The following is a 288358-nucleotide window of genomic DNA, read 5'->3' as shown; positions in this document are numbered from 1 at the left end:
GGTTTGGCCTATTTGCACCCGTCCTTCTACTACAGCACCATTGCTTCCTACCCTAATGACCCCTTCATGATTGTGGGAGAGATCAGAGTGTTTCTTAAGGTGTATGAGAGCAGTCAAAGTTGTGTTTACTTTGTGTTTTGCCTGCGTGTTGTGGTGGGAATTATGGAACAGAAGGCTGACTTTCTTAGGAACTGTTTTCTTTCTCCATGTTTTACCACAGTTGTGATTGTGCCCACAGGTTTATGAGTTGATGTTGGGCTGAAAGCGCATTTGCCCTTTGTCCCCAGGCTCTACCACTGGCCTGCTCACAAGGAGTGTGTTGTGGGACCTGGTAAGGGCTGAGAGTGGCAACAGCTGCCAGCTCCCTGGCTGTTGCTTATGTCGGGACAGGTATTGTGTTTTCCGACAATTGTTTATACCATGGAATGCATTTTAGCAAGCGCTATATAAATGCAAACCTTTCTCCCTCTTCTATCCCTCCACTATCCATCTCAATCCAAATAACTGACTAATATCCACCACTCAAATTACTTTCATATTTCACTATACTAATTCACCACTAATTCTTTATGGGTTCCAGAGTAGCGTGTTACTCGCCGAAAAAGGCGCTTCGACTCCTCGTCAGGGGTAGTAAGCACAATTTAAATGCATTTACAATACAATACAATACTGTCTTAAGAGTCACGATGTGTCACAACATTTGTGTGGGTGTATCTGCATTTACTCCCGGAGACTTGCTGCTTGAAAACGAATAAGGCCGCTGCCTTTAAATCTACCCGTTTCAGTTTTTGACTCAATGCCGTATGCCCCGATTCCCAGCAGTGCTCATTACTGTGCCTGTATGTATTCCTCTCTTTCGTTGTGAAAGCGCAAAAAGCCACTGCTCTCCCGGGTTAGGTCTCCTCAAATATAAACACGCTTAATGGCAATGTAATTAATTGAGTAATCCACGAATATCAATATTCTAGAAGCGTCCTGTGACCACAAGAGGGCGCAAACTCTCTCTCTTTAGTCAGAACAGATTACGCAGGACATACATCAGCGTCCCAAGACGCGAGTTATGAGTGCCTCCGAATTAAATGAATGCTACTGTACAGAAAAAAACACTGTGTTGTTATAGAAACAGCTCACTTCTCGGCTCAATCTATCTAAGCAGGGCATTCGGGTAATAAAACAGGGGGGGGAGGGTCCTCTAAATGTTTTATGTGGTATATCATATTTTATTTTTATTTTTTTTCGTTCGTTTGCAGCAGTGGTAGCAGAGATGTTTTTGTCACAATACCGTGATAAAAACGCGCGAGCAGCGGCTCCTGCGGACCACTGAATCACTTGAGCGACGCTCTTCTGGCTGTAAACATGGCGCGGATGTGTGCAGAATGTGCTATCAGGGCCTTCTCCTGGACATTCACTTCATGGGCTGCATGTGCGCCCCCCTGAGGCGGACACACTGGCCCTGAGAAACAGAGAGACGCTCGCAGACACACGTGCGCCCCCATACCTATCGATGCACTGTTGGGCTTATTTATAAGCCCCTTGCGCCGCTAATGCGTCACATATAATATGGGAAGCTGACCTGCCGGCGGCGCAAGGGGCTGGCAAATATGCCCCTTTGGGCTTTAGAGGTATACACACTCTGAGTCCCTGAAGTACACACTGGCACACATATATGTACTGTACCCCCTGTACACACTCTGCTCCCTGAAATATACTCACTTTGCGTGGCCGTGACCTAGCGTGTACAAGCTCTATCTCCTGAAACACACACATACAAAAACACGGGCAGATTTACGAGAAAGTGCCGCAGCGTAGCACCGCAAGCCCTTTGGCCTCGACACACTGCGGCACTTTCAGAGCACAGGAACACGACATATTTACAAGGATATGTCGCATTCCTGTGCTCTCCCCTGCGCTGGCGCCCATCAGCTGCCATGAGCCGGCTCAGGCACCCTTGCACCATTGTGCAAGGATGCCTGCGTCATGGAGAGATTGTTTTTGTGCAGGAAGGGGCACCTTCCTGCACAAAAACAATCACTAAAGGCATTTTCCTCTTTCAATGCGTGCTATAGAATGCAGCGCGCATTGAAAGAGGAAATAAACGAGGAGAAATGAAAACATTTCTCCTCGTTGTGCCTCGCTACACCACCCCTAGGGTGGCATAGCATACTGATGCATTTCCAGGTTTACGAATCCTCGTAAATCTGGAAATGTGTCTGGTTCCATGGGTGTTGCGTGGGAACACCCACAGCAACACCCATGGAACACCTCTTTCACGCAAAGTGCTGCGTGTAAAGGGCCCATATTTACAAGGACAGGAAAAGCCATGCAGGGTGGCTTTTCCTGCCCTTGTAAATATGGGGCAGAGAAATGCGCTGCCAGTGCGTCATAAAAAGTGAGGCACTGGCAGCACAAGAGGCTTGTAAATCTGCCCCCAGTGTCCATGAAGTATGCACACTCTGAGCCCGCAAAGTATGCACATACACAAAAGTAGTTTCCCTATAGTGTGCACAGCCTGTGTCCCTCTGAAGAATCTGCTACGTGTGTCCCTTGAAGTATACACGCAGTCAGTTCCTCTGAAGTATACATACTTTGCTGTCCCTGAAGTAAACATAATTTCTGCTTTCTGAAGTAAACATGTTGTTTGCTCCCAGAACACACAGCTCCCTGAAAATACACATTGTGCTCCCTGACGTATGCAGGATCAGTGCCACTTGACGAGCACCTAAAGTAAAAAAAAAAACAGCACCACCTAAGTATACATACTCCGTGCCCCATGAAGGATACACACTCTGTACCCCTGAAGTGAAGACTACAAACTGCGTGTCCCCTGTAGTCCTCCTTTGCAGTGCATCCTTACGCATATACACCGTGTGCCCCTGAATTAAAGGTTCTGGGGGCCTCATTTATGAAAAGTGACGCATCGCTGCGAAAAAACAGCGATGCGTCACTTTTCATTGCGACCTCCTTGCGACACCAATGATGCGTCATATTTACAATATGACGCATCATTGCGCAAGGACTTACAGATGCGTCAGTATTTCTGACATATCTGTAAGCACAAAAGTGACGCATTGCTGGAGTGTGTCACAAAAGTGACGCAACTCCAGTAATGCGTCCTTTCACTTGGGGAAAGCCCCATGTGAAAGGGCTTGCGTCAGTCTTACGCCTGCTGTGAGGCAGGCGCAAGATTTTGACGCAACAGCGTCCTAAAAGTGACGCAGTGAAATCTCATAGATTTCACTGCGTCACTATTACGAGGCTTTTTGCGGGGGAACGCCCCCACTGCATACATTATACCTGATGCAGGTATAATGTAACGCAGGGGTTTACAAAGTGACGCATCTGCTTAGATGCGTCACTTTGTAAATAGTGCGCAACAGGAGGCATGTTTTACGCCGCCGATGCATCACAAAAAGTGACGCACCGGCGGCGTAAAAGTGACGCACGGCCTCATAAATGAGGCCCGTGTGTTTTTAAGTCTAATCTACAATTAGGAGATAGCCAGTGACCATGTCTGAGGCATAAATTAAATAACAGTTGCTGGACCCTCCGAAAATTAATAATAAAAAAAAAGGAACATTGAAAAGTATAGTAGGAGTGCGATGGGGTGAGGAAGCGACAGATGGGTGGAAGCCAGGAGGATGAGTGGGGATGTGAAGAAGGAACAAATAGACAAGGATAGCAAGAGCAATAAATGAGTGATGCCATGCAAAACAGCGAAATGAGCATCCTAGTAGCAGTGAAGTTGTTTTGCCCTCGTACTATGAATTTTGAAAAAAATAAAAAGTATTTTAAAATTCAATCATGGGAGCCGGGAGGGATGAGGATGCATATTTGGTGTGGAGATTTTGATGGACTTTTTTTCCTGTTTTTTCTTCTGTGCCTGGTGTTAAAGGTAAAGGCTGGAATGGTCTTCCATCATTCCTCTTGGCAATGGTTTGATGCTTATAGGGCAGAGACGTTGCCTTTCTGTCTCACCTTGCAGCTCTTTCTGCCCTTCCTTTTGGTGATGTTTGATGGTGGGCTATTGCTTGTGTGTTTCTGCTGTTGCTAGGCATGGCCCATGTGCTGGCTTCTCATGTCTTAGTGGTGGGGACTGCTGCAGGGATTCTCCTTCATCTGAGGACTCTACTTGCTCCTTGTTGGATTTGTTGCTTGCGGGATTCTTCCTTAATTTTCTCCAGTGGTTTCTCCATGGAATTGGCACCTCAAAGTTGGCTGCTAGTGGTACTGCTGCCTACTTGCTTGGGTATCTCGGCCACCCCCTCCTTTTTTTGGCTTTGTTTTTTAAGGGCGGAGTGTCATGTTATTCCCTCTCTTTTGCTCCAGATCAGTACCCCTTCCCTGTTATGTTTGGGTTCCCTTTTGTGTGTGCTATTTTTCCCGCCTGTTCGACCTGGGGCTTGTGTGCTCCTTGTTGCATCAACTTGCATTTCTGCCTTAGATGTTGATTTTTAGGTGCTGCGAGAGCTGAAGTCATGTAACCTCCATGGATAGTCATTTGAATCTTTCTGTGGAGTTGCACATTTTTAAGTGGGGTGTGCCCCGTCCAGTTGGTTTAGGTAATGGGTTGATGGTAGGTTTTCCTGTGCGCTTTATGGTGGCAACTAACCTTCTCCAGGAGTGGAGCACATTTGCCCAGTTGAGAATGCTCCCCATGCTCTGATTAGGCTGGTTGGACCCTCCCCCCTGCTCCAGTGGGAGTGTTGAGGACTTGTTACTTCATCCTTTTCTTTCTCCCATACTGGGCACTTTTTTGGTTGAGGAATCAGGCTTCATTTCTGGTCTCTCTCTTTGCGGGCCTGGGGTATAGTTTCCTTTTTTTCCTGGGAATTGTCATTGTTTCATTTGTGTGTTAGGTGATTGTACCACTTTTGCCTTGTGCCATTGCTCCACACTACTCTTGGTGTTTGAGTGCCCGACCATATGACTTAGGCTGGTTCTCACTTCTTTCCTTGCCCCTAACTATCCAATTTCTGGTTGACTCATTGTGCATGGTGTGCTTTGGCTGTCTTAGTGTGTTTTTTGCTTGCCTCTGTTGCCTTCCCACTGAGTTTCGTGTTGGAGGCTTTTCAATGGGAGTTCTCGACTCTGGCTGTGGGTTGTCCATTACTGAGGGCTGTCTTACTAGAGCCTCCACAATGTACTGACATTGTGGTGTTGGTACACTCTGAGATGGTTCTTTCTTTTTCAGTCTGTAGTCTCTGATTGGTCATTGCTGAAAAAGTTGGCTTCTATGCTGGCCTGGACTGCTGCTCATCTGGTGGGTCCTCTGCTTCGGCTCTCGTTCTTTGCTCCTCTGAGAATCTGTGGTGCTATGGGCATGCTTCTTCTGGCTGATGCAAGTTTTCTGTTTAGACATTTTTGCTTCCGTTCTCTTCTCTGATTTGGGTTCTGGTGGCGGACTCCCTCCTTGCTGGCTACGGATCTTGGTCTGCCCTGTGTGTGTTTTACCTACTAATGTATGTCTTTTTCTTGGAATTTTGTGGTCCATCTCTCCCTACATTTTGTGGGGCCTGTCCATGGGTTCATGATTGGGCACATGACAAGTGTTGGACCCGCTCACTACAGGGACAGTGTTTTTGAAGCTTCAGATTTTTTATGTTTCTAGTCCCCACAGGCCTTGGTTTTGGAGGCCTAGGCTAGTCTTCTTCTATGGCATACTGTGATAGAAGAATGCATGGGGTGAGCTCCCCTTGGGCGTTCTTGTAGTATTTACCCAGGTGTGCCTAAACCTAGGGCAGTTTTTCCCATCAGTGAATTGCTCTGACGCCTTCATGGTGTCTGATGTCCCTGCTTCTAAATTTCCCCTTAGGTTTGCCCTTGGTTCCTAGTTCAGGCTAGACTGCTCTTCTGCCACAGTTTTGGAGTGTGGCCTGGTTCCAGATTGTGGCCTTCTTCTTGTGCTCCCCCTGGTGCTTGGGGTTCACTTTGTGTAGAGGCATGGGTCTCCAGTCTTTCGTCTAACGGGTCATATTAACCCAGATCACCAAAAGCAAATATGTAAAGTGCTGGACAGCAAAAGGCAGATGGCGAAGACTGTTCCCATGTGCATTAATGTTTACCAACACTATTTCTGTATTTGTGGTCCCACACTAGATGTCAGAGGGCATCAAACACATCCTATTTTAGTTGTCGTTTTTAAAATGCTCTCAAATACCCCAAATAATGTAAAATACCTGTCTGTGTTTATTGTCTCCAAGTGGTACCCAGAGTGCAGTCTCCTAGATCCAGACACAAAGGGGTGCAAAGCAGTCAGTTATGCTTAGGCGAAAAGACTTACTTAAAAGTGAGTGGCTCAAAATCAGCCTCTTCTCTGGTCTGGCATTTGCCAAGCCCTTTTGATTTTACTAAAACTATATGTATAATGTACCTATTTATAGGGGCTTTCAACCAGCTCTCTTCATACAGTGCAGTTGTATCTTACTGCGTTGTTCACATTTCCCTCCGCAGCAAGTATATTATATACATCATGGGGCAAGGGTTCAGCCCACTTCAGCCATTTGCTAACTTCACTGTGAGTGACAGCATTCTGTCCTTTCACAACAAGCACATCTACACACATACGAGTTCCCTTCAGTCCAGGAACTATTATGACAATGTGTCCCAATGTGTGAGACCAAAATACATTATTCTGCTTTTAGCCAATGTTTTTTTTTTTAGATTGACGAGGGACCGGTAACTTCCCCAACATAAATATTTGCAAAAAGTATACCAAAACGAGTATTGACAAAGTCAAAAGCCTGGCACCCAGTTCAAACCCATTTGCCATGTCAGTGCTTGTTTTAATTTGCCCTGAGTGAAACTGGGATTTAAGAAATGCTTAAAACTGCTCCACAAGTGATCTAGAAAAATGTGTAGTTTTCTTAACTGAATAAAGAAAAACCTTGTGTTTGGGCTGCCTGCTCCTCCTTCAGCAACAAAATGTGATCCAAGGTGAGTGATGCCCACAAGAATGTTGATTGCATTCCAGCAGCCAAGCGAAGGTCCCAACAAAGAGAACCTTTCAAACATAACAAATTGTGACATATGGTATACTGGCAGCCCTTGGAAGGCAACACGTGCTGCACTTACTCAAAGCAGGGCAAATTGCAGTGTTGCCCAGCCCTAGTTCTACCTACATCAGTGGTGCCAGCACATTTTTCTTCCTTTCCCAGTGTCTCCTGAGACAGTTCATAGATTGCTCCTCACATGGTTCTGGTAAAGAAGATCACGTCTTTTTAACATGCCAATTTCTTTTTCCACGAAGTGTTAATGTTAGCCCATTAGCAGTGAGATTCTCGAATTTGCCTTTGAAAAGCGGTCTCTGCCCTCTAGCCTACTGTGCTGTTTACCTTCACTGCCCACTAGAACAAGCATTTGCAATGCATTAGCTCTCGCATTTATGAGAGTTTGAGCTATTGGCATTTTAAATGACAATACCTTAAATTCTCGCAAATGCAAGACCTATTGCATTGCAAACATTTTGTTGTACTTTACAAGATGCCTCGGACCACTCTTTCACGTTAATAGAGGACACGCCCCCTCATTTAGACGAGCTGTCTTGCCTGCAACTGCAGACAGGTGAAAATAATTTAACGAAATAGTGCTCGGAGGATGTAATGAAAGCCTACCGAGTACCAACACACATAAAAGGGCTAATCCTTATGGGAGATTACAAGATGAGACATGGCGTTACTAAGTCTCCACAATGTTGCACACTTTTAATACGGCCTTTGTGAAAACACTGGATTCTGTAATACCAATAAATAATGGCTTTACCCAAAGGGGGACATCAGCACCCTGGTATTCTGCGGGGCTGAGGTCTGAAAAATCCATCTGTAAGAAGCTAGAGAGACTCTGACGAGCGAGTAAGGACCCCCAGAATAGACAAAAATACAAACAAGAATTGTCCAGTTACCACCTCAGTCTAAAGTCAGCCAGACGTACATACATCATGACCCAAATTGAGCACTCTAGCAACTCCTCAAAAGCTCTCTTTGACATAGTAAGGGATTTTGTATCTCTTCAAATCTGCAAACAATCCCCCGTGGAAACTCAAGAATTTTGTAACTCCTTAGCAGTCTACTTTCAGGAAAAAATATCCAATATCTATTCCAATTTCTCATCTACCGCCACGCTGAATCCGGAATCTCTAGGCAATTCCGAGGGACCAGTAAAAATGGTAGACTGCACCCTCGATTGCTTTGAACTTACCACGCTGGAAGAGGTATCTAATGCACTGTCCACTGCTAAATAGGGTTCACCCAAAGACCTCGAACCTCCTAAAATCATGGCTCTTTTAGCCACTAGCTGTGCCCCAGCCATCCGAAATTTGTTTAATCAGTCTATACAATCAGGTATTATGCCAACTATTTGGAAGGAAGCGTTTGTACGACCGATACTGAAAAAGCCCTCAGCGGATCCTCAAGAACTTGGCAATTATCGCCCAATTTGCCTGCTACCATTACTGGCTAAATTGTTGGAAAGCATAATAAACAGGCAACTAAGCCTATATCTGGAAACCAATAAAATCTTGGACCCTTCACAATCGGGCATTCGTCCGTGATTCAGTACGGAGACAGCCATTTTGGCCGTGACTGACTCCCTTAGGCTGACGATAGACGCAGGTGGATCAGCTGTATTGATTCTCCTAGACCTCTCCGCGGCATTCGATACCATCTCACACACAAAGCTTGCAGAGAGGCATACAAGGGGTAGTCCTGAAATGGCTGCAGCACTTCATGTCTGATAGAACCCAAACCGTCATACTGGGTCCCTATCAATCGGGGAAAATGCCTCTGGATAAGGGTGTACCTCAGGGCTCCTGCTTGAGCCCAACCCTTTTTAATATATATATGGCTCCTCTGGCAAAAGTAGTAAAACAGCTGGGCTTCGAAATTATTTCCTACGCTGATGACACCCAGCTTATGTTCACCATCGGCCCTAATCCAGAAGCCGACAAAGTCCGTTTCTCCATGGGTATATTGGCAATTTCCAACTGGATGACTGATAACTGTCTCCAGTTGAATCCTGGAAATGACACAATCCAATGAAAAATATGAGTTGGCGGACCTTCAGGCCCATACCGGAATACAGCATGCCTCACAGAGCAGCTCATGGCTGCCCAGGCTCAACCCAGAAAGACGCGTGGTCTCCCACTCACCCTTTTTTAAAGCCCCCCGGTAGGCCAAATCCCACGGGCATGAAGGAGGGGTGCTCATAGGACTCCCCTCTTGAGCTAATGCCAAGCCCCGTGGACCGCCACCTCCCCGAGGCACTTAATTGGAATGCAGGGAGGCCCACCCAGCCCGTATCCCCATGGACCGTCACCTCCATGGGGCACTTAAATGGAATGTTGGGGTGGCCAAGCCCCCAAGCAGAAGCCCCGGGGACCTTCCTGGGGCATACATGCAACAATAAAGGGGGTCCAATGCGGCCCCCTGGCCCCAGGGACCACTATTTGCCCAGGGCTTACTTATTTCCAGAGGTCCTTGTGACAGATCGTTCATACAGCACCTAACTGTCCAAAAGAGCTGGCAGTCAAATCGGATAGTGAGTATACTATAGCCACTGGGAGGGAGGCAGTTTAGTTGTACTGGGAATTTCCCAGCTCCTAAGAAAACTAGTCAGTGTTAGACCTGGCACCATTGGCGTGAGTCTCCCTTACATTTTTCGCTGTTGCCTCATGTGTTTTTCTGGTAATAGATGCTTTGGGCACTGTGCCACTGCTGTCCAGTGCCACAGTGCAAGTGCTCCCTACTGTAAATTGATGTATTGATTAGTGGTTCCCTTATTGGATGTTTGGTTTACTGTCAGACCCTAGTACAGTGCACTGAGTGTGCCCAGGGCGTGTGATCCAAATGCTGTTAGTGGGCTTGCAGCACTGGTTGTGCCACCCACAGAAGCAGCCGTGTAAAATGTGTCTAAGGTCTGCCATTGCAGAACCTGCGTGCAGTCTGGTACTGTCATGCTGACTGGGCAAGGGCACCCACTTGCCAGTCCCTAAACCTTTCTTTGTCTTCATATTAGTCACCCCTATGGTAGGCCCACGGGCAGGGTGCATTGTAAGTAAAAGGTAGGACAAGCCTTGATGTGTGTGGCATGTCCTAATAGTGAAGTACAGCCATTTTCGTTTTTCACTATTGCAAGGCTACCTGTTCTCCATAGGCTAAAATGGGCTGCTGGATTGTTACATGTTTATACTCCTAGCAGACTCAGAGAACATGGTAGATATTTGAGTTTAGTATGCCTGGGCTCAGAATAATAAAATACATCTTTTAGTAACGTTTATTTTAATATTCTGTGTTTGCAAATACCACTTTTAGGAAGTAGGTATTTGCTAGCCTAACCATTTGAGCCCGCCTCTGCTAGGTTGTGTATTCCTTGTCTGGGTTTGTGTGTGACAGGACCGGGGAATTCCAGGAGACAGGCTGATGCAGACCAGTGGTGAATAGGGAGATCTGCATCCAGGAGGGAGGAGTTGCACCTGGGACCTGAATAGGGCTAGGCCTTCCCTCTACAATGCTGGCTCCACCCCCTGTGGTGTGTCTGATGTCTCTGCCCTGCACACTGAAAGAAGAGAAGGAAGACTGTCAACAAAGTGCTCCTGGACTGTACTTACCTTCCACAATGCTGACTCCACCTCCTGTGGGGCGTCTGATGTTCTTGCCCTGCATGGTGAAAGGAAAGGAGCAGTCTGGTAAACAGAGTGCTCAGGAATTGGTTTGGACTGGGCACAGGTCCCTCTCCCCTCAGAGAACAAAGGATTTTAGGGTATAGGTATTGGGACCCTGATCCCATAAAATTAGATCACTCCTGGAACTGACAAGATGAAACCTCTGCTGAGGAGAAGGAACCTGAAGAAACTGAGGAGAGACTATTCCCAAGCTGAAGTGCTGCTTGGGGGATTGACCTGCAGTGGTTGCCTTGCTGCCAAAGGGAGGAGAAAGACTTTGCGGACTTTTCTTTTCAACTTGTGCAAAGATCTCCAAGGGCTTGGAAGAGAGCTTGCCCCCTGACCGAAGTCCCAGGACCAGTGGACTTCACCAGCCTTTGTGAATTGCTGATGGAAACAAGTGGCTACAGAGGCAGGGAGCTGTGACCGACTCTCACGACGGGCCCGGTGTCCTGTAGGCACCGCACCAAGCAACGTCCGCCTCGAACAACGCAAGCTCTGCGCTCACCGACTCCATCAACGGGCCATAGCCTGCACCGCGACTGAAAGGACACCGTGACGTGCAACGCCTCGCTACACCGAATCGAACTGGCCTGACCGACGCGGTCACTGCTGCTGACTTCGAGTCCTGTGACCGCATTGGAGTTGGGCACCGCCTCGCACGCTTTGCAACGCACCACCCGACTCGCACCGCTGTCCGGACTGATCGACGCCAGCTCCCAAACTCCGGCCAGTTTGCCACACCGCAAGCTGCAAGCACCGCGTTGAAGCACCATCTCGCCCTGCAACACAAGCCTTGGATCCACCGACTCTGTCAACGGGCCGCTGCCTGCACCGCATCGAGAGACAACGCATCCTGCAACGCTTCCTTGTTGCAATGCGACAATCACCGGAACCCCCCCGCACGTCCGTGCCGGCCGCCCCGAATAAAAGGTACTGTGACTGAGTCTGTCGACATTCGAGTGGGCCCGTACCGACGCGGTCTGCTGGATTTGCTAGACTCTGTTATTGTCAATGACGCTGTAGCTCGTACGGGTTACCGACTCACACAGAACCTTGATTTAAGCCTTTTTAACCTGAACTCTTGAAATTTAATAGTACTGTGGATTCTTTTTGTCGTTTATTGGTCTTGTGATAACTCTATATAAAGTATACTTATTTTTGATATAAAACATCGCCTCTGAAATAAGCCTTGACTGCTCGCGCCACGCCGCCCAGAGGGTGAGCAGGGGTTATTTTAAGAGGCACTTGAGTCTGACACGTGATTGTGAACAACACTGGGCTTTCAGTCAATTTCTACGCAAAAACCCCTCTAACACAGGAAAGACCAGCTCACTTCTGTGCACAAGGAAATCACACAAGGTTGTAGAAGGATTTCGCAAGGTAAGAGTTGTGTAGAAGGGTGCTGGAGAGGAAGAAAGAATGATAAGCGGGTGGACAGAAGAAATATGAAATATGAAAGGAGAGAAGACATGATAACGCCTACCGGAATGAAATGAGCCTGGGAGTTAGGTTTAGGGAAGTGTGGATGGGAAGAGAAAAAAATTGAAAGGAAATGATGCGAAATGAGTGGCGGCTATAGAAAAGGGCATGGAAATAAAACAGAGAGAGGAATGGGAAACAGAGAAGAGGGGAATCACTTGGAATGTGGATACAGGAAAGATAAAGGAATTTCAGAGAAGAGGCAAGAAAAGAGAAGAGAAAATGGAAGAGAAAGAAAAAGGGAACTGAAGTGGGGTGGGGTGAGAAGCGAGGTGAGATGAAGCGGAGAGAGGAAAGAAACAAGAAGAAAGAATAAAATGTGAGACCGGAGTAAAAGAATGAGAACAGGGTGTAGAGAAATGAAAAGAAGGAGGGTGAAAGGGAGGGAAGCTATGACAGAAGAGAGAATAAAGGATCTAAGAGGCATGAAGACGAAAAATGAGATGAAAGAGAAAGAGAGAGGAAAGAGTGGGGCTGTGGACGGTGGGAGAGATAAAAGCCATAAGGAGAAACAAGTAAAAGTTGGGGGTCTTGAACTGGAATTAGAGAAAGAACTAGGTGAGAATGGAGACAGCAATAGGACCGCACCAGAGAGGAAATAGAGGCGTGGGCGTTTAATCGAGTAGAGATCGGTGAAATAAAGTCTGACAGAAGAGAGCGTGAATGTTTGGGTTTTACAGCGAAAGTAAGAAAACCGATATCAGAAAAGTGAAAAGACGAACGAGATGGGAAGATACAAGTTATCTACACAATACACAGCCCAGTGTTTGGGCAGCACACACTGCACGATCAAAAGGGCTACACCGTCATGTTATTGAATCCCTCTAGCCCTCTTGGCCTAACGGCTAGGGCGCTCGACCTCGGACCTGGGGATCTGGGGTCGAGTCTCGCTAACAACGCCAAAACCTCCTGTGATTCTGGGCAAATCACTAAATCTCTCCATGCCTAAAATGAATGTGTGTCCTCATGTAATGTAACTGGTGCTATGTAAAGCGCTCTGATACCCGATTCGGTTCGGGTCTAGTTCGCGCTATATAAAATTCTTCAACAAAAAAAAAGTGGTACCCACACCCCTTTCCATACAGAAGTGGGAACCAAATTCGGTCAAATTCATCTTTTCTGGACAGTAATGCCAAATGATTGACTTCTAGGCACTACTCTGAGCACTAGTGGAAACTGAGGTATCCTGCTAAGTCACAGGGTTGAACTGGTATTACCCGATTCACTTCCGTGTTTAGGTGTTAAGTCTTCCGCTACTAGGCCGCGGTGTTAAATTGATCGCTTTTTGGTCATGTGTTAAACGAGTCACCTCTAGGCCCACGGCCTCTGTTTTATGAGCTCACTGCACCAAACTAAGCCAGGAAGCATCAGGAGCAGTGCAGATTGTCAGAAGTATGGTTTTTGGCCTCTTTGCTGAGATGGCTTACTTTACTGCCAACGTGCCCCCACCACCTCTTACTACCATGGCTTATCTTCTTTAGCAGGAACAACAACAGGCAAATCGCCTCACTGCCTTCGATATAAAGGTTTCATTCACTCATTAATTTGTGTGCTAATTAATTACATATTGTATTCATTCGAGTGAAAAGTCATGTGCCTAGATAATTGTGCTTACCTATTTATGGATGTACCTATTGATTTGTGACGTCCATAGTGTAAAATGCTGAATAGTGCTGCATTTAGGGACCAGAAGAGCTACCCCCAGAAAACTGACTGTGCTGTTGGAGAATGTTATGACTACAAGTTGATGCTGAATAAAAACTAATACGTCAAGTTCTTTTTGATAGAACTAGTAATTGATTTTTGAATAACTTTTGAAAAATAAAATGATTAACTCAAACAAATGAGATTGTTCTGATGATAGAGTTTAATTCTTTTTCGTCATGCTGATGCTTTGAGAAACAATATTGCAGTACTGGTAAATTGTGGTTGTTTATGATATATAAGGCTTGGCCTTACTGCAGAGAAGCCAAACCCTTTCTTTGGTTTTCGCGAATAAAAACTGCTAGCATGGCTAGAATGGAGTCAGTTTCCTGCCAGGGTGTCACCATAACCTCGGAAAGTTTGTTAGGTTGGGAAAGAGTCAGCCGTCAAGCTGTGCTCCTGCCGGCCATTAGCCACCAGCAAGTCCGATTCTCATCTGGCCATCGAGGGGAAGGTCTGGCCAAGTGTTGCGGACAGATTAACTGTATAAATGATAGAAGTGAATAAACCCCATCAGGAGAAGGGGGTGAAGGAATCCGGATTCACCAGGAAGAAAAGGCATTTATTTAGCAAACGCCGCAGGCAGCAGGGCGATTTGCCGACACAGCAGCCACTCGCAATCTTAAGTGTCACCTTAAAGTAGATAGATTTTTTTTCCAGTGAGGAGAGGGTGCAGTGAGGGACAACAATGGGGTGGGGAGAATCAAACACCACAGGTGGGATGGAGAAAGGTTTTGTTGGCGGGCTCCTCCCAGGAGGGTCAGGGAGTGGGAATCAAGAAGGGAGGCCAGGCTTGGCAAGGATTAAGAAGACACATGGCACTTGGTGTGCGTTGAAGGGTATAACATCCACGCTGAGTCGCCTTCTCCCAGGGAGCAGCCAGCGGGCACGGGAGGGGACGCCTGCAGCTGCAGGCAGCACACAGACCCGGGCGACGGTAGAACCACAGCGGGGATATCAGAAGGGGAGCGGCTCCCACACTTCAGAGACGTGGGTCCCGGTCCTCACCGCACCTCTGACGAGGAAGGGGTTGAGAAGGCACGAAAAAATAGTGTTGGCAAGGAATTCTGAAAGGCACATGACGGAATATATAAAAAACGATGGGCGTGCTAAAAGCCCACAGAGTAGATACAGCATGTCTCAAAGAAACAGCACATGCACTGCCTAAGCCAGACCCAAAAATGGCACCTTGTGAGACCTACTGGAGATATGAGGAGGGGAAAGGTGATTTTGCCCATGTAGTATGGCATCGGTACTCGCCAACATTTTACCAGGGGCCAATACGTTTTGCCTGTGGTGTGACCAAGGGCTGCATTGATAACAGCAGGGTGGCGGTTGGGGAGGGAGGTAAGATGGGTGCTGAACAATGGCGGCTCCTCCACTTGGGCAGAGGAGCCTTGCCTCACTGCTGTCTCGTAGTGGGAGAAGCAGAAACATAACATGGTAATAACTTTCAGTCATTACCATTTTATGTCTGGTTGCCGGCGGGACTACTCTGCGAGCAGGCAGGGGAGGAGTGGTGTGCCCACTCCTGAGGGTGCAATGACTATTTGGACGGCCCTCTGGTTTCGCCCAAACAAGTCATGCGCACTCTGCCCTTCTCCATGCAGGCTGAAATGCAGACTACATGGAGAACATGAACTCCCCGTAAGGACCTGGCTGGGCGGAGTTCCCACCAATCACAACGCTGCTTGCAGCATTGTGATTGGTTTAGGGAAGGGTCTGGAGGAAGCCTTGCTGCCGCTTCCTGTTCCTGCCAGAGGCCGGAGAGCAGGAGACGAGAAGGCACGGGACCCGACCAGCAGAGAGGTAAGTCTATTTTTTGTTGTAAACTCCCCCTCCCCGTGTGACCATCCCACCTGCAAGACAACCTGGCTGCGACTGGTGCTGAGGAACTGAAGCATGTACATTTAGTACATTTAGAGGCTGGATTGCGAATGTGAAAGCAAAAAACCTGTGGTCAATCTCAGCTTCCCCACTTTACCAAATTGTGTGATCCTAGGCAATTGTTTTATTCCACTTTCCCTTATTAGGTCGAGTCTGAGTCAGCACGCATGCTCTACTCAGCAAGACTGCTGTAGAGGAATATGGAGGAGAAGCCCCGCCCACTCTCCGACCATGTTTGTAATTGGCTTGTCGATCAACTACAAACTTAGGGGTCTAATTAGGGATCCAAAAGTAATCCTCTACTCATAGTAACCTTATCAATAGTACAAGGGTACGATGACAGTAACACTAACAAACCAGATCACAAGATGTGAAGAACCAGTAACGTAAGTCACCCCTGATTTAGGATTCCCATCAACGGTCTTGTAATGATCAATATTATCATTTGGTAATCCTGATCCGGTATTGTGTCTCTAGATCATTGAGACCGGCATACCCAGATAACCAGATTCGGGGTAGCGACCCACAATCACTCGGTACTACCACATGATGTTGATGTGATGGGAAGTGCAGTGTAAACTAAAAATAAGTGGTGGTCTAAAAAAGGATAGGGAGCTCAACCAGGGATACTTTTAATAATTGTTGGCCCCTTCCCTAATAAAAACAAGAACAGTGTAGTATCGTCATCGCAGTCCACACAAATAGCTGCGAGGAGACCTTTAACATGTTTCAGCCACTAAAGGTTAACTCCTCAGGCTTTCGTCAGGGTCTCTGTTCTATAAATATACTACTGCTTAAATGTGAATAAAGTGTGAAAAAATATGCAAAAAAAAACACAAGTGAAAACCAGTAAAGGATATAATGTTCCTTCGACTGTATCAACTCCTCTCTTCGGCACCTGGTTGAATATGTACTGTGTAAAGAGGACAAACGTACAGGAAGATCACAATCAGCTACCCTGGTCTGTAGTAAACATAATAAATTGTTTCACAAGAATAAATCAGCTTGCTTACTCACCCAGAGTGTCCGGGGAGTGGACCTCTCCTCTTCCTGGACCTGGCTCAGGATATGTGAGACCCCGCTCTACAATAACAGAAACCGGCTGCGTAAATAACAAAGACCGAGAGGTCAGACATTAATCTACTCTGGCGATGTACGTGCTACGTAGTCTAGGGTCTTCTGTATATGGAGCTTATTAACAACCATCAAGAGATTCACTAGAACACCCTCTCTCCACCTCACTGTCAACTACAGGCTAAACAAACAGTAGTGTTCTGACCTACTTAAATCCAGCATATGGCTGGCAGAATGAAAAAATGCCTGGTATAAGGCTAGTAAAGAAGGTAGAACTATATTCCTACCTGTCCGTCGTTGTCTCAAGCCGTGACTGAGTCAGGGGGAGGCACAGTCACTCCTATCCTCTGACTACTTCACTGTTCTGGTAAATGACACACAACCAATCGGTACCTGTGGGGGAGGGGCTGACCCGGTCGCCGCCTACACAGGGATAGCTGTCAAGATCTGCCAGAGTGACTCCTCTAGAGCTTTCGTTATCAATAGTGCCCACCGCTGTTGACAGGACTTGTATCTCGCTCAGTCCTTGCAAGTGCTCAGTCCAAAACTCATTACCGGCCTCGCGCTCGTATTCTCGTGAGACTCGCCGGTATGAAACTACAAAATGACGTCACGTCACCCGTTTTTGTAGTTTCTAGTTGTGACTTCCGCATTTCGGTCTTTGCCGAGTTCCCTGGCAAAGAACAATGCCTAACAGATGACGCAAGCCTGCGTCAATCGGTAGTTATGCCGTGATGAAACCCACCTACACAGAAAAGGGGTTTTATCATCCAGTACCCAAATTAAATGCAGACCCTGAGCTGAGGTCGATTCATACCGGGACTGGATGCAATATGTTGGTCATTTAACGGACCCGAATAATCTAAAAAGTTTTATTGGCAATGCCCATCTCGAAGGGTGACCAAGCTCAAATTAATCCGAGCCAGGAGGCGCTGGGAGTGTCTCCAAATCACCCTGCCCTGAGAGCATAACAGGGAATAGATATTACAGGTTTAATTCTTTAGACCAAAATCAAAATCACAAGTTCAATTTAACCAGCCATTACATAGTGGGCTTAAGATGGTAGCAAGCCTCCAGAAACCTCATGTATTTACCGTATGTGCATCGTGGAGAAAATACTGTTATGTACAAGGTCAGATCATGACTGATAATTAACTCTGTCAAGTGTAAATCACACGCATGACCCCATACTCACACCTGTATTTTTGGTCTCCTCGCAGCTATTTGTGTGGACTGCGATGACGATACTACACTGTTCTTGTTTTTATTAGGGAAGGGGCCAACAATTATTAAAAGTATCCCTGGTTGAGCTCCTTATCCTTTTTTAGACCACCACTTATTTTTAGTTTACACTGCACTTCCCATCACATCAACATCATGTGGTAGTACCGAGTGATTGTGGGTCGCTACCCCGAATCTGGTTATCTGGGTATGCCGGTCTCAATGATCTAGAGACACAATACCGGATCAGGATTACCAAATGATAATATTGATCATTACAAGACCGTTGATGGGAATCCTAAATCAGGGGTGACTTACGTTACTGGTTCTTCACATCTTGTGATCTGGTTTGTTAGTGTTACTGTCATCGTACCCTTGTACTATTGATAAGGTTACTATGAGTAGAGGATTACTTTTGGATCCCTAATTAGACCCCTAAGTTTGTAGTTGATCGTTGATTCTCATGGGGGATAATACTTAGGCTTGGTCTATAAACATCCCTCTAGCCCTGCAATAGAGTGTGTTTTTCCATGTAATTGGCTTGTGCCAGTGTCAGTGTCCTTCCTAAATGATGACGTCTGATTCGTAAAGAGGCTTGTTAGTCCCTCCTTACTACCGCTTTGTCTTCATTTGTAACCTCCCATGGTGACTGGCCCCTTTACTTCGGTTTTTGCACAGTTCGTGTTCTTGAGTTGTGTAAGCACTATTTTCTTTATTGAGTTTCTTTTGCTGCAGGCACAACGTGCTTTACTTACGTTCAGCACGCCATGCCCGCTTTCTCTTTTGAAGAAGCCGGGACAATGGCGACCACTTCTTTAAAATGCAATAGGTCTCACATTTAAATGCGAGACCTATTGCATTGCAAAAATGTTTACATCCAAGCCACGGCATGTTTTCCACGCGGACATGCAATAGTTTGCAATGATTTTTGGTTTGCTCTGAGAAATGAATGCATAGTCTTCTCATGAGTTAACTTTAAAACCGTTTTCTTTCTGACTTTGCAAAGGTAAGGATGTTAGCAATTTTTTTCTCTTTCCGTAATTTAAATGGGAAGCAAAAACACCTGATGTTTTTAGATAACAAAAAAATACACATGTGGGAAACTCTGCGACCTACCCGTAGTAAGCACAGCCTTGGCGAAAATTAGGGGACTGCCATGCAAAACAATCCTCACCTTTGAGAACACCCCGGGGTCCATAACGCAATTTTCACATTACGAGGTTTGCTTGTTACTGGTGTTATTACTGTGTAAAGCACATCTCTGGGCATTCAAGCACTGTATAAAACTGACTTTGTAAATATTTCAGGGTCTTGCATTCTGCTTTGTGCCTTGATTCCCTTGAATGCCATTAATAAGAGGTTTCCAAGGGATTTGCTTCCTTTACTGTGAATCAGATTGGACGTTTTTCACCATGTGCGTACATACGCCTCATTCATGTTGTTGCATTTTCCTCTGTTAACCTGACGGCTGTCTCAGCCTTTAATCCTTCCACGTGATGCCTTTAATTATAAGATGCATTACAAAGGAGCGCTCGGGTTGTTATTAATAAAAATGGGAGAGCTCTAGGGTCTTGACAAAACACTATGAAGTCTTCACACCCTGTGAGCACATGGAGTGCAGACAACCCCTTTCCAGGATTGACATGTCCCTAAACACAGTTTTCTCTTGGGATAAACGAGCTGACCAGGCATGTGATCTTATGTTTTGGACAGGCCTATAGTACTATTGGACTACCCGGCACTGCATATGGGACTGGTCTGACAATCAGAGTAAGGGCCGGTTTCTTGGCTATTTGTGGGTCTGTTTTATGGTCGGTTGGGTAGGTTTTACTGTTAATTTCCCACAAACATTGCCAGTATCAAACTAAATATATGTAGTCTCTGATACCTTGCAAATCACTTACAGAACCCATTGTAAAAGATCAAAAACGCCCTCTTTGCAATAAGGGCAACTTTTATTTTGGTGTCCTGGTCTATTTTCTCTTCCAGTACAACCCTGCGCAAGATTCTCACTTACAGACATGAGGAATTCCATGTTAGCATCTTTAAACTATAAGATTTGCTAATTCTAGGAGCTTTAGTGACAAGTCTACAGTAATGTATCACACATTGGTTTGTAGGGAATAGTCTGTACCTGCTCCTGTGAGCACTCACTCACGTGAAGCCTCCACCCATTGGTGCTCACGCCGGCATTGGGTAACAGTTGGATTCCTTTTTTTTTTTTTTTTTTTTTTTTTTTATTGACAAACTGATGAGAAGAAACATGCCAAGTTATATTGACCATACAGAGCTTGTTACATTTTCATATTCAATTTTTAGGTTCCACTTAGAATAAATTACGCAGTAATGATTCATATTAAACAAAAGGCTAGGACGAAATAGCTTGGCCAGAAAAATAAGAAATATAAATATATAAAAATAAACAAAGCAATCAGAGTTTGATCAAATGAGCAGTGTAACAATAATTGTACATAATTCATATAAAGTTTCTCCATATTTTCTCGAATTTTTTTTGCGAGTGAGCTCCTCTTAGTTTTGCCAGGGCTGACTCCATATAGTGTATTTCTAGTACTAAAGACCACCATTCCGAGATGTTAGGAGGTTTAGGGCAGGTCCATGCTCTGGCCAATGTCAGTTTAGCACAAGATAAAAGAATCGTAACCAGAGCGGGATAGAGTAACAGTTGGATTCCAACTCACACCCACTCTAACAAGCATTTGCAATGCAATAGATCTCGCATTTGCGAGACTTTAAGCTTTTGGCAATGCAAATGACAGTGCCTTTTATTTATGTGTTTTGAAAACCTGCAAGCGGTGTGTAAACACGCACTTTGTACTTATAGTACTTGCTTACGAGAAGCAAGGCTGGCAGTAACTGCTCCTCTTTTAGGCACAGGGTCAAGACTGATTTGCATATGGCCATGTCTGAACTGGGGTGGCTTGGTGAGCAAAATAACGATGGATTAAACCCAAATCTGTGACTGGGGGTGAATGTTTTGCCATTGTGCAACATTCCATCCATCATCTTGTGTATTTTGATGTTCACCCTATGTGGTAAGGGTATGCCCAGATGTGGGTCCCGTGCTCACTAAGGGCCATATGTATCATCATCACCATTTGCGATTTCTAAATAGCGATTTTTAAGGAATCGCTATTTAGAAATCGCAAAATGGTATGTATGTAGAAATCAGCTTCTTTTTAGCGATTTCTTACAATTCCTTAATTGCGATTAGCAAATTGCTAATCGCAATTAAGGAATAATTTCCCATTCATTTCTATGGACCAGGAGGCCCATAGGAATGAAGGGGAAATGTGCGATTAGCAATTAGCTAATCGCAAATTGGGAATATTTTCAAGGGTGCAGGGGTGTCCAAAGGACACCCAGCTGCACCCCTGAAAATGACATGTATGCGCATATGGCGCACATACATGCCCTAAGGGCATGTATGAGCGTCACATGGCACCTTTTGTTTGTACAAAAAATGCTTTTTCAAAGGAATTCGCAACTTACCACCAACTTGAAGTTGGTGGTAATTTGCGAATCCTTAGGGTCAATTAGCAATATTTTTTTGCTTCATACATTGCATTTAAGGAATCGCAATTTTTGCGATTCCTTAAATGCAATCGCAATCGCAAATAGTGCGATTCCTTATTGTGAACCACATTTGCATAATACATACCATATTGAGAATTCGCATTCGCAAAGGCCGAAATTCTGCGATTTTCGGCCTTTGCGAATGCGAATTTCAATGATACATATGGCCCTAAGCCACTGGAGTCAAGCTATCCTGGCTGAAGACGGCTGATAGCCAGAAACCAGTACTAGCATGCTTGATGCCGGTCCAGGGAACCCACTCAAGGAAATACCCCCACTCCATTGTATATTTCTGTGGTTTATACCTTGTTGTTGTGTGACATTTTGTTTCGTTTTCACTATGTTCACTTATGTCACGTTATGCACTCTGTCACCCATATGAGCACCTGAAACATTTTGATATATGCTAAAAAATGAAAATAAATTAATGAGTTTATGTTTACCTACATCTTTAGCTCCCCAGCGTGAATTAATCGCACGCTATATTCTCTCAAGGACCTCATTAGGCCACCCCTGAACCATTGTTCTTCTAAAATACGTTTCCACCCCAGGTTCGCTTTATGGGGTACCCTTGTTCTCAAAATATGCCGGTCCAGGGAAGACATGGGTTGATGGCTCGGTCTGGACTGTTCCCATGAGGCACAGGGTCAAGATTTATTTGCATATGGCCATGTCTGAACTGGGGTGGCTTGGTGAGCAAAATAACGATGGATTAAACCCAGATCTGTGACTGGGGGTGAATGTTTTGCCATTGTGCAACATTCAATCCATCATCTTGTGTGTTTTGATGTTCACCCTATGTGGTAAGGGTATGCCCAGACGCGGGTCCCGTGCTCACTAAGCCACTGGAGTCAAGATTTCCTGGCTGAAGATGGCTGATAGCCAGAAACCGGTCCTAGGATGCTTGATTCCGGTCCAGGGAAGAAATGGCTTGGCAGTTCAGTCTGGACTGTTCTCATGAGGCACAGGGTCAAGTCTGATTTGCATATGGCCATGTCTGAACTGGGGTGGCTTGGTGAGCAAAATAACGATGGATTAAACCCTGATCTGTGACTGGGGGTGAATGTTTTGCCATTGTGCAGCATTCCATCCATCATCTTGTGTGTTTTCCTCTTTTACTGCCAGTCATGCTTCTCGTAAGCAAGGACTATAAGTACAAAGTGCATTTTTACACACACTTGCAGGTTTTCAAAATACATAAATAAAAGGCATTGTCATGTACAATGCAATAGCTCAAACTCTCCCAAATGCGAGACCTATTGCATTGCAATTGCTTGTTTTTCTTCATTGTCACATACAAGAGGACCACCAAATATATGAATTCAGGATGTGCACTGTACATAAACTTGTCCAATAAACTATTATTTTGTCCATGTACAATAGCAACACAGGCCATCCAGAGGGTTCACATCACTGGCTTGACTATTAGGTTACTTTTAGCATGGTTGTCAGGTGGGGGCACTATCAATGTTTCTGAATTCATGTTTGAAAAGTATCACTTTTAAAAGAAATACTTTTACATAAATATATTCTGATGTACCAAGCTGAATGGCTTTCTGTATGTTAATGAAATAGACTTAATCAAATTATTACACGTCTGCTGAAAGATGCCTTTATAAATGAAGATGTTCCTAAAGTTAAGCGATGCAGGACACCCTAGTTACTTCCTTTAAGTAAATGCCTGACAGTTTATTTAGCTTTTTTAATGGCAGTGCTGAGACGAGTAAACAGAAACCCAATACTGCCTTTGACCAGGGGCCGCATTTAAAGGTCAGGATGACCGTATAAGCTCAGGGCTGTAGTATGGGAAAGCTCAAAGATAAAACAGTACTGGACAAGGGTTTGGCGAGAAGCAAAATCTATAACTGGCATGCAAATGCCACTGACATTCCGCCCGACCCGCATTACAATTCTTCATGAGATATAACTGTGACTAAGACAGCCATTCTGCGTCTCTGGAAATCTAAAGCTCTTCCCACTTATAATAACTGGCATGAAGAAACACACACACTGACAACATTGGAAAATTCAATATACAAACTAATGGTAGAGTACCACAATTTGAGGAGATGTGGGGAAGATTTTTGAGGTCTTAGCATAGGTTGAAGGAATAACCCATCTTGGATTTCTGGTTTCATTATGGCACAAATTAAAAGTTAGTGTCCAAAATATGGAAACAAAAGTGATGTTCAAGTGGTCCGAGTAGCACTGACTTCCTCACTCTGCGCATACTACGTAAGATCTTCAAATGGCTAACTCTACACCTGAGACGCACCGTGACACTAGCCCTTATCACCAACCTACTGGACTATGGAAATGCACTCTACGTAGGAATCGCCGTACACCTCCAACAGAGACTTCAGACCATACAGAACGCTGCAGCCAGACTTATCATCGGCCTTCCCTGATGACTTCACATCACACCCCACATCAGGCAACTCCACTGGCTCCCTGTACAGAAGAGATGCCAATTAGAGCTGCTGAGCCATGCACAAAAGGCTCTACACAACCAAGGTTTGCATACATTAACCACCGCCTGAATTTCCACCAACCATCGAGAAGACTATGCTCCACCTCCCTTTCACTTGTTCATATTCCCTGCATCTACTGAAGCAAACATGGAGTATACTCCTTCTCCCACATCACAGCAAAGATCTGGGTCATCACCTCACTTCTGGAATTCTGAGTGGCCCTCATCACCTAGCTGTTCGAATAAGCTTCCAGGGCCTGCAAGCGCCTGGAAACCCTGTGGGGTGATTAGCCACGCTATATAAATCTTGATCAGGGCCAGACTAGGAACCAAAACCGGCCCTGACAAACTGTTTGCCCCCCCCCTGGCTGAGGGGGGGTGCAGCCAAGCAGTTTGTGAGGGCCAGTTTCGGCTGATTTTGATACAGGGGGCGATATTGCTGACCCCTGGTAACAGAAACGCCCCCCAGGGGCCCAAAACTAGCACCCACCCTAGTGGCCCACCGGAGAAATGCCTGGTGCCTGCTACGGCCAGTCAAGCCCTGATCTTGATTGATTGAGTGAGCTGAGGTCCATGGTTGTATGTGGAGGGGACAAGAGAGTTAGGCGGCCATTGATTAAGTACCAAGCTCTGATGGTAATTTGAGATGCCTTGACATGCTCTCCACTTCATATTCAAGTAGTGTACTGGAAGTGAACGACCTTGTTGATATGAAATCTGTATGTATATCTGTGACTCACTATGTTTATCCAATAAACATCTTTCAATAAGGGTGCACCCACGGACCCCTGTCCCCACCACGTCTTCAACCTCAAAAGCAAGACGATTGGCTACATCCTCAAGAAAGAACTGAACGCCTCCATCACCCTTCCCTGATGACTGGAAACATGCTTAAGAGAGGCCTTTTCTAAAAAGAAAATCTTCCTACCCAGCAGAACCAAAGACCAACCTGCCTAGCTCCCTGCTCCCTGCTCCCTTTTACAGTGAAGATTCTTGAGAAGGCAATTAATCAGCAACTTATCGAACACCTAGAATGCAACAACCTCCTGGACCCCTCTCAATCTGGATTCCAAGCCAACAACAGCACCGAGACAGCCCTAATTGCAGCCACCGATGACATCAGGGCCCTCATGGACTGCGGCGAACCAATAACCCTCATCCTCCTGGACATATCAGTCATCTGTGACACTGTCTCCCATCACATCTTAATCAACAGACTCGACCACTTGGGAATCCAGGGAGATGGCCACAAATGGATCGCCACTTACCTCATCAGAAGAACCCAGAGAATCAGCCTCCCACCGTTCACCTCGGGACCGAGGAAGATTATCTGGGGCATTCTCCAAGGATCATCCCTCAGCCCACCCTCTTCAACACGTACATGAAACACCTGAACAGCGCCGTCTGATCGTCTGGACTCAACATCATCTCCTAAGCTGACGCCAGCCTGCTCATTATCTCGCAATCGAAAGACCCCTCCACCACCAGAGCTTACTTCCACAGGTGTATAGTGAACGTCGCTGACTGGATGAAGGATAACCGTCTCAAGCTCAACATGGACAAGACGGAAGTCCTCATCTTCGGGAACAACATCTCTCCCTGGAACAACTCACGATGGGCTGCTGAATTCGGCCTATACCCTGCCCCAACCGATCACACATGCAACCTTGGCATCTTCCGGTACAGCTAGATTTCCATGAAACAACAGGTAAACGCAGTCTGATCCGCCTGCTTCCAAACCCTACACATGCTCCGCAAGATCTTCCAGTGGCTCCCAGTCAACACCAGAAGGACCGTCACACAGGTGTGCAGTGTTGCAATGTAGAGTATAGTGGCGTACACTTCAGCAGTGCAGAGTAGATTGGTATTGAGTGCAGTGGCATAGAGTGTATTGGTTTTGAGTAAAGTGAGGTAGAGAGCATTGGTGTAGAATGCAGTGGCATAGAGTGCAGTGGGCTCAAATTGAGTGGCGTAGACTGCAGTGGCATAGAGTAGATTGTTTCATGATAGAGCGGGGTTCTTCAAACTGGGGGCAGGTCCCACTAGGGGGCCTCAAGTGATCGGGGGGTTAAGATTTTGGCCAAAAGAAGCTTTATGCTGATAGCAGTGCTTTCTTTTCAGCTGAGGAAAAATTAGCGCCAGTAAGCCGCTCTGTAATGGGCCATCACTAACATCTTTTATCATTTATATTGTAGCTGGGAGTGTGTGTCAAAAGGGAAGGGACTCCACATAATCTTCAAAACCCCCACCCCCAGTTCTAATAATTACACTGTAGATAATGTTACATGTTAGAAAGGCCTGCCTGACCAGAATAGTATGTTTGGCAATCATGCATTTGGTTGCATTTTTAAAACAGTAGCAGAACTTAAATGCAATGTTTAATAGACCTCTTTAAACATTGCCAATTTCATAGAATGATTGTGTAAAATTATGAGGGGGGCCCAATTATTTATTTATTTTCCACTGGAGGTTGCAGCATTAAAAAGATTGAAGACCACTGGAGTAGAGTGAAGTGGCATAGAGTGCAGTGGTATAAAGTAGAGTGTTGTAGAGTGCAGTAGTGCAGAGTAGATTAGGGTGGCTTAGATTGGATTGGCATAGAGTGAAGTGATGCAGAGTAGAGTGGCGTCAAGTTTAATGGCAGAGAAAGTAGTGTTGCAGTGTAGAGTGATGTAAAGTGAAGTGGCATAGAGTGGAGTGGTGCAGAGTAGAGCGCAGTGGTTCAGGGTGGGATGCACTGGTATAAGAGTGGAGTGATGCAGAGTAGAGTGGTGTAGAGGGCATTGGCATAGAGTAGAGTGGTGCAGTGGCATAGAGTGCAGCGGCATAGAGTCTAGTAGAGTGGAGCACAGTGCATTAGTGTAGAATGCAGTAGAGTGGCGTGGAGTGCAGTAGAGTGGCATAGAGTGCAGTGTTATAGAATACAGTGATGCAGAGTAGAGTGTCATAGAGTGCAGTGGCATATAGTGCAGTGGGGTAGAGTGGGGCAAAGTATAGTGGTGCAGAGAGAAGTGCCATAGAGTACAGTGGTGTAGAGCAGAATAGAGTGGCATAGAGTGCAGTGACATTGAGCGTAATGGTGTAGAGTGTTGTAGTGCGAAGTGGCGTAGAGTGCAGTGTCCTAGAGTAAAATGTTTTAGAGTATTGTTGCATAAAGTGCGCTGGTGCAAAGTTGTTGTCATAGGTACAGTGTTGTAGGGTGCTTTGGTTTTGAGTAAAGAGGTGTAGAGTGAATTGGCATAAAGTGCAGTGGTTTAGAGTAGAGTGGCGTAGAGTAGAGTACAGTGTCATAGAGTGGTGCAGCATAGTGTGCAGTGGCATAGAGTGAAGTGGTGCAGAGTGGTGTGGAGTGCAGTTGCACAGAGTGTAGTGGTGTAGAATAGACTGCTTCAGAGTAGAGTGGTGCAGGGTAGAGTGAAGTGGCATAGAGTAGTGGCGTAGAGCACAGTGGTGTAGAGTGGCGTTGAACAGAGTGGTGCAGCATTGATTGTAGTGGCGTAGGGTGGAGTGATGCAGAGTGGAGTAGAGTGGAATAAACTGCAGTGGCATAGAGTGCAGTGACGTAGAGTAGATTGTTTCAGAGTAGAGTGAAGTGATGTAGAGTGGAGTGGTATAGAGTAGTGGTGTAGAGTGCAGTCTTGCAGAGTGGAGTGGCATGGAGTGGTGTAGAGTGCAGTGGCAAAGAGTGCAGTGGTGCATAGTAGAGTAGAGAGGGCATAGTAGAGTAGGGAAGAGTGGTGCATAGTAGAGTAGAGAGGCGTAGAGTGAAGTGGCATAGAGTGCAGTGGCTGAGTTCAAAGGTGTACAGTAGATTAGAGTGGCATAGAGTGCATTGGCATAGAGTGCAGGAGAGTGGCGAGTGATACAGAGTGAAATGCAGTGGCATAGAGTAAATTTGCACAGAGTGGAGTGGCGCAGATATGTGTGTCGCAGAGTAGAGTGGCCAAAGTTTAGTGGAGTGGCAGACAGTTCAGTTGCAGAGAGTTCAGTAGCAGAGAGTGTAGTGCTGCAGAGTAGAGTGTCATAGAGTGCAGTGGTGTAGAGTGCAGTGCCATTGAGTGCATTGGTGTAGAGTGCAGTGGCGTACAGTGGTGCAGAGTAAACTAACTTAGAGTGCAATGGTGTAGAGCTGAGTAGCACAGAGTGCTGTAGCAATGAGTAGAGTATAGTGGTGTACAGTGCAGTGGTGCAGAGTAGATTGGCATAGAGTGCATTAACATAGAGTGTATTGGTTTTGAGTAAAGTGGTGTAGAATGCTTTGTTGTAGGGTGCAGTGGCATAGAGTGCAGTTGCAAAGAGTGCAGTGGCATGGAGTGGTATTGTGTAGAGTGGTAAAGAGAAAAATAGAGTGGCGTAGACTGCAGTGGTGGGGTAGATTGTTTCAGAGTAGAGTGAAATGGGGTATAGTGCAGTGACATTGAGCAGAATGTCATTGAATGCAGTAGTGCAGAGTAGATTAGAGTGATTTACCGTGGATTGGCGAAGAGTGCAGTAGCGTAGAGCTCAGTGGCTTAGAGTTCAGTGGCGTAGAGTTCAGTAGCATAGAGTTCAGTGGCACAGAGTTAAGTGGCATAAAGTGGCACAAAGTAGAGTGGCAGAGAGTGCAGTGTTGCAGAGTTTTCTGGGGTAGAGTGCAGTGTTGTATAGTAAAGTAACATGGAATGCATTGGCGTAGAGTGCAGTGGCGCAGAGTACAGTGGCGAAGAAAGCAGTGGCGTGGAGTAAAGTAGTGTGGAGTAGATGGATTTGGTAGAGTGCAGTGACGCAGAGTTGAATAGAGTGGCTTAGAGAATAGTGGCATAGAGTGATTTGGTGCAGAATAGATGGCGTGGATGGCATTGGTTTTTAGTAAAGTGGAGCAGAGTACATTGGCATAGAGTACAGTGTTGCAGAGTAGGGTGGCATAGAGTGGTGTGGTGTGGAGTGGTATGGCGTGGTGTAGTTTTAAAGAGTGCAGTTGTGCATAGTAGAGCATGTGGGGTAGCGTGCATTGGAATTGAATATAGTGGAGTGGTGTAGAGTAGAGAGGCGGAGAGTGGGGTGGTGCAGAGAAGAGTGCAGTGACGCAGTGTGGAGTAGATTTGCATAGTGGTGCAAAGTAGAGTGCAGTGGTGTGGAGTGGTGTAGATTAGAGTGGAGTGGGGTAATGTGGAATATGCATGTTATGGGAGAGGTGTGGCGCCGCGGCCAGGGCGACTGACGCTGGAATCTGGGGATCAGGGTTCGATCCCCGGCTCCGGCGGCAGGTTAGCCCAGCACCATGTGACTCTGGGCAATAGCTTGCTTAATCTTTCCGACGGCCCCCAGCGCCTAGAGACCCTTACGGGTGATTGTGCGCTGTACAAATGTGGATTATTATTATTATTATTATGATAGCATACTGCTGGTACAGACAACACATCTTCAATTGAAATGACCATTACATTTGCAATCACATACAGTTTTACTGATAGAAGTGTACAGCAAACAAATAGTAATGTATTGATTTGATCGTTAGCACAGTTCATTTACAGACATTTACATTTTGCTGTGTGCTAGAAAAATATAACATCTGTACAGCCTTCATCAAGCACTCCCCAGAGGGTTGTATGATTTTACAACGCATTCCGTTGTAGCGCATGCCTTTACAACGCATGCGTTACAACGCAAATGCAATCACCACGCATGTCCTTTACCACGAAAATACCTTTTACACGCATACTTTTACAACGATTTTCGTTGTAAAAGTATGCATGTAAATGATATTTTCATGTTAAAGGATTTTCACCCCATAAATGTACTTTTTTAATTTAATTCTCCGCTACACCACCCGCTCATTCCTCCTTACCTCTCCTCTCCTTGTTTTTCCGTGATGACGTTGTACGTCATTAAGAGGAAGCGGAAGTGTTTTTCCGTTTCCTCTTATGATGCCGATCGCCTTCACATCTTTTTCTTTTTTTTCAGAAACAGGTGCATTCTTATCTTTTTTAACCCACGCTTTTTTTGTGGGGGGGAGACCCCCAACCCCCCTTTTTTTTTTTTTTTTACTTTAGCACACATGCCTTTACTACGTATTTCGTAGTAAAGGTATGCGTGGTAAAGGCTTCTCGTTGTAACCACGCATACGTTGTAATGCGTGCGTGGTTATGGTGTGCGTGGAAGCGGCGTGGCCGTTTCCCTCCCCAGAGCCAGCATGATTGTCACATAAATCCTCTCACTTTGAAGTCCAGAAAGAAAAATGAACAACAAGCTCCCTGGAAGACACTGCCTGACCTCTGTCTGTGAATGTGCAGCAAATGTGACAAGATAAGAACAGGATTTACAGGCCTGTTACAGAAAGCGAATTTGTGGAAGAATAGAGTAAACAAGGTTTGGGCAACTGGCGGGATGCACTTGAGCTGGACAGCCTAAAGCAAATAAAACCAGCCAATAGAAAGCAAGGAAATGTGAGTTACAAACCATAAAGCCAATGATAATGAAGGGGCGGAATGCATTCATACCTAGGTCAACTTTCTGAATGTCCCGAAAATGTCTTTAGCCAAGTAGTCTTATAACTACAAAGAAGTCAACCCGAAAACCCATCGATACGTTTACATTTTAGGGAAACAAAATTGAGGCTCCGAATATATGAATTTAAACTGAGCCCCGACCTGAAGGCCACTTTGATACACACTAAGACTAGCCCTTAGACTACTGAACATTCACAGAGTACTCGTGCTAACACCGTGGGACATTAATGCTCCTCTCTGTAACAAAAAAAACACACAACAGTTTGCATACAATAAAATCACATTCGACTGAAAACTTTTTGGCAACAGCGACACATTGTTTCAGAGATAGTTCTTCGGCTACCTAGTGTTCGTTCGAGTGTGGCTCACAGCCGCCTTTATTCCTGTGATGTTTTTTCATCACTGTGGTTACTGTCGTGCGGAAAGCAGAGGCCTTGAGGGAGCAGTGGTCGTGGAAAAAGCAGACCCGAATGCGTGCTTTAATGGGTAGGGTGGTGTGCGCGCACTCTGCTCCAGGAGTGAACAGCTGTGCGTTGCTCAGACCCCTTGGAGACCCACCTGCCCCCCTCCTCCCTCCCGCAGGGTGCGCCCTCACCTGGCCGTGCCCTCCGAACAGCCAGGGAGGGTGGACAGGCCCGTTATCAGCTAGGAGGCAGCCGCCTGCTCCCAGCGCACCGACTGGATGAGCGGTTTGAAAGAAGCTGAAAGCAGCACCCCTCCCCCCCAGCCTCCACCCCCACCGCACTCCGCCTGAGCACAGGGAAGGCAGAGCACCCCGAGCCGGAGCCCAGACGCGGCGCTGGCCGAGCTGTGAGAGAGCAGCGCTGGGGGCAGCTGAGGGCAGAGACGGGGGCAGCACACAGGTGCTTCTGCCGGAGCCAAGCGGGGGCGTGGAGAGGAGCAGCCCCTTACTTTGAAACAGCAGAGGCACCTGCAGCTCGAGGCAGAAATAGGAGGTAGCGGACCCTTGAGGAGCGACAGACACGGAAAAAGAACTGCTCAACAGGGGCAGGGAGCGCCCGGGCCATAGAGCGCTCATGGGAAGAAGCCTGCTCAACGGGGGCATAGAGCGCTCCTGGGAAGAGGGCTGCTCAAGCCAACGGGATATAGAGCGCTCCTGGGAAGAAGCCTGCTCAATGGGGGCATAGAGAGCTCCTGGGAAGAAGCCTGCTCAACGGGGGCATAGAGCGCTCCTGGGAAGAGGGCTGCTCAAGCCAACGGGATATAGAGCGCTCCTGGGAAGGAGCCTGCTCAGCGGGGGCATAGAGAGCTCCTGGGAAGAAGCCTGCTCAGCGGGGGCATAGAGCGCTCCTAGGAAGGAGCCTGCTCAGCGGGGGCATAGAGCGCCCGGGCCATAGAGCGCTCCTGGGAAGAAGGCTACTCAAGCCAACGGGCCATAGAGCGCTCCTGGGAAGAAGGCTACTCAAGCCAACGGGACATAGAGCGCTCCTGGGAAGGAGCCTGCTCAGCGGGGGCATAGAGCGCTCCTGGGAAGAAGCCTGCTCAGCGGGGGCATAGAGCGCTCCTGGGAAGGAACCTGCTCAGCGGGGGCATAGAGAGCTCCTGGGAAGAAGCCTGCTCAGCGGGGGCATAGAGCGCTCCTGGGAAGAAGGCTACTCAAGCCAACGGGACACAGAGCGCTCAAGCAGCAGCATCTCCGGTCGGGGTATCCTGACCAGAGGCAGGCTCTTCTTGGGGTAGCTGAACTAAAAGACGCCCCACAGAGGGAACTCGGACTGAAGAGCGCTCTACCGAGGTTATCGCAGGTTTACACGGACTGGAGGAGTGTTCCGCTGTGGGGCATTGAAAGAGGGAGCCCCACCGGACCATCGCAGGTGAAAGGGCGAGATTTTGATCGATACCTTATATCTATTGATCCAAACCTCGATCTGGTCGACTGAACCTTTATTGCCTGTCTTGGAAGGAAACAGTACACCTATCTGCAAATTAGTTCACCCAAGAAAGGACTCTACTCTCAAAGATCACGGACAACTTCTAGGTTTCAAAAGTTTATTGTAAAGATATAATGAGCTGCAAATACAAGCATCTCAGAATGAGATTCACGAGATACACAGGTCCAATTACATACATGTGCTCTCGAAAAGCCCTCAGACGAGCAACAGAAATCACTAACACAAGTTCTAAAAATAGCAAAGCTATCAGCATAGACGCATATCTCTCCTTCATTTAGGTTGGAGGAAAACAAACACAGGTTAGGCGTCCCTACCCTGTTCTAGATGGTATCCCTACTTAACCAAATCCCAACCTAACAAAGGTGTCAGCAATGAATGACCCCCAAGGGAAGTCACCCACTCTAAGTCTCTTGGTGAAAACCTAAAGTTCTCCAGTCATGACCCCTCACTGCCTACCCATCCGCTCTCTAAAGGGTCCTCAGGTCTCTGCTCTAACTCCACCCAGGGGTGCTGTCCCTAATACAAAACAGTCAACAACATTTGAGACGCCCCTTGCGAAACGCCTCTCACGTGGTGCAACTTCAGGCTTTTTCCATGATGCTTTGTATTGGGCCTCAGACGTTAGAGTTGACCTTGCTTCTCAGTCTCTTCTCCGGCCCGCTGATACCCCTTAAACATTCCAGAACCCTCCTCCATGTCTGGGCCGTCTACTGAACAGACCTCTATTCATTCACTTATAATTGGATCCCCCCTTTCCTGTTGCAGACAGATATCTGCCGCCAAGAACCCAACTCTCATAGACTTCTAAAAAGGCTTGCAACATTTCTCAGCCCAGACATGTACGTGTAAATCACTGCTAAAACATTTCAGGCCTACAATATTTCACATTATGATTATAGCATTCAATTTCTTCATTTAATTAAAGCATGTTAAACTCTTATTCTATTATTTAGAAAACATTACTCTAAATCATGGCCCATTAATGCAATGACCAAAAACGTTAAACAATCTGTGTCGTGAAAAGAAACACCTTCCCTTTTAGCTCCAGCTCTGGCCCTGAGGCCTACCACGTTCTGCGTTTTACCACAGACCATCTTATATGTTAACAGCTACACGACATAGATTCAAAATAATCACGTCTAATAAAATCATATAATGTCACACATTTCTGTATTAGTTCCACTTCTACTTAAATCTCTATATTAGCTATACATTTAGAATATAATTTCAGATACTATTAGCACTCATGGCATTTCTCATCATGACTTGTGCTTACTATAGGTAAGTGTGATGTACTCATACATTTATATCAGTTTGCGCTCTCTCAGTTCCCCCCTTTGATGACCTCTCGGGGTCATCACTAACATTTAAACTGCAGTTATTGCTGGCATTCTCTGTGCTTCCAGAGCTCTCAGGCTCCTGTACTGATTATCTTGTATGGCAGCCAATCTCTGCAACTGTTCTCTTTGGGCCCTTTCTGACCTTCTTGCTCTGTACCATTTGAATACCCTCACCAATCCCCACAATACTATCCCACAGATCAATATTATGATGATAGGCTTTAGGATATACCAAATAAAGCTTTTGCCTAAGGTGGAAAACCACCCTCCAACTGTACTCATTCCGTGGCCCACCTTTTCCCAGACATTTTCTCTACTCAAGTCTTCGATCTCTTTGTGTATATTAGTTATGTTCTTAATAACTTTCTCAAGGGGTTTTGAAAGGTCTGGAATGTAAGTGCAACATTCCTGAACCTTCAAAGCCTTACAGACTCCGCCCTCTTTTGCTAATAAGACATCTAATGCAAGCCGATTTTGAAGAACCATAGCCCTTATCGATTGCATCTCTCCTTCTACCAGCATTAAGGACTGAGCAGTGCTGGCAGACAACCTGTCGACAACTGTTGCCAGTCGTCTAATTTTAACATCATTAAGGATTATTCCCAAAAGAGGGAACATAGCTCCAAAGACATCTCCAACCATTTCTGCATCGCCTAAATCTCTCCTTCCCCTCGATGATGTCTGGCCCTCAATGATCAATAAGTCTTGTGCATGATATATTTTGGGGAAGACAATTGCCAAGTAACATGATCCATACCAGTTGTCAGGTAGTCTCACGTAAGCATTTCTTCCACATACAAAATACACATTTGGAATCACTTGCATTCCCTTCAGGAAATCCTTAGTGTAGTACTCTAAATTAAAAGCATGTTCACAGTCAACTTCACCCACGTATACATTTTCATAATACGTTTTGGCTCGGTGAAGACATAACTTTCCTTTCTGCGCTTTATCTAAAGCTATTGGACCACTACTACCCTTTCTCTTATGTGACTTCTCTTCCTCGGTCCAATCTAATTTCCCTTGTCCTGATTTTTTCAAAATCTTTTGTCTCCTGTAACGATCATCCACCTGCCCTATGAACTTTTTCTCGACTTCTGACACCTTGCATGTCAGATTATTTCTACGGGCATGTGAAGTATCTAAGGTAATCCAAGGAATGAAGAACTTGGCCAATCTGTCTTCACTCTTCCAGTAATCCCATTTATTCATCTGCTTATAATTCGGGACTTCTGGCAACACAGAATCATAATTGGAGAAATAGTATTCAAAACTATCTCTCTCATAAAATATACTAAGCAATAAGCTACATGTAATGCCATATGTCAGAGGGAGGTGATGATATCGAATTCCCTCATCTACAGACGCAGGCAACTGCATGCAGACGTAGCAATCCTTAACCTCCATGGCATCCACGTATTCATACAAAAGTTTAGCATAAGCATTTGACCTAAAGTCTCCTTGGGACTCGTCTACATGTAACCTGCGGGCTTCTGCAGCCAATAACGCTTTCTCTTGAGTGTTTTCCCTTTTCTCACCTGCAACAGTGGGTGTAAGTGTTACTACAGAATTCGCATCAGTTACCTTTACCTCTTCCTCATGTCCCTTTACATAAGAAATTGTTACCACTAAAGCTATTAATATTATCACTCCTACTATTAGTGTACCTATTATACATTTAGCTCTGCGGTTCGGGGTGCCGGCCTCCATTTCGTCAGACAATCTAGCTTTTCCCTTTCTCTTTGCAAAAAAAGTTCTTTTCCTCTCGTTCCTTTACAGTCTCTTTCAATCCTTTTCTTGTCTTTAGAATCCACACAGCTGGAGGCTGACAGCCTTTTTCGCAAAAAGTCCTTTCACAGTTCAAAAAGACAACCCTAGCCCTTCTCCATCCACTCAAGGGGTTCCCTAAAATTCTCTGCTTCCTGGGCGCTAGGTAATCTTCTTTTCTTCTACTTGCTTTATTTACAAAGTCCTTTAACAATCGACTATTAGATTTGTGGTTGCAGCTTCAATAGCATAGTTCAATATTTCCATGCGAAGAGTATGCTCTTCATGTGCTGTTATCGTGGTACCAAAGTCGGGGAATTTCAATTCTGTAAGAAACATGTGTTTTAACTTGCTGAGGCGGGGAGGTCTGGGGAGCACGAATGTTAGTGACCCTTCTTGTTCGACACCGGGTACCAACAGTTGTATTTCCACGGTGATAATGGGCTCAGAACTGGACACCACCACCGCTCGGATCCTCCCTGTCTCCGGTTTCACAGACATTTGTCGCCAGATATGTCCACTCAGGTGTGGAGTATCTTCTGTTAGGCACACGCACTCTTCTTGACCTTCTTCGGTCTGGTGCTTCAGCGCCCTGAGCACCTTCTTCTGGGTCTGAGTCTTCTGATATCGGAGGAAGGGTTGCTTCTGGAGTTGACCTCAGGCTAGAACTTCTTTTTTGCGGCCAATTTGCTTCTCCACGTGCCCTTCTACTCCTTCTCCTTCTGGTCTGTTCTCGCTCTCTTTCAGACCTGTCAGGGTCAGACTCGTACTCCCAGCTGTCTTCTCCTTCTGTAGCGTCTTCTGTTTCGCTGTTGTACTGACCGTCCTCAGCTTGGTCAGACTCGTTCCCTGCTTCCACTGGCACCTCTACAGCTTGGCTAGCCCCCTCTATGGCTTCTTGGTCCTCTGCTGGACGTCCATTCGAGAGAGGAGCTGTTTCCAGAGGTGCTGGAACCCTTTTCGTATGCGACGCGTGTATCCAGTTGGGCAGGCCTCCCACCTTTACAGCTGTACTTGTGATCAGGATGACCTGGTAGGGCCCACGCCAACGAATATCCAAGCAGCTTCTTCTCACATGTTTCTTCACCAGGACCCAGTCCCCAGGATACAGGTCATGGCAAGGGCCCTGGCACGCTGGAACCTCTGCAGCCTGCACCTGAAGGGACACAGAACGCATGGCGTCAGACAGCCCCTTACAATAGTCCAGGATCATATCATCTGTGATATTTAACAGTGCAGTAGCTGGAATAGATGGCAGTCTCATTGCTCTCCCCATTAACACCTCATGTGGTGACAACCCTGTTCTTCTGTCTGGGGTACTACGAAGGCTCATGAGTACTAATGGCAGGGCGTCAGGCCAATTCAGGGTCGTTGAGGAGCAAACTTTCGCTATTCTGGACTTGATCGTGCCATTAATTTGTTCCACAATTCCTGAGGCTTCTGGTCGGTAACTGCAATGGAGTTTTTGGTCTATATTCAGTGCAACACAAATCATCTTCACAAGCTCGCTGTTAAAATGTGTTCCCCTATCTGATTCCAAAAAGGCCGGCACCCCGAACCGAGGGATAAGTTCTCTAAGCAGTAACTTAGCCACTGTGAGGGTGTCGCACCTACGTGTAGGGTATGCCTCAACCCACCTGGAGAACACACAAACAACCACCAGGACATAGCGGAGGCGGTTGCATCTTGGCATTTCAATGAAATCTATCTGCATTCTGTTGAATGGACCTCCAGACCTTCCTATGTGACTTAGCGCAACTGGTGTTCTTTTCCCTACATTCAGCTGCTGGCAGGTCACACAACGCTGGCACACTGCTTCTGCTGCTATTCTAAACTTAGGATTGTACCAAGTCTGTCTAAACACTCTCAGCATAGCATCTCTCCCTAAGTGTACGGGACCATGTATGAGTCTAGCCATTGGACTCACCATCTCATTGGGCAACACTGCTCTGCCGTCTGCTGAGACCCAAAAATGAGTCTCACCCATTACACATCCTGCCTTTTCCCATGTTTCCTTTTCTGAATCAGGAGCATTTTCTTGCATGGTTGACAGTTCATCCCAAGTATCAACAGTTTCCAGTATCATGGCTAATTCAGTTCTCACATTTATTCCACCCACATCCACCTCTGTGAAAGAGTAACCTTGTTCTGCGCAATACCGCGCAACTTCATCAGCATATCTATTGCCTTTCGAAACAAAGTCCTCATTTTTGGTATGTGCGATGCACTTTACAACTGCGATACTTGCTGGACATTGCAATGCTTCTAACAACAAGCGCACAAACTCTCCATTGCGAATGGGAGAGCCTGAAGAAGTCATGAACCCTCTTTGAGACCATAACTGCCCGTAATCATGAACTACCCCAAACCCGTATTGGCTGTCGGTGTAGATGGTGACTCGAATTTGATTGCCTGCTAAGCAAGCACGTGTTAGGGCAATAATCTCGGCTACCTGAGCGGAGTGTACTCCTTCCAGGCACCCAGCTTCCACAACTCCTTCAATTGTACAAACAGCATAAGCTGCTCTCAACTGCCCAACTTCGTCTCTTACACATGAGCCATCGACAAAGAAAACTTCATCTGGGTCCGTCAGTGGCTCATCCACGATGTCGGGTCTGGGTTTGGTGCATAGTTCAGTCACATCGAGACAGTCATGGTCTGTATATTCATCATCATCATCAATATCATTTGGAAGTGGCATTAAGGTAGCAGGGTTCAAAACAGAGCATCTCTTGAGGGTCACGTTCTCTGCAGCAAGAATAACTTGCTCATAGCGCGTGAGCCTGCTATTGGTCAGATGCTGTGTTTTGGTCCTGGTCATCAACAGTTCAACGGAATGTGGCACGCACACCTCTAACGGGTGCCCCATAACAATATTTTCACATCTCTCAATGCTGACACCCGTTGCAGCAACGGATTTGAGACATCCGGGCAACGCTGCGGCTACTGGGTCTAAAGTAGCCGAGAAATAAGCAACTGGTCTACGGGCATTCCCATGGATTTGGACCAACACAGACAACGCACAACCTTCTCTCTCACAACAGTAAAGAAAGAATTGTTTATTGTAATCAGGCATTCCCAATGCCGGAGCACGACACAGGTCCTCTCGCAACTGTAGGAACGCCATCAAACAGTCTTTGTCCCATGGTACCGGATCACTCACCTCTTTGTGCGTCAGTTTTTGCAAGGGCTTTGCTTTCAGTGAAAAGTTCACGATCCACTGTCGGCAATAACCCACCATCCCTAGGAACATCCTGACCTCTCTCTGTGTCTGAGGCGCGTTCATTTTCATGATCGCCTCTATCCTGTCTGGTGACACCTTTCGTTTGCCTTTCTCAATTCTGTGTCCCAAGTACTGCACTTCTGTCAGGCAGTACTGCAATTTTCCCGGGGACACCTTGTGCCCATTGGCAGCTAGGTGATTTAACAAAGCAATGGAATCTTCCCTGCAAGCTTCTTCTGTTTCTGACGCCACAAGGAGGTCGTCTATGTACTGGACCAGAACTGACTTCTGGGGCAGCACTAGACTTTCAAGATTTTTCTTCAGAAGCTGGTTAAAGATCGATGGACTCTCTGTATACCCCTGAGGGATACGACACCATGTTAGGACGCGATTTTCCAGCTTAAATGCGAAAAGAAAATGGCTATCTTCGTCCAAAGGGATCGAAAAGAAAGCCTGACAAAGATCTATCACAGTGAACCACTCTGCTTGGAATGGAATCTGAAACAGTATCACTGATGGATTCGGTACCACTGGACAACATGAAACGACTATGTTATTAATCTTTCGAAGGTCCTGCACTATCCGAAATTTCCCATTTGGTTTCTGCAGACCCATAATCGGGGAGTTACATGGACTACCCACGATTTCTTTCAGTATTCCCTGTTTAATCATGGACTCGATCACGGGTTTTATGCCTGCAATCGTTTCTGGAGTCAATTTATACTGGGGTGTTCTTGGGAACTCAGCATGCGGTTTCACTACAATTTTCACTGGGTCCACCCCTTTGACTAATCCAATCTCTTCCCCAGTGAAATCCCATACCTCTGATGCCACTGTCTCTCTCAAATCCCAGGGAAGCTCGTCTACTGTCAAAGTAGGGTACAGCTCCACACATATTCTTGAGTTTGCAACTTTGAAATCTGCATCATCATCATTAGTCAATACCTCCACTCCCTGGGGTGTACAATATATAGTACAATTCAATTTGCACAACAGGTCTCTTCCTAGCAGACACACAGGGCTTGAATCGCAAACTACAAATTGGTGCTCATCGCTGTACTTCCCTATTTTCACCTGTACCGGTTCTGTCAATTGGCTGGTTATTCTCCTGTTTGCGACCCCTACCACCTGTATGGTCTCTCCAGACATGGGCAGGTCTGGAACTGCAGCTGATCTGATCGTGGATCTAGTGGCTCCTGTGTCCACCAGAAATGTCGTAGGGCACCCTGCTACTTCTGCTTCCACATAGGGTCCCCTCTGATCTACCTCTAAGGCTGCCCCAAGGGTGCAGTCTTCTCTTTCCACTCTCTGTCCGGTTAATGGGTCCACATAATAGCATTCTTCACCTTCCACAAACAGGGGCATTTGTCTATAGGTCTTACCCATACTCCCTACTCGAGGAGGTTGCGGGAACTGGGCTCGGGGAGGAGCCCCCCCCCCTTTGAGCACCTTTCCTTGGTATGGCGTCGCCCCTCTCATAGGTGCGCTCTGGACCTCTTCCTCCTCTATCTCTTGCTCTCCGATCTCTACATTGTAAGGGCACTCGCGTTTCCAATGCCCCAACTCGTTGCACTGGTGGCACCTAGTCGTTTTCTTCAAGGTAGCTATGTCTACTCTGGGTCTGAAGGTAGTACTCTCCTCATTACCCTTGTTCTGACTGTACTGCTTCTTACCTCCTGTACCTGTCCCTTGCTGCTGTTGTTGCGGTCCCCCCTTTCCTGCTGCCTGCAATTGTACCACCATCAGCTTCTCTTTTAGTTTCTTAGCCTTGGAGTCTACCTCATCGCAGCAGTACCTGGCATATCTCAGTATTTCATCTAGGGGTCTACTTTGCCAACAAATCGAGTGTTGCTGAATCATTAAACTAATATCCGGTCTCAGTCCCAGGACGAACTTGGACACGAATTGCCCTATGTCCTTTGGATCCATTACATCCAAGCCGCTATACTGTTTAAACGCCTTCAGCAATCTCTCGTAATATTCATGGACTGTCTCTTTGGGTTCTTGTCTCGTTCTGTCTATTCTGACCCAATCTATGTCTTGCATTGGCACCTTCTCTTTCAGCCAAGTCATCACTCTCTCGAATTTTGCCATCACGATCTCGGACGGCCCATTAGTCCTAGCATCTCTCTCTGGTTCCGTTGTGGGCCACTCAGCGCTAACCTTGCATGCTGTCCACAGATCTCCTGGTACTACAATGTCAAACAGCGTGTTCAGATCTATCCATAGGACTTTTGAGATCTTCACAAACCTCTCGACTTGCTTGTACCACTCCACGGGGCTCTCTCGTAACTTGGGGAAAGATGTGGTAAAAGCAGCTAAATCTCCCCTACTCCAAGGGACATGTACATAGCTCCCATTGGCAACTTCACGCAAAGGGTAAGCTTCTATTCCCTGCTGTCCTGGTGTTATACCAATCATGCTTCTTCTGCCGGTCCCTTTCTTGGACCACCTCTCTTCCCATTTATCTAGTGCCCTCCATGTCCTTATTCCAGTAATCAGTTCCCTTATGTGTGTTTTCAGCCCAATCGTTCTCCTCTCATCTAGATCTCGATCTGAGTAATGTAGCCTGTGGTTACCCTGTAATGCTTTGGTTCTTGACAAGTCCACCATATATTTGCCTGCTAGTTCGACTAACTTCTCATGGACTGCTCTCGCCTTTCGTGTGATGTCCTTTGCCATATACAGTATTTCATCCTGTTCATACATTTCCATTCTTTCTAAAGGCAGGGTACCATCTACCATGTCATCCAGATCTGACCTTAAGCTGGAGACATCAAGTCTCTTGGCTTTTATCTCAGCTCGCAATATGTCTTTTGAAGGGGGCTCACTGGTCTCCCTCCCATCCCAACTTCGAGCTCTGCGTTTGGGCTCAGGAGAATTAATGGGTGGCCTCCCTTGCTCCCATCTCTCCAGGTCCCATGCTCGGCCATCCAATCTTGGAAGGTGATGGAACACGGGCCTTTTATCCCTACTCTCTCTCTGCCCACTCTCGTCTTCTTCTCTCCTCTCACCGCACATCTCTCTGTTATTTTCCCTCTGGTCGCTACACTCCCTTTGCCTCGTATCGCTCAGTATCCGATACGATCCTTCCTGGTTCCCCATATTCCCTGGGCTGCGCTCATTTCTGTCATCACAGGGACTATGGTGCGACCTCTCACAACTCCCATTCTGTTCTCTGGTGCCAGGCACACAGTGTGGACACTTAAAGCTGTTCCTGTACTCTTGCGCTCTCCTCTCCCCTTCACTGAGTATTGGGCACGCCACCCCTTCACTCCCGGGGCCCCCGTTTTCCAGGTCTGTTCTACCTCCATTTCGGGCCCAATGGGTGACTCCCCTACTCCCTCTACAGTCCCACTCCGGGCTACTCTCCCCAGCCCCGCAGTGAGTTCGTGCTCTGCTGTCCTGACTTTCCCTTTCTGCTTCTGCAGCATTGATGCACTTTTGAGCCTTCACTGCCTCATCCCACTGCTTCATGTACTCATTTAGCTCTTGAAAGGATTTTCGTCCAGATCCCCTCAGATCCTTTGGCCATCTAGGGCCCCCAGGATCTCCTCCTGGGTCCCCTGCTGTGTGCATCGGGGTACTCCACTCTCTGGGTATTGGCATCTGACTTGGGGAATTAGTGGTATCGTTCCTCCTTGCCTGCTCTGCTCTTTCTCTGTCTTTCCGTTTCCGTTCTTCCCCTTTTGCTCTCTCTTGGTCATATATCGATATTATAGGACCTATGGTAACAGGTACCTGTAGTGCATCTGGTAATGGGTAGGATGTGGCGCTTTCCGTTTCCGGCGCTCTTTGTACCACAAACCTACCGACTACCTGTTGCACCTGACTAGGCTGGAGCAACTCTTTCTTTGGCTCAGGATCCCACTCTGAACTGGGAAGCAGTCTATGCTCTCCTGCATTGCCCCCCTTTTCTCCTTCAGTATTCTCGACCTCTCCCCCTGCTCTATTATACGGGGGTGGCCTGTCTGTCAGTAATCTGTTTATCAGGCTGTCCTCTGTTTCGCTCTCGTCATCTTCTTCTATGGGGCTTTTATTTACTGGCGCCTCTAACACTGGGTACAGTTTATTTATTTCCAAATTATGCACTCTCCATCTTTTAGCATCCGCATCCCACCTGGCATCCTGTACTGCCCTTACCGAGCGTTTCACCCTTTCTTGCCGTCTGTTCATATTCCTTTCATGCGCTGCCCTAAGCCATGCTTCAAGGGCTTCAAACTGGGTTGGTCTAGGCAAGGGTCTCTTTGAGGTCATGACTGATTTCAATCGATGTAACACCTCTAATCTGAACGTCCCGTACTTCGGGAACGTCAGTTCCTCGTTTCCTTCAGTAATCTTACTCCACTCTGATATCCAAAGGATCGTATGCAACCCAACATTTACTGCCATATAACGAGCTGGCGTACCCTCCGGCGGGGCTTCTTCCCCTTCATACGATCCTCTCCTCTCTTTCTTAAACAGCGCTTTCAACCATTTAAAACACTTCATAATTATGCGCACAAAATCCAGCCTCGCTACTCTGTTTACTTCCTGATGACAATCCACCAATCCTGTCGCGGCTTTGCTAGCTTGGCCTATCACAGCGCGGTCTTTCTCCTGTTGGCCAATCACGTCGCGACCCTGTATGACGTGTTCGCTAGCTGGCCTATCACAGCGCGGTCTTTCTCCTGTCAGCCAATCGCTGCGCGACACCACCTGACGTCTCTTTTCTCCGCTTCGCAGCAGCACCCCTCCTTTCTCAACTCGTCTCCCGGTTATGCATGCGTCCCATTCATACACTGAAAAATGACTACTTCCGACCAAGCGGTCACTTCTCTCGACTGTACGTCCACAGTCTATCTGTAATTGTCAACACAACTGACGAGATGTCTATCGTCTTTCTGATAGGTTACTTACACACACAGTAACTTCCGACCAGCGTCCGTTACTCACGCACTCACTCTTACGTTCCCCCTATCTCGGTCTCTCGGGTGATCAATGGTACCTCATGACCCCCTTCACACTAGTTGACAATTACTCTGGGTGTCCGATACACCCGAACCACTTAAGCTCTCCTTGAACTTAAGATTTCCACCGGTTGCGCGCGCTCACAACCTGTTCCACAGTCACTCTACAGACATTCAACTCCGCCAAACATTACAACATAGATACAATACAAAAACACCGCAATCTAACACGCATAACCCTTTATACTCACTCTCTCTGATACTGCTGCTTTTTCTGTCTCACGTCATCCGGATCTTCATCTGCGGGCTGTTCTTCCGATCATCGATTTCTAGGGGCCTTGGGGTAAGCTAACCTGGCCTAGGTCACCGTCCTCAAGAAGGCAACCATCCTCTGCTACCAACTGAAAGGGCGAGATTTTGATCGATACCTTATATCTATTGATCCAAACCTCGATCTGGTCGACTGAACCTTTATTGCCTGTCTTGGAAGGAAACAGTACACCTATCTGCAAATTAGTTCACCCAAGAAAGGACTCTACTCTCAAAGATCACGGACAACTTCTAGGTTTCAAAAGTTTATTGTAAAGATATAATGAGCTGCAAATACAAGCATCTCAGAATGAGATTCACGAGATACACAGGTCCAATTACATACATGTGCTCTCGAAAAGCCCTCAGACGAGCAACAGAAATCACTAACACAAGTTCTAAAAATAGCAAAGCTATCAGCATAGACGCATATCTCTCCTTCATTTAGGTTGGAGGAAAACAAACACAGGTTAGGCGTCCCTACCCTGTTCTAGATGGTATCCCTACTTAACCAAATCCCAACCTAACAAAGGTGTCAGCAATGAATGACCCCCAAGGGAAGTCACCCACTCTAAGTCTCTTGGTGAAAACCTAAAGTTCTCCAGTCATGACCCCTCACTGCCTACCCATCCGCTCTCTAAAGGGTCCTCAGGTCTCTGCTCTAACTCCACCCAGGGGTGCTGTCCCTAATACAAAACAGTCAACAACATTTGAGACGCCCCTTGCGAAACGCCTCTCACGTGGTGCAACTTCAGGCTTTTTCCATGATGCTTTGTATTGGGCCTCAGACGTTAGAGTTGACCTTGCTTCTCAGTCTCTTCTCCGGCCCGCTGATACCCCTTAAACATTCCAGAACCCTCCTCCATGTCTGGGCCGTCTACTGAACAGACCTCTATTCATTCACTTATAATTGGATCCCCCCTTTCCTGTTGCAGACAGATATCTGCCGCCAAGAACCCAACTCTCATAGACTTCTAAAAAGGCTTGCAACATTTCTCAGCCCAGACATGTACGTGTAAATCACTGCTAAAACATTTCAGGCCTACAATATTTCACATTATGATTATAGCATTCAATTTCTTCATTTAATTAAAGCATGTTAAACTCTTATTCTATTATTTAGAAAACATTACTCTAAATCATGGCCCATTAATGCAATGACCAAAAACGTTAAACAATCTGTGTCGTGAAAAGAAACACCTTCCCTTTTAGCTCCAGCTCTGGCCCTGAGGCCTACCACGTTCTGCGTTTTACCACAGACCATCTTATATGTTAACAGCTACACGACATAGATTCAAAATAATCACGTCTAATAAAATCATATAATGTCACACATTTCTGTATTAGTTCCACTTCTACTTAAATCTCTATATTAGCTATACATTTAGAATATAATTTCAGATACTATTAGCACTCATGGCATTTCTCATCATGACTTGTGCTTACTATAGGTAAGTGTGATGTACTCATACATTTATATCAGTTTGCGCTCTCTCACAGGCTAGGAGAGCGCAACACTGGCAGGACTTCGGACCCGAGAAGCCCCTACACTGGAAGCTCGCGCAGGAAGGAGCTCTCTAGGGTAGCTCAGGCTGGAATACTGCCCCGGTCGGTGCATCTGGGTGAGATGCGTGCAGCATAGGGAGGGGGGTTCGTTTTAAAGAGCGCTCCGCTGGGAACATCTGGGGCTGGAAGAGGGCTCCAGAGGTGGTCTTGTGGTCGTAGGCGCACTCTACGGGGGAAGAGATGTTTTCTGCTCTCGGAACGCTCCTCTGGGGCCATATCTGACTGGAAGAGCCCTCTGCCCCCCCTCCCCTCCCACCACACACACACACACTCTCTGGGCATCTCAGGGAGTAAGAGGTCCCCCAGTGCAGGCACCTTAGGGAGGAAGAGCTCCCCCAGTGTGGGCATCTTAGGGGGGGAAGGGCTTCCCAGCAGTGGACATCGCAGGGGAGGGAGAGCGCCCCCACTGTGACAATTTAGGGAGGAAAGAGGATCCCGCTGTGGGCATCTTCTCGGGGGAGGGAGCTCGCCCACTGTGGGCATCTCAGGGAGGAGGAGGCCCCCCCCAGTGGGGGTCTCTTGACCTGGACCTGTCCTGCCTGGGAGAGGTGTCAGGAGGAGCAGCCTGCGGGGACATCTTGGGCTCAAGTGGGTTGGGGTGTTTTCTGTTGCCTAGGGCGGTTTATCTCGGAGTATTTCATAAATTAGCTCTATTGAGCTGCCCGGAGCTGAGACACCTCGGATATACGACGGGCCGCCTATAGGAGCGCTCTATTGAGGAGCATCTGAGACGGAGGGAGTCAGCGCTCCCACCACGGCTGGGGATAGAAACCGTCTCGCGAGCTTCATTCCAGTGCCCAGCAGCTCCTTTTAATTTACAGCTGGGAGGGGGGCGGGGTGGGGCTGGTCCGTCTCGGGCAGGAGAGCTCTGTTTTATTCATGGGACCAGGGGCTTTGTATTTTGCTACATCTGAATGCTAATGAGCTTTACATGTCGGGGTCTCGGTCTGGGAGCCCCGCGGGAGCAGGGGGATCCATGCCTCACTATATATTTCTGCGCAGAAGCTAGCCCCGGGCTACTGCGTGCTGTAAGAGCGCTCTATGTTCATGCACGTCCGACTGCAAGCACTATATATTTCTGCATTTCTGACACGTAGCGCTCGGAGCTGTGAGAGTTTCTACCAGGCAACATACCGTCGTGGGGGAGAAGCAACGCGTATTTGCTGGGCTGGCGGGTTCGCTCTCACGTGCAATACACCGCTCTGGGAGAGCTTTAACGTGCAGCATCCGGGCAGGGCAGATATCTCCGACTTGAAACATACAGAAGTGGGGCAGTTCTGCCGTGCAATATCCGAGCTGGGAGAACTCCGAACTGCAACAGCTGGGCCGGGACTAGAACTCTCAAGCGGGGCATCAGGGCTGGGAGAGCTCTGGGCTGCAGGGATCGGACGGGCAGACCTCTATGGGGAGCGCCTGGGTGGGGAGAATTCTCATGTGCAAAACTGTTTCGGGATAATTTGTGGTACCTTTTCAGACTAGGAGGGCTCTAGTGTGGAGGCGTGCATTTTTATCAGACTAGCAAAGCTTAAACGTGAAACATTTGAGCCGGGAGAGCTGTGGCGTCCGCATATGGGAGAGCTGAAAGAGATTTATCACACACCAGTGAAAGACCTGTAACGTGCAAAACCGGCGTCGGAGTATTGTAATATTAAAAACCAGGGCTGGTTGAGCTCTTACCTGCAACATCTAACCTTCGCAATCCGATATTTTAGGAAGCTCCAACGTCCAACTTCTGAATGGGAGAGCTCTAACCTTCACAATCTGGGTGGGAAAAGCTTCAACCTTCACAATCTGGGTGGGGGAGCTGTAACCATCACAATCAGGGTGGGAAAAGCTCTAACCTTCACAATCTGGATGGGAGAGCTCTAACCATCACAATCTGGGTGGGAGAGCTCTAACCTTCACAATCTGGGTTCTAAAGAAGCTCCAAAATCCCATCAGCTAGGTGGGAGAACTCTATCCATCACAATCTGGGTGGGAAAAGTTATAACCTTCACAGTCTGGAAGATAAGGAAGCCCCAAGGTCCAACATCTGGATGGTAGCGCCCTAACCGTCACAATCTGGGCGAGAGAGCTCTAACTTCACAGTCTTGGTTCGAAGAAAGAGCTAATGCCAAACATCTGGGTGGAAGAGCTCTAACCTTCAACATCTGGGATCTAAATAACCTCTAACATCCATCATCAGGGTGGCAGAGACCTAACCTTCACAATCTGGGTTGGAGAGCTCTAATCTTCTCCATGCAGGTTCTAGTGAAGCTCTAACCCTTACATTCTGGGTGGGATAGATCTAACCTACACAATATGGGATCCAAGGAAGCTCCAACCTCCAGAACCTGGGTGGATGAGCTCTAACCTTCCAAATCTGGGTGGGAGAGCTTTACCTTCACAGTCTGTGTGGGAGAACTCTAACCTGCACAATCTGGGTGGGAGACCCCTAGCATGCAATATCTGATTTAAGGAAGCTCTAACGTACAGCTCTGTCATGCTTTATTTTGGACTGCCCAAAATATAGTGTGATATATCTGGCACTGGACAAGCTGTAGTGTGCTATCTTTAGGCCTGGGAGAATTGTAAAGTGTTATATTTTGAGCCGTAAGGGTGAGTCAAGTTTTCACATGGTATTGGAGCTCTGTAGCCTGCTTTGTCCTGCTGTGTTTTTGACTGTATTCTTGCTCAAGAGATATCCATTGTGCAATATCACAGACTGAGACGAGTGTGTATCCCACTCTGTCTGAGACTTAGAGAGCTCTATGTTTCTTTTGGAAGGAGGAACGCTCCTTCTCTGTGGCTATCAGACTGAACAAGCGCTATCATGATGCTACAGTACACAGAAGCAAGCCCCCCCCATTTGTTGCTACTGACTCCTCTGGATGGCGCTCAGACAAGGATGTAAGGTGGGTTGCACCCATCTGGATAAGCATTGAGCTCCATCAGGTCAATAAACATGCTGGTCCCCTGGGAAGCAGCCAAATCCATCCATGGCCACGTCTAGCCCGGCCAGCCCCCGGCGGTCCACCGGAGCAATGTCTGCCCTGAGGAGGAAATTTGGGGAGGAGTACCAGGTGGTGAACACTTCAAGAGGCAGCAGTGGGTACACTCCCGCTGCCAGGAAGAAAAGACAGCGATTCGTGGACAAGAATGGGCGATGCAATGTGCAGCATGGGAACTTGGGGGGTGAGAGCAGCAGGTATCTGACCGACCTCTTCACCACCCTGGTGGACCTCAAGTGGAGATGGAACCTGCTCATCTTCATCCTCACCTACACCATCGCATGGCTTGTCATGGCAACTATGTGGTGGATCATTGCCTACATCCGTGGGGACCTCAACCGTGCTCATGACCACAACTATACGCCCTGTGTGGCGAACGTTTACAACTTCCCCTCTGCCTTTCTCTTCTTTATTGAGACAGAAGCCACCATTGGCTATGGCTTCCGGTACATCACAGAGAAGTGCCCGGAGGGCATCATCCTCTTCCTCTTCCAGTCACTGCTGGGCTCCATAGTCGACGCCTTCCTCATTGGGTGCATGTTCATCAAGATGTCCCAGCCCAAGAAGAGGGCAGAGACCCTCATGTTCAGCCACGATGCTGTTATCTCCCAGCGAGACGGGCGGCTATGCCTAATGTTCCGGGTGGGCAACCTGCGAAACAGCCACATGGTATCAGCCCAGATCAGATGCAAGGTTATCAAGGTAAGAATGTTGAATTTTAGAGAAAAACTCTTTTGCTTTGTTAAAAACATTCTATCTGTAGAATGGAGAGATTTGTGAAGCTGTTGTCTACGATATACAGCTCACAATTGGCACTGTTTCAAATTAGAATGGTCAGATTTTGTTTACTGTTCATGTAAAGAAGTTATATTAAACAATTCACAATGCTAAATCTCTTCAAAGCGGTTTGGGGGTATCATTATGATGAAGCTAGTTGTGAAATATCTTTCATATGTCATGGTTCTCTGTGAAATAAGAGTTTTAATTCAACAGCATTTTGTGCAACAAAATGTATATATATATACACACACACACACACATACTAAAAAAACAAAGGTTAAAGGGACGTTGTAGTTAGGTAGTTAGGTTCACGTTTTACCTACACAGAACCATAGAAATTAAGCAGTTGTAGTTATACTTATACTCATGGTAAGGAACAAAAATGTGTGGCCTAAAGTTACTTAATGGCACGAGTTATAGTTTCTTTACCTAAGTATAACTATAATTATAACTTCTAAATTTCCATGGTTTTGTATGGGTAAAGCGCAAACCTAGCTATAATGTCCCTGTAACCTTTTTTTTTCCTGTGAATTTGTATATTTTTTTTAATGTAAAGTAATATATAATTGTTACCTGTGGCTTCGCGGAAGAGCCACGTGCCTGAACAGATGTACACCAAATTACAAATAGGGCTCTTTCTGGACCAAGACCTAGCTTTCTGCCAAATTTGGTGTAAATCTGCACAGCGTTTCCGCCTGTAGCTGTCTAAAATGTGCAAAATCCTCATAGATATTGCACAGGGAAAAATCGTTTGTGGACCCCTCGCTTTTTCTCGGCACCCTGCTTGACAAATCACCCCGAAACTTTCATTGCAGAACGCTGAAGATGTACAACGAGACCATGACACCCGAAATAATGAACTACTTTAGTTAAAAACTAGTTACATGACTGAAGGCATTCGTTGTCCATCTTCAGTGTTTACATATTGTGGTTTAGAAGAACAGCTGACCATACCGCATGTCGCATATGATTAAGACGCCGTGTACGTTGAAACGCGTTAGGCTGTACTCTCTGAAAAATAAAGGATTTTACACTACTAACCAGCTGGTGGGCTCGTTGTTGCTCCTTGAGGCAGGGGCTGCTACCATTTGGAATATATTTACAGGGCGTCCTCCTTAGCGTCATGTTCGCTTGTATATATATATATATATATATATATATATATATATATATATATATATATATATATATATACACATACATATACATATATATATATATATTATATATATATTAGGTAATTATAGTTAGGACCAAGTTTTCCCATAGACGAAGCATTTTTGTATATCTCTCTTTTTCACACTTACTGGTGTTTGGATGGACTGCTCCGTGTCCATCATCTAATGAGGCCGCCCTGAAGGGTCGGGGGCTCCGGAACAGGAGAATGCTGTGTTTGGATCTTATGGAGGAGCACGACCCACTCACGCGCCTAGCCTATTTAGGAATGCCACTGTGGCGAAAAACAGAGCGCGTGTTGGAAGGGATTCGGGATGGAGTACATCCATTTCTGATCGTGCTGGTGCAATGGGGCTTCGTTTAGATCATTGGAAAAAATAAAGGAAGAAAAAATATAAGAAATCTGCAAGTGATAACAACTCACCTGGCTGTTCCTAGCAAAGGATTCCACTCCAACATCAGTGCTACTGCCACGAAAGTAAGAACTTCCAAGTTTAAAAACTCTGAAATAACAAGGACTGCTAGATCAAATGTTATGTGATCTAGTAAACTGGTGTCTTAACAACAATTTTTTCATGTATGGCAAAGACATTTGGAAACAGATCAGAGGTGTTGCGATGGGATCCTGCTTCTCCCCCAGCTACGCGTGTTTACACGTGGGCTGGTGGGAGGAGCGGGATCTTGTAGCAACACTAGGTTACAACAATGTTATATACTGGATGAGATTTATTGACGATGTCTTTTGTATATGGCAAGGTGACATTTCAAGTGCAGAACAATTTGTCGAAGCTCTTAATACCAACACCAGTAATCTATTTTTTACTTCCAACATAAGCAGACAATCGGCCCAATTTTTAGATGTCCAAATTGACATCATTGGGAGTAACATCATGACTTCTCTATATAGCAAACCCACTGCTGGCAATAGCATACTGCATGCCAGCAGTGGACATCCCCGACACGTGATTGAAAGCATACCGTTGGGAGAACTGTTGAGATTGAAACGAATCTGCAATAGCAATGAGAAATTTGATGAGGGCGCGACAGCCATGATGGAACGTTTGAGGGCTAGGGGTTACAGTGAGACTACCCTTTCCAAGGCACTAACAAAAACTCAGGAAAGGTCTAGAACATCTCTCTTGTCACCAAAGTCTCCTGTGGCGGCACCTCCTGACCAATCACCCAGGCTAATTATTACCTATAGCCGCCAACAAAGGCAAATCAAATCCATCATCAATAGGCATTGGCCCATTTTAAAAACAGATGGTGTGTTAAGCTCAAGAGTTTCAGATAGACCCATTGTCACCTTCAAAAAAGCCTACAGCATGCACAGCAAGTTAGTCAAACCAAGCCCAGAGCTAGTCAGTGGCAGTGACTGGCTCACCAGGAAGGGCTTCTTCAAATGTAGTTCATGCCGTGCATGTACATTTGGACAAAATACCACCCATTATGACAATCCGTTCTCTGGTACCAAGACTGCAATAAAGGGCAATTTCAACTGCCGCACGGAGTTTGCTGTATATGTCCTGACCTGCGCCTGCGGCTTGAGCTATGTAGGTAGCACCGGGTCGCAGGTGCACGTGAGGATACTGCAGCATCTCCGTGCAATAGTAAATCATGACTCAGCCTACCCCGTGGCACGGCACTTTGACTTGGTGCACGCCAGGGATCTTGCGTGTTTGAGTTATTTTGTCCTTGATGCAGTGCCCTCTTTAAGACGGGGTGGCGACAGGGACAAATTACTCAGAAAGTTGGAGACCCAGTACATTGTGGCATTGGACACTAAACAACCATATGGTCTCAATGACACAGAGGACTTACACAATTTTCTATAAATGTCTCCCTCAGTAACGTCTTTGCAGGTGGAGTTTTTCTGTGTATTGGATTTTATAAGTCTTGACTACTTTATTATTGGGTCTTGGATTCACGCTGTAATCCGATTCCAACATCAATAGCCCACTGAGCAAATAATTCTATACACACGGCAGTAGTTTACTACTTTGTATACATTTGATAATATTTTGATAAGACGTGTGTTTATGGAATTTGCAATATCTCTCTTTTAAAACTGTACACAATGTGAAAAATTAAACATTCTTTATCAGCTTTATTTAATTAATTTTTTCATAAAAGAATCAATTTTTTCAAATTCTCTCACTCACATTTAACACATGTACATATGAGCACAAATCAATGTGGTGGTTATTTTACATTATATATATATATGTTTTTGTATATAATTGTACATAGGTCTTGATATTTATGATATATGTAAATTCATGAAATTTGAATTTTTAATAAATACTTTAGACACAGCTCGTGGGTTTCACAAAGTGAGTTGTCACACAAATGTTTACATCACATGACCAAGTGGATCAAGGCTTTTAATGTCCAGCATTAAGCTGGTGGTTAGTTTATATGAATTTGCATTAGTCACTTTATATCCCTCGGGATATCTGCATTTAAGCAGCAAGAACTAAGCACCAGTCACTTTAACAGCCCCTATTTTGGGTATCTGCATTCATGCAGTCATGATATGTGTAAAGGCCATTCAAGCGATTTGTGCAATGTTTTAGGGTAGGAAATGAATATATTTTATAAATGTCACAATGTAAATTTTTTTTTAAATTTACGACGCAATACATTTTATAAAAACAAATTTGATTTGTTTTATATATTGTATTATTTTTCATGTTATGTTGTGATCAAGTAATTACAACAAGAAACGTCGTCTGTTTTCCCATCCATAATCCAGCACCCATTTCTATGTTTATTTTCACTGTCATGTGATGCACGACAGGAGGTGTGGCCCTTAGGAAGGGTCAGGGAAAGAAAGCATATATAAATAACAGGCTGACTGTTCTAACGGTGTGTGAACAAGAGTACATGGTACTCGAAACGCGTCATTTGAAAGGTCTCAAATAAATCTAACATCTTGCCTGAATTCGTGGGGTCTGTTCTCTTCTTTCGCTACGCTGTTGGCGTGGAGGTTCGAGGATTTGCTTTGCATATATATATATATATATATATATATATATATATATATATATATATATATTAGGTAATTATAGTTAGGACCAAGTTTTCCCATAGACGAAGCATTTTTGTATATCTCTCTTTTTTCACACTTGCTGGTGTTTGGATGGACTGCTCCGTGTCCATCATCTAATGAGGCCGCCCTGAAGGGTCGGGGGCTCCGGAACAGGAGAATGCTGTGTTTGGATCTTATGGAGGAGCACGACCCACTCACGCGCCTAGCCTATTTAGGAATGCCACTGTGGCGAAAAACAGAGCGCGTGTTGGATGGGATTCGGGATGGAGTACATCCATTTCTGATCGTGCTGGTGCAATGGGGCTTCGTTTAGATCATTGGAAAAAATAAAGGAAGACAAAATATAAGAAATCTGCAAGTGATAACAACTCACCTGGCTGTTCCTAGCAAAGGATTCCACACCAACATCAGTGCTACTGCCACGAAAGTAAGAACTTCCAAGTTTAGAAACTCTGAAATAACAAGGACTGCTAGATCGTATTTTCTGTGACATTTGGCAGTGCACTATGGGATTTGTATTTTAATATGCAGCCACGTGACCTAAGAATTCTCTAAAAGCATGCACAAGCGCACCTGGCGAGTTAATCATTCAACCTTCCACCTGTGAGCAAGGCCAGTGAGGCTGAAACGTTAGGTAACAGGAAGGATGTCGTGCTGCTGATTCTGAATAAAAGCGTCATTGCCAATAATGGGCCTCATCTTTCTTTTTTCACACTTACTGGTGTTTGGATGGACTGCTTGAGTCCATCATCTAATGAGGCCGCCCTGAAGGGTAGGGGGCTCCGGAACAGGAGAATGCTGTGTTTGGATATATATATATATATGGATATATAAATCACCCATGATATGCTCTATTTCCAACTTCCTAACAGGGCCGATTAGAATTACTTCAAGTGTAATTTATATATACAAAATTGCTTCGTCTATGGGAAAACTTGGTCCTAACTATAATTACCTACTATATATATAGTATATATATATACCTACTATATATAGATATATATATATATATATATATATATATATAGTAGGTAATTATAGTTAGGACCAAGTTTTCCCATAGACGAAGCAATTTTGTATATATAAATTACACTTGAAGTAATTCTACTCGGCCCTGTTGGGAAGTTGGGAATAGAGCATATCATGGGTGAAAGTAACCCAAAACTTGAATTGGCAAATACCATTCAGGTCCACAGCTTACTGCATTATGAAAGTAGACTGCCTATGTAAGCATCCATATATATTCTTGCATTTATATGTGTACATGTTCATGTGTGGACATGCTTAACCCACAAAGTGGGGACTGTACTGGTCCTTGTAGTGTTGGTAAACCTTGACAAAACCAGATAAAGACCATGGGCCAGATGTAGGTTGCAAAATACCGGTCGGAAAAGCCGAAATTCTGTCAATTTCAACGTTACCGACCAGTATTTAGCCATGTGCGATGTAGATGAAAACCTACATGCAAAATAAGGAATCAGTAAATAGTGAATCCTTATTTTGCTCTTGCTTTTAAGGAATCAGAAATACCGATTCCTTAAATGCAATGTAGGTAGCACTGAAAACAGTGCACCTCATCCTTAAGGAATCTCTATTTACCACCAACTCCAAGTTGGTGGTAAATAGCGATTTCCTTACAAAAATACATTTTTTGCATCTTTTATGTGCCATGTGGCACAAATCCTTGCCCTTAGAGCATGTATGTGTGCCACATGTGCACACATGCACAATTCAGGGGTGCAACAGGGTGTCCTTTGGACACCCTCGCACCCTTGAAATACCTCCCGCTATTAATGATTCGATAATACCGAATCGCTAATAGTGAATCTCTTCCCATTCATTCCTGTGGGCCTCCTAGCCCATAGGGATGAATGGCTAGGTATTCCTTAATAATGAATCGGAATTACCAATTTGTTATTAAGGATTAAGGAATATTAAGGAATCGCTAATATTTTAGCGAATCCTACCTACATTCCATTTACAGAGTCCTTAATAGCGAATCGGTAATAATCACTATTAAGGAATCAGTAAATTGAAATTACCTATATGGCCCTATATCTGTGAGGGCCATCGTACTATGTAGCTAGTCCCTGTAATATGTTTAGGTACTTACCAAAAGTGCAATAATAATTGCTTCGATCCATTCTACAACCTATCCCAGTATCAAGGAGCATGAAGAGTAAGAACAGTAAAAACAAATTCCATTACAGTTCATGGCTGATTTGCATATGTAAACGTATGACATTAGGGGGGGCGATGTGTATGAGTGTGTGTATCCAGAATTACATTAAGGTACTCTAAAGCCAGAGTAAAGAATAAAAAAAATCTGAAATATTTATTTATATGTTTACTTACCTGTTAAAGTCCGTAATCCATCAATTACTACCCCCCATCCTGTCCCTCCCCCTCCCCACGTCCCGCCCGGCCGGTACTCCCACTACCGGCCGCAGCTGCTCCACTCTCTTTTTGTGTCAATTATTTTTCATTAAACTAATAGTGAATAATATTCCATTATTCACTATTAGGGTAATAGAGCAATTAGTTATGACTTTCCCTGGCTGCTGAGGTATGTAAAGAAAAATGCTTTTAAATGTATATTATGTGCATGCTTGCGGGGAAGAGTGTGTTTACGTGAGAGAGAGTGTGTGTGAGTGTGAATGGGTGTTTATGTGTAAGCATGTGTGTGGGTGAAAAAGGTCAAAGGGCTTGTGATGTCACTTCCACTACCCCTGGAATATTTGTGAATTGACATCCGTGACCTAATGGTTTCAATGCCAGCCACAACTGGCCAATTTCCGAGGTTTTTAATTCTTTGATCTAACTATATTGTTACTTAAGGTAAGTTAATCTGCACATTTTTATTTTTTTCAGTTATATATTAAGACAAGCTGGAAGGTTGTAGCGTATGTTAAATGAAATGCCCTTCTAGATGTGTAATTATGGTAATGAGTGCAGATGTGGCTCTAAGGCAATTAGAAAGAAACAGATGGTTCATGGCACCACTTATAATGGCCTCAAGAGGGCCCCACACAGCAAAAAATCACCATTTTGCTGATGATAAGGTTGTACCCAAATAGCAAAAGGTCATTTTACCAAGGCTCCAAAAATACTTGGTTCAAGGATGATGGTACTAGAAAATGTCTTTCAATTTTGTTTGAAATTCTCAAATTGTTGACGTCTTCAGACTTTGTTTATTGAGGTTTCAAATCTTTGGAAGCTACAGAACATTGTTTCGATGGTAAATAAGGGCATTTTCTAGCTGTGTGGGGTGTGCCCTGATTGCCACAGTGAAAATTATGCGGCTGATATACTCCCACATAGACTATGTTTCTGCTTTTTACAGGATGGGTTATGCAGACTGCAAATAAGGGCGTAGATTTACTGATGGAGGCATGAGCGCTCACAGAGTACTGCACAACGTTGTGCCACCCCATGGCTATTATAATTGTCAGTAAATAGACTCAATGCTTTGCATGGTTTTGCATCATTTGAGCACATGGAGAATAACTTAATAAATAATATCCCAAATAATATTTCCGAGAGCCTATCAGAGTGCAGCATGGCAATGTCTGCCAAATCGGTACATTTTATATTTAAATATAGAGCAAAACCATTAATCAGAATTACACCGGTTTTATGAAAGAATATAGAAAACAGTGGTCTGTGTGTACATGGGAAATTTGGGACCAATGATTGATTAAGGGATTGACAGAATTTCTACGGTGCGACTGTTACCTCGAGGTCCTTCTCAGAATTCTTTGAGGTAGCCAGTTGCGGCCGGCATGGCTCGTGGGTGAAGGAGCAGGCACGGGTGAGGGAGAAGCGTGGGGGGAGGGAGAAGCGCGGGGGAGGGTCAAGCGGGGGGGTCGCGTGGGGGTCATATTGAAAAAAATAATAAAAACTTACCTTGAGGCCGGGTCCTGCGTCTTCTTTGCTCCTGCTCTCCGGCCTTCGACTCGGACAGGAACAGGAAGCAGGCAGCCAGGCTCCCTCCCCTACATCAATCACAACCTTGCAAGGCAGTGTTGTGATTGGTCTGAGCACCATGACACAGCGCCCAGCCAGGGGCTGAAGGGGTGGGCATGTACTCCATGCAGGCTGTAATGCAGCCTGCATGGAGAAGGGGAAAGTGCGCATGACTGGTTTGGGCGGCCCGAGAGGGCTGACCAAACAGTCATTGCACACTCAGGAGTGGGCAAACTACTCCTGCCTTGCCTTGCTCCGTAAGCAGAGCAGCCTCTCCCAACCACCAAAGAAACATAAAATGGTAATAACTATAAGTTATTACTACTTTATGTTTTTACTTCTCGCACTGTGAGAAAGCAGTGGGACGATGCCCCTCGCCATAGCGGAGGAGCTGTCACTGGAGGTAGCGTTCCCAAATTAACACAATGAATTTATTTAAACTCTTCTATTTTGATGTATCCCTATAACCTTTGACCCTCTGACCGAGCTGCTTGAAAACATACAGGAGCAAATTACATGTTTTCTTGTAGTTGTGCAAATTGGGCAATCGCTGCAAACATTATTAGAATACAGCAAATGATTTCCTCATTCACTAACCGATCCAGACAGAGCTACCACTTCTTTATAAACTGTGGGTGCCGAGCGCGTGCACACACACACAAAGTGAACATATCAGGATGGTAAGGAGGTTTCCTGTAAACTCATATAAGGCACAAGCATATCAGCTTAGAGCACACGCATGCGCCACACCGATGGAAAGTCATGAATGGAAGGGCTGTAGTGAGGTCTCTAGGACTAATGCTCCAGGTGTGTCTACACTTGAAGAATACTGCAGGTCAGGCATCAAGGACTGGGGACAATATCCCATCAAGAAAGTCTAACTAGTAGAAAAGCTGGGCTGGCCATACAGGCATTATTCATACCCCGGCGAGCCGCAGTCTGAGGGGCTACTTTCTGTTCCAGATCGATTGTGGCAATCCAATCCTCAACTTGCACAGCCTGGATTCCTCTCTTAGCAAGAAAAACCCTTATCCAGTCACTCCCGGTGAGTCAACTTGATTACGGTAATTCATTGCTTGTGGGAATAAGGGAAGATCTAATATCTAAACTACAGTTGGTGCAGAACACGGCAGCCCGCCTTGCCCTTAGCAAGCCGGCGCAGACTCCTTCCGCGCCCTCCGCTGAGCCAGCTTCACTGGCTCCTGGTCAGGAAACGAGCTATCTTTAAGATGCTCTGTGTGGTCTTTAGATCACTACAGGGAAAAGGCCCTGCCTATCTTAAAAACCAACTCATATGGGACCAACCAGTCCGACAGCTAAGATCAAATAACTGCAATCTCTTGCGCATCCAAAGAATACATAGGGCCAGGATCGGGGGAAGAGCCTTCTCATATTTGGCTGCCAGACACTGGAATAGTTTGCCACAGAACATCAGGGCCTGCGGTGAGCTAACCAGTTTTAAGAAACTACTAAAGACCTGGTTGTTTTAGATGAGCACGCCCAAGGAGTAATCATTTCTCGAAGTGCCGAGAGATCCCCTTGGGGATGATTCGCTTGCGCTATAAATAAGTAAATAAATATGGTTGAACGACTTGTGCTATTATTTTTAGAGTTGTGCTCACGTCCAGCCCATTCTGGAGAAAGTGAGACTGAATCGCTACCCTCTAGCGGGTGAGACTGCCTCATTTGGGCGAGACTGTCTCTCTCTACACCCATGTGAGTCAGACTAGACTGACTGCTTTACTACCCTCATTACTGTTTTACTAAGCTCAAGACTGTCCTTCGATCCGGTCATGCGGGTGAGCCTGCCTCACTACACTTGTGGGTGAGATTTCCTCACTATGCTACAGCTGGTGAAACTGCCTCGTTAGGCTCATGACTGTCTCATTGTGTTCACTCCAGTGAGACTGTCTCTTGCTACACCCATGCGACTGATACTGCCTTGAAACACTGTAAAGTCTAACACCATGTAATCCAAGATGTATTTATTGTAGTTGGAACGCCAATTACAGATCAGATCTAACATCCTGAGACCGTCTTCCACTCCAGCAGCTTTCCGTGTACTCAGAGGGAATGCTCTAGAACTCTGTATAATAAGCAGATGGAATGAAAGTAGGTTTACAAAAATAAACATAGCTGAACACATTGCCTAAATTGAATACCAATCTACAATATATTGTTAAAGCATAGCACAACGCATCTTCCCTCTTAAAATAATAAAATAAAAAAAAGATAACAAAATAAAATGTCTTAAGGTTTTTCTGTATCACACACAAAATCAGACATCCATTTAGGTCTGGCACACACCCTACTAAGGACTTCCATTGCCTTCTCACTTTCCTTCACAATGTCATTAAAACACTCACTGACATCGATGTCACTTTCTGATGGGTACAAGCTTATTCTTTACCCCCGTTTCCCTATCAATCAATTCTGTCACTACTTCTTCGTTACCATTGTCCACCTCCTGGCTCGTGGTACCCTCCTTCTCAACATCCACATCTTGATCAATTTCCTTACAGTGTTCAGAGGTCTTATCACCCAAACATCTAAAATCCTCTTTATACACACACTATGTTCCCCTTTCAAAACAGCAATCCTTCTGAGTTTCCAAACTTTCCTATCACTAAGACGGACTACATTTCGTAAAACCTCTGTCACTTGAGGAGGACCAGAGAACTGGCTCTCACCTGTTTTTAGTTTCCATGGAATTCTCACTTTCACCCACATGCCTTCACCAATCTTCACATTCTTTGAGCCCCTCTTGCAATCAAAAGATTTCTTATTCTTCTTCCATGGACACATTACAAACAGTGCTTTGTATTAACCACTCCAAATTACATTTAGACTTCGCACTCCTACCTCTCATCACCTCGGAAGGAGACACACTCAAAAGCATCATGAATGGTGGTCCTACAAGCCCAAACCTATTTAACCCCTTCACTGCGGGGTGTTTCCCCCCCGCTGTGCGGGGGGAGGGGGGCCGCGCACCGCGCCGCTGTGCTTGTGATGAGCTGAGGTCATCACGAGGCACAGTGGAGCTGCACTCATGGCGAGCTGAGCTCGTCACAGCCACACCCGTTTTGGAACGTTCAGCACAGCGGGGAAATTATCCCCGCGTGCGAACGTTCCAACGGCCGCTCCAAGTGCAGCTCCACTGTGCCTCATGACGAGCTGAGCTCGTCACAAGCACTCAAGGGGTTAAGGACTTGATTCTTTCAAAGTGGAAGCATGACTCTTTGGAAGATGGCTGATGCAGAAACTATCCCAAAGGTAATCTTTTGTGCTGAAAACAGCCCATGGGATTTATGAACACTGTGTTAGGTTTATTCACCTCCTTCAATCGAATTTGGCGGTATGTAGCTGACAGATCTATTGTAGAAAACCACCTGGCATCCTTTACCAATGTAAACATTTTTGAGATCTTGGGCAATGGGAATTTATCAACCATGATTTTATTGTTTACATGGCCAAAGTCAATACAAATTATAATCTTCCCATTAGAGCGTATCGCCACTAGGACTGGAGAAATCTACACTCTCTGAAGAAATTCAATAGGCTCTATTGTGTCAGCTCCAACCAACTTTTCCAATTATTTCTCCACTTCTTCCCTCAGAAGTACCAGTATATACCTAGCTTTATGCATTTTTGTACAAGCACTATTTTTTAAGACAATGTAGTGTTCGAAATTCTTTAGCATTTCGATTTTTCCACTAAAAAATTGTGTACATTTTTTAAGCATCTTATACCGAACACTCTCACCTTCATCAATAGCCAGAACTGGCTCTGGACTATTTGGATTTGGGATAATGTGCAGATCACGTTGGTCTCTCCAACCTTGTCCGCAAGGACCTTTTTTTGCAATGTACAGTGTCTCTATCGATTCTCTATTCTTAAATCGGAAAACCAATGTTTTAAAACCAATTAAATCACTCTTTTCTCCCGAAATTCCTTCAGGATTTATATCTGGTTCCTGCACATTACTTCCTAAATTACCAACACATTTTTTGTTACACACATCCTCGTTGACAATCGTAAATGAAGATCCAGAATCTGCATACATTTGTACCTCCACTCCCCCTATGGACATCAAACATATAGGTTTCTTCTTATCCCAAGCAACATTATCGTTGATATTTAAAACAAATAAATCCTGTTGCACCTTACTGTTTACGTCACAATGCATGATTTTCTTAACAATATCTTTCTCCTCATTTGAACTTGCCCCATCCACGCATTTAACCTTCAACCCTTTCTTTTTCTTGCAAACTTTTGCAATATGCTAAGTCATTCCACATGCCGAACTCATTTGCTTGAGCCCTGGACAAAATTTACTTGAGGTCAAATGTGATGTGTAATGTGTAATTTGAGGCACTATCACACCTATAGCATCTAAAGCATTCTTTTTTTGTGAATTCATGCACCTTAACATGGTCTTTTTTAGTAAATTCTTGTACTCTAGAACCATCCTTCCTAGATGTGCTCAAAACTTTGTTCTTTACTTTTCCTATCACTTCTTCACTTATATCCTTACACTCTGCCTTTAGAGCTTTATCACTGTTGATAGAAACTTCAGCTTTCCTCACACTAGCTAAAATGTCCTCCAAACCAGCATTCTCATTAATCCACAATCTCTCTTGGATTGCTGGATCACAAGCATGCGTGACCACCTGGTCCCATAGAAGCTGGTCGAATTGCAATCAGCAGCCAATTTTTTGAGTGCAGCCTCACACTCATCAATAGTTTCACCAGACTCCTGTTAAAGTTGAAAAAATGTAAATCATACAATCCCAATATACACTTTAGGTGCAAAATGGTTGTCACAGTCCTGTAAAGCATTATCAAATACATTTGGATCCCCACCACCAGTATATTCTTTCATTTGCCCACATACTTTTAACCCCTCAGGTCCCACGGAATAAAAGAAAATTATATTTTTCCTTTCTGCTTTCATCTTCTCCATTTCATCAATTGTGTCCCAAAAATGTTTTAAATACGATTTCCACTCACTCCATTTCCTACACGGATTGCCTCCTGCAGGCAAAATGCTTGTGGGGGTCATAGAGAAAAATTATGAGTTGCCATTGTGTAAGTGGTGGGAGAAAGATCAACAAACAGTGTCCACTCTCCACCCGATGGACTAGTTGCCTGAATGCAGATAATACCCATCAAATCTAAAAGATAACTAGCATGTTCCAAACTGAGCATGTGGAGACCGAAAGGTGCAGTGTCCTTGCTTTACACAGCAAGGGACTAGTTCACTGCCCACTTGAAGTGACAGATACCAGATAGACAGTTTTTTTTTTAAACAAAGGCAACAGGAATACCTTTTATATTTTCCAAATCACTCCAAACACTTACTACCACACGCGCTAGAGTCTGCTGAAGTTTTGAAACGTTGTTAAAAAAAATGCAGACTGGCAGGAGAAATGCGATCTGTACTTGAACTCAAGTTGCCGGCAGAGGTGCGAGCCTTTCAATATGGCGGCACATAGAGGCATGTAGAGTCGACGTGGGCTTGACCATACCCCCAGATGCATCAAGCATCAATTTTGCGATTCCTTATTAGCGAAAAATAAGGAATCGCTAATAAGGAATAGCAAAATGGTATGCAAGAAGAAATCACTTTAAAAATAGCGATTTCTTAAAATTCCTTAATTGCGATTCGCAAATTGCGAGTCGCAATTAAGGAATACCTCCCCATTCATTCCTATGAGCCTGTAGGCCCATAGGAATGAATGGGAAGAATTTTCAATTTGCCAATCGCAATTAGCGAATCGCAAAATGAGAATGCGATTTCAAGGGTGCAGGGGTGTTCAAAGGACACCCTGTTGCACCCCTGAAATTGATCTGTGCACATATTTTGCGCACACACATGCCCTTAGGACATGTGTGTGTGCAACATGAAACTTTAAAAAATGCACTTTAGTGCATTTTTCAAACTTTTTGCAAATGACCTTGAAGTTGTACTTCATGGTAATTTGCGAGCCCTATTAGCGAAATCGCTATTTTTTAAACTTTAATGCATTGCATTTAAGGAACCTCAATTTGAGATTCCTTAAATGCAAGTAATCGCAATTTAGCGAATTCTCCATTTGCCATTTTTGCCTTTGGGATGATAAATCCCAAATGCAATAATACCGGTCGCAAAGGGGCAGATTCTGAGAATCTGCCCCTTTGCGAGCAGTTTTTAGCTTCATGCATCTGGGCCATAGTCAGAAACTGCCTGCAAATCCGAAGCCTCTGTGGAATATGCCCAGGTCAATTACGGCATTAACCCCCAGATGCATCAAAGTTATGTTTTACGAGTCCTTAATAGCAAATTTAAGGATTCGCTATTAAAGACTCGCAAAACGGGATGCATGCAGGAATCGCAATGTTATTTGTGATTCCTACTGATTCCTTATTTGTGATTCGCTAATTGCTAATCGCAAATAAGGAATGGCTTTCCCATTCATTCCTTATTTGCGATTAGCAATTAGCGAATCGCAAATGTGCCGCAATTTCAAGGGTGCCAGGGTGTCCAAAGGACACCCTGTTGCACACCTGAAATGGTAATGTTCACTGGTGTTGCGCACACACATGTCCCAAGGACATGTGTGTGTGTAATATACAACTTAGAAAAATACACTAAAGTGCATATTTCGAAGTTTTTGCTATTTACCACGTAGTTTGACTTCGCGGTAAATAGCGGCCCCAGATTGCGAATTCGCAATCTTGGAATGGTTCATGCATTGCATTTAAGGAATCGCAAATTGCGATTCCTTAAATGCAATCGCAATTTGAGAACTCGCAATTATTTGCGAATTCTTAAATTGCGAGTGCATGAACCCTTGATGCATCTCAAATGCCATTTTTGCGGGCGCAAACGGCCGAATTTTGCGATTCACACCGTTTGCGCTCGCAAAAATGCTTGATGCATCTACCTGTATGTTCCCGAAATGCTGATTTGCATTCTAAGGAGAATGGCACAGCTCCGGCCCCTCACGCGTGGCGCACCCAAGTAAAAAATGCACTTTTGAAAATGCACGGCACATAAACTGCTTCAAGCTCCGGGCAACAGTAAGAGTTTAACCCCATAAAAATCTTTGACATCCAATGTCTTACGATGCGAAGTAGCCCAGATCTTACGATGTGAAGCAGACTAAATTTCCGATGAGACACCATCTCCAAATCTTCAAAAAGAGCGAAATGACTAAAATCCAAAAGAGGTGACACTATCACTCCACCGTGGGCTTCCGGGTGTCCCAACAACTCGTCGCCAAATTTGTTAAGTCCAGCATCATGTAATCCAAGATGTATTTATTGTAGTTGGAACACCAATTCCAGATCAGAGATAATCAGCCTGATTCATCAAGCCGAAATCGGCTCGCAAAGGGCCAGATTCTGAGAATCTGGCCCTTTGCGAGCGCTATTTTTGCTTTTGGGATTCATCATCCCAAATGCAAAAATCGGTAATAGCGATTTCGCTATTTTGCGAGGAATTACATTTAAGGAATCTCTATTTGAGATTCCTTAAATGCAATTCATCATCCATTTAAAAATTGCGAATTCGCAATTTCTGCCCGCTATTTACCGCGAGGTCAAACCTCGTGGTAAATAGCGAAAACTTAGAAAAATGCTTTTAAAAGCATTTTTCTAAGTTGCATGTTGCACACACACATGTCCTTTGGACATGTGTGTGCGCAACACCTGTTTCAATTTGCATTTAAGGGGTGCTACAGGGTGTCCTTTGGACACCTCTGGCACCCTTTAAATCGCTATCTTATTTGCGAGTAGCAAATTGCTAATCGCAAATAAGGAATAACTCCCCATTCATTCCTATGGGCCAAAAGGCCCATAGGAATGAATGGGGAGTTATTCCTTATTTGCGATTAGCAATTTGCTACTCGCAAATAAGGAACATGTAGGAATCGCTATTTATTTAGCAATTCCTACATGAATCCCGTTTTGCAAGTCCTTAATAGCAATTCGTTATGATTCGCTATTAGGGGCTCGCAAAACGGGAGAATGATGAATCAGGCTGAATGTCCTGAGACCGTCTTTCCAGCAGCTTTCCGTATACTCCGAGGCAACGCTCTAGATAGAACTCGGAACTCCAGATAATAAGCAGAAGGATTGGTGGTAGGTTTACAAAAATAAACATAGCTGAACGCAATGACTGCATGTACTAAGATACCAATTTACAATATATTATTACAGCATACCACAACATACACTCACAGAGGAAGAGACTGCTAAGCTCACGTGTGAGACTGCCTCGCTCAGCTCACAAAGGTGCAGTTTTGACATTTTTTGGTAGGGATGGTTTGGTTCCCAATCGGGCCTCGCCTATGACTTCTTCTGAAAGCAAATTGATCTTTCCTGCTTCATTTTTCCCTCTAAATAGTTGCAGCCAAGAGGATAGTAAATTGTCACCGAGCCTGTGAATACAAAGTGACCGTGCTCACTAAGGAAGGCTACGATTTTCTTAACAGAATATCCAAAAGTCACATTCACCCAAGTTTTTAGTTGCTTGGCCCTGCAATAACTAATGTTTGTTTCTACCCAACCACTCATTTCATCGACATTAGAATGATGAAAATCTGAATAGACCTTCTGGGATTTTAACCTGTGAGTTTGAGGTCAACCTCAGATCACTGGAGTGGGTTCATTAGTCCACAGAGTCACAACCCCATCTCTTCCTGGCCTCTTCCAATTCGATACGAACACTAGCTACGCAATTTCTGGAATGTGCATTGGGTGGGAGCAGTGCTTAATTTTTGCCGATGGTTGTAGGTGGTAGGTAGCAACACTGATTTTTTTTGTAGTCTGGGACTTATGTTTGTGATCAGATTTTGACCCAGCGTGAGAGATAGAAAAGTGAGAAAGGAAGAGGCAGATAAAGATAACACTAAGAATAAGAGAAAGCGGGGCTAAGCAAAGACGTGCACGAGAGAGAAAAAGAGGCAGGCATTAGAGGCAATAGTTGGAAACACGAGACTAGGCAGCCTTGGTATTCAACAACCCTGACATTAACCACTGCTGGCAGATGGCTTCTAAGAAATACTTCGGCCCCCTGACATTATTTACTTTCTTCTTATTATTTTTCATATTGTATATGGTTGACTAGTCTTTTTTTTCAACTCCTGCCTCTTTTTTGCCATATGGAATATATACACACACCACGCAGGACGGTCCAACCGATGCAGCCGCACCTGGTGCTAAAGGGGGGGGAGGGTCCGGGGGGGGGGGGGGGGGGGGCTGAGGGGGCAGTGTGTTTAGAAATAACACAGATTTGAAATGCACCTGCTACAGATTTCCTTGTCTGTTTAGCAGTTTTGAAGGGACAATAAAAATGTCAAGATAACTCTGGTGATTAATGTTCATTTTGTTACTTGCAGTTCATAAATTACATCCCTAATATAGCACAATGAAATATAATCTATCATCAAAGAGCTACCTGCAAACTGCATGGTGATGCAGCTTAGAATACTATGTTTTCCCCCATTCTTACATTATCCTAATGTTGCTAAAAAGGATGCATTTTTAGGTCGAGCCTAAGCCTTCCCCTTAGGGATGCTTGGCGAGATTATACTAAGGCTTTCAAAAGTGTACCCAAACTGCGGATCTGGTACAGTGCATGTGAGCACAACCACATGCATTGCGAACAGCTGCCATTTGCTACCAGACACTTCGTGCACGCGCGCCGTGCTCCGCCTCTGCTGCTACTTCAGCTCACCAGTCTGCACACCCCCTCACCCCTCACTCGCCAATGTCCCTCCCACCCTTCCTTTGATGTCCGCCGCGAGTTCTTACAGGCTAATGGCCCTCCCCCTCCCTATCACATAGCGCACATCGCTTTTGATGGGCGGGAGGTTTACCCTTTGCCCGATCCTAGCACATCGATGCCACCCCCGTGCCCCCCCCTCCCCTGGGATTTCACTTTCCATCTCTGGGGCTTACTATTCACATCGCAAAACAAAAAGTCACTTCACGGGCCCCAAGTGCTTAACTTTTATGTGCTCGGTGCCTGCTTTCATATGTAAAATAAAATAATACTTTGAAGTTGTTTCACTTCCGCTTTTGCTTTTCGTGGGGGAAGGTATACCCTTCTCATCCTTTGTCTGCCCCTAGCACATCGGTGCCACCCCTGTGACCCCCCCTCCCCTGGGATTTCACTTTCCATCTCTGGGGCTTACTATTCACATCGCAAAATAAAAAGTCACTTCACGGGCGACCAAGTGCTTAACTTTTATGTGCTTGGTGCCTGCTTTCATATTTAAATTAAATAATACTTTGAAGTTGTTTCACTTTCGCTTTTGCTTTTCGTGGGGGAAGGTTTACCCCCCTTGCCTTTTGCCTGCCCCTACCACATCTGTGCCCCCGTTCCCCTCCCCCTCAAAGCTTTCGCTTTCCATCTCTGTGGCTTGCTATGCCCGAGCTCTGGCCTCCACGGTGCAGGGGAGGCGGTGGCCCATGCTGCACAGAGAGTAAACTCTTTTCTGGGTGCTATGCTCCAGTGTTGTGCCCCATCTTCGCATTGCTGCAAAACGAGGTCATGTTAAACGCAAGTACCACAGCATCTGTTAGGATGCCACAGCATCATTGGCGATATTTATAGTAGTAAAATAAATAAATTTATTGTGCTCAACCTTCTAAACACAGGCACCATTGCTGTAGACTGCAATAACGCCTGATAAATGAGACTGGCTTTAAGCACTTACATTAAATTAGGAAAAAAATATACACTGCTTCGAGCACATGCCAATACGATAACAAGCATTTGCAATGCAATAGGTCTTTTATGACTGACAGCTTGAGCTATTGGCTTTGCATTATTATTTGCAATGGCAATAGCTGAAACGTTCAGTAATGCAAGATCTATTGCATTGCAAATGCTTGTCTTTTAACCATTCTTTCCTAAAATGCCTCCAGCATGGTCATTCTCTGGAAGTGGCATTTTCTGCATGATTGTGGTTTTGCAGTGCCTACCACATTCCACCGCATTTTGCCTTATTTGCAGAGTTCAACCAAAAAATTTGGTGTCAAACTGATTAAATCGCCAATTTACCATTTAAGCATAATTACAAGACTGTCAAAATGCTGCAAAAATGCGCTTGTCAACCGATTGCTGTAAGCAATACATATGTTCAGAAGAGGTAAATATGCTGTCCACTTAATCAGGGTTCCCCCTAACCCCACTGTATTGCATATACCACGTGTCCTGTCTCTAAATGAATAGAATGAATGGGTATAATTGTTTGTCATAAAAACTTTTCAAGCTGATTTATAGCACATCCAAGGCACGATGTAAAAACAGCAGTATTAAAACAGCAGTTATTTTGACATGGCAGAACAGAAAAATCCCAGGCATTTTACTTCTTGTTTCTTCTCTCGCTCACACACTTGTCTGAACCTGTCTTCTCAGCTTCTCTTCCCCACTTAGCTTATTTTCCCCTTTATACTCCTCCCCTCCCCCCACCCTTGTTCCACGGGAATGCTTGGTACAGTTTTTTCGTTAGCGCGTTGCAAAAACAGAAGTGCTTCTAGGCTCTTCTTTTCTTTTTCTCTCTTACTTTTTTGCGCCTTGTTTTCTTGCTCCCTTTTTTTCCTTTCGTTCTAATGTTCTCCTCCCCCTTCAATGGTTCCACCACCTTCCCCCGAGTTGTCTTTTGTTTCCGCCTCCATTTTCTCTTCTCCCCGTCATAATCACTCTACTGGCTCCTCTCCCCGCCTCACCTTCTGCCCACTTCTCCCCCTGATCTCTCTGCTTCTGGCTTTCCCTTTCCTATCTTCCCCCTCCGTAGTACGACGTGTTGCTTCCCTTTCCTGCCACAATGACTCTTCCACATGTTGTGGTTAATGAAGATGCGTTGTGAGCCTGGCCGATGACACTTAAAGAGGGCTTGCTACCCTCCCCTCTCCTGCCCCTCGGCAAATCGCTTGTTTTAAAGGCCACATTTGTAATATAGTTCTCATAAGTATCAGCGTTGATTATTACCTATTCTGCAAGGAAACATTTACAGAGGCTGTGCACATGGCGACATAAACAAGAAACACATTAGCTATTAGCTTTTCTAATTTGTTCATTGCTTATTTTGGAACATATTTCACATAATTGAACAAATGGGGATAGGAACATAAGACCTTAGCTTTACGAACATCAGTCTACCGTAATGGTTGCAAATCCCAAGGTTCTAAATGCTGGCTGCTGGGAGATTCCTTGGAAGGCCACTTATTTCTTCTTTCCATCTGGTTCACATCAAGGGATCATCTCCTTTTAAATAGGTGGTTCTAGTTTCTTTAGGGAGGATGGACGTGGCAGGTTACACAACATTCCCCAGTTACACACTTTTAGCTAGGTTCAGTTTTCACAGTTGTACTATCGGTCCGAGTGGCACATTGCATCTGCGCACAGAGGTCCCATGCTGCTTGCACGTTATTGGATCGAGCTGAATTATCTTGGGCGAGGTGCCACTGACTTGTTGCACTGAGAGCACGGGCCCACATTCTTGACTAGTTGCAAGTCATGGGTCTTAACCTAATCCTCTAAAAAGGTGGGAGGGTGCACTAGTGCCTTCTTGTGACAGTTCACAGCTCAGGATTTTTGCTGGTTAAACAAAGTTTACTGTACTCTCATAGCCACACACAACCCCCACAACACAACTCCACACACACACAACCCCACACACACACAACTCCACACACACACAACCCCACAAACACACAACCCCACACACACACACAACCCCACACACACACAACCCCCCCACACTACCCCCCCCACACACAACCCCCTCCACACACACCCACACACACACACAACCCCTCCACACACAACCCCCCACACACACACAACCCCAAAGACACACAACCCCGCACACACACCCCTACAACACCCCCCACACACACACCCCACACACACTACCCCCCACACACCCACACACACACAACCCCCCACACAAAACCCCCCACACACACAACCCCACACACACAACTCCACACACACAACCCCCTCACACACACAATCCCCCACACACACAACCCCACACATACACAGCCCCGCACACACAACCTCACACACACAACCCCCCCACACACAACCACACACACACACAACCCCCCACACACACAACCCCCAACACACACACACACACACACAACCACACACACAACTACATACACACAACCACACACACACAACCACACACATACATCCACACATCACAACCACACACACACAACCACACTCAACCACACAACCCCATAACCACGCACACACAGCCCCAAACTCAACAGACACAACCACACACACAACCCCAAACACAACACACACAACCAAACACACAACCACACACACAACCCCACACACACAACCCCACACACACAACCATACCCACACAACCATACACACAACCACACCCACCCACACACAACCACACACAACCACACACAACCACACACACAACCGCAACCATGCACACATCTATCTATCTATCTATCTATCTATCTATCTATCTATCTATCTATCTATCTATCTATCTATCTATCTATCTATCTATCTATCTATCTATCTATCTATCTATCTATCTATCTATCTATCTATCTATCTATCTATCTATCTATATATCTATCTATCTATCTATCTATCTATCTATCTATCTATCTATCTATCTCTCTATCTATCTATCGCCCTCACTCTATCTGTCTATCTATCTATCGCCCTCACTCTATCTGTCTATCTATCTATTGCCCTCACTCTATCTATCTATCACCCTCACTCTATCTATCTATCTATCTATCTATCTATCTATCTATCTATCTATCTATCTATCTATCTATCTATCTATCTATCTATCTATCTATCTATCTATCTATCTATCTTTCTATCTCTCTATCTATCTCTCTATCTATCACCCTCACTCTATCTATCTATCGCCCTCACTCTATCTGTCTATCTATCTATTGCCCTCACTCTATCTATCTATCACCCTCACTCGATCTATCGCCCTCACTCTATCTATCTATCGCACTCACTCTATCTATCTATCTATCTATCTATCTATCTATCTATCTATCTATCTATCTATCTATCTATCTATCTATCTATCTATCTGTCTATCTATCCATCGTCCTCACTCTATCTATTGCCCTCACTCTATCTATCTATTGCCCTCACTCTATCTATCTATCTATTGCCCTCACTCTATCTATCTATCTATCTATCTATCTATCTATCTATCTATCTATCTATCTATCTATCTATCTATCTATCTATCGCCCTCACTCTATCTATCTATCTATCTATCTATCTATCTATCTATCTATCTATCTATCTATCTATCTATCTATCTATCTATCTATCTATCGCCCTCACTCTATCTATCTATCTATCGCCCTCATTCTGTTTATCACCCTCACTCTATCTCTCTATCTATCTATCACCCTCACTCTATCTACCTATCGCCCTCACTCTATCTCTCTATCTATCTATCACCCCCACTCTCTCTATCTATCGCCCTCACTCTATCTATCGCCCTCACTCTATCTATCTACCTATCTATCGCCCTCATGAAGAACCGAGTTTTCTTAGAACCCAGCGGCGCCAGGGACACGCCCAAAGTCTTCGGGTTCTCCTGTCTTGGCAAACAGAGACACGGAATACTTCTGGATGGCGTCAAAGATCAAATTTATTAGCTGCAGCTAGTAACAGTAAACCAAGCAATACAACACGGTGTACAACTCAGGAAACTGCTCAATTTTCGTAGAGCAAGACATCTCTTTTTATACACCATATTCTCATTACAAATGTACACCCACTGCGCAAAAATTCTGACCAATAGGACACATTTTCTAACTGAATATCACATTAACAAAAACCCAATTTACAGTAACCCAACCCAAAAGTTAATTATTAGGACTGTCCCAAATTCAATTTCCATAAGCCGGACAAACCCATAATTGAAAGCACTACCCATGTAATGAAAAGTCGTAAGGAAAGAAACAATTCAGATGCTGATTAGGATAAGATATGTGCAAGAAACTAAAAGTTAACGATATCCTGAACATTGATTGGCAATTTTAGAGAAGAATCAAACCAAGGGAAATTGGCCTTGCGAAGGGTCAGTTTCAGGTGAAGAGGTCAGCGTCCTGCAGTTCACTCACAAGTCAGAAAAGGGCCTGTTAATGCATACATGAAGAATGAGGCCCATGCAACTTTGTTCGTTCGGTTACCTCCACGGCCTACGTGAGGGCAACACAAAAATGGCGTCACGAACAACTAAAACAAAATGGAGTCTGGTTCGAAATCACGGAACCTCAGACCCTCCTTTTGCCATTACGTAGGCAATGACCTAAACTCACGTCAATCTGAATCCAGGTCTATGTCTATTCTCATCAGGTCATCAAGGTGTTGCTGTAACATCATCTTATTATCCTTCACTTCTCTCGGGACTGGTCTTCTCACACAGATCGTAGCACAAAAACTACAAATGGCGGGACCACACTGGATGTATAAGCAACACGAGAAAAGGATTGCTAAAGCCATACCAAGAAACATCAGAATCTTCCATCCCCATTTGGACAGCAGTTCCCAAAACCATTCCATCAATGACCAGTTCCCTTCGTCTACATGTATAGACTCAGCGAACTTATGCAACTTCAAGATGGTTTGGTACACTCTCGGGGCGTTATCTGGTATGAAAACACAGCAACTAGACCCGATCAATTTACATACCCCACCTCTATCTGCAAGTATACTATCTAAAACAAAGCGGTTCTGAAATGTCATAAGGCGATCTGCTTAAGCTCAGCTGTAATATTGCTAAGGGCACCTGCAGTCTCATTTATAGTGGCCTCGACCACTCTCGTAAGCTGACGAATATTTCTACTATTAGCCATAGGACCCCAAAAGGGCAGAAAACCCTTAAAGAAGTCTCCAACTTCTTGTGCGACAGTATCTTTCGCATCGATAACACCTCTACCATATCTTGTCTTATGGTAATTGAAAGCAGCAATGTACGTAGGGGGAAGCAAAAATGCCACATAACATGTGCCTGAAAAATCAGAAGGCAACCATGTATATGCTCTGTCGTAACAAACAAAATACGTGCCGTTAGCTGGCACGAACAGTGGAGATTTCTGGGATGTATAGACATAGGTGTGAGCACACAAACTCTTACCAAGCTGAGCTCTCGGATTCTGACCATTACCTTGCAGACAAAAATTACCTTGGTGGGGTACAATCCAAATAGGAGGAGACCTTTTCTGTCTCTCTTTCTCTGTCAGGCTAATGCTATATCTCCTCTTGTTCCAACCAACATATGCTCGTACCTCATCTTTAGGGATAGCATTATACGCATCAATATCTCTGATCATATCTACTATTCCCCGTATCAAGGCATTATTACTCGCATTATCTTTGACGGAACGTACAGGAGATGCTTCATTCGCATAGATAAACATTGCTTGGAGTGCCCATACTGACCCATTAGGCGAAAAAGGCAAAACCAAATATGGCATTCCCTTATCTGTCGTATGTGGCATAAGACCACAAACCCAACAATTTGTGGTATTTACGACTAGCTGATGCAACATCTGTATAAATTAATTGTTCACAAATTCTGATCTCCGTGTCTGTTCATGTTCAGGCAACGTATGAAATTCATGTGGAGAAATAGTAGAAAAAGAAAGAGTAGGTTGGGACGTAGATGTAAGCATATGTTGTATGGCATAAACAATCCAACCCACACATCCCAATATAATATTCAAAAGCATTAAAAAACACAGTATTAAAAAACATTTGCTACAGACCAATATACATATCTTCACTTTGAAATCAGTACTCTCAACACCCTTATCAGACTCAAAAGACTCCTTCCTCTAACGTGCTGCTCACGGCTATTACCTTCTTCACTTAAGTGTGCGCCAAGATCGCACTAACGACCCTGAACCACAGACCTTATGTCAATATCCGGCTCACCCCTTAAGGTTGTACCGCGACCCTGCTGCTGAGTCTGGATGGTGACTCGAAAAAGAAAAAAAAGTTTAAAAAGTCTCTTGATCTGACAAGGTGTAATTCACTATATAAAACATTTCAGATTTTATTTGTCCATGAGAACAGTCTTTCTTGGTCTCAAATTGTAGCGTTCTTTACCAAGCACAGTTGGGTCTTTAAAAAGGAGCTCCGGATTCGTCGTTTCGAGCTTCAGATGTGAAGGCACACCAGCTTGCAGAACATCATCATCCTCGCGTTCTGACCGAGTCCATGTCAAATGTGCATCACTAAAAGGTACAAATCTAGGAATCCTTTCACATTCTGAATCAGCTATTCCATCCTTCACCCACTTATCATACGGTAAAGGCAAAGGAACTTTTTTAGTATGGGTGGCATGCACCCAATTTTTTTACCAGCTACTCTAACAGCAGTTCTAGTGACCAATAACACCAAATGCGGTCAAGTCCATCTCGGTTCGAAATTCTTGGATCGTTGAAAATTCTTGATTAAGATGTATTCTCCAGGTTGAATCGTATGGCCTGGATCTGCAGTAGCTGTCGGCAAACTGTCATAGACCTGTTGGTGGAGAACACGTAATTTAGCAGTCAAGTCATGTAAGTAATCCACCAACATAGTGTCAAGTTCACACTACGTCGTCCCTTACCTTATTTATGCTGAACCTCGAGGATGATGTAGTAGATTTCGCAGAGACGCAAGTGACCAACTTCCCAAATAACTAACTATAAACTTGGCTGACTTAAATTTAACAGCTAAGAATAAAACTACGAATTTTGGGAGGAGGGCCGGTGCTGGACGTTGAAGTGTAGGGAATATCTTGCTGTCGACCTGCGAAACAACAATTGAGAAGGATTTATTAAACCTGTTCCATAAGTCCTCCTTTCTATCTACTCTAAAATCTTGTGTGGTCTCTTTTCTCTGTTTAATTACAGAAAGAGCTCCTACCTGCGATCAGAGAAGTTCAGTTCTATGTCCAGTATTTCTTTGACTTGCACAGTCGAGGAGTAGTCAAATATTCGGGTCAGGTGTTCTTGGATTGGCTTGGATCATTGAGTTTGTTATTATTTTCTAAGAGACAAAGAAATACTCATTTAGAAAATATTCTTATAATCATTCAGCCTTATTTCCCCCATAGACAACTTGACTTACTTGCAAATGTATTCAAATGGAAGACAATGTGGATTCTGTGATTTTCCTTGTGTCCCATAACCTGCTGAAAAACACGAAGAGAAAAAAAAGGCACATGCGTGCAAACACCAATTCTGTACCCCCTTTTGACTTGACTGTTTTAAAGAAATAAAACCCAAAGAAAAATGTACATTTACATTACAATGCTAATACAACACTTGCGTAAAGTTCTCTTCTTTCTTTTAGAATGTCCAGAAAGGTTCTTTTATCAAAGCTTTCTCTGTTCTTGTCGTTTTCCCTCTCTTGAGGAGAACGAAATGTTCCAAAAATTACTTTAGACTCTCTTGCGTTGGGCGCCTGTTCTTAGAAAATTAAAGTACTTATCTCATTTCTTGTTCTTTGCCCTTTTCTGGTTTTCCGGATTGCAGGAAGTGCCCCAAGGAAGTCTTATAAGAGCTGGAATTCTTCCAAACCGGTAAGTTTGCAGATCTGCCTTCTGACGCGACCTCTCTCCTACCGAGGCGGAAGGCAAAGCAAATTTTGGAAGCCTGGGTGTGGTTTAAATAGCCAACCGCACCCAGGAGATAACTTGCGCACGTCACGTTTTAGCCGCTGTGAGTGAAAACACTCAAAGCGGCCCTAACGCGATGATCGTAGGAACAGGCAGCATTTCCTGAAGCAGCGCTCGCACAAAGTCCCCGAAATAATATCAAAAGCCAAAGTTAAATAAACAAAAGAAAACATGAGAAGACATTATTTCAGAGTTTAGAACTTAGGCATTTAAATAAACCTCAAACTGCTTATCAAGTCTGTATTATACATAAAAAGATCGCCTTTCTAGTAACACCTTACACAAATTACACACAGGCAGTGCTGGTGCACGGGAAAGGGGTGGGTTTTTCAAGAACTAAGATCTTAGGTTTTGGTCTAATAAACCCTCAGATGAGGGAATCAAGACACATAGGGTACTCAATCTAGCTGTACTTCTTAAGACGAGGCATACCCCAAACATTCGCTGGACTACCAAAGACGATTTTGTATGGGCTAAGTCCCACACGAGAATGCACTGTCGTCCTTGTTGACAAAAGAGCCAACGGCAAGGCATCTGGCCATGTAAGACCAGTGCTCGCTTGTACCTTAGCTATTTTCAGCTACAAGGTACCATTATAGCACTCAACAAGTCCAGCAGACTAGGGGTGATTCTCAGCATGACATTTCTGATTAATACCCAAACCAGCACACACTTTCTTCATGATTTGGCCCACAAATTCACTTCCATTGTCGCTCCATACAATTCTCGGCATTGTCGCTCCATACAATTATCTAGTAAAATACTCCTTGAGCAAAACCTTGGCTGTAGACAAGGCAGGATTATCCTTTAGTGGGTAGGCCTCTATCCATCTGGAAAAGGCGCAAACAACCACAAGGACATACTTCAAATTGTTGCATCTCTCCATGTGAATGTAATCTAGCTGTATCACTTCAAACGGATAAGTTGGGGGAGCAAAATGACCAGCTGGAGAGTTCCCTTTCAGGGATTGTACATCAAGCAAATCATACAATGCTTCACCACATTCTCAGCATATTTAGGAATTCCAGCATTCTGCCATACCGGAGCCAACAACTTGGATATTCCTTTCAAACTAATGTGAGCCATTCCATGGGCCATAGTAACCACTGGGAGCACATACGCATCAGGCAACAACCATCACTGGTGTTCTGACAACTCAACCCAACAACCCGTCGAATCCAACATACCCGTTCTTTCTCTCCACGTACACACTTCCTTTTCCGTAGCTTCAGCCTGAATTGACTTCACACTTTCTATTGTGTCTTCACACATTCCACCAGCCATAACCCAAATAGCAGGGCCCGCAACATACATACGGCTCATCATATCTCTCGCCGTTTCCTTCGCAACTTCATCCGCAAACGCATTCCCTCCACCTACATCATCCACAACTTTCTTATGCGCACTACACTTCACAATTGCAATCTGCTTTGGGAGAGTAAGTGATTCCAGAAGGTCATTCACTAACTGCCCATGCTGAATTTTCGCACCATGAGAAATAAGGAATCCTCTTTCTCTCCACAAACGTCCAAAACTATGGGCAACACCAAACGCATACTGACTATCAGTATAGACATTCCCTCGCTTTCCCTCTGACAACACACACGCTCTAGTCAATGCAGTCAACTCTGCTGCTTGCGCAGAATTCTGTGCTATGCGTGCTGTTTCAACAACTGTATGTCTCACCATTCGGAAGCTTGAAACACGAACCATCTACCCATAAGGTACCATCAACATTCGTGAGAGGAGTATCTTTTAAATCAACTCTAGCCTTCGTTTCCTCCTCTGTCCGGAGAATACAATCATGCTGTTCCTGAACATCTGTATCTACAGAAATCGGCAACAACGTAGCTGGATTCAACACATTACATCTTTTGATGTGAACATGGCTAGCCAAAAGTGTCAACTCATATCCTGACAGACGTGCACTAGTAAGGTGCTGAGTCTTGGTCCTGTTCAATAAAGTATCCACTGCATGTGGGACCATCACAATCAACGTATTATCCAATACCAAACCAGCAGACTGTCGGATAGAAACAGCCGCTGCCGCTGTAGCTCTCAGGCAGCTCGGCAACGCTTTAGCTACCGGATCTAACGTCGCTGAAAAATACGCACATGGGCGTTGCTTGTCTCCAAACTGTTGAGTCAACACTGACAATGCACAACCTTCTCTCTCGTGAACATACAACGTGAAAGGTTTACTGTAGTCCGGAGTACCCAACACCGGAGCCGAACACAATGCATCACGTAGTTCAGAAAAACTTTTCTGACAATCATCAGACCAAGGGAGAGGATACGGAGTATCTTTAAGAGTCAATGCCAACAGAGGTTTCGCTAGCAAGGAAAAGTTGGGGATCCATTGCCTACAATACAAGGTGATACCTAAGAAAGCACGCACTTCTCTCTGTGTGGATGGCACACTCATTTGTGAAATCGCTTGGATTCGTTCTGGGGTCAACCTTCTTCCCTCCTTCGACAAGAGATGACCTAAGTAGGTTACTTCTTGTCGGCAATACTGTAACTTTGAAGGTGACACTTTATGATGAAGGTCAGACAAATGTCGCAACACAGAAAGAGTAGCCTCTTTACAAATCTCTTCGTCATCAGCAGCGACCAACAAATCATCAACATACTGGATAAGAGTAGCACCAATAGGCAACACAAAACTATCAAGCTGAGTTTTCAACGCTTGACTATAGATGGAGGGACTTTCACAATAACCTTGGGGAGCTCTCTCAAACCGGAAGCTTCGGCCTCCTAAAGAGAAGCCAAAAATATCTCTACTCTCCTCGGCAATCGGAATACTGAAGAAAGCATTCTTCAAGTCGATAACAGAAAACCAGGCTGCCGAAGCAGGAATCAGAGTCAACAAAGCAGTGATATCAGGGACAACAGGAAACTTTGGCACCACAATCTTATTCACTTCTCGAAGATCAATCACAAATCGATACACAGGTGGCTGAGAAGCATCAGTACGCTTAAGGACAGGCAAAACAGGACTGTTACACACATTACCTCTCGTTTCTTCAACTACACCCTTCTCAACCAAATCATAGACAATCGCTAGAAGAGCTCTCTCGCCATCGCCAGATATCTTATATTGTGGAATACGAGGTAGCCTAGCATTCGACTTGAGGGTAACAACATAAGGTGGAATCTGCAAAAGACCAACATCATTCGGACCTGTAGCCCAAAGCGTATCAGGAAGAGAACGCAATTCCAGTGGAAGACAATCTTTAGACAAATACATCGGAGAAATCACTTTCTTACCTAAGGTTAGATGTACTCCCGCAGGAGAGCAATGTAATGTTGCATGCAATCTTTTCAGCAAGTCCAAACCCAACAGATTCTCACCACAACCAGTCGTTAGAATAAGTGGAGCTTCCAATTCACAAGGACCAATAGAAAGAGGCAAAGGACTAGAAACCGGGTTACAAACTGGGGCGCCTGAAAATCCTACTGAAACATTGGTCAAGCCAGACAAAGGTGCGCCAGGAAGTTTAGAGTGCATAATAAAACTCTTTGTCGCACCAGTATCCAAAAGAAAAGGTTCTGCCACACCTAATGTAACCAGTTCAACATAAGGTTCACTCTGGTCTATTGGAACTGACACTACTCCCTCTCTTTGCCCATGGCTGTCCTAACTATCATTATAACCAGCACTCTCACTCTCGACATAATAATCATCAAGATAGTACTGGGCAGACTGAACACTCGGAACATTCTGTCTGTCAAAATAATTCGCAGAATTCTGAAGGGAAGAGGAACGCTCATTCTGCGATAACACACCATGTCCCCTACCCTTAGGAGCTTGTTGGAAACCACCACGACCTCTCTGACCAGATGCGCCATTCGCACGCTGTAACAAAGCCGGGCAACTATTCTTGAAATGACCTTCCTCTCTGCAATAAACACACTGATTAGGACCAGGAAAGAATCGCGGAGCATAAGGCTCAGGCTTCTGTAACAATCTCTGAAACTGTGGAGGTTGCTGAAACTGAGGCTGATTCTGACGAGGCGGATAAGCTTGCTGCAAAAGAACTTTCGTCTTTAAATCTTTAGTTTTCTTCTCTGCTTTATCCTTCTCATCTTTATCCCTATTCTCATAATATTGTGCAGTTGCCAATATCTGGGCCGACGAAGAAACAGCCCATGAACTCTCAGAGTCCTTTAACTTATTAGAAAGTTCGGGAAGCAAATTAAAGACAAATTTGTCCACGAACAACCTTTGACCACTTTCAGTGCTCATATCCTGACCACTATGATCAATAAACGTTTCTTCAAACCTCGTGAAGAAATCAGAAACACTCTCGTCTTTCTTTTGTTTGCATGCTGCTAACTTGTCCCAATTCACTCGTAAAGGAGGCATCATAGTTTTCATTAAATTAATAATTCTACCAGGTAATTCTGCGACTAAGGGCTCAGGTTTGGCACCACCTACTTGCCGACCATCTGCAGCAACAATATTAGCCCACATATCTCCCAATTCTGCCGCATGATTCTCATGACGAATCTTCGCCCACAAAGGTTGAGGAACTACATTACCCATCAACATATCTATGTCAGCTAAATTCATAATACACGCTTCAACTGTCTGAGACAACTCCTTATAATAACCGGCAGGATTCTTACCGGGGTCAGGTAAGGTCTGCTTAAGAGCCAAGACCTCTGCTCTCTTCCAAGGAACATGTACCCACACTCGCTGAAAATGTGCCGGTACACCCTGAATACCCTGATTAACATTAGCAACAACTTCCTCTCTCCATACAGGGGGAACCTCTCTCATAGGATACTGCTTCACTTTCCTCCTAACAGAGGAATCAGGTTCGTACAATGTCTGAGGCGGTAATATAGACCTAAAAACAAGTACCGTCTCCACGGAATCCTCAACATCAGATTCCACTATCATCCCTTTAGCAAATTCGGACTAAACATCAAGCACTTCCTGCGAAATCGGACCCAACTCATTATCCTCCCATTCCTGACGAAGAAAGTATACATTACATCAAAAACGTACCTTTGCTTAGGCGGCTCCGACTGAAAGAAAACATCCATGACCGCTGGCAAATTATACCTGGAAGCATTTAAAATCCATCTACGAGTTAACAAATCCAACACTGTCTGCTCTTCGGAACTAGGAAGCTGACTACGACTCTGCTTTCGTTCCGAAACAGGGGTCATATTCAGTGACCCAAACAATGGAGACAACAGATTAACAACAGTCTCAGTCATTCGTTTTCGAGCAGAAGGAGAAGAAGCAGACATAAGAACAGGAGAATAACTATTTGGAGGCAAAAGAGGTGTAGGAACAAGAGCAGTAGGAGTCGAAGATACAGAAGTAGTAGGCAAAGGAGTTTGAGGCAAAGCTGGTAGCAAAGCTGGCGACCCTAGAGTGGGTAGCGCAGTAGGAGGCAAAACCATCTGTGGAGCACCGGGTGGCAGAACAACAGCAGGAGGCTGAACAACAAGGGGTGCAACAACCAGGGGTATTGGAGGTGCAGTAGCACCCTGCACACAAGGGGTGGTAATCTCAGCAAATGAGAGATCAAAGGATCTTTTTCAAGATCTTCAATCACTTTTGGAGGAGAAGGTGGCAAGGCCGGATAACATTTATCGATGGCCATGCAATGTTGTCTATCTGAGACTTCACTCGCACGCTCTTCTCCATCTTCCCTAAACTGCCTAGCAGCTTGTAGTACTGACATCTTCTTATCTTTCCTATCTCTCTTTGCTTGCTTAATTTCTCGCTGTTTGGCTTCCTTTCGCCATAGGCGGAAAGAGTCAAACATTGCCGGCCGGGCTTTCTTCTTAAATAGCGCAACTTCCAGATTATCTAAAATATTTAATTCAAAACTACCATGTTGGGGCCATCGTAAAACACCATCTTTCTTCGTATAGCTGACCCACACTTCATTATAAGTGATAGGACCCACTCCGTGTTTTGAATAGAGCTCATAAGTTGGAGTTCCAACCGGAGGTATCGGACACGAATCCTCCAATCGGGAATCCCTGTTACAACCACAACTAAACCATTTCCTAATTCTGCTAAGACCAGGCATCTTATAGCTCACTAATCTAGCTTCAAACTTCAAGGGGTTATCAGCTATCGATACAATCGCAAATATACGAGCCGCTCGCCTTCAATTGTTGTAGCAACCGAATCAAACAAAACCAAGAACCAAAACAAAATCGTGGGAGCGACCCACTTATGCTTAACCAAAATATCTGTCACGCCACCAGAAGACCGACTATCGTCTCGCTTTACAAAGGATCAATCAAGGGTCCAAGACAGGGCGACAGTCAGGGCAGCAGTCCTTCGTAGCCGTTGGAAAGCGGGAAGGCTCGCAGAAAAGACCTTCGGTCCACGTCGACATGCAGGGGTCGATGAAGTGGCGGCCTTCCTACAGAATTTCCTCACGTGGCTCATCACGATCCTCAGGCTTCGACCGGTACCGCTGAAGTCGCCCCACCGTTGGGCGCCAACTGAAGAAACGGGTTTTCTTAGAACCCAGCGGCGCCAGGGACACGCCCAAAGTCTTCGGGTTCTCCTGTCTTGGCAAACAGAGACACGAAATACTTCTGGATGGCGTCAAAGATCAAATTTATTAGCTGCAGCTAGTAACAGTAAACCAAGCAATACAACACGGTGTACAACTCAGGAAACTGCTCAATTTTCGTTGAGCAAGACATCTCTTTTTATACACCATATTCTCATTACAAATGTACACCCACTGGGCAAAAATTCTGACCAATAGGACACATTTTCTAACTGAGTATCACATTAACAAAAACCCAATTTACAGTAACCCAACCCAAAAGTTAATTAATAGGACTGTCCCAAATTCAATTTCCACAAGCCGGACAAACCCATAATTGAAAGCACTACCCTTGTAATGAAAAGTCGTAAGGAAAGAAACAATTCAGATGCTGATTAGGATAAGATATGTGCAAGAAACTAAAAGTTAACGATATCCTCAACATTGATTGGCAATTTTAGACAAGAATCAAACCAAGGGAAATTGGCCTTAAGAAGGGTCAGTTTCAGGTGAAGAGATCAGCGTCCTGCAGTTCACTCACAAGTCAGAAAAGGGCCTGTTAATGCATACATGAACAATGAGGCCCATGCAACTTTGTTCGTTCGGCAACCTCCACGGCCTACGTGAGGGCAACACAAAAATGGCGTCACGAACAACTCAAACAAAATGAAGTCTGGTTCGAAATCACGGAACCTCACTCACTCTATCTATCTATCTATCTATCTATCTATCTATCTATCTATCTATCTATCTATCTATCTATCTATCTATCTACCTATCTATCTATCTATCTATCGCCCTCACTCTATCTATCTATCTATCTATCTATCTATCTATCTATCTATCTATCTATCTATCTATCTATCTATCGCCCCACTCTATCTATCGCCCTCACTCTGTCTATCGCCCTCACTCTATCTATCTATCACCCTCACATGATCTATCTATCACTCTTAATCTATCTATCTATCTATCTATCTATCTATCTATCTATCTATCTATCTATCTATCTATCTATCTATCTATCTATCTATCTATCTATCTATCTATCTATCTATCTATCTATCTATCTATCTATCTATCTATCTGTCTGTCTGTCTGTCTGTCTGTCTATCTATCTATCTATCTATCTATCTATCTATCTATCTATCTATCTATCTATCTATCTAACTCTATCTATCTATCTATCTATCTATCTATCTATCTATCTATCTATCTATCTATCTATCTATCTATCTATCTATCTATCTGTCTATCACCTTCACTCTATCTATCACCCTCACTCTATCTACCTATCTATCTATCGCCCTCACTCTATCTATCAACCTCACTTTATCTACCTATCTATCTATCTATCTATCACCCTCACTCTATCTATCTTTCGCCCTCACTCTATCTATTGCCCTCTATCTATCTATCGCCCTCCCTCTATCTATCACCCTCACTCTGTCTATCTATCGTCCTCTATCTGTCGCCCTGACTCTATCTATCTGTCGCCCTGACTCTATCTGTCGCCCTCACTCTATCTATCTATCGCTCTCTATCTATCTATCTATCTATCTATCTATCTATCTATCTATCTATCTATCTATCTATCTATCTATCTATCTATCTATCTATCTATCTATCTATCTATCTATCTATCTATCTATCTATCTGTCTATCTATCTATCTATCTATCTATCTATCTATCTATCTATCTATCTATCGCCCTCACACTCTATCTATCTATCTATCTATCTATCTATCTATCTATCTATCTATCTATCTATCTATCTATCTATCTATCTATCTATCTATCTATCTATCTATCTATCTATTGCCCTCACTCTATCTATCTATCTATCTATCTATCTATCTATCTATCTATCTATCTATCTATCTATCTATCTATCTATCTATCTATCTATCTATCTATCTATCTATCTATCTATCTATCTATCTATCTATCTATCTGTCTATCTATCTATCTATCTATCTATCTATCGCCCTCACTCTATCTATCTGTCTATCTATCTATCACCCTCACTCTGTCTATCGCCATTGTTGTTTGTAATATTAATACATCTAAGTCACGTAAGTACAACACATATTGCATTACAAATGCTATAGGTGTCACATTTGCCAAAGTTATAACTATTGGCATTGTAAATGACAAAGTTATTAATTTCGCTATTTTCAAAACCAACACACAAATAAAAAATTGGTCATTTACAATACCAATAGCTCAAACGTTCCTAATGCGAGACCTGTTGCATTGCAAATGCTTGTTTTAAAGAGGATTTGCGTGGCTCTTGCAGCATGCAATGTGATGCAAGAACAATGCAAGTCCAAAATGCGATCTATGCAGCCATGCGATCACCTTGCATGGCCCTGAGTCGCTTCATAAATCAGGAGTCATTCAATGCAGCACAAATCACTGAGCTGCGTTACTCTGCCCTGGGTAGGCATTCCATTGACGGTGCATGGGTGTTCCCATACAATTCCTATAGATTTTGATGCATTCCCTGGTTTACCAAAAGTGGTAAACATGGGAATGCACCAAAAAGAAACAAACGCCAACTCAGGGGAGGCGTAACGAGCAGCAGCAGCACTGCTGGAGAAGGTATTTCTTAATGAAACCTCCTTCGTATTTATTTTTATACTGCTTTAACATCACTGCTGTGGGCACTGTTCCATACTCTTTGTGGGGAAGAGAATGTGTTAATCTTTGCCTCCCTTGTATTGCTTAGATTGTGAGCATTGAGTGCTTGCACAGGCCTTCAACCCAACCTCCTACTCTCCGCGCAGTGTTCTTATTTCTTTTTTAATTATCCTTAGCGCTCTCTGGTTCGCCACAGCTGCTGTCCGTTTGTTGCAGAGAGAGCTAGTTTGTATGGCTGTTTCTACTTCCTGTGTGCCACTAGACCACCGCCAACTTGGGCAGGTTGGCGGTCTAGATTCTGGGCTAATTTCGCGCACAGTTGCCAAGACCCCTACCTGTTTCTTTTATAGCCTTAATATGTTGTTATTAGTGCTACTCGTGCACCTAAATATGGCAAGAAGTACTCCTCTAAAGAATTAAAGCAAATTAGGCTAGGCAGTGCCAAACTTTGTGAATCTCTTCAGAGCTGTAGCTAGAGTTTTCCTTCCCTTGATGGCCCTGTTTCATGCAGGAGTAGATCTTCCAGTTCTGTCTCCTCAGGAGTGCCAGGAATCGAGAAAACACTGCCTTCGTCAATTCTGCTATCTAGTTTGCCTGGAACTATCTTTAACCAGACTAACGCTTTCGGCTCCTCTGCTTGTAAGGACAACTCTCTGAAAATAGTTGGCCTGCATTGTAATATTAGATCTATGTCCAAGCATGCCATAGAATTATGGGACCTCATCTCAACTTCCAAACCCGAGATCTGTTTCTTTACGGGAACCTGGCTTTGTGCCTCTGCTGTCCCCTGCATCTCACTGGCCATGCCTGAGCATTATTCTCTGCTCGAATCCGACAGGACAGAATACTCGGGGGAGGTGGGTATCGCTGTCACTTTCTGCCCTAAAGGTTGAGCTAATTGACACCTTATGTAATGGCTGGCTAGAGATATGCAGTTTCAAGATAAGCAGTTTTTTGATCTGCTTCCCCTGTCAGCAAGAAAAACAGTGGCAGTTGCTTTGATTACATCCAGACTGGACTACTGCAATGGCCTGTATGCGGGAGCAAATAAGTCCGTGCTCCACAGGCTGCAGATGGTCCAGCAGGCAACTGCCCGTTTGGTGTTACGCTGGCCCCGTAAGTCGTCCGCCTCGGCCGCGCTTAAGGCACTTCATTGGTTACCGATCTGTAAACGGATCCTGTTCAAGATTCTTTTGATTACATTCAGAGCTTTCCAACAGCTAGGGCCTAGATATCTGGCCAGCGGCTTTACGCGCTATCAGCCGACGCGTTGTTTGAGGTCTGCAAACCAGAACCTGTTGGTAATACCCAGATTCAAGCGGGCTACCAAAGGTGGTAGATCTCTTTTTCTTCTGGGCGCTAAGGCTTGGAATAAACTTCCGCCACAGCTCCGATCGATGCCAAATGAGAGCAAGTTCAGGAAAGCGCTCAAAACCTGGATGTTTTCACTTACTGATGCCGCATGTAGAGCATTGGTGTAGAGTGTACTGTTACTAAGTTTGCCTTCACTCCCCCTGACCCTTTTCATCTGGGTTGGTGTTAAGCGCCAAGATACTCCCTGGAGTGGTAGCCGCGCTATAAAAATGCACATTACATTACATTACATTACATCTGCAACAGAAGCCTGGAAAGGGGCGCTATTTTATTGCCCTCCAGGCACTAAGTATGATTTTACCCAGGCACTAACTGATTATATTGCACCTTATGTTTTTGCCTCTGAGAAGTTCTTAGTATTGGGTTATTTCAACCATCACAGTGAAAACACTGACGATCCAGGTGTGAGTCAAGTCCTAGCTGACTTTCATTCACTTGGACTTAGATAGGGCAGGACATATGTTGGATCTCATTTTTACTAATTTTTAGGAAGTAATATGTGACTCTGCGATTCCTGTTACTTGGTCAGACCATTATTTGATCAAGTTTTCCATTCCATGTATCAATGCTTTTGGTAAACCAATGAAAGTAGCTAATAGACGCAGGCGCAACTGGAAAACAGTCACTTCTGTTGCCTTCATGGAGGCTTTTAATGCCCCCCGCTCTTATCTTATTCAACGTGGACACAGCATTGTCTATTTATCATGATTCCTTAATCATCTCTTTCAATCAAATTGCACCTCTCAGAAAATCTTCATTTGTTTCTTTTACAAGCCCAGCTCCGTGGTACTCTGACACTTTAAGCCCAGAGAAATCAATCTGTTATCGCCTTGAACATAGATGAAGTGCCACAATATCCCCAAAGGAAAAAGTAGAATATTGGACCAGGTTTGGAGTTTATCATAATCTGATTAGGCCAGCACCAGGCCCGGACCATAGCGGGCACCGGGCAATCCCCCGGTGGCCGCACGGGTGGGGGCCGGTTTTGGGCTCTTGGGGGCCGTTTTTGTTACAGGGCCGTTTTTGCAGAAATAGGCCCTGTACCAAAATCGACTGAAAACCGGCCCCGTCAGAGCTCGGCGGCACCTCCAACCCAGCCCCCCCCCCCCCCCCCCCGAGTGGGGAGGGGGGGGGGGCGGCCGTGCACTTTGCCAGGGCCAGTTGTGGTTCCCATGTCCGGCTCTGGCCAGCACGGAAAGCGTTTTCAGCCCTAACAACTGATAAAGCAGGGAACTCCACCTAAGAGCTATACAAAGCGTTAAATAGCTTTGTGAAACCCTGGCCTGTGTCTCCACTATTGCGGCGCCTCAATATTTGTGTAATAACTTTTTGAAGATAAAATTGAAACAATTTACAATATTTTTTCAGTTACTCCTGATTGTCCTGAAAACGAGTTTGATCTAAACCATTGGTACTCACAAACATTCTGTTTGGGACCAAAATTACAGTGTAGTTTGTGGCTGAGGGCCGCACCGGTAGGGGTGTGGTCAGTGGGGGGGCGGGATAAGTGGGGGGCATGACTAGAGTAAAAAAAGCAAACCTGTTTCAAAATATTAGGCAATGTGACAATGCTGTATTTCAAAAGCACATGTAACTACAAAGAGCACATTTTGATAATACATTTTTATTAACAGACAATAGCATAGCTTCATACATACTTTGACCCCAATTCCATCACAGTCTCTCTCTCTCTCTCTCTCTCTCTCTCTCTCTCTCTCTCTATCTCTCTCTCTCTCTCTCTCTCTCTCTCCCTCTCACTCTCTCTCTCTCTCTCTGGGTCAGTCAGTCTCTCTCTCTCAGTCAGTCTCTCTCTCTCTCTCAGTCAGTCAGACTCTCTCTCTTTGTCATTCAGTCAGTCTCTCTCTCTGTCAGTCACTTAGTCTCTCTCTCTCTCTCTCTCTCTCTCTCTCTCTCAGTCCGTCTATCTCTCTCTTTGTCAGTCTCTCTCTCTCAGTCAGCCGGGCAGTATCTCTCTGCCAGTCAGTCTCTTTCTGCCAGTCTCTGTCAATCGTTCAGTCTCTCTCTCTGTCAGTCTCTGTCAGTCAGTCAGTCTCTCTATCTCTGCCAGACACTCTTTTACTCTCTGTCAGCCAGTCTCTCTCTCTCTCTGTCAGTCAGTCTACCTCCCTGTCTGTCAGTCCCTCTCTGTGTCAGTCAATCAGTCCCACTTTCTCAGTCAGTAAGTCTCTCTCTGTCAGTCAGTCAGTCTCTCTGTCAGTCTCTGTCTGTCAGTCAGTCTCTCTCTCTCAGTCAGTCTCTCCCAGTCAGTCTGCCAGTCTCTCTCTTTCTGTCAGTCTCAGTCTCTCAGTCAGTCAATCTCCCTCTCTCTGTCAGTCAGTCTCTCTCTCTCTACTATCTCTCCTCTCTCTCTCCCCACTCTCTCTCCACCCTCTCTCCACTCTCTCTCACTCTCTCACTCTCTGCAAGGTCCCCGGGCTGCCAAGGAAGGCCTGCCATGCCGCTGGCGACCCGCAAGCCGTACTATGATTACCACGGATCTAAACCATCCACATCCAACAGTGATGCAACTGAACAAGGGAGTGCCCCAGAGCTCATGCCCGAGCCCAAGTTTATTTAACATTATGTTGCTCAGGTTGCCCAAATCATGAGAACCTGCAGTGTGGAGATTGTGTCGTATGCAGATGGTACTCAACTCCTTATTTCATTTGTCCACAACCCAGACAAGGTGAAAAGCAAATTTGCAAATTGCATGAGGGAAGTCGTCGTTTAGATTAGGAACACCTGTCTCCAATTAAACAGTGACAAGACAGCGATCAAGCTATTTGGCAAAGCGACTGAGTTATGGTCAGCTGACTTGTGGCCCTCAGAACTTGGCCCTGCCCCTTCACCGAAGCAAGTAGTGAAAAATCTTGGAGTAAAGTTACACCAATCACTGCCCATGAAAGACCAAGTTAACACCACTTGCGGCACTTGATTTGCCACCATAAGGCACCTTAAAAAAGCCCTCCCTTTAAAAAAATGTTGGGGGAGCTTTATATAGCACGAACTAGACATGAAGATATCAGGCATCAGAGCGCTTTACATGAGCACCAGTTTAGTTACAGGCAGACACATTTTGTCGACCGCTCTAGCTGTAAGGCTACATCCTCTCCCTTGGCTTCCAAACACCGCCAGGAAGAATCTTGTCCAGGCTTCATCACCAGCTGCCTGGATAATGGGAACACTATTAACTTCAGTAAAGCACACCTCGCTGTACAAGCTGCAGGTGGTCAGGAATACTGCTGCATGGCTAATCTGGGATCTTCCTTCTCGCTCCACTCTTCTCTGATTCTCAGGTAGCCTCACTGGCTCCCAATTAGAAAGCATGTCATCTTTAAACTATGCTGTCAGACTCACAAGGCATTCCACAAGTCCTGCCCAGCATATTTGTCTACTCGACTAAAACCGTACCTGCTTCTCAGATGTCTAACGTCGTCGGACAAGGCGCTTCTGTTTATCCCACACATACGCACCTCAAGATATAGGGGCAGATATTTCTTTTATACAACCCCTTATCATTGGAACAAACCTATTTTACTCTCCGCTCCTGCTTAGACATCACTTCCTTTAAGGAGCGGTTGAAGACTTGGTTGTTTTAGAATGTTTTATTCTCCTTTCGAGCAGCGATGAGATACTCCTCTGGCAGTGGGTTGTGCGCTATACCAAATGCCAAATAAAATTAATAAAATAAACGAGGTAAAATATCTTTTTTTCTCCTCATTACTTTCTCTTTCTATGTGTGCTGCATTTTGCAGTACACATAGAAAGAGGAATATGCCTCAGGGGATTGTTTTTTTGGGGGAAGGTGCTCCTTCTGGCAAAAAAACAATCCTCCTTACAAAGCAGACACTCTTGCACCATGGCACAAGGGTGCCTGCGTTGGTGCCAGACAGCCAAAACAAAGCCAGTGCAGGGCCAAAGGAAGGTGTTTGCTTTTAAATATGGCTTATTTCTGCCCTTTCCCTGTCACGCTGTACTGCGTGACTTTCTTGTACATATGCCCCTGGGTCTGTGCTTCTCCAGTCCAAACACTCTTAAAACATAGTGGCAACCATTATCAGTGGCAGGCAGGCGCAGCCGGTCCGCCGGTGGGTAGTCGGCAGATGATGGAACGGGTAATATAAAATAAAAAAATAAAAAACAACTTACATTGCACTCACGCATTGCCGACTCGTCGATGCAGCGAGCACAAGGTAAATGTTTTTTTCAAAAACATGTATATTTATATCTATTTGGCCTATTCTGTTGACTCCCACCCCTTCTCCACTTACTCCTCCCGACTCGTTGCTCTTACTTCACCGGCCGCACCTGGCAACATGTGACTCCTACATCTTGTAATTCTCATTTTCGTGTGAAACATTTCCTATTGAATGATATACACACGTACAATTCATTGGCTCTGTATAATATATATTCAAAGCAAACAGCGGATGGGCCTGGGAGCACACAATAACAAGATGCGTAAATGGTACGAGCTAGTCCCATTGCGTGGTTGGTTCAAACTGGGCGTGCGAAGCTGGTCGTCAGTGTTTATTTTGTTTTATTGGGGGTAGTTAGTTATATTGCGTGGACTCTGCCCTTAGAACAGCTGTGCTCTTTCCTTCCTTATGAGCTACTGGTACATGCATAGCAGCCGCGCGAGGTTACAGATAGCTTTGGCGAAGAAGCAGAGAGCTCAGATGGCGTACACACATTGTATTGTATTGTATTGTAATTGCATTTATATAGCGCTTACTACCCCTGACGATGCGTCGAATCGCTTTTTCGGCGGGTAGCACGCTACTCCAGGACCCATAGAGGATTAGTGTTGAATTAGTATAGTGAAACATGCAAGTACATTTTAAGTGGTGGATAGGTTAGTCAGTTATTTGGATTTGGAATGATAGTAGAAGGATAGAGGAGGACAAAGGTTTGTATTTATTTATCGCTCGCTTGTTGACGCATGCTATTCAGGAAGCCTATAAAGGATTAGTGGTGAATTATTATGGTGAAATATGAGGTAATTTCAGTGGTGGATATTAGTCTGTTACTTGGAGTGAGAAGGATAGCGGATGGATAAAAGGGGAAGAAAGATTTGCATTCATATAGCACTTGTTACCCCTGATGGGTGTTGAAGCGCTTTTCTGGCGAGTAGCACGCCACTCCGGAACCCATAAAGGATTAGTGTTGAAAATTAGTATTGTATAAATATGAAGTAGATATGTTGTTCAGTTATTTGGGCAGTATATTAGTATAGTTGAATATGGAATATGGAATTTGAGAAGTGAACATGTTAGTCTGTTAATTTTGATTGAAAAGGATAGTGGAGGGATAAAAGAGTGACAGGTTTTTCTTTTCTTTTTTAAGGTCTTAGCAGTAGGAAGAGGCTTTTGGATGAGTAAAAAGTAGTTTTGGAGGGAAGGAGTCAGAGGGGAGAGTTTAGAAAGGTTTGTTTTAGGGGATTGGTGTAGTAAAAAGAGGTGTCAGATGATGCAAGGAGGGGTAGAGCAGGAGAGAGTCTAGAAAGGGTTATTTTGGCGATCATAGTAGTGCTATGGGGTTTGGGATAAATAAGAGAGTGGATGTAGAGGATATATTGATAGATGTATAGGATGAGAGATAGGGTAGTGCATTAGAAGGAGTAGTAGAAAGAAGTTTGAGCTGAGTCAGAAGGTTGGGCTAGAAGATATATTGAGCGAAGTATAGGCTGAGAAATAGGCTAGTGCATTGGAAATGCTAAATTAGAAGAAAGTGAGAAATATATAGATCCATAAGTACATTGAAAGTTTATAGATACATAAAGGAAGTAAGTATATTTAGATTAAATATATTGATAGAGGCACAGGATGAGAAATAGGGTAGTGCATTGGATATGCTTTTTCGGGAGAAAAGTAACAGACACACAGATCCAAGTACATGGAAGGTACATAGATGCACAAAGGAAGTATGTACATGTAGACCAAAGATGATTTTTATTTTTTGATGAATATTATTATTATTATTATTATTATTATTTTCTCTTAACAACATAATTATTTTACATGTTTTATAAAGTAATACACAAAGATAGGTACATATCTATAGTGACAACAAATGCTTATATACAGAGGGATATGCTGTAAATTTCTGTTTCTGTATGGTGCTTATGTGGGGAAGAGCCAGATCTTGAGTAGTTTTCTGAAGATAAGGTGGTTGTCGAAGTGCACAGGCCCCAGTAAATACAGTCTAAACAGCTCACAGAAGCACCCTCTGATGTAGACAATCCCTGTTGCTGGGGGGAGGGGAGGCAGGGGGGCTGGCCTCACTGGCTTGTGAACACAAAATGGTGGCTGGGGGTGCACTGTTTTAGCTCACAGGTCTAAGCACAGAGCAAAGGAGACATTTGGAGGGAAAACAGATTTGTCACCAAGGAATGAGAGGGACAAACTACAGAGGTTAGACTGCAAATCCCACAATTCAACACACTAAATGGAGGCAATCATGGGCAGGGAAAATCACAAATTTAAAACACAACACAGGTGATAAAATATGCAATTACAGGCAGGCTAAAACTACAATTTTTAACTGTAACAACCACAGGCATAGACAGTAAACACAGAAAGTGAAAATCGTTTTTTAAACAACTTTTTGTCTTGGGAGGAGACAGCACTAGTCTGTCTCCTTACCACTTCCACTGAGTGGGACGTCAGTCACGTCAAGGCGGGTTACCAATAAACCGACTTAAAATGGGGTGATGCGTTCCAAACGTCAATTGATTTCAAATTGCAATGATCCCGAGGGTGATCAGCGCTGAATGAATCTGCCAGCAGTCCAGCACTTTACACAGTGTCTTCATTTCACATTTTAATGACTCCAGAGATGAAAAGATTATTTATCCTGAAAAAGGTGTCAGCCGCATAGGTCCATAACGCTGGCCGTGGTTAGCCATTACTTCAACTGGAAAGGTTAATGACTCCATCTCTACCCAGCTTGTAATATTGGCGAATTCTGGGAAAGGTCAAAGTTTAAAGTGTTTTTTCCAAACAAAATGTGACCCATTTGTCTGTTAACAGGGGCATGGCACTAACAGCTGAGTGTTCCCTCCAAGTAGCAGTTAGAGGTAGCTTTAGTAAGCATTGTGTGGAATTGAATAAGCACACTTCAGGCCGATGTATGTGGAGAATTATTTATTCTAAACCCGGAGCGTCGGGAGACACTCTGCTTCTCACTAGCGGTAGGCGCCGATAACAGTATGGCTGCCTTCCGCTTCCTGCATGCCAACTTCCCCTTCCGGGCAACGGGTGACTAGACTGTCACCACATATCTCCCCCCTTTATGCAACAATAACAATATTCAATAGAGTCCTTACTTCCAGTCCATGTCATAGTCTTTAAACTTCTCCGGTACCTTTACCGCTCTTCCAACTCTGGTTCTCATTACTTCAGTTCTACCTCCGTCTCCAGGCCCTTCCGTGTCCAATCTTCTCCCGTTGCTTTCACTTTCTCTGTCTCGAACTTCCTCGTATCCTTCTGCTTCGTGTCCGCTTCTCACCTCTTCACTCATGCCACATTCTCCATCACTGTCTCCCACTTGCTGACCTCCTTCTCCTACATTCTCTACCTCCCTTCTGTTACTTTCTCTTCCACTTTCCTCTTTAACTTGCTGCGTTCCTTCATCAATGTCATTTCCCCAACTCAAGATTTTGCTGCACTTGGCCATTCTGTCCAGTGACCACACCTTTCCATCACTGAGTAGGGCAGACCGGGTGTAGGGTTCCAGCACTTGCAATGGCGGTGAAAACTTGCTCTCCCCTTTCTTCTTGAGGATTGCCAGTTTAACCCTCACCCAATCTCCCTTTTCCAGTTCTGCTCCCTGAACGTTGCGTCTCTTGTTATAGTGCTTTGTATACACTTCTTGGGCTTTCTCTAAGTTCCTTCTGACGACAGCTGGTGACCACTTACTTTGCACCACTAATTTCCTCCATGCCATGTTGTCCTTCGTAAAGGCATCTCTACCTCTCAATACTTTAAATGGACTGTATCCTGTGCTGCCCGGGGTAATGCGATAGGCCCAGACCATTTTCTCCACTTCCTTCTCCCAGTCCATGCCATCGTTTATAGCCGCTTGAATGGTGCCCATGATCACCCTATTGAATCTTTCCACTTGACCGTTCCCGGCAGGGTGATAGATGGGCGTGTGTTTCACCTCTATGCCGTTCCTTGCCGTGAATGCGGTCCATTTTGCCGATGTAAATTGCGGCCCATTGTCACACGTGATGCTTTTCGGGATGCCTTCTCTGACGAACGTGGTGCGTAGGAAACGTATCACCGCCTCCGTGTCCACATTGTCCATTATCTCCACCTCTGGCCACTTGGAATATTTGTCTATTATAACTACAGCATACTTCTGTGTACCTTCTTTGTTGAGAACTGGGCCCATGATGTCCACAGAAACCATTTCCCATGGCCCATCCGGAACAGGAAATCTTCCTAAAGGTGGTCTCAACAAGTTCTGTGTCTTATCTGCTTTGGCGCACGACTCGCACTTCCTTACATGCCGTTCTATCTGAGCATCAATGGCTGGCCACCAATACGCTTGTCTGGCTAGGGCTTTTGTCCTGGTGATTCCCTGGTGCCCTTCGTGTAGTAGGTTCATCAGGTGCTCTATTATGCCTTGTGGAGGGACCACTTTGTCGCCTCTGAGTAAGAAAATGGGGTTGTCGGCCAACGATAGTTCTTCCCTCACTTCCCAGAATTTTCTCAATTCTTCCTTGAGATGTCTTTTCTCTGGCCACCCATGGACCACGTATCCCTTGATGGCTTCTATGTCTACGTCCTCTCGGTATGCGTCTTCCCACTCCTGGGCACTAATCACTTCCTCCGTATCCCGAATGGTGGCTACAACATAACCTTCCCATTTTTGTGTCTCTCCAACATCCGCTGCTTCCATTGCTGCCGCTCTGCTCAGGAAGTCCGCCACTTTGTTCTGCGGTCCAGGAATGTGTTCCACTTCGTAGACGAAGTCCAACAGCCTAAGAGTCATCTTGGCAATTCTGGGTGTTGCGTGGGCATGGCCGCTTGAAGTCAGCACTCGGACCAACGGCTTATGTTCCGTTCGGACCAAGAATTTCGCTCCCCATAGGTACTGTCTGAAGCGCTCCATTGCCCAGACCACTGCCAACATCTCCTTCTCCACCACACTGAACTTCTCCTCGTTGGGTGCAAGCGACCTCGAAGCGAAACTGACCATAGAGATGTCCCCATTTTCTGATTTCTGCATAAGGACAGCTCCTAAGCCCCGATCACTGGCATCTGTGGTGAGGATGGATTCCGCACTTGGGTCGAACCCTTTCAGGGGAATGGCAGAGCCCATTTCTCGTTTCAGTGCTTCGAACTCAGTCTGTTCCTCCTGACCCCATACAAATTTGTTCTTTTCCTTCAGGAGTTGACGTTGGAGATGAGTTTTCGTGGCAAAGTGAGGAATAAACTTACTGTAATATTCGGCCATTCCCAGAAATGATCGAACATCCTCCTTTTTGGTGGGAGTGGGAGCGTCCTGAATCGATTTCATGTTGTCCTTTTTCGGTAGTATCCCGTGTTCGCTCACCTCGTGCCCTAGGTACGTGACCGATGTCAGCCCAAACCTGCATTTTGTCCATTCCCCTGTCAGGCCATTTTCCTGCAATGTCCGTAGGACAACGTGGAGCTTCTCGTTGTGGTCTTGTTTCGTTTTCCCCATCACTAAGATGTCATCTTGGAAAAACTGCACATTCTCTACACCCTTCAGCAATCTGTGCATAAGTTTTTGAAAGACAGCCGCTGCGGAGGCAAGTCCGAATGGCATTCTCACAAATTCATAGCAACCCAAGGGTGTGATAAATGACGTGAGATGGCTGCATGAGGAGTGAAGTTTTACTTGGTGGTAGGCTGATGACAAGTCTATTGTGGAAAACCACTTGATGTCCTTGGTCCTTGCTAGCATCTCATTAATTCGCGGTAGAGGAAATTTGTCGATCACAATGTTTTTGTTCAGTTCTCTTAAGTCGACACACAGCCTCACCTTGCCATTTGGCTTTTGGGCTACCACCAGTGGAGAAAGCCATTCAGCACTTTCTATGGCTCTGATCACTCCCTCTCTCTCTAACCTATCCAATTCGGTTTGCACAGCGTCCCTGCTGCGGAAGGGAATGTTTCTCACTTTGTGCACTACTAGTGTCGCTCCCTCCTTCAGCTTTATGATGTGGGTGTACTTCGCTAGCTCTCCGATTTGCCCATTGAATACCTTGGGGTACGCTCTCTGCCAGGACTCTTCGTCATCTCTGTTGTCCATATCCATTAGTAGGATTTTTTCAATTCCTCCTGGGTTGAGTTGTATTCCCAGTGCTCCTTGGTCCTTCCAGCTCAATACCGAGGGGCCTTTCTCAGCGACGTATAATTTGCACTGTGCATGATGACCACGTAACTCAAACAGGAGGGGACAATACCCCAACATGGGAATTATTTGCCCTGTGTACGTGACTGGTCTCAAATCCATCGGGTGTAGTGTCTCTTTGGTCTTGGTAGCGAACTTCTCCTCCCACACTTGTCGTTGTACTATGGAGATGGGTGCTCCACTGTCAGCGATCATTTCCAGTGGTATCCCTCCAATGTGCATGTTCAATCTGGGCTTGTCTGTTCCTTCCCCCTCCATTTCCAGCACCTGAACATCGATGTATAAGAACTCTTCCTGGTCTTCCGCGTCTTCTCGATCTTCTGCCTCTTCATTTTGTTCCTGGTCAACATACCTGACCACTGCTCCTTTGGGTTTTCTGCGGCACACCTTCTCATAGTGACCGAACACGCTACAGTATGAGCACTTTGCCCTGAACGCAGGGCACGCTTTGTCATTTGCCATGTGCCCGGTGCTGCCGCATCTGTAACATCCCTGCTTACTTCCCTTGGTCGATCTGTTCTCTGTTGGAGTAAAGTTGTTGTTGTTGTTGGATCTTCTTCCATCTTGATTCCTCTGTGGATCTCTCTGCCTCGGCCGGTCGCTTCTCGCCGGTGCCATGATCCTGCATACTGTCTGTGTTCCTCCTGCCTCTTTCTTGGCCGCCTGTGCACAACGTTTTGACATTTCCGCCTTTTTAACCATGGCCCATATCTCTTTGAGAGGAGCATCCCCGTTCACCCAAAGTTTTTCCTGGACATGGGAGCTGGTAGTGTGCATGATAATTTGGTCTCTAATTAGCTCGTCATGCAGTCTGTCAAACTTGCACGTTAGGGTCAACCTTTGCAGGGCCACGACATACTCATCCACCGTTTCACCAACCTTTTGCTTGCTTTGAAAGAAATTGTATCTGTCGATTGCGACACATACGACAGGTCTATAGTGGGCGTCGAGATCCGCGATGGCGTGACTAAATACGTCTGTGTCCGTACCATCCCTCTCACCTTTGACGATGGTGTCGTAGATCCTGGTCCCCTCGGGACCTAAGTTGTGTAAAAGTATTTTTTTTCGTCTCTTGCTGGAGAACTGAGCGTCGCCTTCTTCCACTAGGGCATCAAGATAATTTAGGAAATACCTTTTCCAGTCTTCCCATTTCATCTCCGGTTCCCCGCTCTTCGTCAGAAACGGCACCAATTGGGTGAGAGAAGAAGAATGAGCCGCCATCCTGGAATCACCTCGTCGACGAGCTTGGATGGGGAGCTGTCGACCCGGTGGGCTTCCCGGCGTGTGTTGTACTGCGGAGTCGCCTTCGCTGGGGTCACTGGCACTGTCCTCACCACTCTCCTTGGTCGAGAGATCAGGCGATGTTCGCTGAGCTTCTCTTTTGGTCAGATTCGCTGAACTGGTAGCTGCCGCGTCTGGCCGCTGCTCCACCAGGGTGCCTAGCCCTGCCCACACTGCTGGGGTTGGAACGCACCTATGCACAACGCGTTCTGGCCACTCTCGATGCACTCAAAAACAAACACTTGCACTGACTTGCTTGGATTAGCCTGTGCTTGTTTTTATTTATTTTTTTTATTTTTTTTGTGTAAGGCAGACCCTCTAGAGCAGTACAGGGTCCTGCCTGCGCCTTGTAATGCTTGGACGAGTGTCCTGTTCGAGCGGTGGGGCGTTCCCTGTTTTCGCGCCCTTGCCGACACTCTCCCCTCTCCTCTGCCGCGCTCCGGGCTTTGTGCGGCGCCGAGCCAGTTCCCAAAGGTGGGGCTTGGGGCGTCGGAGTGTGCGCGGGCTATTCTGCAGCCCTCGTCGCCATTGTGGAATTGAATAAGCACACTTCAGGCCGATGTATGTGGAGAATTATTTATTCTAAACCCGGAGCGCCGGGAGACACTCTGCTACTCACTAGCGGTAGGCGCCGATAACAGTATGGCTGCCTTCCGCTTCCTGCATGCCAACTTCCCCTTCCGGGCAACGGGCGACTAGACCGTCACCACACATTGGTTAAAAAAAAATATGTTTGAGCTTGGATCTAGATTTTGTTTTGTCATGCAATATTTTACGGGATTTAATGTCAGTTCCTTCACTTGTAGGATGGCCTTGGTATTGGCAAATTGGTGGATGTACGGTGATCTGGTGCACAGTATTAAAATAAGCCATATGCCTAAACTGCTAGATTGTAGCTTGTGTTGCCTGATATTCATAATAACAAACAAAAAACCCTTTATTAGCCAATATTATTGCTGCAACTGTGAAAATATAAGCACTCTATTGTGGATTTTCACCATTCAATAGGGTGACTTCTGATATAATAATTGTCTCTTTATTTCTCCCCCCTCATCTCTTTTTGGTTGTGTGTACTTCTCTGGCTAGGCATTACGGGGTAAGGAAATGGGAGGGGCTCACAACAGCAGAAGTCAGATACGTAAAGAGAGGGCTATAGTGAGAAAGGTGAAATATATGAAGAAGAGAGGTAGACATGAGGTGTAGGTTTAGATGAGGTAAGGTGAGACAAGAGGTAAAGTGAGAAAGGAGAGGTTGCTAGAAAGAAAGATACAGTGGTGAATATAGGATACCGTTGGTGAAGGAAAAGGCAGAGGTAAGGTTTCAGAGTGAGATAAAGGGCCATATGTATGAACACATTTTCCCATAGACACAGAATGGGTAAAACCCTTTGATACATCTGGCCCACAAGAGAGCTAGAGATAAGAAGATGGAGATTGTTGGTGGGAAACGCTGATAGCCAAGGAAGAGAGAGGTACTGTAAAAGTGAGGTGACGTAGAAAAAGGTAGAAGTAGACATGTAGATAGGTAAGATTGCGAGAAATGAATAGAGAGATATAAGGTTGGGAGAGTGTTAAGGAAAAGAGAAGAGCAAACAGAGGACATGGAAAGGCAGGTCAGATAAAGAGAGTAGGGAAGCAGAGAGAAAAATAGAAATTGGGGAGGGTAGAAAGAGGGACAAGGTTCAAAGAGAAACAAAGTAAAGTGGAGACAGGTGAGATGTACAAAGACAGAATGGTAGCTATATATATGAGCAAAGAGCATGAGCTGAACAAGAGAAGGAAACACAGAGAAATGACAAGAGAGAAGTTCATGAGAGAGAAAAGTAGGTAAATATAGGGAAAGAGCGGTAATAGTAAGATAGGGAGGTAAGGTAGAGAGGACAGAGGTGGAAAGAAATGAAGAGGATAGGTAGGTGATGAATTGGCAAACATATGTTGAGGTAACTTGAGAAGTTAGGTAGGGAAACAGATGAGTGTAGTGGTAAGAAATGAGGCAGTGATAGCCGTGAACAACAGCACTTGTGTTTTGGTTCTTTGTGTTGCTGCTGCATTACTGCAAACAGTAGCATAATTATGCATTGTGGTGTAATAGAGTAAATGCAGAAATTTCAAGTAACAAGTGTAAGAGTAATCCACCAAATTACTCTAACTACCCTCTGCTCTGATGTAAGAGAAGTGCTCAACAGCCCCCAGTTTCCTCTATATTGTTTCCTTTCCATAAGTATTTCATAATGAGAGAATCTAGCTGTTTTTGTATTACCAGGTCCCATTCTTGGATACTTTGGTTTAGAATGGGTACAGTGGAAGGAGGTCTCAGTCACTTTTTTTTATTAAGAGGATGGTGCAAGAGAGTGGTGGAAACCTACCAGTGTTTTTAAAGATGGTGAAATTGCCGAAAAGAACCAGATACAAGGTGCTAGGCTAAATCAATTGGATAGTGACAAGGTCTCGCCTGCGATTACAGCGCAAAAAGCGCTGTCTCGCTGCGAGACCTATAGTCACTGGCTCAGCTTCCCAGGAGACAAGAGCTGGCCACGCGCATCTTCAAAAATCAGATCGGAGCGGGCCGCACGCGCGTGAACACGCGCTCCATTAAGCATTAGCTTACAATGTGCGCTTAGACTTAGCTTTCAGTTTCGTTCTTCCTAGGAGCAGAAAATCTCAAAAGCAATCTCACTCATTCAGGGCCAGTGCGTTCATCCGATATCATAAGCAAAGTGATGCCTGCACAGCAAAGGGTAGCTGCCCTGCTGAGGGTGCATGCTTGCTAGCCCGCCCTTCCCTGCTTGGTTTTTTTTGCTGATGGAAGGATGTCTGTCCCCATACACAGGCGCGTACGGGTTGCGCAGCCGAAAGTTTGCAAAGTCGGGGCTTACCTGCAGTCTTCCAGCCAGGTCGCGATCTTCTCGTTGGGAACGTGCCCAGGCCTGCCAGATCCCACGGGTGCAGCGAGGCGGCGGGCGGGTCTTCGAAGGCCTGCCAGGAGTCCATGCTCTGCGCCCAGGCCTGCCTCTTGTTTTTTGTTGCTTTGGCGGCCCCCTCCCAGGGCGGCGCAGCACTCCTCAAAGACAGCGGTGAAGACGCAGGCGCCGCACTGGGCACGAGCCGCATGACACGCCAATGTGCATGCTCACGACGTGCCTACAACGTGCACATCGCGTTCTTTCACGCGCGGCGCACTGAAAATGGCTAAACTAAAGCCAGGGTGCTGCTAGCGCGCGCTGCCCAGCACACAGAGGCCGGCCCACTACACCCACCTCACCTCCCCCCTCCGTAGCTCCCTTGGGCCCGCACAAGGGACAGTTTTAAAAGGACGGGACGGTCCCGCCTCACACCCGAGGGACAGAGCAGCCGAGAGGAGCCTGTGCCACACCCTGGACAGGAGCATCGCACGCAGGAGCTAGGTGAGTGCGCTTCGAGGCGCTGTGAAGGCAGGGGGGGTCTGTGCAAAGGGGGGTCTGTGCAGGGAGCTTCTGTGCAGGGAGTTTCTGTGCATGGAGGGTCTGTGCAGGAGGTCTGTGCAGGGAGGTCTCTGCAGGGAGGTCTCTGCAGGGGTCTGTGCAGGGAGCAGCTGTGCACGGAGGGTCTGTGCAGGAGATCTGTGCAGGGAGGGACTCTGCAGGGAGGTCTCTACAGGGGGTCTGTGCAGGGGGTTTGTGCCGGGAGCGTCTGTGCAGGGAGGGTCTGTGCCACCATCACCCCCATACCAGCCGCCACCCGGCCACCAGCCCCCACCACCCCCAGCCCCATACCAGCCATCACCTCTCAGCCGCATACCAGCCACCACCCGGCCACCACCCACCACCCCCCCAGCCCCATTCCAGCCAGCCCCATTCCAGCCACCCCCCAGCCCCAGCCCCATACCAGCCGCCACCCGGCTCCACCTTCATTATTCCTAGTAAAAACATTAAAAAAATCACAGACAAACTTGAAACATTAAATATAGCAGTAAATGTGATTAGCATGCACAGGAAAGTATATTCCACAGTTGCCCTAATGACTTGACTGCTAATTAAATAAACAAGCATTTGCAATGCAATAGGTCTGGCGTTTGCAAGAGTTTAAGCTATTGGCATTGTAAATGACAATGCCTTTTATTTATGTTTTAAAAACGAACACATAAAATAAAGGCCTTGTCATTTACAACGCCAATAGCTCAAACTCTAGTAAATGCGAGACCTATTGCATTGCAAATGCTTGTTAAACTAGGCATGTCCTGGCATGTCATCGTATGGTAATGCTGCAGGACTGTGTAGGGTTAGGTCTGGCAATATCAAAAGTCATATGTAGGATATGGAATTCCCAAGGCTATTGGCCATTGGGTGAATTTTTTTTAGGAACTTGGATTGCAAATTGGAAGAAAATACAGCTACGGGTAGGGACGGAACATGAGAAACTGTGGCACAGCTATGTTCAGATTAGGGGTTTAATAAACAGCTGTTTGCAACAAATGAGCTATTCCTCAGAGGTGGTGGTGAAACTATGGTACAAAACCCAATTAATGGGGATTGGAAATTGGTATAGGTCCCTCATTGATTGAAGATCATATGAGAAAGATAGAACAAGAGACTGGATGCCAGCTGGGAGTCGGGGAATGGGAACATATCTCAATATTGGGGTATGAATCCCTTGGGACAGCTAACTTTAAGAGAATGAGTTTTTTTTATCACACTGGAGGGATTATTATACTCTGAAACCAATCCACAAAATGTTTCTATCTATCCCTGAAGAATGTTTTAGATGCACCCAAGAGGGAAAGGGGGATTGGTTACATATTTTCTTTGAGTGTCCCAAGCTGTCACACTTTTTGGAAGGTGATCTTTCAAGAACTAAGCTAGGCTGTTCACCCTATGTTGCAGCCAGAAGCAAAGTTGGAATTGTTTGGAGTATCTAGTCAGACCTCGTAGCTAGATCAGTATCCTCAGAATTTTATTGCAGCTAATCTAGCCCTGGCTAGATCACTAATATTACAATGTGGGTGCACAATCACAGTACAGACTTGTAAGATGTGGATGGTGAAGCTACAAAGCACAGGGCTGTTCGAAGATGCGTGTGACAGGACAATGTGCAATTTGAAAAAAGATCTCGCTGTTTGGGCACCTCTGGAGAGTATAACCAGGCATGAAGCAACATATTAGCAGGTGGGACCCAGGGTGTCCTTACTTGATCAATTGCTGCTGAATATTATTTCTAAGCATCATGGAGGGAAGATTTAAATTGAAGACGACGATCTAGTACGGTAACACTTTCGAAAGCATATAGGGGCATATTATCAAGGGCCTTAATTCATGTGTTACCGACCTTTTCCAGTTGCTAACGCATGAATTAATTATCGCCCTATTATCAATGCGTCACTAACTCCGGTTAGCGACGCATTTCATGCGTTATTCATCGCCCCCACGCTGGGGGCGATGAATAACGCTAATGAGATGCAGGGTGGGCGATCCCACGTCCAACCACATGTAAAATGTGGTTGGAGGTGGGATTGCCTTATTCACACGGCAGGCCTTGGGAGAAGGAGACCTGCGATAAACGCGTCTATCGCAGGTCTCCCAACGCCTGCTTTTAGTACGTGTTAGGCATTGCTAACATGAGGGGGTGGATCATAAAGCTGAATCCACCCCCCCATATTATCAAGGCACCCATTAGCGCATGAAAACAACGCTTGTTTTCACACGCTAATGCGACCTATCGACGATTTCACATCGCCTGTTGGCTTTAGCGTTGAGAATACGCTGCTAACAGGCGATGTGAAATCTGCGATAGATTTTTCCACGTTATCAACGCTGTGCGATATTTTTTGCACAGCGTTGATAATATGCCCCATAGTGTGCAATGTTTTTCGCTGCTTTGGCCATTGATGTATTCATTTTTTTAAGCATTGCAGCACTTTAGTAACGAAGGAAGGCAAGAAGGGGTATTTGAGGTCTTGCAATATGCAGTTTTACTGGTCATGCATCAATAAGAGAAAGGAAGATTTCTACTGTTCGTTCTTTGATTTTGTGCACGTTTTTCCTTTGTACTTTGTATCAGGAATCCACACTTGCACTTTAACATAGTGGAATACTGTCGTTGTCCATTCTTGTGTTAGTACTAGGGTATGCTAATGTGATTTAATGCGATCTAACGCAATGATGGTCTTTTGCTCTTTTGCACATGTTTTTCTCCTACGTTTTGTAACAGAAATCGACACTTGCACTTTAGCAATGTTTTGATTGCGCACATTCTTTCTGTAAGCACTATGGTAGGGCAATAGGAATCAATGGGATCTAATGTAATTTAGTCAAAATATTTTAAAGAAGTTATATTTTAAATAAGTTTTATGGTAATTCAGGCCACAAAGAAACGCATGTGTTGGATCGTTAAAATATGCCTTCTGCTACATGTATGCTACGTCGTTTGGAAAAGTATTTTCTTTTTCTTTCTAATGTTGCATTCGATATTGTGGAATCTGCTCAATAGAATAGTTTTTTCTAAAAACTTAATGAGGGGAAACATTTACATGAGGGACTAGAAACTATTTCAATAGTGCATCTATAAGTATAGAATATAGTGTACAATAGAAGGCACATTTAGAATGCAGAATCATTGGTAGAATAAAATAGAAAACCTACTGGGTTCACTTCTCCAAGCTTCTATTTTTGTATAGAAAGATTAGAACAGGCTACCATCTTGAATCTATACTGTGAGTTTCAGCTACTGGTGTCCAATCAGTGGCGTAACATTAGCCCCCGCAGCCCCTGTGGTGCGGGGGGGCCGAGTTCCGAGGGTCCCCCTCAGCAGAGTACAGTGGGACCAAAAGTGGTCGGTGGTGGGCCCTGGTGGGTGTGGTTCTCCATTTACTTTGCTGGGGGGCCCCTTCAAATTTCATTATGCCACTGGGTCAAATTCTTGAAAGACCAGTGTCCACTTACTTTTAAAAAACTCAAACTGCTTTTAAGCAGCCGCGGTCGGCAGTAAAAGTTCCTGCAGGGTGGTGACGTGGGGAGGGGGAGGGGCAGGGTGTGGGGTAGTAATGTATGGATTACGGAGTTTAACAGGTAAGTAAACATATAAATAAATAAACCGAATTTCGTTGCGCGCACTGCATCACCAAATGCGATGCAGTGCACGCAACGAAATTCGTTTTATTTATTTATATGTTTACTTACCTGTTAAACTCCGTAATCCATACATTACTACCCCCCACCCTGCCCCTCCTCCTCCCCACGTCACCGCCCTGCAGGAACTCCTACTGCCGACCGCGGCTGCTTTTAAACGTAATGTTCATTGACCATCTCTCTCGCCACTTCAGTAAAACGCAGACATTGAGCATGAGCTGCCATCAACGTTTGCTTGAGCACGGTCAGTGTACTCAACTAGGCACATTGAGCAACACAAATTAATAATACTTGCCATCAATAAGCACATATCGCAAAGATTGGCCATTTGTTCATCATGATTGGCCAACTCAACATTGGTTACTTTTTGTTACTTCATGAGGATGACAGACTGAGACAATATTAATGGGATTCAAACCTGTGTCCCGGAGTATGCAACCAGATTTTGGTAGCAGAGGAGATGCCAACATTTTGATCAATTTTCCTGACTGGCATTTAGTGAATTCAGAAACAATTATGGGCAAAGTCAATCGGTCTCACTTTGCCAAATCTCTCAGCTTGCCACTACTGGCTTTGCCAATGTTCTTCATATTGCACCGGCATTGGCAAAGCCAATAGGGGTGGCTAGCTACCTTGGAGTTGTATTTTCTATACTTCCAAAAAGGCCATCATATTGCTTGTAGCTGCAGCATGGCTCTATCTTGTAAGTATACAAAATAATGTTTGGCCATCTTCAAATGTTATTTTGAATAGTACCAAGATGGCCACTACATTTTGTCTTCACAACACATTTTGGGGCATATTTATGAGAGGTTTGCATCATGCTTGCACCGCGGTATACAACCTTTACCATGCATTTTTTACCACGCAATACCATTACAACGCTGGCATTACAACGCAAACCATTACAACGCATTGCGCTGGGGGGCGCTCTAGGATAGGGAATAAGTTTAATTTTCTATCCAACACCTTCCCTAGTGTCCACGGGGACTGGAGTTGGAATAGAAAATTATACTTACCACTATCCAGCACCTCTAAGCGCTATGCGTTGTAAAGGTATGCGTGGTAAAAACCGCGTTGTAAAAGTATGCGTGGTAAAAGTATGCGTTGTAATGTCATACATCCTTGCACCGCTCAACGTGGTACATGCGTGACACAAACCACTAAGTCATGATTATGACGCCATGCAAAGCCACTTTGCGTGGCTTTGAATGGCTTCATAAATTTGGAGAAATGAAACGCAGAGCAAATCACTGCGTTGCATTACCCTGCGAAAGGGAGGCATTCCATGGGCATTGTGTAGTTGTTCCCATGGTTTTTGATGCATTTTCAGATTTACCAAACCTGGTAAACGTGAGCATGCACCAAAAAGACACCTCCCCATGTGAGGTGTAACGAGGAACTTCTCTGTGTGCTTTGGTACTTTTCTGCGCATTCCTACCCTTTCCCTGTGACGCAGGGGAACGCAGCAAGGTGAATTGCTGCACTATGCTGCGCTACAATCTTCATAAATTGTTGTTGACTTTGCCAATGTTTATCTGTAAAGTATTGTTTAAAAAAAAAAGTGTAAATGCTGGAGGAAAAGCAAACATATATTATGGTATCTCAAAACTGCACATTGAATTCAATATTTGCAATCTTTATAAATGGCATGGTTAACATTTCAAATACGTTTAAATTAGGAAATTCCAAATAGAATTATGAGGAAGTGTCAGAGCATGAAGGGAAATGCTTGCCAAGGCCTAAATTACTTTGCACCGGATTCATTCATTTGTACTCTGCAGTGTTTTTATGAAATATGTAGTATGCAGGAGATAAAAACAGCCCTTAAATTCCAGCAGAAATAACCCTGTTGCTGTGCTTTTACAGACAAGTTCGGAGGGAGGGGGAGCACAGTATGGACATTTCAGGGGTGAAGCAGCACACTAAAGAGAGCTACAAAGCACATGCACTCGCTTGGTGGGTTCAATGAGAAAGAAAAAAGTAGTTCCCTAAATGTGAGCAGTGGAAGGGTACAAGTTAGGCAATGAAAAGGATCATCAAGAGGCTATACTTCATAGGGAGTGACAAACACAAGAAAAGGAAGATAAGTCAGTGAATAAGAAGCAAGCACATGAGAGTGACAATAAAGTCAGGCAACGGTAAGGCCACTGTTGGTCTTTTGCAAGCAGGTAGCTTGTGTTGTCTGGCAGGCTTGACCTAAAAACTGAGGGGATAGGTAATATGGGGAGCACAGAACCAAGCTTGGAAACAGACACAGCAGTGCGCAATAATGGAGAGTAGGAGAAGGGTGGAGCACCAGTTTAGAGCACTCAATGGGTCTTAGGTGGGGGAAGAAGTGGTGAGTGGGTGAAAGTGACAATGAGGAGACTTGAGAATGAGACAAGAGGAGTAAGAAATGTGAGTAAATGTGGGGTTATATAAGAAAAGGACCAGAGGAAGGTCAAAGCACAGCTGGTGGGAGAAGTGCAATGGTAATGCAGAGGGAGTGAGGAAGTGGTGAGAGGAGTGATAGGAGTGATTGAACATTGCATTAAATCAGTGGTTAAAATGACTCACCTCGATGTGTGGCCCTAAAAAGACTTAAGGCCGTAGGTTTCAACGGGGAGGAAAGCAAGCATTGAAAAAACCAATAAATCTCACCTTTGAGACCTATAGGCTTTGCAAATGTTTTTATCCATGGCGGATGCTGTGCAGCATGGCTAAAAAAGACAAAAAGAGTATTTTTGTTGGCCTGTGCACCAAGCATGCAAACGCGTACAAAATGAAAACACGTCTTTCTTCTTATAGTTTGCCCATCTGGTTTGGATCAGTAAACAAAAAGAAACAAAAATAAGGCGAGTGAATGCGGGAACCAACATGAGAGGGAGCAACATGTTGGAAACACGAAGGGCGGGTTTCGGGACGCCACAGGAGTCGGGGAAGCTACACAGATTTGGTGGAAGCAACACACGGCCATGGGTGGGGGAAAGCAGCATTGAGGGAAGCAAATGAGAGAGAGGAACATGGAGCAGGGAAAGCAAACGGACAACAGAAAGAGTCCAATGTGGAGCTAGGGGAAGAAGCACATAGACGAGAAAGCGACACAGGAGAGAAGCACACAAGGGCGAAGCATCCATGGGGCTGGCACATGTTCCAACAAATGAGATTGACAATGAAGTCAGGTGCATAGCTTCAGGGGGAGTATTTTGGGTGTGATACCCTCAATTAAATGCATTCTTGGCTTGGTCGTTGGGTATGAGTGCCCTGACTTGGGTCTGCTGTCTCTGTGTGTTCGTTTTCCCCCCCCAATATTTTATTAGCATTTTCAAAAGCAGTATTAAAGAGTAGTCATACATCGATATAGGCTCAAATAAAGAGTGACAAACAGAATAGTCAATGCCACAGGCTAAAGTCTACGTGGTGTTCATCATCTCATCGTATGTCGGCCCCATGCTCACTCAACCCTCGTTCCCCTCTCCCCCCTACTGCTAACCCAAGCTGCAGAAGGATTAAACAAACCCGAATGTCCACCTACGACAGACAAACAATCATTAGCAAGGGTCCTTTCTGCATGTCGTCATGGGCTATTATCTCACAAGTACTATGCGCAACAGAGAGGTGAAATCCTTCTTCTCACTACCAATGAATTATGTCTGCCGCCCTCCACCATGGGGTGATGGCCAAGCTGTGTGTCACCCAGGCACCTTACCAAGGGCTTCCACTTTAATTCAAATACCAAATGAGACCTCTGAATGTTGATCGTTAGTCGCTCCATAGCTAGCGTCACCGAAAATTGTTGGGGCCATTGTGTAATAGGTGGCCTTTCTGCCTTTTGCCAGTAGTGTGCTATTGTGAGTTTTGCCGTGTCCAGACACTATAGGTACATGTGCCATTCATCTTTAGTCAAGCATGTAAGGGCAAGGGGTCTCAATCCCAGGAGCATTACCCCTAAAGTGGATGAAATGGGAACATTCAAAGCCTTTTACAGTAGTGTAGCACTCTCCCCCCAGAAAGGTCTAAAAACCTGGTCAGTCCCACCATATGTGAAGTGCTTCGCCAACGGGCACCACAACCCCTCAAGCACATGGACGAAGAATTATGGTACATACAGTGAACTCTGTGGGGGGTATAGTGCCAAACAAACCAGACTTTATAATGTATTCCCCATCCATGAATGGATGCAGATGCAACATGTATGTCCCTATGTAGCTAATCCCACCGTTTAGGTTCTATCTTTCTCCCCAGTACCCCCTCTCACTTAGTGTTGTATCTCCATGTCTGTGGAGTCTCATATGCCAAGAGAAGCTTATATAGTGCCGAGATCGTGACCCATGTCCCCACCAATCTGGGGAAGTGGACTTCGAAGGGGGGGTGTATCTTTAATGGCTCCTGCGCTTCGTATAGGGTGCATAACCAAGAGCCTAACCTAAGAAAACTTCAGTCTCTCTGAATCGGAAGATTGGAAGCTTTCATTGCTGGAAGATCATTGGCACAGCAGAGTCATATATGTCAGCAACTATATTATTGCCTACTTCCTGCCAGGAGCAGAAGGAGCGTTCACCTAGACCAGGTGGGAAGGCAGGATTCAAATGTATTGGTGCGTAAGGGATGGGTAGGACACGAGGCCCCGCACTAGCACATATTTATCCCAAATACTTAAAGATGTTGCAACAGCGGTACTGAGGTAAGTGTTCAGAGGCTTGTGGTGTCTCTCCAACCACATCAGATCCCACAGGGGCCTGCAAACTATGGTGTGGTTCATCTGCAGCCAGTGTTTCTCAGAGAGCAAGATGGACCAATCTACCACCTGTTGCAGTTGTGCAGCTGCAAATAGTCGGAATACTAGGAGTTGACAGGCCCCCGTCTGACTAGGTTGCATCATACGTTTTTAGGAGAGTCTCAGAGTCCTTCCCTTTCAAATAAAGGACATTAATTTGTTCTGGATTTGCTTCAGATATGAAGGATCAAGCCATATATAAAGTACTTGAAACAAGTATAAAAGGCGCAGAAGTATATTAATTTTGACAGCATTAATTCTGCCAAATCAGAACAACATTAGGTTCCCCCAAGACAGTAGAACTTTGGTTATAGTCAAAAGAAGGGGATGATAATTGCCCACAAAGAGCTCAGAGATTTGGTGTGTAAGCCGCAGTAGGAGGTATTTAATGGTGGACCGAGTCCATTGAACGGGAAAACCGTGAGACAGGTCGACCACCTCCTCTGTTTCAAAAGTTAAGTTTCGAATTTCTAATTTGTCAAGATTAATCTTATATCCAGTGACCATTGGAAGTCTTCAAGTATAGTCAGTACCACTGGGAGTGAAGTGCACAGGGAACCTAGTGTCAGAAGGAAATCATCCGCCTAAAGGGGAATTGTGTAATTCCTGCAAACCAAATGAAATCCCCGATACTGCTGATGTTTGTCGAATGAGGCAAGCCAGGGGTTCTATAAAAAAGGGCAAAAAGAAGGAGCAGCAGGGGCCACCCCTGTCTGGTTCCCCTCAAACAATGAAAAGGCCTAGACAGGTGACTATTAAGGGTCACCCTGCCATAGGGTCCTCGTAGTTGGAAAATGCCATCCGTAGAAATGTGGGCCTATACCCATCGTCTGGAGCACAATTCTACTGAAAGTTCCACTCCACCCGGTCTATGGAAGTCTTGGCATCCATTGAGAGCAATACCGCTGGCTTCTTTTTGAGGGTAACCTTCTCAACCAGGTGGCTAGTAGGCCTCTCTGTCCTGAAGAAAACCACTCTGGTCTGCATGTGTTAAAGTGGAGAGCACATCATTAAGATGAGACACCAGAATTTTTGTATTGAGTTTTGAGTCACCGTTTAATAGGGTAATCGGTTGAGTCGGGTCACAATATCTAATCTCTTTATTAGGTTTTGGTATCACCGCAATGACAGCCTCACTCATCGTTGGAGGGACTGCTCCTACAATGGCAGAACAGAGCTGTGAGTTTGGGAATTAGCCTGGGAACAAATATTTTTTTTTATTTGTCCGTCAGGCCATCCTTCCCAGGGGCATTCGGCTTTAAAGTTTTAATGGCTTACTTGACCTCCTCTGGGACAATTGGGCTCTCTGACGAGTCCTGTTGTATGTCAGTGAGTTTGAGAAGGTGATCGCCCTGCAGTAGAGTCTTCTGCTCACTTAGTGGGGGGAATGGAACAGCCTCTGTAGACAGTCTCATAATAGAAGCAGAGTTCTGCTGCCTTCCCCAAATCGTCCACAATCGGGATACCGGTGGATGTTGTAATTTCTTTAAAATACTCTTTCTCTCATTTACCCCGTAGGAATCTGGCAAGAGGGGTGCCAACTTTGTCTCCCATTGTGTATGAGTGATTTTTAAGATGGAGCAGTGAAAGCTTTGTTTTTTTAGTATAGTGTGCTCGTAATTGACCTCTGGCCGGCATGAGTGCTCTAGTCATGATGCACGAAAGCTGTTGGATATTCTCCACTTCCAAGTCCCAAATCCCATCCTCTAGTTTCCTGATTTCCAGGGCATGTACGTGCTTATGTTCCACCACAACCACTATGAAGCAGCCTCTAATAACAGCCTTAAAGGCGTCCTAGACACCCTGAGTGGGCACCTCCTCTCCTTCATTATGTTCAAAGTACCCATCAATTGTGTTGTCCTGTGTTGTATTTGGTGCCTGGGTCTCTAAGCCGAGATGGGTGTAATCTCAAGTTTCCCAGGGCTTTTGGATCACAAGGTTGAGTTGGATAGTGGCATCGGCACAACGTCCGCTCTGCGGGTCAGTCCTATGAGGGAATTACTCAGCAAAGGTAATCGATTCAGGAGTGTGTACAGTGTACATGAGAGTAAAAAGTGAAGGCTGTTAAGGGTGGATGCCCTTCCCGCCACACATCTTGTAAGCCTAGCTTGGCCAGTGCCCTTTTCAGCCTTTTAAAGAAAGCCACCGAATGGGCAGTCTGATCCCCTCCCTGTCCTGATGAGGTTCCCACACCAGAGTGAAGTACCCAGTCAATACAATGTCTCCCTTAGCTATACCTGTCAGTTTCTCAAGGAAGTCAATAATGTAAGAGTCCTAGGTGAAATTAGGAGCATACACTGTGGCTATTGTGAGGGGACATCCTTCAAGGGACCCCAACAGGATGACGTAGTGCCCTTCCTTCTCTGCCTGGCAATGGGTCAAGAATAAAAGACAAAACAGTGACCTTCCATGTAAACGGGAAAGAAAGAGAGACAGTGATACTCATCCTGTGACTGAATTTTAAAATGTGAAAACAGAGAACCTGGAATCAATACTGGCTTCCTTGCTTGTCCAAATGATGTGTACCTAGGCACGTATTGTATTTCACAGAGCCTACTTTTTCTTTGTTATCACAAATGAGCACACTTTTAAATACAGGAGTTCAGGATGTGTGCTGTACAATCACCTCTTATATTTGCTTTAATAGACTGTAATGCTGCTCCATTTGTAATAATAATCTAGACCACGTTTTGGGTTTACATGATGACTGATTTGTCCCTTTGTGCACTAATTGCTTTTTTGTTGGGAACGAGCCAAAAATGTTTCTTAAAACTATCTCCTAATAGATACCAGTCTCTCCAGTGATATAATCTGATGTACTAAGTTGAACCGCTTCAGCATTTTAAAGAAACACACTTTTTTTGGATTAGAAAAGATTGTATCTGTTGGGACGGAAAAGTCTATTGCATGGTGATGGGCGTGCACCCCCTGCCCTGAGTGCCCCAACTGTAATGATGTCTGGATCCCTGATGCTGATTTTTGTTGTCATGGGCGAACACTGATGATGCGTGTGTGCCCTGACATAGGCCTGTCTCAATGACTGTAGTCTTTTTGGATCAGTATGTCCATGCAGTGATTTATATGGGAGTAAAAACAATAAAAAATGAGATTCTGCTTTATGTTTGTCACAATTTTAATTATAAAAAGACACATTATCTGATTTACACATCATTAAAAAGACTTGTATCCATATACAATATAGAACAAATCAAACACAATTTAATTAGACCTAAAATCACAGAAATAACAAAAAATATATAAAAAACAGAAATGTGGCACAGTAAATTCGACGCGCGTTTCGGTGAACCAGCGCCTTCTTCAGGCCACCTGAGGGGCCGGTGGTCAGTCTGAATCAGGAAGTGGGAGCCAAACAAGTATGGCCTCAGCTTCTTCACAGCCCAGACCACTGCAAAGGCTTCTCTCTCCATAGCATTCCACCGATGTTCCCGGGGGAGTAGCCTCCTGGAGATGAAAGCAACTGGTTGGTCCCGCCCCTCCTCATTGAGTTGCGAAAGTACTGCCCCTATGCCATGCTCTGAAGGCGTCCGTTTGGACAATGAACTCTTTGGAGAAGTCAGGGGCCCTGAGCACAGGAGCTGTGCACATGGCCTGCTTTAGAGAGTCAAAGGCTTTTTTCCAAGCCTCTGTCCAAATGACTTTTCTAGGGTATTTCTTAGAGGTTAGCTCAGTCAAGGGGGCCACAATGGTGCCATAGCCCTTGACAAATCTACGGTAGTAATCTGTGAGGCCCAGGAATGCCCTGACCTCAGTCTGTGTTTTGGGAGGCTCCCAGGCCAGGATGGTTTCTATCTTCGCCTGTAGGGGCTGCACCTTGCCCCCGCCTACCAAGTGTCCTAAGTAGACTACCGACCCCTGCCCTATCTGGCACTTGCTGGCTTTGATAGTCAGGCCCGCCTGCTGCAGGGCCTGAAGCACTTCCTGGAGGTGACCCAGATGGTCATCCCAGCTGCTACTGAAGACAGCTATGTCGTCCAGCTAGGCAGCAGAGAAGGCCTCTAAACCGGAGAGGACCCGGTTCACCAGCCGCTGGAAGGTGGCAGGAGCATTTTTCAGTCCAAAGGGCATCACTCTAAACTGGTAGTGGCCCTCTGGGGTGGAAAAGGCGGTCCTCTCTTTAGCTCCGTCTGTTAGGGCGATCTGCCAGTACCCTGACGTGAGGTCAAAAGTACTCAGGTATCGGGCAGCCCCTAGTCGGTCAAGGAGCTCATCCGCCCTAGGGATAGGATGAGCATCAGTCTTGGTCACAGAGTTCAGTTCCCTGTAATCCACATAGAACCTAAGTTCTGGTGTGGTGCCCAGTGGGGCAGCTTTTGGTGCCAGAACCACCGGACTGGACCAAGGGCTGTTTGAGGGCCCTCTCACCCCCAACTCCAGCATTTTAGTGACTTCACTCTGGATGCTGGCCTTCACCTTATTTGACAGCCTTGACAGGGGGGCTGTCTCCTGTGTCCACATCATGGGTACACAGGTGGGTAATCCCAGGGATAAGGGAAAACACTGCGGCGAACTGCCCCAGGACTTGGCGGCAGTCCCTCTGTTGCTCAGGAGTCAAGGATGGGGAGAGGACCATTCCCTCCACCGATCCATCCTTCTCTTTGGAAGCAAAGAGGTACGGAAGAGGTTCGCTTTCCTCTTCCTCGGCCCCATCAGTCACCATCAGTAAGGTGAGCTCAGACCTCTCATGGTGGGGTTTGAGGCGGTTGGCGTGTAGCACCATGTGGGACTGCCGGGGGGTCTTAAGGTCCACTAGGTAAGTGCCCTTACCCTTCTTCCCCAATATCTCATAAGGGCCTGTCCAGCGGTCCTGGAGGGCACTGAGCTCTCCAGGCTCCATGACCCACACCTTCTGTCCAGGCTCTAGCTCCACAGGTTGAGAATTCTGGTGGTACCATTCCTTCATCACCGCCTGGCTGGCCTCTAAGTTGTCAGAAGCTTGTTTCCACAACTTAGCCATTTGGCTACGGAAGGCCAGCATGTAGCTCACTACATCCTGGGGAAGCCTCCTTGGAGTCTTCTCCCACCCATCCTTCACTAAACTGAGAGGTCCCCTAACAGGGTGACCGCACAAGAGCTCGAAGGGGCTGAAACCCACCCCCTTCTGCGGTACCTCCCTGTAGGAAAACAGCAAACAGGGCAAGAGGACGTCCCACTTTTTCCTCAGGCCCTCAGGCAGACTCCTGATCATGCCCTTTAGGGTCTTGTTAAATCTCTCCATGAGACCATTAGTCTGTGGGTGGTAAGGGGTGGAGAACTTATAAGTAACCCCACACTCCTTCCACATGGATTGCATGTAAGCAGACATAAAATTAGTGCCCCTGTCGGACACCACCTCTATCGGGAAACCCACTCTGGTAAAAATCCCCATCAGGGCCCGGGCCACTGCAGGTGCAGTGATGGTTCTCAGAAGAATAGCCTCTGGGTACCAGGTGGCGTGGTCCACCAGAACCAGGATGAACCTGTGACCAGAAGAAGTCGGTGGATCCATGGGCCCAACGATGTCGATGCCCACCCTCTCAAAGGGGGTGCTAACGACAGGCAGTGGTTCCAGGGGAGCCTTCACCTTAGCCCCTGTTTTCCCACTAGCTTGGCAGGTCAGACAGGTCCTGCAGGATGTATCTGAGGAGACCCTCATCTTCGGCCAATAAAAATGAGGGACAAGCCTAGCAAAGATCTTGTCTTGGCCCAAGTGTCCTGCCAAAGGGATCTCATGAGCCAATTCCAAAAGAAAGGCCCTGTAGCACTGGGGGACTACTAAGGCCCTTGATGACCCATGCACAGGAGCCTTGGGCTCACTGTAAAGGAGCCCATCCTCCCAGTAAATGTGATACTTCGCGGCGGCATTGCCTGCTGCTTGGGATTCGGCCTGTCGCCTCATGCCCTCAAGGGTGGGGCACTCCTTCTGTGCCCGGCAAAACTCCTCCTTCCACCTGCCACCCTGCAGGGGTAGGTAGGTCTCCCAAGGGAACAACGTCCCCCTCCTTGGACTCCGGTGCGACCTCCTCAGGTGCCCCATCCATCTCACGGGGTGACCGCCCCGGGGCAGGCTTCTCACGCCCTCGGGTTCCTCCCTTTCTAGCACCTGGCTGGGCCATTTTCCCAGGCTCCAGCCCTGGTTGACTCCCTTTCCGGGCAGCCATGGACCGTGTGGTAGCACAGATCCACTCTAGTAACCTCAGCATCTCCACATGCGCTTTGAGCTCTACCTCCTCCCTGGTAGTGTGCTCAAGGTCATTCCCTAACAGACAGTCCACTGGCATGGCAGGGCTCACAGCAACTCTTAAAAGGCCTGAAACCCCCCCTACTCAAATGGAACCTGTGCTACGGGATAATGACCCTCCCGGTTGTCAGCCATCACAACTGGATGGAATGCATCGGAAATTATTTGCTCTGGGGACACCAGCTGACTCCTTACCATAGTCATGCTGGCACCTGTGTCCCTCAGGGCCTCCACCCCCTGACCATTGAGAGTGACCCACTGCCTATACTTAGTAGTATTGGAAGCACGTGGACCTTAGGAACCATCTCACTGTCCCCCAGAGACACTAGGACAAGCCCTGACCCCTCACTCCCATCATCTAGGGACAGCTCCTCCCCAAGCGCTACACTAGCCACCCCGGGGTTTTTACCTCCAGTGGGCTGTGGTGCTCTCTTGCGACACTTGGGATCCCCCTTGTAGTGTCCAAGTTCACCACACTCATAGCACCGGACAATTCTGGGCTGCTGACCTTTGTCAGGATTAGTGGGCTTCTGGTGGCCAGATTGGGGCTGGGACCCAGACCCTTTCCCTTGTGAATTATTTTGGGGGCCTTTGGAAAACTCTTTCTTTTTGTCTCCCCCCTCTTTCTTCTGGTGGGAACCCTGACCACCCCTTTGGGAGTCCCCCCCAGAACCCCTGTTGGACACCCTGGTACTGACCCAGGTGTCCGCCTCCTCCGCAAGCTTCCTAGGATTGGTCAACTTGCGGTCAACCAGGTGTTGGCGCAGCTCTGGAAAACATTTCTCTAGAAGGTGCTCTCTTAAAAACAAGTCATACAACCCTTCATAGTCATGCACATTCCTGCCCCGCACCCAGCCCTCTAAAGCTTTACTAGCGTAGTCCAGGAAGTCTACCCAGTTCTGTGTGGGATGTTTGTGGCTATTCCTAAACCTCTGCCTATACCTCTCAGGGGTAAGACCGAACCTCTTAAGCAATGCTTCTTTCATAACAGAATAGTTGGTCTGGTCTCCCTTTTCTAGGCTATGGAGTGTGTCCCTAACTTCTGGAGGTATGTACTTGTACAGACCACCCCCCCAAGTGACTCTCTGGGACCCCATAGGCTCTTAGTGACACCTCATAGGCAGCTAACCACTTATCAATATTATCCCCCACCTTAAAACTGGCCATCACATCTTTAGGCATAAAGACCCTGGACTCACGTGAAGCTTCCGTAGGTATGCTGCCACCACTCTTGATGCTGTTCGTCCCTGCTTGTAGGGCTCGAATTTCCAGTTCCTTCAGGTTGAGCTCATGGGTAAGTTTCTTCTCCTCCATGGCCCACCTTTCTTTCTCACGTTCCCTTTCCAATTTGGCGAGTTCCAATTTAAACTGTCTCTCCTCTCTCCTGTCCTCCAATTCCTCTGAGGACAGGGTCCTTACTGACACACTACTGCCTGCCCTGGAAGGTACCCTTGTACCTGGTAACAAGTTGCCATTTTCCACCAAGGACAGTAGGTCAAGTTATCCTGTGGCGCCGTGCTCCGTTCCCTGCCCATCCCCTTCTCCTTCTTCTTCTGGTTGGGCCGTTACCCATGCCCTCAAGGCTTTCTGAAGCTCCGTCTTCTTGGCGCTCCGCTTGAAGGGCACCCTTTTCTCCTCGCAGAATTCCTTGAGCTGCGCCGCCGTGTAAGTTTCCAGGTTGGCCAGCTCAAATTCCATCTTGCCAGGTAGGACCTCAGACGTTCGTAGAGAAAACCAATGGAACTTGGCAAATAGAACTTTGCAAAAGAGCAGCCAGTCAGGGAGAATTTAAAAATAAAAATGCCAATTGGAGAGGATAGACAAAAAAAGATTTCAGTGGAGTCAGGTGTAGGGTTGTGGTGTACACTGAGTCACTGCGTGGTGTTACACAAGCACAAGTCCTATCCCACCGCTCGATCACCAATGTTAGAACCGGGGTCTCTAGTTGGCAGGGGTATGCACCCAAGTCCAAGCAGGGACCACCGCTTCCGACCTGGTAGCTTGGCGCAGAGCAGCAAAGGCGTAACTTCAGAGGCAATGTGTAAAGCAACATACAACGGCGATGACACAGTAAAAACACTCACAAGAGGAACACCACACCAGTTTTGTATAAGAATAAGAATTTATTTATCTAAAAATTATGCGAGAACCAAAAGCAGGTAAATCCAGCTCCAGGCAAGATCAATAATAAAAAGGATTCCAGTTTCCAAGCAAGATCAATAATCAATAAAAATGAATCCAATTCCCAGGCCTGATCAATAATAAAGAGGATTCCAGTTTCCAAGCAAGATCAATAACCAATAAGAATGAATCCAGTTCCCAGGCCTGATCAAATCACCAAAAGCTCATGTGTGCCAAGGGCTCCTGCTGGTAATGTCTTTCTCACAGTGTCCTTGGATGGCAAAAGTTCACTTGAGGTAGGTTCTTATGGTCAAAATTCACTGGGGGAAGGTTCTTAGGCCAAAGTTCCCTTGTAGCGTAATAAGTGTGCCTTTCATAGAAATGATGCTCCCAGGCGCTGCTGGTAATGCTAAAAAATGCCCCAGTGTCAATTACCAAGTAATTATGCCCCCATAGGCCGGTCAGTGAAGGACGGTTCCCAGCCAAGCACAGAGCTCACACTCCAGGTACCCGGCCAACCCGCACCCTGCCCCCTCGCAGCAGCCTGGTTGCACTGAGGCGTTACCTGGGGTGGAGGTTGCGGGCGCGGGTGCGAGGCTCCTCTCCCCCTGGGGCCTCGGGCTCAGCAGGCGCTGTACGGGTGGGGGTCACGGCCACACAGCGCTCCTTTAGCACAGCGCTTAACAGTGCCTCCAAGTCCGGGGCAACGACGGAGCTTCCTGCCACACAGCGCTGCGCTACACAGCGCGCTCCGGTCCCAGTGGCGGTGACCTCAGGGCCAGTTTCAGTCGGCTGGCGCCAGAAGCAGAGGCAATCACAGAGCCCTCGGGAGGATCACGGGGCAAGCAGTGCTGAGGGCAGGCACAGCGTTGCAGGGCAAATCTTGAGAGTGTTGTTGCTGTTCCAAAGGGCAGTCTTTAAAACGCTGTGGTCCAAGGACAGGTAGTTTCCTTTAGCTTAAAAAGAGTGCAATCCCAAAAAGGCAATCTTTAAAAGGTTGAAGACTCTTTAAAATGTGGTTCAAAGAAAAGTAGTTCCTTTGGGATGTTGTGGAGACACTCTGGTGGTGATGTTGCAGTCTCCCATGCAGGGCAGGATCAGCAGACAGTAGGGCAGCTCAGCAGGTTGTGGGGCAGCAGTTCCTTGGAGCAGTCAGCCTCCTTCCCAGTGGCAATCCTCTTGCTCAGCAGTCCTCACTCCAGCAGGGATTCTTCCAGGTCCAGCAGTGTAACAAGAATGTGAGGCCAGGACCCTCCCTTATATATTCTACAGTCCAGGGGCTAGAAAGTGGTGGAAGATTCTGGAAGGGTCTAGGGGCAGGGGCTTCTGGAAGAGTCCAGGGAGTTCTGGTATGTTCCCTGCCTTCCCTGACCTAGCAGTCAAAGTGACGAGAGACAGGCCGTTAAGGCTACAGTGGACAGCCCATCACAGCTCATCCCAGGGAAGAAGGTGTGAATCACCACTCCCACCTCCCAACCCAGGCAGGCTATCAGTATGCAAAGGGGAGGGGGGAGTCTGCAGAGCCTAATCTAAGTGTAGGCAGGAAAAGGTCCCCTTTATAAAAGTGGGATCCCTAGCGTAGTAATGCCCAAACACTATATATCATTGGAAAGGGTTCCCCGCCCCGAGTCCAACAATACCAAACATGACAGACTTATTAGGTCCCTGTCAGAAGTTATCCCATAAGGGGAGGTTCCCAATGTTAGCCTATGGAGGATTAAGCCTTACTGCGGTAGCAGTGGCTTGTGGCAGATATGCCAGCCTCACATGGTTTTAGGGGAGAGCACCTGCACCTCAGCACTGTTTAGCAGTGGTGAGGCGCCCAGAGTCCTAAGTCCAACAAAAGGTAAGGTAAAAATGGATGGCAAAAAGGTAGGGGAAGATCATCCTAAGGCTGACAGGTCCAACAAGGGTACTCTGCTCAGATTCTCCGGCTAGTTTCTTAGGTCGCACCCTGGGACATCAGGAGTAAAAGGCCTCAACCCCCACGGTTGGGCCTGGTAACTCCGGCTTGCCCCATGGCCCTCTGAAGGGGATTCTGACAGTATCATATTTTTACACTATTTTGGTTCATGATATACATGGTAAATGATTTCGTGACTCAGGTCATGCACGGACTGTTAAAGCCAAGCCATGCCCATGGCCAGACTTACCCTATTCATTTACTTGCTCTCTCGTCTCTCTTAGCGACTTGGGCTTAACACATGGGTCATCAGTCACTTGCTCAAATGATTTGTAAAAGGCGCGGATTAGAAAGATGGAGCCTTGCCCATATGCACCGATTAGCTATCTCTACCATTAAGGCTACTTGTAGCCGAGACAAAGAAGAGTGTGTGCAGTGAAAATACATTTAAAATATGTGGTGATCCCAGGGCAAGGGTTCTAGGCCATTATGATGTACGTGACCATAGTGATGACTTCCTACGGAAAACTAATACGCCCAGATAGGACAGGCTGAGGCATAGCTTCAGCGGGGGTGTTTGGGGTGTGACACCCCTCAAATGTATTCTTGGTTTGGTAGTTATGTGGTAAATAAATAAATAATACCCTATTTTTGAATGTATAAATGAATAACAGATAGCTCAATAAATAAGAGTCAAAATTCGAGGTAGTAGGAGTTTTGCAGGTTTATTACAGCATACAGGACAGGAACAGGACAACCTGCATAGGAATAGGATGGCAGGGCCCAGCAGCGCTGCTGGTGTCAGGATCGGGACAAGGAAAAGGATGAGGAGAGCCTTTTAATAACAGTGCATGAGCATATATACATAACGCAAACACATAGCATTACATTGCAGTAGGCGTAGCAGTGGGTGGAGCAGAAGGTGTGACGCGTAGCAGTCGCGAAAGATAAGGGTGAAAGTAGGTGTAACTGGGCGTGTACATAGACATGTGATGCAAACGTAACAGAATATGTCATGAATGGGCGGAAACATTGGAGGGGGCTACCTAAGGAGCCGGGACCTCTAACCTGATGGTGCGCGCAAACTAGCAATGACGTATCACTAGGAGAAGCTGGGGGCTATGAACTCTGTGCTAGGAGCAGAGACTGAAGTCTGGAGAGTCAGGGCGACATGTACCTAAACAGTATCTAGTATCTGATGTTTAGAGAACATGTTGATATAAACTAGAAGTCAGGAGGGGAAAGGCTAACTTGATTCCAAGACTGGACCATGCATTATTCTACATGTAGTGCGTGATGAAGAATATGAAATGACCATTAAATGCAGTATTCCTCTAACGTGGAGACGTGAAGGCTAGACAATGACGGAAACTATTGATGCAGTTCAGTAGCTTAGGAATGCAGAGAAGGAGGACTGAACTGATAACTGGAATCATAACATATTCTTGGCAGACTCAGAGGCTGAGCCAGGCTGGACCGGGCACGGCAAGGCAGGAAGTAAGTGAAGGGTCGAGGATACAGGTGGGGGCTGTATCGCTCCTCAGCGAGGTTTCAGGAGACAGGAGCTGAATCTGGTGTCCAGGCCCTTTTGAGGCCTAGAAACGGGGACTTTATAATAGAATAATGTGCACACTGAGAAACGTGGCAACGTAGCTTTACATAGGCCTGATATTCGTAGTATTCACGAGGACTGGAAACTGGCATATTAGAGGTGGACACAACTGTAATTGCGTCATTAATCGGACATGGGGAATGCATATGCATATTTAATCATGCACACATAACATATGATGGATGACACGTAGGGACACAGAACATGGCAAAATTTGCTTTTCCACATTCCCTCCTTGTCACTACGTTTCCATCAGGAAACATCAATATTCATTATACCATCTATCATTTCATACAGTATCATTTGCTCGTCTCGAATTATCCTGGAACGGGATTTAGAACGGGGTTTGGGACTAGGAATACAAGAGGTAGCACAAATGCCGCAAATCGCAGGGCCACATTGTATACAGAGACAGCAGCTGAATATGATCGCTACTGCAATACCTAGGAAGGACAATATTTTCCATCCCCATGCGGAAATTATATTCCAGAACCAACCGGACCATGTCCAGGTGCCTGGATCTTGATGTAACAGATGGGCAATTTTATGGAGTCTGGTTATAGCTGAATAAACAGACGGCGCGTTATTTGGAATGAAAATGCAGCAACTAGATCCGATGACTCTACAGGCCCCGCCCCTATCGGCCAGTATGACGTCAAGGACGAGACGATTCTGTAAAACGACAAATCTCATAGCAGATTGCTCTTCAGTTAAATTACCTAGAGCAGAAGCAGTCTCATTTACCACAGCTTCAAGGGTTCTGGTTAACCTACGGATTAGCTTACTATTCTGGATAGGTCCTATAAAGAAGAAGAAACCTCTGTTGAAATCTGTATACTGTTCTAGAGCAGTTTCAGTATAATCAACAATTGGGGACTCCCTTCTATGTCTAATGTGTACTAGATGTGTGTTTCTATGATAATCAGATGGGGCTAGGAAAACAGGTGGCAATAGGAAGGCAATGTAACAGGTTCCCTCCCAATCGAGGGGCAGACGAACATATGCAGTTTGACCACAAATAAAATAAGAATGACGTGAAGCTTTGAAAATAGATTTCCCACTGTCACTATACTTGACAATAGTAATACAATCACTATGTCCTACATGTACGGAACCATAATTTCGGACACATAATTCGCCTTTGACTGGTAGTACTGAAATAGCAGGTAAGTCTGGAGTGGTATCAGACTGAACATTCAGGACCATGAAATTCGAAGAATAATTACCTAAATTATACACTTCATTTTCTAGATCTAAACCTGTTCTGTGGGGGAGACCTTGCTTGTCTGGAAAACATGTACTGTTAAGAAAAGACATGTCTGTTGAGGATGACGTTAACGTGGACCATGCTCCACACGAACCATTATGTGAGAATGGATAAGGAAAAAGTGGCAGAACTCCCTTCGGTGTCTGGAAAGGGGGGAGTCGACCACACACCCAACAATTAGTGGCATTGCTGGACTGGTGTGAGTAATGTAACATGCGGATGAATGAGTTATTTCGCATAGCGAGGCGGTAGGAGAGTTCATGAGGAGGCAGATCACTAAACGTGTGCTCTACTGTAGCATTAGCAGACTTATTTACATGAAGAACTGGGAAATACAAGAAAAATGCATAACTGGTGCAGGAAATCATAATGCTGAGAAACAATATGAAACATAGAAAAACGATACATCGGATTGAGTTTTGACTAACTCTCTCACTATGGGGGTCTATTTTATACATGTCAGAAACAGTCTAACCGTTTCAACTAGGGGAGGACTTAGACAATCAAACTGACTGACTTATTTTACTAGACCGGAGTTTTAGCTTGTACTCCTGTTGCGGAGTTTTCTCTAACAGGGGAGGGTGTGTAGCAATGTCTTTTGCGGGACAGTCCTTGAGAACAATGCTTTGGCAATCCTTCAAATCCTGGGAAATGCTCTTTAAGACGGGTTTCAGTCCATTAAAAAGTTTAATATGAGAAAGGTGCACCCAGCCTTTGCGTCCTTCCAACTTCACGGCTGTACGGGTGGTGAGGAGGACCTGTCGGGGCTCTTTCCAGCGAGGCTCCAGCGGACTTGATCTGTCAAAGTTGCGGACCATCACCATGGATCCTGGAACGATTTCATGCGGTGCCACCTCGGTATTGTCTGGAAATGCGGCGGCAACCTGTGAACGACATGAGTTGAGGGCAGACATCAAGGAAGCTAGGTAATCTGTCAGCATATTACTTGAAACATCGGTAATACTTCGGGGTCTAGGAGTACCCCACATATTTGGGGGGCGGCCGAATACGACCTCATACGGGGACAGACCTGATCTGGAATGTGCGACCATGCGCATATAAAATAAAGCGACTGGCAGAGCTACTAGCCAGTCCACACCTTTTTCTTTGCATACTTTGGCAATTCGGATTTTCAGGGTCTGGTTATGTCTCTCTATGAGACCGGCTGCTTCAGGATGGCGTACACAATGGAACTTCCACTGGTACCCTAACAACAGGGAAACATGTTTCATCAACTCAGATGAGAATGGCTGGCCGTTGTCAGAATATACGACTCTAGGGAGTCCATAACGGGGGAAGAACTCACGAACCAACTGCTTGGCAGTGGTCGCGGCTGTGTAATCTGGGACTGGATATGCTTCTGTCCACCTGGACAAAGCGCATACAACTACAAGGACATACTTGAAACCTCGACATCGCTCCATCTGAATATAATCCATCTGGAGGACTTCAAAAGGGTGGTCAGGGGGCTGGAATCCACCTTGTTCCACCGGGACACTTTTACCTGGATTAAACTGACAACATATCATACAGGTACGGACTTTCTGCTTGGCTGCAGCTCGTAAATGCTTGTTGAACCAAATGTTCTGGATACTGTCTAACATAGCTTTTTCTCCTAAATGTGCTGGACTATGTGCGGTATTAATAATGACTTGAACCATAGAGTCGGGGAGAAACCATGTGGCTCTACCCTTCGTTAACCATCCTTGATCTGTCTGGACCCCTCCTTGTTCGGACCATTTCTTGATTTCTTCGGGAGTAGCATGTAACTGGATATCTATGACATCTTGTGTAGGGTCCTTAACTGTCATACATGTGGTCGGATCTGGAGTGTGTGTCATGTTAACTGGAATGTCTAGAGTCTGTGCTGTAAGCTTGGCTGTGCGATCTGCTAGATCGTTACCTTGAGAAATAATGTCAGTAACTTTCGTATGTGCTTTGCACTTCATGATAGCGATAGATGTCGGTAAGTGTATGGCATCTAACAGAGCTTGAATAAGGAGACCATGCTGAATCTTGGTTCCATGAGAAGTCATGAAACCTCTCTCCTGCCAGAGCACTCCGAAGTCGTGGACGACTCCAAATGCGTAGCGTGAATCTGTGTAAACATTAACTTTCAAGTTCTTGGCGTGTATGCAGGCTTGTGTCAGAGCAACTAGCTCTGCTGCTTGAGCGGACAGGGTATCAATACGGTGTGTTTCAATAACTTCAGTGTCAGTAGTCACTGCATACGCGGCGACTAGTTCTCCTGTACTAGTTCTCATACATGAACCATCCACATAAAGTGTCAGGTCGGGGTCTGGTAACGGAGTATCTGTCAGATCTTGTCTTGGCTTTGTCGTAATGTTAACTACTTCCACACAGTCATGTGTGGCAGAATTCGAAGTAACTGATGGTAATAATGTAGCGGGATTCAGGATGTTGCAGCGTCTGATTTCTATGTGTGGCTGGAACAGTGTCAATTCATAACCTGTTAAACGTGCAATTGTCAAGTGTTGAGTCTGTGTTCGGTTTAAAAGAACTTCCACAGAATGTGGAACTTGTACTGTCAAGGTATGTCCTAAGACTATGGAATCACTTTGTCTGATAGCTAGGGCTGTGGCTGCAACTGACTTGAGGCACGCAGGCAGAGCCTGGGCTACAGGATCTAATGTGCTCGAAAAATAAGCACAGGGCTTGTATTGTCCTGCTTGATCTTGTGTGAGAACAGATAATGCTGTACCTTCACGTTCAGTGACGAAAAGTGTAAAAGGCTTACTGTAGTTCGGTGTAGCTAGAACTGGAGCTTGGCATAGGGCTTTCTTTAACTCATTGAAACTAAGTGTATGTTCAGATGTCCAAGGGAGGACAGTCGATACGGCTGCCTCCTGTGTCGTTAACTGTATCAGTGGTTTGGCTAGAAATGCATACTGGGGAATCCATTGTCTGCAGTAAGAAGTGAGGCCGATAAAAGCACGTACCTCCTTCTGGGTCTTGGGCTGAGGAAGACTCGCTATTAACTGGATACGGTCAGGTGTCAACTGCCTACCCCTCTTGGACAGCAAGTGTCCTAAGTAGACCACTTGCTGGACACAGAATTGAAGCTTAGAAGGGGACACCTTGTGCCCCATCTCGGCTAGGAAATACAAGACTGTAAGGGATGCTTGCTCGCAAGCACGTTCAGAACGGGCTGTGATCAGTAGATCATCGACATACTGGAGCAGGGCAGTGTCAGTTGGCATGTGAATGTTGTCTAGTTGTCTCTTGAGTGCTTGACTGTAAATACTAGGACTTTCTGTGAAACCTTGAGGAGCTCGTGTAAACATATAGCTCCTTCCATTTAAACAAAATCCGAAAAGAAACTGGCTGTCTGGATGAATAGGAACACTGAAAAATGCGTTCTTGAGGTCTATGACAGTGAAGAACGTGGCTTCGGAATCAATGGCCGTTAATAGGGAAGAGATGTCTGGGACAACTGGGTACTGCGGAATAATACATTTATTAAGCTCTCGTAGGTCAATCACTAATCGATATACTGGGGGTGCATTTGGATCAGTACGTTTCATGAATGGAATGATCGGAGAATTACATACATTGGAGTCAGTTTCTACAACCACTCCTTGAGCCATGAGCTCGTCAATAATTTTGGATAAGGCTGCTACAGCCTCAGGTGGCAATCTGTACTGTCTGATTCGTGGTAACACTACACCTGGCTTGAGAGTCACACGATAGGGTGTGATTTGCATGTAACCTACATCAGTTGGACCTTGCGCCCATAGATGCTGTGGAACATTAGACAGTCTTGAATCAAAATCTCGTAATACATAGTGACCCTTGAAGTCACGTAGGAACAATCGTATTCCCTCTGGGGAACAGCATATAACTGCACCTAACTCTTTCAGTGTCTTAATGCCTAATAGGTTTTCTGGACATGACTTAGTAAGTAACAGATCAGTAGTGCGGGACAATGGACCTACTTCTAGAGTAACTGGCTTTGAAATCTCATTTACGATAGGTTTTCCTGAAAATCCAAGGGAAACATTTCTTGAGCCTGAGAGCGGAGCCCCTGGAACTTCGGCGTGACTAATTGTGGTCCTACTTGCCCCTGTATCAATCAAAAACTTTCTGTCTTTCCCTAATACTTGACTATGAACATAGGGACCTTCTTGATCTACAGGTATCTCGATGAGAGGCAAGCCTACCTCCCTCTCTAGGCTGTTTCATGAATACTGCTGGTACTCTGGATACTCAGACTGTGCGTACTGGTACATCTGCTGTGTAACGTGCTGTGTTGCAGCAATAGGCTGCGGAGCTGTAACTGTCTGTGGCGCATTCTGTGGCTGAGGAATCTGTGAAACTTGTTCTTGTCTAGGCGGACGTGGTCTTTCTTTAGTCTTACCAGTAGCTATGTTGTGTTTCAGAACTGCACACTCATTTATAAAATGACCTGGCTGTTTACAATAATTGCAATTCCCTTTAACGGGAGCTGCAGGATGACTGGCCTGATTCGGACCCCTCTTCTGACTGTCTTGAGGAACAGATTGTGCAACTAGTACTTTCATCTTCGTGTCTTTCATACGTTTTCTTTCGTGTTCTTGTTCTTCTCTGATTCTATTCTGGTGGTATTGAAGCATCTGCAACATCTGGGACGGGGTATTAGCTTGCCAGGTACTTTCGACTTTCAAAACTCGATTTTTAATTTGTGGACTTGAATTCTCGACTAATTTAGTAACAAAAAGGTGAGGGTATGACTCACTACTTGTCTTGAGGCCACTGTTGATGCTGAAACATTTTTCAAATCTAGAATAAAAATCACTAATATCCTCATCTTGCTTCTGTTTACAGGCTGAGATTGCATCCCAGTCTTCTTTTCTAGTTGTCAATAATCTGGGTAAAACTTGTATTAATAATTCTGGTAATTCTTTACATTTATCTCCAAGACCGGTACCTGGTACTCGTGCCTTGTCTTCAGCTTCTAGAACTGCCCAATCGATCTTTTTCTCTCCCACCTCCCATTCTTTTTCCTTGAGCTTTTCATACACCCCTGCGGGCAGCAGAACCTTTAACATTTTAATTATATCTGGATATGTGTATTCTCCCATACGGAGCATGTCTTTTAATTCTCTATGGAACCCTGCTGGATCTTTGTCATGACAGGGAATTAATTTCTTCATCTCGAGGAGTTCCATCTTTGTAATTGGAGTGTAAACAAACACTCGTTCTAGTTCGCCACCCGTTCCTCTAACTGGGTGAACTTCTCGTAACGGATTCTGTCTCTCCATGTAAAATGGTTTACTTTCTGGGGGTGAGGCATGAACAAAATGCGGGTTCAGGAATGTTCTATATTTGTGACGCTGTTCTAGAATGACACTAATGAAATCGGTACCTAGACCTTTCCATCTATACTGGAGTAACTCGTTCAGGACATCATGTAACGGGCCTGGATCAGAGTGCTGACCCTCATACAATGTAATGAGGTGTTGAATCATATACATACCCACCAGTCGTTGTTCGGCTGGGGGCATTTTCAGAAACATTTGTGCCACTATTTCGTCTGGAAAAGTGGTAGAATCAGTAATCCATCGGACTGCTGATCGGGCTAGTTCTTGTTCATGCATGGTACTTAACTCACTGTAACCGATTCGTGATTTCAGAATGTGATCGGTAGCTTGAAACACTTGTTCTAGTGAACCTTGTTCTGGTGCTGGAGAATGAAAAATAGACTTGTGTTCTAGGCGTAAATGGCGATCTGGAAATCTAGATTTTCCTACATACGCTATTCTGGCGGGATTCTCGTCCTCTACCTCTTCAGTATCAGAGTTACTTTCTTTCTCGCTTACTTGTGCTGCTTTACGTTGTTCGTGTATCTTTATTATTTCTCTACGGATTTTCTTGTACATACTCTCCATAGCACCGACGGTCTTGTGCTTACCCTCGGCTATATTATCACTCCACCTTGTCAGGGTTCTCATTTCGGCTTGATCTTTAGACGGGTAATCTTGTTCTCTTATTAGACAATTGATCAGAAACTTTAATATCATGAGCTGGATCTCGGCTTTCCTTTGAGACATGGCCTCGCTAATACTTTCTGGATCATCCCCTGTACGGATGAAACGATATATTCTGTCTAGATCTTCTTTCATATTCGGTAAGGTGACTAGATACTCGGCCACCTTTCTTACGCGGAATGAATATAAAACCATATTATCCTCGCCTGGGACTGGATCATAGCCGCATTCGGCAAGGGATTTTCTTATTTCTGCTACAGTCTGATGTCTGGGCGTACGCTGTGACGCTTGTGCATGTAATTCGGCTGTCGTTAAACGCTTGTGTGGCGGCGGGGTTTGAGGAATACCTCCCCCTGCGGCCCCTAAACTAGAGTCGTCTACTGAGGCTCTTCGTCCTGGCAGAGTGGGAAATGGAAATGTAGGCTGGACTTGTATGGCGGGCTGGACCGGGGGTACCGTAACAGGTACTCCGGTGTCTGGAGAAGCGGGAAGTGCCTGATTTACAGGGACTGGCGAAGCGCGAACAGGATTTGCATATTCTGGGACTGTGTCGTCCAAATAGGACGAAATGAAAATATCAGCTGCGGTCTGTTTGTGACGTAGCTTGGTCGGAACTAATGGTGGCGGGAAATTACTGGATGCCTCTGGGGTCGCTTTTGGCAAGCCCTCGGCAAGAAGAGGATACATACCCCTAATAAGGGCATGCCTCTGTCTGTCTGACTGTTCGGCTTTGACTTGTTCACCTATCTCGATTAGTTCTTTTTCTTGTGCTCGTTCTAAGGATTCTCTACTTAATTCTGACTTTCTGATTTCCTTTTCAGTTCTTTTATGAGCTTCTTTGCGCCATAACTCGATGGCATCTTTCTGTGACTGTCTGGCTTTCTTTTTCCATAATGCTTCTTCTACTCGCATGATGCACTCGGCATCCCATGTACCCGATACGGGCCATCTATACTTTTCTTCTAACTGTTTGGTATACTCTACCCATAAATCTAGATACAATATGGCGCTTATGCCATGCTTCTGATACATAAAATGACCTGGACTGTCCCTCGGCGGAACAGGAACTGCTTCTTCTAACAAACCCTTTCTAGTTCTTAGCTGACGTAATCTCGAAAAGAGAGACATTGTAAACTTGAATCGGAACACAATACAATACACGAGGAACAATAACAACTGGGAGAACGATTCAGGCATACCACGACATTGGAAATACATTGAACAACATCATAACATAACAGTTCGGACAGAATATTACCTGGAATACTGAGAACAGAAACACAAGAATTTCTCGAGAACGGAACAGACTAGAGTTACTGGATGCACTGCTGAAACAGTACGGAACATACCGGTCCCATAAAGGGACGCATCAAGACCCGTATCCACCTAGGTGAACACTTCGTTTGTGAGTCTGTGTACCACCAACCCACGGACCAGAGTCAATTTAGATTGACCCTGTCTAGATACTACCCCAGTAATGGTACTCACCGGGCAGCAAGAACGGAAAGCCTCGGACTGGACTGGACTGCTACGACGACGGACGACGAACTTCGGACTTCAGTTACGGGTGGGCCTCCGGATACCTCGGACCTTGGACTCTTGGCTTGGGCTCTGGTCGGGACTCGCCGCGTTCCTCCACCGTCTCGTTTGGATGCTGGACCGCCTCCTCCGTCTCCTCCGTGGGCCTGAGGGATACTTGAAGCAGAAATATCTGCCGGTGCACAGAAGAGTTCCGTCACGACTGCAGAGGGTCAGGGGGTCGGCGTGGCTTCACCGACGCGTGGGGAAAGGGCAAGTCCCTATTCGGGCGCCATTATGTGGTAAATAAATAAATAATACCCTATTTTTGAATGTATAAATGAATAACAGATAGCTCAATAAATAAGAGTCAAAATTCGAGGTAGTAGGAGTTTTGCAGGTTTATTACAGCATAAAGGACAGGAACAGGACAACCTGCATAGGAATAGGATGGCAGGGCCCAGCAGCGCTGCTGGTGTCAGGATCGGGACAAGGAAAAGGATGAGGAGAGCCTTTTAATAACAGTGCATGAGCATATATACATAACGCAAACACATAGCATTACATTGCAGTAGGCGTAGCAGTGGGTGGAGCAGAAGGTGTGACGCGTAGCAGTCGCGAAAGATAAGGGTGAAAGTAGGTGTAACTGGGCGTGTACATAGACATGTGATGCAAACGTAACAGAATATGTCATGAATGGGCGGAAACATTGGAGGGGGCTACCTAAGGAGCCGGGACCTCTAACCTGATGGTGCGCGCAAACTAGCAATGACGTATCACTAGGAGAAGCTGGGGGCTATGAACTCTGTGCTAGGAGCAGAGACTGAAGTCTGGAGAGTCAGGGCGACATGTACCTAAACAGTATCTAGTATCTGATGTTTAGAGAACATGTTGATATAAACTAGAAGTCAGGAGGGGAAAGGCTAACTTGATTCCAAGACTGGACCATGCATTATTCTACATGTAGTGCGTGATGAAGAATATGAAATGACCATTAAATGCAGTATTCCTCTAACGTGGAGACGTGAAGGCTAGACAATGACGGAAACTATTGATGCAGTTCAGTAGCTTAGGAATGCAGAGAAGGAGGACTGAACTGATAACTGGAATCATAACATATTCTTGGCAGACTCAGAGGCTGAGCCAGGCTGGACCGGGCACGGCAAGGCAGGAAGTAAGTGAAGGGTCGAGGATACAGGTGGGGGCTGTATCGCTCCTCAGCGAGGTTTCAGGAGACAGGAGCTGAATCTGGTGTCCAGGCCCTTTTGAGGCCTAGAAACGGGGACTTTATAATAGAATAATGTGCACACTGAGAAACGTGGCAACGTAGCTTTACATAGGCCTGATATTCGTAGTATTCACGAGGACTGGAAACTGGCATATTAGAGGTGGACACAACTGTAATTGCGTCATTAATCGGACATGGGGAATGCATATGCATATTTAATCATGCACACATAACATATGATGGATGACACGTAGGGACACAGAACATGGCAAAATTTGCTTTTCCACAGTTAGGTCTGGTGCCTCTGAGGTGAGTCTGGTCTGTCTGTGACAGTTTTTATCATCCTTCTCATTTCACTAAGAGGTTTTAACTTGTTCGTCTTTTGGATCTGGATCTTAAATATACATAGTGTCTGGTGTATCAAAAAAGTAGTAACAGGTGCAAACGTACTTCTTTTCGGAATTCACAAACATTGACGGTGGTAAGCTTGGATAGCAGCACCAGTCTCAACTTTCCATTTTAACGACCGACAACCAAACAACCAAAAGGTGATGGAATGAATACTTGTAAATAGTCTAACCAGTGGCCGGCACTAGGGTATCATTTTAACCCATTGCTTTACGCACACTGTGCCACTCTAAACAGAGGCCCGCATAACGTACATCAGTGCGGACCCTGTTCCTCACAGAAACAGTACATCCTGAACCCTGATCATCTCACCCCTCCACCCTGCGGCTCACTGCTTTTTTTTATTTGGATAATGTGAAATGTACACCTCCCGGACCTCACTGCTACTCCCCTGAATGCAGCCCACTAACAGTAAGCCATGGGCATGCTCTAAACCCACTGTAAACTGACAACAGGTCTTTCCTAGCAGACAATGCATGCGCTGTCCAGACCTAAAAAGGGGTGCGAATGAGCCCAATCATGAAGTGACATTGATGTAGAAATCCGGGAATGACAGTGGGAAGATTCTGAGAGTCACAATGAGTTAAAAGCATCAAGTATTAGTGAGGGCGGGTTTGGCGCAGCTGGGCCTTGGTTCATTCCATAATTTACTGCCCTGCTGTCTTGCGCTGACTGGCAGCGACGGGTTCAGGCAAGGGTCAATTTAAAGTACACAGTACATTGCGCAGCCAGAGACTCCCCTCTAAATAAACAAGTCGCAGACCGTGAATCCGTTCCTCTCCAATAGACACGGCTGTTCCCTGGAGATAGCCGAGTAGGGATGTGCGCGTCCAGAAGTAGAATAAATTAAATTAATTCTAGTTACAAATGTGAATCAAAACAGTTCAATGCAAAGCAATGCAGAGAATCTCATTAAGGGGAAAAGCCAGTAAGCGTGCACGTGCGTGTGCGCGCGGGCACGTCACTCTTGGAAGGCCACCTCCCTCCCCTGTCAGATGCCACTCAAGGTTGTATGTGCTCTCAAAAAAAGATGCAGGTAGAGGTAGACTACCAGTTTTGAGAGACCATTTGCCAAAACACCTGGCATGTACAATTTCAAGCTAAATACGATCCACCAGATGTTAACGACAATTCAGTCAATGCCTTTTATCTCAACAGTTTATTCTAACAACTTGTTTTTCTTAGCGGATCATAAAAATATGTATTTTTTCTCCTTTTTCTTTTAAACCTTTTTATATTGCCCCGTTTTTCTTTCCCTTTCGTTTCTTATGAGCAGACACCCTAAACTCCACTCCCTTGATTTTCTCTCCTTTTTATCCTCCTTCCTCCCCTCTCTGTTATCAAAACCATTTTCTCATAAAATAATGCAGTGTCATATAATTGTTTTTTTTTCTATTAAACTGCGTCCCAAAGCCGGTCTCACGCTTGCTCCTGTGGTTTTGCTGATCAGACCTTTACGTCATGGCTGGTGACAGGTCGCCAACAAGGGATGTATGTTTAAATACATAAAAGCCTCTCACCGCATTTTGTTCCCTGAATTTTATAATGGTGCCATGAAATACAAAAGGCACTGCAGCAGAATCACAAAAATACTCTCCCCCAAATTTTCAGGAGAGGTGGGTTACAATGTTACTTTACGGAACGGCTAGAAATGTAATTCAAGTCATTCAGAGGTACGGCCCGCTTAAGTCCTATACATGGGGCCTATATGTCAATGCAGCTTCCTGTGTGACGAGAATGATGGGGTGGAAGTCTGCTGACGTCAGCAGTTTTTTGTCATTGAATTCATGTACCACAAGTACCGTAAGTCAATGCATTTTGCTTGATGCCTGTTCCTCTAACATGCAAGGAGCGCCTGCCCAGAATTGGGAGTGCAAGAGGTACGCTCCGCCCTCTCTCGCCCTGCAGAGGGAGGAACTGTACCTGTACATTGTGGGCATAGTAATGAGAATTCAGCCCAAATGTATTACAACAGCCATAGAGTCTTAGAGCTGCATAATTGCCAAGTGGATGTGTGCTTGTGAATTTTCTGAATCTGCGTATGTTGTTGAGTAGGAAATATTGTGTGTCTCTCTGGGGGCTCCAAATTTATGTTCCACCTCCTTCTCATCTTCACAAAAAGTCACCTTCTAGCCCAGTGGCGTAGCAAAACTCGAGGGCTCGAGGGTGAGACCTGCAAAGTACATGGAGCCCCCGTCCCTGGACCCTGTCAGGAGCACTAAGGCCAGGGGCCGCTGCCCATGTAGAGTGCCAGAGGGGGCCCCCAGGAGCTGGGCGGCTTCTCGTTCCATGGGGGCTAATGTTACACCACTGCTCGAGCCCTGGAACCCAGTCTGCATATCAATTAATCAATCAATCCATCAGGATTTATAAAGTGCGGCTAATCACCCTGTCCAGGCGCTTGTAGGCTCCAGAGGCATATTTGAACAGACAGGTCTTGAGGGCCAATTGGAATTCCGGAAGTGAGGTGATGATCCGGAGGTGCATGGGGAGGATGTTCCAGGTGTTTGCTACGATGTGGGAAAAGGATCGTCCTCCTCTTCTGCTTCGGTAGATGCAGGGAGTATGAGCAAGTGAAAGGGAGGCAGAGCATAGTCTTCTCGACGGTTGGTGGACACAAGGGAAGTGTGTCGAGAGTTTTCACCGGTCTTACCCACGCTGCCATCAATTGGGCTTTTTCAAAAAGACATAACCTCAATAGGAGCACAGAGGGAAAATAGGACTGGGTCGCCCTCCACTCAACTTAGACAATCCAACAAAAGACCCTGTCTAACGGACGACAACACGTGTCAGTTACTAAAAGAATAGCACAGTCTGTGTGTACTAATATCTATTCTGGTATCCTACAATTTATGAGGGGACACTTCACTGCACTGCGCCCAAGTTCACGTTAAAAAAGCCCATTTTACTTGACAGATCAACAGAACAATAAGTACAAGACATCTGACACATCTAAGTCAATAACAGGGATCCACACCCTCAGTGTTGGACCAACTTCTACTTAGAAAAAATGAGCGAAAAACAAGTGACACCTCACGGAAACACCACCAACGGGGTAACTGGTATGTAATTTCCAGACAAGCCCCTGTCTCATCATCGGTAGTCACTTGCTTATCAAATAAAGAGGAAAGAGAGTGTCCAAAACAAACAACAAAAATTCACTTGTTTTTCGCACATTTTTTCTAAGTAGAAGTTGGTCCAACACTGAGGGTGTGGATCCCTGTTATTGACTTAGATGTGTCAGACGTCTTGTACTTATTGTTCTGTGGATCTGTCAAGTAAAATGGGCTTTTTTAACGTGAACTTGGGCGCAGTGCAGTGAAGTGTCCCCTCATAAATTGTAGGATACCAGAATAGATATTAGTACACACAGACTCCGCTATTCTTTTAGTAACTGACACGTGTTGTCGTCCGTTGGACAGGGTCTTTTGTTGGATTGTCTTTTTCAAAAAGAGACAGCAATATTCACCATCTTCTATACGAGCCATTCATGGCGTTTGTCATTGATCTCACTCAGAGTGAGGTTTGGTCCTGATGAGAACCCCTCAATCCAAGGGGTTTGAAACGCGTAGACCATTGGAGGAACCAAACAATTGTTTGTTTATAAGTGTATGTCCTACTTAAAACGGATTTATTCAAATCAATTTGGTTAATTAAATGTAAAAAGTGTATAGTATTTTTCTAACGAAAAAGAAAATTTTGTATGAATTATTATTGTTTGGTTTCCAGTATGTAAATGCATTATAGTTTATGAGTATGATTGTAGAATGAATGGAGAAGTGAGTATGGTGAGAATTGTTGATTAATGTGTCAGAATTGTTGTTGTGGGTTATTTTGTAATGTATTGTATATGTTGACATAAAAAGATAAAGCTTTAAGATGAAGTGATGTATTGTTCATTCATCCGTTTCTAATTAGTTTTGTAATCAGCAGCAGCATTGGCAATTGGTTGCGGTTGTGTGTGTGGGTCAGCAGCTTAAATTGGCATCTCTTCTGTACGGGAAGCCAGTGGAGTTTCCTAAGGTTGGGTGTGATGTGGGTTTGTGAGGGAAGGCCGAGGATGAGTCTAGCTGCGGCGTTCTGTGTGGTCCGAAGTCTGTAGAAGGTGTGCAGCGATTCCTACATAGAGGGCATTGCCATAGTCCACTCAGCTAGTGATGAGTGCTTGTGTCACAGTGTGTCTCGTGTGTAGCGGTAGCCACTTGAAGATCTTATGTAGCAATGCCATTGATCTGTGATTTCAGGGTGAGCTTGTTGTCAATGATTATTCAGAGGTTTCTGATGTGGTTGGAGGGAGTGGGTGCAGGTCCTAGGTCTGATGACCACCTGGAGTTGTACTTCCATCTTGTCTGTGTTCAGCTGCAGGCAGTTGTTCTTCAGCCAGTCGGCGATGTTTGTCAAGTATCTGTGGAAGTTGATTCTGGTGGTGGTGGGATGGTCGGTGAGTGAGGGAGAGGATGAGTTGGGTGCCCTCTGCGTAGGAAATTATGTTGAGACCATGGGATCTGACAATGTTGGCCAGCAGGATCATATATGTGTTGAACAGCTTGGGGCTGCAGGATGAGACCTGGGTGACACAGCAGGTGATCTCCTTGGGTTCAGAGGTGAAAGGTGGGAGGTGGATCCTCTAGGTTCTTCCGGTGAAGAAGTAGGTGATCCATCTGAGCGCATCCCCATGGATGCCGATGTGGTGGAGTCTTTCAATCAGTGTGTGGTGGGATACAGTGTTGAGAGTGCAGAGAGGTTGAGGGCGTTCAAAACTGCTGTTTATCCTCGATCGAGGAGGGTTCAGATGTTGTCAGTATGAAGCTATTGCAAATAACCAAGTCTTTCCACCTCAGATTCCTTCACATTTGAAGGCCTCTTGAGGACTGCTACGGCAACGTCTTCTTTCAGCAAGGGCTATTATGTGAAGTTCTTATTGGGGCGTTAAGAAGACCATCACACCTTCAGTAAAGAGGTCTGTCCATCTCTCTGATGATGCATAGAGTGGTTACAGCATCCTGAAGCAGAGGACAAAAATGTCATGCATCAAAAAGCCTCACTCGGGTCGCAATCGTGAGGCTTTGCAATGGAGGTCCACTGGGAATAGATATTCCAAATCAGTGAGTCAAGCTTGATGTGGAGACTTTTGAAGAGCAGAAGGTTGTACACGCTGACCTGTCACTGATCAGGAACACAGGTTCCTGACCCTTATTTGGGATTGCAGTGTTGTTGGACAAAACAACTCCAAGCCATATAAAATGTACAGGCATTTGTCATCTGCTTTCATAATGTTTGCTATATCTTGAGATGGAGGTATGGCCATGTCAGGTCTTTGTATGAAACTCCTCATTGAGTTTGACTACTACCACTTGGTACGAGTGTTTGACCCTGTGCAGAGGAGTGATATGGTTTCTACAAAAAAAGCACATTAATCTGTCAACATGTAGGTTAATTTTGGCTTTTGGTGAAATCAAGAACTATCCTGTGAACAAGTTGTCTACATGACTACGATGAGCAGTCATTTTTTCTAGGAACTTTGATTTGTGAATTTTCCCATTGGCCAATCCACCATCATTGTTCTGAGATACCCTAAAGATCTTGTTGTATCCTTACATAGAAATTGCACATCAGTGCAGGTCCAGACCATCTCAGAACAATTGGAAACAGTGCCTCAGACTATTTCCATTTCAGTATCTTGGGGAGAGGGATATAAATTCAGAATGCCAAAGTTTCTTAAGTGGGTTTACGAGATATCCAATTTCCCGCACTGGAGATTTATAGAACAGGGGATCAGATTTGTGGGGCCACTGTGTATCCGCAGATAATACTTTTATAAGATCACTGTTAAGGCTGCCACAGAGCACCCTCTTTTGCCCCTGCATTTAGGACTAGCCCTGCAACCTATAAGTGAGTTGCCAGACTGAAAACAATTTTATATTGGGTCAGAGTGTGGTCTACTAAAGACTTAGACCATTTTAGAGAAGGGCCGCACAGTGTTATAAGGTGATCACAAGCATTAAACATCCCACGGCTAAGGTATATCAAAGAGTCATTAGTTAACTTGGGGTTGGAAAAATTGTGGCCTAACACAGTCTCTATCCCCTCTAATGTGTCTTCTATAATGAAAAAGAGTTTTTGCACTGCACCCCGTAAAAAACAATTAATTCAACTTCACTGGGGAGTTTAACAAACTCTTTTATTAAATGAAAAGTTTGATTTTAAATGTGAAAAATATATAGATTATCTTCAAACTCTGCTGTCCAGGAAATCTTATGTACAATTAAGGCTAGGCACTATTCCACTGGCATCCTTTATGAGTAGTTGGTTGTATTCCGGGACAGATTCTGTTATTAGCCCTGCATGCGACACTAGATACGAAAATGTCGAGCATAAATCTTTTTTGTCATGCGTGTAAACAACTTTGCGTTAAGTGAATCAAACCACTTTGCTTAACCTTGAGGATTAGCAATTTTTGGGAAGCACCAAGATTCTGCAAAGCAGATAATAACCATATGGCTGTGTTTGCGTTGTCTAAATATCGCCAAGTGGCTTGGTTTTTAAGATCCAATCTGTCCAGCACCAAGATTGATCTCCACTTTTCATATTAACATATCAATTAGTCACCTTGTTTGTTTGCCTACTTGTTTGGCCAAGCTACTAGTTTATATCTACAATTTTGCGGAATTACTGCCGAAAATTGAATGCAATTTTTTGTATCTCTTGTTTTTATCTTTTTAATATTTTCTAGCTTTGTTATACCTTTTAATGTACTGTATGTATTGTCGATGAATGTATTGAATTCGAACTAACAAATAAATACATTTGGATATGACTTCAGCTACTTACCATGTACAGTTACACTACTACTTAGAGAGACAGGAAATTCACCACTAATCAACTGTTAAACAAAATCCTAAACAAGACATTTTATACTAGAAACTTTGTTTGTTTCATTGTATTACTTTTGCTTCTTTCAACCAGAAGAAGAGGCTTTCTCTTTTTTGACATTTAAAAAACTGGAATCTAAAGTCAATTTATTGTCATTTATCATACATTCCTCATTGAGTGATGGTACATGCAGACCTCTATTTAAAATGTAAAAAAATCATTGAAATCATGTAGCACTTCATTATATATTTTCTTCTTTTTGGCTTAATCTTGCATATACGCTTGAAAAGGGAGGTGGAATGCATATGTTGACTCGGACATCTATTGTGTCTGGTCTCTGTGCCTCTGTGAGCACTGATGTGTGGTTGTGCTGTACCTTCAATGTCAGGTGTGTGGAGCCAGAGCTTTTTTGAAGCATACAGGTGAGTTCAACCAGCATCTGAGGGTTTAAAGAGCTCAAAGTTCTGTGCTCAAAACTTCGTAGGTTCTCTTTCCGTACTTCCTCATTGAATCTGGTTAAGGGATCAGTGCTGTGTTGCCCAATCCTGGGGCACACGTTTTTAATGGTATTTTGTGCATTTTACTTAAAAAAAAGTCTTATTGCTTGATTTTGTATTATCTGTGACTTTTAAGTTCTTTCTTTATTTTATAGCGGCAATCTAGCCTTAATAGCAAGCACTGGTAAAGCCAGTAGGTCTTGGCTTTAAAAGGCAAGTGACAACTTACTTGCTTTGTTAATGCTTTTTATTTTATCATCCTAAAATAGCAGTTGGCAATTGTGGAACAGTAAATATCATACAAGCACACGTCTGCCATGCTGGAGTATTTAACTAAAGCTGTTTCTAAACAAGACATTAAAACTCATATTTGAAACCAGTTTGCATTGCAAATATTTAAGATAGTTATGACCAAAACACTATTTGAAAGAGTTCAAGCTCAAATAAACCTCCAGCACACTTATACACCGCATTTCCTTCCTAGAGTAATAATGTGATGTAGAAATACATTCTTCCCCTTCATTACCTGCATCATCATCATTCACACTGACTCTTTATCAAAGAAACAAGGGGCGAGCTGGAATTTCTATTTAATGAGGAGCCATGGAGCAAAGCAAGTATTCATCCACACTGTATTTCTTGAAATCATAGTTAGACAGCATCATGTTGTTAGAGTTAGTGGCTATGTATTCAAATAGTTAAAATACTTAACAAGCAAAGATAAGTATAATAAACAATGAGAAAACATGCATTAGTGGTTTTGCGCTGGGGTGGGAAGGAGAAAGTGGTAAAGACAATCTACGTGGAAAAATAAAACGAGAAAGGTCTGTTCTGATGCTGCCCGATCAGCAGTTGTATAGGGCTCTCCTCGTGCTCAGCAAAATATTGCACATGGAAATGAAGCGAGCAGGCTGGCTCAACCCACCTTTATGGCATTTTCAAACACCGAGAGGTTGTTTTTAGTGCCTTCTTATATTCTTGCCATAATTTGATCTCTTCTTTCAGCCTGCTGGATGTTTCAGGCACACCCATCTCACCGTTTGATTAGTGATCTCACAGTTGTCTTTCAACGTATGTGGGTCGTCACAAATTAACTTTTAACGTGTGGGTGTAGCATGAAACAAGTCTGCCATGGATAACGCTAAGCAAGCTTCTAAGTTAGTGATTTTTTTTTTTATTCGACCCTATAGGCATTAGCAATGACATCTCTAAATCAACATGGATGTCATCTTAACCTCCCCGTTCCCACAGTAGTGCACAGAGTTGGCCCTTGAAAGAGCCGGGAGAGGCAGAGCGTGAAACAATCACAAAGGTGCCTCTTTGACCTAACTGTGTTTATGTAACAAAGACCAAAAATATAACTTGGCCACTCTCAACCAAACACAATGAAAAAGTTTTTGGGATGAAGCCTATACCAGCAAATATTTGGAGAGAGGATGTGGCATAACATTCTGAGCTGCTGACTTTGGAACTGAGGACCTGGGTTTGATTCTCGGTGTTGGCACTTCCCATGCCTACAAAAAAAACAATGCAGATACATGCTGATAAAAATAAATGAAAACAATGGCAAAAACCAGAATGGAAACAAAATGCAGATAGTAAGTATATTAATAAACAACAACAGGATAGTAAGTTTATTAGCACTATGGCTTTGTTGCTGATCCCCAGGTGAATGAGAAAAGCTGACATTTTGAAAACACGGGCAGAAACAAACAAAAAAAAAAAATACTGCGCTCAGCCAAACATACATGCACAAAAGTGCAAAGCTACAAATAACGGGCATGCTTCATGCGAGGGGTTGATACACAAAAAGGAGGAGGGACATGTAACAAACATTGACCACAGACAAGCAAGCCTTTGCACAGGGCATGCAAAGCAACAAATTAAAAGCGATGGGCGGGCTGTAAGCCCATAGAGTGGATATAGCATGTCTCGAAGAGACAGCACATGCGCTGCCTGGGCGAGCCCTAAAAAGGCACTGCTAAACTCGATTTGTGGTGAGAATTGAGAAATTGGGATTATGTCAATTTCCCCATTGCTGCTCGCAGCATCAGATTGTGGTTCATCTCTAATACAGGCCCTAAATCTGACCAAAAATTCATGTTTTGTGGATGTCCTGATGAATGATTGCTACATCAGTGTGGCTCACCCATTTTTAAAACAGGAACACTATCATGCAGGGACCATGCAAAAGCCTACATCAGTTCTTTTTTTCGTCTTCAAATTTTGTTCCTCTAAGCTGGCTGAATAGATCAGTGAGCTGAATTGTTCAGTGTTCTGGAGGTTATGTATTTGAAGCCCATCAAGATAGACTCAGCCGTCCATGTTTCTGAGCTCGGCAAATTTTGTGCCCTATGGGGCGTATTCTCAAGAACGTGTGATAACCATCGCAAAAGTAACTTAACGCAACTTACAACATCGCAGTCTATCGCGGGAAAATTAAATCGTGTTAACAAAGCATTCTCAACATGGCAGTACGATGCGATAGTCACCAGATAGCGTGTCAACTGACTACATTAAAATCAAAGCCACGCCGCAAAAATGCGAAACGCGAACACAAGAAATCTTGCGATGAGGCCAATTGCATTACAAAAAGCAACGAAAACGAGCGACCAGCCTGCCAATCCCACGCGTCTGGCAGGAAAATGCACCATAAAAGCAGAGTAAATAAACTGTGAGATGACAACGTGCGAGCACAACCTGACAGCTGTGATGCAGATCAAAAGACCATTGTCCAAATCAGATAGGCATTTCCCCACTAACAGCCACAATGTACATTGACCTGCATTCAGTATGTAACCTGCGCCAATGCGGAAACAAACATGGTACACACTGTGAAACTGCATCTCCCACTCACATTGCAAAGGGACAAACAACACCCCCTGCACAACGATGTGCCATGTCCTTGATCAAACAAGAATGTAAGCATGGACTAATGTTGGGGCAGTGACTCCCCCTTACGTGCATGTTGCCCATGTCGTGGGACTTGAGTCACAGGGTGCATCCCTGCATCATGGCGGCACTTATCAGAGCACAAAAGAATCCCTGTTGTCACTTGTAGGCCACAAATGACAGCCAAAACGGAATGAATTGGGACACATGTGAAACGCCGAATGGTGGGATACCGTAACAACTTTTACACACAGAACTGGCAGTTCAAATACGTGACACCATAAACAGCCTCACCGCACAGAGGTGACACACCCACCATCCATTAACAAATTCCTCAATTGAAAGCACAACATGTCGCACCCACACATGTCTGAGTGAAGTGCCTGTACAGATGAGTGACATGCACGCAGGGAATGTGTATCGGAATGCTTTTATTAGCACATGCTGTGCCTGTGGTCAGTCAACGTACTGTGCCATTACTGCTAAGGACCCACACAATGTGACGTCAACCAGAGAAGAAATTGTCAATGATGTAGTCCCTACGGGCTATTCCTGCTGCGGCTGCAGTGGGGTGTGGCTCACCTGCCTCATCTTCTTCATCATCGTCCAGTGCAACTTGCACTCCATGGGGCTTTGCTGCGTACACATATGTTGTGCAACACACAACATGCAATGATCATCTTGCACAGGTCTGGGCTGTTCAGGAGCTTACCACCTGTGACGTTCAGGCACCTGAAACGTGACTTAAACATACCAAATGTGACCTCCACGATGCCCCTGGTGCGTTTGTGGACCACAGTGTACTGCCTCTGGGCCTGTGTGTTTGGGGCACAGAGTGGTGTCCTCATTCAAGCGCAGAGTGCATTTCTTGGTCACCTGTGACAGTGCAGAGAGACATGAGTCACGAATACGTACTGCATGATGTGCTGGCAGGCTCACTGGTTCATTGGTGTGTGATATGTGTGACTTAGTGATTCCTGTATGACATGTACTGGGTGTTGCAAATGAGCTGCATCACTGTGTATTACGTACCCTCACTGATGCACCCTCCCAAGCACATTCACTAGTGTGCGTAGCGCGATTTCATCACATGCACACCTACGGCACACCATTGACATGCCTGTCTGTGCATGTCCACAAGCCTGAGTACGACACACTGATGATGCTGCGCAGAATGTGGCCTGCCACGTTTGTGTAGGCCTATTGCAAGGACAGGTCTGACACAGATGTAGAACACCTGCCTGGCTGTACTCGACATGCAGTTGAGGGTACATCTTGGCTGATGCTGCGCTAATAGCAACACACACAACTATTGGCATGTGTGATCCCTGACCCGAGGTGGGCATGCCCCCCCATGTACCCCTTTGGCCGACCACGCATACCGGAGACATGCCACATAGCAACATTGTTGCTTACATGACGGGTGGCGCAGACACTACAACAGAGACACATGCATCAGCCAAATCCTTGGCAAGGCCCACACTGAACCACACACAGATCCATGTGTGGAGGAGCCACACCCCTATGCAGTACTGTCGTATGCCTGTCCACCCCACTTACGCTCGCATGGAGATACGGCATGGTTACATGTCCCATGTCCACCCACTGCCTGCGGTGACATGGCTGCACACACTGTACTGAGCACAATGTAATGTAAATGGGCCCCCGTCCCACATGCATACATAATGACCGCACAGACACACTGAGTGAGTTTGTGGGACTGGCTATGGGCACGGGTGCCAGCCCCTTTTATTACCAGGGTCACATCTTCAGTGACGCCTGTGCTGGATGGGTGTTAGGTAGTGTAAGCCACCACTCAGGGGTTGGTTGGAGCTGGCAAAAACCACAACAGTGAGCAGACAATCAGCATTACAGGGTACGGGCATCATGGATCCCTCTTTGAGCAGCACAGAGTTTGTGACCCCGTATGCACCGCGGCCGGCACAGGCACAACCACATGGGACGGTGACTTGTGGTGCACTGAGGTAGGGCCATGGGAGCTGAGCGTGCACTCGTCAAGGTCCAAGGGGAATGTCACGGATGGTTGCAGGGGACAGTGGAAGGTGTCTCTCCATGGCATGATACAGAGGGCAGAAGCCACCGACGTACAAACAGAGATCGACCATACATTTCAGGGCACACACTCAGGGGCAACAGAGCTGGAAGGGGATGCAGTCTGCAATGAGGCCTGTACAATGACATGGCCTTTGGCATGTAGAGAGCAAGAATCAGTTTAAAATGTGTGACCTACTCCACCGTAGTGTATGCTGGAGACATCGGTCATCAGGGACCCACAGCCATGTGTGGTAGGCATGTGTTGCACAGAGTCAGTGGCACCTGTGCAGTTGTTGGTAGTGTCCCATCACCTCTGTAAAGGTGAGCCTTTTCTCCTTCGGACTGAAGCGTGTCTTGCTCTTACTTCTCTCCTTGCGTACTGTGACATGTACACTGCCATGAAGAAATTAAGACTCACTTCCAAAAGTGCAAACTAGTTGGCCACAGTGTCGGATGGTGGCTGCGGTCAGTGCGGGTTAACTGCTGTCCAGCCATCTCCTCCTGGATCTCTACCACACGGCGTTGGAATGGCATGTGTATTAGATTTGTGGCTGACACAGGTAGTGGCACCAGAACTGAGCGGGTGAGCAGCCGGCGACGATGCCGTGTCATTCCTGTGACGGACTGCATTGGTTTGGTGCGAGGCGTGCACGACCGCAGTGTAGACCGAAGGCCGCATTCAGCAAGTGCCCACTGACACGTTTGGTGGGAGTCCTATTCACAGCATTGGTGGCACCACATTGAAGGGAGTATAGTGACATAACTTCAGCCTTAAATAATGTACTCTGCTATGTTGTAATCAAGGCTCAGTTCCAAATGTGTGTCCTACTTGCCCACTGTGTGTGCCGGTAGAGTACGTCAACGAGAATGGAGCTCAGCAGGCCTGTGTCACGGAGGCCGGGATGGTCGAAGGAGGCTGCCAAGGTCCTGGGCCTCGGGCTTGGAGCTTGCACCGGCACGTGGTGAACCCTCTTCGACACACGTGGGTGTCAGCAGGTGGGCATTGAGGCCTGGGTGCGCACAGTTGGGCAAGACTGGTTCGAGGACCTGCGGCCCGGATGCATCAGGCCCGCAGGTTCACAGGCAACCCAGCTCACGGCGACAGCGAATGCCTCGTGGCAATGAGAGGCGCCACCCTGGCAGAGACGTTGGCCATTCTGGAAGAGGACCACGCCCAGAGTTACCTTCCTTTTATTCACACCCCTACGTTGGCCTGGCATATGCCGGGCCAGCCCACTCCGCTCATGCTTACGGGTGGGGCGTGACAAGCTACATTTCCTTGATCTCCCCCACTGGCTGAGGTGACATGGTTGCGTCCACTGTCCACTACACTCCAAACACCTGCGGTGTGCATAGACATGGATATGTGTGTGGTCTGCATACTGCAGTCTGGCCAGCACATCCATGCCACACTTGGCATTGTGTACATGCGTATTCATGGGTCACTTGCCTCCTTCGCACATGCCTGGTTCCCACCTCTCCCGACAATCTGCTATTGTGTGGCTGAGGTGCCATGCCGTTGATGGCTTATGTAGATGGCTAGCCCAGCTAATCACAGTAAGTTGTGCTGTCATGTCTGGTATGTGGGCATGTTGTTTGGCATGTTGTATGTGAACTTGTCACATGTGCATTCCCAGAGTTGTTAGTTGCATGATTGTGAAATTGAGGTGTGTGGTGTGTTCATTTGGTACATACGAACGAGCAGAGCATTTCCGTAGGTGCCATCCTGGAAGCGCTGGTTGATAATGGCTGGTCGGAAGAGGAAGGAATCATGCACACTGCGACCACTATTGCCTGCACATTGATGGAATGCACATGCTCTCTGTTGCGGTAATTGTGTGCAGTGTTGACAGGGGGCACAAGTAGGACATGCGTGCAGTCTATTGCCCCCAACAAGTGCGGGAATTCAGCTATGGCGTAGAAGCCTTGCTTGGTCTCCAGCTGTTCATACGCAGTGTGGGGGAAGTATAGGTACTGGGGTACCAAGCTGATGATGGCATCCAGGACAGGTTTGAGGAACTTTGATAGGGCTGGCTGTGAGACTCCTCTGACTCTGGTGGTTGTTGGTTGGAAGGTACCAGAGGCCAACAGGTGCAGCACAGCCAGCAGCTTTGCCTGAGGTGGGATGTTGGCTGTCCGCAGTGTTGGCACCGTCAGCCTGTGGGCAAAGATGTTCAGGATGTGGAGGATGCCTGTGGTGGGCAATAACATTCTCTGGTGTTAAGTCTGTGAGGCTGGTGTATTTTCTGAAGGTCTGCGGTCTGTGTCTGCGCTGCCTCTGTGGTGGTCAGGGGCTTTGGTGCGGGGGGTCTGGGTTGGTGGCGGGCCTGGGGGTGGTGGCAGTGGGTGTTGTGGTCCTCTTGGGGCTCCGAACTGCATGATCAGTAGCTCCGTGGCATCTGTTGTTCTTCAAATGTGGCTCTGGGCTGGGCTCCCTTTTCTGGTGCCAGCTGCCGTCCAACTTTACTCCAGGTCAGAGCAGATGTTAATTTGCTGCAGCTAACACGCCTAATCGCATGTTTTGTGGTCATAACGCCGATCTGGCTGGTCGTTGACAATGTTGCGGAGTGGTGTTGTTGCGGCTTTTTGCACGGGAACGCCTACTCTGCATCTCATTAGCAATAGTTGTGGGGGGCATCTGTGGCGATGTTTTTGTGGCTGCTATCGCAGGTAAACTGGTGCTATGGGCTGTTAGCACCAGCTTGTGAATGGGATGATACATTTATCGCGACTTTGGCAGCGATGAAGTGCCGTTAACTCGGTGATGACTCCTTGAGAATATGCCCCTATGTTGAGCAATGATAACATTAGTGATAGCATTTTGAGAAAGCAGAAGCAGTGGTGGCTACTTTTAAAGGGCACTTGGGCCCCACTCTTTCCCTTGTTTATCAGCCCATTAGAGTTCAGTAAGTGGCTTTGGCGATGGCTACCTGTCATTCCTGCCTGCCCTTCCTTGACTCCGCTGGGGGTAGAGAGAACTTCTGCACACATCTGGGTTGAATAGCATACAAAATGTCCATACAAGTGAAAAAAGCACTTGCATGGCCGTGGCCAACATTTTCAGTCCTGTTTCAAGAGTAGGACTGCAAAACTCAGTCTCATCCAGGAGGCAGGCTAATGATTCCTACCTCGCATCTGACTCCACTTTTGCCCACATTCTCACATGTCAGGGAGGGCCCAGTAAGTTTACTGATCCCACCCTAGCCTGTGACAAGATAGGTAGAAGCAGAGTTGGAAGAATAGTCTTTTCTCAGGATATCTAACTGTCCTGTGTTTCCGAGCTTTGCTGCCTATAACCCATACACTAACATGGGGAGTTTTTGAGTTAATGTATGTGCTGGAAATGCAAAAAAAGAAACACACAGACCTCTCTGTGCCAGTGCAGTGCAGAAAACGGTCCTTTGCAATTACTTTTAATAGGCCAACAAGAGAGAAGTAGGAAATCATTTTATCATGTATGTGGATAATCACAATCTATAACTGAAATATCTCAGAAGGGATCCTCAGTAGTGTAATTGACAAGTGCTAGTGAATAATAATATTCAGCACTTGCTAAATCCAAGGACGTGATTATGTCCATTTCAAATTCTTTCAAATGCTTGTGTATGAATGACAAGGCGTACTGACTGATGGCACTTTTAAAGTGGACTCTGCCAGGAGGTATTTTGATATGGATATTAAATTTATCCAAAACTGAAAGAAAAATCTGCTTTTTAAAATGAGGATAAAGAGGACATTTTGCAGAGGTCTCTGGGTAAGGAGTTACACAAAGATGGACCCTGAAATGAAAAGGAACTCTCACCTTTGGACTTAAGTTTCACTTGATGGACTGTAAGGAGAAATGTCTCTTTAATCATAAGGTGTTGTTCAGGGTGATAAGGAAACACCATACTGGACAACTAAGAGGGAGATAGATAGTTAATACAACTGAAATTAAGACAGTCTAATTTGAACCGAATTTGAAGATAATTTCATGCCTGCCAGGAAGACAGTAAAATGAAAATCATGCGTAAATTATGTGATTTCTCCTGCCCAGTCGTAGTCCTACTTAGATTACAACATTTTGCAGGAAACCCATTGTACATATAGTTGAATCTAGAATTGATATCTCCTCTCACCACCAATGCTCTGGGACAGCTTGATAGTGAAAGCACGACTAACTTTAAAGTACTGACTTCATTGAAGAAAATGCCAATGCCAGACCAAAGAAGAATTTGCTTAACGGGTTGCCTTTGTAGAAGCAATTACCAATGGCAGAGCCACAATAGGCATTCAGGGAAAAGTCATTGGTAAGTTTGTTAAGTTTGGTGTGGAATGGCACTTGAAGCATTCATGGGGAATATATTGTATTCTGTACATACTTTAAGACCTTTGGTTCAGCCTTCTTCAGCTATTTGATTGATTGGCTCAGGAACCTTCAATCACTGGCTTGAAACATGCATAATCACATTTTGGAGCAGCCTGCATAATATTTAAGCCTTACTGTCTTTCTGTTGGCTCTTTGGATGTAGCTTCCATTAGCATGCATGAAGTATTACTTTATATCTGAAAAGTAGACTATACTGTCGAATCTTTAATTATGTTTCTCTCTTAAGCATTGTATACATTATGTAGTCCTTTTTAGGTCTCGCCTGAGCCAGCGCATGCGCTGCACTGGCGAGACTTAAAGTAAGTGGGCATTCAAAAATCCAACTACAGCTTCCTGTGTGGCCTCGAGCGTGCGGTTACGCGCACATGCACGAGCAGAGGCGCATGGCTTACCTCTCTCATCATGTGCTCAGCGCATCGCTCGCGGGCACCCCTAAACTCGCTCGTTCACTTTTGCCGCCATGCGCCCACTCGCTCCACCCTCTCCATGTCTGTCTCTCTTGTCTAATTGCCTTTCACTTTCATGCTTAGTGCACGTGCGCACACACAACTCCCGGGCTTTTTTTCGAGTCTTCCGTCTTCAGTGCATGTTCTAAGAACTATTGCATTCCCTTTTGCCGCCGTGCACCCACTCACTCCGCCCTCTCCGTGTCTGTCTCTCTTGTCTAATTACCTTCCACTTTTGTGCTTAGCGAGCGTGCACCCACAACTCCCGGGCTTTTTTCCGAGTCTTCCGTCTTCAGTGCATGTTCTAAGAGTGAATCTGGAGAACGCTGTGCATCATATGAGACCCCATGCATCTTTGAAATCGAGTGATAGATTTGTTAAAGTTAAATAAGGCAAGCTTTAATGTCTGGTTTTAGACTGAGTTTTTTCTTGGTACCATGATCTAAGACTCTGCGATGCATGGTTAATCCAGGTGTGGCTGCTTTTAATGTGAAAAAAAATGTGAGTGCACAGACTGCAAACATGTATCCTATTGCTTAAGCACGTACAACAGGCAGAGCGCATCAGTTGTATTTGTACTGGGCTCTTACTAATAAGGAGTCTTGTTTTCTTAATCTCGTCCTGCTGTTTCCCCAACCAATGTTTAGAATTAATGATTCATAAAAATAACGATTGATCCAATTAGAAAGAGGAGCCTTGTGAGCTAGGGATGAACTCCCTACCTACTCACTGCCCTGCCAGTGCCTTGTCAGAATGACATTTGCCGCGTTGTGCCTGTTGATTTACGTGGGGGCGGGGGCTTCAGTAACGAGGATGAAAAGACTGCAGCTGCAAGTGTCTGCATCTGTTTTCTGGCCGCTGTTTCAGGAATGCACTCAGTGCCTGCCTTGAGCCGACTCCGGCAAACACCACCGTTCTTTGGCTGTCTGACATTTTCTTGGGAGGGAGAGAGGGGGCTTTTCCAAACTCTGTTGTCATCGCCCAAGATTACAGAGCCACTCTGGCAAATCATTAACTCTACTAGGACTTTGCGCTTTGCCTTTACTCTGAGCAATTACTATGCAGCACAGCCGTTTTATTTTGAAGCAAAATACAACATACGAAAAGGAAAGCGCCTTGAGTTTCAAGAGAAGTTAACTTTTAAACCAATTGCTTGGATCGGGTATCTACCAAGGTTAGCTTTTCTTCCTTCTCCTCACTTACCAGGTTGATAAATCTGTGTTGCAAACTAGTGTTTGTTTGCTCCTCTGAATTCTGTCTGTGTATATCAGTGTATACTTTGAACGTCATTTTGGTTAAGTGGTGCTTGTGCCTCCCCGTGCACCGCGTCAGAGCGGTGAAGGCCTCGGAGGATATCTTGGCCTAAAACTAGCTTCTTTAACTATGTCAAAAATGTCTGAATGAGAATGAGGGGGTTCTCACTCAGTAAAACGAATCCCTAAGAAGAAAAATGCGTGCTGCTTATCACTTGAAATGAAATGAAATGAAATGAAAGCAGGATTTGTATAGCGCATGGCTGCCCGTGAGCGTCCCAGCGCTGAGATTGCAGCTATCACTGAGGTGAGGAAAGAAAGAGAAGTGAAGAAAAAAGAACGGAAAATATTATTGTGGAAAGAGGTGCGTTTTAAGCAATTTTCGGAACTTCCCCCTAAGCCGTTGATTAGTTTGAAGCCGATTTCAAAGATGAGGGGTGGTTTGCCTTTCGTGAAGATTTGTGGATTTGTCCTTGCCACTTTCCCTGTGACTGGGTTGCAGACCGTGGTCTACAAGCAGTGGCATAGGCTGATCTCTGTGCAGCGCTATCAACGTTATTTATAATTACTTTAGGTATACCACCAGAATCCAAGCAAGTGGGATAGGACGGGACCTTTTTCGCTTTCTACCACAGCACACCAATCACAGTAATTGGGGTGGGGTGCAGGCTAGTGAGCAGACCAACTCAATAATGTATATTTCTGCCATATAGATTAGGTGCAGTACTTGCTCTCCCTCCTGCCCCATCTGTATCTCACAACTACGTAAGCCTATCCCGAACAAAGGGATCACTATGAATCGGGTTATATCCGTAGATTAAACATCCCAGTCAGTGCTTTGGGATTTGCTCTAGATTTGTATAGCTGTGCTGTGCTAGGTAAATGTACATGTAGTGTACAATACAATGTAGTGTGGGCAACCATTCATGCCTGGCCGACTAGAACTGATTTTGAAGTGTGTTTTGGAAGTAGCACTCTGATAAACAAGGGGCCCCAGATTTGGAAATAATACACTTTGTGTAGCTGTGGGCTATGGTGAATGCCTAGTTAATGGAAAACTTCTTATGATGTATTAAATAGAAAAATGGGTGACAAATGCTCCTAGGAAAATGAGTTGTCTTGTACAAATATGTATGCAGCACTAATTGTGTAGCACAGTCACTGACCAAGGGAAAGAGCTTGAGGAATGATCTAAACATTTTCAACACGTAGCCAACATGTAGTTCTAGTGTGCGTTTCTATTTATTTGTTTTTGGGGTGGGGCTGGTGTAATGCTCCCCCAGGGAATGGTTTCTGAATTTACAGCTAGGTCAGAGCAGGTCTGATTTCAATGAGGTATATCAGTCCAGATCCTGGGTATGTAGATTAATACTTATTGCTGCCTTCATGCACCTTTCTATCATCAGTACACTGGTATCCCTGCTCCTGGTGTGGTGATGTCTGCCACAAGGGATTCATTTCTTCACCAGTATTATCATATGTTCTTTCTAACTGTACTTGTCTCGTAGGTGATCCATCTGACCTTAAAAAAAACAAGCATTGGCATAGACAATAGGTTTCGCCTTTGGGACCTTATAAGTGTTTAGCCATACAACAGTTGATTTGTTGCACCAAGGATATTGTGCTTGATAACTAAACACTTATAAGGACCGAAAGGCCTGACCTATTGGCTATGCCAATGTTTGTTTCAAATTGTATGTGCTGCAGCAGGCATTTCCATTGCTGTTGTGAGCACTTCAGGAGAGCATCAAATCTATTTTTTTTTGCCAATGTTTGCTACCTTGTGGGAAGCAGGAAACTGGGGCTCGAAGATTGCAGGAGAAGACAAGGATGACAAATTTGATGACTCATTTGGTCCCAAAATAAGTGTAGTTCTGAAACTGTTCTATCAAAAATATATATCTTGTATCTAAGACTCAGTCTCACTCAGCGCCCTCTGAGAGATCAGCCAAAGATGTAGTGCCTTTGTGTCAGCTACGTAAGACTATACTGACACTTGGTAAAACAAGCATTTGCAATGCAATAGGTCTTGCATTACTGATAGTTTGAGGTTTGGCATTGCAAATAATAATGCAACGCCAATAGCTCATACTTTCAGTAATGCAAGATCTAGTGCATTGCAAATGCTTATGTAGTGAGCAGGGAACCAGCCCTGTATGTTTCAGTGCAGTACTGCAAGCTGCTCCTAGTGAGCAAGGCACCAGCACTGCATGTCTAGGTGCAGTACTGCAAGCTTCTCCTAGAGGTCCCTAGTGAGTAAGGCACCAGCACTGCATGTCTAGGTGCAGTACCGCAAGCTGCTCTGAGAGGTCTGTAGTGATCATCATAAACTACCTAATTGAAATAGTACTCAGCTGCTTGAAATATGAGCAATTATATTTTTAAAGTGATGATCACTATAACAAAATGAGCACACCCCTGTTCACATCCTTCATTATCCCATCTGAGGTAGCTGTGCTGCTTACATTTTTAAAAAGCGTTGTGAGAGAGAGAGCGCAAACATGTCCTGCCTGCAACAGCAGGCAGGAAAAAGCCAATTAACACACACAGCAGAAGGGACGGAGTTAAAAAGAACAGGAACGACAGCGAAAGCTGCACATTGGAAAACCAAAATACTGGTTACATTTCAAAGAATCACAAGATACGAACAAGGTCCCCAAACAGAACCCCTTGAGGGTTGGAATTATCACCTCAACAACTAAACAACAACACAAAGAAGATTAGCCTTGAGAAAGTCGTGGGTTACATTCCCCTAACGACGAAACACATGTTGGCTGTGACGTCTCCAGAAATTAAACAACACCAAAGAAAACCTTGACTAAAAAGGATTTAATTATTCATGAATGTATGATTGTTGTATGGTGAAACACATGTATATTACTTGAATTATCAAACGTGTGCTAAGGAGTCTATAACTTTGTGTGGCCCTAGCCTAATCTAGAAGAGGGAGTGTGGTTCTCTTCTCCTTATAGCACCGTCCTAAGAAATATCCATTTAGAAAAACATAGGTGGATTTTCCTCTGTGGCGCCAGTACCTAGAACAAATACCACCAACCGCGACCGAATAACAAAATAGTGCTCCCATGCTCTAATTAAAGGATACGTGTAACAACCGAAGTAAAAGGGCCAGTCCTCATGGGAGATTACAAATGAAGACAAGGTGGTACTAAGGAGGGACTAACACGCCTATTAACCAATCAGAAGTCAGCATTTACACAGGACAATGACACAAGCCAATGACAAATATGGGAGGAGAGTGGGCGTGCCTAAAAGTATATACTGCAAGGCAGCACGCCTCGCAGAGCAGCGCATGAGCACTGACTCTAGGCTCGACCTAAAAACATAGCAGCCAAGTGAATAATAAAGAGGGCAGAAGAGAGAGGGAATAGAATTAACCCTGGGCGTAGTTTGCGTAGTAGCGCTACGTGTAGCTAGAAAAGTCAAGTCAAAATTTGTATAGCGCACTACTCACCCGGAGGGTCTCAAGGCGCTTGAGGGGGAGGGGGGGTTCGTTACTTATCAAATAGCCAAGTTTTGAGTTGTTTTCTGAAGGAGAGGTGGTTCTGTGTAAGGCGTAGGTGGGTGGGGAGAGAGTTCCAGGTTTTGGCCGCTGAGTATGAGAAAGATCTTCCTCCCATGGTGGTTCTTCGGATGCGTGGAATTGCGGCGAGGGCTTGATTGGACGATCGTAGTTGGCCGGTGGGGGTGTAGAAGGTCAGGCGCGTGTTGAGGTATTTGGGTCCTAGGTCGTAGAGGGCTTTGTGTGCGTGGGTGAGGAGGCGGAATGTTATTCTCTTGTTGACGGGGAGCCAATGAAGGTCTCTCAGGTGACCGGATATGTGATTGTGGCGGGGTATGTCTAGGATGAGTCTGGCGGAGGCGTTCTGAATGCGTTGGAGATTTCTCTGCAATTTGGCTGTTGTTCCGGCGTAGAGGGTGTTTCCGTAGTCCAGACGGCTTGTGACAAGTGCTTGGGTGACCGTCTTTCTTGTTTCGGTGGGGATCCATCGGAAGATCTTTTTGAGCATGCGTAAGATGTTAAAGCATGATGATGAGATGGCGTTGACTTGTCTGGTCATCGAGAGAGAGGAGTCTAGAATGAATCCCAGGTTGCGAGCATGGTCTGTTGGTTTGGGCGCGCTGCCTAGGGCCGGTGGCCACCATGAGTCGTCCCATGCGGAGGGGGATGACCCAAGGATGAGGACTTCCGTCTTGTCTGAATTCAGTTTTAATCGGCTGTTCTTCCTCCATTCGGCTCCGTCTTTCATCCCTTCGTGTAGGTTGGTTTTGGCGGTGTTTGGGTCTTTGGTGAGGGAGAGGATCAGCTGTGTGTCGTCAGCGTAGGAGATGATGTTGAGGTTGTGTTGGCGTGCGATGGATGCAAGGGGGCTCATGTAGACGTTGAAGAGGGTGGGGCTGAGCGATGATCCTTGTGTTACGCCGCAGATGACTTCGGTGGCCTCTGATCTGAAAGGGGGGAGGCAGATTCTCTGTGTTCTTCCGGCGAGGAACGATATGATCCAATCCAATGCTTTTCCTTGTATCCCGACGTTGCTGAGGCGTTGTACAAGGGTGCTATGGCAGACCGTGTCAAACGCTGCGGAGAGGTCCAGGAGGATGAGGGCGGCTGTTTCCCCGTTGTCGAGTAGTGTTCGGATGTCGTCTGTGGCTGCCATGAGGGCGGTCTCGGTGCTGTGTTTGGCTCGGAATCTGAACTGTGAGGGGTCGAGGGAGCCGTTAGATTCGAGGAAGGCGGCAAGCTGACTGTTGACGGCCTTCTCTATGACTTTGGCAGGGAAAGGGAGGAGCGAGATGGGGCGGTAATTCTTAAGTTCAGTGGGGTCTGCTGTAGGTTTCTTCAGGAGGGCACTGAGTTCGGCATGTTTCCAACTTTCCGGGAAGGTAGCGGTGTTGAGGGAGCAGTTGATGATATCTCGGAGGTGGGGTGCGATGATGGAGTCGGCCTTGTTGAAGATGTGGTGGGGGCATGGGTCGGTTGGTGATATGGAGTGAATGGAGTTCATTAAGCGGATGGTGTCTTCGGTGCTGATCGGGTTCCAGGCGCAAAGGGTGGTGGTGGGGGGCTTCAGTTCGGTGTTAAGGGGGGTGGACTGGTCGCCGAAGCTGTTATGTATGTCAGCGACTTTTCTGTTGAAGAACGAGGCTAGAGATTTGCAGAGGTCTTGAGAGGGAGTGATGTCGTTGGTGCCGGCGCTGGGGTTGGTGAGCTCTTTGACGATGCTGAAGAGTTCCTTGCTGTTGTGTGCATTGTTGTCGAGTCGATCCTTGAATGCTGATTTCTTGGTGGATCGGATCAGCTGATGGTGTTTGCGGGTGGCGTCCTTGAGGGCGGTCATGTTGTCTGTGGTTGGGTTTCTTCGCCAGGCTTTCTCGTGGGTGCGGCAGTTCTTTTTGGAGTTCTTGAGGTCGTCATTGAACCAGGAGGCTTTTTTGTTATCTGGCTTGTTGTGTTGCTTTTTCAAGGGTGCTAATTCGTCTGCGCAGTGGGTGATCCATTGTGCGAGATTGATGTCTGCTTGATTTGGGTCCGAGGGTTTGGCGGGAGGGTTTTGGTTTAGCGATGTGGTGAGCTGGTCGGTGGTAAGTTTGTTCCAGTTTCTGCGGGGGACTTGTTGTGGGTGGTGGTGGTTTGTGGTCTTTCTGAAGTTGAAGTGGACGCAGCTGTGGTCCGTCCAGTGGAGTCCTGTGACGTGATTGAAGGAGACGTGCTTGCTGGAGGAGAAGATTGGGTCGAGTGTGTGTCTGGCATAGTGGGTGGGGGTGTTTACCAGTTGTTTGAGTCCGAGATTGGCGAGGTTGTCCAGAAGGGTGGTGGTGTTGCTGTTGTTGTTCTTATCTAGGTGGAAGTTGAGGTCCCCTAGGAGAATGTAGTCCTCGGAGGGGAGGGCGTGTGGGCTGATGAAGTCAGTGATGTCTTCGCTGAATTATGAGCGGGGTCCTGGGGGTCTGTAGATGAGGGTGCCTCTAAGTGTGGTCTTGGGGTCGGTGTGTATCTGGAAGTGGAGGTGTTCGGCGGTAGTGAGGGTGTCGTCGGAGCTGGTCGTGATGCGGATGGTGTTTTTGTGGACCATGGCGATCCCTCCTCCTGTCTGGTTGATGCGGTCCTTTCGGATGATCTTGTAGCCGTCTGGGATGGCTACGGCGATGTCGGGCGCTGAAGAGGCGTTCAACCAGGTTTCCGTAAGAAAGGCGACGTCCGGCGTAGTGTTGTCTATTAGGTTCCATAGTTCAATGGCGTGTCTGTGGACCGAACGGGTGTTGAGCAGGATGCACTTCAGGTGGTTGTTGTCGCAGCTCTGTTTGGCGTTTGTGGATGTAGTGTGGGTTTTGATGCAGCCGAACTTGCAGGATTGGCAGGTGAAGGGTCCATGGGTGCGTCCTGGGGCGGCTTGGTGGCAGTCGGGGAGACGGTCTGAGTAGAGTGAAGAGAGGGTTGCGGCGTTGTATGTTAGGCGGGTGGAGTGGGTTTTGCGTGGTCCAGGGGGTTTGCCGCTGGGCGCGGTCCAGGCGCGGACGGGCGTAGACAGGATTACCTTTGGCGTGCCTTTGGCGCGCATGGGGCGCGTCCGCTGCGCGTTTGCGGCTCTGTCATAAGTGGAGAGTGGAGGGGGCGGAGCGAGGGAGGAGCAGCTGGGAGGCGGGGTGGCGCGTGGGGAAGGGATCACTTGTAGATATTGTAGGGAGCGGGGGTGGGGCCGCGGGGGAGCAGCGGCGGGGAGGAGGGATGGGCTGGGACACCAAATGGCAACGAACAACAACAAACGGCAATGCAGGGAGAGATCGGGGCACAGGCTGGCGCAGACACTCAATAAAGGCAGCAAATACGATCTCAGCAACAGAAAGCAATGCAGAGCTAGATCGGGGCACAGGCTGGCACAGATACCTAATAAAGGCAGCGAATACGATCTCAGCAAGGCAGCAAGTACCATACCAACAAAGTGAGGTTGGGGCACAGGCTGGCAGGGCACAGAGTGTGGATGGGGTGCGAGGACGGCCAGGAGCGGGTGGAGCGACCGGATCTGACTGGGTCAGGACGGTCACAGCTCTTCACCGCTCTGGTCAGTCCTTAAGTTCCAGTGGGAGGGAGGAGCAGCTGGGAGGCGAGAGCGGGGTGGCGCGTGGGGAAGGGATTGCTTGTAGATGTTGTAGGGAGCGGGGGTGGGGCCGCGGGGGAGCAGCGGCGGGGAGGAGAGATGGGCTGGGACACCAAATGGCAACGAACAACAACAAACGGCAATGCAGGGCGAGATCGGGGCACAGGCTGGCGCAGATACTCAATAAAGGCAGCAAATACGATCTCAGCAACAGAAAGCAATGCAGAGCTAGATCGGGGCACAGGCTGGCACAGATACTTAATAAAGGCAGCGAATACGATCTCAGCAAGGCAGCAAGTACGATACCAACAAAGCGAGGTCGGGGCACAGGCTGGCAGGGCACAGAGTGTGGATGCGGTGCGAGGACGGCCAGGAGCGGGTGGAGCGACCGGATCTGACTGGGTCAGGACGGTCACCGAAGTACACTTCACACTACGCACACTACGCATAGCTACGCGAACTGCATAGTGTGGTAGGGAAATGCTCTGTTGACTGTCTTGACATAGAGTATGAGCCTTCTTTTGTTTTCCCCTTGAGACAAAGTGTGCCTTTTTAGGTTCTATTCTAATCCACTATTTTGAGTTCTTCAAATATGATTACCTGCATACCACTTTTTGTTATCACTGTTTTCAGGCTTCGGGTCTCATTTATGAAAAGTGTTGCATCGCTGCATAAAAACAGCGATGAAACACTTTTTAGTGCGCTTTCTTTGTGACACCATGGATGCGCCATATTTATTGGACGGCGTTCCATGTCGCAAGGATTTACAAATACGTCAGTATTCGACGTATCTGTAGGTGCAAAAGTAGCGCATTGCTGGGGTATGTCTGAAGACAGACGCAGCTCCAGCAATATGTTCTTTCACCTGGGGCCAGCCCCAGGTGAAAGGGTCTGCATCAGTCTTACGCCTGCTGTGAGGTAGGCGTAAGGATATGGCGCAGTGGCATCCTAGAAGTTTTGCAGAGAAATCTTGTAGATTTCACTGCAACACTTCTATCAGCTATTTTTGCGGGGGTAACGCCAGCCCTGCATACATTATACCTGACGCAGAGATTTACAATGTAACGCATCTGGTTAGATGCAGCACTTTGTAAATATGTTACAGTGTGGTGCATATTTTATGGCGCTGGCGCGTCACAAAAAGTGACACATCGGTGGCGCAAGGGGCTCATAAATAAGCCCCTTTGAGACTGGGTAAGAATTCGAAGGCACATTGGGCCTGTACCTAACACTGTTGGTTCTATAACATTGATCAAGATTCCTGCCTTAATAGTTAGTTGCTTTGTAAATACCCTAATATTGAATGTTAAGTACTGTATTGATTGATGCTCTTGTGTATACCAATTTTCTTCACCTTACTCAAGTGGGCACATTCTCGGACTCTCCAGTGTCTGGAGGCTTCCGCTGTCCAGCAACTTATTTTGTGGGGCTCTGTTCAGGACAACTTCGAATTTATGATCCAATTGAATTCCTTCTTTGGTCAGGTCACTGAGACTGACAGTGCACAGGCACACTTACCCACAATGTGTTTACTCCTAATATTCATAGATAGTGATGTGTGTTTTCAATATTGTAGCACAGCAGCAGCTCACTATTATTACTGCAATTAATCTTTGTGACACCCTCACATTTTTCATATGTGAGGCCCTCTTTTGATCTATAAGTACATTTTGTGTATGGATGTTGCATGAAATATAAACACAACATTTCTCTGCAAAATGTGTGTAATAGACTCTCAAACATCACCCACATTAAAAATAAATTATGGGAAAATGGTATTTCAACTAATCTGTTTAGGAATTATTCAAGGTCAGCAGGGCAAGACTCTCTGCAGAACAGAGCTGGCAGTTGCAGCTCCTCCACGGAGGAGTGTCGCCCCATTGCTTCAACTGCAAGCTCAATACAAAAAATAAAATAATGATAACATTCCATTCTTATCATTTTATTTCTTGTATTGAGTTTGCAGTTGAAGCCCGGTTAGGTTAGGGCATGGCGGGGCCGGACTCCCTGACGTGAAGGAAGGCGGAGTGGTGGCTATACCTTAAGTGCGCATGACGTCCAAACCGTCAGGCACACTTTGTATGTTCTCCACAGGCTGTATTGTATGAACATGCACAGCCTCCCAGTCTCCCTCTAAGCGCTGAACCACGATGCTCAGACAGCTCGCAACACTGCCGTAAGGCAGCGTCGTGATTGGCTAGGGGATTCTTGGAGGCTGTGTGCTTCCTGTTGCCGAGAAGAGGATGGAGGAGAGACAGCAGCTGGTGGTATTCAGGTAAGTGCTTTTATTTTATTTTTTATTCACCCCTCTGCCCCTCCACCTCACCACCCTGTTCGGGAGTATCCGCTACTGAGAGCTGCCTCTATCAGTGGCTCCCCTGAAAGGAAGGGACCTTGGGGCAGCAGACCTTGCCCATGTATTTAAACGTCTCTGAATAGACCTCATCAAACTCCATTTTTCAACACCATTTTACAATATTTTCATAAGCTTTTTTGTCACCTTAGGTTTGACTGCTTTATATGGTTTTTGTGGTGGTGTATTAAACCCATCTTTCGCTAAGCCACCTAAGTAAAATTTACAAGGAAAAAATGATTACGTTCAGATGAAGATGCATTGGGATATACCAAAATGGTGGGAATACCATCCATCAATTTAAAAATACATTTTTTTTTATATATCAACCTACTATAAATCTCCTGGTGCTTGCAGAGCTGTCAGGAGACTGAAGGTGATGGTTTTGATGTTGGGTGTAATGCTGCAACTGTCCACCTGCTGATATTTTAATAAGGTTGTTCCTAGCTTGTTGATTCACGGTGTGCTTCTTATGATGCATTGTTGACAAGCTTCACATTTTTGCTTGACCATCAAGGATTCCAATGTTCATGTGTTATTTATTGATATTTGTGTTCAGGTTAGAGATCCAGGTTTAATGATCTTCTCATTAGACGAGCATCGATAGGCATATTCATATTCTTCTTAATTTCATTTATATAGATGGATAGGTTTTATTGATAGTCTGTAGAAAAAAATGATATGTAGTCTTTACCTTCCAATTTTTACCCCATAAGACATTACGAAATCTGCCTTTATCAAATAGGTAAATACAACGCAAGCCTTATTTTGGTACATTACCATGTGGTACTTCCCAATGCAGGTAAATATTTTTATACATTTTTTTAAGATGTATAATTGTTACTTTTTTAAAAAGGGGTCGTTAAAGGGCTATAGGAAGGCTGAAGGTTCGGAGTAGTAAAGGCTGTAAAGAACGTTTTGGGGTTCAGGGGTGATTATGGTTTAGAGATGGGTAAGAGTATGTGGACTGGGGAGGTGAAGAGTTTATAGTGTTTAGAGATGGGTAAGGGTATGGGGTATTAAAGGGTTTGAGGTTTTTTTAGGGTTCAGGAATGTGTAACGGTATGGGGTAGTAAGGGATTTTTAGGGCTCAGGCATGCGTAAGGCTATAGGTTAGCAAGGGTTTTACGTTTTTAAAAAAAGTATGGGAAAAAGTATGGGAATGCAAGTGTTTTATGTGATAAACAAAAAGTAACTAATAAAAGTATCATCTCCACATAATTCTCCCTCCTGGCATCCTAAAATAGTGGTGTCACACAGTTCTTAGGCTGCTACCACTGTTGGTCAACAACCTCTGCAGTTTAACCCCTTCACACTGTCCTTGAGTTTCGCATGATAGTGCTATGTACACTCGGTGCACAAGGCATATCTGGCACCCAATGATGCCACAGTCAAGTCATCTCCCCAAGACTCACAAGCATTCCTCATGTCCCCCTCCAATAAGGAGGGCTTGTCATGTGTCTCCGCGTGAGCAGAGACCTGTTAAGTGAATGACTCTTCCATGATATACGCATTCCCATGTCTTGCGCCTGTTATCTGCCCTCCCACTTAGTGTACATAAGCTATCTGTGTATCAGAAGACGCACATGCGTATTATCTTTATTCACATTTATTTTACATCAGGGCTGCTACATGTTTTTTACCATTTCAACCTGTTAATCGTAGTTTTAACCTCAAATACTTTCATTTGACTGTTCACCAATAAATTGTAGCTGCTCAACAAATAGAAAGAATTATATATAAGAGAGTTAATTACAAATTTGATGTCAAAGGTGCACCATTGAGGGGAAGAAGAGGATCGGGGTAGGTGCTACTCACAGAAGGAGTGCATTAAAATTAGGACAGAACCATCATGTTCTGTAATGTTACTGCGTTTATGTAAAGCACGGCGTTCAGCAATTAGTTGTCCTCTTGATGACTTGTACAGAGTTTGGTCTGCGGTTGGCATTATCTACTACATTGTTTTCCCCTTTGGTATGGTGGATGTTTGCTGGGTATGAATTGTCCTTATGTAAATGTTCCGTCAGCAGAGTTTGCGGTCCTTACGACCTTCCAACTTAACGTATGCGAATGACATATATGTTGGCAGTGGGTGTCAGGGTCTTGTTGCCCTCTGCCTAACCCATGTAAGCTCTTCGACGGACTCATGCTCCGTTCTGGCTGACTTATTGTGGTGGTAGATGTTATAGTCTTCTACTACCTAAACGAGGTCTGAGCTAATGTTTATACTTTGTAGTATAAAATAACTGCTTGAGACTCAGGCGTGAGGCTCCTTGCAATATCTTTTGGTCAGGGTTAGGAGCTATTAGTCAGACGGAACCGACTGTCAATTATAAGTATTAATGAAATAAAATATGATGCAAAATTTGAATGCTGAGCTTGGATGTCGATTTTTTTCCTCCAAATGGGTTTAGGGTTGATATTTTAACAATTTAGGGGCTGATTATGATGATGGAAGGACAGTCACCGCAGGGTCAGCGGTGGCGATCCTTCCGCCATCGAACCGATATTTCCCACCGCCAGATTAGGATGGCGGTGGGAACATGAATGCGTCCGCGAAGACCGTCCACCACAAGAAATCGTCCTGATTGCCTGGCGGACGGTTCAGGGAGCCCAAAATGGTGGCGGTGCCTAGCAGGCACCGTCCACCTGATTAGGATGCCAGCATTTACCAGCCTTTCCCGCCATGGAAAGGCATACGGTCTTTTGCCACGGGGCCCCTTGCAGGCGCCGTGGCCTGCAACGGTCCCCATGCTTGGGGGTAGCTGTGGTACCCACCAAGCACAGGGGTACCATAGGTGCCCCCCTACATTGAGATGCTGAAAGTGGCAGGCACCGCGCGGTGCCTGCAAAGTTGTGCATCGCAATGCAAAACATGGTATTTTGACATTGCGTACGGTGCTGCAGCCAGCAGCACCATCCGCAATGTTAGCAAACCAGGATGCCCCCGCCAGTGTGGCGAGCACATCCTAATTCGGCAGGGGGGGACTGGCTCACCTATAAGGCATGGTCCCTGCTCCACAGGCATGCGTCCGGCCCGCCATCCTAATAGGCCCCTAAATGTTTGCAGGTCTATTTTTGCATGCAAGATTTTGTCATGTCGTCCTATTCCTCCCATTGTTTTAATATAGTAGCTAAAATTCTTCTACCCAACTTGGAAGGATGGCACGGTATGTAAGTACTGTTAGAATCCCAATACTACTGACTTGGTAAACAGAGATATCTGTAGTACGCCTTTCAGCCAGTGAGCGATTTAACAGGCTAATGAAATAAGAGCTAGATGTACTAAGAGATTTTGCAGTCACAATACTTGGGATTTGCAAAATCACAGGGTTTGCAACTGCAAAATTCCTGTTTCTAAAGTACTAACCCTGTTTTAAGTTTTAAAATGTTTTTGGAATCAAAAAATGGGACTACTCACCCATAAAGAATCTCAATTTGAAAAGGGCACGTAAGGTGTGTTCCTCCCAAAAGAGCATAGTATGTATCAATGGATTGCAATCTTAATTCCGTTTGCAAAAAATTGATCAGTTGCCCTCGCCTAAGTTGGGGTAGTAAAGGATTTGCAAAGGGAAAGGATCCCCTTAGTGCCCCTTTCCCTATGTGATTTGGGGTTGTTTCCTCAGGGGAAGCAGGCAGTGATCAAGGGAATGACCACCTGCTCTCACTGACATTTTCAAAATCGAAAAAAAGCATCACTGGGTACTTTAAGGAACTCAGGGGTATATGTACAAGCTCCTATTGCCATGGGAACGTCACTTTTCAGAACATTCCCGTGGCGATAGGGGCTTTGCCTTATTTACAAGACAACGTTAAGCCACCATTGACTTGTAAATAAGGGCACATTTCATGCCATTCTTAGCGTGAAGGGGGAGGGTAATGGGTGTTGATGTGGTTGTTCCACCGCAACACCCATTGATTCTGACGCTGCCTCCTATTTACAAGGGATGCATAAATAGGAGGCAGTGCCAGAATTAAGACCAGAGAAAATGGTCTTACCCTGGCGCAACGAGGAGAAATGTTACATTTCTCCTCGTTTTTGCTGTTTTAATGTGTGCTGCGGTGTACAGCACACATGAAAACAGCAAATGGCCAAGATTGTTTAGGTACAGGAAGGTCCCCCTTCCTGCACATAAACATTCATTTTGAAGAAATGCTGTTTTGCAACTTCTGTGTGTGTGCATTAAGCAGCATACATAGAAGTTACAAAGCAGTATTTAAAGATTGTTTATGTGCAGGAAGGGGGACCTTCCTGTACATAAACAATCTTCCCCTGAACGCAGACATCCTTACACTATGGTGCAAGGGTGCCTGCGTTGGCACTGGGCTGCTAAACCAGCACAGGCGGAAACGCAGGGTTGCACCATATTCTTATGAATATGATGCAGTCCTGCGTTTCAGAAGTGGCGGTGGGTGTCATTAAGCCATGGAAGCTAACTACACGCTCCGCCACTTCTTTGTACCTATGCCCCTCAGTCTGTTTTAATTAAGGAAGTTTTCAATTTTGGAATGCAATTGCAGGACTGGTGGTTTACTGTCCTTTGCAGTCCACCATTCCAGTGATTGTAGTCAGTTCAAAGGGGGTCGCAAATTGCAACCTGCCTAATGAATGTTAATTAAGCAGGTCCTTCTGTAACTCTTGTGATTTCTTATTTTGAGAAACAAAATAGTAGTACATAAATCACTTTGCAATAAAAAGCTTGCAACAATTAGGTGCACAATTTGTGACTGCTTTTTGCGACCAAGAGGTTAGTAAATCTGTACCTTAATTATGCCTCTAAATTTCCAGAGCTCAAAACACATTTTTTAAAGATTTACAATGTATGAACCTATTAATCTACATTTAGACTAAGCAATCATCAATGTTTTTTATGTGATTTATTAAGGAAGAGCACTTTAAGGATTTGTCTCTTGGGTGCTGCCCTCGCTTGTGTTTCTGCCCTTTCATCTACCAAGTGAATTTCATCTTGTTGACAATATGGTCAGACAGCAAGAGAACATCGAATTTTTCTCTGAATCTTCTGCCTTTCCTTGTCGTCAAAGTGCGGGATCAACTTGGATTTGTTGTGGAATATAAATAACATTTTCAGCTACGAATCAACAGGAAAGACACAGCCGCATGGCGGAGACTGCTGTACCGTAACGTCACAATCTGATGGCCTGTCAGCCAAACAAGCTCTTTATATCAAACTGCTGGTCCTGTCTCCTCACTGTGGCTGCCAATGTATCCTGCCTCTGTGCCAACAGATAATGAAATGCTCTGTTCCACTGTGCAGCGTTAGTTTTCAGGGGTATGCGGCCTATTCGGAAATTAAGACATATACCAGCAGGCCTCTGCAGGGATGAGAACACTGGCACAGGGGCAGTCTCTGACGTGTGACTGAACCTCCTCAGTCTTAGCAGCCTAATGCATAATAAATGAATGAATGACAACACTTTGTGTGGAATACACCAAACGGCTTATAATATGGCAGGGTTTCTTTTCTTATTGCAGGCACATTCTAATGCGAGACTCTGCCTGCAGTAGGAAATTACACTTAACTACTCACCTGTAGGGTTTTCCGTAATGTCAAATTAAAATTTATACAGACTATGATCCTGCATCGGTCATATCTCACCCCAAGCGGATCATTCGCATGTTCCCTGATGCTTCCCATTGCTGCCCCCACTGTAAAGGAGCCGAAGCGGACTTCCTTCATATGCTATGGTCTTGCTCACACCTTCGGGGCTACTGGGAGGGAGTTCGTCAATCCCTAGGTGAAGTCACACAAATCCCTATATCAGACGATGCTCTGAACTGCTTTATGGGCCTCCGAAGATGCTCGAAAGTCCAGAAAGTACGACTGAGATTTCTAGATCTGGCACTCATTTTAGCTGTGAGAGCCCTCACCATGAGATGGAAGTCCCCCAGATGTCCAGCGCTATCCAGCTGGCAAGATGACGTGATTCAATGGGGAAAGGCCGAAGGTGCGGCCCTTAGGAGGGAGGAAATAAGGGGGCTTCGGAAACAACCCATCTCGATGGACTGGGAGATCATGCTACATGAGTTAGAATTGCTTGACCTATTGCCCCCACCAGGTACCCCACGCCCGTAGTACTTAGAGAAACTAATGAGACTCTTTTACAGTAGATCGCAAGACTCAGACCAATACATGGTATTTCATGATTACTGCAGACCCTGTTGTACTATACTGAGGATACTTCCCCTTGAGGTTGTAATGGACACCGGAAAATACGAATGACCAGGTGAAGGGGTTGGGAGGGTTAGGGAGGGAGGGGACATAGTTGAATCTGTTATTTCAGTTAATTGGAAATGTAACAACTTTATGCTGTATATATATCTGTCTTTACTACGATGATCCGCTATCCGAGATATCTACTGACGATACTTCCTCCTAATTTCCAGACTAATAGTGGGGGGTACAAATATGGTGGATTTACAAATACTTATGTTGTACCGTTTGTCAGTGGAAAATGACAGATTCTGTATATTATTCATTGCATTGGATTTGATATGGTCAACAAATAAAGTATGTTAAAAAAAACTACTCACCTGTAATATCTTATTACAAATGAGAAAAACTTCACAGTACATATGTGTCTCCAATTAGTGGTGACACATGTTCCCTTCTTCCTCTTTGTGACTATACCCATGCTGGGCCAGTCTGTTAAAATAGCAAAATGGAATATAAGTGAGTGAAGAGACTTTGCATGTTGGCCCACTTGGCTTCTGCACCCTGTCAGCCTGGAGAGATTGGGCATACCAGCTTAGCTGCCTACTGCACCCTGTCAGCCTGGACAGGTTGGAAGAGGCAGGGGAACTTCTTATATGGCATAAAGTACCCCAAGTTTTTACACTATAAAAGTAATGAAAATATAGCTCGGAGTTCCATGGCTTTATAAAGACTCCCGACCTTTCCTTTTGTATGGTTATGGAACCCCTCAGTGACATGCAAAACTCTATAAGCTACACGTTTGGGTACATAATTCTAAATTTACCACTGCAACAGTATGTCAAGTCTAGTCAAATGCTGCTCTTTTGGGATATCACCACAAATTCCCTGTAGGGCTGACTGCCTTTGATAACTGGACCGCCAAAGTCCACGAGTGAGTGTATGGGCCTACAAGGCACTAGAACAGATTTTCCATACCAAGATGGTTGTGAAAACATAGAGGCACATTTATGAATTGATGAAGCAACACAGGGCAGCAAGTAAAGTTCTTGCACTGCGTGAAAGAGAAAGAGCAGACATTCATATTTGTAAAGTTATGGAGCATTTCTGCTCTCTCGTTCCGCTGGTACAGTATGTGCTGCCTAGCACCCACGCAAGCCCCCTTGCACCATAACGAAAGGATGCCTGCATTATGAGCAGGATTGTTTTTGTGCAGAATGGGGTACCTTCCTGTTCAATATGAATTCTTAGAGACATTTTCCTTTCTATGTGTGATGCATAATGGATCCCGCATAGAAATTGAAAGTAACGAGAAGAAATAAAAATGGTTCTCCTCGTAACGCCTCACTGGGGAAGGTGTAGACTTTTGACACATTCCCAGGTTTACTAGCTTTAGTAAATCTGGGAATGCATCATAATCCATTGGTGGATGCATGGGAAAGACCATGATCCACCTACGTAACACCTCTTAGCTTAAAATGCAACGTAACGCAGTGCAAGCCACTGTGTTGCGTTACATTTCTTTACAAAGCCACGTAGGACATGCTTTATAAATTACTGACGTCTTTGTGTTAGTAATGAATTTTGATCAGTATGGCCTGATCATTTCATGCGCCAAAGTCCTAGAGAAGAAAGGCACAGCAGCATCAATGATCTATCTAGAACACTCAGGTAGCATGTAGCTCTGCATTTTTGGAGAACCCTCGTGGATGTCAACTTACCGAAATGCCAGGGTTAGTGAGAAGGACATCATGCAGCCAAGCTGTGTCTCTCCTAGTTTTATTCATGTGAATATCTTTAGACACCACCAATTCTACTGCATCGTGCACCCACCTTTCCATTGTCGGTGGTGTAAGAGAAAGCCATTTGATGGTGTCACAGGTATTAATGATGGTATTTTATGAATGGCTATTCTTTTTGGACTTGGGCATCATCATCCCTATTAAGCCATACATTGCTAGCTCAAAACCTTTACACTACGACTACTTTTATACTACTAAACCTATATAGCATATCCTACCCATAACAATTTCTAGTTGCATTGTTTATTCTGTCCATTATATTTCCTTAGAACCCCAGTACTTTGGGACATTCCAATGCCAAATGGAAGAAACAATTATTTTGTCAAATACATTTCAGGAAACTTCTTCTCAATTCCCGTATTTATGCTGTGAAAAATAACTAGTTGGATTATGTGTGGTGTAATAAGTTAAACTTCTCTAGTTTGAATCAGGCATTGGCCAAAACTTTCATAACTAGTAGGCAAGCTCTTTCACAGTACGCATCTGATATCTCCTCCACCATATCAGCCTCTCCTTTCTTGATTACTAAGGACCATCTCCACATATCCATTCTTGGTTACCCATAAAGTGCTCATGATAACCTGCCAATTTTTACAATAAAAGTCTGCAAGCATAGGATTAGCTAGCATCATCCACCCGTGCCGAAAAATGACAAAAGCTTTTTACCACTCCATGCAAAGTGTTGCAGCTTTGCATCGGTATAATACCATCCATGCCAACCTTCAGTTCAGCATGGATAGCCCTAGTTAATCCTACTCTTAAATACTTTGCCGTAAAGATTTCGAGCTCGATGTGAATGACATTATGCTAATCTTATGCTTAAAAGCTCTGCTAGAAAACCAGACATTTTCAGTAGCGGCCCGTGGAGGGAGTTCCGTGGAGCGGTGAGGCAGGCGGGGGAGAGGCAGGGTGGGGGGTAGTAAACATCGGAATATGGATGAACAGAGGTAAGTAAACAATTAAATAAATAAAACAAATTTTGTTGTGTGCGCTGCATCGCATTTTGCGTGTGTGAGCATCTTGAAGGTGACTCTAGCTATGATGGGGAGCCAGTGGAATGTGCACAGGTGCTGGGAGATGTGGCAGTGTCTTGGCAGGTCGAGGACCAGTCTTACGGCGGCGTTCTGGATGTTCTGTAGCTTGCGGTTGAGGTATTTGTTTGTTCTGGCGTAGAGTGCGTTGCTGTTGTCAAATCTGCTGGTGACCAGGGCGTGAGTGATGGTCTTTCTGTGTTTGAGGGGGATCCATTTGAAGGTCTTACGTAGGAGGCGGAGGGTGTGGAAGCAGGAGGACGAGATGGAGATTATCTGGCGGTCCATTTTGAGCTTGGAGTCCAGGATGATTCCCAGGTTGCGTGCGTGGTCGGTGGGGGTGGGCGGGCTTCTGAATTTGGGGGGACACCAGTTGTCGTTCCATGCTTCGGGGTTTGGGTCCATGATGAGTACTTCTGTTTTGTTGGTGTTTAGTTGTGGGCAGCTGTTATTCATCCATTTAGCGACGGCTTCCATGCCTTCTCGAAAATTGTGTCTGGCGGTATTGGCTTTGTTGGATCGGGAGAGGATGAGTTGGGTATCGTCTGCGTATGACACAATGTTGAGTCTGTAGGTTCTGGCGATGGGGGCAAGCGGAGCCATGTAGATGTTGAAGAGTGTAGGGCTGAGGGAGGACCTCTGGGGGACTCCGCAGGTGAGAGGTGTAGGGTCGGAGAGGAAAGGGGGAGTCTGACCCGCTGCGTTCTGCCGGAGAGGAAGGAGCTGATTCAGTTGAGGGCCTTGTCTTGGATCCCTGCGTTGTGGAGTCTGCGTATTAGGGTGCAGTGAGAGACTGTGTCAAACGCTGCTGAGAGGTCGAGGAGGATGAGGGCTGCTGTTTCTCCTTTGTCCAGTAGGGTGCGTATGTCATCTGTTGCGGCGAGGAGGGCGGTTTCCATACTGTAATTTTTGCTGAAGCCGTATTGGGAGGAGTCGAGGATGTTGTGCTCTTCAATGAATGTGGCGAGTTGGCTGATGATGGCTTTCTCGATAACTTTCGCTGGGAACGGGAGGGAGATGGTTCTGTAGTTTTTGAGGTCGGTGGGGTACGCCAAGGGTTTTTTCAGGAGGTTGTTGACCTCGGCGTGTTTCCAGTCGTCGGGAAACATGGCGGTTGCCAGGAAGCGGTTGATGGTGTGGCAGAGCATGGATGTGATGGTGTCAGTGGCTCTGTTAAAAATGTTGGTGGGGGCAGGAGTCCGTGGGGGCCCCCGGAGTGGATTGACTTCATCGTCTTTAGGGTGTCTTGGGTGGTGAGGGCTGTCCAGTTATCGATCGCTGGCTTCAGAGAGTCGGGGTGGTTGGTGAGGGTTCAGTGTGTTGGTTGTCTTAGTCGAAGTTGTCGTAGATGCTCTTGATTTTGTGGTGGAAAAGGGTGCTGAGTTTGTCGCAGAGGTCTTGTGAGGGAGGGATGTCAGTGGACTCGCTGGTGTGTTGGGCGAACTCCTTGATGATGTTGAAGAGTTCTTTGCTGTTGTGTGCGTGAATGGAGATTCTGTCTTCAATCGCTTTCTTTCTCATTTTTTTGATGCGTTGGTGGTGGGCGTTGGTGGCGACTCTGAAATTGTTGTAGGCTTCTGTGGATTTGGTGTTCCTCCAGGACTTTTCGAGGCGATGGAAAGTGTGTCTGGACTCTCGAAGTTTATTGGTAAACATCTGGCTTTCTTGGCATGGGTGTTGTTGTTTTTCTTGAGGGGGGCTATGGTGTTGGCGCTGTCAGAGATCCATCTGTGCAGGGTTCAGGCTGTTGTGTTGGGGTCGTCGTTTTCCGTGATGGTTGGGGTGGAGTTGCTGAGTGATGAGGTTAGCTGGTCGGCGGTGATTCTGGTCCAGTTTCTTCGTGGGTGCAGGTGCAGGTATCTGTGGATGGTAGGTGTTCTGAGGGTAAAGTGGACGCATCTATGGTCAGTCCATGGGAGTTCGGTGATGTGGCTGAAGGTGATGGAGATACCTGTTGTGAAGAGGGGGTCGAGGGTGTGTCCTGCTGAGTGCGTGGGTTCGGTCACGATCTGGCAGAGTCCAATGTTGTGGAGGTTGTCCAGGAGGGATGTTGTGCTGGGGTCCAGTTGGTTGTTGAGGTGGAAGTTGAGGTCTCCCAGTAGGGTGTAGTTGGAGGACGCGGTGGCATATGGGGAGATGATGTCCGTGATGGAGTTGGCGAAAAGTCTGTGGGATCCAGGGGGTCAGTAGATGAGGGTTCCTCGGAGGGTGGTGGTAGGGCTGGCCAGTATCCTGAAGTGAAGGTGTTCCATCAGGTCTGTGGGCTCGTCAGGGAATGTGCTCAGGCGGAGGTTGGATTTGTGGACAATGGCGATTCCTCTGCCCTGGCAGGTGGGGCGGGCCTTCCTGGATATTTTTATCCTTGAGGAATGGCGATGGTGATGTACAATCTCAAGGTGGTATTGGTCCATGTTTTGGTGAAGAACGCTATGTCTGGGGTGGTGCTGTCGAGGAGGTCCCAGATTTTGGTGGCGTGTTTGTGGAGGGATCGGACTTTAAGGAGGATGTATTGCAGGGTCTTCGATTGGGTTGTGGTCTTGCAGGCACATTGTGCCGGGTCCGTGGTCTTGGTGGTGCTGCAGGTGTGCCGGCAGTGGTGACAGCTGAAGGGTCTGTGGGTGTCGGCTGGTGATGCTAGCTTGCAGTTGTTGTTGCGTCCTGGGTTGAGAGCTTGGAATGCCGCTGGGTCGTAGCGTTGGTGTTGAGGCGGTCCAGGGTTCCTGGAACTGGTTGCGGTTGGGTCACAGATGGGCGCAGACAGGCTTGCCTTTGGCACCCCAGAGGCGTGCCCACTGCTCACGTCCGTACAGCGGCCGCACAGCGGCCGCCATTAAGTAGGGGTCGGGGAGGTCTGAACAGCTGGAAGGCAGGAGCGGGGAAGGGAGCTGGATTGGACAGGTCACATTGGTCGTGCTGGGGTGGAGGGGCCGCGGGGGCAGCAGCAGCAGGGAAAAGGGGCAGAAAAGGCAAAAGAGAGGAAAGAGTGGAAATGAGGCAGTGAAAGGTGCAAGAAGAGAGGGGGAAAGACACAGGAGAGTGAGAGGGGAAGATTAAATCAGTGAAAAACGAGTGAAACTGGGGGAAAGACAGAGGGGGAGATTGAAATCAGTGAAAAAACAGGTGAAAACTGAGGAGAGACACAGAGGGGGATTGAAAGGGGGAGATTGAAATCATTATAAAATGAGTCAAAATGGAGGAGAGACACAGGGGGAGTGAAAGGGGGAGATTGAAATCAGTAGAAAATGGAGGAAAGACACAGAGGGGGAGTGAAAGGGGGAGATTGAAATCAGTAAAAAATTAGTGAAAACTGGGGAGAGACACAGAGGGGGAGTGAAAGGGGGAGATTGAAATCAGTACAAAATGAGTCAACATGGAGGAGAGACACAGAGGGAGTAACAGCGGGAGATTGAAATCAATGAAAAACAAGTGAAAACAAAGAGAAAGAGCAGAGTGAGAGAAAGGAGACAGAGGTCCACTGGACCACCAGAGATGAGGCGCAGGTAAAACCTGCGAGTGGAGGCGGGCCTCGAACTCCAGCACTTGAGAGTGCAGGGGCTCGGGTGAAGGTCTCACTTGATGGTGGAGCTGCGAGGGGGGAAAACAATTTCACTGACAATGAGTCAGTGGTATTGCTCGCCTGTCCCCCCAGCGGCCGCCATTAAATAGGGGTCGGGGAGGGCTGGACAGCTGGGAGGCGGAAGCGGGGAGTGGAGCTGGATTGGGCCAGTCGCGTTGGTTGTGCTGGGAGGGGGGCGGGGACAGCAGCAGCAGGGAAAAACGGGCAGAAAAGGCAAAAGAGAGGAAAGAGTGGAAATGAGGCAGTGAAAGGTGCAAGAAGAGTGGGGGAAAGACACAGAAAGAGAGTGAAAAGGGAAGATTAAATCAGTGAAAAACAAGTGAAAACAGAGGAAAGACAGAGGGCGTGAAAGGGGGAGATTGGAATCAGTAAAAAAACAAGTGAAAACAGAGGAAACACACAGAGGGGGAGTGAAAGGGGGAGATTGAAATCAGTAAAAAATGAGTGAAAACGGAGGAGAGACACAGGGGGAGTGAAAGTGGGAGATTGAAATCAGTAAACAACTAGTGAAAACGGAGGAGAGACAGAGGGGGAGTGAAAGGGGGAGATTTAAATCAGTAAAAAATGAGAGCAAACGGAGGAAATACACAGAATGAGAGTAAAAGGGGGAGTTTGAAATCAGTGAAAAACAAGTGAAAACAGAGAGAAAGAGAGGAGTGAGAGAATTTAGACAGAGGTCCACTGGACCACCTGGGATGAGGCGCAGGTAAAACCTGCGGGTGGAGGAGGGCCTCGAACACCAGCACTCAAGAGTGGGAGTGCAGGGGCTCGGGGGAAGATGGTGGAGCTGCGAGGGGGGAATAGCAATTTCACTGACAATGAGTCAGTGGTCTTGCTCCCTTGTGGATTTTGGTGCATTGAATACCAAAATCTGCATGTTGTTCCTCACAAGGTTGTAATTGGAGATGTTAAATAACGTACCTCATGCTATAGTTATTTATCAGGTAGACTAAATAGCAGCTACACTAACCTGAAAACAAATGGCATGTATGTATTTGACATTTCTATAGTGCTGTTCAATTTGAATTGTGTGTGGATCAATGCAGTGTTGCATCTAGCAATAGGGTTGGAACAGGATCCATGTCAGAGATAGATAGGGATAGCACCTGTTGTCCCAATGGAAAATATTAGCTGTGGGTAATGCTGCCTTTAAATTCCTAAGAAAATCTTAGTCCTGTGGCACTTAAGGCTTTATTACAAGCCCCTAGCGCCCCCGGTGCATCACTTTTTGTGACACACAATGTGGCTTTTCCTGTCCTTGTAAATACGGTCCCTTTGCTTGAAAGGGCAGTTCCATGGGTGTTCCTGTGGGTTCCTGTGTGTGTTCCCATGCAACATCCATGGAACCAGACACATTTCCAGATTTGCGAGAAATTGTAAAACTGGAAATGTGTCTAAATGCTACGCCTCCCCATAGGAGGCGGAACGAGGAGAAATGTATTCATTTCTCCTAGTTTTTTTTCCTTTTTCTATGCTTGCAGCACACATAGAATGAGGAAATCACCTCTTGTGATTGTTTATGTGCAGAAGGTGTCCCTTCCTACACATAAACAATCATTTAAAAAAATTACATTTTGCAACTTCTATGTGTGCTAATGCAGCACACATAGAAGTTTTAAAACGCCATTTCAGATTGTTTATGTGTAGGAAGGGACACCTTCCTGCATATAAACAGTCATCCCTGTGACTCAAGCATCCTTGCACCATGGTACAAGGGTGCCTGCGTCGGCTCATGGCAGCTAATTATGCCCCAGCGCAGAGGAGACCAAATGGATCTGTCATATCGTTGCAGATATGACACATCCCTGTGCTTCAGAATTAACGCAGCGTGATGCAGCCAAATGGCTTGCGGCGCCGCACTTTGTTAATTCTTTATAAATAATGCCCTTCGTTTTTTCTTCTTTAATTATGCACTGCATTACACAAAATGATGTAACCCCTGGTCATGGGTGTGTCTGAAATTCCCACCATACATGCCATGAGATACCCTATCAACTTTAACTGGAAACACTTGTGAGGGTCTCAGTGACAGTGTGCCTCGGATTAAATAAAAGCATGGTCTGACTAGATACTTATGACTGGTGTCCTTTGGTTCGTCTAGTAGCCTCAGCTGCTCTACAATACATCCGTTGTATATATAATAGAGTATCAAGTCCCCTAGATAGCCCACTAGCCCTGGGACTGTAAATAATTCACTGGGTGAGAACTTAACCCCAATTATCTTCACTCATTGAGGTATCCTGCATCTACAGTGACCTTCTCCCTAGGAGGTTTGTTTAAATTATTATTTGTACCTCTTTTATATTTTGCAATATAACTGTACAACATGTAAAGTCTGCTCTGGAACCTTATATTCTCAAAATCTTTTGAAAAATAAAACACCATTCCTGAAATATTCTTTATCACCCTCACCCAACTGTTTGTATTCTTAAATCCAACCTGATCTGTTCAGTACAAAACTGCAAATAAAAATTATTACAGAAATGAATTAAGGAATTTCATTAGTTCCGTATAGCCCCAGCTATACAGCCTTACGTCAAGGTACTTTAAGAAGCTTCGATACAAATAAAAAGTGAGTTATTGAGGTTGAAGACAATGGGACAGAGTTTGATACATTTTGTGAGTGGAAACAGTTTGCCGATCAGTTGTATGGGGGGGGGGGGGGCTTGAATTCAGCCAGAAATGTGGGTAGCTTATTCCAAAGTGTAGCTTAGTGTCACAGCCACGGATCTAATCAGGAATCAAAGATTAATTTCAACAGATCACTTTTGAGGAGCTTCATGCACAGGAAGTAGTGTGGCTGCACCCCAAGGAGTATGTAAGAGCTTCAGGTCGTGTTCAGTGTCCAACTGAATCGTCTGCATTATTTGGTATCATGGCATGTGATGAAGGGGCTCGGTGGCACATGGTGGCATTGACGAGCTTATGAGGAGATAACACAGATCACTGGCGTATGGAGAAAAACTGAAACATGTTGGCATTGGCTGTAGGATGGGATAACTTTGGCACATCATGTCATTGCTGGACCAAAGGGGCAATCATTTGAGCACATCTCGTCATTGACTGAGGATAACTGGGGAACATCATGACACTTTGTGGCATTGATAGGCATATGAGGAATAACTGCAACATAACTGCATTGGTTGACATGGGGAGGACAAACAGGACACTTCTTGGCACTGACTGGCATAGTAGGGATATCTGGAGTACATTTATAACTAAGGTTAATGCAATACACTTATGCTTTGAATTTTGAGTAGCAAATAGAGTTAGAAATGGACCCATTGACTGGCTTATGGACTTATCTGGGGCACATCATAATATATATTGGAATATAATGGTGTTGGAAAGTGGGTTATTGGTAGGGGCAAATATGGGTCTGCCACTGGCAATAAGGCCACTAACACATGATAGGACTCAGCATAGGTCTTAGAAAATTATTCCTATGCTCAACCTTTGGTAACGAGGCTGCGAGTAGACAGGCTTAACTTCAAAGACAGGTATGTAAAGCATTCAAAAACACAATTTCAGTAAATAATTAAGACACAACACAACATAAAAGTCCAACAACAATTTATGAAAATTAGGTAATATTTTTATCTTTTAAATGACACCAAATGAAAATAATCCACTGTAGGGAACCAGAGATATGTATTCTTAAATAGTAGTCACTTTCTAGTGCTTAGAAACCAACAGTGCCCCTTTTAGTCATTTTGTTTTCTCTGACAGGGACACCTTTAAAAATTGCTCTGGAGAATCTCACCAAATGTGCCGCCTTAATCAGCAGGCGGGGTCCAGTTAGAACTCCTTCCTGAAGTTCTGCTTGCAGGTCCCAAAGTATCCAACACACAATCCAAGGTTCTGGAATCTCCAAGAAGGTCCTTGAAAGTGTGAAAGTTCAATTCCGCAATCCACAACCTTTACAAATCCACTGGTACTCCAGGCTGGGAATTCTTTGTGGGGATGTCCAGGTGAGCTCTGTTAACCTGTAGCTTGCAGGGAGTCCACTCGTTAGTCCTTTTGCAGCAAGGTAATCCACAGGGCTGCAGTTTCAGTTGGTCAGGCCTTAGAAATCTTTGCACAGCAAAACCTCTCAGCAGGGCACTTCTTGCTTCAGTAAGTTTCAAGCAGCAGATCTGGAGGGTTCTGCCCCTCTCAGATACTTATTCAAAATTCTCTGGGTCAAGCAACAGGTCACTTCTGACCAATGAGAGCAGGGCAACTACTCATAGTCATGACCCCATCCTGTAGAGTGTGGCATTATGTTGTCCCAGAGTGCAACAAATCTTCCAAATCCATAATCACTGATTTTCCAGCAAGGATGTAAGAGCTGGCTAAACACACCCCCTGTGATGGCTTATTTCCATGGACTCTTCTCCTACCATCTGCACATATCTTCCTTAAGCCTAGCCCTGACTCTGGGTTGAGTGTCAAAGAGAACCTGAAACCCAGGCCTCCCCTCTGCCTTTGAAGAGCATGGTTTATGACTCCACCCCCTGGCCTGGCATTCCTATAGACCAGCACCCTGCCCTCCCAGCAGAGTTGTTAACCCCAGGGGCTCATTATCACCTCTTCAAAGCAGCCTGGCTAATCCACGTAACTCTGACCAATCAGGGCAGACCACTGGAATGCTGAATTTGGACTTACAAACAAGAAAGTCTTATACCTTCTAAAGTGTCTTGTATGTACACTTTAGAAGGATTTCAACAATATAATATTGTTGGATTTTTTCCCTACCATTCTAGTAAGAGTTAGAAAGGTAGCTCTATCTCCTTCCTATCAGGAGTTATTCTTTAATAACTCCCTACTATGTTAACCTATGGGCCATGGGATTTGCAACAGGGAAAATGACTTGGGCCAGTTTTCTAGCACCAGGGCTTATAAAAACATATTTTATAAGTATTCCCTAATTTCTATAGGACCCCCACCCCCTGTGCAACTAGGAGAGACTTAAGGGTTTCTGACTCTGCAGACATATTGCAGCTCCTCCTTACCCAGTGCTCCTAGCATCAAAGTCGAATTTGAGCAGCACATTAACACAATGTGGGGAGTGAAATGTGAAATTTCACTTTACCCGGGCATATAAAAACTCATTTTATAAGGGTGTACCTTATAGATAACTGACCCCCCACCCCAGGGATACCTTGGGGAGACCCTGGGGGTCCCTGATTTGCCAAAACATTGTAGGGTTTCCATTTTTAAGTGCCGCTACTACCAAAGTCGAGTTTGGGCACAATTTACTGTTTAAAAGGGTTGTATGATGTTACAACGCATTCCGTTGTAACGCATGCCTTTTCCACGCATGAGTTACAACGGAATGCCTTTTCCACGCATAACCTTTACCACGAATATTCCTTTACCACGCATACTTTTACAGCGATTTTCGTTGTAAATTCATGCATGGTAAGAGCATACTCTTGGTAAAGGTTATTCCCCCACCCCTAAACCCTTCTTACAAATACCCCTCCCCTGCCCTTAACCCTTAAATCGGACCCTTTTTTTTCTTTCTTAAATCTAACATTCCCATTACCTCTCCACGTCTGCTCTTCTCAATGTTCTTCCTGTTGACGTTGCATGTCATTAATAGGAAACGGAAGTGTCTTTCCGTTGTCTCTAATGACACGGATTGCCTCCACATAGAAACTGCAACAGGTGCATTTTTTATTGGGGGGGAACCCCCCCAAGCCCCTTGTTTTTTTCACGCTTTTTTTTGTTGGGGGGAGACCCCTCCAAGTCCCCTTTTTTATTTTTAGCCTTTATCACACATGCCTTTACTACGTATTTTGTAGTAAAGGTATGCATGGTAAAGGCTTTCGTGGTAACCACGCATGCCTTGTAAAGCATGCATGGTTAAGTTATGCGTGGAAACGGCTGCGTTGTAGTGGCCATTTCCCGGTTAAAAGCAGTCCTGGCACCCAGTGCTGCTTTTAAACTGACCTCAGGCTTCAGCAGTGCACACATGCTAGTGCAGAAAAAGCTGCTGGCCTCTAAACTGCCATGCATCAGGGTACTGGCGACTTCTAGGAAGTTTCAATCCTCTGCCCTATTATATACTAGAAGCCTATGGGGTAGTTCATGCCAATTACAGGGGCACCCCACCATACCATAGTGTACCCTAGCATATGTTGGGTGTTTTAACTGTGTTCTAATGTGTTCCTTTCAGCTCAGCACTGGCCCTGGGCCTGGTTAGGTAGAGCCCAGGGTCAGTCAAAATCAGTTACCACAATCATCAGTCAGCAAAAAGTTGGGGGGGGGGGGTGCCCAGAGCACAGGATGACTTTGCAACAAGTGGGTACCCGGAATATGGTTGCATTGACTTGCACTGGGCATTTGTGGAGGATTCCTGCCACTCCTAGATGTACCAATGCAGCATTGTCTAAAATTCACAAATGTGCACCATGGTTCTTTAGGTCCAAGAAGCAATCATAATGCACTCTAGGGTCAAGAAGTGATCAAGATGCACTTTTCCCCAGGAAGTGATCATGCTGTACTCTGCATCCAAGAAGTGATCGTGACCCATTCTGTACGCAAGTAGTAATCATGATGCACTCAATGTCCAAGAAGTGATCATAATGCACTCTGGGTCCAAGAAGTGATCATCATGCAATTGGGGCCCAAGAAGTGATCAAGATGCACTCTGAGTCCAAGAAGTAGCCATGATGCGCTCAAGAGCCAAGAAGCAATTGTGCTGCACTCAAAGTCCAAGAAGTGATCATAATGTACTCAGGGTTGAAGAAGTGATCATGATGCACTCTGGGTCCAAGAAGTGATCATGATGCACTCTGGGCACAAGAAGTGATCATAATGCACTCTGGGTCCAAGAAGTGATCACGATGCACTCTGGCCACAAGAAGTGATCATGATGCACTCTGGGCACAATAAGTGATCATGATACACTCAGGCCCAAGAAGCGATCATGCTGCACTCAAAGTCCAATATTACACTCTGGGTCCAAGGAGTGATCATGATGCACTCTGGGTCCAAGAAGTGATCATGATGGACTCTGGTTACAAGAAGTGGCCATGATGCACTCAAGGGCCAAGAAGAGATCGTGCTGCACTCAAAAGTCCAAGAAGTGATAATAATGCTCTCATGGTCCAAGAAGTGATCATGATGCACTCTGGGTCCAAGAAGTGATCATGATGCACTCTGGGCACAAAAAGTGATCATGATGCACTCAGGCCTAAGAAGCAATCATGCTGCGCTCTGGGTCCAAGAAGTGATCATAATGCACTCTGGACACAATAAGTGATCATGATACACTCAGGCCCAAGAAGCGATCATGCTGCACTCAAAGTCCAAGAAGGGATTATAATACACTCTGGGTCATAGGAGTGATCATGATGCACTCTGGGTCCAAGAAGTGATCATGATGCACTATGGGCCCAAGAAGTGATCATGATGCACTCAGGCCCAAAAACAATCATGCTGCGCTCTGGGTCTAAGAATTGATCATGATGCACTTTGGGCACAAGAAATGATCATGATGCACTCTGGGCCCAAGAAGTGATCATGATGCACTCGGGGTCCAAGAAGTGATCATGATGCACTCAGGCCCAAGAAGCGATCATGATGGACTCTGATCACAAGAAGTGATCATGATGCACTCAGGCCCAAGAACCAATCAGGCTGCGCTCTGGGTCCAAGAAGTGATCATGATGCACATTGAGCACAAGAAGTGATCATGATGCACTTTGGGCACAAGAAGTGATCATGATGCACTCGGGGTCCAAGAAGTGATCATGATGCACTCTAGGCACAAGAAATGATCATGATGCACTCTGGGCACAATAAGTGATCATGGTGCACTTTGGGCACAAGAAGTGATCATGATGCACTTTGGGCACAAGAAGTGATCATGATGCACTTTGGGCACAAGAAGTGATCATGATGCACTCTAGGCACAAGAAGTGATCATGGTGCACTTTGGGCACAAGAAGTGATCATGATGCACTTTGGGCACAAGAAGTGATCATGATGCACTTTGGGCACAAGAAGTGATCATGATGCACTCTGGGTCCAAGAAGTGATCATGATGCACTCAGGCCCAAGAAGCGATCATGCTGCGCTCTGGGTCCATGAAGTGATCATGATGCACTCTGGGTCCATGAAGTGATCATGATGCACTTTGGGCACAAAAAGTGGTCATGACCCATTCTAAACCGAAGGCATGATCATGAGGCATTCTGCACCCAAGAAACAATAATGATGCACTCTGAGTCCAAGAAGTAATATTGATGCACTCTGAGTCCAAGAAACGATAATGAAGCACTCTAGGTCAAAGAAGCGATCATGCTGCACTCAATGTCCAAGAAGTGATCAAGATGCACTCTGGGTTCAAGAATCGATCGTGCTGCACCCTGGGTAGGAGCTATCACCCCTTTGGGTACGTAAAGACAGAGAGGGAAGATGCCTCAAGATGAAAGTGGTGGGGTTTGTTTTGCCTGTATAGGGAAGGGCTTGTATCTTGAGGAGGGAAAGCCTTTTTGGGCATTAGTGAAGCAGACTTGTATTTGTGATCAAACGGAGCACCTCGGATGGTAAAGGGACGTTATCTGTGTCAGGCAAGTTAGTCTTCCTGCAGTATGGCCAGTCATTGCATTCAGCAGTGTTCTGAGTTTGTTTGTCTGCTGTTTAAAGCATACCCATGCAGCGTCCCATTTTCTGCCTGGCTATGCAATTTAAAAGAGCAACTGAATGTGTTGTTATCTTGTCTTGCATATTTATAGAGTGCATAATGGACTGAACACATCTATGTGCTGTATAATAGGAGAGTTATATTTTATAGAAAATGCACACCACATAGTTAAAACATCACAAACCCCACATAAGCTGTAATTGTGCGCCTAATATTGCATGGCGATGAATTCCAAATAGAACCAGCAAACGCTGAAAAGGCCTGAATTGTTGTTTATTGTTTGCAAAATATATAGTTATGTAAACAGAAGATCGTGCAGCTCCTGGATAGTTCCGAGGCACCCTTCAATTTGTTCTCATTCTGTAGCTTTGTGTTCCTGCCACAGAAGCATAAAAGGATCCTTCTTCGCGACAATGCTTACAGTGGAGTGCAGAACCACAATAATGCTATCAAACTTGAATGCTTCCCCTTCCAGCCTCAAGAGGGGCTTCTTTAGCTGTTAATGAAAAGACATGGGCAGATGCTGGACATGGGCCTGTGTTTATAGGCTACAGATGATGAGAGGCGTGGCCTGAGAGACCATCCACAGCCACCTCAGAGAGTTGCTGCTGCACTGCCCGTGGGTACGCTGAAGAGGAAAAAAGCTCTGGAGAGGGACCTGGTAAAGGAGATGATCTTCACCTGGCAGATTAAGATAGAGTTCCCCTTGCCTCTCTGTGGCATCTTCAAAACCAGCGGCATCATCTGGAAATCCATCACTGCCATCTCCCAGTCCAAAAAAGGGCTACATACCTAGGTCTGTGCATCCAGTATCTGAAACAACATCTGCAAATCCATCAATACCACCCCCACTCTGCTCCAATTTATGAAAGAGCTGAAGACTCACCCCTTTAAGGAACAATTCACAGCACAGTACCAGTCCACTGCCTCTCTCTGAACCCAACTTTGCCTCCAATCTCCCAACTGCATCATTACCTTTGACACTGTTACATTTCATATAGCTTTACAATATATAATTACCAAATACATAGAGTGAGTCAGATAAAAAAAAGTCGTAAATCTGCAAATTTACACCTATTTTTGGGGGTTGAAAATGTATGACTTTTTTGAGAATTCAGCAAAAGAAAGCTGCATCAGGGCCACGTTTCTGCCTCCATCCTGGGAAGGTCATGTGACTTTGCCAGCGGGATCCTGTTCCTCCTGTCCCTCAGCACAGGGGCCATAGCATTCTCTGTTCAAAAGCAAAGGTTTTTTTTCTCCACATGGAAAATATTTGTTTTCTGTGGCAAAACAATTTCCCCTATTGTCCCAGCAGCTCTGGGGTTGATCCATTCCCCTTCTCACTCTTGAAGGAGCTAAACCATCCTCTTGGCTGGCATACATCTCCCACCCTTTCTCGGGTGTAATGAAGGAGAGGAGTTTGCGAATGTCAACAATCCCCTTTGAGGGCGTATTCACACTTCTAAGGCTAAGCGTACCCTGGAATGACCAGTTCCTAACCCTTGAGTGAGATTTACAGGTGTGGTGAGCTCCACAAACATAACTGTGCTTACGACTGCCCGCAATTCCTTTTTGGATACATGGAAGGCGTAAGTAAGGTAAATTCCGTTTAGACATAAGTTCACTACTGAACTTACCTATGTGAAATATGTCCATTGTCTGCATAATGGCATGCAGGGATACCAAGTGACTCCATGAGCTACCCCTGCAGCTTCCCAAGATGACTAAAGAGCCTTCGAGACATAATCAAACTAGATACAGCTAGAAATCTTAGGACGATAAAATGAGATACAAATTAGGGGAATGGTTAGGTGGTAGTCTAAACTCCTGTGATTGTGGAGGAAGCAGTATGTCTACTGCTGCAGTAATCCAATCCACTGGAGAATCTTCCAGCAGATGTACCTCGGCTAATAATTTCCCTATTATGCAGCCATTTCTTCTGGCCAATTCACAGCTAGCAGAACATTTGCAATAGAGGTTTACAACTTCATCCACATAGCTGAGGATTGTATGTTACCTCCCAACTCTAAATCAAACACAAACCATCCCTGCACCTTTCTACTAGCACCACCTACACTTCCCTGACCTTTCATGAGTGTGAAAATGGAACAAAGGCACTCAGCACTTTGCAGCATGGACTATCCCAGATGGAGAAAGATTGCTGACAGGTGGGATCTCGAGTTCTAAATCTACCTCAGCTTGCATAAGCACATTCACTTTCTCTTTCCAAGGATGTGGCCATCAACAGGTGGGGGTTGGGCAGTATGCCCCAGGATACATGCTTTACAGGGTTCCAGAGTTTTAAAACATTTATGTATAAATTTTTTATTGTAAGCAAGCCTGCCACCTTCATTGTTAACATTAACGTGGCCATTCATGACGCCAAAGTCCATATTTTATCTTTATTGACACTTAGAAACATGACCTTGCAGCAACTACCAAAAATGGAAGTAGAGTCCAGAGGGTCCCGCTTTGCTTTGTCCAAAAGCCTCAATGTATCTTCTGACAAGATTTTTCAAGATTGGGATAAGGTGAAGCTCAGGATTGCCTTTTCTGCAATTTCTGTATCAACTCAAAATGAATGCATAGCAATTGACGACAGACAAGGGCCAACCACTTGCACTTTCACATTACTTATCCATGCTGGTCTCATATCTTTTATAGTTCTAGTACATTTGTGTTCCTCCGACAAAACTGGGGGACAGCACCATGTATCCACTGTAGTTCATTATGGTACTCAGAGCTGGGTTTAGCTTGCCTATTTACTAGAAGTACCTTGCAACTTGCTATGGTTTCCCCATTCACTTTATTATTTATATTGGATACATATTGGATAAATATCCATGAATGCACACTAAAACTATACATATAAAGCACGGTTTTATAGAGACAATTTAATAGAGCTGAGTCTTCAGGCTCTCCAAATGTAGTTTTCCACGCTAAAGTGGACATACTGTACTGGGGAATCTTTCCATAAACAAGCTCATGATGACTGTATTATAGCTTAGCATGAGTGCAGGTTAATAAAACATGCTTCTTGTACTCACAATTAGCCATAACATAGTTACAATTTGTTAATGTCCTTTTGATCTAATGGCTTATAAGATGACTCAGTGGAACTATACAGAGTCATAATTCAGATAAAGTGATCTGAATTGCAGTCGCGGCCGCATGACTCGGGGATGGGAGGGTCGTGCAGGGGTGCGGGGTCGCAGCGGCGGAGGGCGGGCAAATTGGTTTAATTTTAAATAATAAAAAAAGTGAACTTACCTTGCCCGGTCCGGTCCAGTATCGTCTCTGCTCCACACAGGAAGCAGGCAGCCTCCCTCCCCTCCCCTAAGCCAATCACAATGCTGTAATGGCAGTGTTGTAATTGGCTGGGAAGCAGACCACGCAGGCGTCTATGGGGAGGCCATTTTCTCCATGTAGGCTGCATGCAATCTACATGGAGAAAATGCAGATTGCGTATGATTGGTTTGGTCAGCCCTGGGGCCAACCAAACAGTCAGCGCCCTAAGAGTGGGCAAGTCACTCCTCCCCTGCATTCCGGTTGGAGACTGGGTTTGTGTTAGGGAGTAGGAAGTAGTGGCGCTCTAAGCAGTATGATATTGTAGCTGAGAATGGTGTGCAATAAGCACGCGCTGCAAAGCAGGACAGGGGAACACAAACCCTTCGGAAAAGAGGCCCCTGAATGTGGTCTAGGCAGGTCTAGACCAACTGGACTGAGAACAGGTCCTGTGCACACGGCTGATTGAGAAAAAAGCACACCGAGTCCGTGCATCTAACAGTTTGGAGGTAGTATCCGGGTAGTGGATCTCAATCAGTCGTTTTTCCAGGATGCCACTGGCCCTGTTACCTCTGCCTATACCCGGCAAATATTTCCTGGCGTCTTTTCGCCTCTTGCACCAGGCGGACGAAGCGTTTTTCTCCGCCGCTCCGCTAACCACTTGATTCCTCCTCTTTGTAGCCCTACAGCCCTGATGAGTCACATCTCCTTCACGGTGTGACGAAACACGTGTCGGCTGGCTACCTCCTCACTGTACTGTCCATTTTTTGACTTATAAAAAACTTTATTCACAAGAAACTTGAATCTTACATTTCCTTATCAATCTTTTACTCTGCATTAGTAGAGAACGCAGTCCGCACAATCGGACCATCAACCACACGGGCATGTGCACAGGACCTGTTCTCACTCCTCCCCTGCCCTCGAGCAGCAGTGCCGGACTGGCCATAGCGGGCACCGGGCAATCCCCCAGTGCGCCGCATGGGGGGGGGCGGTTTTGGGCCCCTGGGGGCAGGTTTTGTTACAGGACCGTTTTTACAGCATAGCTGCAAAATCGGCCCTGTACCAAAATCGGCCGAAAACCTGCCTCGGGAAAGAGCTCGGCGGCACCTCCAACCCCCCTGAGTAGGGAGGGGAGGGGGGCCGGCCGAGCACTTTGCCAGGGCCGGTTGTGGTACCCAGTCCGACCCTGTCGAGCAGGACCACCTGCCTGCACGCCCCCAACCAAACCCTTCTGCTTTCTCGCAGTGTGAGAAGCAGACACATAAAATGGTATTTATAATACCATTTTATGTGTCTGCTTCTCGCACTGCAAGAAAGCAGTGTGGCGACGCTCCTCCGCCCACATGGAGGAGCCGCCCCTGCTGAATTGTGAAGGTTAGGCCCACACGAGGCAAATATTCCGGTATTTATAAGTGCTGAAGGTATCGATCTCCCAAGGTCACAGACAATAACACTTTTTCGGCCTGATGTACTATTCCAGTTAGCAAACCATAGATGTGCAATGTGTACACCGACTAGTTTGCAAATAAGAATTCAGTTTGGGATGCAACCTATGTACTAGCAGGTCATAGTCTGTGACCCCTCCTGTGACTGGTCACAAATGCAGGGGTGGAGGCCTAAAAGAGAATTGCCATGCCAAAATGGGATACATGTTTTAAAACCTGCCTTTGTCCATTTAAGGAACCAGGGTTGCTTTATAGAAGGTTTATCATTTTGGAAGTCATCGGGGGGAGTAGATAGTGGTTGATCGGACCACTGCCTCCATCCCCCAGACCGCTTTCACGATTTCCAATGGGGAAGATGTCCCATGTGGACAGCGTCCCCTTTTCGAATCAAATATCAACTCCTTGAGGTGTTGCTCTCTGATCAATGTTGTTGCAAACTACTGGTACATACCATACTGCATTGCAGTTAGGAAGGGAGGGTCATTTCACACCTCTCTTAATTGAAGTTCGTTATGGGTTTGTAAACCAGCTTGCGAAATTTGTTTAATACATACCTAAAAGCCATTTTACGGTATCAACCCAGGGTTTGCAACTGCAAAATGTTCTACATTATTTAATGATTGTGTGTCAGAATATTGAGAACAAAAATATTGACTGACATACATATTCTGCCCTAAATATGGTTTATACAAGTACTATTAGGTTTAGGATAATGGGAGTACAAAAATGCACGTAATTCACTTTCATGGAGAACATCAAATTTTGGCAGAATTATGCTAAATGCAAATCTGTCATTGCACGCTTTATTTAATGCAAAATTCATCCTTGTGTCAATTTTTGGACAGAGGCAGCCTTTAAACAAAAGCACAGTGAACAACAGTCACTCATTTTGTTTCCATGTGTTTACAGTACATTTTTACAATAAATTGTGTGTTTCACTGTACATTTTTACCATGAATGGTGTGTAATTATGTAAAGTGATGTGATAGCATAATTTCTGGAATTTTGAGTAACAAGCGCAATGTGCATTTCCCAGGATTACACGAATTACGCTAGCATAATTTAAAACTCACACAGGCCTAGTTTAGATGTGCTATTAACTCCCTGGGGTAACATTTTTGTAAACCCTATTTACGACAAAATATTTTTACCAGACAATAGTTTCACCTCAATATTCTGGTACCTAAGGGCCTTGATTGCCATCTTCTACCAGTGCAAAGGGGCATCCTATTTTATCCTATGGTAGCTATAATGTTGCTTAGGTTGATAAACAAAGGAACCTGGCCATCTTACCTGTGCCAAGACATTGGTAAATCCATCCTGAAAATCTGCAGGATTAACCAAGTGTCTAGTAAAAAAAAAAAATCACTTCTGAAATGCATTTAATATCAGTTTCCTTTCTCATGGTGAATTAGATGGTAGAATTCAAGAGGTTGTGAAGATCTCTTAAGAGTTATTTTCTGGACATTCAGGCCTCGATTCCGAGCACCCTGATGAATATTGATCTATGTGGTAACTAGCTCTTGTGTACATAGCATTATAATTAGGAATGTTGTGTTAAAAATTTTTGTAAAGCGCACAGATTACTCCAACTGAAGCGTCTAGGGCTAGGATTGCTATCATGATAGAAATGTGAAATATCAGGAAGTGACCCAGTTAGCACATAGACCTCTAAAAGAGGGATAAGAGGGCAAGAGACCAGCTAACACACTAGGGAAAATGACTTAATCTAAACAGCCAGGTTTTAAGATTGTTCCTAAAAGTGGCCAAAGCCGGTTCTAATCTTAAGTGCAAGGGGAGAGTATTCCATAACCTGGCGGCGCAGACACCAAAAGAACAGCCGCCCATCAGGGCTTTCCTGGCCCTCAGAATAATTGCAAATGCGGGAGCCGAAGATCTGAGGCAGCAGCCAGGTAAGGATGGTTTTACCAGGTCGCACAAATAGCGAGGTCTTCTGTTGTTGATGATTTTGTGGCATAAGCACATATGCCTTAAAGCTGGTACGCTTCTTCATCTTCATAGAAATCCAATTAAGTTCTGCCAAGCCGGAAACACATGTGCTCGTCTGGTAAGGTTTAAAAGTCGGTGGGCAGCTGCCTTTTGCACTCTTTGCAACTTTTAGATTTGGTTTTTGGACACGCCAATATACAAGCTGTTGCAATATTCCAATCGCGAGACTGCAAGAGCCTGTGTTAATGCTTTCCTTAGCAGATCGGAGATTTTTGCGATCATTTTAAGCATGGCAAAACATTTTCCAACCAAGCCGGAAATGTGGTCGTCAAAGGAAAGATGTGTATCAAACCTATTTAGAGGTTCTTTACTTTAGGCTTGGGGCTAGGGAAGGAGCCTAGCATCTACGGCCACCATGCCGAGGACCATACTGAGGGTTGTTTCCGAACTATGAGAATCTACGTTTTGTTAGCACAGCTAGTACTCATCCATTGAGCCAGTTCTACCATACAGGATTTGAGATGTGCTGCAGACGCTCCCTCATCCTGGACAAGAGTGAGAATCAATTGTGTGTCATCGGCATAAGACACCATGGAGATTTTGTGTTTGCTGATGACATCTGCCAGGGGGCGCATATAGATGTTGACTAACGTAGGGCTTAGCATAAATCCCTGGAGCACCCTCTCAGCCTGAAGAAACACCTCTGAGGCATAAGGGGTCTTGACTACCTGATTGATACAACCTTGAAGAAAGGAGGCTAGCCATTTGAGAGCCAAGAAACACACCCTGAAGCTGTTGTAGCAGCAACCCATGAGAAACAGTGCAAATGCCGCACCTTTATCCAACATGATCAAGGCAGCGGTGTGTCCTTTATCTGCCATGGATCTGAGAGATTATCAAGCCAATAGCAGCGCCGATTTGGTGCTGTTTTGAGAACAGAAACCAGATTGAGACTCATGCAGCAAGTTGTTGGCTCCAATTAAACGATAGAGTAAAAAAGAAGATTTCCTTTGGGTTTGATTTTCAGAGCTATAAATTTAGATTTCACTGGTCACCGCACTGTCTATAATCAGTCAAACCACACAAATGTATACCACTCCTCATTTACCACACACACCAAGGAAATATTGTCGTAAGCTCAAAGGTCAGACTGCACAAAAAGTCAAAAAGAAATCTATTTATTGATCGTAAAAAACATAAAATTCATAAAAAATACAAATCAGCTAATGGGTTAAAAACAATTCTATGCATCATAAAAATATTCCAATCTTTCCTCAATGAGATCACACATGTACTGATAGGACCAAATACATTTCAGACCGTATTCCTTTGGTCGAAGGGGACCCTCTCTCTTTTTTCCAATTAAACGAGTCAGTTGAGCAATGAGATGTTTCTAAGCAACTTTGATGAAGAACGGGGGAAGAGAGATAGGTCTATAGTTTTCCAGTATAGCAGGGTCCAGGGAGGGTTTTTTAAGGAAAGACTTAATGGTGGCATGCTTCTAGCATTTGGGCAACGTACCGGAAGCCAAAGAGATGTTAAGAAGGTTACTCAGTCTAGGCAAAATGGATTCCATGGCTAATTTCAGGATCTTAGAGAGTGCAGGGTCCTTGGGAGAACCTGATTTAACCCTGGTGACTAGAGCCCGTAGTTCTTCTGGGGAGGCGTAGAAGTAGCTGGAAAGGCCATCCGTAGTGGCTGGCCATCCTCCCAGGCTTCCTGGCTACCAGATTCCCTCACAGATTCTGGAAATGACTGATAAATACCAGACACCTTATCGTGAAAGAATTGGGCAATGGAATTACAACTCTCTAAAGTAGGGGTAGCCTGAACGGCGACCCGATCTAACAGAGTCAGGGTTTTGATGATAGAGAATTGTTCCCTTGTGGAGTTGTGAGAGCAGGATCAATTTATCAGTGTAAAAGATTCTCCTGGAGGTGCGAACGCTTTTACGATAAATTCTCAATGCGCATGATAGTCCTGTTTACTGCTGGCACTCTTAACTTTGCTATTTATTACCGCAGCCCTTGCATTCTTCCCCGTTTTGGGAGTTTGTTTGCACTGAACATACAACATATGCCAAGCGGTCCTTTAAACATGGTGCCCATTTAACAATTTCCACTACTGTGATGTGAGCAACTGGTGTGCCTGGCTACCTGCACAGCAGAAAGATCACTGCCATTAAGGAAGGGATCTCTAAATACATCAGACGGTCCTCTGCAAGAGTTGCAGAGATCATGACCTACACCACCTTGGCAGTAAGGTCTGACCCCGAATATTTTCCCTTCTTTCATTCCCCAAGTGTTTTACTAACTTTCAACAAACACAAGCAACAGCAAAAACGTGAAACTACTCCCTCATAAGGTTTTTCCACATGATCATCCTCTATAGAACCTCTTATTTCGCCATCGTGATAGCAACTGAGGAAAATTAAAGCACATGTGGCATTTAGAAGCAGAAAAGTTATCTCGTATTGCCCAAGAAATCAGTTGCTTAAGCTCAGACATTTTATTTTCGAAGATCGCCATGCTAAAGGATCCTAAAACTCCAGATAGCCTCCTTTCTCTCTCTGAATCCAACCGTTATACCCAGCCACCAACTGAGAGTATCTAGAATGAGTAGAGATTATCAACATTATCTTCTTTTGAAGGCACTATGTTACTAGCCCGCCTCACTAAAATTTAAGCTGTCGGCTCAGTGTGGAACTGGATTAAGTCATTTCTGGAAGATAGATCGCAGCAAGTGTGGCTACCCCCCTTTTCATCTACCCCAAAAAAGGTGACTACTGGAGTACCCCAGGGATCTACCCTGAGCCCCCTCCTTTTTAACTTATATGTCACCCCCTTGATCTATCTTGCTGAGGAGATGGGAGCTAAGATCATCGCCTACGCAGATGATACCCAGCTCCTCTTCATTTGGAAGGACACTGATACATGCCCCACTCGAGCCAAAAACTGCCTAATAGCTGTATTCAAATGGCTAGCAGTAGCCCAGTTAAAGTGTAACGAGGATAAATCTGAGATCCTCTTATACAGATCCTTCCCTCCACAGTTCAGGAAAGCTTTATGGCCGCCAGATTACCCTCTACCCAGCTCTACGGGACAGGCAGTCCAGAACTTGGCAGTCTGGTTCGAGGAGAACCTTCGTTCTCTATGCAAATAAAGAAACTGGCAGGCCAGTGCATTGGCACATTGAAATCCCTTAGGAAGTTCCTACCTTTACTTCCTAGGACTGCCAAGGAGATGGTCATTCGCGTTTTGATTCTCAGTTGCCTTGACTATGCCAACGCACTATATATTGGCCTATCAGGATACCAGCTCAAGAAACTCCAAGTGGTACAAAATGCTGCGGCCAGAGCGCTGATGGACATTTCGGGCAGGACTAGCATAAGACAACATCTACTGGACCTGCACTGTGGCTCAAAGGGTCAAATTCAAGTCTCTTACTTTGGCCCACTCAGCCCTACATGGGTCTGGCCTGCTCTACTTGAAGAAACGGTCTGGCTTCTATGTCCCCCGGAGACAGCTGCGTTCTGCCTCACAGTGTCTGGCATCGATCCCCCGTTTTTGGCTTTTTAGAATTGGAGGAAGCTCTCTATCTTTCAAAGTGGCCGAAGCTTGGAACTCCCTTCCTTTTGAATTGTGGAGCATTCATGACCTTCGTCTGTTCAAGAAGAGACTAAAAATTCTATTGTTTATATAAGGGGTCTTGTCGTACAGTTACCTACAGTTTTCTATTTTTGCTTTTGCGCCAGGACACTTATGAGTAGCCATGCGCTCTATAAATCAGTGTAACATAACATAACATAACCATGATGAAAAAAACTGTTTATCAAGACACCTTGCGGAGACTACTGGGGCTAGAGAGGTAAAAGCCAACCTTAGAGAGGACTTCTGTGAAATTATGAAAAGTTGAGTGTAATCATCCTACTGGCTGATCAAAACATCCTAATTTAGAGAAACAAAATAGAGCAGATGGAGTCCAAATGGGATTTCTGAGAAACATATGACTTCAACAAGTAACATTTCTTGGGTTATCCCACCCGGAGCTTTTTTGCCGCAAGATGCAAACCTTTAATGGGCCCTTGTGCGGAAAGTATTTAGCTCCTTGGACCTCTTCCTGGTCATCGCTCCCAGATTTGTTCTATTGAACATTTCCAAGGCTCAAAAAATTGACTAAGTCCAGATTTTGAAAGAGAGAATGGGTGAAGGTGGTTAAGTGACCCCAACACAGAGAGGACTTTTGCTTCCAAATGTCTTCCATCCTGAGCTTTTAGGGCTAACCCAAAGGCTTCAGTGTGATCCAAATCTGGCAAGATGGAAGCCACCTGGTCCACCATGTCCTGCCTTTCATGCTGGAAGATTTCAGTCCATAAATGTAACAGAACAGTCACAGAAAATAAAGTCAGCGGGAGAAGGCAGTCAAGTGTCCCCAGTCTTGTGGAGCTCTAACCAGCCACAGCATCGCGCCTTGCCCTGCTGGAGATTTGGATTTCCAACTGAAAGACTAGTCCATTTTTGGGGAATGTCAGCATTGGCAAAACTTTAAATAACCCCCTAAGTCTAAAGATATAACTGTTGACTTGGGTGAACTACTGGGATTTACCCAACTTGAGCTCCAGTGCATTCAGCCTGAAAATAAACCTATGTCATGGTCCCCTGCTCCTCTTAGAATAACAAGGACATTTTCCTTCCATTGCTTCTTATGGGAGCTTTCAACGTTTACATTCCTGATTCCCCAAACGTTTTTTTTCCCTGTGAGGTGTTGTTTTACTTGTTATTATGTTTAAATTAGTTTTGGGGTTTTACAGTTTCATTTCCTGACTTTAATGATGCTTTAGTGCTGCTTAAATATGCTTTTATCTGCCGTTTAGTAAAATATGAAGACATTACAATCAACCAGCTGGGTAAAGTGTCTTTTCAACTGGAATAACTATTTGTATGAGAATTGTATTGCAGTATTTAGGAAAATGTTATTAGAATGTTTATTGTGATTTTTATGAGAATGTCATTGGGATATATTGTTAATCTCTTTCAGCCACATGCATCAAGCTAAAATCCGGTCGCAAACGGGCAGATTCTCAGAATCTGCCCCTTTGCAATTGGTATTTTTGCATTTGGGATGCATCATCCCAAATACAAATATCGTAATTTAAGGAATCTCTAAATTGAGATTCCTTAAATTGCGATTGAATTTAAGGAATCCCAAATTGAGATTCCTTAAATGCAATGCATCAAAGTAAAAAAAATCGTGATTTCGCTAATAGGAGTAGCAAATTACCATGAAGTTCAACTTCATGGTAATTTGCAAAAACTTTCAAAAATGCACCTTTGTGCATTTTTTAAAGTTTCATGTTGCGCACACACATGCCCTAAGGGCATGTGTGTGCGCAACATATGTGCACAGTTCAAGCTATCTATCGCGCATTTTCCATCACTGAGCCGGTAGCGGAGCCCACTAGCTCTACACTTGCCACATGTGAGACCTTAACCTCACTTCCCAGTCTGTCGATGGAGACATTTCATACGCTGGCCTTTAAGATAAAATCTGGCTCACCAGCGGATCCCTTGAGACCAGCTCAGTTCAGAAACTCTGCTCCTATCTGTCTTCCTCCAGTGCGCCACCTTATAAATCTTTCTCTCGCCTCGGGTGTTGTTCCAATTAAATGGAAACAGGCTGTTGTGACACCCATATTGAAAAAGGCTTCAATGGACCCCCTTAAACTCGATAGTTATCGCCCGATTTCTCTCCTCCCTTGGGCCGCTAAAATTGCTGAGGCCTATGTGAATGGGGTGTTGTCTGAACATTTTGTGAGGGCAGGTATTCTGGACTCCTCCCAGAATGGCGTTCGTGCAGGTCACAGCACTGAGACAGCCTTGCTCTCAATTACTGAACATCTTTGTTCAGTGCTTGACTCTGGTCAGACTGCGGCACTAGTACTACTTGATCTTAGTGCCGCATTTGATACGGTCTCGCACAGGATCTTACTCCAACGTCTTGGAGAGGCGGGTGTTTCAGGCACTGCATTCAATTGGTTTAGTTCCTTCCTTGCTGATCGGACCTTCAAAGTAGCCACCCCGCCTTGTGAGTCCAAGTCTTATCCACTGGAGCTGGGTGTGCCTCAGGGTTCGTCGTTGAGTCCCACACTATTCAATCTTTATGTGAGACCGCTGGCGGCTGTCGTCAAGCAGTGGGGCATGACTATGGTCTCCTACGCTGACGACACACAGCTGGCGGTCGTCCTGAGTGGAGACTCCGACCTTGACGCCCCCAGATTCCGGGACGGACTCTTGGCGGCAGCTAGCTGGATGAATGCCAACTATCTCCAGCTTAATGCTAAAAAAACTGAGGTCATGATTGTGGGCAAGCGGACAGATCTTTGGGGTGACACATGGTGTCCCCCTGAACTGGGTGCAACTCCTATTCCAGTCTCAGAGGTAAAAAACTTGGGGGTTTGGCTAGACCCTGCCCTCAGTTTTTGTGCCCTCACTAAAAAAGTGGCGGCCACCTGTTTTGGCATCTTACGAGGATTGAGACCTATTCTGAGGTTCTTTGATGCTCCTACCAGGCAGCTGGTTATACAGGCATCCATACTATCTCGGCTCGATTACGCCAGTTTGCTCCTGTTGGGGGCCAACCAGGCTGAAATCGCCCAGATGCAACGTGTCCAGAACGCCGCAGCTAGAGCCTTGGTGGGTTTACCGAGGTTCTGCTCTGCGGAAAATACCATCTGTTCTCTGCACTGGCTGCCTATGGCACAGAGGATCCACTTTAAGACCCTGTGCCTATCTTTCAAGATCCTCAAGCTGGCCTCTCCCCAGATCCTTGATAACCTTCTGGTGCCTTATGTGCCCACGCGTTCTTTGAGATCTGCGGGTCAAAACCTGGTGGTGGTCCCTCGATTCAGGCTGTGCAGGGCTGGAGGTCGATCCTTCCGGGTTTTGGCTGCAAAACTGTGGAACTCTCTTCCGTCCCACATTCGTGAAATGGAGGAGCTTCTGAAGTTTAGGAGGGCTATTAAAACGCATTTGTTCCCTCATTCATCTTAGTTCTCTGATCTGTGCACTTCTGTCTTTGCTCTGCTGTGTTGTGTTTGGGTACTCTCTCTGAAGCGCCGGGACGCCCCTTAGCTGGGGCAGCTGTGCGCTATAGAAGTGTTATTAACATAACAGATCAATTTCAGGGGTGCAACTTTGGACACCCCTGCACCCTTGAAATTGCATTCTCAATTTGCGATTCGCTAATTGCGATTCGCAAATTGAGAATGTCTTCCCATTCATTCCTATGGGCCTCTAGGCCCATAGGAATGAATGGGGAGGTATTCCTTAATTGCGACTCGCATTTGCTTGTCGCAATTAAGGAATATTAAGAAATGACAATTTTTTTGCGATTTCTTCATGCATAGCCTTTTGCTATTCCTTATTAGCGAATCCTTATTTTTCGCTAATAAGAAATCGCAAATGGCATTGTTGATGCATGTGGGCCTCTGTCATGAATAACTGATCTATAATAATTGTAATTGTAATTGCATCTATATAGCGCTTACTACACCGATGAGGTGTTGAAGCACTTTTGGGTGAGTAGCATGCTATTCTAGAACCCATAAAGTAATGGTGGTGAAGTAGTATAGGGAAATATGAAATGAATGTGAGTGATGGACTTGTGAGCCTGTTAGTTGGCTTGAAAAAGATAGTGGAGGAATAGAAGAGGGAATGGTCTAGAAAGTGTTTATTTTAAGATCATAGCTGTAGGAAGTGGTTTGGGATGAGTAAAGGGGAGGTGGATTAGGGATATATATATATATATATATTCACTGAAAAAACCATAGGTTATAGACCATATATAGTTAGGAATTAGCATTTAAAAAACCTTATTTTACTCACACAAAACCATTGAAATTCCATATATAGTTAGTTGCACTAACTATATATCGCGCACCTGCAATCCACTGCTGATGATGTCACATATTACATCATTCATGACATGGTCAGTGACATCACTGATGACATCACTGATGACATCTCAAATGACATCACTGATGACATCACTGATGACAACATCCAGTGACTGTATGTTTCTGTAAAGTTAAAATATATCTTACATATTGAAGAATGAGTGGATGTATAAGTGTCTGGATGAAGGATTTAGTAGGTGCGTGACTGACTGTATGAGTGAGTGATTAAATGTGTCTCACTGAATGCATGGGTTAGTGACTAAACTGTCTTAATTTGTGCATCATTATGTCTGTTGTTCTGTAAACTGCTGCATGTGTTGATCATTAGCTATACGAGAGGCTATATGTGTTATTAATTGCTTGCCCAAGTATTTCTATGGGAGATTGAGTTTGTGTGGGGGTGGCTGAAAGGTGTGTGACTCTATGCATAGATGTGTGAACAGTTTATTCACTAGGTGTATGAGTTCAAGAGTGCATGTGGAAACAGCTACATGGGCAGTTGACTGTGTGCATGAGTGTATTGATGAGTAAATGGATATCTCAATGCTACATGTCATAGTAAGTACATATGTAAAACACAGTACATGTGAGAGTTGGCATATATAAATAACTGTGCATGAGAGCCACCGAATGAGTGAGTGGTTGTATCGATCATTGTGAACTTGTATCAGGGATTGTATAAGAGAGTAAATATGTGTTAGTATATGTTTCAATAAGTAAGGTGTGTTTAACTGTATAGTTGAAGAAATGGAGATGAGATTGTTTCTTTGCATGACTGACTGGGTGTGTGAGTAACTCCATGGATGAGTGGAAGTGTGTGAGTGTCTGTATACACTGAGTGTATCTAAGATTATATTAGAGTCTGAAGAGGTTTATCGTATTAGCACAAGAATGATGTCAAATGAGATGTCATTAGTGATGTCATCAGTGATGTCATTTGAGATGTCATCAGTGATGTCATCAGTGATGTCACTGACCATGTCATGAATGATGTAATATGTGACATCATCAGCAGTGGATTGCAGGTGCGCGATATATAGTTAGTGCAACTAACTATATATGGAATTTCAATGGTTTTGTGTGAGTAAAATAAGGTTTTTTAAATGCTAATTCCTAACTATATATGGTCTATAACCTATGGTTTTTTCAGTGAATTTTCAAGGTTTTGTAAATGCTAATTCCTAACTATATATGGTCTATAACCTATGGTTTTTTCAGTGAATTTCAATGGTTTTTTAATAGCAAATATCATAAGCTGTCGAATGTCAAGTACGTGGTAAGTGAAAACATTTTCGTGTTTATGCACACTGATCTGCTTTGAATGGTGCCCCCCCCCCCCCTCATTTCTATTAGGAGTACTCTCTCTTTGCAGATAGTGAAAGGTAGTTAACGCAGGTCTTTGCCCCCATTGTAATCCGTCGTGCCTGCTTCTCTCTCCATTTGATTCATTGTTATCCAAGTATTTACTGTTTTAGAATTAGTTCTCTTTGGTTCATTCTCTATTTACAAACAAACACAGAGTCGCAATACTCTGTTTAGTCTTTGCAGATAACGAAAAATCGTGTAAAAAAAAAGAAAAGGAATCAAGCAAAATCAGTAGGCCACTAATGGGATCTCTTTTTGACCTCGCTAAAATAGAAACATTAGGAACAACCCCTCATGACAAATACAAAACTAGTGAGATGAACTGAACTCCACACAATGATGGCTGCAAAACAGCTCGGCTCCGCCACCCACCCCGCCCAAAATAACGATAAAGAACGGCTGCCATGATTGGTTGCGGAATGACCACGACGGAGCTACGAAATGGTGCTGCTCTCATGCTAACCCCAGCTTCAGTCTGAAACATCCAGAAACACTGTAGACTACCAATTCGATCAGTTCCGGTAGCGCCCCAATGTAACCCGGTAGAGAAGAACTAGCCCTCCCCTCTTTGACTGATGGTTCTTGTTGCCTGTCCCTTCTGTTGTCATTTAACAGAACTATTTAGCCTGCTGAAAGGGGTTGTGTTCCGACCGCTGGTTGGTGGAGACATTTTGACTATATTCTGTACCTGCGTTGTCGCGTAATGCGTCATATGACGCGCCGCGTTAGCGCATCCGGAAGTCATCCGGGGCGCGCAGCGCGTAACGTAAGCATAACAAGTCATGTGACTTGTTAATAAAACTTTTCATTGGTTCATTTTACTTTTCTTATTGTAATGATGAAAGGCTTGGTCATATGACCTAAAAATTACGCTTTTCATTACTTCCGAACATTATTTTTTCTTAAATATATGTTATAATGTTCCAGGCTAATGTACTTTCCCGGAAATTTTACAACTGTCCTGCAAGTAAAATATATTCTTTTTTCGAGAAAAAGAGCGTTTCTTCGTCCCATGACGGAGCCGTTGAGCAAAAGAGGGTCGACCTGCTGTCTTAGTCGCCGATACGCCTGAATATGAGATTCTTATCGATCACTTTATGTTGCAGGAATAGAAAACACAACAGCCCTTGACCATTTATCTTTACTGCGTTCCTTCGTATTATACCTTTTACCCTTCATGTAATTGGTCTGCTTTATTTCACTTGCCTTTTAATGATTCTAAAACAGTGACTATTATTAAAAACTTTACCAATGTATACACTACTACCATGTTTTCTTTTAAAAACCTTTATTGTGAAAATTTCATTATACAAATACGAGCCTATAACCACGTGGGCCGGCCACGGAGCAAACTGTAATCGTATATGATGAATAGACATTTACACTGTAGAGGAACGTAACGGGCGGGCCATTAGGTTGCAAGAACTAAGGTGTCTAACAGTTACGGAATCGGTGGACGTACATTTTATAATTAAAATACGACAGGGCCAGTTACAATAAAATTATCTAGATATACATTTGCGGGCAAGTACCATGGGTGACGTTAATTCGAACTTTCAACAGTACAGTAATCAATAACACATCAGAACTTAATATCAATAGGGATGTCGAAATATTCAATCAATTCTCGTCCCCGCCCGCCATGTGCTTCAAAACTGCATACGTATCTCGTGATTTCAAGGTTCTGCAACCAGTACACAACAAGGAGTTACGAGTCCCATTTATTCTGGCGCCATTTTGGGCGAGGACGGGCAGGTCCAGGATATAGTCAAAATGTCTCTACCAACCATCGACTATGATGATGTTCATATGCTGTATTTATTAGAGTAACACTCATCTGTCCACATGAAATTAATTTGCCACAATCTAAACATGTCATTTTAATCTTTCCAAAGTTCTTCTAAATATTTGGGACCGTTTCCCTTGCCTCTGAAGCTCTCAGTGCCACTTCTTTGATGAATGTACTAGCAGGTCAGGGGTTCTCCTCCAAATCTCTCTTTTATGCAGCACTATAATTAATTGGTGCCACCTCTCCATATGACGATGCATGGTATAGTTACCACAACTATATTTTTTTTCGGTTCCTCTGGAGAGTTCATCGTGGCAGATGAAGCGTGTAACGTACTGGGCATTTACCTTTTTTTGCATGTACAGGAAAGGAAAAAAAAATCGAGCGTCCGAGTTCTAAGGTGTCCCAGGGCCATTTTGGTGGACCAGGCCCAAATCCAAAGAACAGCTATCTCACAGGCTAATGGGGCGACCCACGCCGAGTTTCAGCATTGTAGGATGACCACACAAGTACAGCAACTTGCTAGACATCACCTCGGTGCCATCCGGATCTCGGCGCCCCACTGCAGATGAAGTGCCTCTCAACTATGAAACCACCACGGTGACATCCGGATCTTGGCGCGTTGTGCTGCCTTCGGCCTATTCGCACATCGGTCCGCTACTGACGCCATCTCACAGGCTAATGGGGCGACCCACGCCGAGTTTCAGCATTGTAGGATGACCACACCAGTACAGCAACTTGCTAGACATCACCTCGGTGCCATCCGGATCTCGGCGCCCCACTGCAGATGAAGTGCCTCTCAACTATGAAACCACCACGGTGACATCCGGATCTTGGCGTGTTGTGCTGCCTTCGGCCTATTCGCACATCGGTCCGCTACTGACGCCATCTCACAGGCTAATGGGGCGACCCACGCCGAGTTTCAGCATTGTAGGATGACCACACCAACTTGCTAGACATCACCTCAGTGCCATCCGAATCTTGGCATCTCAACGCCTAGTGGTATCTTCCATACAAAAAATATTGTTACGCTGCCTTTGGCCCCATTCGCACATCAGTCCGCAACTTAGACATCACCTCGGTGCCATCCGGATCTTGGCATCTCAGCGCCTTGTGGTGTCAGTCAGAAAATATTGTTGTGCTGCCTTCGGCCTATTCGCACATCGGTCCGCTACTGACGCCATCTCACAGGCCAACGGGGCGCCCCACGCCGACTTTCAGCATTGTAGGATGGCCACACCAGTGCGGCAACTTGCTACACACCACCTCGGTGCCATCCGGATCTTGGCATCTCAGCGCCTTGTGGTGTCTTCTACTCCGGAAATATAGTAGAAAATATTGTTGCGCTGCCTTTGGCCCCATTCACACATCAGTCCGCTACTGACACCATCTCACAGGCCAACGGGGCGCCCCACGCCGACTTTCAACATTGTAGGATGGCCACAGAAGTGCGACAACTTACTAGACACCACCTCGGTGCCATCCGGATCTTGGCGCGTTGTGCTGCCTTCGGCCTATTCGCACATCGGTCCGCTACTGACGCAAACTCACAGGCCAACGGGGCGCCCCACGCCGACTTTCAGCATTGTAGGATGGCCACACCAGTGCGGCAACTTCCTACACACCACCTCGGTGCCATCCGGATCTTGGCGCGTAGTGAAGCTGCAGCAGCTGCAAATAAGCTTCAGACAGTGTTACAACCGCTGCTCAGAACTCTCAACTATGACACCACCTCGGTGCCATCCGGATCTTAGCGCGTTGTATTGCCTTCGGCCTATTCGCACATCGGTCCGCTACTGACGCCGCCTCACGTGCCAACGTATTTTCTCCGCATTTTATACCCTATGCCGCATAACAGGTCATGTGACTTGTTTATAAAACTTTTCATTGGTTCATTTTACTTTTGGTTTCCTAATGATGGAAGGCTTGATCATATGACCTAAAAACAACACTTTTCATTGGATGAAAACTTTTTTTTTCCCCCAAACGATGAAAGCCCCACCTTGTTTCTGGATGTTTCAGACTAAACTGGCGTCACCATGAGAGCACCACCATCTCGTAGCTCCGTCGTGGTCATTCCGCGAGCAATCATGGCAGCCGCTCCCCACCAGAAGCCTGCAGGACTCGGGGCCCCCAAAACTTTTGATGAATTCTCAAGGCGGAGGGGACGCTTTCGAGAATGGGGTCCAAGACCTAGCAGACAAGCGTCCGATTTCCAAGGTGTCCCAGGGCCATTTCAGTGGACCAGGCCCAAAAAGGAAACAGCCTGCCGCCATTTTGAGAGTCCTGTGACAGCCGCCTATCGCTGCACCGCAAGAGTGGGCGCAACTCAGCTGAATGGCGGATTTTGACACAGTGGACCAAAAGCGGACGGAATGGCAACTGAAACGGTAAAGGGGCGCCCCACTAAAACAGATGAGACTCCACCTGGAGAGGCCCGTTCACGCCGCCTCCCCCGGGGCGCTCCACGCCGTTATTCGGAGCAGCATTGTAGGATACCAAAACCAGTGCGGCAACTTACTGGACATCACCTTGGTGCCATCGTTCTGCTGCCTTGGAACTATTCGCACAACAGTTTGCTACTGATGACCCACCCCCCGCGACGCCCCACGCCGTTATTTGCTGGGTGGCAACTTACTAGACATCACTTTCGTGTCATCTAGATTTCGGCGCGTTCTGCTGCCTTGGAACTATTCGCACAACAGTTTGCTACTGATGACCCACCCCCCGCGACGCCCCACGCCGGAAATCTGGACGTTGTGCTGCGTTGGGACTATTCGCACAGCCGACCGCTACTTCGTTGTTTTTCTCTAAAAATGTTTATATGTTATTACTATTTTTGTTTTCTTGTATATATTTATAAATTATTAAAGTTTTATAATCTTACTACTTTGTCGGAGTGCTATATATTTTTAATGTGACACATAATTGTAAAAACTTTGATGTACAAAGAGTCATCCCTGGAATCTTCCGCTTCACGCTCGGTCCCCTCCCCAATCACAATACAGGATGGTTTTCAGATAATAGCAACGCTTCTGCTGTGACGGATCTCATCGAGTGTGGGCCTTGATCTACTATAACTCCTTTGAAGACGGGTGATTCTTTACAGCTGTGGCCATAAACTACATCTGCAGGGCTAGCTGATAGCCTAGGACCGGCCTGGACAATCGGACACAGAGGAAAAGGAGTGTCAGAGGGTGCGGTAGTGAATAGGGCGAAAGGGAGGTGTCGGGCGGGCACAGGGTGTGATTCTCAGGGAAGAACAGCGCAGATGGGGGGAGGTTTATTACCCATGCATAAAACAGAGAGCGGGGGTGACCACTGCCTGGGGGAGATGCTTGCGAGGGTGGGGAGCCATGCTAAGGATCGACAGCGTGCACAGAGTGGATCTGGTCAAGGCATCTAAAATGGCTGCCGTGCACGACAAAAGTGTGGCATTTGAAAAAAGACAAGATGGCGCACACAATGTTTTTCAACAATTCCTGATTTCCTTCGAATCGAACGTTAACAGACGTTGGGGCATATTACCAAAGTTAAGCGATATTTATCCCTAACGATGCATTGCAAAGATTTTTTTACCGTCAGAAATTATCGCAGATAAACCTTGCTATTATCAAGGTTTATCGCAAATACGATAAAAAACGAGCGCAATGCATTAATATCGCTGAAAACTCCGCGATATTCATGCATTACCGAGCTAATGCTCTTAGCCATGTTATCCACCTCCCATTGGATAACATGGCTAAGAACTGCTCAGGGCAGCTGTTACTTTTTGGAGATATTCGCGCTTATCTCGAATATTTCCAAAATTTGATAATAGGAGATAGCGATGTTAGCGACTGTTTCCAGTCGCTAACATCTTGGCATGCCCACTTTGCATGTCATTAGTGATAAATATCACTCACATGCAAAGTGGGACCCAAGATGGTCGCTATCTCCTACTAGCCGTCGCTAACTGGTGTTAGCAACAGCTAGGTAATACAGATATAATTTTATCTCCGCGAAGCGGAGCGCTGTTACAGATATATATCTTGTTTTTGAACGTTAATTTCTCAAAATGCACTGAAGCACATATATTGAGACATAGCAAAGGCACATCGGGCTACCAGTCCCTAATATTTTACCAAGTTTCGTGCAAATCCATTCAGCCGTTCGATTATTATTATTATTTTTTTTTTTTGCCCCGCGGGGCCCTTTTAAAACCTCCACATCAAACCTAGGGGGTCAGCGAGGATCTACTATGCCCCCTTATGGTCATCAGCCGTTCGATTATTATTATTATTTTTTTTTTTTGCCCCGCGGGGCCCTTTTAAAACCTCCACATCAAACCTAGGGGGTCAGCGAGGATCTACTATGCCCCCTTATGGTCATTTGCCCCTTCGCTTTGGCCTCCTCTTGTCTCTCGATCCTACCGAGAGACAAGATGGCGGCCGCTACGTACTGTTTGGAATGTTTACAGACACCGGAGAGCCAATCAGCTTCGCTTCGCAAAGCTCCGTAACGCGAAAAGTACGCGAAGCGGTGCGCTGTTACAGATATATATCTTTTTTTGAACGTTAATTTCTCAAAATCCACTGAAGCACATATATTGAGACCTAGCAAAGGCACATCGGGCTACCAGTCCCTACAATTTTGCCAAGTTTCGTGCAAATCCATTCAGCCGTTCGATTATTATTATTATTTTTTTTTTTTGCCCCGCGGGGCCCTTTTAAAACCTCCACATCAAACCTAGGGGGTCAGCGAGGATCTACTATGCCCCCTTATAGTTATTTCCCCCTTTGTTTTGACCTCCTCTTGTCTCTCGATCCTACCGAGAGACAAGATGGCGGCCGCTACGGACTGTTTGGAATGTTGACAGACGCCGGAGAACCAATCAGCTTCGCTTCACAAAGCTCCGTTGCGCGAAAAGTCCGCGAACCAGAGCGCTGCCTGGTCCGCGCTTACAGATATATATCTTTTTTTAAACGTTAATTTCTCAAAATCCACTGGAGCACATATATTGAGACCTACAAAAGGCACATCGGGCTACCAGTCCCTACAATTTTGCCAAGTTTCGTGCAAATCCATTCAGCCGTTCGGGCTAAAAGTGAGGCCAACCGCCCTATGGAAAACTCAATGTTAAAAACACGTTTTGGGACCCCCCTTTTTTCTCGGCCCCCACTGGACGAACCCCCCCCAAATTTTCAAGGGCTGCTCAGAAACAAAATGTGCCATTTTCCTGAAAATTTCAGCCAATTCCGTCCACAAACGCCAAAGTTATTAGACATAGAATTTTCAAAAAACCCATAGAGAAAAAATCCTAACTATATATACCTACTGGCGACCGCCAGTAGGTAATATATATATATATATATATCTACACACATAGATAGATAGATAGATAGATAGATAGATAGATAGATAGATAGACAGACAGATAGACAGACAGACAGACAGACAGACAGATAGATAGATAGATAGATAGATAGATAGATAGATAGATAGATAGATAGATAGATAGATAGATAGATAGATAGATAGATAGATAGATAGATAGATAGATAGATAGATAGATAGATAGATAGATAGATAGATAGATGTGTGTGTTTTTTCTGTTATTGAGCCATATTTATTTGGAGAATTGCTAGGATGCCATAATGAAACTTGCTCATTACTTCTTAAGAATGTGTGTATTTAGCTTGGTGGGGGTGCACCCATTGACTAATCCAGACAGATTCTGGTTCTGCTATTTACATAGCGTTCATTTTATAAACTTCTCTTGATCTCTCAAATTCTGAACTGAAACATCTGTATCACTGATTGTATGCATTGTATGAATTGTTAAAATCTGCAAAACAAATTGCGTGGCCTGCACAAAAACAATAAATCCCAGGATAAAATGAGAATATTTAAATGTTGCTCACTCCTAACCTCGGATGTAAACTTATTTTGTGTTTTTTGCCTATTTGCTGTAATTCCTTGGCGACATATGGCTGAACCCTCTACACTAAGTGACAATAGAGCAGCCATGACACTGCGCTCCATTGTTCCCACTAGAACAGGCTGTCAGGTTTCATTTGCACAGTGCCAATGTCTTGTTAACTGTGACTTGCGAAAATAGCAACTAAGCTGCCCTTCTGGGGCTGTTTTTCGTGTGAAATCCTTCGGTTGGATTTATCTTGCAGCGGCTCAATGCAGCTCCACTCAATGTGAAAGGTTCATCCATGTATTGTGAAGAGTGCATTAGTTTATCTGTGGTGGCATGTGTGCAGGGTGCAGGTGTCTGTTTACCAAGCACTCAACAAGAGAAACTCGAGAAATCAAGCGAAAATGGTTTTTTTAATGCCTAGGACTGAAATGGTTGAATCAGCTGCAGATGCAATAAACAGTGCCAGACTCTATTAACCTTTAGAAGGGCGCTGAAGACACAATTGTTCTTAGAGCGGTATAAAGTAGTGTAATTGCATGGCTCCCTGACTGCAGCAGACCTGGCAACACTGAGTAAATCTTCATGGATCAAACGGTCACTCAAAGGTCACCAGGTATCTCAGGCCCCACATGTGAAATGCACATGTCTGGGTGTTAGCATCCTACTGGTGGGTGAAGAGGATTGCAGTGCATACATACACATCTAGTATAGTTGTCAGTGCTCCACCCACCTTTGCAGCATACATAGTGCAGTGTCCAAATACAACACTGCTCCATTCATCATTATTGGGTACATGGCCGCTTTAGAGCGGGTGGCCCCCTGTATGACAATGTTTGTTGGTGCCCCCTCCCCCCCATGACCTTCTTCTCCATGAGTTCACTCACCACCACTCTTTAACACCTTGGCTGCGGTGCGAATTCCGCCGCGGTGCTGGATATTCCATTCTTGGGCGTGGTTCGTATTTCCTCCGGCCGTCGTGCGCACATGCCCACCGTGACTCATGACAGCCGGGGGACGTCATGAGCACAGAAGGGGTTAACAGTGACCCTCAGATATCCCTTACCACTCTCTCGCATTCTTTTCTTTTGTTTTATAGCGCTACTCATACCAGTGTTGGGTGTCAGAGCACTTTACTTCACACGTTACACAGAGACAATGAATCATATGTGTAAATCAGTGTATAAGATATGTTACATAAGAAAGAGGACTACCAGGTATAGGAGTCACGTCTTCCATACTGGTAGGCAGTATAGTTTGAGTGCTCGATCTGGAGTAGCAAAAACTCAGAACTTAAAATGTTCCACTATGGTTGGTGGTTGTCTTTACCAATAAGAATTGATTTCTACCCAAATGAACCCTTTTTGCAACATTAGAATAATGAAAGACTGGGGAAAATATCATAATGCTAACCTATACCTTGCAGTTTCCACACAGCTCTGTGATGACAGTATATTTGGATATTAATGTATAAATTGTAAGGGACAAAAGGAGCTTGCCGACAAAAGCAGTAGCCCACTCGACTATTTACATTATATGCATTTCTGTGATATGTATGGTACACGTTCTGTATGACAGCCATATTCACCCTCTGCGATACTTTATGATGAGTCAAGACTCCCACTAGACAAAACTCGATCTCTCCTTGGAAGGTCCATTAATTACCAGTTAGCTTGACATTTTTATTGTTGCCTGAAAATTGCTGGAGGCAAGGAACACTGCAGCAGGTGCTTTTAAATCCACAGTATATTTGGCAGCACAATGCCCCCTGAAGTCAGCACCTGGTGCGGTGTCAGCAATGGCACCGCTGTACAGCTAGCCCTGGGGTCTAAATACCGCACTACTCCGTTCGTCTTCCTTGGGTCCAGATACCACATAGGTCCACATAGGTCCATTCATCTTTCTTGGGTCCAGATCCCACACTCCTCTGCTCATATTTCTTGGGTGTCAATACCACACTACTCTGCTCATCGTTCTTGGATGCAAATAGCACACTACTCTGTTCATCTCTCACGTACCACCCTACTCAGTTCGTTTTTTTTTATCCAAATGTGAATTGTAAAGTTGGACATAGTGCTTTGACATTTATGTTATCTTAATTAATTGCATTAAAAATACACATTTATCAAGGCATTTACACAAGAAGACAGAGTAGACAGCATTGCCTCTTCACAGGACGCTAATGAGAGTACTGCGGCCATAGACCCGTTGATGTATTGTATCTCATGCACCATAATTATACAAGGGCACAGCCTGCATTCCCTGTCACGAGCAACATCCAAGGTATTAAACGCACGCCTGCTGTTCTAGGTCTCGGATGCGCGCACAAGCCGACACGTCACCCCAGCGAGCTTCTGGATAGTAACACGCATACGTCACACTACCCGAGCCAGCCGTGATAAGTTCTTGATGGCAGTTTTAGTTGAGTTAATAGTTTGATAGTTCAGAATACATATATCTTATTAACACAATGCATAGTCCCCTTGGTTGCAAATGGAGATGACCCTTTACGAGCCGCCCCAATGTAATATACGACTGAGCATTGACCACGATACCTGGCCGCAGCCCTGCTTTGAATGACTGTGTGGCACATAGGCGACATTACCCGTGACTACAGAAGTGACATGAGATGCAAAGGACATGAAACGCAATTGTTCTCTTTACGATGTTATACGCAGAAATAAATAAATGTGCCTTGCATTTGTAACGGTATTGCGAACCACAACCATATGTACCATTTAACACGGGCGAACCACAACCATATGTACCATTTAACACTGTGTGTCCATATATGACTAAATGTCAATCTGAATAACCTTTGCATGTTTGTATAACCAAGTAAAACAAAATAAGAAATATAATAAAGCTATTAAAAAAAAATACACATTTATAAACCTGTATGGTCTATGAAAGTACAGGCCAAATGGGATCAAATCCTCCTTGTGCAATTCTTGTTAGCCCCCTGTTCCCTTGAGGTTGATATATTTCTGGTCCTTGCTTAGCGTCTTTCTGGTTTTAAATAGCATCAGATGGGCTACAGTGAAGAAACGTCTATCGGAATCAGAGGCTTCGGGGCGCTGGCCTCCGGAGTGTATGTAGTAGAGTAGAGAGACAAGCAGCAGCGCGTCATAGTGCTGGCAGCAGCGAGGTCTCAAGATGCTATGCCAGGAGACGTTTAGCGACAGTCGCCGGAAGCCATCATGTTTTGGAGGAAGGACAGTAGTGGAGTTGCTTCTATGGGTGGTGGTGAAACCTTCTCTGAAGATGCTTATTTTAATATTTTAGAGTAGGTTGTTTTTTTTTTTTTTGGACACACTGTGTTCCACAGCTGGATTCTTACTGTGCAGACTGACTTCCCGCTGGTGCGTGCGTGTAGAAAGTGTTATCCCCTGGTGACGGGAGTGGGACGTTGGAGCAGGGGCCCAGCCAGCCTTCCTGGAGTAGCGAACACACAATTACCACAGAGGTTAAAAGGAGTATGAATGAATTTATTAACTGTTCAATTAATTAAAATCATTACAGTAAGAAAGAATAAAACTGGTGATTAAAACAATGATCACAATAAAACTATAAAGACTGCTGGTTTAAAAGTTTTTTGTTCAAGTAATATATCCCCTCTCCGCTGCACCCACTCGGACCATCAGCCCCGGGTCTTTATCATAAGTCCTTGCACCAAGTTTCTTAGACAGCTTCGTAGGCCTAGGTGGTTTTCTCCTTCAGAGAGCCATTGATGTGGTGCTATTTCTTTAGGGCGGATGGATAGAATCATGGCTCATTTGAGGGGAGGCTGCCTTGATCCCCTTATTGTACCATGCTGGTGGCACTGGTTTGTTTGTGGTCGTTTGCTGCCTTTAAAGCCATTCTAAACAGATGAATGAATTTCCCAAGACTCGCCAAGGTCATCGTGGTTATTCTAGAAAAGCACAAGGCTGATGCTTTGCTGCATGTCTTGGTTCCCTTGATGATGCAGACTGGGCAGAGAAGACGACGGCGTTCATTCGTAAGGGAGGGGCAGCAGCATAAAAGGTGAAGCCAGGATTCTCTTGTGTAGGGACACAGTCTGCAGCTTGTATTATCCCCATTACGAGCCCATGTGGGGTTAAATTCAGTGATTCCTAGAGTACACAGTCTCATAGAGGGGATTTTAGTTCTGGCTTGGGGTGTCAGGGCCTCATTCAGGTAGGGTTGTGCCTTGCCTACCATGTAGGAACTATTCAGCGGGTCTAGGTGGGGGCTATAGCGTGGGGATTTAAGGTCCAGTTCCAATGAGATTTTCAGAACTTGTCTGTTTATGGCTTTTTTCCATGCATTTAGTGGGATTTCTGGCAGTGGTATGTTCTTTTCCTCGATCTTTAAAATCTTGAGTGCTTTGCCAAGACTGGTGTGCCATGCTGCTCTTGGCCCCTCGAAGATGGCTCTCAATTGGTATCTTAGGGCGTTTGTTGGGGCCCTTATAATCCTTAAGTATGATTTTATAATCTCCCCTTCGCACATCAAGTCTGGCCTAACCAGGCCTAGCTCCAATCTTAGTTTTGACTTCCTTGCCTACCTTGGGATAGAAAAGACTGATTTATATGCTTTGGCTTGGATTGCGGTGAGAAGGGCATCCTGCGTCCACGGAAAGGCCTGGTGGCCGTAGCTGATGGCGGGCAGCAATTTTGCTTTTAAGGCAGTTAATATTGGTCCGGCCATGGGGCTTATCAGATGTAAACTCAGTCACTTTAAAAGGAATATCACCTTGGACGACTGCTGTTTCAGATGGACATTTGCCTTGGCGCGTTCCGTAAACCAAACCCCTAGGTAGTTATACTCTGCCACTGTACTGATCTGCAGATCTCCCATTCGCCACTGTGCTTTCTTTTTCAGATGATAGCTCCCAAAAATGATGACCTTAGTTTTCCCTTGGTTTACTAGAAGGTTGTTGTATTTGTTGAATTGATTCAACGCATTTAGGGTTCTCTGTAGGCCCACCCTTGTGTGGTCCATTACAGCTGTGTCGTCTGCATATTGTAGGACCGGCAGCCTCATGCTGCCTAATCTCGGTGCTACTAAGCTGGCGCCTTTCAAGGCATCCCCCAAATCCACCGTGTACAGATTAAAAAGGATGGTTGCCAGCACGCAACCTTGTTTAAGCCCGTTGTTTGTTATTATTTTAAGGGACGCTGTACCAGCGCTGGTTTTAACCCGCACCCAGGTGCCATCATAAAGTGATCTGATTGCCTTCAATAGGTTTGGCGGAACGCCCCAATTTTCTAGTTTCCGGCATAGCCTGTTTCGTACCACTTTATCGAATGCTGTGCTGTAATCAATGAAGCAACAAAAGAGGGGAGGGTTTTTCTTCTTTATTGCTTCAGTTCCTAGCTGCGCTAACGCCAGGATATTATCCATTGTCGATGCTTGTGGTCTGAAGCCAGTCTGATAGCAGGGTATGATGCTTTTTCCTTCGGCCCACGTCTCCAGGTCCTTCAATATGAGGCGGGTGTAGGCCTTGGCTTCTATGTCAAGAAGAGCGATGTGCCTATAATTCGATGGCTTTAACCACATCGATGCTATGCATTTTCCCGCTGTGTGCTGGAATCAACAAAAACACATGTTACATGACGAGCTGGGCTCGTCATGAGCGTAGCAGGAGGCTACCTCATGACGAGCCCAGCTCGTCATGAGTGTGGAAGGGGTTAAACGATCTCCCTTTTTAAAAATTGGGACTAATATGGAGCCCCTCCATGAGTCGGGGGTTATAGCTGTTGTTAAGGAATGGTTGTAAAGAGGAGTAAGGACAGATGCCCAAAAGTCGGGGGCCTTTTTAAAAACCTGGGCGGGTATCCCATTTGGTCCAGGGGCCCCATCGTTCTTCATGTTCTTAAATATCTTAATAACCATATCATGGTTTATCTGGGCTGACAGGGTACGGCGCATCTCTGCCTGGTCTCGCAAACCCTCAGGAGGATTTCGGGGGCTAGAAGTTTTTTTTTCGATCATTGCCCTTGGTAGGTGGAGACAGTCCATCCCACAGTTTGAATCTTCAGTACTGCATGTGTTTACATGGGCAATTGAATATAGCTGCTTTACGTAGACCAGCCAATCTTGCTCTGCCACCCCGTTTTCTCTTTGAGCACCTCTGCTGCTTAGCCGGTTTATGTGTCTTCATAATCCTGACAAATTCTTCTGTTTGAGCAGGGATCTATTCCCTCTCCATGTGAGCATTTTTGTGTTCCCACCATTTCTTTCTTAGGGCTGCCCTCAATGATGCAATCGATGTCCCATTTGTTTGTCTGCCCCCTCTTTTCTTTATTACTAGTTCCTTACGCAAGAGGCGTTTGGTCTAGCGTATGTCCTTGGTTGGCCGGATGATTACAGCTGTTATTTTCTTTTTGGGCCTGGAGCATTGTGGCTGGGTATGGCCCAAGCTTGTTTGTATCTCATCAACTATGGTCTCCCATATTTTTATTGGTGAAGACGGAATTGCTGGGATCTCCTCCTGCTTTAGGTCCAACCAGTTTTGAAGTTTTGCTCCCGTCTCGTCTGTCTATCTGATTCTCTTTAGGAGGTTGTAATTTTCGTCCCCTCTGGACTCTCCGATGGCTTGGAACTCATGGGCCGCTGGAACTTCTAGCTTGAACACTGCTATTAGTGGCCTGTGATCGCTTTCCGACCTGATCTTGACTGTAAAATCTTCCAGACTGGCCGCCATTACTTCGCTGACCATGATATAGTCGATCCTCGAGATGTCCCGGAAGGTCGGCTGTAGTCGCCCTCAATTCGAGTATCTTGCTTTCACAGCGTACGTTGAAGATAGCTTATGATTGTTGAATAAGTCATGAAAGGGTACAGCCCTTCCTGTCCCTCGATATGGGGATGCTGTATTGTCGAGGTCCTTCAATTTAAAGTCCCCAACTAAGATTACTTGATGATTTTTGTATTTGTATAGGAGGCTGTCGATTTCCCTTGTCAATGCCTTCAACTGATCTTTCATGGTATTTCAGTCTAGCCTGAATGCGAGGTTTGACCCAACTGTGAGGCCACAAGGTGCCACAGCAGCGGAGGTGCGTGCGTGCGTGTAGAAAGTGTTATCCCCTGGTGACAGGAGTGGGACGTTGAAGCAGGGGCCTAGCCAGCCTTCCTGGAGGAGCGAACACACAATTACCACAGAGGTTAAAAGGAGTACATACTTGCTTCTGTCGCTGGAGCAGTATACCGAGCAGCTCACACTTAGGGCTCCTGTGAGTGGAGAGACCCTCGGTCCACGTGCGTGCAGCCCCAAGCCTGAGGCCGAGCACTGAGTGCAGCCCGGGCGCCTCTGACGGGAGGGTGAGCAGAGAGGAATGAGGAAAGCCTAGGGCAGTTGGGGTGCGTAGCATAGTGGCAATGGTATTTGCAATGAAATTGGGCTTTAAATTCGAGAGAAACATTGGTTCTGGAATGCCACGTTGCTGTGCATGTGTGGGTAATGCGGGTTCTGGCATGATTGTCTAGGGTGCTTTACAAACTAGGACGAGGTGGAAGCCTGGCCTTCAGGGGTCCTTTTCTTACTGGATAGTTTGATTTCTGGCATGGCAACGGTGGTGCATTTGTTAATCATTGTGGGTTCTCCCACCACAATGGTGCTGTATGTATACCAGGGAAAGGTGCTTTCTCGTATGCCGCTGCTGCTTCCCAAACAACCATATTGTGGTTTGTGGCATGGTTGTCGTGTTTTACATACCAGGGCAATGCAGATGCTAGCATGGCCATATGCCGTGGCAGCCGGGAATCTGACATAATGCCAGTACTGGTGATATCATGTATAACTCTAATATTTCAAGCCTGAGGTTGTATTACTAGAAACCTGCATCAGTCCAAGAAACAACCCTGGAACCCTGAGCAGCCATTAGGCAGAGTGAGCTGTGTGGTCAAAACTAGCAACACTGACCTTTCTGACCATAAAGGTCATCAGTGCCAGGCTGCCTTTTTGAGGAGAGAGCTATCATACTTGAGGGGCACTACTAGCAGGCTGGGAATATTTAATATCTTTCTATTAGCAGCAAAAAGAGTTGTTATGGAATTAACAGACAGAGGAAATGTGATGGATATGGCGTCCTCACAGAATTTAAAATTGTTGTTATTTCTCACAGCTGAGGAGTTTGTATGGCTTTCCTTCTCTGGGGTAGACTGTATAAAGTAGGCACTACATTCCCTGTGCCACATATATTTGCCTGCTATGAATCTATTTATTTTGTATTTGATACATCATTTATTTATAGGCACTTAACATGATTTTCTTTTTTTGTGAAATGCTGCTTCTGGGCTCCCTGGCAGGCTCCGAAGTGTTAGAATATTTCATTAGTTCCTTTTCAGAACTACCGCTACATTCTATGCCTCCAGACAATATTTTTTGCAGTAAAATGGACTGTTGGGGACCACTTTTCTAAAATGTTCTTTGTAGGGGTGCCATCAGCTCCTCCATGCATACAGTCTGGCTTGTTCCCAAAACACACTTAAAATATGGATCTGTTTTCAACAATTATCGGCAGAGCTGATTTTAGTTCCCAAGTCGGGAATGGAGTTAGGGAAGCCTGAGAAAACCTTTTCACTAGGCAAAACAAAAGGCATAATTATTGGTTTTGTCAAAGCTTGCTATTTTAGCACATTGTAGCGTCTCCTCACTGTGACACTGCACTGAGGCCCGCTTTTCATGCTTGCTATTGCTTTCTCCTTCCCTACCGACCTGTCCCCCAACTAGACTGCAATTGGGAACCAGTCCATTGGTATATAATTTGTGATGTTTTTATAAGATTAATATTTTGTGAATCACATATCCAGATATTACAGTATTTGGGCACAATGACATCAAAATACAGCTGTTACTACTAGTGCTCCAGCGGTGGCCCTTAAGTGACAGCGTGCCCGAAACACCCCACCCCCTCCCTTCGCAGGCGCTGTCCATCTTGAATTCCTCAGATAGTCACTAGGTCCACGCTGCCTGCCATACGTCAGCGAGAAAATTGACAGCTTATCACCAACCATGGGCCTGATCAGGAAAATGGCTACTGAAAAATAATTCACCTTGAAGGGAGATGAGCTATGGAAGGGCGGAGAGAGTGACATTTATGAGGCTGGACAATATGGATGTAAAGGAGGGAATAGTGATGGGTGGAGGCATGTCAAGGACAAGGTGCCTGTGAGTGGGGCGTAGAGAATAATCACTGCAGCATTTTGTCACGCAGTGCAGTGTAGCAAGTCATCTTACTTCGGAGCAGCAGCCGGTGCGGCTAAGCGCAGTGGGGTGGGGCGGATGTTGAGAGACGATGGAATAGGATTTATTTATTTAATTTTCCCTATTCCGTTGTTTTTCGACATCACCCCCGCCCTACCACCATGCTTATCTACACCGGCTGCTGCTGTTACTGTGCTGCACCGCGTGACAGGGATGTGCAGTATTTAAAGGAATATGGTGCATTCCTGCCCTTTCACCTGCGCTGGTGTTGGTCAGGCTGCCTAGTGCCAACACAGGTACCCTTGCGCCATGGTGAAAGGGTGCCTGCATTATAAGGAGAATTGTTTTTGTGCAGGAAGGGGCACCTTCCTGCACAAAAACAACCCTGTGATGCACCGCAGCACATATAGAAAGAAGAAACCAGCATTTGCAATGCAATAGGTTGTGCATTTACAAGACTTTAATCTATTGGCATTTTAAATGCCAATTGCTCAAACTCTCGCAAATGCAAGACCAATTGAAATACAAATATTTTTTGTGTCACAGCGCCTCATACTGCGATTTCACGTAAATGGAGGCCGCGCCCCTTGCTTTAGGTGATCTGCGTCTAAAGAAAGGGGTGTGGCCGACATTAAAGGGAAACTGTGGCATTGGGGCTTTGACCAGCTGCAGCTGCTGCAGGTAAGAGCTTCGGGCGGTGGGGCCAAGTGAGGGGGGAATTCGAGAAACGACCAAGAGGGAACATTAATTATTTATTTTATTCTCCCTCGCGGTCGTCTCTCGAAATCCCCCCTCCCCTTGCCCCACTGCTCTTACCTGCAGCGGCCATGCCTCGCTTTGTCAATAAAAAAGCATCTTTGTCAAGTTGACAAACTTTTTGTAAAAGCGCCCCATGCGCGATTTCACTTTGTTAGGGGCAGCACACCTTTCTTTAGAAGCGGCTTGTCTAAAGAAAGGGGCGTGGCCTCCATTAATGTGAAAGCGCTGCATGGGCTCTAGTAAACAAAAAAAATTAAAGAAGTAAAGAAGTGCGGACACTACACTTAAAGCGGACAGCGCTGCTAAAATAAATAGACAAATAAATGCAGGCGCTATAGTTAAAGCGGACCGCCATTAGTAATTAAAATAAAAGCGGGCGTGGTGCTACGACATAGTGGCTGGAATAGGGGAAAATCATTGAAAAAATTAGTGCGCACCGACTTCTTAAACCAGACCGTGTAAAAAGACAAATAAAAAGTCTAGTCTTCATGGGAGGTTACAAATGCAGACAAGGCAGTACCAAGGAGGGACTAACAAGCCTATTCAGGAATGAAAAGCAACGATTTCGAAAGGAGAGTAACAGGAGCCAATTGAAAAGATGGGCGGGACATGGGTGGAGATTCAAGTCCCTACCTGAACACAGCATGCCTCACTGAGCTGCGCATGCGCTGCCCACGCTCGACCGAAAAACGGGGAGAAATAAACATATTTCTTCTCATTACTGCTCTCCTGGGGAGGCGTAGGTTTTAGCGCATTCTGGTAAATCTGGGACTGTGTCAAAATCCATGGATCTTGCTTGGGTACACCTATGCAACACCCAAGGAATATCTCCATGGCACACAGTAAGGCAACTCAGTGATTTGCGCAGCGTTACTTTATTCGAGATAATTTATGAAGCCACTCTGGGCCACGCAAGGATGCTTTGCATGGCTTCACAAATCTCATTCTTGAGTTGCGTCGCTCTCACACCACATTGCACGGTGCAAAAGAGATGCAACAGGGCTCGTAAATATGCCCCAGAAATGCCTATTATGCATTCAATTCTTGAAAACAAGGCAGATGTGAAGAACACATGATATGATATTTGGATATGATATGTGATAAGACGTGCATAATGCATATAAAATAAAATTAAAAAAGAACACCTTCCTCAACAGGATCTCCTCGATCTGGACGTCCTTGTTGCTTCTGCAGCCGGGCCACCAGGCAAATCTCTTAATCAATCAGGGCGCTGCTCTTCCTTATTGGAAGCGCTCAGGAGGCCTGCACTTGCTCTAACCCAGCTGTCTTAAGACAGCTCACTCAGTGCTTGATTGCACTCTGGAGGCCTGCACTTGCTCTAACCCAGCTGTCTTAAGACAGCTCACTCAGTGCTTGATAGCGCTCTGGAGGCCTGCTCTAACCCAGCTGTCTTAAGACAGCTAGGTTAGAGATGTTTAATGACTTACAGAAAAGAGTCTAGGATATGACACCGCACTTATTTATATTATGGAGAATTTTGTAACAATGTGGTGCATTGACCAAATGAAACAGGACCCTTTAAGTTTCCTATGTCGTGAAGACTTTCATAACAAACAATTGTAACAAGAAAATTTGATCCGCACACACTATACACAAGAAGTCAATTCCACCAGGTAAGATGGTTCACACAATTCTTTTTTCTTTGAGTCTTGATTTTCTTTTTTCTTCGCAGTAGACAACGCGTTTCGTCCCATTAAAGGACTTCTTCAGGGCTCATCAAACATCAGTCTTGGTCCAATAAGTGTCCCCTATTCTCAAATCGAGCACACCTTACACTCCTTTTTCTGTATCCCTACAGTACTGTGGTCTTTCGGTTAAAGGACGCACTTGTCTTTTTGTGCCCCTATAGGATTCTGTTCGTAATAGTGCAGCATCAATAGCTTTACTTCTTCAGTCTGTAGTCTTTAAACAAGATGGTATTGTAAGAGAAATTCCTTAAACAGTAAACGGTCAATGTTGACCCATGCCTCTTACAAGTGTAGCACCAGCACGGCGTCCTTCACTATGTTTCACACACCACCGTGCTGGTGCTACACTTGTAAGAGGCATGGGTCAACATTGAAAAAAGAAAAATAATGACTCAAAGAATAAAGTTTAGAGAAGCTGAACGTGCACATGTTTGACTGGCTATTGGAAGACAGCCAGCCAAAAAGACAGGCACACTTTATACAGTGCATACACCGCCCACCCTCCTTCCGGCTGCAGACTAGGGGTGGGTGGAATTTGCGTAGTCACGATACGCAAAGCTTCACGAAACAGTAAAATATCTTAGCGAGCACGCAAAAGTTCTGCGAACACGCAGAATTGCTTGTTCCGCCCGTTTGCGATGATTTTTTCCTGTTCGCGAACGCTGTTTGCATGCTCAGGGAGAAATATCTTGCGGACATGCATTTTGAAAGCACAAACAAGTACAAAATTCTGCAAAGCTGCAGAATTTGTGCCAATTCCGCGTTCTCTGCGAAACGTAAAATTACCCAAATTCCACAAAATCCGCGCGCCGAACTGAATTTACCATCCAGGCCTACTGCTGTCACTCAGCAACGGCCCTGCCTCAGTCTTGACTCTCTGTTCGGGACAGGGGATGAAAAATAAAATGGCAATGAGTTACCATTTTATTTTTTATCTCAGGAGCATTTAAGTGGGGCGATGCTCCTCTGTTCCAACGGAGGAGCCGCCCCGGCCTAATGTAGCCATATATTCTGTGCGCATAGAGATTTGTGCTAAGCGTCTGCAAACTGACAGTGCCTGTTTACGTGTGGCACTGGGGGAGAGGGTTTGCGGCACACCAAGTATCCTGCACACAGTGAAAATGAGTTCTATCTAAGTCAGAGAGAAGGCTCTCAGCACAGGACCTGGGTGCATGTCATGTGATGTCTAAATGAATCAGATGCTGCCATGTTGATCAGGCCGTGGATAATAGAGAGCAGGTGTTGAGGTGACGTGCACGCAGGTGCTGGGCTCCACGCCTTCGTGAGCCTGATGGGGTCTCACGTTGCTTGTGTTTCCATACTTGTCAGAGTTCCCATGGACTGCAACCACGCAGATTGCAAAAGTGCATTAGTGGCATGCCCTTTGCATGTGTAGAGAGTCAGAGAGAGCGAAAGAGGGCAAAGTGGCCCTTCTAAAGAAAGTGACGAGGGACTAATGTTCATGAGTGCAGTGGTCATATTCTAGGCAGCTGTAATTGGGACAGTGACAATTACAGCATTTTCAGAGGAGGACAGAAATACAGGCTGCAGGGTTACACTGGCTCTCCGGGGCACATAAACCGGAAAGGCAAGGGCGTCAAGTCTTGTAGGAAGAGCTGGTTCACCCATGACATCTCTCCATGAGCATGTGTGTGTGGGAGCACGTTTTCAGTGCATAAATGCACATGTGAACATGGATTGTATGATATTACCACACACGTTCATTCACTGCGCACGTTTTTACTACGCAGATTTTCCCACGCATTCACATTCACTCACATTTGGAATACCTTCACCCTGCAATCCACTACCATGCATACTTTTACCACACTTACTGTTAGATTAAAATCCAGGCACAGTATAGCACTTCCACTCACTGTTCAAAAGTTATACATTAATTCCTAATATGTTATATCACAGAAACGAAATACAGAGGCTGCACGACTCGGTGGTCCCGGTCAGGCACCAGAAGTCCAAAGTTTTAACATCTTTTTTTCCCACCAGGATAATCCTGGGATGTTTGTAATATTTATTACAGCATAGCTGTAATAAATAATACAAGCAGCCCGGAGGTCTCCTAGGGGTTCCTTAAAGGTGGGGACAAAGGCATTGATATATATATATGTGGCGCGTCAGAGGCCCGGCTCCCTCACTGTGGCAGGAGACTCTGGCACCAGCTGTTCCAGCTTTAGAGTTAGGGGACCCAGGGAGGCTGAACATCTTCACTACTGCCTGATTATTGTGATTTCCACTCAACGCGCCTTCCCTACTAACTCTGCTCACTGCACCCACAGCCCTTAATATACTGCATTCTGGGAACTGGAGTCTTACTTGGGAGCAGTGGCAGCGCGGACATGTGACTAGGGGGCTGAACTTTGAACCTCCTACCTCTGCGAACATAGGATACTTAAGGCGTGGGCGGAGACACTAACAGGCACACAGCGGCATCCGACGAAGGCTACAGACGCCGAAATGCATCATGCCTATGCTGTTTCTAATTAAAGCTTTCCCTGCTAACCCCTGTTGTGGCCTCTCACCTTCTGTAACGGGAGTGGTGGTTCTTCTGATACGATATATATATATATATATATATATATATATATATATATATATATATATATATATATATATATATATATTAAGAAAAACTCCTCCCAAAGTTGAAAGCAGCAGAAGCCACTAGGGGGTTTAAAGACAACACCTTTATTTCATGGGTTTGGCGTATGCATTTCGGCCTCATCTGGCCTCGTCAGCGCCGTGGTGTATCAAGGGAATTTTCTGCGCTCTGCTTTTAAATGTACAGTGCTGCATACCGGTTGGTGCAGTGTCCGCTCCGCCACTCCACAGGTGATTTCACTAGATAGTCCAGGTCCTTGCTCAATCCAGGACTCCAACACCCAGGATGCACCAGTGGAATCCAGGTAAGTGCTGCCGAGGGAATGCGGGTATATATATATTGGTTCAGACTCCATTTCTTTCACCATGAAACAAAGTTCAGCACTCCAGGGGTACAGGCAAGTATTTCTTTATTTCGCCATTAGTCGCAGACAGACGCGTTTCGGACTGCGACTAATGGCGAAATAAAGAAATACTTGCCTGTACCCCTGGAGTGCTGAACTTTGTTTCATGGTGAAAGAAATGGAGTCTGAGCCAGAATTTTAAACGCGTATACCGTCGCGTCTGAAGCACCCGCTCTTGAGTGACCCGTGATTTATGGTACAACAGGAGCGTGGATATATATATATATATATATATATATATATATATATATATATATATATATATATATATATATATATATATATATATATATATATATATATATATATATATAAAATTACATTTATGTCGTTTACTGGTTTGCTAATATTTTAAAATTTTATATATTTGGGGGGTACCCCCAGCCCCTCTTTTTTAATTAACCTTTCAAATATATAAACTACTTACAACACACTCACCAATAGAATCATATAAAGGAAGAGGTGTGGTGCAGCTGCCAGGGAGGTTCACTCGGGAACACGGGGCTCACGGTTCGATTCCCGGGGGCAAGTTAGCACCATGTGACTCTGGGCAATAGCTCGCTTAATCTTCCTGATGGTCCCCAGTGCCTTGAGACCCTTAGGGGTGATTTGTTTGCGCGTTAGAAATATCGGGGTTGTAAAGACTTGCGTAGTAAAAGTAATTGCGATATAAAAAATGCGTTGTCATTGCTTTTCATTGTAAAAATTTTGTGGATCAGGCTGTTCCTCATGAACATGTAACAAAACGCTGATACCTTTACTGACGCAGCCGCTGGCCCCACCTTCCCTAACTCAGCTTCTGTTCTGCAGCCCTGTATAGTCTTAGCCGTATTTTGAAATCATTCCATAAGAAGTGACTGCTGAAAGGAGACACACTAATGGCTGAAGGAGGTTAATCTAAAGCCCTTCTCTCATTATAATGTTCCTTACGAAAAGTCGTAAACACAGGGAGGAGTAAAAGAAAAGCATCCAGTGGGTCATGAAACCTTTATCGAAAAGCCAGAATTCTCCATTGAAAGCAACATAAAGCACATAAGGAAAAACTCACCTGAAAGTTAATCTCAAAAAGTTTGTAATGAAACTATAATATTTCTCAGATCTTGCTTTTTAATAAAATGATTTGCCTTTTATAAGATAGCAATATTGCTGCTACAAACAAATGATTGCATTGCACAATAATTAGAATGGTAGTGCATTTACCTACTAATTAATAGACAATCTCTAGTAATTGTTGTTGTTAACTCGCAATGTGCTGCTTTTGTAGGGAAGACCTTCTTTCCAAGTTGTTGACCATTTCAGCAAACATGCCCTGCCATCTGATGCAGCTCTGAGAGCAATGCATTGGACATTCAGCCTCATTTCAGAATGGAATGACTCTTTTTTCAAGGTTCACAACAATCCAAAGGATTAGGTTTGGGAATTTAGAAGATCGAAGCCTCCATAGTCCTTTTTTCACCATCCATACTTCTCCGAATTGTCTACAGGCTGAAAATCATAGTAAATTGGTCCTTGTTACCATTTAGCGAACTTAAGTTAGATGCGCAATTAGAGTTCGAAAATATATTGGGAAGGCTTGTAAATATCGGTAAAGTTAACTTTATCGAAACTCAAAGCTTTCACTCTGCAGAGCATGCAGAGTTGATGGCTGGCAGAGTTAAGTTATTTTCCCCATGTTCATTATTTCGAATTTTATAAAGAAAAACCATGGCTTATTCTACATTCCCTTTACCTATGTCTTAGTGTACACAATTGTGGCCCTTCCATATGTCCGCCGCTGATAACATCAGCATTTTCCAAATGATGTGTCCTCATGAAGGTGCACCCTACCCTAAACTAGTTTATCTGACTTTATATCTCTAATTTGCTTTCTCTCTGGGCATACCCGTTTTAGTTCTTAAGAGCAAGAATGTTGCCGCAGACATCTTGAAAAATAAATTCTTTGGTCATTCTGTAAACTACTGGCATGCAAAAAGCATCTTTCTCTTACCCATACCTTTGACCTTCCAATACCTGCTTTTGATTCCAGTGTCATAGTATGAAGATTTTTGTCACTATCAGCTACCTACCACCTCACCAAATGTTTTTCCCAGTTTAACGATCCCTTGAAAATCACTACTTATTTTTAATCTGCACTCCCTTCGATTGTCTCTGTTTGCTTCCAACACCGACATGTTCCCCGCACCATTCCACCAGTTACATAACTTGCAGGGTAGCAGGTTTTGCCTTTCTTGTAATGTGGATCCTGAAACTGAGGATGGTATCAACATAGACACCCATTGATTTGACGCGTTTAATCAATAAATGAAGTCATTGAGATTCATTGCTGAGAGTATGTCTCGATTGTGGCTAGGCTGGCCTTTACAGTAAACGTAACCTCCAGATGGATCTTCTCTTTAAAGTATAGTGAGGATGGTGGATGTTTTTCTAGGTCATCTGTATAGTGAGAAAATTGATTTTATTGCTGTCCATGAGGAATTGAAGGGGTTCTATGTAGAGACTGAAGATCACTGGCAACACTGTGGATCTTTGGTTATTCTGTAGTTGCGGAAACAGGCTCACACCTCGAAGAGCTCATTTGGATAAACTACCATCTGTTGTTCAGAAGGGCCAAGAAGCATTGTAGGGCAATGCTATTGAAGACGATTCTGGAGGAGTAGTTGTTTCGCAGGGCTCATAGTCAAAGTTGCTGAAGGCTCTTGAGAGGCTGTGCAGGAGATAGTGGTCGCAATTGTCGATGAGGAACACTGCATCAATAACCATTTGGATGGCAACTTCTCTGTATAGCGTTGCAGCCTGAAACCAGATTTATTGCCTTGGTTGAGGACATTGCTCTTGATTGCTCAATGATCTTGGCCATAAACATCATTGGGTGATGGGTTGCTAGTTTACATGATCATCTGTGTATAGGTTAAGCTTTTTAGCAATGAGAAGTTCTTTTTCTTTCCTCTATTTTTCTAGGGGGAGTCAGGAAAGACGAATTGGATGAGTCATTCATTGGTTATGTTGAGAAAGAGTCAGCACTATGGATGTTGGGATGTTGTTGACCTGAGCAGAAGATGTCTTTGGTGAGACGAGTTTTCTAGAGAGTTTGACAGTTCACAGTACGTGGAAGGGAGTCCATCTGGGAGTACCACATGATATATTTGATGTAATGGCGTCATTAATGTGAACAGTCAGAGATCAGGAGTGTGCAGAACAGGTCTAGAAGGGCTGGGCCCATGCCAGATTTTCAGGATATCTACTGACTATAGAAATGATTTCCATTCAGATTCATTGCGTATACATTTATCTTATGTGAATAGCCTCAAACTCTTGCATGGATCTGACCCTCCTAGACCTCCTAGACCTCCACTGGGCACAACTTATTCAGACACTTATGGAAGACGTTTGCAGCATCACTTATGGGTAAATTGGGTATCGGATAAAAAGAACAGCTTGTTTTGTATGTAGTGCTTCAAACCTCACTTCTATCCTTTCTAGTAGCTGTTCATAGGAGCCAATACTAGTTATGGTACTCAATTTACCAACTTTTGGAAAGATGGAAAGCTTAGTCGGCCTTCGGGATTCAAAAGTTTGACCTATTGATTTCCGCATATTTTAGCAGCAAGCGTAGGAGCAGGCTAGTAAAAACAAGACAAATAGGCCTACGCCTACACCGACGACACCCAGCTGATCCTCTCCCTCACCAAGGACCCCCTCACCGCTAAATCCCACCTGCACCAGGGTATGAAGGCCGTCGCCGATTGGATGGAGGCAAGCCGGCTCAAGCTGAACACGGACAAGACAGAGATCCAACCCCTCTGCGTGGGACGATTCCTGGTGGCAGCTTCACTGGGACCCCCCCCCCGGCACCTACCAACCACGCACGCAACCTAGGAGTCATCCTCGACTCTAAGCTCAGCATGACCAACCAAGTCAACGCAGTCTCCTCCTCCTGCTTCCACACCCTCCGTATGCTCCGCAAGATCTACAGATGGATCCCGGCGGACACACGAAAAACCATCACCCACGCCCTCGTCAGCAGCTGACTCGACTACGGAAACACCCTCTACGCCGGAGCCCCGTCCAAACTCATCAACAGACTCCAAAGAATCCAGAACGCCTCTGCACGCCTGATCCTAGACGTCCCACGCCGAGACCACATGGCCCCGCACCTGAGAGACCTGCACTGGCTCCCCGTCAACAAAAGAATCACATTCAAGCTCATGATCCACGCACACAAAGCACTCCACAAGACCGGCCCAGCCTATCTCAACAACAGACTCTCCTTCTACACACCCAACAGGAAACTCCGCTCCGCCGACCTGTCCCTGGCCGCCGGCCCGCGCATCCACAGAACCACTTCCGGGGGCAGATCCTTCTCCCACCGCGCCGCCAAGACCTGGAGCGCCCTCCCCCTCCACCTACGTCAGACCGTAGACCTCCCAGCCTTCAGAAGACTGCTCAAGACCTGGCTCTTCAACTACTTACGGCAGCTTCCCCCCCTCCCCCTAGTGCCTTGAGACCCTAGCGGGTAAGTAGTGCGCTTTACAAATCCCCCCTGATTGATGATTGATTGATTGATAGGCACCTTTAGTGCCCTACGGGCAGTCTGCCAGGCCTCAAGCATGGCGAGAACGCCACAAATTCAATGAGATATGTCTTCTTGAAAGTGATGCCACAGGCAAAACCAGTACGTATTTTAATTGTATTTCGGAGGCAAACTTCGTTCATTCAAAAAAGTGTGCATGGATGGTTTCTCCTGCCTGGGTCTGCCTTTCTTCAAGAAGTGGACCCAGCATTAAACAAGCATTGGCAAAGACATGTTGTATACCAGAGTGGCTAAAAGTTAGAGCTGTAGAGGAGAGTGGCGTATAGTGGAGTATTGTACAGTGGAGTGGCATAAAGTGGAGCATTGCAAAGTGTCATGGAGTCACGTAAAGTAGTGTAGCATGACGTGGAGTGGTGTAGAATGTCATGGTGTGGCATAAAGTGGAGTGTCGTGGAATAGCTTAGAGTTTTGTAAAGTGTTGTGGAGGGAGTAGAGTGGAGTGGAGTATAGTGAAAGGGTGTAGAGTGGAGGGGTACAGAGTGGAGTAGAGTGTTGTACAGTGAACTGTGGTAGAGCAGAGAATGTGCCATAGAGTGGAGTGTCGTAGAGCAGAGTGGAGTGGCATAGAGTGGAGTAGAGTGGAGTAGAGTGTTGTAGAGTAAAGTGGAGTGACATAAGAGTGGAGTAAAGAGGCATGGTGTGGCATATAGGGAGTTGTATACAGTGGAGTCGATTGTCATGGCATAGAGTGGAGTAAACTGTCATTGGAGTGGAATGGCATAGAGTGGACTAGAGTGCCTTAGAATGCAGTAATGTAGAGTGCTGTGGTGTGTCATGAAGGAAGTGTCATAGAGTGTAGGGGGATAGAGTGAAGTAGAGTGGCGTGGCATAGAGTGGAGTGGTGTAGAGTTGTGGGGTGCGGAGTGGAGTAGAGTGGACGGGCGTAGATTGGAGTAGAGTGAAGTAGTGTAGAGTAGAGGGGAGTGGAGGATTGTAGAGTGATATTGAGTAGAGTGGAGTGGTGTATCATAGAAAAGAGTGGATTGATGTATGACAGAGTAGAGTTGAGTAGCGTATTGTAGAGTGGCATGTCATAGAGTAGAGTGAAGTGGCGTGTCGTAGAGTGGCACAGAATAGAGTGGAGTGTCTTGTATAGTTGAGTGGGGTGTCATAGAGTCGGATGTCGTAGAGTGGAGTGTCGTAGAGTTGAGTGGGGTGTCATAGAATGGAGTGGCTTGTCATAGAGTTGAGTGGGGTGTCGTAGAATGGAGTCATAGAATGGCAAAGAGTGGCGGGAAAAAAAGTGGCATAGAATCAGTACCGTCTGAAGATGTTACCACTAACTTGGAGCCAATTGGCAGGCATTGTTTACTTTTATGTTTACTTGGGATGTTATCCAATATTTTAGTACAGCACGTTATAACTTTTTCTCCAGGATTACGAAAGCCCAATAAAAGAACATTCAGCTATAAATAAGTCCTGAACAAGCAGCTCTTAGGGAGAGTGTGCACAATTGTTAACATGTTCTAGTTTATGTACTGTCGTTCCAGGATTAGTCTGGCCAATGCTATTGCAAAGTAGTGCTTTGAGGCCTTGATGTTCCTTCGTCTTTCTTCACTGTCCTGTGCTGTAATTGTGCACCTGGTAAATGCTGATGCCACAGGGCAGTTTATTTACCATATGAACAAGTACAGCAGTACCGCCTCAGAATGGGGGATAAATAGTTAGTATCACGTGTTTTCTACATTCCAGAGAAGCTGACGCAGTTTGCCCACACGATTTGTGCAATATTTTATGAGAGAGCTATTTACAGCTCAGCTCAGTTATACCTAAGTCAAGAACCAGGAGGCCTGTTGATAATTTCTGTACAGCATCCGCTTTGTTGATTTAGAAAAAGGGGACCCCTATATTTGTAAATAGACTTGCTATACATAGGGAACAAACATAGTAAGGAAAAGTGTATAGCTCAGTCAGTCACAGTATTGACTTCAAACAGTAACAGGTCAAATTCAGATTAAGTGTGTCATCCCATACAACATGACCAATTATAGGACAAAACTAAATATTCAAAATTAATTAAACTCTTTTGTTTATGATACTTCTTTCTACTACTTTCTTTTTGTTATATCATTCAGATATTTGATGATATATACATCAAGTGACAATTCATATGAAACAGTACAGCAAAAACTTAGACTCATTGATGGAGGCAAGGCGGTAGAAGAGACTACGCGCGTTTCGGCGTTATCGCCTTCATTAGGCCACCGTCATATTGCGCTTCGTACCTTGTTTCTTAGAAGCTCAATTAGACTTGTGTTTAATCTTTTTTTTCCCGAAAATTATGTTACAAAAAGATTTGGCCAGGCACATTGTGTAACCTTCTAGTCGAGGGCAGTTTTTCATAGAAAAGTTACTTGAAGTACCACAGGAATGTGGTTAAAAAAAAAAAACAATTCTCTTTCCTGCAAAAATAATGTGAAGTTTCACATTATGCTAAATGGTGAAAAATATGCATATGTCACTTAATTTTGTATTCTGGATTTATTTGGGATTATTCTCATGTAAAGAAAATGATACCAACACCGAATAGACTGTTACAGGTGAGAAAGTGTTGAGCCCATAACTTTAATTTTCTTCTTTGGTCTATGAATCTTTGTTGTTTCTTGAGATGTAAGAGGGAGTTAGCATCAATCTCAAATTGCAATAAAAGAGCACCAGATTTGTCTCACAGTAGGGCCCGAACTACTAGGTGAAGTTAAATGCGTTTATTACAAACTCAGAAACAAAATAATATAACTGAGTTTCAGAAGCATATTGTAGAAATACAAAATCACCAAAATCAATCCAAACCACCTAATGAACTTCAGTCTAAAGAATAAAAAGCATAGAAGTAACTCAGTCGCTGCGATGCAAAAGATGAGGAAGAGTATCTGAATATTAAATTGCAGAATTCGATCCTCCTCCCCACTCATAAGTAAATCGAAAGAAATCTAACTTACTCTACTCTATGCTAAAGTGGGGAAACCCTAACCAATCAGAGAGACAAGGACATGTGTCAGTATAATGGAGACTGAAGTACAAGTGCTCCAAATCTAAAGAATGTGTAACATGGAGCAACCAACTAAGAGGTAACACAAAGAGGTTTACACCTGTAGATCTAAAGGTATCTGCTCCTAACTAACTATGCACCTTCCTCTTTTCTCCCACACCTTCACATTGGAACATTTGATCGACCTTGAGCCTCCCTTTCTTCGCCATGAGAACTTTACTCCAGCCTGGTCAGCGTGTCTTCTTCTTGCCAAAAGTTTCCTCCCATACCTTACTATTGCTACAATACAATCAATCAACCATTTATAGAGCGCAATAATCACCTGTGAGGGTCTCAAGGCGCTGTGGGGGGAAGGGAGGGTGCAGCTACTGCTTGATCAGCCAGGTTTTGAGGTGTCTCCTGAAGGTCAGCAGGTCCTGGGTCTGTCCCAGATGGGTGGGGAGGGTGTTCCATGTCTTGGGGGGGAGGTATGAAAAAGACCTGCCGCCGGTGGTCGTCCTGTGGATGCGTGACACGGAATGAGGTCAGGGGAGTGAAACTGGAGGTTCGGGGTGTAGAAGGTGAGTTGTTTGTTGAGGTATGCTCAGTACCTTTTCACTAGCTATTGAAGCCTTAAATCTGCACCTGCAGAGGAGAGAACATGCAAGCAAGCAATTCTTTAGTTAAAGGTTAAACATTGAAAATACAAGAGCTTATGGCCTTTGGTCATGATAAGTTAGCATAACAGTTCATTTGCACTCGGCATTTAGATAAATGTGAATGTATGGTCACAAAATCAATGCATTACTATGAGTACTTTTTATTTGAGAAATCAACATTACATATGGACTAAACATAAGACTAAGAGTTACATTTTACAACATTCGTGTAACTCTGAGTGAGAACTACATTTTCATGACAAATGTAAACATTAGTAGGCATACGTTATATGATTTTATTGTTCTAACATGGTAATATTTCAGAAATATATTTGAAACTCCATTGTTATATTATTAATAGAGCCCGCTGAGTATACTAAGTTCTGACTGCACAAAATCAATATAAGTTTGTGACGTGTAAGAGTGGAGCTTCAATTAAGCTGTCCCACAAGCAAATCAAGGGTCAACTATTACCCTAATGACCTCTTGGAAATATGTGGCACATTGTGTGCCTAAGACAGTAACATTGTTGAATCCTGGATAGAAAATACAAAAATTACATTTTAAGAGATTTGGGGGCTCCCTAAAAGAAATTCAGGTGAAATATTTGAAGGTAGCAAATATTCTGCTATTTTTTCTGTTCCTAATATACAATAATGCTGAGCTTCCACATATTTACGCATGGGTTGTATTATGATTAAAAACGGTATTCATATGATCCTCTTACATACAAAAGGAATTAATGTGTTATTCTGTAACGAAACTGGTGCTCATGTAAAGCTCTCTGATACCCGAGTCTCTGGTCTAGTTCGAGCTCTATAAAACTCTCTAAAAAAAAACGAGCCTACTAAGAGTGGAACAAAGGGTCAACGTGGTAACGTCATCTGAGGTTAACACTGTGATATCACCTCAAGTTACAGTGTGCATGATTTCAATTCCATCTCAATGGCCTCTGAAAAATGGATGTGCGTGCATCTTGCATACATTTCTAGAGGGTAAATTATGCACTCAGGGCCTGGATTTGCCCCTCTACTCCCCAAATGCTGACATAACTCCTCTTCCAGGATAGGAAGGTGAATGGATAATTAGATTTGGTAATAATGTATGGAAAGGCTTTCTCTGCAGGGAAAAAGCTTATCCCTGCGTATACCAAAAATGAATTTACATACGTGGCTCTATTTTTCACGTGTGGACTTCTCCACTATGGTTGAAATAGGAGTCTTCCCTAAAAGTTAAAGAACATTCCTAGAAATATGCCTTAAAACATATGCATGGTGCAGCTTTAGAGGTGTACCTTTGGGAATATCTGTGGATAAAATAAAAGTAAATATGTATTCACGTGGAGACATAAATCTCCTCTTGTACTTTCGAGTTTTTCGTTAATAGGGCCCCTTGTTTTCATAACTAAATGTATAACTTTTGTTGTATGTTACGCACTTCACAAAGTCTTTCCTCATCACACCCCCATCCATACAGATCATTGTCTTCATGGCTTCAGGAGGAATCACTGCTACATAGTGTGACTGACACAAAAACAGAGTCATATCACACTGATTCTGGCCCTAGGGAATCCCAACACCATGAAGAGTGTCCAGGAGTGACAAAACAGTGCAGCATCACGCAATGGTGGATGCAAGCTACACACATTCATATGACACAAATGTTTGATGCTGCAATCTATGTAGAGCAAGGCAGGAATTGTTCTATGCCCATCCACGCCTGTGGGGTTCTGTACATTATTTGGGGGCCACTGAATAATTCTCTTCACAGTCATGTGTTTCATACTCTAGGTTCCACCACTTGATACATACACTATTTCTTGATTTATACTGTTGGTGGTTGTAATTTTAATGATAGCCATTTCTGTTTTTAAAATGTATAGGTTGCTGTCGGGACATTAGTAGTTCTTCAATTTAACATAATAACCATTGCCTGGAAAGAATTTCCTTGACTTATAGTCAGTAAATAAGCTAATCATGTAATTAATTAATCCATCAATAAAATAATCAGACATAAATTATGATGTTGTGAGTCTAAGGTAAAGTAATGTACTGTAGTGTCCAGGCAAAGGAAAGCTTATGAGGGTAAGATAGCTCAGTTGGTAGGGTGCCTGTTCTCACAGGTTTGAGTCCTCGAGAAGTCGATGAACCCTTTCATCTTTTCAAGTCTGATAAACGCCTTACTATTGGGTAATAATTCCACTGATTGTTCAAGCAACTTGACAATTCTATGTGCGATATTTGCTCTATAATGAATTTGTATCCATATGAGACTCAACATGCGTACATCTACACTTCTGGTAGATTTGTACTTCCTAACCACCTTTCTATTGTCTCTTGTTTCAGTCTCGACAGACCCCAGAGGGGGAGTTCCTGCCTTTAGATCAATGTGAGCTGGATGTAGGTTTTGGAACCGGAGCTGACCAACTTTTCCTGGTTTCCCCCTTGACTATATGTCATGAAATTAACCCCAAAAGTCCATTCTTTGATCTCTCGCAACGATCTCTGAGAAGTGAACAGTTTGAGATTGTCGTCATCTTGGAAGGAATTGTTGAAACCACAGGTAAGATGGGTGCACTCTGTGTGGAAGGTTTACTGCAATGTATACACAACAACAACAAGTGAGGAGGGTCTAAGGGCAAATTTATCGACCAACCAGATATACGCCCCTAACACAATCTATCACAACAATTGATATCTGGGGGTCAGAAAGAGAAAGGAAAGTTTTGACAGTAGGATCCACTATATCAGACAGTAACAGTGAGAAATAATAAAAGAGTGGTCGAGTCAAGACTCAAGGGTACCAGGAGGGAAATATTGTTCCCATCAGAAGCCACACTGTACCGCCCTTATTATCATCATATGGGATCTCCTTACCCAGGAGGCAAGACGGCCGGTAAATATTACCGTGACCGAGATGTAATATGAGGTATGAGAGCAGAACAGAGAAGTGTGGTGGTGGCTGCTGAAAAAAGCAGTGTATAGTGATGAAAAAAGTGAAAGGTACTAAAATTAGGTGAATGGGTGGTAAAAAAATTTTAATAATAACCCCCACACCCTAAGGTTAAAAGGCAGGTGTAGGTGCAGGCTTTAAATAATAACCGCACTTAGTGGTCGACATGTTTCAGCATATTGTAAGATGTTGGGCGCCCCCCCGAGCAGTACTGAAGACTGCCTGGAGACGCCGACGGCCAGAGCGGTGCTCCTTTTACCTGCGCTGCAGCCAGGTGGGGTGAAGCTCCTCAGCCTACACATAAGGTTTACGGTTGAGCACGCCTGGACTTTCAGGTGACACTTTTAATTTATTTATTTTTTGAAAGCAGTAGTGTATTATATACAGGTCCTGAGGAATGCATTAAGAACATCTTTCCTTTCTCTTTCTGACCCCCAGATATCAATTGTTGTGATAGATTTACTGCAATGTATGCCATGTGCATGGAAAAGTGAATGTATTTTGTATTATTTAAAGGATCAGTAAGACACTGTAGCCCCAGTAAGACACCCCTATTCTCTCAGTAAGACTACCCTAGTCCCTCTGTAAATTCCCCTATTCACTCAGTAAGACTCCAGTAAGACTCCCCCATTCCCTCAGCAAGACTTCCCTACTCCCTCAATAAGACTCCCTCATTGCGTCAGTACGACTCCCCATTCCCTCAGTAGGACTACCCTAGTCCTTCAGCAAGACTCCCCTATTTCCTCAGTAGGACTCCCCCATTTCCTCAGTAAAAATCCTCCATTCCTCAGTAAGACTCCCCTATTCCCTTAGTAAGACTCCCCTAGTCATTCAGTAAGACGCCCGATTACCTCAGTAAGACTCCTCCATTTCCTCAGTAAGACTACCGTATTCCCTCAGTAAGACTCCCCATTCCCTCAGTAATACTCCTTCATTCCCTCAGTAAGACTACCCTATTCCCTCAGTAATACTCCCCCATGCCCTCAGGAGATGCCCCTATTACCTCAGTAGGACACCCCCATTTCCTCAGTAAGACTCCTCCATTCCCTCAGTAACACTCCCCAGTTCCTCAGTAAGACTCCTCCATTTCCTCAGGTAGACTACCCGATTCCCTCAGTAAGACCCCCCATTCCCTCAGTAAGACTCCTCCATTGCCTCTGTAAAACTACACTATTCCCTCAGTAATACTTCCCCATTCCCTCAGGAGATGCCCCTATTACCTAAGTAAGACTCATCCATTCTCGGAGTAAGACTCCTCTATTCCGTCAGTAAAACTCCCCTATTCCTTCAGCAAGACTACCCTGTTTCCTCAGTAAGACTCCTCTATTCATTCAGCAAGTCTCCCCTATTCCTTCAGCAAGACTCCCCTATTCTCTCAGAAGGACTCCCCCATTCGCTCAGTAAGACTCCTCCTTCCCTCATAAGACTCCACCTGTTCCCTCAGTAAGACTCTCCCTGTTACCTGAGTAAGGCTCCCTCATTCCCTCAGTAAGACTCCCCTGTTCCCTCAGTAAGACTCCCCATTCCCTCAGTAGGACTCCCCTATTCCCTCAGTAGGACTCCCCCATTCCCTCAGTAAGACTCCCCTATTCCCTTGTAAGACTCCCCTATTCCCTCAGTAAGACTCCTCCATTCCCTCGCAAGACTCCTCCTGAACCCTCAGTAAGACTCCCCCTGTTCCCTCAGTAAGACTCCCCCTGTTCCCTCAGTAGGACCTCCCCATTCACTCAGTAAGGCTCCCCTGTTCCCTCAGTAGGACCTCCTCATTCACTCAGTAAGACTCCCCTGTTCCCTCAGTAGGACTCCCCCATTCCCTCAGTAAGACTCCCCTATTCCCTTGTAAGACTCCCCTATTCCCTCAGTAAGACTCCCCTATTCCCTCGTAAGACTCCCCTATTCCCTCAGTAAGACTCCCCTATTCCCTACCAGTTGTTGGTCATAGACACACGACAGCTGTGGTTTCCACATATTTTTATATCTTAGGCCGCTATTTCTCTGCCTTTTCCGGAAGGTATGGCAGGTCCCTAAATTCAGACAGTCTACCATTTCTAGGATGAGAAGGAATCAGAGGGGAGTTCCCAAACTTTCAAGAGAAATCATGCCCTGGGTCGCCCTCTTTCCATTCCTTGAATAGTATTCACTCATGTGAAAAATGATACCATTATGCATATTATTGTGAGTAAATGTTTTTACAAGTGCAAGGTCAGCCCTATGTCTCTTCTCTTGGCTGGAAGAGGGCCCCTTGGAAGCCATAAAGTCTGAATTAAAGCTGATTCTAGCTCGCTCTGTAAATGCTGGACACCAGCTCTGCTGAATTACTGTGGTAGGGTCAGGCCTGTGTTTGCTCAGCATCTGGACAGCAGCCCAGCTCTCACTGTGGGCTGTACCACACATAGAAATTAGAGAATCAATATCTCAATAATTTATTATTTTAAAGAAATGATTTCCGCAGCAAAAAGTCCTGAGCTACACAAATGCAATAAGTGAATGTCTTAATCAGATTAATTGCCACCCAACAATAGGGCTCAGTTTTTTTCTCTTACCTGATTTTACATTTCACTATCTTTTTTCAAACGAGGATCCCAAAATTGTGCCAATCATGCTTTTCCTTCCATTACACGATGCTTCTCCTCTTACAGACTTATTCTCCTTGCTCAGTCCTTTTAGGGCTATTGAATAGATTATTTTGTACCTGGGTGATAAATTCGTGAAATTGCCACCTTTTTGCCAATATTTCATTACACCAGAGAGCATGTAAATCATTATATGTACGTCGCAGTTCTGGTAATTTGATTTACTCTAAGAGCTTCTAAGATCGATCTTGTTTCATTTATCCCTCTTGCTGCAAATCCTTGAGATAAAAATAAAACTGGCTCTGGAAGAAATTTCAAACACAATTAACTCTTAAGCTCACAACGTTCCCATCCATAGCAGCATTCAGTGTAATTTGAAATAGAAAATCACATCTACATACCACATGCTATTCTTACATTTTAAATTGTCTGCATTGTACACAAATCATCGTCAGAGAGTGGACGGGACTTTTAAGGACATCTCATGCAACCATGGGCTAAATTGCAATTTACATTCTTTAATTAACCATCTACTAGGGATACACTCTTTCTGCAAAATTCGCATGGAGGGATGAGAGCTTGGATTCCAAGACGCTCAACTCTGGAATACCTCTACCAAATACTAGGCACCCAGAGCAATCAAATACATTTCAGAAAAATCTTGACAACCTGACCTTTTTCCTATTAGTTGTATATAACACCCTGTAACCACAAGCACTCACCAGCGCCAAAAAAACTCAGGTTTTTAAGAAATAATAAAAATAAATAATGTTGTGTTATGTCATGTTGTGTAATGTCATGGTAGTATACTTTTACAGATAGAACCTATCACTGCTCATTGAGGCCTCTTGGCGCTAAAGGACTGAGCTGCCTGATTGGAAGGCAGAAAGGACAGATAACTCAACTAGAGTTTGTGAAGAGGCACACTTCTTAAAAATGTGCAAAATAGAAAATGATCTCATATGTCTTTAGATGATCAACTTGGAGTTGGGTGGCTTGCACCGAACAGGCCAGACCTTCCATAGTAAGCTTCAAGAACTTAGTGATACCTAAAAAGTACAAAATAGCTAAAGGAAAGTTATAGGGAGGTTTCAAAATAATGTCACTCATTCACGAGAAAGGCCTGTGTTATGGAGCACTTAGTGGAATAGACGCAAGGACTGAAATGTCATTCTCTCTGCTAGTGGCAACCAGGGTTGGACTCGGACAGTAAAAAGGCCAAGGCACCAAAAAAGTGGCCCTCATTAGTGAACAAGAGAGCAAAAAATCCAGACAGTTTTGAACTTGTAAAGAAATGCTATAGACATGCTGTATTTTGCAAGCTATCGGAGACTGCATGCTTTGTACTTGCAGCAGGAAATGTTTGTGGTAACAGGCAGGGTCGAATTGGGACACAAATTAAGGTCGGGCACCAAAATAAAAGTGGCCCCCATTAGTGAATTTGATTGCTAAAAGAGTGGCCCATGTTTGCAAATTGGGGCAGTTATGAACACGCTGTATAAGTCTTTTGCAAGATGTGAAAAACTGCATTATTTGAGTTTTCTGCAGGCAATGTTTGTCTTAACATCAGAAAAAAACAGCGGTAAAAACGGGCCTACCAGAACATAAGATAGGCCCACAAACATCCAAAAAACAGGCTCACACACTGACCTCTTAGACTATCCCCTCGGACACTGCCTGCAAGCCCACAAACAGCCTAAAACCCAGTCCACACACTGACCTGTCAAGTCAGCCCTTCTTACCCTGCCAAATTCCTCTGTAGGCCAGTCCAACCCTGGTGGAAACCAGTGTAGAGCCTCAGTGTGATTGGTTTATTTTTCTTCAGGTGGCAGTGAGTTCTGAATACTGCGTTTTATAAGTGGCTTATTTTTGTAGTAGGCAGACTAAAATTTCCAAGTAGGCACTGTTACCAAAGTCTTTTCTTGAAAGAACCCGAGACATAATTGTAGAGTCCATGCGTTAGCAAGAATCTTAATCATAAGATTCGAAAAGAACCCCCCCAGCGTTCAAAGCGGACAACGAAAAACCACTGTGATATCTTAAAAAACTAGACAGTATCAAACAGCCAGGCTTTGAGTTTCCTTTTGAAAGTGGCCAGTGACTTAGACCCTCGCAAATTGGATGGCAAGCTGTTCCATCTTTTAGATGTAAGAACAGTAAAGGTACTTCCTCCACGGCGTGTCTTCAAGTATTTTGGAATCTGTAGCAAGTGGCTGTTGTTGGATCTAAGTACCCTCTCTTGAGTATCAAGAGATATCAAGGTTAATCTATTCGTCAAGTAGAGAGGGGAATCTCTGTGGAAAGCTCTGAACGTTGGTATCAAAGCTTTAAATGTAATGCTCTGTGCCACCGAGGCCAGTGCAGATGTCTCAGATGGGGAGAGATATGTTGACAATGAGGGACTCTTCTGCTAAATCTGGCACCTGCGTTCTGGATTATCTGTAGTCTACTTATCAGATTTGCAGGAAAGCCATGGAAAAGACTTTCTGAGTAGTCCAGACGAGAGGTTACCAACAAACAGACTACCGTTTTTCAAGTCTCCTTAAGGACCAAATGAAGGGACTACCTTAAGATTTTCATTTTCCTAAAGCATAAAAAAGAGATTTGTTTGATTGGTTTAGAGAAAGAAGTTCAGCAGGCCAACAGAGGTTGGACAGCTACTGGAAACCAAAACTTCAGTTTTATCGGAATTTATTTTCAGGCAATTTGCTTCGATCCAGGTTTTGACGCCTCTGAAGCCCTCTTTAAAGTTGGTAAAGGCAGCCTCAAGATTGTCTTGGATGGAAAAGGGCAGTTGAGTGTCGTCGGCATACAACACTACCTTTACACTGCAGGTTTCTATCAACTCCACCAAGGTGGAAAGGTAGAGATTGAACAAAAGCGGCCTCAGGGTTGATGCCTGTGTGACTCACTACAGCAGTGGTTTGGGTGATGAAGAAAAAGGAAAGATTTGACCCTTGAAAGAGCTTGCCCTAAATACCTAGGAGACTGAGCGTGTTCAACAAGATGGGATGAGACACTGTGTTGAAAGCTGCCTACAGATCAAGAAGCAGCACCATGACACGTGTGCTCTTATTAAGATTCTCTCTGACAAACTTGTCAACTCCAGGAGAGCTATATGTGTGTTTTATCTTGCAAGGAAGCCTGTGTGAGGGTCGCGAAGGATGTAGTTGACTTCCACAAAAGTGGAAAGTTGTTAATCAACCAATTTCTCCAGAATTTTTGCAGAGGCTGGGAGAAAAGATTTGACCCTGTAATTACTCAAGACACCAGGGTCTGCATATTGCTGTTAATGGAGCATTTTTGGAAGAATGAATTTTAGAAAGTTTTAACATAGTGGAAGTGAGTGTGGACATGCTTAGAAATCTGGATCATGGATAATTGAGTACCACGAGGAAGCTGAGACTGTGAGCAGCTGCCACTGATTTGGACCAACGCCTAACTGAAGAGGCCAGATTGCATGCAGGAAGATCACGTCCCACATCCCATGCCCACTCTGTCCTTCGGGTACTGTGAACATGGGTACTAGGCTGTGCCATGCTTGAAAGTGTAGTTTGTCAAGTGCAGGGTGAATAGGAAGTGGGTGGTGCAGAGGCCAGGGTGCCTGACTCTGGACCACTGGGTTCATGGTTCGATCCCCAGTGCCGCGGCAGGTTAGCCCAGCACCATGTGACTCTGGGCAATATCTTGCTTAATCTTCCCGACGGCCCCCAGTGCCGGGACACCTCCAGAGGTAGCTGTGTGCTTTACAAATGCTGGTATTTCATTTCATTTATTTCATAAGAGTCAGAATCTCAGTCTTCTTGTCTAAAGGATAAGACCCGCAGTTTCCCGCCACCACCCTGAACTCTTGAAGTAGACATGTGAAGAAGGAGAGTCAGAGGAGAAACCAGATGGCCAGGTTAATCTCAGAATTTAAATAGAAGGCTGTAGAATATAAATTTCGATGAGATTCAAAGCACCAACTCTAAGGGATATAGAGTGAACAATGGATAACAAAAAACCTAATGCGAAGTTGCATTGCAGTGAGTATTAGGGCTGGGGCTCTGTCATATTTCCTGAGGAGATGACCTAGAAAGAAACGTAAACTAGCCACAGGAAGTAATACTCCATTGTGTTGCATAGATAAGTGACCTAAAAGGAAAGGCAAGTTAGTGGAGCTATTTCAGATCAGACTCAGCACTGGATAGAAAGAAGGGCCATCCATCCAAAAATGGAGGCTTGGTGAGACATATAGAGGTTAAGGAAGAAATAAAAGCAGAGTGCTGAATTTCTTTTTCAATGAAACATAGTGTAGGCACAGTGTCAGAAACAGGCACGAAAAATGCAGGATCACCCCAGAAGGAGGCCATTGAACTTGTATGTAACTTCCTGCTACTGACTGAAGGAGTCATGCAGCTCCAAGTGGCAGAGGGCCTGATTACGATCGTGACGAATATCCCATCCTCCATATTACAATTCCATTATATCCTATGGAACTTGTAATATGGCGGTCAGGATATCAGTCTCGTTTGTGATGGAGTATCCCATCCACCAGGATCGTAATCAGGACCAGAATTCTTTCCACACCGTCAAATCAGGAGTGCAGTGCTCGTAAAGCCACCAAGTTACCACTGCTGCCCAAAACATGAGCAGAAGCTTACTCTCAGAGGAGGACAACCAAGTACAGCCGTAGCTGAGAGGAGATTTGCTCACCGACGTACAATGAATGGAACCTAACACAGCTACTCGTTGTGGCCTGTTGGCGCTGGGTGGATGGGTAAATGCAAATTCTGGGCATTTTTTTTTTTGTGCAAAGTTTTATATCGCGCGAACTTGCCCCTAATCGGGTATCAGAGCACTTTACATAGCGCCAGTTATGTTACATGAGGACACACATTTATTTTTGTTAGGCACAGGAAGATTAAGTGATTTTCCCAGAATCACAGGATGTTCAGCGTCATTGTCGAGAGTCAAACCCAGTTCCCCAGATTCGAGGTCGACCGCCCTAGCTGTTAGGCCAACTCCTCTCCCCAACTGTTAAACTATATCATGAATGAAAAAGGCCACCAATTCACTGGAAAATCTTTTACTAAGGTAAGTTATAGTTATCTCCTATGATCAGTTAATAATCAATGTTATTGGAAAACCTTACAAATTCACTGTCAAGGACTCAGTTGATTTACATTTTTGTATCATTAGCTCATTAGCTAAAGGAAAAACAAGCTTTGTTCGCGATGCACACTCATCTAGTTGCTGACAGTGGTACTTCAGCCTTCAATCTGCAATACATATCTATGTTGCATCTCTATTATTTCAGAGTTTAATTGTAGTAGTCATTATCTCTATATAATCTCTGCAAGAAAGGAAAGTAGCAATTAAACTATTTGCATGAAAGAAGAGCTGCACAAACCTTTCTACTCTAGATAAGCTCTGTGAGGCCATCTATTTGTTTTATTTTTTGTTTAGGAGTTTATATAAATTGTTAGACATCAACGTATGGTCACTAGAGAGAGAGAGGTTAAGTTATTGGAGGTATAAGAGGCATGGAAAGGTTCCAGGGTAGATTTCAACTAGATATAAACTTTACAGTTACTACTCAACTTGCTTCAATTTCCACCAATGTTGCCATAGAACGTAACTCAACGCCAGCATACAGAGTTCAGTCTTTGTGAGGTTTCTGAACCAGAGGTGGTTAGGCCGTGCCGCCAGACAAGTACTAAGCATTCATCCACAGTTCAAGGGTTTCCGGAGTGTGTGGACTTTGACAGTCAGTTGTCTGCCTCCATGTTTCTGTCTTATGAAGGTTCACTAGTGAAATAGTGAAGGTTGGTCCAAGGTAGGTTCTTGGCAAACATTATACATTATACAAGAGGCCTATTATTACAGAAAGGCTTGTGAATGATGCCCGCAGCCAATGGATGATTTTAGAGCCGGTATCACGTGTTTGTATTTCCAGATTTAGGTATCATTTGCCTATCTGGTTTCTGAAACCCAGTGTAATCCGCTTAACCGCGGCGCGAATTCTGCCGCGATTTGGCAGTTTTAATGAGTGGGCAGGCCTCGTCGGCCAACGGACATGCGCAGCACTACGGAGGTAGTGCTCGCGACAGCGGTTGGCCGACGGGAGCACTTAAAGGGGTTAATTGCAGTCAACCTACCATAGGCCTCAGGCCCTCATCATCTGCACCCAGTGATGTGCTGGGGCCAGAGAAAATTTCTTAGCATTGATAGAAGATTTACCAAATGTCTACAATTTTGAATTTGGGGTGCACACGGCTGCTAGTTATCAGATATGACCCATAGATTGTTTGCTTTCACTGATGTGGCTGTGGGTTGCATTGCCTTTTGGGACATTGAAAAGATGCTTGTCTTGATCAGCCAATGCTAGGGTTCGGATGTTTGCCTCCCTGCTACATTCAGGCAGTGGTGTGCTTTTCAGCCATCAGGCAATCCCTGACATTTGTCGGACTCCCTGATTGTTTGTTCATTCAGACCTGGGTTTGAGTGTCGAATATGTACATTTAGAAACAGACAGCTAACAGTCTGGTGTGGATGCTAGTTGGAGAATTTAAAAGTTACAGTATTGGTGAGCTGACTGGAAATGAATTAAATTAAGGGAGTGTGGAGCTATGTTTATGTAAAGTTAATACTAAGAATTGAAAATTTATTTTGGAAAAAATGATGAGCCTTCCCACCAGTTGCTCCAATTTTAACTTACATCACCAGCTGAACATCTCTCACATTATTGAGCAAATAAATGTAGCACCAATTCTCCTTTGGCACTCATTTGGAGTAGATATACAGTTAACCTCACTCAACAAATCATTGTGGATTGTCTGTCTTTAGAACATGTACAAAGTATAATGTGGGTAACGTATGTCAAAAATAATCTTCACGGCTTGGACCTAGCTAGTCTGTTTCTTACCCCCAAAAAATGCTTGTCTATCTTGAAAAAAGCCTTAAAAGCCCGCTTTTTAAAATTTACGAACAAAGCCAGATTTGCTGCTCAGTCCTTCAAACCCATGGTTTGTGAGTATCTCGAGGGCCCAATGTATGGTGAGGGGGTTCCATCTTATTTGGATCTCGTAACAAACCCTCATCACAGATTTATTTTATTATGGTTTCGCCTTAACCTTCAATCCATGCATGATGGGCTTTCCTACCGGTATATACTCTGCCCACAATCTCCCGTGTTGCCCATGTGACAGCTCTTCGACTCAATCCGATTTGCACATTTTCTTTTTTTGTAAACTTTACTGTGAACAACGTAAGAGATTTTTAATCCCAATCATGAGCAAGTATAATTGTATCCAATGTCACCCAACTCTATATTTTTTACAAATGTTGCCCAACCCCCTAACCTGCTTTTGTGTCGCCTCCTTTTTAGGTCAGTTGCTGACATTCAGGAAAGGAAACACTTGCTGGGATGAATTGTTTTTCTTAATTCTTATATTGTTTTTAATGTTTTTTTAAGTGTAACTTTTGGCTTTTTTATTGCATAGACCTATGATGTATTTCTGAACTTTTATGATGAACTCAAATTAATCAAAATTAATCGAATTAAATTGAACGTAATTACATTGAATTGTCTTTCCAATAGTGCAATAATATCCTTTGGTAGCCTAGCACTCTCTACCTGGGAAGAGAAAGTGGACCATAATAGACTGTTCCAGTGAATTACTTGATTTTAAGATGTTTACAGGGAAAAACATTGGGACATATTATCAACAAGTAGCGATATTTATCGCTAAAGAAGCATAGCGAATTTTTTTTTATCACCAAGCATCGCAGGATTCTATCGCAGAAATAACGTGCTATTAGCAACGTTTATCTCTAATGCGATAAAATATCCGGCGATAGCGGTGAAATGCGTGAATATCGCTTGAAAACCAGCGATATTCAGGCATTATCGCCAATAGGGTCTTAACCTGAATATCCACCTCCCATTGGATATACAGGTTAAGAACTGGTCTGAGCTGGCGTTAGTTTTTAGCGATAGTCGCGCTTAGGGCAAATTTTTTAATCGCTACACCTGCCTTGCTAATAGGCGATAGCGACGTTAGCGACTGCTTTCAGTCGCTAACTGGTTGGGTACTCCCACTTTGCATGTCATTAGCGATAAATATCGCTGACATGCAAAGCGGGCCCCAAACCGCTCGCTATCACCTAAAAGCTGTTGCTAACTGATGTTAGCGACAGCTTGCTAATAGGGCGATGAAATTATCACCGCTTTGCGGCCGAAAACGGCCTTAAAAGCGGCGATAATTTCATTTCGCCTGCCTTGATAATATGCACCATTGTAAGTACAAAAAGCAAAAAGTAAATATAACAAGGACTTGACACCTAGGCACGCATGGCCTAATTTAGGAAGCAAGGGAAGGGGGTGAGATAAGTATTTTAGAGAGTAGGAAGAGTCGAAAGCGTGAAAAAGCTGTATGTGGGGCGACATAAGCATTAATGAGATTAACTACTAAGTAAAGAAACACGAGGGACAGCGCAAGAGAGATTATGTCAAGTAGACTATAAAGGAGGAAGGGACACTATTTGAAACTAGTCCACTAGAAAGGACTTGATCTAAGGTATTGCGAGACCCGGACGTGCATCCTGTGAAGTCCTTAACAAAATATGAAATGGTTGACTGTGTCAGTAGTAGCCGATATGTCTACTTGTGTCAGAGCGGCAACAGCCAAAGTCTACAACTCCACAAAGGTCTTCTATGAGGACGGGAGGATCCCTTTTGGGAACACGACCTGTCCCCTCGATTGCCATTGATTTTTTTATCCAATGTACATCCGCTAGCACTCGCTCAGTCTTCTCAATATAATTTACAGACTTAAGCGAGGACTGTGGGTAACAGTACAGCCTGCTTGCCTTTGTCCAGGAAAGTAAGATGTTGTTCCCAAATCAATTAAAATGCATTCTGTGCCCCCTGCAGGGGGCTGAAACCAAACTGTAGGTCGTGTAGAAGGTAGTTTTGCCCTGGTACTTTTGTAATTGTCTTTAAAACTTTCTCCAAACATTAGCTGTGATAAGGTTTGTTGGAAATTGACTGGAAGCTATCAGGGTACTGTGAGGTGGCCAGAGATTTCTTCAAAAAAGAGATGATGCTGCAGTATTTCATCTGACCAGGGACAATTCCCTTTTATGGAAATCTGTTTATCGCATTTCGGATAAATACGATACGACTACGACTGATCCAGGACCATCTCAGCTTCAGGAAGCACCTCAAGACCTGGCTCTTCGAGCAGTAGCAGCACCCCTCCACCCCCCTAGCCCCTTGAGACCCTCACGGGTGAGTAGCGCACTCTATAAATGCTTTAATTGATTGATTGATTGCAGACACGTAAAGAACTGCTTTATATGGGTAACACAGCAAGTTCCACCTCCCTGTTAGAGGTGTTAGTTTTTTTGGTCAGGATTATCAACGTTGGCTAATTTGAAGTAAGAGAGACAGGTCTGGAAAGGACATGGAAGGCAAAATAGGAGGAGTTACAGTGATGGCTCATAGCTGAGTGAAATGGAGTCCTGTATTTTTGATATTTCGGTCTCGCAGAATCTCCGCTGCCTAGAAATGTAAGCTGATGACTTTAAGGCTTATGGGTTGGTCATATTCTGATAGCTACCCAGGGGCATATTTATCAAAAAACGCAGCACAGCAAGCCACCTTAGGAGAGGGCAGTAATGTGCCATATTTAACATTATACAGCACATTTCTATATTTTCAATGCACTGGCACTCAATGTGCTGCCTAGAGCCAAAGCTGGCACCCCTGCACCATGGTGCAAGGGTGCCTGCGTTGTAAGCAGGATTGCTTTTGTGCAACAAGGGACACCTTCCTGCACGAAAACAAACCCTTGAGGCATTTTTCTCTTTCTATATGTGCTGCAGAAGGCAGCACACATAGAAAGAGTTAAAAAAGGAGAAATAAATATATTTCTCCTCGTTATGGCTCCTCTGGGGATGCATACCACTTTGATGCATTCCCAGGTCTACCAGTAATGGTAAATCTGGGAATGCGCTGAAATCCATTGGTGGATGCGTGGGAACACCCACGCTCCATCCATGGAATGCCTCTCTGGGGCAGAGTAATGCAGCACAGCAATTTGCGCTTCATTGTATTACTGTAGATTTATCAAGTCACTCTGGTCCACGCAACTTGGCCCTTACTATGCTTGATAAAATCAAACCTATGAGTTCCGTCGCTCTGTGCCCCCATTGCATGGTGCAAGGGTGGGGTACGTTTTTGATAAATATGGCCCTAAATATTTGTTTTGTTTGATTTGGAGCCCTTATAGGATTTCCATGGCATTGATGTAGTCTATGCTGGCTCTCATACAGCAGACCTTGTCTTCCACAATCCCTGACTTTGAACATTACCATTCTAGGTTACAGATTTTTATTTCAGATTTGGGAATTTACCTATTCCAACTGCGTTTTCTGCTTTCTCAATCTTATGGAAGGAAGACGGGATGCTAGTCCAGGTTGCTAGCCATATTGTAGTGTACGCATGTCAATGGGACCTCTGCATGTGAAATGTTTTGATAGAAGCTTGTAAGTTTGCTATATGTCATGTGATATGTCATGATGAATAATGCCTTACTTACTTTGTCGTATCCAATGCTGTGCCCAGCTTATGCAGTTTCTGCCCTGCTGTGTGGCATACATTGTGTAACCTGAAATAAGATTTTGATATCAGTGGTTGCGCCACTCGTTTTGTGGATTCAACATTGTGTGTGAACACCAGATCCAATCTGTAACTCAACTCAAGTTGACTGAATACCAGGGATTATGTGTGTTTTGGTGAACTTGTCATCTGTTTTTTTCGAGGCTGGGCGATCCAAAAGTTAAAGTTTCCTATCTGCAAGATTTGTGTGCTAAGCTCTGCTCATGTTAAGGGCAGGTCCTGGATGTAATCTGGGAAAGTAGGTTCACGACCCAGTGGTCGATATATCTCTGCTGCGATGAAGGACCCATTGTGGTTCATTATGCACCAACCTACCATGCACTCGAATGATGAGTACACCATATTGTACATTTCTATGCAGGTGAGTGTAGATGAGTGTATTCTTTCCCCTCTCTTCACGTCTCTGATTTGTCTCTGTAGTCCACCTAAGAGAGAATGATCAAGTGGATTCATGTATCAGCTATTGGCTCTTGTGTCTTTAGGCTATGATTGTTGAATGACAGTTGATGAGTCCTAGTTTAATTGGGTGAAGGGGCCCTCACTCCTAGAGACTGACCAAGTTGTTGACTCGAGATGGGTTGTGGAAGATTTCCCAGGCATCTCATATGATAGCAATCTTACTAGGCTGGAAAGAAAAAAATCCTGTGGTTGGCTGCACAGCGGCTGGATGGAGCTCATCAGGAGGGGAATCAATGGGAGGGCTGCGTGCATTGACTGCTTTGGTGGGTCTGATGCTCTGTAGGGTTGTGTTGTGGCAAAGCCGTGTCTCACATCAATGGAATATATGAGCTGTGGTGGAGGAGTTCTGCAACTATTAAACGTTTTGTGTGTTCTTTATGTTGATCTGCTTGCTGCAGCAGTCCTTCTTGAGTACATCTTGGGTTCCTGGTCTTTTTACTGATGTTCAGAGTTTTCAAGAATGTTCCTTGCCAGTTAATGGGATGTATTAAGATGAAAAGGGGGGCCGCTTGGGAAGGCCTGTTTCTATGCTCGTGTGCATTTTAGCAATAAGGGTCTTTTAAGGGTCTCTTTAAAGTCACAATCTTGACTTTTTTCTTTACATTCTTTGAGGACACAGATTATGGTTATGCTAATTAGAAGCTCCCTTAATCTGCTTTACACAGTGGGCTTTCACACCCATCCTCTTAGGGTGCAGTGTCCCCACTGGAGGATAACGCACCATGTGGAGGAGGATGGGGAATCCCCTAGTCGCATAGTGAAGTTCCTTGAGCAGTGTGGCAGAATAAAGGGTCCTGAACAGCAGAGGGTGATGATGTTTCAAGTGGTAACTCTGGTGCTGATGCCAACAGTGGCGATGTAGGTGCTGGTTATAGGTGCTGTCAGAATGCAATGGGTGGCATCTGGCAGGGCAGGATTGTGTTGTCGAGGGCACTTGTTGATGGTCTTGTGGGGGAAGGCTCATAAATCACCAAAGTGATTCTGGATTTTGTGGGTGTGACAGAATTATGGATGGTTGGTGTTGGTGATCAGCATACTTCTCTATACCATGGAACTGGAGTACTGTTCCAGTGCGATGTAGTGTTTGCGACTTTGAGCTCGGTTCAGTGATCAGCAAAAGCAGCTGTTATTTCCAGGTTCTCAGTTGCTAAACAGTAGGGGCTCAAAGAAGCAGGTTCATCATGCTATTAATGCACTGGTTACCTAGATAATGTGTCAGTGACCTTTATTGCACTGATGCCTTCATGATACCTCGTGTACTGGCAGTGATGTCACAATGACTGTGACTCTCTGTGTTGCACCATTTATTTAAATCTTTGTTTGGGGGAGTTTGTTGGTAAAAGCAGCAGATTCACGTTACTAGAGACATGTGTACAGTTTGTTCATCAAAATGTAATAAGACCCTTAACGTAACCTTACTGAGCTTGGGTCTATAATCATAAGTTGTAAAATTCGTCATTCATTATTTAATTCATTTTCCTGTACGGATCTTGAATTATTGCCCTTGGTTGACTTGCAAAGAAGGTGCACTTAGAAATGAGTAGGTTAATCCTTGTATGTCACTCAGACATGAGTGAATGGTGATGACATGGGTAAGATGAAACTCTGTTGCCATTTTAAGATGGCTGCCATTTACAAGGGTTAAGAAAGGGCACTCACCACTAGCCCTTTCTCACTTTCCATTGACTAGAAGAGCTTTACCCCAGTCCTCCCTCTCATTATTAACACCTGGTTCAAGTTATTGTTCATGTTGGGATATGTTCAGAAAGCGATGTGGTCAGGTCACAGGTGGGATTTACCTGGTTTTGGGGCTTGCTTATGGAAGTGTGGAAAAGTAAATTTTGCCATGTTGTATGTGCCTACGTGTTCCCCATGTTATGTCATATGTGCATGATCGATATGCATGTATTCCCCTCTGATCGATTAAAGACGCAATTACAGTTGTGTCCATCTCTAGTATGCCAGTTTCCAGTTTTCGTGAATATAACGAATATCAGGCCTATGTAAAGCTACGTTGCCACGTTTTACAGTGTGCACGTTAATTCATTGAATTGTCCCCGTTTCTAGGCCTCAAAAGGGCCCGGACTCAGATTCAGCTCCTGTTTCCTGAACTCTCCGAGGAGCGATACAGCCCCCACCTGTATCCCTGACCCTTCACTTACTTTCATGCCTCGCAGTGCCCGGCTAGGCCTGGCTCTGCCTCCCAGTCTGCCAAGAATATGTTATGTTTCTAGTTATCAGTCCAACCCTCCTTCTCTGCATTCCTAAGCTACTGAATCGCATCAATAGTTTCCGTCATGGTCTAGCCTTTATGTCTCCATGTAAGAGAAATACTGTATTAATGTTCATGGAATATTCCTCGCACACACACTACATGTAGAATAATGCATGCACCAGTCTTAGTGTCTGTTAGCCTTTACCCTGATAACTTTTGGATTCTATCAACATGTACTCTAAACACTAGATACTAGATATGCCTAGGTACATGTCGCTCTGACCCTCCAGACTTTAGTCTCCTCTTCTAGCGCAGAAGTCATAGCCCCCAGTTCTCCCTGATAACACGTCATTGCCAGTTTGCGCGCACCACTAGGTTAGAGGTCCCAGCTGCTCAGGTAGCCCCCTCCATGTTTCCGCCCCTTTTTTGACATATTCTGTTACGTTTACATCACATGTCTATGTATACGCCCTGTACACACCTCTTGTTACACCCACTTTATGCCTTATCTTTCGCGACTGCTACAAACCCCGCCTACTGCTACGCCTACTATATTGAATGTAATGTATTCTGTTTAACTATAAATATTGTGCACCCATATTAAAAGTTATCCCTTATGCTCCCAGATCCTGCCCCCGGCAGCTGCCATCCTATTCCCATGCAGGCTGTCCTGTTCCTGTCCTTTTATGCTTAATTAAAGCCTGTCAACTCCAGCTACCTCGAATCTTGACTCTTATTTATTGAGCTACCTGTTTATTGATTATAGTCAAAAATAGAACCGGTAATTAATTATTTATTTACCACATAATGGCGCCCGAATAGGGACTTGCCCTTTCCCCACGCGCCGGAGAAGCCACGCAGGCCCCCTGATCCTCTGCAGCCGTGACGGAACCATACCGGCCACGTGCAGATATTTCTGCTTCAAGTATCCCTCAGGTCCACGGAGGAGACGGAGGTTGCGGTCCAGCATCCAGACGAGGCGGTGGAGGAACGCGGCGAGTCCCGACCAGAGCCCAAGCCGAGAGTCCAAGGTCCGAGGTATCCGGAGGCCCACCTGTAACTGAAGTCCGAAGTTCGTCCGTCCGTCGTCGTAGCAGTCCAGTCCAGTCCGAGGCCTTCCGTTCTTGCTGCCCGGTGAGTACCGTTGCTGGGGTAGTATCTAGACAGGGTCAATTAATTTGTCTCTGGTCCGTGGGTTTGGGTACACAGATCCAACACGAAGTGTCCACCTAGGTGGATGCGGGTCCTGACGTGTCTCTTTATGGGACCGGTAAGTTTCGTACTGTTTTAGCAGTGCATCTAGTAATTCTAGTCAGTTCTGTTCTCGAGAAATCCATGTGTTCTGTTTTCAGTATTTCAGATAGTATTCTGCCGAACCGTTATTTTTAAATGTTATTTCATGTGTTTTCAATGTCGTGGTATGAGTGATTTGTTTCAGTTATTATTATTGTGTTTTATCGTGTATTGTATTTGTGTCCAGACTCCAGCCTTAGTTATGCCTCTGTTCACAAAGTTACGTCAGTTAAGAACTAGAAAAGGTCTGCTCGAGGAAGCAGTTCCTGTCCCGCCTAGGGACAGTCCAGGTCATTTTATGTATCACAAGCATGGCATAAGTGCCATATTATATCTAGACTTATGGGTAGAGTACACCAAGGAATTAGAAGAGAAATATAGATGGCCTGTATCAGGCACATGGGATGCCGAGTGCATCATGCGAGTAGAAGAAGCATTATGGAAAAAGAAAGCCAGACAGTCACAGAAAGATGCCATCGAGTTATGGCGCAAAGAATCTCATAAAAGAACCGAAAAAGAAATCAGAAAGTCAGAATTAAGTAGAGAATCCTCAGAAAGAGCCCAAGAAAGGGAATTAATCGAAATAGGTGAACGAGTTAAAGCCGAACAGTCAGACAGACAGAGAAATGCCCTCATTAAGGGTATGTATCCTCTTCTTGCCGAGGGCTTGCCGAAAGCAACCCCGGAAGCACCATGTAATTTTCCGCCGCCATTAGTTCCGATTAAGCTACGTCACAAACCGACCGCAGCTGGTATTTTTCTCTCGTCCTATTTGGACGACACAGTCCCAGAATATGCAAATCCTGTTCCGCCAGCTCCTGTAAATAATGTAATTCCTGTTCCTCCAGCCACCGGGGCACCTGTTACAGCACCTGTTACGGTACCCCCGGTCCAGCCCGTAGTACAAGTACCCGCTACATCGGTCACTCTGCCAGCACGAAGAGTATCGGTCGACGATTCTAGTATAGGGGCCGCGGGGGGAGGTCTTCCTGGTACCCCGCCGCCACACAAACGTGTAACGTTAGTCGAGTTACATGAACGTGCGTTACAGCGTACGCCCAAATATCAGTCCGTTGCAGATATCAGACGAGCTCTTACCGAATGCCGTTATGATCCAGTCCCAGGCGATGATAATATGGTTATATATTCATTGCGTGTAAGACGGGTGACCGAGTATTTGGACACCCTACCGAATATGAAAGAAGATCTAGACAGAATATATCGTTTCATCCGTACAGGAGAAGATCCAGAAAGTATTGGCGAAATCATGTCTCTAAGGAAAGCTGAAACTCAGCTCATGCTATTAAAATTTCTAGTTAATTGTTTAATAAGGGAACAAGATTATCCGACTAAAGATCCGACCGAAATGAAAGTCCTGACAAGGTGGAGTGATAATATAGCTGAGGGTAGACACAAGACACTCAGTAGTATAGAGAGTATGTACAAGAAGATTCGTAAGGAAATAATAAGGTTGCACGAGCAACGTAAAGCAGCACAAGTGTCCGAGAAAGAAGACAACACTGATACCGAAGAGGTAGACGACGAGAATCCCACCAGAATAGCGTATGTAGGTAAATCTAGATTTCCAGACCGACATTCACGTCTAGAACACAAGAAAGTTTTTCCTCTTCCAGCACTAGAACAAGAGAATCTTGAGCAAGTATTTCAAGCTACCGATCATATTCTGAAATCACGTATCGGTTATAGTGAACTTAGTACCATGCATGAACAAGAACTAGCCCGATCAGCAGTCCGATGGACTACTGATTCTACCACTTTTCCAGACGAAATAGTGGCACAAATGTTTCTGAAACTGCCCCCAGCCGAGCAGCGACTGGTGGGTATGTATATGATCCAGCACCTCATCACACTGTATGAGGGTCAGCATTCTGATCCAGGTCCGTTACATGATGTTCTGAACGAGTTACTCCAGTATAGATGGAAAGGTTTAGGTACCGATTTAATTAGCGTCATTCTAGAACAGCGCCACAAATATCGAACGTTTCTGAATCCGCATTTTGTTCACGTCTCACCTCCAGAAAGTAAACCATTTTACATAGATAGACAGCATCCGTTACGAGAAGTACACCCAGTTAGGACAGCGGGTGGTGAAATGCAACGAGTATTTGTTTACACCCCTATCACAAAAATGGAACTCTTAGAGATGAAGAAATTAATTCCCTGTCACGACAAAGATCCAGCAGGGTTCCATCGAGAATTAAAAGACATGCTCCGTATGGGAGAATACACGTATCCAGATGTCATTAAAATGCTAAAGGTCCTGTTGCCCGCAGGGGTATATGAAAAACTCAAGGAAAAAGAATGGGAGGTGGGAGAGAAAAAGATTGATTGGACAGCTCTAGAAGCTGAAGATAAAATACGAGTACCAGGTACCGGTCTTGGGGACAAATGTAAAGAATTGCCCGAGTTATTGATACAAGTATTGCCAAGATTACTAGCCACGAAAAAGGAAGATTGGGATGCAATTTCAGCATGCAAACAGAAACAGGATGAAGATACTAGTGATTTTTATTCTAGATTCGAAAAATGTTTCATTATTAACAGTGGTTTGAAGACAGGTAGCGAGTCATACCCTCATCTTTTTGTTACTAAACTAGTCGAGAATTCAAGTCCACAAGTTAAAAATCGAGTATTGAAAGTCGAAAGTACCTGGCAAGCTAGTACCCCGTCACAAATGCTTCAAATGCTCCAGTATCACCAGAACAGAATCAGGGAAGAGCAAGAACACGAAAAGAGACGTATGAAAGACACGAAAATGAAAGTACTAGTTGCACAATCTGTTCCACAAGACAGTCAGAAGAGGGGTCCGAATCAAGCCAGTCATCCTGCAGCTCCCGTTAAAGGGACATGCAATTATTGTAAACAGCCAGGTCATTTTATAAACGAGTGTGCAGTTCTGAAACACAACATAGCAACTGGTAAGACTAAAGAAAGACCACGTCCGCCTAGACAAGAACAAGTTTCACCGACTTCTCAGCCACTACAGAATGCACAACAGACCGTTCCAGCACCGCAGCCTATTGCTGCAACACAGCATGTTACACAGCAGATGTACCAGTATGCCCAGACAGAGTATCCAGAGTATCAACCGTATTCATGAAACAGCCTAGAGAGGGAGGTAGGCTTGCCTCTCATCGAGATACCTGTAGATCAAGAGGGTCCCTATGTACACAGTCAAGTATTAGGGAAAGACAGAAAGTTTTTGATTGATACAGGGGCAAGTAGGACTACTATCAGTCATGACGAGGTTCCAGGGGCTCCACTCTCAGGCTCTAGAAATGTTTCCCTTGGATTTTCAGGAAAGCCTATTGTGAACGAGATTTCAAAACCAGTTTCCCTAGAAGTTGGTCCATTGTCCCGAACTACTGATTTATTACTTACGAAATCATGTCCAGAAAATGTGTTAGGCATTAAAACATTGAAAGAATTAGGTGCAGTAATTTGCTGTTCCCCAGAAGGAATACGTTTGTTTTTGCGTGACTTTAAAGGTCACTATGTATTACGCGATTTTGATCCAAGACTCCTAAATGTACCGCAGCATTTATGGGCGCAAGGTCCAACTGATGTAGGTTTTATGCAAATCACACCCCATCGTGTGACTCTCAAACAAGGTATAGTCTTGCCACGAATCAGACAGTACAGATTGCCACCTGAGGCTGTAACAGCCTTATCCAAAATTATTGACGAGCTTATTGCTCAAGGAGTGGTTGTAGAAACTGACTCCAATGTATGTAATTCTCCTATCATTCCAGTCATGAAACGTACTGATCCAAATGCACCTCCAGTATATCGATTAGTGATTGACCTTCGAGAACTTAATAAATGTATCATACCCCAGTATCCAGTAGTCCCAGATATTTCATCCCTATTAACAGCTATTGATCCCGAAGCTACATTTTTTACTGTAATAGACCTCAAGAATGCATTTTTCAGTGTCCCCATTCATCCAGACAGCCAGTACCTTTTCGGTTTTAGTTTAAATGGAAGGAGCTATAAATTCACACGAGCTCCTCAAGGTTTCACAGAAAGTCCTAGTATTTACAGTCAAGCACTTAAGAGACAACTAGACAATATTCACATGCCAGCTGACACTGCCCTGCTCCAGTATGTCGATGATCTACTGATCACAGCCCGTTCTGAACGTGACTGCGAGCGTGCGTCACTTACAGTCCTGTATTTTCTGGCCGAGCAGGGGCACAAGGTGTCCCCTTCCAAATTACAGTTCTGTGTCCAGCAAGTGATCTACCTAGGCCACTTACTGTCCAAGTGGGGTAGGCAGTTGACACCAGACCGTATCCAGTTAATAGCGAGTCTTCCACAGCCCAAGACACAAAAGGAGGTACGTGCTTTTATCGGCCTCACTTCTTACTGCAGACAATGGATTCCTCAATATGCGTTTCTAGCAAAGCCACTGATACAGTTAACGACACAGGAGGCAGCCGTATCGACTGTTCTCCCTTGGACATCCGAACATACACTTGCTTTTAATGAATTAAAGAAAGCCTTATGCCAAGCACCTGTTCTAGCTACACCGAACTACAGTAAGCCTTTTACACTTTTTGTCACAGAACGTAATGGTACTGCATTATCTGTTCTCACACAAGATCAAGCAGGACAATACAAGCCCTGTGCTTATTTTTCGAGCACACTAGATCCAGTAGCCCAGGCTCTGCCTGCGTGCCTCAAGTCAGTTGCAGCCACAGCTCTAGCAATCAGACAAAGTGATTCCATAGTATTAGGACACTCCCTGACAGTACAAGTTCCACATTCCGTGGAAGTTCTTTTAAACCGAACACAGACTCAGCACTTGACAATTGCACGTTTAACAGGTTATGAACTGACACTGTTCCAGCCACACATAGAAATCAGACGCTGCACCGTTTTAAATCCCGCTACTCTGTTACCGTCAGTTACTTCAAATCCTGCCACACATGACTGCGTGGAAGTAGTTAACACTATGACTAAGCCAAGACAAGACCTGACAGACATTGCATTACCTAATCCCGACCTGACACTTTATGTGGACGGTTCATGTATGAGAACTAGTACAGGAGAACTAGTAGCCACGTATGCAGTGACTACTGAAACCGAAGTTATAGAAACACACCGTATTGACACCCTGTCTGCTCAAGCAGCAGAGCTAGTTGCTCTGACCCAAGCCTGCATACGTGCCAAAAACCTGAAAGTAAATATATACACAGATTCACGTTACGCATTCGGAGTTGTACACGACTTCGGAGTACTCTGGCAGGAGAGAGGTTTCATGACTTCTCATGGAACCAAGATTCAGCATGGTCTCCTCATTCAAGCTCTGTTAGACGCAATACATTTACCGACAGCTATTGCTATCATGAAGTGCAAAGCACATACGAAAGTTACTGATATCATCTCCCAAGGTAATGATCTAGCAGATCGAACAGCCAAGCTTACAGCTCAGACTCCAGACATTCCAGTTAACAAGACACAGACATTCACTCTAGATCCGACTACATGTATGACAGTTAAGGACCCTACACAAGATGTCATAGACATACAGTTACATGCTACTCCTGAAGAAATCAAGAAATGGTCCGAACAAGGAGGGGTCCAGACAGATCAGGGATGGGTGACGAAGGGAAAAGCCACATGGTTTCTCCCCGACTCTATGGTTCAAGTCATTATTAATACCGCACATAGTCCAGCACATCTAGGAGAAAAAGCCATGTTAGACAGTATTCAGAACCTTTGGTTCAACAAGCACTTACGAGCTGCAGCCAAGCAGAAAGTCCGTACCTGTATGATATGTTGCCAGTTCAATCCAGGTAAAAGTGTCCCGGTGGAACAAGGTGGATTCCAGCCTCCTGACCACCCTTTTGAAGTCCTCCAGATGGATTATATTCAGATGGAGCGATGTCGAGGTTTCAAGTATGTCCTTGTAGTTGTATGCGCTTTGTCCAGGTGGACAGAAGCATATCCAGTTCCAGATTACACAGCCGCGACCACTGCCAAGCAGTTGGTTCGTGAATTCTTCCCCCGTTATGGACTCCCTAGGGTCGTGTATTCTGATAACGGCCAGCCATTCTCATCTGAGTTAATGAAGCATGTTTCCCTTTTGTTAGGGTACCAGTGGAAGTTCCATTGTGTGCGCCATCCTGAAGCAGCCGGTCTCGTAGAGAGACATAATCAGACCCTGAAAATCCGTATTGCTAAGACATGTAAAGAGAAAGGTGTAGACTGGCTAGTTGCCCTGCCAGTTGCTTTATTCTTTATGTGCATGGTTGCACATTCCAGATCAGGTCTGTCCCCTTATGAGGTCGTATTCGGCCGCCCCCCAAACATGTGGGGTACACCTAGTCCCCGCAGTATTACAGATGTTTCCAGTAATATGTTGACAGATTACCTAGCTTCCTTGATGTCTACCCTACACTCTTGTCGTTCACAGGTTGCCGCTGCATTTCCAGATAATACCGAAGTGAAACCGCATGAGGTCATCCCAGGTGACCTAGTACTGGTCAGGAACTTTGATCGTTCAAGTCCGCTGGAGCCTCGCTGGAAGGAGCCGGGACTAGTCCTTCTGACCACCCGTACGGCCGTGAAGTTGGAAGGCCGCAAGGGTTGGGTCCATCTGTCGCATATCAAGAAATTTCATGGAATCCAAAAAAAGACTTTTAATGACAATTCCAAAGACTGTTCCATTTCTAAAGACTGCCTGAAACAAGACTCTAAATCAGACATTAATCTCAATCCCGAACTGAAAGTTCCTCTGTTAGAGAAAACTCCGCAGCAGGAGTATAAGTTAAAACTCCGGTCTAGTAAAATAAGTCAGCCAGTTTAATTGTCTAAGTCCCCCTCGGGTGAAACGGTTAGACAGGTATCTGACATGTATGAGATAGACCCCCATAGTGAGAGAGTTAGTCAAAACTCTATACGATGTATCGTTTTTCTAAGTCTCTTATTGTTTCTAAGTTTGATGGTTACCTGCACAAGTTATGCATTACATTTATGTTTTCCAATTTCTCATGTAAATAAGTTTTCTAATGCTACAGTAGAGCACACATTTAGTGATCTGCCTCCTCACGAGTTATCCTATCGTCTTGCTATGAGAAATAATACATTTATAAGAATGTTACACTATTCACACCAGACCAGCAATGCCACTAATTGTTGGGTGTGTGGTCGACTCCCCCCTTTCCAGACACCGAAGGGAGTTCTGCCACTCTTTCCTTATCCGTTTTCACATAATGGTTCGTGTGGAGCATGGTCCACGTTAACGTCATCCTCCAATGATATGTCCCTTCTGAATAGAACATGTTTTCCAGACAAGCAAGGTCTCCCCCATAGAACAGGGTTAGATCTAGAAAATGAAGTTTATAATTTAGGTAATTATTCTTCGAATTTTATGGTCCTGAATGTTCAGTCTGATACTACTCCAGACTTACCTGCTATTTCAGTACTACCAGTCAAAGGCGAATTATGTGTCAGAAAGAATGGTTCCGCACATGTAGGACATAGTGATTGTACTACTACTGTCGAGTATAGTGACAGTGGGAAATCTATTTTCAAAGCTTCACGTCATTCTTATTTTGTTTGTGGTCAGACCGCATATGTTCGTCTGCCCCTCGATTGGGATGGAACATGTTACATTGCCTTCCTACTGCCACCAGTTTTTCTAGCCCCATCTGATTATCACAGAAACACACATCTAGTACACGTCAGACCTAGAAGGGAGATTGAGTCCCCAATTGTCGATCAAACTGAAACTACTCTAGAACAATATCAAGATTTCAATAAAGGTTTCTTCTTCTTTATAGGACCTATCCAGAATAGTAAGTTAATACGTAGACTAACCAGAACCCTTGAAGCAGTAGTGAATGAGACTACTTCTGCTCTAGGTAACTTAACCGAAGAGCAATCTGCTATGAGATTTGTCGTGCTCCAAAATCGTCTCGTTCTTGACGTCATACTGGCCGATAGAGGAGGAGCATGTAGAGTCATCGGATCTAGTTGCTGCATTTTCATTCCTAATAACGCGCCGTCTGTTTATTCAGCTATAACCAGACTTCATAAAATTGCCCATCAGTTACACCAGAATCCAGGCACCTGGACATGGTCCGGTTGGCTCTGGAGTATTGTATCTGCCTGGGGATGGAAAGTATTGTCATTTCTAGGTATTGCAGTAATGATCCTATTCAGTTGCTGCCTCTGTATACAATGTGGCCCTGCGATTTGCGGCATTTGTGCTACCTCTTGTATTCCTAGTCCTAAATCCCGTTCCAAGACAATTCGAGACGAGCAAATGATGCTATATGAAATGATAGATGGTATCATGAATATAGATGTTTCCTGATGGAAACGTAGGGCACAAGGAGGGAATGTGGAAAAGTAAATTTTGCCATGTTGTATGTGCCTACGTGTTCCCCATGTTATGTCATATGTGCATGATCGATATGCATGTATTCCCCTCTGATCGATTAAAGACGCAATTACAGTTGTGTCCATCTCTAGTATGCCAGTTTCCAGTTTTCGTGAATATAACGAATATCAGGCCTATGTAAAGCTACGTTGCCACGTTTTACAGTGTGCACGTTAATTCATTGAATTGTCCCCGTTTCTAGGCCTCAAAAGGGCCCGGACTCAGATTCAGCTCCTGTTTCCTGAACTCTCCGAGGAGCGATACAGCCCCCACCTGTATCCCTGACCCTTCACTTACTTTCATGCCTCGCAGTGCCCGGCTAGGCCTGGCTCTGCCTCCCAGTCTGCCAAGAATATGTTATGTTTCTAGTTATCAGTCCAACCCTCCTTCTCTGCATTCCTAAGCTACTGAATCGCATCAATAGTTTCCGCCATGGTCTAGCCTTTATGTCTCCATGTAAGAGAAATACTGTATTAATGTTCATGGAATATTCCTCGCACACACACTACATGTAGAATAATGCATGCACCAGTCTTAGTGTCTGTTAGCCTTTACCCTGATAACTTTTGGATTCTATCAACATGTACTCTAAACACTAGATACTAGATATGCCTAGGTACATGTCGCTCTGACCCTCCAGACTTTAGTCTCCTCTTCTAGCGCAGAAGTCATAGCCCCCAGTTCTCCCTGGTAACACGTCATTGCCAGTTTGCGCGCACCACTAGGTTAGAGGTCCCAGCTGCTCAGGTAGCCCCCTCCATGTTTCCGCCCCTTTTTTGACATATTCTGTTACGTTTACATCACATGTCTATGTATACGCCCTGTACACACCTCTTGTTACACCCACTTTATGCCTTATCTTTCGCGACTGCTACAAACCCCGCCTACTGCTACGCCTACTATATTGAATGTAATGTATTCTGTTTAACTATAAATATTGTGCACCCATATTAAAAGTTATCCCTTATGCTCCCAGATCCTGCCCCCGGCAGCTGCCATCCTATTCCCATGCAGGCTGTCCTGTTCCTGTCCTTTTATGCTTAATTAAAGCCTGTCAACTCCAGCTACCTCGAATCTTGACTCTTATTTATTGAGCTACCTGTTTATTGATTATAGTCAAAAATAGGACCGGTAATTAATTATTTATTTACCACAGAAGGAGGAAGGAAGGTCCAGACATGTATATGTTCGAGGTAGGCATTGAACTAGATGGAGCATGAGGTGGTGACATGAAGACACGACTATTCTCAGGTACCTGGGTGAGTGGATGAACCCTGTTAGGATGGGAGAGAGCTAGGGTCAAGGGTCTAGCGTGACATGGTAAATATACCTGGAGGCCACAGTAAAGCAGTATAAGGCTTGAACTGGGAATGAGAACTGGACTGATCTGCTTTGGGTGGTTCTGCATTTAGATGCTTGACAGGTAAGCAGGATGGGGCAGGTTAGGGCATGCATATCCATCCTTCTGAGGTACAGATAGGTGCATGTGGCGGACATGGGGATGATGATGATTCGCAGAGGATCAGGAACGAGAAATGTCTGTAAGTGAGGGATGTCGGTGCAGACCATGAGTGTGATGGCAGATGGGTACACAATGCATTTGGGTCTGACTTGTTTCACGCCTTAACACACACTCATAAATACCAATAATGTTTATGGTGACTGGGGGTGAAGGTCACTGCAAAGAAGTGGAGGGAGGTAGCAATTGTGCATGAACATCGGATAGATGCAGCCATAGGCATGTTCCCTTTTCCTCCTGTTCATCTCAGTGAGATGCCCAGAATATGACAGGTATGCCCAGATGCTGACCGCTGTACCTCACTGACGCCAATAAGGCCGAAACATGCCAAGATTTGTAGAGGAGTAATGGCCTAGACATTTGAGGCTAGGTTAACTGTAATGGTGTGAACCAAAAATATTTTCTTTATCTGTAGCGGCACAATCAGCAAAAAACTATGAATTGGAATACGGCCACAACTTGTTGCTCATATTCCATCCATTCCTAATTTGCGTTATCTTAGACACCGTCAGATGACAGTTGTACAACAGGTTTCAATCCACATGTAATGTCTATGATGTATTGTATTGTATTGTAATTGAATTTTTATAGCGCTTACTACCCCTAACAATGTGTCGAAGCGCTTTTTCGGCGAGTAGCACACTACTCCGGGACCCATAGTGGATTAGTGTTGAATTAGTATAGTGAAACATGCAAGTAAATTTAAGTGGTGGATAGGTCAGCCAGTTATTTGGATTCGGAAAGATAGCAAAAGGATAGAAGAGGAAAAAAGGTTTGTATTTATATAGCGCTTGTTACCCCTGATGGGGTATTGAAGCACGCTACTCTGGAAATCCATAAATAATTAGTAGTGAATTAGTATGGTGAAATAGGTAGGTTCTTGGCAAAGATGTAGCAGGGAGCCACATTATACATTATACAAGAGGCCTATTGTTACAGAAAAGCTTGTGAATGATGCCCCCAGCCAGTGGATGATTTTAGAGCTGGTTTCACGTGTTTGCATTTCCAGATTTTGGCATCATTTGCTGGATGCAGCGGTTTTAATGAGTGGGTGGGGCCGCGTCGGCCAACTGACGTGCGCAGCACTACAGAGGTAGTCCTCGCGATGGCCATTGGCTGACTGGAGCACTTACGGGGTTAATTGCAGTCAACCTACCATAGGCCTCAGGCCCTCATCATCTGCCCCCAGTGATGTGCTGGGGCCAGACAAAATGTCTTAGCATTGGTAGAAAATTTACCAAATTTCTATAATTTAGAATTTGGGTGCACGCGGCAGCTAGGTATCAGATCTGATCCACAGATTTCTTGCTTTCACTGATGTGGCTGTGGGTTGCATTGCCTTTTGGGACATTGAAAAGATGCTTGTCTTTATCAGCCAATGCTAGGGTCCAGATGTTTGCTTCCCTGCTACATTCAGGCAGTGGTGTGCTTTTCAGCCATCCGGCAATCCCTGACATTTGTCAGACTCCCTGATTGTTTGTTCATTCAGACCTGGGTTTGAGTCTCGAATATGTACGTTTAGAAACAGAGAGCCCACGGTATGCGGAAGTGGGGGGCTATGATAATGTAAAGTTAATACAAAGAATTGAAAATTCATTTCGGAAAAAATGATGAGCCTTCCCACCAGTTGCTCCAATTTTAACTTACATTACCAGCTGAACATCCCTCACATTATTGAGCAAATAAATGTAGCACCAATTCTCCTTTGGCACTCAATTTGGAGTAGAAATACAGTTAACCGCATTAAACAAATCATTGTGGATTGTCTGTCTTTAGAACATGAACAAAGTATAATGTGGTTAACGTATGTCAAAAGTAGTCTCCACGCCTTGGACCTAGGTAGTCTGTTTCATATCCCAAAAAAATGCTTGTCTATCTCGAAAAAAGCCTTAAAAACCAGCTTTTTAAAATATAAGAACAAAGCCAGATTTACTGCTCAGTCCTTCAAACCCATGGCAGAAGGCAGCACACATAGAAAGAGGAAAAAAGGAGAAATAAAGATATTTTCCTCGTTATGGCTCCCGTGGGGATGCAAACCACTTTGATGCATTCCCAGGTCTATCAGTAATGGTAAATCTGGAAATGCGTTGAAATCCATTGGTGGATGCGTTGGAACACCCACGCTCCACCCATTGATAAATCAAACCTATCATGTGCCCCCATTGCATAGCGCAAGGGTGGTGCACGTTTCTGATAAACCTGGCCCTAAATATTCGTTTTGTTTGATTTGAAGCCTTTTTAGGATTTCCATAGCATTGATGTCGTCTATGCTGGGTCTCTCACAGCAGACCTTGTCTTCCACAATCCCTAATCCTAATTTGCGTTATTTTAGACACCGTCAGATGACAGTTGTACAACAGGTTTCCATCCACATGTAATGTCTATGATGTATTGTATTGTATTGTAATTGCATTTTTATAGCCCTTACTACCCCTGACGATGTGTCGAAGCGCTTTTTCGGCAAGTAGCACACTACTCCTGGACCCCTAGTGGATTACTGTTAAATTAGTATAGTGAAACACGCCAGTAAATTTTGAGTGGTGGAGAGGTCAGCCAGTTATTTGGATTTGGAAAGATAGCAAAAGGATAGAAGAGGAAAAAAGTTTGTATTTATATAGCGCTGATGGGGTATTGAAGCAGGCTACTCTGGAAATCCATAAATGATTAGTAGTGAATTAGTATGGTGAAATATGAAAGTAATTTGAGTGGTGAATATTAGTCAGTTATTTGGAGTGAGAAGGATAGCGGAGGGATAGAAGGGGAAGTAAGGATTGCATTCATATAGCACCTGTTACCCCTGATGGGTGTTGAGCGCTTTTCTGGCGAGTAGCACGCTACTCCGGAACACATAAAGGATTAGTGTTGAAAATTAGCACAGTGAAATATGAAGTAATTTGAGTGGTGGATATGCTATTCAGTTATTTGGATAGAGAAGGGTGGGTGGCGGGATACAAAAGGGAAAGAGGGAAAGAGGTTTGTATTTATATTGCACTTGCTACCCCTGATGGGGTTTTGAAGCACTTTTTGGGCAAGTAGCACGCTACTCTGGAACCCATAAGGATTAGTGTTGATTTAGTATAGTGAAACATAAAATTAATTTGAGTGGTGGATACGTTAGTCAGTTATTTGGATTGAGAAGCGTTGGGGAGGGGTAGAAAAGGGAAAAAGGTTTCGCATTTATATAGCACTTGTAACCCTGTTGAAACACTTTATTGGTGAGTAGCACACTACTCTGGAACCCATAAAGGATTAGTGGTGAATTAGTATAGTGGAATATGGAATTTGAGAAGTGAACATGTTAGTCTGTAATTTTTTATTGAAAGGGATAGTGGAGGGATAGAAGAGTGAAGGTTTTTTTTTGTTTTTTTAGGTCATAGCAGTAGGAGGAGGCTTTTGGATGAGTAAAAAGGGTTTTTGAAGGGGAAGAGTCTGAGGGAAGAGTTTAGAAAGTCTCTTTATTTGTGAGCTTAACTGCAGAAGCCTTTCCTCTCCTGAGCTTCTCAGGTATATATAGTTGCTGATAGCGTTACTACAGGCTTTCAACTCAACACAATATCTTTGGGTACATTTAATTAGTGAAACTGCTGCCTTTCCCCTCAGTAATCTCTGTGAATACATCTAGCTGCTGCCTGGGGGCAAGCAGCCTCTATGTTTTTTGGAAAGTGTATGAGAACATCTGCTGCATCATGCATGCAAATATTACTGCAACTTTTCTTTCGATATAAGGTAATGCTTAATGCCACATCACTAAAGTCATCAATCATACTGCTCGTGGTGTCACCTACAATGTCACCAGTTATGTCTTAGGTGGATTTGTTTATCCTGTCATTTGTAATGTCACGCTTTCAGTCATGTTTACAACAAGGGGTGGTGATGGACAGAGTCTCTGAATTAAGCAGAATACTCTCACCCAGTCAAGAGATCAGGGATCTGGGCCAGGGACAGACTAATTTGCATATAGCCAGGTTCTGAGCTGGGATGGGGCAGTGAGATAAATAACGGTGATGGATCAAGCCCTGATCTTTGGACTGGGTAAGAGTGGTCTGCTTAATTCAGACACTCTGTTCATCACCACCCCCTTTTCTGAATCGTTTTTGGCCACTACAGGTGTGGCAGGGTATACTCAGACATGAGTCCCTTTCTCATTGCTCCATCAGGATTCAAGCAAGCCGGGCCGAAGAGGCTGAAATGCCAGAAACCGGTCCCCGGTAGCTTGTCTCCTTTCTGGTGAAGAATTGGCTTGGTAGTTTGGTCTGCCCTGTTCCCATGATGCACTGGGCCAGGGACAGACTAATTTGCATATAGCCAGGTTCTGAGCTGGGATGGGGCAGTGAGATAAATAACGGTGATGGATCAAGCCCTGATCTTTGGACTGGGTAAGAGTGGTCTGCTTAATTCAGACACTCTGTTCATCACCACCCCCTTTTCTGAATCGTTTTTGGCCACTATAGGTGTGGCAGGGTATACTCAGACATGAGTCCCTTTCTCACTGCTCCATCAGGATTCAAGCAAGCCGGGCCGAAGAGGCTGAAATGCCAGAAACCGGTCCCCGGTAGCTTGTCTCCTTTCTGGTGAAGAATTGGCTTGGTAGTTTGGTCTGCCCTGTTCCCATGATGCACTGGGCCAGGGACAGACTAATTTGCATATAGCCAGGTTCTGAGCTGGGATGGGGCAGTGAGATAAATAACGGTGATGGATCAAGCCCTGATCTTTGGACTGGGTAAGAGTGGTCTGCTTAATTCAGACACTCTGTTCATCACCACCCCCTTTTCTGAATCGTTTTTGGCCACTATAGGTGTGGAAGGGTATACTCAGACATGAGTCCCTTTCTCACTGCTCCATCAGGATTCAAGCAAGCCGGGCCGAAGAGGCTGAAATGCCAGAAACCGGTCCCCGGTAGCTTGTCTCCTTTCTGGTGAAGAATTGGCTTGGTAGTTTGGTCTGCCCTGTTCCCATGATGCACTGGGCCAGGGACAGACTAATTTGCATATAGCCAGGTTCTGAGCTGGGATGGGGCAGTGAGATAAATAACGGTGATGGATCAAGCCCTGATCTTTGGACTGGGTAAGAGTGGTCTGCTTAATTCAGACACTCTGTTCATCACCACCCCCTTTTCTGAATCGTTTTTGGCCACTATAGGTGTGGCAGGGTATACTCAGACATGAGTCCCTTTCTCACTGCTCCATCAGGATTCAAGCAAGCCGGGCCGAAGAGGCTGAAATGCCAGAAACCGGTCCCCGGTAGCTTGTCTCCTTTCTGGTGAAGAATTGGCTTGGTAGTTTGGTATGCCCTGTTCCCATGATGCACTGGGCCAGGGACAGACTAATTTGCATATAGCCAGGTTCTGAGCTGGGATGGATCAAGCCCTGATCTTTGGACTGGGTAAGAGTGGTCTGCTTAATTCAGACACTCTGTTCATCACCACCCCCTTTTCTGAATCGTTTTTGGCCACTATAGGTGTGGCAGGGTATACTCAGACATGAGTCCCTTTCTCACTGCTCCATCAGGATTCAAGCAAGCCGGGCCGAAGAGGCTGAAATGCCAGAAACCGGTCCCCGGTAGCTTGTCTCCTTTCTGGTGAAGAATTGGCTTGGTAGTTTGGTCTGCCCTGTTCCCATGATGCACTGGGCCAGGGACAGACTAATTTGCATATAGCCAGGTTCTGAGCTGGGATGGGGCAGTGAGATAAATAACGGTAATGGATCAAGCCCTGATCTTTGGACTGGGTAAGAGTGGTCTGCTTAATTCAGACACTCTGTTCATCACCACCCCCTTTTCTGAAACGCTTTCAGTCATGAGCAGTGAGCCTTTTGGAGATTTTGGATTGTAATCATGTGCCTCCTCTGCTAAACTCCTTTTTCAGGAAATATTTCAGTTTTGCCTATTTTTGTATAACATTGAGTAGTAACTCATCCTAGTAAACACACATACCGTCCCTTTTTGGAAGATTTGTTTTTAATGCAGGAAGGTCTTAAAACATTTAGCACATCTGTGGAATTAGTTTACTGAACATCAGAAGGATAAACGTCTGAGTCAGCCTCACCAGGATTGCACCTATGACTCAAATATTGTACATAGTTTTATGGAGCAGGCACAATAACCCATCAAGATACCGGCTGTACAACACTTTAGACATAGTGAAATAAATTGTCTGGGTACGCAGAGTTGAGCTGTCAAAGTCTAGTTAGTCCTAGGATCCAAGGCATGGAACAAACTTCCCCCACATCTCCGTGCTATGGAACGGGAATATGAGTTCAGAAAGTCACTGAAGACCTGGATCTTTAGTCTCCCTGACACGTGCGCACGAGCACTGGTATGAGTACACTGGCCGTATTGCTGAAAGCAGCCGGACCAGATTCTAGATCCCTCTGGTCTGTGTAGGCGGCAAGAGACTCCTTGGAGTGCTAGTTGCGCGGTATAAATACCAATTTACATTACATTACATTAGAATCCCACCTATTTCATGTTTTTGTTCGGAAACATTGTAGCTGTAGAGTAGGTGTCTTCTTGGGTGATTAGAACAAGTTACTCCCTTTCAGTAACTCTCTTTGTGGTAGATACTCTATCTAACTGCTGATTCCTCACCTTTAGAACATTTCCCATGCACCAGTCTAGATCCAGAATCATTTCAGCAATATTCTCACAGGCTGTTAGGTGGAAGTATGCTGATCCAAGTTTACTCTGAAAATAGTGCAGTGGAGCCACATATAAGTACCACCCATTGCTCCGACATTAGTTCCTTTTTTTATGATCCTTCCCATACTGATCCAAAACTACGCTTCCAATTTTGCTGCCCATCTGAGGACTCATACAACAGGTAAAATCCAATGTGCTATTGAACAATGTCCCCTTCTAAGACTACAAGTTTTTTTTAAAACCATGCTCAGACTGTTGAAAACAGATGTCCGTCAGGGACCCGAGCAAAGTATTTCTCTGGTGTTTGAGCTTGGAGCATGACTCTAAGTTGTGCGGCAAGTGCACCCTCATGTACCCAAAGGGGATCCAAGGAGCAAAGCTGTATATCACTAGATGAAGAAATAAACATCAGAAATTCGAAATTACTAATAATTACGAAGCTTCAACTATCATCTTTACTCTGCAGCAATAAACCAGCCAAAGGAATTTAAAAGACTGAGGCCCTGATTATGGGTTAGGTGGGGTTGTAATTACTGCATGCCAGGGCAAATAGTGCATGACTTTAACAAATGGTTTGATCACAAGTTAAAAACTGTAGGAAAGTGCCTCTTGATATGGTTAGCGCCCACGTTTTGCTTCATGCTTGATGTGATTTCGAACTGTAAATGCACTGGGTCTTTGCTAACCAGGTTCCCAGTTCCAGATCTCATTCCCAAAAATTTACCACTATTGGCACAACTTCTGCTACCCCTGTAAGTCCCTTCTAAATGGTACTGCTGGTAACTAGCGCATAGGTACTGAAGAGGGTCCACTGGGGCTGCAGCACAAATTGTGGCACCCCAAAGACCCCTCACCAAGACCATGCAAACTGCCACTGCAGGCTGCTTGTCTTGGTGCAGAGAAAACTGAAGAGTCGGCATGGCACACATTCCTGTGCCATGCCTCCATACACTGCATGAGGTATAGGTAAGTCACTACTATTGCAGGCCTTACAGGCCTAAAGCAGGGTTCACTATATCCCATGTATGGACAATCTGTATGGCCCTACAATATCTAGTCCATGCTTGGATATTGTAAGTGCACAGGGAAGCCATAGAGAGTACATGGCATGGATACCTGTCATTAAGAGTTTCTTACCTCCATGATGGCTTTACTGTACTCTAAGATGGTTGATACCAAACACCTTGTCGTAATCATTTCTCACTGATGCCAGTGTTGGATTTATTAATAAATGCACACAGGAGACTGTTTAGAGGGTCCCCTGAAAACCTACCAAGCACTGGTGTGGTCTTTGACTAGTAAAAGCCAGCCCGCCAACACCAGCCATATTTCTGACCTCATGGGGTGAAAGGCTGTGCTCTCAGAGCCCTGAAAAAAAATCTGCTCTGGGCGGAAGTGCTTCATACCTCCTCTTGGCCAGAATGGTCTTCCAGAGCAGGAAGCTTCGAAGGTGATGCCGCCTTTGAAGTGCAACCTAGGCTTCTCCAGACAGTGGGAAATGCAACCCCCTGTCCACATTTTGCGGGAGAAGAACAGGAACATTATTTAGATGAGGAGGAGTGTCCTCATTCAGTCAACACCATCCCTAAGGAGTGACAGGCGAGAGGGACCCCATTTTCAAAATCCACCATCTTGAGATGGTGGGAAAACAATCAGGGCAAGGGTAGTGCTCCTTCCCACAGGAAGTGAGCAAAACCAAAGGGGATGATGGACAGAGTGTTGAACAATGCAAGCAATCACCCCCAGTCAACTGATCTGGGTTTAATCCATCATCATTCTTTAGCTCACTTAAAGGGTGTAGAAACCTTAAAGATTGATAGCCCATTGGCTACTATCTGTGTCCCCGTTTAACACCCCTAAAGTTTGTATTTATGTGGCATCCCTGGACCTTGGATTTGAAATTTAACAGACAAGAAGAAGATATGGACAAAGAAGAGCAGCTGCCCAAGAACTGTAGCCCTGCTGCAGGAAATTGATGCCAAACTCTGCCTGCTGCCTCAAGAACTCGATAATCATGGTTGTACACTCTTGTCCTCAACCTGTGAGGACTCCAAGATCCCCAGAGCCCCTTTCAGCCTTTGCCAAATCACCAGAGAGCCTCCCTAGGAGTAGAGGCTCTACTCCTTTGCACCATTAAGCACCGAACCGCAGACTCTGGACTTCCTGACTTGCTGCTACCTGGCAACTTCAATGCGGCACCCAGACCAAAAGTGGTACACCAGCTCCAAAGGGTCAGATTTGTCCCTCCATCAAGGGCGGGGACACAAGGACCTAACGAAGCCATGCCACACCAATAACTGGCATACCGTACCTCATGCAACCTGTACCAAGATGAAGAGCCCTCCCTGGACTCCAACTGCCCAGGAAGGAAGCAAAATTGGGAGTGGCCCAGCTGTCCCAAAATCAAGTTACCTGCTCCTGACTACGAGGTTATCTTGATGCACACTGCCTGGCTGACCCATCTAATCTGCACGTGGCCTGACCAGCCCTGGAAACGATGATCCAGCTGTGCTTCCCTGGTTCTGAGGCACTTGCAACCTGCTCCCTTGAGTGGGCCTCTCCTGACTTACCTGTTAGTCCCCCTGTGCAGCGTGTTTTCAAGTGGCCCCCTTTCCCGTAGTGCACCAGCTTCCAACGACCTCAGCACACTGCTCTCGGCCGAATCCAGGACGCTCCCGGGAATAAACTGGTCAAACATTGGACCTGACTGTGCTAACTATAGATATTTAAAAGGTGAACCTTGAAAGTTGACTGTATGATTTTAGATGCATTTATGTATTTTTCCCCATTGACTTCAGTGGTGCGTAATTGCGCACAAATGTGATTGATTTTGCGAACTTTAAAAATTCATAACTTTAAAAGTACTTCCTGCAGAACAAAGTTCTTGGTCTGGAAAATGACAAAAAAAATCAATATTATTTTTGCAAAATGGTCTTGGGTTTATTCTTGAGTGTGTGTGACCATTTATTGCCTCCTTGAAAACAACAAAATGCTTAGCACTACCCTATGATAAGCCTAAATACTTCCCCACACTACACAAATAGAACGTTAGTATTATCTACTGTTGCCTTTGTAAGCCAATAAGGGTCTCACTGTACTCTCTGCACAGGGTACTTCATTTTAGTACACTATATAGAGAGCCAGCTTCCCACAAAAACGCATATGCTATTTAGCAAATGAGCTAAATACCACATGCATGTGGTCCATGTGCACTATTTAGCACATGTGCTGTTTGCCGCATGCGATATTTACCATAATAAATAAAGCATGAACTAAATACCAACAAATTACAAGTATGAAAGCTCGTTAAAAAAACTGTGGTAAACAGTAAACACTGCCTTAAAATGCCACCAGTCAAAAGCAGATGGTAAAATTCTTGAAAGTGTTGGGAAGGAAAAAAAAGCTGTAAAACAATAAAACCCAGCACACTAATGCAAAAAACACAACAGTACATGCACTGATCTGATTAGAATAGAAACTCGCACACACCTGCACGCAGGGCCAGACCTCTATGAACAGCCATAGGTGAAGCGCTAATAGGTTGATTGCAGCAGTTCACACTTTCATTCCGCTGTACATCACCATGAATGCAGCACTGTCGGGCCTTTCTATCATGCTATGTCAGGTCCATATTCTGCTGTAACAAGCCATGGAGCATGAGCATGGAACCCAGGCCATCAATCAATGACCTCAAATGGCGCATGGCATTTCTCAGTTAACCTTTAGCAAACTACTCCTCTAAGTGGTGGATGCAAAAAAATAACAATGCATTACAGAGAGTGATTGAGCAGTATATACAGTTCTCCTTGGATACCCACACAGCTAATGCCAGCCCAGAAAACATCTGTGCTATAACAGGATCTCCTAACATCCTAGGGTAAATTGACTGCACCCATGTACACCTGGTAGCCTAACGTAGTCAGGAATGTGTGTTGAAACCATATACTGAAGCACACTATTTGGTGTATGTTGATCTATATATATTGAACTGGATTGTTAGGTGATCTGAATGAAACAGCAAAGCAGGATCCAGAAGAAAAGCAGCATTAATCATACTGTGTTAGCACATCAACCAAAAGGTATTGGTCCAACATATCAACCTGTCTTTTAACAACCACTTGTACTTCCATGACAACAGTCCTCCATCTATGAGACCTACTTTCATGACTTCCTCTCCAGAAATGACAGGGTCTTAATTTTTTCATCCCACAACTTGAGGTAGAGGGGAGTTTGAGAACTACCCACCAGTTCCTAACCTTTAGTGCTTGTACTTGGCAATTCTATTAAGTACCTAGAAATGTCAAGATTAAGAACCTGTTTTTAATGTTTTCAACATCATGTTGATATGTTAATTCGGTATTTTTTTTTCCATTATCTCTTGCCCTAAGCATGTTGTTGTTTTTGACTGCATCTACAGCATTACATAGCACATTAGACGGTCATGGTGTCTTACCACCTGCTCGGAGAGGACCTCCAGCTCAGGATCCTTACATTTGTACTTCCTTTCCAAGAAGGAAGAAGAGTCTGACAAGTTTATGCTTGTGATGACTGAGTGCTATCTGAGAATGGCAGTGGTTTCTGTTTGTCTTGTTTCAAGGAGCTTTGTTCACATAAAATGTAAGTCTGGATCCATGAGGGAGTTATTTGTGTACTTTCAAGTTGTTCTAAAGTCCTTTTGTGTGTTCTTAGGACTGTTTGTTCTCCAAGGACTATTTTCCTCCCTGACAACGCACACTTCCTGATTGTTTTGTGCATGTACTATTTATGGGGTGTGGTATTTACCACATGTTATAAATACCATGCATTTAGCATGTAACACATGCGCTAAATAATGATTCTGTGGTGTACTATAAAAAACTCATAGTCAGTGTTATTTAACACGCATTATTTACAAAACCCTGTGGTATTGGTATTTATCCTCAGTGCAAGTTTAGTTGGTTTTACCACCTAACTCGTAATCGAGGTCTAAGGAATGTTTTTTCCGTAGTATTAAGAAGAAAAGTGTAATAGTGCCATCTAGTGGCCTGTTACAATACTTTTCATAAAAATAAGGATTATTCATAATGAACAATAAAAACACCAGGGGAAATCTGGATCCCTCCTTCAATATATATTAGAAAAAAAGGTGCAGATGTATCATCATTGTATTTTGCGAGTCCTTAATAGCTAATTTTACCGATTCTCCATTAATGTATGTAGGTTTTGCAATAATAATTGCAATTCCTACATATTCCTTAATTGCGTATCGCAAATTGCGATTCACAATTAAGGAATACCTTCCTGTTAATTCCTATGGGCCTAGAGGCCTATAGGAATGAATGGGAAGATATTCGCAATTTTCAAGACTGCCAGGGTGTCAAAATGGCACCCTGTTGCACCCCGGAAATATGCATGTCTGCACATGTGGCGCACATACATGCCCTAAGGGCATACATGTGCGCCACATGGCACTTAGAAAAATGCAAAAAAGTGCATTTTTCTCGTAAATCGCAAATTACCACCAACTTGGAGTTGGTGGTAATTTGCGATTTGTTAAGGCCAGATCACAAATGGTGGGTGCTTGCAAAATTGCATTTAAGGAATTGCCTACCAAATGTTTATAGGTACACATGCATACAAAATGACGCAGGTGTTTTTAGGTTTTGCTGGCAATGCGTACGAAGTACGCATGCGCTAGCAAAATCCTTATGTTTCTCTGTTGGGTCGGGTATCCCGCCCCCTCCTCGCCCCCTCCTCCCATTGGCTAGCTCCATAAATGGAGGCTAGCCATTGGGAGCCGGATCTGTCCGTCAAAGGCCGGACCAGATTCGGGGGCGTTCCCGCTATTTTTTCCCTCTCCGCCTCTGCGATGTCGTCATCGCAGCGGTGGGCGGAGTTTCGTTTTGTTTTTTTCTTCTGTGTTTGTTTGTCATTCTATGGCGACCACAGCCGCTGGAGGAAGCCCAGGTGAGTGTTCTTCGTCCCGGTCCCGCTCCCCCCCCTCCCCTCCGCCCGCAGCTCCTTCCGTCCTGCTCTTCCCCCCTCCCTCCGCCCGCAGTCCTTCTTCGTCCCGGTCCCGCTCCCCCCCCTCCCCTCCGCCCGCAGCTCCTTCCGTCCTGCTCTTCCCCCCTCCCTCCGCCCGCAGTCCTTCTTCGTCCCGGTCCCGCTCCCCCCCCCTCCCCTCCGCCCGCAGTCCTTCTTCGTCCCGGTCCCGCTCCTTGCTTTGGCTGGTTTTCCTTTTGATGGAGGACGCGCCCCGAAGTCAAGAAAGCATTGACAAGCCTGGTGCCAAAGCATTTACCACAGTTGGAAACAGCAAATGGTTTCGTTAGAACAAAGGGATCGACTGGTCATGATTAGCAGTAGAGATGTTTGGCAGGAGAGGAGAAAAGTTTGAAATATTTCTCGGATCCTGGCAAGGATTCCTTGGCAATGTGTTGTAATGTAAGGCAGCTCCAGTAAAGTCGTGCTTCGCCAATTACTTGCTCTCTTCGTGTTTTGGTGCAGTGCTTGTCTACGAGCTCTGTGGAGGGATACTGTTGGGCCTGCTCCGGACTAGTAAAGCAAAGTAGTGTGGGAACGGCCATAGATTTATCCCTCTGGGCCAGTTACACAGGTTGATGGGCTTGGTGATCTGGCATCCACCTCAGTGTGAGGGTGGTAGGTGGGTAATCCCTGCTTCATTTGTGGTGGGTAGGGGTCTTCGGATCATGCGTCTCTCAAGTCTTCCAGGAAACTGAAACCCACCCGCTGCGTGGCGGGGTTACTACGGCGCTAGTGAGTGTTCTTGTGTAATGGTTCAAATGTGCCACCAGGTGGCGTATGAGCCGAGCGACTACTCTATGCTTTCTTTGGCTGTGGATTTAGGGCTAAAGGTTCGCATGCGCGCTGCTCTGTGACCCTTCCTGGTTTCCGAATAGTACTCCCAGTCCCCGACCCTTGTCCCCGGACTGTCATTCCCTTTACCCTAGTTTCCCTTCGCATACTACCGCCTCTGCTGCAGGGCTTTGAATCGGTTTGGCTTGGTACCTCTGGGACTTTGGGTACGGTCCCGTGTGTACGAGTTCGGGTGCGCTTCTCTCTCGTCCCTGCATTGCTTCCTGTGGTGTAATCGTGTGTGTAACACTGTACTCCTTTCTGGTGTGCGAGCGCTAAGCTCGCAGTTCTGCTGTCTCTGGTTCAGCAGTGTGTGTCACATAAATAAAAAATTTGTCATTGGCAATGCCAATCGCTCTAACTTTGTCAAAGGCAAAACCATTGCATTGTAAATGCTTGTTTTATACTGATTCGATGTGGATCTGTCTTTTTTTTTTAAGGAGCACAAAAGCAAGTTTTCCTGTGAAGCAACACAAAGGGCACAGGTGGGGGAAGGAACAAACACAAGGGCAGAGATAACACACGGGGTGGGAGGTGGAAGCAAAATGAAGGGTGCAAGTAAGGGGAGACATAAAGGGACAGGGGGAAGTAATATGAGTGAGAAAGAGGAATGATAAGCTCTGTGTGGAAGTACATGGATGAGAAAGTAATGTGCAGAAGGGTGAGCACACAAGGGCAAGCTAAATGCAGAAGGGGGCACGCGGGATGCAAATGGGAGAGAAATCAACATGGGCCAAGGCTTAGAAGGAAGAGCAGTGCATGAGAAAAACAGCTGGAAAATGCATACTATCTTGTGAAATGCTTAAACAAAAACAAAAAAAGTAGTGTTTCAAAAGTGAGCAGTGAAAGGACAAAAGTAATGGGTCATTGTTCCAGCCACGGGACAAACAAAAGAAGAGGAAATAAAGGCCACACAAGCTGACAAATAAAAAGCAAACATATGAGATTGTCAATAAAGCCACCCAATGGTAAGCAATGGGTGGGCCTTAAGCGCACTGTAAGGTGACAATAGGCCTTTTTGCCAACCAACAGTTTGTGCTGCCTTGTAGGCGAGACCTAAAGATGAATTAGAAAATGTGGGTTGTTTCATACGTGGCAAACCTAAAAGTGATGCTAAGCAAATCATTGCATAGCAGATTTTTTTGACAATAATCAGTATTTTCGGTACAGATGTAAGAAAGCTTTTTGAGGCCCAAGTCTTTACTTTAAGAAGAAAAAAAGCAGTAAATCGAACAAAATGTTAGATGGCCAAGTAAAACAAATGTACTTGCAAACACAATTAGTGAATAACCTTAGCATGTCATAAAGATAAACAGGGCTGCTTCCAAGGCAAAAAAAAAGACATAAACCCACAGTCAAAATGTCATCATGTCATCAAAGAACATACTCTAACTTCCAGGTTACACATCATGTTTCTCTAGGGAGAATGTAACCCTCCATGTAATGTCATGGACCTGATAGTCAGCTCTTCCAAGAAATGCAAACCATGAGCTACTCATGAGGAAGGTGATGTGGCCTAATGGTCAGAACTGCTGACTTTGTAGCTGGAGAACGAGGTTCGAGTTCTGGCATCAGCTCAAAATCCAGTGGTTCTGGGCAAATCGCTTCATCTAACCATGCCCAAAAAAATATGAATCTGATCTTGTGTAGTGTAATCTGGTACTCATGTAAACAGCTCTAATTCCCTTGTGCCAAGTTTATGCTATTGAAAAAATAAAAATTAAAAATAAGGGAGATATTTGCAACACAATGTCAGAGCATGGTGTTACTCCAAAATCGATAACACCGTGCTCTGACATCTGACAAGCAGGGATGTGTCATATTTACAGAAATACTGCGCACCCCTGTTTTTCCCCTAGCGCTGGCGCTAATAAAGCTGCCTAGCGCCAGCACAGGTACCCTTGCACCATGTTGCAAGGTGCCTGCGCAGCATGGGCGATTGTTTATGTTCAGGAAGTGACACCTTCCTACACATGAACAATCTTGAAAGGTAATATGCTCTGTGTGCTGCATTCTGCAGCGTACATAGAGAGAGCAAGATATGAGGAGAAACTATTAATTTCTCCCCATAATGCCAGTTTAAGAACAGGCATCCCTGCTCAGTTTGTGGCACTACCCCAGACTTGTAAACATTGAGCAGCATCAAAAAGCAGTGGGTGTTGCAGTGGAATGCCCACTGCAATACCCATGCCACGCCCCTTTCACCCTAAGTGAAGCGTGACAAGGGACTTTATATACAAGGCAGCATTGTGGGTTAACATTTCTCTGTAAATAAGGAGAAGGGGATATCGCCACCAGAAAGTCCCAAAGAATGACATTCTGGTGGTGATATCTCCTTGTTAATATGAGCCTACGTCCAATTGCTGAGCCCTTTTGACCCAAAGTACTCGGCTGTAGTTCTAGAAGCATCCTGTTTAGTGTATTTACCGGCGAGGGACACATTCTATGTAGGTCAGGGTCACAACTGAGATGAACAGTCGCCATGGCACATAGAAGAGGAGAAAGTAGGGTACTATCCTGTATTCAGAGGAAAGAGGCTTTCCCTGCAGCAGCATCCCCTCCTTCCCTCGCACAGCCTGGTGATGGCTCTGCTCCCATGCAAGCTGTGCTGTTTGACTGTGAAGCAGCCAAAAGCCTAGGCATGAAGGCATTTTATTAATTCACACCAGATGGCCAAGCAGACGAGTGCAATGTGACCTTATCTAGGCCTGCACTGTTGAGGGCACTGCACAGTGCAATGGCAGTGGACTAAAGACCCTTAATGGCATTGAAGGGATTGTTCTTTTTTGGGTGATTTAATTTAAGGTTAGAGAAAGATTGTTAAATATGGACTAGGTACCTTATGACATTGTTACAGAAAGAATATAAAGTATGAACAAATGGAGCTTGGATTTAAAATAGTACAGTTTGCTCTACATATATTCTGCTATTCTACTTTGTATTGTGATTTGATATTCCTGCATGTCTGATATTATTCAGTCCTAAAGGCAGAGGGCAGTTCTAATTATATACCCCCTCAGGGTTGGATTGGTAAGTCTGGCACTCGGGCAATGGGCTGGTATCTGAGTTGCAGCTGTGAGACGCTTTTCTGGGCAGCGTGTTAACCGATTTGGGCTGTGTCTGTGCTGTTCAGGTGCCGCCATTGGTCCAGTGGGGGCCTGCGCGGCCTTTATGGAGGCAGATGCGCCTCTATTACCTCCCTTTTACCAAGGGGGCAGAGAGGTGTCATTCCCAGTCTCTCACTGGGCCGGGCAGTGTATATAAGCAGATTGAGCAGGCAATGGCAGGGAACCTGAGCAGAACTGGACTCACTTATATTCAAGTGTGGTTCACCAGTGTGAACTAATCCATGCACAAAGAGTCCTGGCAGCATTGCGTTTTTTTTATCTCAATGAAGTTAAGAAAATATGCCTCTTTTGGAGAACCCCGCCCCCTTCTTTTCATAATACTTAAAACACTGAAGCAGTGTTTTGCAAAAAGGCGCAATCTGCAAATGTGAGCCACTTATTTTTAGGGTGCCCAGGTCTATTTTGCATTCCTACCCAACCCTGTACCTCCTCATTTATAAGTTGGCCGTTAAGAGAGATGCTTTATGGTCAGACTGCCGACTTTGGAACAGGGAAACCAGGTTCCAAATTCGAGTCTTCGCATCAGCTCAACATCCTGTGATTCTGGGCAAACCGATTAATCCTCCTTCCCTGTGCCTAAGAAAAAAAAAAAAGAATGTGCCCTTGAGTAAGGTAGCTGGTGGTAATGCAAAGCACTCCAACACCTTCGGGTAAAGTTTGTGCTGTATAAAACTGAAAAATAAAATTGTCTGTCCTCTCTGTCCACCTCTTGCAGTTCTTCACTCATTTATAGGTTGGGGGATGGTGGTTTTCTCACGGTCGAGTCAACCTAGCTCTACTGTCAGTGTGACCACTAGTGGGCTCCAGCAGAGCTACAATACGCAGGGAGGTCCATTTGGCCACATGTCTGCCAGTTTTATTCCTGTCCAGGTCTCTCACATAAAGCATAGCTGTGCCAGGGTCAAAAAATGCACAAATGTCTCCCACATCCCGGGAGACGGCTGATCCTGCCCATTACTGTAGAGCAGGTCCTGGCCTTGCAGGTACTGCAGAATGGCAGAGACCTGCTGTCCTAGCCATTACTGGTCCTGCACAGCGGCAAAGGGAAGTGCAGCTTCTGCTCATTGTAAGTATAACAGCTCTGCTAAGAAGTACTGTAACAATACCAGTATGGGCAAATGTTCAGATGGGTAAGTATTTATATGGTGGTGTCACAGTGGGTTCCTGTAAGATATTTCCCGTAAGCACCCTATCAGTTGCGCGTCACCATTCTGTTTTCAGCTCCACCCTTTTCCAGGCCCATTGCCTTCTCACACTCATATCTGATACTGCATTCCCAGAGTATATTTGTTCTGCTTCCAGCACTGATTGTAGAGTTAGGGGTTTGAAAGGGTGGTAATAGAGACTGCTCAGATGTGTGCATCTGAGGGAGGTATTGTATGTCATGGCCAAGGATGCTGCCATGCGTTTCCAGTGGTGATCCCTTAAAGTAATCCAATCTCCACTGGTTCATCTGGTGGCCATCTTACTGGCAATCAGCTGGCAGATTCTGTTGTTTCAAGTGTGACTACTCACTCAGTCCCACCTGAGGGTTATGAATGTGAGAAAGGAAGAGGGCTTGGGTGGTTTAATGAGATAATATTTGGAGATGAAAGACTAAGGGGCATATTATCAAGGATGGCGTTACAATTATCGACGGTTTAGCAGCAGAAAACTGCAGCTAAAGCGGCGATAATGGGCTTGATAATATGCCCTTGAGAATTTCAATAGAAGCCCATGTTCACACCAGAACATGGACTTCTACTGGAATTCTCAAGGGCATATTATCAAGCCCATTATCGCCACTTTAGCAGCAGTTTCCTGCCGTTAAACCGGTGATAATTTTTAACGCCGTTCTTGATAATATGCCCCTAAGTTTTTGTAAAGGTATTTCATGAGTGCCAAACAAATATGACCTTTCTGCTGTACTGCTTCCATAAATATTCAACTCCTTTTAGGTCTGGCTTGACAGCACATCTGCCGTGGACCTTATGTGATCAATCTAAAAAAAAAAAAGAGCTTTCATGAGTAATACAGAAAGGGGCTTTGGCTCCGCCCACATGTTGGAGCACAGGACAACATGTTTTCTTTGGGTTTGCTTCTGCTGAGAAGGTGTGTTGCCTCCATGCACCTGTGATTATACTGTTTGTTTATCCAGCTGCATGACCCAGCAGCAGTAAAGTGGCCTAATGAAGGCTCACTAACTTCTATGCAGTATCAAGCTTATGGAGCTTGAACTTTTAAGGCACACATACACACAGTACTGTAATGCTGCTAATGTGTCATAGGGAAGTAGATAATTTACAGTATTTGTATTTCTCTGGTTGCAGCAGAGATTCCAATTCCTCTCATTATTAATGTTAGACTTCGGAGTGCAGTTGTGTGTTTAAGAGCAGTATTGGATGCCAAGGGTCAAACTAATCTAAATGCATTTTTAGGTCCACCTTGACAATACAGCTGTCCCCATATCTTATGTGAGCAACATAAAATAGCTTTCAGAGTACTGTGGAGAGAAGGGCTTAGGCTCCACCCATATGTCAGTTTCCCTGAGTGGACGATTTCATTGGGCTTAAGTTACGTGCCTCCACTAAAAAGAGTGTGTGTATTGCACTTTTTGGCTTGTGGCAAAGCTTGTACTCAGTATAACAGGGCTGAGTTGGTTATGGTGTCAAGCAAAGAATCATGCCTGTAGGTCTGTTTTCAATAGTTTGAAATGCTACAAATAATGCAGTTGGACTGATGTATTTATTGTAAGAAGCATCCGTTGAAGGCAATAAGCATCTAGGGGTGGATTTAATCAACATTAAATCCTACAGATAGGTATATTGTTGTAGGGATACTCACAGATTACCGTTATAGGCAAGGGTTAGGGTGTTGGTTACCGCCTGTGAAAAACCATAGATATAGAAGATTTGTTCTGTGAGGATCCGTGTTAGTCATAGGAGGGCTAGTCTTTGGCTTATCCAACTATAATTTTGTATACCTTTCTAATTTTATAACTGTGTGCCTGATGGCTGCCTTATGGAAAAGCTTACACTCAAAACAATAGGCCTGAGTTGGTTATGGTGACAAGCTTTAACCTGATAATTGCACTGAAAAATATTATGTCCAATGCTGTAGGTCTGGACTTCTTATTATGAAAAATGCAGTATGCCTACCTTATTTATTGGGAAAAGCAAGTGTTAAAGCCAGTAGGCTTTCAATAGTTGGTTGTTATCACATTGTGTTACAGGCGACGGCCTGTTATTTCGTTACATGTAATCTTACAAATTGCTGTGATAGGCAAGGGTTTTGGCAGTGGCCACCCACTCTGACAAACCTGGGGATTTTTATTGTGATGATTCTTGTTAGGGCCTATTTGGAGGGATTGTATAATGTTTGCCAACTGTATTTTTCTACATATTTGTAATTGTATAACTTTATATACGTGATGGTTAAGGTGTAAAGCCTGTAACTATTGTTATCTGCACCATCAGAACTATACATTTTTAATACACTTTTTATTTTCACACAGAGATTACGGCTGCCGAACACAGCAGAAGTCTCTGTGTGAAAGTCAAGGAAACAATGAGAACTTGCTTAGGAAATGGGACCTGGAATTGCCACAGGCCAAGTCATTTCTCATTTCTTAGTAGACTTTCAGAGTCAAACTCATAATCAGCCACGGTTTGCCCACACAGTTACCAGTAACCCCAAAATCTGTAATCCCTGGGGTGGGAAACATCTCGTCCATTTTATGGGCTACTCATAATGAAGGCCTAAGTCTGCTCTGTCTGTTTGGGACATTCACTCGCCTTCCCTTCCCAGGCTTAATGTACAACTGTCTTTAAGAACAGTCTTAAGTGTCTGATACTCACTAATAAAATGTCACATACAACTATGAATTTTGTGAATATTTGTAAACTGCACCAATTTAGGAACAGCAATTATACATATTTCTAAATGTATTTTATAATTCCTCTCTTCACTCATTTAAATATATTTTCCCTAGCATATTCTTTCTTCCTCTGTGGCCTACGTGAACATACGGATAATTGGTCCCCCTTCCCATCTGAAGCATCCAATTCCAATTGCAGTGTGTAGATAAGTGTTTGAAATGCAATTGAAAATCTTTCAGAAAATCAAAAAAGTTACACCTAAGTGGCGGTGGACCACATTTGTGTATGGTATTTCCCCTGACTCACCCCAAGGATGCCCACAAGTGCAACTTAAGTCAGGGTAGTTAAAGCATCCTTAATTTCTCTCTTAAGTAATTTAAACTCTCCTAATTCAGTGATTTATATCAGTTCACGAAAATGGTGTAACTTATACAAGAGCAAGTTAGACCTATTTATAGATCCAGGTCAGTCTTCAGTCATGTTCTTTGTAAATCAGGCTCTTCGTGCGTTATTGACATTGCCCAATCCTATGAACCTATTCTGCGTAGTTTGTCTTAGAAATGGATTTTAGAGGAAGCAGGGCCTTACTTACATAATAGATTCCTCATGTAAATCTGACATATTACTGAAGGCTCACCCTCAATCTCACACCCCACACTGAACACTACCCTACACCTCAAAGTAGTCCACTGGCTACTAATCTACCAACAAGCACTCTTCAAACTCCTCACGCACACATACGAAGCCTTGGAGAACATTGGCCCCACATACATCGGCAACCCCATAAACTTCCACAAACCTACCGGACACCTCCGTTCAGCCGGACTCTGACTTGTACATGCTCCCTGAGTACGCATAACCAGATCTGGTGGTCGTGCCTTCTCCTACCTCACTCCTGAAGCCAGGTACAACCTGCCTCTGTACATCACAACCTCCTCCTCAGTTCTTGAATTAGGCAAGAAACTGAAGACCTGGTTCTTCTCCTAGCCCTGACACATGCTCAGCCCACACAGCTCCTGCTTCAGTGCCAGGAAACCCTCTAGGGTGAGTTATAGGGTATCCAAATTACACATAACATAACATAAAATAACAGATGACCAGTATCAGTAGTCTATTTCAGAAATGTTGCTGTTTTGCTCAGTGATAGACCACCTCCAGACATCAAAGCGAGAAAAGGTTATTCCTTTTGATAGAAGGAAATGTTTGTAACTTAAAAGGACCAAATACCAAAATATCCCTATTAATGCTTTATCTTCTTTTTTAGGAATGACTTGCCAAGCCAGGACGTCGTACACAGAAGATGAGGTCCTCTGGGGACATAGGTTCCTCCCCGTGATGTCCTTGGAAGAAGGTTTTTTCCGTGTTGACTACTCCCAGTTCCATGCTACCTTTGAAGTTCCTACACCTTCCTACTCTGTCAAGGAATTGGAGGACAAAATAGCTCTACCCTCCCCACTGAGCACCCCCCGCATCGGCAGCAGCCACATCGGGCGGGGGCGGCTAGGCTCCCTCGATTGCATTGACATTCTCGGGGAGCGGGGTAGTCAGTTGCCCATCAAGCTGCAGAAGATGAGCGCCGGCAGGGACGACCTGCAGAAAAAGCTCCTGCGCATGAGCTTCAGCAACGTTGAGCGGGCCTGCAGCACGGGGGACCTCCCACTGAAAATTCAACGGCTCAACTCCATCCCCAGCAGTAACGATGGCGGGGATAGGCTCGAACTGAAAGCTTTTAAAGTGAAACCAGACTGCATGACGCAGTCCACTGGTGATCTGCAGCTGCAGAACAAGCACCAAGGATTGCTCACCATAGGGCAGCGATACGAGGACAATTTACCGGCCAAGTTACGGAAAATGAACTCCAGCCGCCTCGCCTAAGGAAAGCCTGGAAATCACAATAGAAGTGCTATCAAATCCAAGGCCTCACTTTGGGTGCTACTGTGATACTAAAGACGTTTCAGAGGATTGTTCACAATATTTTTCATTCTCAATTTTCTAAAGCCTGCTTGGATTACGCACCTTGCAAAAGAAGACTGAACAAAACAGTGCTTGAAATTTAAATTTGCTTCAATATCTTCAAAGCTTTATGAATTAACAAGGCAATATATCCTAACACAAGGTTGTGCTGTTAAGAAAGATGTTAGGCATTCATGGAGCAGACATGGTAGTCTGAGTGCCAAAGGTGTCTTTAAAAATAAACGAAATGCATGAAATTCAGTGCTATGAATTTATTATTTAGTTTTAAATAAATACGAAAATCTGACAAGCATCACATGAAATTCCTACGTTGAATTTAGATCGATAAAATGCTGATTTCTAATAAAGAGGTTTTGTCTCACTGCAAATAACATTGTTATTTGTTATTTGTTTACCCTATTATTTCATGGTATTGTCTTTTCATAGTGCTGTTCCCAAAGTGCAAAACAGCGCTACAAAGAATCAAAATGATTAATATATGGAAAAAAAATGATTATAAGTAGCAGAATGGAGGGGGAAACATTGATGAGAATTCAAGAGTAGATGTGTAGAGGAGAGGGACATGAAAGGAATTAATGGTCGAGGCCAAATTGACAGACAGGCACCGGGCATACCAGAGCTAAGGAGCAAACTAGGACAAAGAATGAAGGCAAGAGTGAGTATATGGTGGACGAGGAGACAATATCCACCCCCTCTGTGCTCCCTTCATATAGCAGTCTGTCGCTTTGTAGCTAGGTGTGCGTTTTCTAACTTCCTATGCCTACATAGGGCAAACTGGCCGTACTAAGAGAAAAAAATAGTACGAACAAGACCGCATACGCACATGAAAACAAAAGACAGGAAGCCAGAGGGGTTGGTCAGAGGAGAGAGGTAACCACTGAATATAAACAACAAGCATTTGCAATGCAATAGGTCTCGCATTTACGCGAGTTTAAGCTATTGGCATTGTACATAACAATGCCTTTTATTTATGTTTTAGAATCGAAAACCGAAATAAAAGGCATTGTTATTTGCAATGTCAATAGCTGAAACCTGCGTAAATGCGAGGCCAGTTGCATTACAAATGCTTGTTTTTTTTACGGTTTTATAGAGCGCGAACTCAACCGGAAGGTATTGGAGCGCTTTACATGACCCCCTCTGTGTGAGCACTAGGACCTGCAACCCCTTTAGTCTCTATCCAGGTTTCTGGTTGGCACCTAAGCCAGGCAGAACCCACCACTTTAGTCAGGGTAAGGGAGTTATGCACCCAAGATAACCCCAGCTCACCCTCTTGGTAGACATAGAACAATTGCACTGAGGTGTTTTGGGCCTTGGAAATTTTAGCGCATACAGAACTGACGACTGCCCGCATAAAAGATTTTTGTATCTTATAGGCCTTTTTGTCTATCTTAGACAGTGGTTGAAGTGCATTAAAAAAAATGGGAAAAATGATGCTGCATGCGATGGGGGTGGGGCTGTAAGCGTGGGGGCTGGTTCTAAGGTGTGGCTAAAAAACTAACTATTCTCTATGGTTTTTTGGTGTTTCACCTTCAGGTAGGTACGTATAAAATAATGCTCAGTTTAAATTAAAAATAAAGAAAGAAAGTTAAGCTACGGAATGTGCAAAAAGGTTTAAGATAAAATTGTGCTTTAAAAATGTGGATTTTTGGAGGAGCTTGGCGGGCATCCGTGATGGCCGCTTGAGCACAGCGCTCTCCGGACCCTCGCCGCTCCCGGCGATTTATCCTGACTAGATCCTGATTTCTTGTAAGAATTCAAGTAGAGGACGTTTGGCTGATTACCCTGGCACTTTTCGGAATTTGCTTTGGATCTCGTACTCCTGAGCTACGGTGGTCTGAACTTTTGGGCTCCGCCCTTGAGGTGCGCCCGGGACGGGGTGCAGATCTGTGGCCGTCCTGGAATTGAACAACAACGGCAGGAGATCTGGCCTTGTGAGACCCCCTTCCTGAGTTTCGGTTTCGATTCTGTCTCGACCTGTGCCACGAGTGTGCGTATCGCGCTTGGCTGAGACTTGGAGACAGTTCGGACACGGGGCTTTCCTCTTGTCTATGTGCTGGTTTGGTGGCCTCCTCCCGAGTTGAGCCCTTCTTTTTGGTGTACTTTTGATCCTGAGTTTTGGGTGTTTGGCCCGTCGACCCTGGTGGCTTGTCCTGTGCCGCATCTTCAAAATGGCGGGCAGAGGGGACAGAGAAACGCGCAAGACGAAAACACCTCTGCGCGGAGCGCCGGTTCAGACGAACGTCATGGACCGTTATACTCAATCTAAGGGGTCCCCCGGAGCTGCCCTACCTGGCCACAGTACGGCCTCTGAACGAATTTTGGAAGAGTCGGCGGAGCCTTCCCTACAGGATATCATGGGCGCCATCTCGGGAGTGAGGGAATCCACCGGCCTTCAGTACGAGGCCTTGGCCCACAAACTTGACACCGTGGCCATTGAGGTGAATCTGATTCGTGCTGATCTCGGCAAGACGAATGAGAGGGTGCAGTCATTGGACATTAAATCATCTAGCCTCACGAAAGACGTCTCGGAGCTCCAGACAGAGGTTGGGAATCTTCGTCGGGTGAACGACTTCATGACCCGACGCCTGGAGGATTTTGAAAACAGGGCACGTCGCTGCAATGTTCGCCTGGTTGGTGTACCGGAAAACCCTGAACCCCACTCTGTTGATCTCCTGGTTGAGGGTCTGATTTTAAACCATCTTGCCCCCTCCGGGCTTACCAAATTTTTCACGGTTGAACGCGCACATCGTGTCCCGGGGGGCAAAGTTAAGCCGGGTGCTCCGCCAAGGCCTATTGTGGCTAAACTGTTTCATTATAGGGATCGGGACGCTATCCTGCAGGCCTCACGGGTGAAGGGCCCGGTGGCCTTCGAGAATGCCACAGTGAACTTCTACCCGGACTTCTCCCAACAGGTTCAAAGACAACGGATGGAGTTTCGTGGTGCTAAGAAACGTCTTCGAGATCGGGGTCTACGCTATGCTATGCTTTTCCCCACCAGACTTCGTGTCGAGTATAATGAGCGTACTCTGTTCTTTGATAGACCGGATGCTGTTAATGACTGGCTGGACTCCTTGCCTGACCGTCCTCCTGAGACTGAGTCTGCCGCTCACCCTGGTGGTGCCGAAGGTGGTGTGGAGATCTGATTGTTTGACTCTGATGTCTCGTTTTGAATACGTTCCCAGGAGTGGTGGCCGGCGTACCTCTGCAATGTGATTATTTATTTTTTGTGTGTTGATTCTTGCTCTTACTGTAGTCTGGGGGCGGGTGGAACGGAGACCTTTCCTCCTCCGGGGTCTTTGTGTAGACTAGGGGTTATGGGGCGACAGGCACACTGCAGGTTGGGGTGGCTCTTTAGCTTTTTGCAGGGGTGCAGGGTGGGGGGTGTTTCCTTTCAGCTTGGGGGAGGGGGGATGGGAAGTTCTTATTTTTGTGTGTGTTGTTTTCAAGGCGAATTGCTTCTGTCTTTACTGTTGTTTCTGATGTCTAGCTCTTGGATGGGGGGTCCTGGCTCGGGTGGGTGGGATGGGGGGTAGGGGGTTGAAGTTTGTTTCCTGGAACGTTAATGGCCTGGGAGATCGCATCAAGCGCAGTGTGGTGTTGAAATACATAAGACGTCTGTCACCGGACATTGTTTTCCTGCAAGAGACCCATTTGATTGGGAATGTATGTAATGCAATGAATAGATGGGGCTACAGCCTTGTGGCACACTCGGGGTTTACTTCAGGATCCAGGGGTGTGGGTATCCTTGTTCGTAACTCCCTCCCTCTGGCGATAGATGAGGTGATTCGGGATGATCGTGGGAGATATATTGTTCTGGTGGGTAGATATGAGGGCCGCACCCTGTCCCTCTTTAATGTTTATGTCCCCCCAGGCTTGCAAACTGCTACTTTCACTGATTTAGGCCGTGTCTTGTTGGACCTTCCTGATAGTGTACTCTTTCTTGCCGGTGACTTTAATTCAGTGCTTTCTGGCCTTCACGATCGCCATCCCCCCAGGGATACCCCGCATGCCCAGCGTTGGTTGGGTGGGTTTTTGGACACTTTTGGCCTTGTGGACTGCTGGCGATTGTTACATCCTACTCAGCTTCAATACACTTTTCACTCTGGTGCCCATGGTAGCCTATCTCGGCTAGATTATTTCCTGATGCCCGCTGCCCAGTCGTCGGCGGTCCGTGAGATTATACATTTGCCAAGGGGCATCTCTGACCACTCGCCACTTTGGCTTCATTTTGAGGTTGGGATAGAGGCAGTGGGCCGAGTGGCTCCCATTAACCCATGGTATCTCTCCTCCCCTGAAACTCGTGCCCTCTTGCTCAAGTCCATAGATGCTTATTTCCTGGAAAACGAGGGGTCGGTCCCTTCGGCGGTGTCCCTGTGGGAAGCCTTCAAAACTGTGATTCGTGGACAGGCCCTTTCTTTGATTGTTGAAGCTAAGAAAGCCGGGAAGAGGGAGGTGGTGGACCTCGAGGGGGAAATTTCTGCCTTGGAGGACGAGTTGGGATCTGGTGTCACGCCTGAGAAACTTCATGCCCTGGGTCTAAAACAGTTTGCATATAAATCCCTAGTTACTGACGCTGCAAAAGTGATGTTTCGTGAGCAACAAGGCAGATTGTATGATGTTGGTGATAAGGCGGGTAAACTCCTGGCGTGGTTGGACAAGAAAGAAAGAGCTAATCGTGTGGTGCCTGTGATTCAGTCTGCGAGTGGTGAGAATGTGATTGATCCGATCGCCATTGTGGATCGTTTTGCGGAACATTTCCGTATTGTGTATGCTCCTGTGTCTGTGAGGGATGTGGCTGACTCTCGCCTCCTTTTGCGTGATATTGCATTGCCCTGTGTCTCTGATTTGGACCGTATCGCTTTGGACTCCCCCTTTACGGTTGATGAAATAGCTACTGCCATTCGTTCGCTCCGTTCGGGCAAGGCGTTGGGTCCAAATGGTTTGCCTATTGAGTTGTACAAGTTGCGACCCGATAAAATGGCGCCATATCTCCGCGATATGTTTTTGGAATCACGTGAGCGTAACCTCCTTCCCTATGATCAGCGTTTGGCGACGATAGTCGTCATCCCTAAAGACGGTAAACCTCGCGACCTTTGTTCCTCATATAGACCCATCTCCCTGTTAAATGTTGAACCCAAGGTTCTGGCGAAACTTTTGGCGACCCGACTCCTATCGGTTCTTGGGGACTTAGTTCATCCGGATCAATCTGGTTTTATCCCGCATCGCAACACTGCTTTGAATCTACGTCGTCTTCACGGCGTGATAGCGAGGGCGGGGCTACTGACTGAACCGGCCATTTTGGCGTCCTTGGATGCCTCCATGGCCTTTGATACTGTGGAGTGGCCTTATTTATGGGCGACTCTTGAGAAATTCGGTTTCGGGTGCGAGTTTATTAGCTGGATTAAGTTATTGTATGCGGAACCTTTGGCGCAGGTTGTTGTGAATGGTAGGGTGTCTGCTCCCTTCCCCCTGGGCAGGGGCACCCGCCAGGGTTGCCCCTTATCCCCGCTACTGTTTGCGCTCGCCCTTGAGCCGTTGGCGGCCTGGCTCCGCTGGGAACCGTCCCTTAAAGGGATCCGCTGGGCCCCGGACTTCGAGGACCGAGTCTCGCTCTATGCGGACGATATCCTCTTGTATCTTACCTCCCCTCGTAAGTCTTTATCTGTTTTATTTGACGTTCTTGTGTCCTTTGGTGCTAACTCGGGCCTCGTAATCAATTGGACCAAGTCCTGTGTGTATGTTTTGTCTGGTGTCTTGCCTCCATTACCGAGCAGGCTCCCTCTTCAGGTGGCCCGGGATGGTTTCAAATACTTGGGAGTTTTCGTTACTCTGGACTCGTCTCTTCGCTTTGATCGTAATCTCCTTCCTCCGTTGCTTCGACTGCGTTTGGACGTTGCTCGTTGGCGCAGGCTTCCCTTGTCTCCCCTTGGTCGGGCAGCCCTGTTTAAGATGATGTCGTTACCGCGGTTTCTTTACGCTCTCCAGAATTATTATGATCCTGTCCCTCAGTCCTATTTTCGGGAGATTGAGGCCCTTCAGAGACAACTTGTCTGGGATGGACGCCCGCGTATTGCTCTTGCTAAGCTTTCCATTCCTTGGTATGACGGTGGCATTGCACTCCCCGATATTAAGAGGTATTATTGGGCCTCACACTTGTCCGCTATCAACCACATCATGTTCTCGCCGGGTAGTAATCCGGCGTTTGAGATGGATAGACTTCAGCTTCCGGGAGGTGACTTTAACAGAGTGCTTTACTCTCGCCCTGCTGGGCGCCATCTTGTGGGTCCTACGTCGATTGCTTTGGCGGTGTGGCGGGCCGCGACTCGGAGCCTGGGCTGGGAGGATCGCTTGACGTTAGCCACGCCGCTTTATGCTTCCGAACGTCTGGGCGGTCTTTGGTCTACCAAGGGTTTTGATCGCTGGGACATGATTGGAATTTCTAAAGTGGGAGATGTGTATTCCAAGGGCTCAGTGCGAACATTTCAGGCCCTCCAGGCTGAATATGGCTTGAGTGGTCGGGAATTCTTTCGATACCTACAGGTTAGGCACGCCTTGACCGCTGTATTTGCTCCTGGTGAGATTCCGCCTGATTCTTCCCCCCTTGAAGACCGTGTCCTTGACGGACATCTTCCTGACAGCACTATCTCCCTGATTTATAAGAAACTGATTCATAATCGGACTGATCTGTTGGTCCGACTTCGGGAGGCGTGGGTTCGTGATGGTTTGGAGCTTGATGACGAGGATTGGCAGTCGGCCCTCTCTTCTCCTAAAGAGGTGGCTATCCCGGCTCGTCTCCGTTTGGTCCAATTGAAGATCCTTCATCGGGTGTATGTTACGGGACCTCGCTTGCTTGTGATGGGTTTTTCTTCCGATGGGCTGTGTAAGCGTGGATGTGGTTTGAGTGCGACTTTCCTACATATTCTTTGGGAATGCCCGATGGTGGTTGCTTACTGGACGGCTGTGCTTGAGGTTATGGCTGTGGTGACGGGGGTGTCCTTGTGCCCGGAACCTCGTCGTTGTCTTTTGAATGTTTGGGAGCCCACTGACTGCTCGGTGGCCCAGACTAGGTGGGCCACCCTGGGTTATATGGTTGCGAAGCGAGATATTGCTCAACTTTGGGGGGCCTCCAAGCCCCCTGAACTATCGAAATGGGAAGACAACATGGATTGGTCTATGTTCCGTGAGAAGACTGTCTACGTGGCTAGGGGCAGACCCAGGGCATGGACTAGGGTGTGGGGTCAATGGAATGAGTATCGTGGTGCCATCTGTACTCCTCCCCTTGTGGATGACATTGAGCTTTCCCGGTCTCCTTAGGCGAGCGTTCTTGGAACCTGCATATAGGGGTTGTGCTGGTTTTCCGGCTCCCCCCCCCCCCTTCTTTTTCTCCTTCGTGCCCCGTCCCCCCCCCCCATCCGGGCTCTTTGGAGCTTACAGCTTTGATTCCATTTTTGTTGCTGTCCCCTCCCGTCCTTTGAGCTGACCTTCAGT

The 288358-nt window shown here is 45.2% G+C and overlaps 1 protein-coding gene across 1 annotated transcript; it reads left to right on the top strand.

Annotated features, from left to right (window-relative positions):
- The first annotated feature begins 46449 nt into the window (after nucleotides 1-46449).
- On the top strand, nucleotides 46450-281110 carry LOC144755904 (G protein-activated inward rectifier potassium channel 1-like). The gene is made up of 3 exons (XM_078645290.1): nucleotides 46450-49333; nucleotides 230676-230892; nucleotides 280161-281110. Exons 1-3 carry the CDS (start codon nucleotides 48620-48622, stop codon nucleotides 280769-280771), a joined length of 1542 nt encoding a protein of 513 aa, XP_078501416.1. The 5' UTR covers nucleotides 46450-48619; the 3' UTR covers nucleotides 280772-281110.
- Nucleotides 281111-288358: the final 7248 nt, after the last annotated feature.

Source organism: Lissotriton helveticus, chromosome 5_1 (assembly GCF_964261635.1).
Source record: "Lissotriton helveticus chromosome 5_1, aLisHel1.1, whole genome shotgun sequence".
Classification (NCBI taxonomy): Eukaryota; Metazoa; Chordata; class Amphibia; order Caudata; family Salamandridae; genus Lissotriton; species Lissotriton helveticus.
The sequence above is the reverse complement of the archived record's forward strand: the minus strand, read 5'-3'. Positions and strand labels throughout refer to the sequence as shown.

What these genes read in the sequence shown, in the direction of transcription:
- LOC144755904 (XM_078645290.1), top strand. Translation starts at nt 48,620, where the DNA reads ATGGCCACGTCTAGCCCGGCCAGCCCCCGGCGGTCCACCGGAGCAATG. An exon ending in TCAGATGCAAGGTTATCAAG is followed by an intron (nt 49,334 to 230,675) that starts GTAAGAATGTTG and finishes CTCTTGTTTCAG; the next exon opens with TCTCGACAGACCCCAGAGGG. An exon ending in AGGAATTGTTGAAACCACAG is followed by an intron (nt 230,893 to 280,160) that starts GTAAGATGGGTG and finishes CTTCTTTTTTAG; the next exon opens with GAATGACTTGCCAAGCCAGG.